Raw genomic sequence first — 217229 nt, forward strand, 5'->3', positions numbered from 1 at the left:
AGGGGTATATCTCGAGCAGAAATTGATAAGTTTTATTTGTAACCTATGTAATACAGGTTTTCTAAAGTATAACAAACAGAATTACAAACCAAACAAACAAACACACTAAAAGCAATATTAAAATATAAAAAATTAAGCTAAATTAAATTAAGAATAAAAATGAAAAGAATGAAAAAATTAAAATCCTTATTGCTCAACAGAGTGTACTCTAACAGAACTGATTTTTTGGAGAGTCAAAATAAATACCCATGTCATGTTGATTCAGCTTGTTTCTTTGGGTTTTGGTCTTCAAGAAGAAAACAAATTATGACTGTATGCTGACTTGACGAACAAATGCATCAGTGGCATGACTTACTGGCTCAGAGGAAACACTGTTATGTCAGGATTTGTATTCTAGACTTAGAGATGTCTTGATGATTACAATAAAAAATGAAATGAATTGCATCCCAATTCTTACCGGTATTGCAGTTATAAATATGGGTGGAAATTTCATTAGACTGGATTCCAGCCATTCAAAGTGTCCTTCCCAGTACACTCAAGATTTATTGATCGCTATGTAAATACGTAGATGGCAGAGAATTCTGTATCATCACTGATTAGCTGACTTCAGTACATACATGGGAACTTGTAAGCGCTGACTGACTTGTTTGTAAGGCCTGCTCACAGCCCTCCAGATCAATTCACTAGTCTGTTATTCATATACTGATACTGTAAAATCTGTATAAAAAGCTGCGGCTTCTATTAAAATGTTACAATGCTACAGAGGGTATGGGGCTTCTATTAGAGCATCTACACATATGAGAAATGGTAAATTTTGGGGTCTGAATTGTTCATAAAGAATGGGTGCGGCTTCTAATACAGATTTTACGGTTCTTTTCAAAGTCTTATGATAATAAACAGCATCTTGTCAAAAATGTCATTTATGGAAGTTTAAAGAAGCTGAACCAGAAACACAACTAGTAAATAAGGATTTTCTTGACGTAGGTCACCTGACATTCACTTTTACTGTAAATGCATTAATCATTCAGTGAGCTGCGCGATGACCACCAGCCTTTAAATCCTACAGAATCTATAAAATTAGATTAGAATTCATAGTTTTACTGTAAAATTTTTGAACTTAAAATTTAGTGTTACGCTCAAAATATCACAATTGTGAAATTAAATACCAGTGAACAGTATTCTGAAAATAGCTTGTTTTCGCTCAGTAATTTCATTTGTGGGTGTGAGTGCATGAAAAAGTAAAACTCCGACATGCAGACAAGAACACTTTGAGAATCAACTACTGTAGAATACTTTATTTTCGCTTGGAATTTATTTTCGCTGAAGGGATGATTCCGTGAAAATAAAATCCAGCGAATATACTTTTTTTCCTATATTTCACATTAAACTCATCAAAAATCAGTGAAAATAAATTCCAAGCAAAATGCCCAAAAAGCCTTTTCAGCGAAAATTTATTCCAGCGAAAATAAAGTATTCCACAGTACATGTATATTGTGACTTTGATTGTCTCCCATGTCTATTGAGTACTTGAGTGACTACCTTACAGTATTTCAGTGTCTTCTCACATGCATATTGTGTGTGTAATATTATTTGAAACTGAGGCTATTTTGAAAGATTTCATGCAAAATAACATTTTCACTTAATTGTGCAGAATGTCAAATACTGTAAAATACTTTATCTTCGCTTAGAATTAATTTTCGCTGAAGGGATGATTCAACCATTTAGGTATAAACTGTATCTGTTTATACCTTCATGATTCAACCATAGTCCTTTGTGGAGGGACTGTGATTCAACTCGCCATGAATCAGTGAAAATAGATTCCTCACAGAAAAGCCCAAAAGTCTTTTCAGCAAAAATTAATTTCAGCTAAAAGTCATATATTTTAAAAAAATTTCTTAATGTGTGTATATTCACGACTACGGAGTGATGTCATACTTCTCAACTTTACTGTGGAAGTCTACAAGGCTTTCATGCGCTGAGAAAAGCACAGTGGAACACATATGGGAAACATGAGTGACTAGCATGGTATATTCTGTGCTAGCTTTGTATGTTCACATTTTAGTGTATGACACATTTGTTTACTCTGGTTAGGAATATTGTGCTCTGAAATAAATGCAATTTTGGCAGGAATTTCACTAATATCTGCCAATTTTCAAAAATATCACACATTTCATGAAATTCAGTTCATTATATGCTTGACATCCAGTGGTTGAGAATTCAATTGGAGTATCTTTCCCATAATGCAATATACAAGGTTTAAAGCGAGGTGAGTCATCATCTGCGCATGTGTCAGATGGCCAAAGCATGTCATTGTCAACAGGCATCTACCCATGAGCCTTTGTGCTTTTAGCGTGTGTGTTGTTATCGATAAGCGGTGCTTTAAATTAATGATCAATCCGTTTGAGTGAAAAAAAAAGAAAACACATTTTTCAGATAAAATCAGACAGTGTGGTTGTAGTAATCTAATTAATACATTCAATGAGCATGTCAATATTATGTTAGGATTGTAAAACATCTATATAAATGTGTATGTTAACATAACCAATCCTATACTGCCCTGCCTTACAAACAAAACCATGCGCATATTAGTATAGAAATTGAAACTGCTCTAAATTTTCTTACTGTAAAATACATAACTTTTGAATAGATGCATTCAAGGTTTATTTGGTTTGATACACATTCACTGAAACAGAAAAAAAACATTTTTCTATTCTACCATATGTGCTATAAATTACAAAGAAAAATGTCATGAGTATGCATTGGAAATACCAGTATATAGTCCCTGTCATATATTTAATGGATTACATTTTTGGATGTTTGGTAAGTGATAAAAATAGGCAGAATGTTATTTGTGAAAAGTGTCAGAATAGAATGGTTGGTTATTGGTAAAAAGTGTCAGAATAGAATGGTTGGTTATTGGTGAAAAGTATCAGAATAGAATGGTTGGTTATTGGTGAAAAGTGTCAGAATAGAATGTTTGGTTATTGGTGAAAAATATCAGAATAGAATGGTTAGTTATTGGTGAAAAATATCAGAATAGAATGGTTGGTTATTGGTGAAAAATATCAGAATAGAATGGTTGGTTATTGGTGAAAAATATCAGAATAGAATGGTTGGTTATTTGTGAAAAATATCAGAATAGAATGGTTGGTTATTGGTGAAAAGTGTCAGAATAGAATGGTTGGTTATTGGTGAAAAGTGTCAGAATAAAATGGTTGGTTATTGGTGAAAAGTGCCTGAATAGAATGGTTGGTTATTGGTGAAAAATATCAGAATAGAATGTTTGGTTATTGGTGAAAAATATCAGAATAGAATGGTTGGTTATTGGTGAAAAATATCAGAATAGAATGGTTGGTTATTGGTGAAAAGTGTCAGAATAGAATGTTTGGTTATTGGTGAAAAGTGTCAGAATAGAATGTTTGGTTATTGGTGAATAGTTTCAATGTTTGGCTAATGGTGAAAAGTGACAGAATGTTTGGTTATTTGTGAAAAGTGTCAAAATGATTGGTTATGATGAAAAGTGTTATGATGTTTGGTTATTGGTGAAAAATGTCAGAATAGAATGGTTGGTTATTGGTGAAAAGTGTCAGAATAGAATGGTTGGTTATTGGTGAAAAGTGCCTGAATAGAATGGTTGGTTATTGGTGAAAAGTGTCAGAATAGAATGTTTGATTATTGGTGAAAAATGTCAGAATAGAATGGTTGGTTATTGGTGAAAAATGTCAGAATAGAATGTTTGGTTAATGGTGAAAAGTGTCAGAATGTTTGGTTATTGTTGAAAAGCGGCAGAATGTTTGGTTATTATGAAAAGTGTTAAAATGTTTGATTACTGGTGAAAAATGTCAGAATAGAATGGTTGGTTATTGGTGAAAAGTGTCAGAATAGAATGGTTGGTTATTGGTGAAAAGTGTCAGAATAGAATGGCTGGTTATTGGTGAAAAGTGTCAGAATAGAATGGCTGGTTATTGGTGAAAAGTGTCAGAATAGAATGGCTGGTTATTGGTGAATAGTGTCAGAATGTTTGGCTAATGGTGAAAAGTGTCAGAATGTTTGGTTATTGTTGAAAAGTGGCAGAATGTTTGGCTATTTGTGAAAAGTGTCAGAATATTTGGCTATTTGTGAAAAGTGTCAAAATGATTGGTTATGATGAAAAGTGTTAAAGATGTTTGGTTATTGGAGAAAAATGTCAGAATAGATTGATTGGTTATTGGTGAAAAGTGTCAGAATAAAATGGTTGGTTATTGGTGAAAAATGTCAGAATAGATTGATTGGTTATTTGTGAAAAGTGTCAGAATAGAATGGCTGGTTATTGGTGAAAAGTGTCAGAATAGAATGGTTGGTTATTGGTGAAAAGTGTCAGAATAGAATGGTTGGTTATTGGTGAAAAATGTCATAATATAATGGTTGGTTATTGGTGAAAAGTGTCAGAATAGATTGATTGATTGGTTATTGGTGAAAAATGTCAGAATAGAATGGTTTGTTATTGGTGAAAAGTGTCTGAATAGAATGGTTGGTTATTGGTGAAAAGTGCCTGAATAGAATGGTTGGTTATTGGTGAAAAATATCAGAATAGAATGTTTGGTTATTGGTGAAAAGTGTCAGAATAGAATGGTTTGTTGTTGGTGAAAAGTGTCAGAATAGAATGGTTTGTTATTGGTGAAAAATGTCAGAATAGAAGGGTTGGTTATTGGTGGAAAATGTCAGAATAGAATGTTTGGTTATTGGTGAATAGTTTCAATGTTTGGCTAATGGTGAAAAGTGTCAGAATGTTTGGTTATTTGTGAAAAGTGTCAAAATGATTGGTCATGATGAAAAGTGTTATGATGTTTGGTTATTGGTGAAAAATGTCAGAATAGAATGGTTGGTTATTGGTGAAAAGTATCAGAATAGAATGGTTGGTTATTGGTGAAAAGTGCCTGAATAGAATGGTTGGTTATTGGTGAAAAGTGTCAGAATAGAATGTTTGGTTATTGGTGAAAAATGTCAGAATAGAATGGTTGGTTATTGGTGAAAAATGTCAGAATAGAATGTTTGGTTAATGGTGAAAAGTGTCAGAATGTTTGGTTATTGTTGAAAAGCGGCAGAATGTTTGGTTATTATGAAAAGTGTTAAAATGTTTGATTACTGGTGAAAATGTCAGAATAGAATGGTTGGTTATTGGTGAAAAGTGTCAGAATAGAATGGCTGGTTATTGGTGAAAAGTGTCAGAATAGAATGGCTGGTTATTGGTGAATAGTGTCAGAATGTTTGGCTAATGGTGAAAAGTGTCAGAATGTTTGGTTATTGTTGAAAAGTGGCAGAATGTTTGGCTATTTGTGAAAAGTGTCAAAATGATTGGTTATGATGAAAAGTGTTAAAGATGTTTGGTTATTGGTGAAAAATGTCAGAATAGATTGATTGGTTATTGGTGAAAAGTGTCAGAATAAAATGGTTGGTTATTGGTGAAAAATGTCAGAATAGATTGATTGGTTATTGGTGAAAAGTGTCAGAATAGAATGGCTGGTTATTGGTGAAAAGTGTCAGAATAGAATGGTTGGTTATTGGTGAAATGTGTCAGAATAGAATGGTTGGTTATTGGTGAAAAATGTCATAATAGAATGGTTGGTTATTGGCGAAAAGTGTCAGAATAGATTGATTGGTTATTGGTGAAAAGTGTCAGAATAGAATGGCTGGTTATTGGTGAAAAGTGTCAGAATAGAATGGTTGGTTATTGGTGAAAAATGTCAGAATAGAATGGTTTGTTATTGGTGAAAAGTGTCTGAATAGAAGGGTTGGTTATTGGTGGAAAATGTCAGAATAGAATATTTGCTTATTGGTGAATAGTTTCAATGTTTGGCTAATGGTGAAAAGTGTCAGAATGTTTGGTTATTTGTGAAAAGTGTCAAAATGATTGGTTATGATGAAAAGTGTTATGATGTTTGGTTATTGGTGAAAAATATCAGAATAGAATGGTTGGTTATTGGTGAAAAGTGTCAGAATAGAATGTTTGGTTATTGGTGAAAAATGTCAGAATAGACTGGTTGGTTATTGGTGAAAAATGTCAGAATAGAATGTTTGATTATTGGTGAAAAATGTCAGAATAGAATGGTTGGTTATTGGTGAAAAATGTCAGAATAGAATGTTTGGTTAATGGTGAAAAGTGTCAGAATGTTTGGTTATTGTTGAAAAGCGGCAGAATGTTTGGTTATTATGAAAAGTGTTAAAATGTTTGATTACTGGTGAAAAATGTCAGAATAGAATGGTTGGTTATTGGTGAAAAGTGTCAGAATAGAATGGTTGGTTATTGGTGAAAAGTGTCAGAATAGAATGGCTGGTTATTGGTGAAAAGTGTCAGAATAGAATGGCTGGTTATTGGTGAAAAGTGTCAGAATAGAATGGCTGGTTATTGGTGAATAGTGTCAGAATGTTTGGCTAATGGTGAAAAGTGTCAGAATGTTTGGTTATTGTTGAAAAGTGGCAGAATGTTTGGCTATTTGTGAAAAGTGTCAGAATATTTGGCTATTTGTGAAAAGTGTCAAAATGATTGGTTATGATGAAAAGTGTTAAAGATGTTTGGTTATTGGTGAAAAATGTCAGAATAGATTGATTGGTTATTGGTGAAAAGTGTCAGAATAAAATGGTTGGTTATTGGTGAAAAATGTCAGAATAGATTGATTGGTTATTTGTGAAAAGTGTCAGAATAGAATGGCTGGTTATTGGTGAAAAGTGTCAGAATAGAATGGTTGGTTATTGGTGAAAAGTGTCAGAATAGAATGGTTGGTTATTGGTGAAAAATGTCATAATATAATGGTTGGTTATTGGTGAAAAGTGTCAGAATAGATTGATTGATTGGTTATTGGTGAAAAATGTCAGAATAGAATGGTTTGTTATTGGTGAAAAGTGTCTGAATAGAAGGGTTGGTTATTGGTGGAAAATGTCAGAATAGAATATTTGGTTATTGGTGAATAGTTTCAATGTTTGGCTAATGGTGAAAAGTGTCAGAATGTTTGGTTATTTGTGAAAAGTGTCAAAATGATTGGTTATGATGAAAAGTGTTATGATGTTTGGTTATTGGTGAAAACTGTCAGAATAGAATGGTTGGTTATTGGTGAAAAGTGTCAGAATAGAATGGTTTGTTATTGGTGAAAAATGTCAGAATAGAATGTTTGGTTATTGGTGAAAAATATCAGAATAGAATGGTTGGTTATTGGTGAAAAGTGTCAGAATAGAATGTTTGGTTATTGGTGAAAAATGTCAGAATAGAATGGTTGGTTATTGGTGAAAAATGTCAGAATAGAATGTTTGGTTATTGGTGAAAAGTGTCAGAATAGAATGGTTTGTTATTGGTGAAAAATGTCAGAATAAAATGGTTGGTTATTGGTGAAAAATGTCAGAATAGATTGATTGGTTATTGGTGAAAAGTGTCAGAATAGAATGGCTGGTTATTGGTGAAAAGTGTCAGAATAGAATGGTTGGTTATTGGTGAAATGTGTCAGAATAGAATGGTTGGTTATTGGTGAAAAATGTCATAATAGAATGGTTGGTTATTGGCGAAAAATGTCAGAATAGATTGATTGGTTATTGGTGAAAAGTGTCAGAATAGAATGGCTGGTTATTGGTGAAAAGTGTCAGAATAGAATGGTTGGTTATTGGTGAAAAATGTCAGAATAGAATGGTTTGTTATTGGTGAAAAGTGTCTGAATAGAAGGGTTGGTTATTGGTGGAAAATGTCAGAATAGAATATTTGCTTATTGGTGAATAGTTTCAATGTTTGGCTAATGGTGAAAAGTGTCAGAATGTTTGGTTATTTGTGAAAAGTGTCAAAATGATTGGTTATGATGAAAAGTGTTATGATGTTTGGTTATTGGTGAAAAATGTCAGAATAGAATGGTTGGTTATTGGTGAAAAGTGTCAGAATAGAATGGTTTGTTATTGGTGAAAAATGTCAGAATAGAATGTTTGGTTATTGGTGAAAAATATCAGAATAGAATGGTTGGTTATTGGTGAAAAGTGTCAGAATAGAATGTTTGGTTATTGGTGAAAAATGTCAGAATAGATTGATTGGTTATTGGTGAAAAGTGTCAGAATAGAATGGCTGGTTATTGGTGAAAAGTGTCAGAATAGAATGGTTGGTTATTGGTGAAAAATGTCAGAATAGAATGGTTTGTTATTGGTGAAAAGTGTCTGAATAGAAGGGTTGGTTATTGGTGGAAAATGTCAGAATAGAATATTTGCTTATTGGTGAATAGTTTCAATGTTTGGCTAATGGTGAAAAGTGTCAGAATGTTTGGTTATTTGTGAAAAGTGTCAAAATGATTGGTTATGATGAAAAGTGTTATGATGTTTGGTTATTGGTGAAAAATATCAGAATAGAATGGTTGGTTATTGGTGAAAAGTGTCAGAATAGAATGTTTGGTTATTGGTGAAAAATGTCAGAATAGACTGGTTGGTTATTGGTGAAAAATGTCAGAATAGAATGTTTGATTATTGGTGAAAAATGTCAGAATAGAATGGTTGGTTATTGGTGAAAAATGTCAGAATAGAATGTTTGGTTAATGGTGAAAAGTGTCAGAATGTTTGGTTATTGTTGAAAAGCGGCAGAATGTTTGGTTATTATGAAAAGTGTTAAAATGTTTGATTACTGGTGAAAAATGTCAGAATAGAATGGTTGGTTATTGGTGAAAAGTGTCAGAATAGAATGGTTGGTTATTGGTGAAAAGTGTCAGAATAGAATGGCTGGTTATTGGTGAAAAGTGTCAGAATAGAATGGCTGGTTATTGGTGAAAAGTGTCAGAATAGAATGGCTGGTTATTGGTGAATAGTGTCAGAATGTTTGGCTAATGGTGAAAAGTGTCAGAATGTTTGGTTATTGTTGAAAAGTGGCAGAATGTTTGGCTATTTGTGAAAAGTGTCAGAATATTTGGCTATTTGTGAAAAGTGTCAAAATGATTGGTTATGATGAAAAGTGTTAAAGATGTTTGGTTATTGGTGAAAAATGTCAGAATAGATTGATTGGTTATTGGTGAAAAGTGTCAGAATAAAATGGTTGGTTATTGGTGAAAAATGTCAGAATAGATTGATTGGTTATTTGTGAAAAGTGTCAGAATAGAATGGCTGGTTATTGGTGAAAAGTGTCAGAATAGAATGGTTGGTTATTGGTGAAAAGTGTCAGAATAGAATGGTTGGTTATTGGTGAAAAATGTCATAATATAATGGTTGGTTATTGGTGAAAAGTGTCAGAATAGATTGATTGATTGGTTATTGGTGAAAAATGTCAGAATAGAATGGTTGGTTATTGGTGAAAAGTGCCTGAATAGAATGGTTGGTTATTGGTGAAAAATATCAGAATAGAATGTTTGGTTATTGGTGAAAAATATCAGAATAGAATGGTTGGTTATTGGTGAAAAATATCAGAATAGAATGGTTGGTTATTGGTGAAAAGTGTCAGAATAGAATGTTTGGTTATTGGTGAAAAGTGTCAGAATAGAATGTTTGGTTATTGGTGAATAGTTTCAATGTTTGGCTAATGGTGAAAAGTGACAGAATGTTTGGTTATTTGTGAAAAGTGTCAAAATGATTGGTTATGATGAAAAGTGTTATGATGTTTGGTTATTGGTGAAAAATGTCAGAATAGAATGGTTGGTTATTGGTGAAAAGTGTCAGAATAGAATGGTTGGTTATTGGTGAAAAGTGCCTGAATAGAATGGTTGGTTATTGGTGAAAAGTGTCAGAATAGAATGTTTGATTATTGGTGAAAAATGTCAGAATAGAATGGTTGGTTATTGGTGAAAAATGTCAGAATAGAATGTTTGGTTAATGGTGAAAAGTGTCAGAATGTTTGGTTATTGTTGAAAAGCGGCAGAATGTTTGGTTATTATGAAAAGTGTTAAAATGTTTGATTACTGGTGAAAAATGTCAGAATAGAATGGTTGGTTATTGGTGAAAAGTGTCAGAATAGAATGGTTGGTTATTGGTGAAAAGTGTCAGAATAGAATGGCTGGTTATTGGTGAAAAGTGTCAGAATAGAATGGCTGGTTATTGGTGAAAAGTGTCAGAATAGAATGGCTGGTTATTGGTGAATAGTGTCAGAATGTTTGGCTAATGGTGAAAAGTGTCAGAATGTTTGGTTATTGTTGAAAAGTGGCAGAATGTTTGGCTATTTGTGAAAAGTGTCAGAATATTTGGCTATTTGTGAAAAGTGTCAAAATGATTGGTTATGATGAAAAGTGTTAAAGATGTTTGGTTATTGGTGAAAAATGTCAGAATAGATTGATTGGTTATTGGTGAAAAGTGTCAGAATAAAATGGTTGGTTATTGGTGAAAAATGTCAGAATAGATTGATTGGTTATTTGTGAAAAGTGTCAGAATAGAATGGCTGGTTATTGGTGAAAAGTGTCAGAATAGAATGGTTGGTTATTGGTGAAAAGTGTCAGAATAGAATGGTTGGTTATTGGCGAAAAGTGTCAGAATAGATTGATTGGTTATTGGTGAAAAGTGTCAGAATAGAATGGCTGGTTATTGGTGAAAAGTGTCAGAATAGAATGGTTGGTTATTGGTGAAAAATGTCAGAATAGAATGGTTTGTTATTGGTGAAAAGTGTCTGAATAGAAGGGTTGGTTATTGGTGGAAAATGTCAGAATAGAATATTTGCTTATTGGTGAATAGTTTCAATGTTTGGCTAATGGTGAAAAGTGTCAGAATGTTTGGTTATTTGTGAAAAGTGTCAAAATGATTGGTTATGATGAAAAGTGTTATGATGTTTGGTTATTGGTGAAAAATATCAGAATAGAATGGTTGGTTATTGGTGAAAAGTGTCAGAATAGAATGGTTGGTTATTGGTGAAAAATGTCAGAATAGACTGGTTGGTTATTGGTGAAAAATGTCAGAATAGAATGTTTGGTTATTGGTGAAAAGTGTCAGAATAGAATGGTTGGTTATTGGTGAAAAGTGTCAGAATAGAATGGTTGGTTATTGGTGAAAAGTGCCTGAATAGAATGTTTGGTTATTGGTGAATAGTTTCAATGTTTGGCTAATGGTGAAAAGTGACAGAATGTTTGGTTATTTGTGAAAAGTGTCAAAATGATTGGTTATGATGAAAAGTGTTATGATGTTTGGTTATTGGTGAAAAATGTCAGAATAGAATGGTTGGTTATTGGTGAAAAGTGTCAGAATAGAATGGTTGGTTATTGGTGAAAAGTGCCTGAATAGAATGGTTGGTTATTGGTGAAAAGTGTCAGAATAGAATGTTTGATTATTGGTGAAAAATGTCAGAATAGAATGGTTGGTTATTGGTGAAAAATGTCAGAATAGAATGTTTGGTTAATGGTGAAAAGTGTCAGAATGTTTGGTTATTGTTGAAAAGCGGCAGAATGTTTGGTTATTATGAAAAGTGTTAAAATGTTTGATTACTGGTGAAAAATGTCAGAATAGAATGGTTGGTTATTGGTGAAAAGTGTCAGAATAGAATGGTTGGTTATTGGTGAAAAGTGTCAGAATAGAATGGCTGGTTATTGGTGAAAAGTGTCAGAATAGAATGGCTGGTTATTGGTGAAAAGTGTCAGAATAGAATGGCTGGTTATTGGTGAATAGTGTCAGAATGTTTGGCTAATGGTGAAAAGTGTCAGAATGTTTGGTTATTGTTGAAAAGTGGCAGAATGTTTGGCTATTTGTGAAAAGTGTCAGAATATTTGGCTATTTGTGAAAAGTGTCAAAATGATTGGTTATGATGAAAAGTGTTAAAGATGTTTGGTTATTGGTGAAAAATGTCAGAATAGATTGATTGGTTATTGGTGAAAAGTGTCAGAATAAAATGGTTGGTTATTGGTGAAAAATGTCAGAATAGATCGATTGGTTATTTGTGAAAAGTGTCAGAATAGAATGGCTGGTTATTGGTGAAAAGTGTCAGAATAGAATGGTTGGTTATTGGTGAAAAGTGTCAGAATAGAATGGTTGGTTATTGGTGAAAAATGTCATAATATAATGGTTGGTTATTGGTGAAAAGTGTCAGAATAGATTGATTGATTGGTTATTGGTGAAAAATGTCAGAATAGAATGGTTTGTTATTGGTGAAAAGTGTCTGAATAGAAGGGTTGGTTATTGGTGGAAAATGTCAGAATAGAATATTTGGTTATTGGTGAATAGTTTCAATGTTTGGCTAATGGTGAAAAGTGTCAGAATGTTTGGTTATTTGTGAAAAGTGTCAAAATGATTGGTTATGATGAAAAGTGTTATGATGTTTGGTTATTGGTGAAAACTGTCAGAATAGAATGGTTGGTTATTGGTGAAAAGTGTCAGAATAGAATGGTTTGTTATTGGTGAAAAATGTCAGAATAGAATGTTTGGTTATTGGTGAAAAATATCAGAATAGAATGGTTGGTTATTGGTGAAAAGTGTCAGAATAGAATGTTTGGTTATTGGTGAAAAATGTCAGAATAGAATGGTTGGTTATTGGTGAAAAATGTCAGAATAGAATGTTTGGTTATTGGTGAAAAGTGTCAGAATAGAATGGTTTGTTATTGGTGAAAAATGTCAGAATAAAATGGTTGGTTATTGGTGAAAAATGTCAGAATAGATTGATTGGTTATTGGTGAAAAGTGTCAGAATAGAATGGCTGGTTATTGGTGAAAAGTGTCAGAATAGAATGGTTGGTTATTGGTGAAATGTGTCAGAATAGAATGGTTGGTTATTGGTGAAAAATGTCATAATAGAATGGTTGGTTATTGGCGAAAAATGTCAGAATAGATTGATTGGTTATTGGTGAAAAGTGTCAGAATAGAATGGCTGGTTATTGGTGAAAAGTGTCAGAATAGAATGGTTGGTTATTGGTGAAAAATGTCAGAATAGAATGGTTTGTTATTGGTGAAAAGTGTCTGAATAGAAGGGTTGGTTATTGGTGGAAAATGTCAGAATAGAATATTTGCTTATTGGTGAATAGTTTCAATGTTTGGCTAATGGTGAAAAGTGTCAGAATGTTTGGTTATTTGTGAAAAGTGTCAAAATGATTGGTTATGATGAAAAGTGTTATGATGTTTGGTTATTGGTGAAAAATGTCAGAATAGAATGGTTGGTTATTGGTGAAAAGTGTCAGAATAGAATGGTTTGTTATTGGTGAAAAATGTCAGAATAGAATGTTTGATTATTGGTGAAAAATATCAGAATAGAATGGTTGGTTATTGGTGAAAAGTGTCAGAATAGAATGTTTGGTTATTGGTGAAAAATGTCAGAATAGACTGGTTGGTTATTGGTGAAAAATGTCAGAATAGAATGTTTGGTTATTGGTGAAAAGTGTCAGAATAGAATGGTTGGTTATTGGTGAAAAGTGTCAGAATAGAATGGTTGGTTATTGGTGAAAAGTGCCTGAATAGAATGTTTGGTTATTGGTGAATAGTTTCAATGTTTGGCTAATGGTGAAAAGTGACAGAATGTTTGGTTATTTGTGAAAAGTGTCAAAATGATTAGTTATGATGAAAAGTGTTATGATGTTTGGTTATTGGTGAAAAATGTCAGAATAGAATGGTTGGTTATTGGTGAAAAGTGTCAGAATAGAATGGTTGGTTATTGGTGAAAAGTGCCTGAATAGAATGGTTGGTTATTGGTGAAAAGTGTCAGAATAGAATGTTTGATTATTGGTGAAAAATGTCAGAATAGAATGGTTGGTTATTGGTGAAAAATGTCAGAATAGAATGTTTGGTTAATGGTGAAAAGTGTCAGAATGTTTGGTTATTGTTGAAAAGCGGCAGAATGTTTGGTTATTATGAAAAGTGTTAAAATGTTTGATTACTGGTGAAAAATGTCAGAATAGAATGGTTGGTTATTGGTGAAAAGTGTCAGAATAGAATGGTTGGTTATTGGTGAAAAGTGTCAGAATAGAATGGCTGGTTATTGGTGAAAAGTGTCAGAATAGAATGGCTGGTTATTGGTGAAAAGTGTCAGAATAGAATGGCTGGTTATTGGTGAATAGTGTCAGAATGTTTGGCTAATGGTGAAAAGTGTCAGAATGTTTGGTTATTGTTGAAAAGTGGCAGAATGTTTGGCTATTTGTGAAAAGTGTCAGAATATTTGGCTATTTGTGAAAAGTGTCAAAATGATTGGTTATGATGAAAAGTGTTAAAGATGTTTGGTTATTGGTGAAAAATGTCAGAATAGATTGATTGGTTATTGGTGAAAAGTGTCAGAATAAAATGGTTGGTTATTGGTGAAAAATGTCAGAATAGATTGATTGGTTATTTGTGAAAAGTGTCAGAATAGAATGGCTGGTTATTGGTGAAAAGTGTCAGAATAGAATGGTTGGTTATTGGTGAAAAGTGTCAGAATAGAATGGTTGGTTATTGGTGAAAAATGTCATAATATAATGGTTGGTTATTGGTGAAAAGTGTCAGAATAGATTGATTGATTGGTTATTGGTGAAAAATGTCAGAATAGAATGGTTTGTTATTGGTGAAAAGTGTCTGAATAGAAGGGTTGGTTATTGGTGGAAAATGTCAGAATAGAATATTTGGTTATTGGTGAATAGTTTCAATGTTTGGCTAATGGTGAAAAGTGTCAGAATGTTTGGTTATTTGTGAAAAGTGTCAAAATGATTGGTTATGATGAAAAGTGTTATGATGTTTGGTTATTGGTGAAAAATGTCAGAATAGAATGGTTGGTTATTGGTGAAAAGTGTCAGAATAGAATGGTTTGTTATTGGTGAAAAATGTCAGAATAGAATGTTTGGTTATTGGTGAAAAATATCAGAATAGAATGGTTGGTTATTGGTGAAAAGTGTCAGAATAGAATGTTTGGTTATTGGTGAAAAATGTCAGAATAGAATGGTTGGTTATTGGTGAAAAATGTCAGAATAGAATGTTTGGTTATTGGTGAAAAGTGTCAGAATAGAATGGTTTGTTATTGGTGAAAAATGTCAGAATAGAATGTTTGGTTATTGGTGAAAAATATCAGAATAGAATGGTTGGTTATTGGTGAAAAGTGTCAGAATAGAATGTTTGGTTATTGGTGAAAAATGTCAGAATAGAATGGTTGGTTATTGGTGAAAAATGTCAGAATAGAATGTTTGGTTATTGGTGAAAAGTGTCAGAATAGAATGGTTGGTTATTGGTGAAAAGTGTCAGAATAGAATGGTTGGTTATTGGTGAAAAATGTCATAATAGAATGGTTGGTTATTGGTGAATAGTGTCAATGTTTGGCTAATGGTGAAGAGTGTCAGAATGTTTGGTTATTGTTGAAAAGTGGCAGAATGGTTTGGTTATTATGAACAGTGTTAAAATGTTTGGTTATGATGACAAGTGTTAAAATGTTTGATTATTGGTGAAAAATGTCAGAATAGAATGGTTGGTTATTGGTGAAAAGTGTCAGAATAGAATGGTTGGTTATTGGTGAAAAGTGTCAGAAGAGAATGGTTGGTTATTGGTCAAAAGCGACAAAATGATTATTGGTGAAAAGTGTCAGAATGGTTGGTTATTGGTGAAAAATGTCAGAAGAGAATGGTTGGTTATTGGTGGAAAGCGACAAAATGATTATTGGTGAAAAGTGTCAGAATGTTTGGTTATTGGTGAAAAATGTCAGAAGAGAATGGTTGGTTATCGGTGAAAAATGTCAGAAGAGAATGGTTGGTTATTGGTCAAAAGCGACAAAATGGTTATTGGGGAAAAGTGTCAGAATGTTTGGTTATTGGTGAAAAATGTCAGAAGAGAATGGTTGGTTATTAGTGAAAAGCGACAAAATGGTCTTGGTGAAAAGTGTCAGAATGTTTGGTTATTGGTAAAAAGTGACAGAATGTCAGACTGTGTATTGAAAAGTGTCAATATATGCATTTGTTGAAAACAGGCATCATTTATCGCATGTTATGGTAATTGGTGAAAAGTAAAAAATAAATTGTGGAAAATGTTGAAATGTTTATTTATTTATGGTGATTGATGAGCAGTGTCAGTGTATGTGCTGGTTGTTATTAACTGCAGGTTTATGATTTATATTGAGTGAAATTATACATAATTTGACTTACTGGATTATTTTTGTATATATTAGGTTCCTTTTTATGAGATAGATGACCCAATATCCATAGCAATTTCTCTATTAGCATACTGTGTGTCGTACAAAACAGTTTTGCCTGCAGCAGTCACTGTAAGATCAGGGGCGGATACAGGATTCTTTTATCGGAGGGGGTCCAAACTTTAAAATTGCCAGACTAAGTTAATGATATTATACAAAAACAGATTGAAGAATTTTTTAACGGGGGCGGACCCCAAGAACACCTCCTAGATCCGCCACTGAAGATTTGGAGCCCACATGACCCATACCACGTTACCCATCGTGGAAATCTCACTCGGAGTTACGTCAACATTCATTTCAGAACTTAAAATAATTTCTTGGGTTATTCTGTTTACATTGTTTCTATCTTGTGAACTGCGTGTTACGTTGAAATGCCGAGAAATGCGTCAAGGTAACCAAAAATGGATATCTCGACTTGGATATCACCAGATTTGCTCGCCCAAATTATTTTGCAAAATTTTGGAAATGAACCGTAATTTTGGAGTCAACAGACAAAATTTCAGTAAATTCTCAGTTTTTACTAAAAAAAAAGGTCAGTGATAAATGCACTAAACCACGTCTTTAAATTTAACTATCCTCTTCAATTCTATATCAAATGTTCAATGAAATATTTGCATTTCATGTATTAAAATTTTAACACAGCCGAATAATGGTTTGTTGAAGTAAAACAAAATGTTTTCAATCGCCTTCAATTAATAATATAATTTGTTCTACATATATAATATAGTTATGGCCTGTATAATATATTTATAAACGTTGTTACATTTTTATCCGAAACTTCGTTTGAAATATTGAAAATAATAAATAAATTTTGCAAGTAAGTTTAATAATATATAATTATGTTTTATTCATCATCAATGTCTAATCATCTCCAAGTATAAAAATTAAAATGTTTTGTTTCGATGAAGTAACGCGAGAAGTGCGGGGCCGGGAGATCGCAAACGCTATTGTTTTTAAAATATAAAATACAGTAAAAAATCAAGTCGTGTTATGTTTTAAAACATTGTGATATTCGTAAAGTATTGGGCAAATTTGAAGTTACCAGTAGGGTGTTACAGTACGAATTTTGAACACATTTAGTGTTCGGTGCTGGTCTCGGGCAACAAGTTGTCTGAGTGTCAGCGAAGATTGTCTTTTATGTTTGAGAATGGTTTGACTTTTACGTACGCCAAGATTAAAAGCATTTCCGTGTGAAAATAATAGAGTTTATATTCAAATGTTGGTATTTACTCAAGAACTATAAACAGCAAACGTCTATCTTAGCTTTGACTATATTCAGGCAATATTCATTGTATTGTGTCCTGAATTACGAATATTTAAATGTTATGACGACCACGTGACATGTCACGTGTATACAAATGTTTATGGGAACTGGTAATATAGTATGTCCATTATGTTCTACAAATTAATAGCCGTTGTGGTGAATTCTAAATGTTGAAAGATTTTTATTATGCTTCAATAATTTAAAAAACAAAAATATTCCTCGAAAAGAGAACGGTGAGAATGTACGAAGAATGGGGAATTGTGTCCGTCAATACACTGTATATCTTGTGAAAGGGGCAGCATATTTAAATCGCAAATACAAATCTGCACAACAATCGACATGTATTTATACTGAATTGACGATAGAGCATTAATTATAGTTCGGGGTACCTCCTTTCCGGTAATCTCTAATGTATCTGCCCAGCAAACCAAACAGACAAAGAAATTCTGCCACAGCCCCCCTATCACGGTGGGCGGCCAATGAGGGTGAAAACACTGCATTATTTCAAGATTACTTTGGAATACACTCGACACTGCGATCCAAGTCAAAGCGACCAATTATTGTTTTCTATGCACATTTATTCAACTACATTGAAGTGAAATGATCCACTTGCATTGTTTCATTCACAGTCCCTCTATCAGGGATAGAGGGACTGTGTTTCATCACATTTCGTCGTTGACCAAGACAAGATAATACCTGGGCAACAAACAAAAAGATAGCAACACAAAGGGGACACAAAAACACGCTTGAGGACCAGCTGCCACGAGTCCCACAACAGTATATGATATAATATGGATTTGGTAATTATGCGCCATATATTGCATTATGTAACGATGAATCAAAAACTCGTGGTATATGATCAGAACAAAAAAAAAAGATTCACAAACAGTGACTAAATTTTGCACGTTTGAACTTTGTGCGAAGTTATGCATATCTGATTAAGACCTGAAAGTACCCGAGATGCTTTGCGTTGACATCCGGGTAATTCTATAGAATGGTATGTGGGCTTTGTCTCAGTGTAGACAAAATCAGTTTCCTTTTACTACACTGAGGCCTTTATCTTCATTTACACGTCACTGAAACCATAAACCCTACTGGAGGGTCTATGCTGAAACCGACATCGCTAATGATTTGTCACTGTTTATATGTGAATGTCTTTTGTTCAGTACACGCGTCCGTGCCCCCCCCCCCCCTCCGCCTGGGATATCCAAAATAAAAGTAGGCCAGTGACTCGGGTTGTTGGTTAAAAGTTCATTTAAAAAGTTATTTTTGAATTCTCAAAAATACACCCACCCTGACAGTGATAAGCTCACACTATAGAGACCCGATTGAATGTAAACAAAGACAGTGTGATGGGGCGTATGCACAACGAGCGTGTGTGGCGTGGTTGTGTTAGGCGGAGTCTGATATGCTAGGTAAACGCTAGATTGGAAGTTCAACTATATGCCTGCATAGTTTTAAAGTTAGCGATGACTAAACATGGCTATAAAGGGTGGTTAGAAATATGCCTATTCATTGAAACCATTACGTCGACGATAAGAGGTCAAAGTTCAAAAAGTTTTCAGCAAGTTTATTCGCGAAAATGTCATGTCTGTTCCCACAATTGAATTTGGTACCCAGTTGCAACTGGCAGCAGAAGTAAAATTACAGCAAATTCAACATCAGTGGTGGAAGTGGCGTAAATGGCAGTTAAAAAAACGACAGCAAAAGATAAGAAACGGGAGTACCTTCTGGTTGGTCTAAGTTTAGTTCTTAATTGATGTGAGCATGCGCGGCTTACTAAGTTTGGTAAATTATGGGATAGGTTTTGTTGAGAAAAGTTTGGAAGTCTACTTTGTTTCGTAGTCACATGATATAACCGCAACTGGTCAAAGTTAACAAACTTCCTCCAAACTCCAGGAAAGAGCATCTCTCCTACCCTGGACGAGGTAAGATGTGTTCATATTGGTGTCTGTGCCGAGTTTTAACGGCACCGAGTCGTACGAGGTCACCGTTTACGTATCGTATGTTTGTTTCAAGTTGCTCGAATCAACAACTTTTTGTCTTGTCACATTTCATTTAGGCGGGCTAAAACTTCACTCAAAACTTGGAACAAAAGGAGAAGTATGCCCGTTAATCGACCACAGCCTTTGGTCGGTACATTTCTGTAGTTTCGGTTGCCCCAGCTACATTCATGATTTGACCTGGCGGCGTATTTTATTTCGTCAAATTTGGCCGGAGTGCAGAGCGAGTGGAATTTGGTGAGCAACCACGAGTTCCACGCATACCAAACCGTCGTATCGACAAAACCCAATATGTCCCATGTTATCCCCAGTGAAAATGATTAAACCCATGGAGCAGGCGACATCCAACACTCAACACTCTAGTAACAATGGTTTTCGTTAGGTTTTCGCACTTTTTACACGTAATTCACGGCCAACGATTGCTCGCAATAAGTTTCATAAGTTCTGTTGAAATGCAAACTAACCACCGGCATATTTAATGAGGTTGAGAGGCCTCATGGGTTTCAACGTTCGTCAATTCTTACAGTCACATATATCACTCCAAACTACACATAATTTGTACAGTAAATCGACAAAATCACCCAGTTCAAGTAATTTGACTTTAATTCGCCCGGCACCGTAATTTGAATCACTTTTTAGCTTTTTGTTTACAGCGATATTTATGCATAAATTAGCGCCTTTGTTATTTCGTCATCGCGAGTACAAAGTGAGTGCCCCTGCTGTAGCTCACCGTACATGATTACACGGTGTCTTCGCGTACTTACCTCCGTTACTAGACAGTCAGTTTCAGACAAATTTTCACCGTCAAGACCAACTTGATTTTATATTTGTAAGTATTATAAATTATTTTAGCGAGTTTGGTAAAATTTGAGTGACTAGATTTCCGAAACATGCGATTTTAATTTTAGCATGGATGTGATATTACGATGACCTTTGTGTGGCTAGGTGTGCAGCGGACTCTCGCTATCACCGATATTTGCCATATTCCGCAGAAAAACTTTGTTAACGATCGCAGAATTTTCCAGGATACCATTGACATGTTCGAAATATTGTAAATTGTGTGTTATTTTTGTCTTGTGAGTCAATATTTTAGTATTTCGGAGTTATTTTTTTTATTTTAGTTCGATCGTAAAGGAGGTGGCCTTGTCAGGGAAAGATGAAAAAGTAATCGTCGACTGATATGGCTGACAAACTTGTGAATTTTCATCATCATATTTAAGTTTTGGATTATAGTGGAATTTATCCAGAATTAGTTGTTGATATGTGTACTTAAATTCTGGTGTGTTATTTTAAAGGTTTAAGTCAATTTCGTTGTTTATTGTTGATGCCCATGTTGAAAGTGAAACTGGGGTGGATCTGAAATCAAATTGATGAAGACTATGTACAAAACACGTCACTCATGTATTTAAACTTCAATTCATAGCATTTCCTGTGATTTTACATATCTCAGTGTTACATTAACAAAAAAAAACACAACTCAAAGTAGCAAATTATTAGTGTTTCAACTTAGCTATTGTTTTGGTTAAAGATCATTATTTTTGTAAGTTTTTATTTTTATCTTATGGCCGAAAGTGAGAGCTCTTTTGGCCAGGTTCCAATATGGCTGACTCTAGAACTGTGTTCAACCTACCTGTATATTTTATTTTCAAAAGACATGAATTCCGAAGAAGGTGCCAAGACGCGGAGCAGGACCTTGGAGTTGACAAAATCACCAATACGCTCTCTCCGATCTACAACAAATTCACCAGTTGTTGGTAGTGGAAAACGAAAACTTAAGGTGAGTTGGTGGTTCGATATTGCTACAGAAATACCCAATATTGGCCTCTCTAGTCTGTTCTATTCCAATGGAAGAAAAATAATTTTTTATTAAAACTATTTTATCATCATGAATTTTAATTTTATTCTTTGTTAGCTTAGCCTTGCCTTGATCAACATATTTAATAATTATTTAAATTCGATAATTACTGCGACAGTATTTACCAATGTTAATGGGGAATGCATGTTCTAAAAAAAGTAATAAAATATACCACTCACGATTAATATTTGTTATTAAAACAACTTAGAGTCGTACCAAATTCGGGCATTTTGAGCTTATGTCAACACATCCTTCTGTTGTCAATTCAAACGAATATTCTCTTTTGTAACCATAAACCATGAATATACATGGTCATGTTACACAAAACTATTTATATTTTTTGTTAAAAAAAAACATTTCCAGGAAAACTTTTGAATTAATACTGCAAAAATTGTCCCTCTTGTGAAACTACAGTATAATTTCCAACCTAATTTTGGGAGGGGGTGTTGAAACACAGATGTTGCCCAAAGTGTTTCTACAATTATTGACTATTTTATCAGAAACTTTAATAAATAAATAATAATTAAATTATTCATGTGGTGCATGAAATTATTCACGTTGTAGCTGCCACTCACATATGTAGAAATAATCAGAATCAAGAAATCATCTTTTGTAATCTTTATATCTTGGTTTTTGTATTAATTTAATAATCTTTGTATTATAGTAATGTGATCTTCAACATATTTTTTTGTTTCATAGAATGGTTACATGAGCATTAGTTTAAAATTCAATTTAAAAAAAATCATTCTGCTACACAGATGATTTGTATACATTTTTTCAATGAATGTACTTTAACAAATGGAGTTTAATGTTTTGTTTACATCGTGTTGCTATTCACCAAAACATAGTGCTGACCTCTTTCCAGTGCAAAGAAAATGTTAAAATGTTTTTAGCTTTGTTTGTTGGTGGAACTTAGTAGACAAACTTGTTGGGAAAAAGACAAAAGATTTGAAAGGTTTGGAAACAAAAAGAAAAGTATTGGTTATGCAAATTAAGTTTATTGATTTGGGACAACTGGTTTTGTAAATAGCTGTGTCACATATGGGGGTTTTTAAATGTATTTGTTTCGATGTTTCCCTTTTAATTTACTGTGTAACCCTTTGTGTGTATAATACTCTCACAGCGACAACAAATTTCACAAAATACTTCACTAGATCGTAAATTAACATTTTAGTGTGCAATAGTTGTCATAGTTTTCTATTCCAATATAATTGAATTACTCCAAATTTTTTTAAAATTTAGATCTGGTTATGCCTCCCCTCAGTAAAATACAGAATGATAATTTTAAATATTTTTACACAGCAAGTCAACTATAATCATAATTTAAAAAAAAAAAAAAATTGATCAATTTGGTTTGAAACTTAACAAAAAAGCTTTTGGAAATAACATGTACAAAATGTTTATGGTGGAAAAAATTACAATAACCCAACAGACATCTCCCGATCACAAGTTGCAGTAACCTTGTAAAAAATACTCTCGAGAATTACACTCAAAGGATAAAATTTCTGGCTGAAAAATTTAAATGGCGACTATATCTACATTTGTAATGAACATTTCACAGTTGAATGCTTTTACCTACCCCTGTTAAAGCAGTGTGGTATTTGCAACCAAGATTTCAATATATTTTGACGAAATTGATTCAAGATATTAAGTAGTATCAGGACATTTCAACTCTGTGAATGTTGGTCTATTTGTTTACAATATTAAGGTAGCGAGAAGGGAAATTTTCACTTTTTTCTTGATTTTTCACAAATTGATAAAGCGGTTACTTTAGACCTTGATACATCACCCCAGGTTTACAAAAGATCGAAATTGCGAAATAACGTTGCTCAAATTAGTGTTTTAAAACACTAGCAGAAAAGACTACAACTGGCTTTTCGTGGATATTTGCATAATGTTTATCTTTGAAAGGGTTTAAATGATAACATCTTATCTGTATACTCTGTTGTTGATGATTCTGATATAACGGGTGATAAGCTTCCAGTTGCAAACAATGCGTGTTTATCTAACGTCCATTGTCAGCATTATTGTCAGTCGAGACTTCGACCGAGAAACATGGTCATACAGTACTCATTTCGCCCAACCTTCCGCTTTTACATCGACCGCTTATCGCTTAATTTCCGACCACGCGGTCTTGTCCGACCGGAAACCGACCGCATTTTAATCGCGTTTTGTTTTCGCTCGCTCGCTCGCTCATTGAAAACATTGACCGCTCGCCCAAACACTGATCACTGGCACATGGGTGGTCGAAATGGTGGTTTTGATAGTAAAGTGTGAACATACAACTAGTATTAACTATTATTACATTCTGAACGACACTTCAAATCTAATAGTTGTATTACACCTGTATCGTGAAAGCAACTGAACTGGGACCTCTTGTTACGTGTTTTGGGTGCTTGTTCTAGATGTAATATTTTATTTTTAATGAGACAGTTACGTGAAAAAAGCCTAGGTAACTCCTTTTGAGAGAGCAGAGAAACGAGGAAATGTTAGTGATTAATTCCAAAAATAACGACACCAAATCCACATCGGTCCACGTCTGGTAAAATTTGACATTGAATTTTTAAAATTAAGTCACGATCATTGAACGAGTTCGGTCTATACCGTATACGTACCATAAAAGTGTTCCCACAACAAATATTTTCGACTAAAAACGGCCATATGCCCTGAAAGAATCGAACAGAGCTTGACATGTATGAATAATTTATTGGGCTTAATAAAAGAAAAACGTGTCAAATTTAGTTATAGCCATAACTTTTTTAGCGCGGAAGTTGCCAACAAATGTAAAAAAAATCGTGAATTTCATAGATTCGAATAAAATAAAGCAAGCGATTGATAAGGATGATTATTAATATTTTCCCCGATGCTCTTCGAATTTTTATTTTTTTTATTTCAAGGTAAGAAATGGCTAGTTGAGGTTGCATTGTCTTCAATGCGGTTGTTTCACCGCGAACAACTCTAGCTCTGTTTTTGCATGGTTTAGTTTTGCAATGTAAAATAAAATATATATTAAAATAATAATACTTGTTTAATTATTTGGGGTTTCAGCCCACAAATTACGGACATGATCCCCATGAATTACGGTCAATGTTTGTCTTCTCTCGGCTGATTGTCACGGTGTTGATCGACGCTCTTCCTGACTTCGTAAACTCAGCCTGAGTATGGAGAAACCAACGGGGATCGACATTCCAAACAAACAATCGAAATTATCAACGAAAGACGAGATTTTTCTAGATATTTACAAACATACTGTCATGACAAACATATGTAAAATTAACAAATACACAAAGAGGTGTAATATTAGGTTTTATTTTAGGCTTAGAAATATTTTCTTTCACTCAGCCCATGCATGTAACTGCCATTTAGATTTACGGTCCTTCAGCATCGGGGGGAAACAACAATAGTTATACAAAACACATTGCGAAGACTCAACAATCAGGAAAGAAACCTCAGACAACCATGTCGTACTTGTGTTGAAATACATTTTGTATTTCACGTCAGAATATTGTTTAAAATAAAATATTCAGTCCAGGCCAAATCGAGGTCAAAGGGTCAGGTTGCGTGCATATAATTATAGATAGTTAAAACAAAAAGTATTTGAACTTTTGTCAGCTGTTCAACATCTATAAAAACAGAAAGACAATTATAAGACAATGTGAACCTCGGAAATTATTCTGTTAGTCCGAATTTTAAATGCGCGCGAGCGAGCAGGTGGGCGGTGATATTTCAGGGTTTGCGCGGTCGAAAATAAAGCGGAAATTGTTCGGTCGAATTCAACAAGCGGTCGCAAAAGCGAGAGAAAAAGGTGATTGGAAAGCGGAAGCGGGCGGGAGGTTGTGCGAAAGGAGTACTGTAACTTTGCACAACTTTCTTTTAAATCGTTTTATTTTCCAAGTCAATATTCTATTTTACTAATACATTTTTTTTCTAACGCAATGGCGAAGAAAAGAAAGAAAGCGTTGACAGACGAGGCAAAGAAAAATCTGCCACTCAGTGTCGCACTCTGACACAGCAATTTTTTTCAAACATCGGCCATTTTGTTTCACCATGAAAACCGTTTTATTAGATGTCTTATCAGAGACACTTGAAGGATTAGCTTGTTTGTAAACTGTCAGCGTGTACAGTGGGACAGTAATGTTTGTCAGAGGATTATCCTTCGTTGTTCGTTTGCTTAACAATGGAAAACCCGAACGTTCCTGAGTACGGACTCAAATGCCAGCAGTTTTCTTCATTTTTCACGCTCGAGCTTGAAATTATTCATTATCTGACACTCTTTATGAGTTCTATGATATCAGTGGTTAATATGTTTGGCCATTTTTAGTGTATATTTATAATAATGCAGCAAATCTACAGTGTTTTATTAACCAAAACTGTTTTTCGCGTTTTTCTCGAGTTGAAGTTTTGATCGAGTACGACTCATTGGGACCGCCGCCAAATCAAGTGCGTTCGGACTAGGACATTCAAACTCGCAGTTATCGTTCAAAAGATAATGATGGTGCGAAATATGTCTGGGTTTTTAAAGAAAATGCTTTGTCACAGAATAATAGTCTGTTAAAGGTGCCAAGTATGAAATAATTTAAGGACAAAAAAACAAACCTGCATAGAAATCGGAATAATAGCTCTTTTGATTATCGGAGACGCATTTCAATGGGCTTGATTACGGACAATGCATGACGTAAATTTCACCAGGAAATTCCGTAGTGTGCTCTCGCAATCGCGTACTTAGTCATTTTTACAAGGTTCGCCATTTTTGATGTCACGTGATAATTATGTAAACAATGACTGTCCAGTTTGTGCGAACTTGTACCTCTATACTTAGTCTTTTGATATATATAACCTAACTTACTGTTCTGAACGAGACAACAGACAGAGAATGTTTTATTTAAAAACGTCACAAAACCCTTCTCGCTACCTTAATGTTCATTTATCCATTTGTACTTATGAATATTGCTATATAAAATTTTCATAAAGAAAACCCCTCAAGATTGAGCATTATAATTTTCAATTCTACATATTTTCAAAATTGAAAGTAGCATTTCAACGTGTGATTTATCTAGGAAAGCTGCATGTTTATTTGGTAGTTGTTTCTTCCAAATATTTGTGATACTCCAAATTGCTGTGTCTTTTGGTGAAGATTTTAACTGTTCTGATTGGCTAATATGATGAGGTCAAAGGTTATGTGGGTTTTGTCTAGAAGTAATCTCCCTTATATGCAAATCGGAAGAGTAGCTTGAGAAGTTTCACACAACCTAAATCTCAAACTTTTTGTTATATGCATATTTTCAAAATAATAATTACCATAATGCTTTGATTGGTTGACACAATCTTCACTTTATGCATTTATACATTATTTTAACCAATAAGGAATACTGTTTTTTTTGTGTACTGTTCTGTTTTAATAATGATTTATTCTTTAAAAGCCAGAAGCCCACATTATAAAGTAATTTAAATTAATAGAACAGTTGTGTACAATTTTCACTCCACTTAAGTTCCCTGAAGTTTCTAATCTTTCTGTCAATGAATCATACCTATTGGTGTGATACCGTGCCACATTGTGGCTTAATTCCTTTTTTGGTGTTCAACCAAGATTTGGATTTGCGATCAAGGCAGTGCATATAACCCACTATGCAATCCTTGATCAGACTACCGTAGTTACATTTTATTTTGTTCCCTTCGCTATCGTCAGAATGTCTACAATACATCCTGTTAGCCATAACGTAGCATCCTTGCTAGATAGGCATTGATTCACCAAGGAGGACTACGTTCATTTTAAATGTGTCTGTTTGAGGTTTTTTTTGTGCCTTTTGTATTTTTGTCAAATAGGAAGTATGTTGTTCAAATTTCTTCCACCGAGAGTGTAATGAGAAACACAAGTATTTATTAATATACAGACACTACGTACAAGGAAATATCTTTTAACATATATGGTTGCCGTGATAATGTAACTTAGTGTAATTAAAATAGCAATTGAGTACGGTAATTCGCTATTAATAAAAATCTGATCACGTAGTCACAATCTGACAACAAGTGAAAGAAATAACATTTTCAAATTCAATTGCAATATTTCTTTGTGACTTGAAGTGTCTGAAGTGCTCAAACCACGTCCGCTTTTTGAAAGTGGTCCTTATGCAACAAACAAAGATATTTGCTGCGTTTATCCCCGTCATTATATTGACTCGAACATCTAACTTATTCCTGTATTTACAGGTCAGATACCTTTATATCTCGGTGACATTAAGACTACTAGTTTCAATAGTTGTGTTCACGTAACACTTTAATGTGGACTAAGACTAAGGCATTAGCCTTATGTTTTTTTGTTTTTTGTATTTATAAACTTTTATTGGAGTTGCACATCTTACATACCTGGTTTGTACATGTAAAATTTTCATTCCTGAGAAGGATTTGTTGTGTGTATTGTTTCCTTAAAATCTTGAGTACATTGACAATGGTAAAACAAATAGATAAGAGATTTAGAACATGATGAACAGAATGTACACAGATCAGACTCCACAATGGGAAGGTTTATCTTGAATAATGTTTTAATCGATATGTTTGCACATCGACTAGACTTAGTTGAATGCGAAGACATTGCTTGTCACATCGAAAAGGACGCACCAATATGATTGGTTATGAATATAATAGAAAGTCTTTAAAGTGGATAACTAATACAATGGTATTTTGTTGCCATGGCAGCTTACCAAAGCTAACCGCTCATGCTCACTTTGCGAGGTCGTACTAAGCATCTAGACCAGGTCGGAAAAACAAGTCAGATTAAGATTGTACTAGCTTTTCATCGCCTATAACGAAGATTTTCTTAGTCTATGCTATGTAGCCGTTTTCTCCTTCTACACCACGCCCTCAGATGGAAAGCATTATTCTTAATTACCCTAGCTCAAATCAGCGTAGCATGTCTCGCATTTCTCCTTTTGCTAAGGAGGAATAAAGGAGTTTAAGGAGCATATGGTTTACGTTGCCATGGAAATGAACAGAATGCAGCATCCGTGCTACAAGAATAATTAGCCTCCATTTTGGGAGCTCGTTTTTCGTCACCAATCTGTTCAGAGACGTGCAGAGTAGCACTTTGTTGGAGAGAGGAGAGATGGTCGACAACAATTGTTAAAAAACGTGTTCAGTTGTCGGTTTCTGATGAGGACACTTGAGATGTTGTATTATTTACAGAACCTTGTTTTTATGTGTTGCAAATTGTTGATCTGTAGAATGGTTTTATGTATTGAATGCCTTCTAGAATCATACATGTAACTCTATCTAAAAGAGCGTTACAAAATTATGGATTATCAGTCCAGCAATTTTGTCTGTATAACTGGTTCTGTATTTACTTTATTAGCATGACCTGCACAGGTGTAAATGTAATTAGTGACTTGTGTGCACTTCTAATGGGAAAATATGGTAGTTGCTTTGAGAGGGTATAATGTTCCCTATTGTGAGTGAGGAACCACAGACTGGAAACAAAACAGGTGTTTTAAAAAATGAATCGGAAAGTAATTTGGGCCTCAGCTGCACCAAGAAATACTTTTCCCACCAGACTGTACCACTCCTCAGCCAGACTGGGCGATTTCTTAGCCAGAATAAGCCATTGTCCTGTCATTCCTCAACCAGACTGGACCACTTCTCAGCAACACTGGACCACTTCTAAGCCAGTCTGGACTACTCTTCAGTTAGACTGGACCACTCAGGGAGACTGGACTTCCAGACCAGACTATATCTCTTCTCAGCCAGACTGAACCACTTCCCAGCTAGACTAGGCCACTCCATATACATAGTGGTTGTAACAGACATTTGTTCTGGTTTGCATTCATGTATGTGGGAGCATTGTTTCAAACGAACCAATGTGTTAATTACGATGAATTCCAAGAATGTATTAAGTTGTATCTACTTGTTGGTTGTTTGGAAATTGACACCATCTCCTTGACTGCTGACAACAGGACTGATGTTGCCCCAATATTCAACTTCAGTAATTATTGTATGTTGTGATAAGGGTCACATTACAACTTGAGACTACTTATCAAGTTATTTTTAACAGGAAGTCTAAAATTAGAGGGGAGGTCTTAATAATTAATTACATTAATTATGAGAAATTATTTGTTATTGAAAATGATAGCATGTGCTTGTGATTTTTATGACTATGGTCAACAGGAATTTTATAAAAACTTAAAATGTTTCTTTGAAAGCAGCTTTTATCAACTTTTGGCTTTTAAAATTAGTACTTAAAAAAGCCATGATTATGTTCTTATTATAACAGCTGTGATAGAGTTCACAGTATTTTCTTCAGGCATTGTTGAGTATAGCAGCTTTATCAGGCTCTGACTTTCAAGAAAAAGTAGAAGCTATTGTGTTAAATTTAGATTTAGAGTTTTATAAGTACATTTGATTATAGCCGTACTTTAATAATCAGGTCACATAGTTTTACCTCTTAGAGTGCAGATTATTTTGATAGTTACAGACTATAAACAGGACTATTTTGTGAATTGCGAATTTGTGGTGAAAAGGTTAAAGTTTGGAAAGTGCATTTTCTGTTTGAATATTCACGTGTTCAACAGAATGTTGAGTATTAAAAGCTCGAGGGGTAGGGTTCTGAGCTGTGAAAATTGAAAAAAATGACATAACGAAAATAGGACATTTATAGTACTGTAAAATGACTAATTTTCACTGGGTTTAAATTTTCGCTGATTTACCATTTCAGGCATATTCAGTGGGTTTTAAATTCACACATTTATCATTTAGATAATGTGTTCTATGGTAAATTTTACACTTTACAGTAAATTAATGTAGTCTTGGCAAATCAAGCTTTAGCTCTGCAGCCAATTTCTTCATTTTACTCTTCAGCAATCTGAATATTTGATAATATATATATTTGTTAGGGGATTGTACCTCAGACTTTAACATCACAACTAAGACATAAGAGCTTTTTGGTGGATTGAAAACAGATACCTTGTGTTACAATTTCTTTCAAGTAGGAAGTGAAAACTGACAGTTGTCTTGACAATTTCTCTTTCACTTCTGTGTTTGCTTTCAAATTTGATATATGTGTGTAGTTCCTCGATGTAATCTAACTCTTTGTTTAAGAGAATGGTGATTCTGGGGAGAGAAAAAAACCGAATTCAGTCTGGTAACTTGATGTGACGAATTATGTCATATACACTTGCTTAGCAATTAATTAGCATAGTCTCAAGTTTTCTGCCTGTACATGTACGGCCTTTGACCTCCAGACACTAGCTTGACACTGTAGTCTATATTTTTAATGAGCTGTTTATGTTGGACGTGGTGTTACAAAGGCTTCATTCATCAACACTTTATGTCACAACCCTAATGACCAACAGTATGATTTATAAGTTTATGGATTATGAGATGTTTTGTGAATGTCACGATCTTGTGCTTCATTATGGCTTTTACCCTACAAAAAATACTACACTCGTTACAAAATAATTCGGAACTAAATTATGTTAAGTATAAGTTGGTAACTTTATTTTAATCAATATTTGTGTACTTTTATTGGCAGGAATTGAATGGTTAATGAGTTTGGTAGTACAACTGTCATGATTGGCAGAAACTGGTCATGTGACCTAAATTAGTGTGAAATATATGCAACATATAAAATAAATTGTCATAAAGTGAATTTATTCAACACATTTGTTTTGTTGTTGCTGGTGCACGGCCTAGCACATTATTTTGGTTTTGAATTTGATAGCATGTAAAAACTTGCTGTTTTTTTCATAGAATATTTGTTTTATTCTCTTCTCCAAAACATCGAACTTGTATGAATTCAGAATTAACTTGTAGTGTTTCACAATGCCACTATAGTTGTTAAAGCAGCCCCTGTTATCTTATCAATATCACTTGGAACATTGCAATATCTCTGAGAATGTTCTTAGCAGGGTTGGAACTTTTAGTGATGCAGCGAACTATAAATGGTGATTGTGCACTTATATTGTAACAGCAAATCTAGTAATGGTCAGGTATTTATTTGGAAATTATGAATATTAAATTTGACATTTATGATGTGATTTTGATGAAAAAAGTTTGCCCATTGTGCCTTTGATAGCTTTCAGTATAGGTTATTAAAAAAAATATAAATGAAATGAAAAGTTGAAAAAAACATTACTTTGTAAGGACTTTTCATCCAGACATGTTGAATCTTGCTGCGTCACAAAAAAAAAACATTTTATTGTTTAACACCTTTTTTTGTGTACAATTAATCTAAAAGAATTTTAGTTAATAATTAATCAAATCGAATAAGCACGTTTTTAGTAATTCGCAAACTTTAAAATCTTGTCCTTTAAACTTAATTATTCTCATATTTTCATTCATCAATTATTCGACTTTGTTCAAGACACCACCTGTTTTAAACAATAATTTGGTAGTACGCTATACACAGATTTGACTGTACTTTGTCATTCCTGGGCCATCTTTTGACTTTCTTGATTAGGGGTGGGGGTTTAGGAAATACACAAGTTGTCAAAAACATGTGCTCAAAATTACGTGGAAGTGGCTGTCTAATGTACATAATAGGTTTGTCATGTTTTCTTGAAATATACATGCATACATTTGGCTCCTTGCTGTTGTCATGCCAACATGACCACACCCTCTCTCATAGTCTATGAATCCTAATTTTAAACTCCAAGGATTGGGTTTTGGAAGAACAAATACATGATAATAACCCTAAAATAATCCCATTAAATTAATTTGCATACCACAAACCAATAATAATTGAATCATATTATTGGCCTACAAATAAACAAGTTTTCTAAAATTAGTTTCAGACCTTCAACTTCATGCAGAAATCAAAGGAGATTACTTTGAGGTCCTTCTTAAAATACATATTTTTACGAATGTAATTCTTATTTGCTAAGACGATTTTATTAAAATTTGCTTTGAAAATGGATGTCCTCTCCTCTCTAAAGTTCAATTCTTATAATTTAGATACTAATTCTTAGCTAAGTAAATAGTAAGAGTATTTTCACCAACTCTGCACACCATTCACTTCATGTCAGCTAAATCAGTTAAAAACACATACATTTTTTTGTTAAAAATGTATACTTTCTTGGTAGTTTGGAATATCTTTATTCTCCAACATTGTTCTTCTTTATATTTCTGTATGCTGCCCTCTATGGTCAGATATTGGAAATGTTCTGTCACTGATAGAAATACGAGACGAGAACTACATTTATAAAAATGACATTTTGAGCTTCTGAAAATATTCACCAGCTGTTCATTCGTACATGAAAAACTTTTTTGACTGAAATACATTTATTCGCAGTGGTGTTTTGTCATGGTTCACATTTGTGATTCATTCGTAAATATATTTTAATACTGTAGAATACTTTATTTTCGCTTGGAATTTATTTTCGCTATTTTCGCTGAATGGATGATTCCGTGAAAATAAAATCCAGCGTATATACTTTTTCCCCTATATTTCACATTAAACTCATCAAAAATCAATGAAAATAAATTCCATACAAAATGTCCAAAAAGCCTTTTCAGCGAAAATTAATTCCAGCGAAAATAAAGTATTCCACAGTATTTAAAGTGCAACCAGGCTTAGCTCCAGATTATTTAAATACTTTTATTTCTGTAAATTATTTTCATAATAGAGTAATAAAGTCTTCTATAAAAGAAAATTGTTTGTAACATCAAGGTACTTAAATTTGGAATGCTTCACACAATAAAATATTATGTGAAAATTCGTACAGTTTTGCCATGTATAACCTTAAGGCATTCTTACGTTTTAATGACTTGTACAAGTTTATTTGTGTGTCAATTTTTTTCTGAAATTAAATTTATTATTGCTCGACTCATGCCTAAGAGATTATCAAGGTTAAATAAAGTCTATTATTATTGTAATTCATCAAAAAAAGTATTTGAAGCAAAAAGTCATATATTCAGCAGCTATATTAAGCAGACAAAATGGACATTTCCAATTATACTTCCTGAGTGGTACTTAGGTGGTTTCCACTCTGAATGGAGTCAGGTTGCTTTCTGTGCGACATTGGATTCTCGGCCCCAATGGAATTATATGCGTATGGATTACTTGGAACTCTGGATTGGGTGAAATAATTTTTTTTAAAAGCATAAATAATTAACTTTTAGTTGCTCAATGACTGTGTGGTGAGAAGGTCTGTTATCTTCAGTTGGTATTGTTGCTGTGTACTGCTTTCGAGGTCATATTTTAAGCTCCGCTGTCGACTTTGTTGAGCGGAGCTTGTCATATGAGTGATTGTCCATCGTCGTCGTCCGTGTCAATGTTTTACTTTTTCGACTTCTTCTTGAAAACTACAAGCCTGAATGCTTTGATACTTGGTGTATATGTACCTTGGGTAGACCTCTCTTAGGTTTGTTCATTTCATGTTGATATCTTCAATTCTCTAATTTTGGTGAATATTTTTGTCATTTTTGGTAAAAAGTGACATTTTCGACTTCTTGTTAAAAAACGCAAGTCCAATTGCTTTGATATTACATATATAGGTACTCCATGTGGACTTCTCTCAGATTTGTTCATTTTGTAATGATATCTTTAATTCTCTAATTTTGGTGAATATTTTTGTCATTTTCAGAAAAAAGTGATATTTTCGACTTCTTGTTAAAAACCACAAGTCCAATTGCTTTGATATTACATATATAGGTACTACCGTAAAATCTGTATTAGAAGCCGCATCCCTAATAGAAGTCGCATCCATTCTATTTGAATAATTGAGAACCAAAAATTCATCATTTCTCATATGTGTAGATGCTCTAATAGAAGCCGCATCCCCTCTGTTGCATTGTACCATTTTAATAGAAGCCGCGGCTTCTAATACAGATTTTACAGTACATGTGGACCTCTCTGAGATTTGTTCATTTTGTGATGATATCTTTAATTCTCTAATTTTGATGATTATTTTTGGTGAAAAGTGATATTTTTGAATTCTTGTTGAAAACAGCAAGTACCATTGCTTTGATACTATACATATTGGTCATTTTCTAATGATATCTTTTGTTCTCTATTTGAAATGTGCATTGCTGACAGCGGAGATATTTCAGCCGACCGGCTGCTTGTTTTTAATATGCAAAATATTCCAAATACATCAACTTTTGTCACTATTTACAAAATTAATCTTCATAATTTCTGGGAAATTTGATCCAAAATTATCTAAAAACATTCAAAATTTGTTTTTTACCAAAATACTATAATATGCTTGTCATTAAAGTTCAGTACGTAAAGTGTTCATCTCTTACATATACATTTTCAAATACGAGATTCTTATAAATTTTCGCTGCCAAAAATTTGTGCTTTGATAAATTAGTATTTTGTCACAATAATAATATTTTGTGATATTCACTGCATTAAGTCTCCATCTTTATATCACAGTGATGAACAGTATGGTTTTGTTCACATTAAAACAACAATGAAATGTTCTGTGCTAGAAAAATCAAGATTTATGGCAACTGAAATTGATGTCTCTCCTGAAATTAAAAAATGTTTACAGTAATAAGATTACATAAAACTTCATGGTAGCATTCGAAACGATCGTAAGACGCGGCTTAATTATTTTAATTAAATTATTTAATTTTTCCTTCCTGTTCTTTCATAACCTTCAATATATTTATTTTATTACGAACCAATAATTTAATAGATAGAAATGTTTTATTTGTTCATTTCCGGTCAATAATTTTTTTATCAGATTACCAAGATTACAAATTTAAAAAAACCGTGACAACAAATATTTATTTTGACTGTCCTAGATGGTTTTGTTTTCATTGATATTATGATCTGAACACTCTCTGGATTTTAGTATGCGATAGTTATAATTCATAATTGATCACTAGATAGCAAGAAACTGTTTTCATTAACATAATAAAGACAAATGTACTATAGAAAGTATACAGAATTATTTGGGCGTTACTGTTAAATATTTTATTTTAGCTGGAATTAATTTTTGCGGAAAAGACTTTTTGGGTGTTTTGTATGGAATTTATTTTCACTGATTTTTGACGGGTTGAATGCAAAATATAGGAAAAAGAGTAAATTCACCGAAATTTATTTTCATTGAATCATTCGAGCAGCCAAAATAGCGAAAAATTGATCCCAAGTGAAAATAAAGTATTTTACAGTACTTTTACCAATTGGTGAAGACATTAAAAAAAGAAAACAAAAAGGACTTGGCGTTAATCTTTTTCATAGCTTGTCTGGTTTCCAAAAAATATGTTAATTGCATCTATTGTATTCAATGTCGTGCTAAAATGGCTTCATTGTTTAATCAAAATAAGAGTTGGGAACCCCTACTATAAATTGCCCTGGGGGAGAACCCTGTGTCTACTAGAATTGCAAACTTATTTTTTATTTATTAGTTTAAGATTATCTTTTCAAATTTACCTTTCTGTTGAATTATTTTCATTCCATTAATAGTTTTTATTCTGATTTGCTTTTAGGTGGATTCTCCTGTTGATCAGCGATCGCCTCGAGCGACAACACGTGGACTTACTGTTAAAAAGAAGGGTAAGTGATTGGCTAGATTTAATTTTGTGTCGTGATTGTATGTCCTAATATGGGCATTTGCTGATTGGTTCAGAGAGATGGTTTGATTGCAGAAACTTGAGTGATTCAATGTCTGTTCCTATTTTCATCTAGTGAGGTTAAAGCGGGGGGGGGGGGGGGGGGAGTCGTCATCTGCGCATGCGTCAGATGGCCATAGCGCGTCATTGTTTACAAACAAGCATCCATGAGCCTTTGTGTTTTTAGCGTGTGTTAAACAGCGAGTATAATTTCATCACCATTTTTTTGACAAATTTTGATCTTCATCTGTACCCAATGAAAATGATCTCCATTTGGTGCAAAATGGTAAAGAATTGTCACAAAATACTTAAAAATAGACAACAGTTTACCAATAATTTTGGCGGGAAAAAATAGAGTTGGTTGAGAGTTGGAAAAATACAAATCTGACATTATAGCGCCCTCTATCAGCAGGTAAATGTACATCAGTTGATAGGTCATTCTGAGTCGTGTTTTCTCGTAGCTGGTAAACTTAGCATACTGTGAAATACTTTATTTTAGCTGGAATCAATTTTTGCTGAAAAGATTTTTTGGGTGTTTTGTATTGAGTTTAATTTCACTGATTTTTGATGAGTTGATGAGTTATATTGGCTGGATTTTATCATCCATTCAGGAAAATAGCAAAAATAAATTACAAGCGAAAATTAAGTATTTCACAGTAGTACAATTTACCAAAGAATAGCGTATTGGGAATTTAAAATATTTAACATTTTGAATCACCAGAGACTGCCCTGCTAGACTGATGTGTATTTTTTACTTGAGTTCATTCACCTTCAGTATACCTGTCATTGAGAATTCCAATCACATTAATTTGATTTCTTGGATCAGAAAACATCCTTTCAAATGTCTACCCTGGTTGTTATCTAATTGGAATCTGCATTCTATTATATGATATTATTATACATCTGTTATCGTAACGTCATAAGTTACAGCGTGTCGTAATTTTGCGGTATTTTACAGGGTATTTTCATCCTACCATGTAAGAAAATGCAAATTCCAAATATGGAATGATTACGTGCGTAAGCGTCCTCTAATAATAAAAACAAACATGGTTGCCATCAGGGTTTGACCGGACTCCACACAAAGAAGTTCGCTGATTCTGTTCTAAACTTTTTGCATTTCGACATTCCCATGATGTATCCTTGGAAGGAAAAGATGTATAATAATAAGGTTATTGTATGTGAATGTTTTTTGGAATGTTCGGCCATGTTGGTGGGTAATGGGGTACATGGGGAAAGAACAAATTAATAAAATATTACTTGGATATAAGTGCTACTGTGAAATCTGTATTAGAAACCATGGCTTTTATTAAAATGTTACACTACAACAGAGGGGATGCGGCTTCTATTAGAGCATCTAAAAGTCATTACTATGAATGAATTATTAATACCCCCTCCCTTTTGTTTTACTACTCCCTTCTTGCACGCACCGGTAATTTGCATACCGCATGTCAACAGTGAAAAACATGAGGAGACTATCCATCGCAGTCTGGCAGTTATCCTTTAATTATATTTTCTATACATCCCAACTGTCTTGATCAGTAAGGAATACTAAATGTAACAGCTGATTATGGAACGTCTCGTTGATTTACTGATAAACTATGTTTAGTCATCAATTATCATGGAGGAAGGTTGTCATCTGACCTCTCTGGTACTGCCACTTTGGTACCATATTTACAAATTTCATCATCACTTTCAAGTGTTCTTGGTTTGCCAATCTTGAGTTTAGTGATTATTGATGAATTCTGTCATTGTATGTCACCATGCAGATGTGACCTTTCACCTTTCGAGCGCGCAACCTAAACAACACTCTTAGTCAGCTGGCAAGTGTCTGTGATACTTTTTTGTATAGTTTAATGTTTTAACCAAAAAACAACGGAAATATTAAATGTATACAACACATTGACAATAATAGGTTAGATTAGTGGACATTGTACATCTTAGAGTTGCAGTCCTACTGCTCCTAAACGCTTTAGGGAGAACAGTGTCTCGAATAATTAACACTTTGCCAGTTGAAAGGCTGCACGGATAGCCGTATGATGGGAAAACAGTGTCAGCCGACAATATGTTAAAAAGCACTATATATGGCACGCCAATCACAATATCACCCATAATTCACAGTGGTTGGTTTATATAATGTTCGCAAAGCACTATGGGTAATCCAGTGATAGCAATTAGTCGTTGTTTGCCTCCCTCAAGGCAGGGTTCTGGCTATTTATGAAAGCTGATCTTACTAAACCAGATTTAATTACTTTGCTGTATCCCTGTGGCAGAATTTGTTATTCATAGAATGTTTTATTTGAGCTGTTGATTATTTTGTTTCTCTATTAAATTAATTGATGAGTAAGTGAAATTTGAAATTAGAAACATTTAACAAGATGCTCTGATGGTAAATGATGTTTAGCTCCGCTGTCGACTTTGTCGAGCGGAGCTTATCATATAAGTGATTGTCCGTCGTCGTCGTCCGTGTCAATGTTTTACTTTTTCGACTTCTTGAAAACTACAAGCCTGAATGCTTTGATACTTGGTGTATATGTACCTTGGGTAGACCTCTCTTAGGTTTGTTCATTTCATGTTGATATCTTCAATTCTCTAATTTTGGTGAATATTTTTGCCATTTTTGGTAAAAAGTGATATTTTCGACTTCTTGTTAAAAACCGCAAGTCCAATTGATTTGATAATACATATATAGGTACTACATGTGGACCTCTCTCAGATTTGTTCATTTCGTGATGATATCATCAATTCTCTAATTTTGGTGAATATTTTTGTCATTTTTGGTAAAAAGTGATATTTTCGACTTCTTGTTAAAAACCGCAAGTCCGATTTCTTTGATATTACATATATAGGTACTACATGTGGACCTCTCTCAGATTTGTTCATTTTGTGATGATATTTTCAATTCTCTAATTTTGGTAAATATTTTTGTAATTTTTGGTAAAAAGTGATATTTTCGACTTCTTGTTGAAAACTGTAAGTCCGATTGCTTTGATATTACATATATAGGTACTACATGTGGACCTCTCTCAGATTTGTTTGTTTTGTGATGATATCTTCAATTCTCTATTTATTTTGGTGAATATTTTTGTAATTTTTGGTAAAAAGTGATATTTTCGACTTCTTGTTAAAAACTGTAAGTCCGATTGCTTTGATACTATTCATATTGTTCATTTTCTAATGATGTCTTCAGTTCTTTAATTGAAATGTGCATTGCTAACAGCGGAGCTATCTCAGCCGATAGGCTGCTTGTTTTAATGAGGCTTGAGCCTATGCGAAGATAATCTGTCATTTTCTTTTCACCACCAGAGATCCCTCTTTTTATCACAGAAGATTGGGACAAAAATTGAGTAAAAAAAATGAAAATTGACTAAAATTTTGTCTGTTTAAAAAATTAGTGGTTCATTTCCAGAAAAAAAAAAAAAAGTGTAGACAAATTTTGGCGAGAAAGTCTGGTGGTGAAAAGGTTATACTTTCATTAGTATGAGTTCATGCTATCAGGATACAGTGAAAAATCAGCAACTTTTTGTCCGAAATGTCACAAAAAAAGGTCAAAATTGAATTTACGCAATTTTGTTTCACATATTATTTATATAAATCATAATATTGTTAAAACATTTATCAGGGGTTTTACAAATGCATATAATAGCAGGCCATCATCCTGTAACAACAGGCCAAAAAAATAAAATCAAAAGGCTCTCAGCAGTGCATAGGCAGTCGGGGGATGGGGGACCAGAAAGTAGATGGCTCTTAAGGAAACCCCTGATTTATTAATAGTGAGTTTCTGGTGTGATAATTTTCCATTATATACGCAATAGGAAGTTTTCTCCCATAATGCATTGCAGATTTGTGTAGAAGCATGCCCAATAGTTTTAAATTTGAATTTAACACAAACTGCCTTAAAATACTGAGATATTTTATAATTAGAATAAAATGGAAAAAAGATATGTGTATTCTGAAAGAAAACTATTTAATCTGTTATGATGTTTGATATCTTCCCTAAATCCAAAGTAATGATCTTTTGTGAGCACTTATTTTCTGATCGCGTTTAGTTCACCTTTGAGCTGTTTGTTATTTGATATAATCTGTGTGACTTGAAAATCTCCGATAGCTCTGCTGAGTTATCCCATAATATCATCCTCTGGTTCCATTGTCGTATTTCACTATCTGAGGAGGACAGCTTTTTTCCCATCTTCCAATTTTTAATCAGGGGAACATTTAACTCCTAGTAGCAACTGTAATGTAACCATCAATCTTGTATCCATGGTGATACTGTCATTATAATTACAAAGATTACAACAAGATGCCAAGCATAAGTGGTGATTTCTCATTTGAATATTGCCATGGTGATTGCTGTGCATAATTTATCAGATAATTACTGGTGCTGATAACTTATTCAAAGAAGCTGGAGAGGATGACACTCAGTTTGTTGCCATGGAGACCAGCCATTACCTGCTGTTATTGAGATAATACCAGAGTGTGTTTTCACTGAACAGTGACCTTTCGAAAAGTCATTAGGAGTACAGGATGCCACCAAAACAATGACCTCTTGAAACAAAGAAATTTAGGGAATGACATCTCAACTTAAAACTCAACAATATCATTAACAATATCATAATTCAATATGATTTTAGGAGTTCTGAGTTGAACTTTTTTATTTCAACAATTATAGATATTGGGAAAATATACATTTTTTTTAAAAATATTTTTTTGGGGACAGAAGTGAAAACGGCAATTCTAAGTTTAAAATGTTTCCCAAAATTACTTCAATACTCAGGTTGAATATTTTTGAATAGATTTAGTTTCACAAGAGTCTAAATTTTGTGAATTTATCAACCTTTGTAAGTTTTTAAACTGACCTTTTCACTGAAGTACTTATAACAGATGCAATTTTGTCTTCATGGTTTGAGAATCTCACAAGTCGCAAAAATTAAATTGTATGTGAAATGATGGTGGTTTGTAAATCTTATACATGGCAAATAAACCCCCAATTTCTCATTGGAAGAAAATTTAATTTAAACTCAAAAATTTTTGTGGTAAAATAGTGTAACTTTATTTGGACAATATTTGACAGTGCAAAATGTTGCTGCAATTCTAGTAGTAAATTAGACTAATAAATTTTAACTCACTACAAAAAAATTAGCATAACAAGCGATTGTGAATAAATTACATTATTATTAGCAAAGAGTAAATTTACTATCACTTACATATTATTAATAACAAAGGTCCAAAATATCATATGATAATTACCACCTAGCTGGGTGGTATGCTGAGGAGTACATTTCAGTTAAACTAAGGATACTAATTACACAGATGGCTTGCATACGTAATGAGCCTCTCCTGTGCCTAGTGTATTGTATATTAGTGTGACAAAGAAGACAGTACCAAGTTACGTAGATTTTGAGAAACCATACTCTGATCATGACATCATATAAAATCTTCAATTAATTGCTGAGTTGGCTACTAAAAAACCTGTAAGTTTTCTACAAAAGATTTGTTCTATTTTTCATGTTGTATTTATATAATTTTATTTAGTATGTCAACTCAGTCGTATAAACTTTAGCGGTGCGAATTGCTAGTTTCTGTTGAACCCCAAAATACAAATAATATCTGGTAGTTTTCTTGATAATGATATTGTAGATTCAGGATAATATTTTGGTAATTATATAATTTTTTATCTGAACCAAACTTGCACTTTTTAATCCTCGCGCAAAATTCTTTCAATATTGTTACCTGTGATGACTTGGCAACGTGCCAAGTTCTCCGAAGGGGCAACGATACTGTTGCTAGGTTTTTTTTTCAACTTTAATAAGTATGAATCTAAATCTCCTCCTGTATGTCAGGTCTGTTTGATGTTGAAGTTCGGGAATATTCATAATAACCCTGATTTTAGAGTTTGATATGGGCAGGAGTTGATCGCAGTACCAGTAAACCCAAAACCAGCCTTAAACTTGATTGATTATTGCCGCAGTACACTGGTGGCCATGATGAGTTCACAATATTTTGGACTTGGAAATCTGTCTTGTAAATTGTTAACTGTCTCTGTAGCCTCTCATAAAAAAAAAAAAAAAAATTGCTTCTGTTGTTATATTCATTCCATCTCGTTATAGCAGTGTGATGAGTCAAGGCAATTGTAAAGGGCTTTATTATTATGCAAATTAAGGCCATGGAGGAAGATTTTTAACAGATAAAAACAAATACTACTTGTATAATAGAGGTGGACTATTGCTTTGCCAGGAAACAAACAAATTTTTGGCTGGTATTATATATATTTTTTATGTGGGTCTATAAAATTCTTTACTCTCTCTGGATTTTAAAATAGGTTGATCACTGAGGCTGAATAATGTGAACTTTATTCTAGATGGAGGGATTTGTTTAAAATCAATAGTTTAATTCATAAAATAAGTGTGAATTTTAATTGAAGGCAGCCTTTTTTTCAGCGTGAACTCGAAAGTTTGTGTTGCAGATTAGCAACACTTTCCGAGGTTTGATGTAATGTTAATTACATTACTATAGCAATGACGATGGTTGTTAATCTTTGAGCCAACAAAATCTTAGTTTTTTTCTATCGAATTAATTTTTTATTTTTCTGATAAATTATTTTTAAACCCAAAAAATGATTTAGAAATATTTATTGAAGAAAGATGAAATATTGATTGTGTGTCTCAACCAAACATATGAATCAAAGTTTGGCAGCCATTTTGAAATTTAAAACTCAAGCTTTTAGTATATTAGGTTTATTGCATTTATTTGGTCGTTCAAGGTTAGTTGATGTTTGTAATTCACAAATTTACAATCCTGTTCTGATTGTTCCACATTTTTACAAAATAATTTATGTGTAGAAATGTCACCAGCTGGTAGTGTCGGTCTATTTATTCGTGTCAATAGAATCATCTTCATCAGTGAAGAATTTCGATGTGGTTTATCCCTTTTTTCTTCTTGCCTATATGTTACAAAGAATTTTTTATTGAATTTGGAAAACTGGATTTTTTTTATTGAAAATTTAAAATTTGATGCACCTAGATTACGATGGCTGAGTAGCTGTACTTGTTTGCCGTTAAATCAGCTGTTATTTTTATTGTCATTGCCCCTTTGGTGAGCTTCAGTTGGATGTGAAATTTCCTCCTGCATCTGTTAATTATTAATTAATTTGTAATTAAAATTTTGTAATTGACATTCCTTTTCTACTCGTTGCTTGATTTGCTGGGCAGTAAAGCACAGATAAATTAGTGAAGAAATTGTGTGTATTCCCAAAGGGTGTAAATTCCTTTGGTAGAACAGCATTCATAGAAATTTTCAGGCTTTGACAAAACTCATTTCATCAACTCATTTTCCTCGTCTTGGTTGATGAATTGCCTCAAATTCTCAACTTTCATTAAATTTAACTAACCCGATTTTCAAATTTATCTTAGTTGCAAAGACAACTATATAGTCATTGAATTGCAAAATCGGAACATAACATTGCATAAAGAAAAGGAGATACCATTCAATCAATGGGGTGGATGACTCGTCTGAGGGGCTTAGCTGAGTATTTCCATAGTATTTTCAACAGAGCTCTCATTAATCAAATATTTTATTATTTGACCTCTGCATTTTTTGCATTTTCTTTTTGAAAAGATTTACAATGCTTCAATATTTATTTTAGAAAACTTTTTTTAAAATTACGATGTCGATTGTATCTACAGTACTTTTTTTTATTCCTAGACATAGTTCAGGTATGGAATGGTGACTGTTATCAAAAATGTTATCCAATTGTTGTTGCAATTTGAATTTTATCGACATCTGATGATAGACAATTTAGAATTTACAATTTTAATGCATTGTATTTTGAGACTGCAAAAAGTAACTCGAGAGCAAACTTGCTAAAATTGTTGAAAACAAATATCTTGAAAACAACTGACATTATTGTATCGATTCAGTCTGTTTTTCCCATGGTGTGAACTATTGTAAATTTCACAATTCACTATTTTGAGCGAGTCGTATTTTGCCAAATATTGATCTACCTCATACCTAACCCATGGTTGAAAAAATATACTGCCCTACATCATACTTTACAATAATGTGTCTTTGTCAATATTTAGGTGGGAGGCACTTATTGGAATTAAAATTTAGCCTTGTACATTGCGCATACTTCTTTGTATTGGATGCCATATAACGCTGGTTCAGACATGTTCGTGAAATATACATTTGAAATCCAACGTACCTATCAGTTATTATTTTCATCTTAATAATAAAATACAAAAACTTTCCAAATTTGGTTTCTAACAAGATGCAAAAACCATTTTTGAAATGTTTGCTTCTATTTCCTTGTTTGTTTACCGGTTTAATAGTTACCTTTCTGCTCATGTCCATAATGGCTCATTAGCCAACAAGTTTTGTAAATACTGATTTAAAAATTTTTACTCTTCTGCATTTTTGATCGAGCCTTCTGATCAAAATCCTAGGAAAACCCTAATCTAGACAGTTCAGTTAATGTATGTACACTGATTCAGCAGTGCCTGTGTTCCTATGACAACCAATCTTGTTCTCACATGCAATGCCAGTTGTTCCCCTGCGCAAATTTCAATATAAATTTTTTCAAATGTTAATTTCAGATCAAACAGAATTTCACATTGTATATTGCTTTACAGGTTGTGATCAAATTTTTGAATATTTTCTGGAATTTCTCTAAAATTAAATGAACAAAAACTGACAAATTATCATTTTTAACCAACATTATTTTACTTAATATATTTTGTGGACATAGGAAGACCAAATGGAGGACTGCATTATGTCGTGTTATGATAGTTGTCAATGGTGGTGAAGCCTTTAAACAGATTAATTTAACATTACAAACTGTGTCATTGTTGTCAGCTCATGTATGGCCCTTCTTTTTCAGATCTTTATTGTTAGTATTCAAATTAGTTCTACATTGTTTGGTAGCTCTTCTCCTGATGCTTGTCATCGCCATTGTCAACTTTCTTTTTACAATAGTATGAAATATGCCTGCTTCTTTTGAGAAAAACTAAAAATTCTACCCAATTTGAACAAAATGACAAGTAAATATTAATATTGCATGTCGTCTAAGAACAAAATTGTCGAAAGTGATGAAAAAATACTGAAAATTTGCTAACCATTTTAAAGCTAAATATGGTAACTGTTCATTGGATAAATTCAGCTAAATATCCCATAATGCATTTCATTTTCACAGTTTTTTATTTCCAAATACAAATAGTAGTCATTCCTTCAATATGGAAAATGAACTACAGACAAAATATAAATATTTAATGTTGACATATATCTTTTTAACTTCTGTTTGCTACATTACTTAAAATAGCAATTGACGATAAATAAGCCCCTAGTTTTTAGCGTGGGTCATTAAAGGTGAAAGGTCAGACAATGCTCTAATCTTCTGAATATACTTTTGTGGTGAATAAAAACTGGTATAGATTTGTTATTAAAAGTTTGTTTTTTTTTTCCAGGTATTAAGATTTTGCACATGCTAGGGAATACAAAATCTCTGGATTGTGATACTCCCTAGCTTTTTAAAAAAAATCAGTTATTCTAAATCGTCAAGCCAAAGGTTGTGTGTCAAAAATTTTAAAATGTCATTGAAAGTAACAACTGGCGTTAAATAATGCATCTTTAAAATGCTATCTGTGTGTCATGGACATGTAATCCCCGTTATATATATTTTTTTTTGGATTCTGCTCTTTTCGTATTAAAAGTCAGATGTCAGAGTATTCTCTTTGGTTGATGAAAATAAACTGAACCACCATTGCTGATATTTTTATTTGAAACTAAGTAATCTGTAATCGACTAGAAATCCCTCTTGTTTCTTTTTTTTTTTTTTTTTTTTTTTAAACCCGTCTGTCCTACAATGAGAATGCAATTAGAAAAGAATTGTCAGACAATGGATCGGGTAATGAACCGTGTTATATCTACAAACACAATATGAAAATCCCTGATGATTAATAATTGATGGTCACTATGGCAACTGTGAGTGTGGAACATTCCATTATGCTATAGGGGCATTGAGTGTGGTTTAATTGGTCTAATTTGAGGCTTTAGTACAGTACTTTTGTTCAGCATTTAAACAACTGTAAAATATTTATTTCAGCTTGGAATTTATTTTCACTGAAGGAGAGATTCAGTGAAAAAATCCACTGAATATACCTTTTTTCTTGTATTTTACATTCAACTTGTCAAAAATCAGTGAAAAATGCCATACAAAACGCACAAAAAGTATTTTCAGTGAAAATTATTTCTCGCAAAGTATTTCATTGTTGTTTATAATTTATAGTACTCCTGTAATATTTGAATTTATTTGTTCTGCCTCTAATATGTTTGTGGTGATAAATCTTTTTGACTTGTCTTAATAGTTATCAATATTGACGGTAGTATTAGTCAAAATGAGTATGTGCACTCTTTCTCCATTGGTTGTATCCTGCCTTGTTACAAATCTTGTCCAATAACAGTTCCCCTTCTATCTATCGTTGTCCCTACTGTGTTCTCTGTTTCATTTCTATCAGTTTTATGACCTTACTGAATATTTGGATAAAATAAAAAGTGCAACAACTGTCACAGGTGTGGGAATTAGTCAGGACAAGCTGTGGCAGAAACATTAGACAAATATTCCGCCCGAGTTATGTCGAAAGATTCTGAAAATAATCTGTAAGCTTGAAAACTTCTTATTATTTGGCCTGTTTTCTTAATGCATGTGAAAGGGTTGTGTAATTAGTAATTAGCATAAACCGGTGGTCCCAGCTGTAAAAGAGTTTATCCTCTTGTAAAATGGATTCCTTAATTTGAATTGTTTAAATGGATTTATTTTTGTGAGGAAAATTTGCACCATTTTTGTATTCCTGTTTTTCTGTATAATTATGTGCTATTTTTGATGCATGCAACTATAGGAAATTTTTGTTTGTTGTCATCTTAAGATCAGCCTATAATATTTGTTTTTTTAATTTATGTTTTTGATATAATATTCTATTTTAACCTTTTTCTTAATTTTTTGAGGGTTTTCTGTAAAATACAGATTGAAGGAAAATGCTTCTCCATAAATTCCATATTACTGTAAAATACGCTGTATTGAACTGAAAAGAATATTTGACGGTTTTGTATGGAATTTATTTTCACTGATTTTTGAATGTAAAATATAGACAAAAAAGTTTTATTTTCACAGAAACATCTATCCCTTCAAGCGAAAATAAATTCTAACCAAATCTTTTACAATAATATACACTATGATTCCTGTAAACCTTATTAGTTTATCATTTGACCAAAATAATCCCGCCTAATTTTTCCAACAATTTTCGTCAAATCAATCGTAAATTATGTCCATTTTGTCCATAATTACCCATTATTAAAAAATTTGTAAATATGTGGCAGCAAAATCCATCTTTCTAAGAGTTGTAAATAAATAATTCAACTATGTAAGTCTTTTCTATCTAGTAATTTGTGAGCAGTTTAATCTCATCAAAAGAAGCCATACATTCCCCTTCTATTATTTAAACAAATGTTTACTTTAACTGTGTTGTAATTTTGCTTTCTGCTTGTCTGATCACATTACCTAGGCAACCTGTTTAGTCAATATTTGCTTTTTGGACATTTTTCAACAAAAATTATCTTGAAGGCCTATGTGTCAGTCCCTTGGGTTGATTGCTCAATGTTTTGGTGGAAAGTAGAATTTGAACACATATTTCATGCATCTTTATTTTAATGCGTAACTGGCATACAAGAGATAATAAGGCTCTTACCAGACTGTCAAAATCCTCATTTCTTGGATATGCAATTTTTTGGACATTTCATTGGTAAAGGGCTCCTTACTGCCCAATATTGCATTACAACAGACAAAGATGTTTGCTCAAATAATGGGCGAAACGCCTTATTATGTACATTCCTGTTCCAGTTATCATGTAATAATAGACAGTACATCATCTTTTATTCCCTTATTAAACTGCAGTGAACTCTAAGACTCTAATGTCTCATAGATAGGCTTAAGGCAAGTCAAATTGTAATTCTTAGATCTAGGTAAGGTCAAAGGTTACATGTAGTATCACCGTGGTAACAAGTTTATATTAACGTACATGTCAACTACATGAATGTATTCAAAATGAAATGTTTCCAACCTCATATCAAACAATTGCAAACTAGTATCTCAAAAGTTTGCTTGGATTTGTTGAAAAACAGTGAAACCTTAGACTTCAGTCGGCAATTGTTGTTGTGCTGTAAAAATTTCAAATTTTGCGAAACGATGTTTATAATGCATGTTATATCACATGGGAACTCTCATCAAACAGACACATGATGACTATCACATTATGACATCTAACCTCTGATTGGCTGACAGGAATAAAAATATATTAGCCAATCAAATTGACTGTTGTAACATTGTTTTCTTCCAGATGATGAAATTGTAAGTACTGATTCTAAAACTCCCCGAGGGCGCATAGCAGAAAAAAAAGACACTTGTGGAAACAAACCAATCTCAAAAGAGGACAACTCTGAAATGAGTAAGGTATGTCATACAGTCTGTTAATATCACCTCAGTATGAGATCTGGCAGTCGGATTTGTTACTGTATTCAAGTTAATAAAATGAAATGTTGTGATTAAGTTAATTGAAAAACATCTGTGTTTCTAACAACAAATATTTGTTGCTGTTTATAGAGGGCGCTCATCTGTTTCTAGGTTTCATGCATTCGTGAAAAATAAATTAAAAAATTTAAATTGTAATCAAACCTCCTTTTAAGTGCCTGTGCAATGCCCACCCTTACGTTTCCCTTTTTAGATCTGTGTCCCACTGAAAAGGGTAGTTATTGATTTTTTTGCTGAAAATGATTACTCGTATCCAAGTAAATTTGGGATATTTCACGTGTTGTAGCCACGCCCACCTATCTTGAAACGGTCGACTGTTTCCGGATTTCCGACTCTCGCCGAAAGTGCGCCACCAAATGACAAAATTTGAGAGGAAGTCATACCCCTGAGCCGTAATAACACTGGTCGTTCAGTATACTTTTAAACGATATACATTTTTCGGTCGGCATTTTTTCTTGTTTTTTGTCTATTTTTTTTTTTTTGAGAGAGAGTTTTTAGATGTTGTGTTGTGGGCAGTTACAGTGAAACATATAGCCATAGTGTATGTATTCACACGTTTCTAATCGATCCGAAGGTGCGACATCACTTAAACTTGGATTCTTTTTTGGGGAAAAACTGTCCTCGTCCATAAAAAACGACTAGGTTTAAAGAGAAACGTTGACAACGTAAACCTGGCGCAACACTTTTGAAAGAAATAGATTCCGGACCAGCCCATGATCACCGAGGCGGATTTCAGAAGAGAGAGAGACGTCCGGCAAGTGTTTCAAATCAGTTGACTTTTTTTGCGATCCTGATTATCGTTTTATATAGACCATTTAGTCCCTGTTAAGTAAAAGGTAGCAATAATTTGACAGTGACACGAAAACGAAGCGTCAGACAAACCGGAAATTACACAGCCCTTACACAGTCACTGTTAACTGTTTTCATTTTCGAAGGATAAAAGTTTCTGAATTGTTTGGTGATTGGTGTTGAATGTCGAATTCACACCTCTGTTCTTTTTTACCTCCATGCTTGCAGCTTTATCTGTGCATGGAGCTTAGCTCCATGATCTGCGTAATAATTTATGAAATAAGAATCCGGGCTTGGTCAATGTGTTTCCACCAAATAAAGTTTTAATATGATGTTTATGACAATCACGCCATGGATCACGATAACTCGAATCCACTCTGAATTTATCTGTATGTGTGTCGATCTTGATTATTTTTGTTATCCAATTAAACGCCGCTTTTATCGCACTTGCCCTCGCCGTGACCCGACGCGTTCACCTATTTCAACAAAATGTCAATTTATTTCCACGCGGCTGTCATTTATTGACTCCCGTGTACGAAGCACAAAAAGGGAGTCTTTGCAGTTAGTGTGTCTGTCTGTGTGTCTGTCTGTGTGTGTGTGTCTGTTCCATCGATATCTCAAGAACCAATGTTCGGATTTCAATGAAACTTGGTATATAGCTTGTCTGGGGTAATGCGCAGATTTGACTAGTTTTTGGTTGACATCCATGCATATTAATGAGCTCATCTGCATAATAATGTGTGAATTTTAAGCTAGTTCAGTTATATTTTAGTAACTGTTATTTGTCGTTTTTTAAATTATTTTATAGTGATCACTATAGTCTAATGTTTAGAATGTCAAAATATGTTCTCTTTTATTTTAATTTTGAAAGTTTTACTCAGACGATCGATGAAATAAAACAGTGTAGTGACGTGCCTAGTAACCTGCTAAATAACGAGATAATTCCGACGTCAAATTCTATTTTGTCCAGCGACAGTGTACAAACGTGCGCCGGTGTCGGTGACGATCACGGTGACCAGCTACACCAGAACGGACATATTTCGCATCTAACTCAACCCCATGCAACAAAAATTGATACTATGTGTTCATTATGGTCCATTCTTCCTCAACGAACAAGTACATAAGTGACAATATAGTCAAAGACGAGAAAACTGCACAAGAAATTTGCCTTATTTACACGTATCGGCAATGCAAGCTGCCATGCGACTTCCCCTTCTGACGTCACAAGGGGAATTTTTGTATGCAAATGAGAAGCTAAATAAGGAGCCTCGTTTTAAAATACACAAAAATAAAGTTGCCGTAGACCGAGTTTAAAACACATTTTTTCACTTAAAACAAATAATTCATGCTTAGAAACATAAAAATGAATAATATTTATGTATCAATTGATAATTTTAGGAGTGAAAATAGCAGCCATTTCACAGGCACTTTAATTAGACAAGAGACAATTTTTTCCCAAAATTTTGTGAAAAATTCATTGGAATTCTTAACTGAATGAATTCCATATTTTATTTCCCAACCAAATATTTCATCTTAATACAAAATTTTAAGGAAGTATTGAAAAAAGAGAATTATTATCTGTATGGTTATTTGCAGGAATCTCTGATAAGTGAATTAGAAGACAGACGACTCCGGACACGAGCTAAAGGCCCGCCAGGTATGAAGAAATGTCAACTTGTAACTCTCAAATGCCGCAATCGGTGTCATGTCGTAGCGTGATAAAATAAAAAAATCTTCTGCCTGCCTGTATGATGATGATGATTCTGACCTAGTTTTAAAACGAGTTCAACGAACTCCAGATTACTTATTGTTGAACTCTGCCTTGCATTACACAACTTTTTTACAACATACCTTATTCATTGCTGCTCTTTTCAGTCCCTCTATCATAATAGTTTTATCAGCTACGCATCTTTTTTTTCTTTCTTCATCAATTCAGAATGGCACGGATATCATTATGATTCAAAATTATGATCAACGTTTACAAAAACCGAAAGATTTTTCTTGTGTTTTTTTTTTTGAATTTCTTAATAAACACAGAAAGTCTGTAAAAATAATGGAAAAAAAAAACTTTCAACATTATTGAAAAAATATATTTCTGTCGCCTCCAGAACAATTCTATTTGCTATCGCCCGTCATTACAGTTTTATTTTTTATTTTTTTATCTTCAGAACCAGTGCAGGAAATTTCCGGGTAAGCAAAAACTCCATTAAGTATATTTGAATATAATAAATCCAGTCCAAGCTTCTGGATATTGTGTCATTTTACTATACTTGCAATTATCACTGGTATCCATGGTGATACATAATTTGCTACATTTTGGCATATGATATAAATGAAACAATGTTCATGTTTTTGGTGTAAAATATGCAATTGGTCTGACTTACATCTACAATTCAAACTGCAACACTACTACTTTTATTTTGTTTGCTTATAGCTGCCCTACCCCTGGCTGTAATGGTTGTGGCCACATCAGTGGAAAGCACCTCAAACATCGGAGGTTTGTGCACATTTTTCATCAAAAATAATTTTTTACTTTATTTTAATAATATATATGTAAAACATGTTGAAAAAACGTCATACTGTTTTAGCGAATTGTGGTAAAATGACGTAATAGCGAAATGTTGATTTAGCAAATCTCTCTTGTCTTTGTTGATTTCTTGTTTTCACAATACTTGTCTGTCCATAAAAACAAAGTAAAACTGTCAAGTGTAATAAGGAAGCGCTCCAGATTATTACGTTTTTGACTCCCGTGTGCGAAGCACAAAAGGGAGTCTTTGCAGTTACCCTGTCTATGTCTGTATGTATGTATGTATGTCACTTTTTTTGTTCCACCGTTATCTCAAGAACCACTAATCAAATTTTCGTGAAACTTGGTACATAGATGCTCTGGGATGATGCGCAGAGTTGATTAGGTTTTGGTAAAAATCTATGAATATTAAAAGGTTAAAGTAAATCACTGTGACGTAATGAAAACATTTTACTTTTCAATGTTGATTTCATAATTGAGTTTGCTAAGACTTAGGAATGCAGGTATCACCATTGGGAAAGTATCATGTACATTACAGTACATTTTACATAAATTTATGTACTAAGAACTTTCATTAGAAGACAGCTACAGGCTAAATGACTCCCGTGTGCGAAGCACAAAAAGGGAGTCTTTGCAGTTAGTGTGTCTGTATGTGTGTATGTGTGTGTGTGTGTGTGTGTGTGTATGTGTGTCCGTCTGTTCCACTGATATCTCAAGAACCATACATCAGTTTTTGATGAAACTTGGTGCATAGATGCTCTGGGCCAATGCGCAGATTTGATTAGGTTTTGGTAAAAATCCATGCTCGTTAATTACCTAATTTGCATGATAATTAGCTGATTTCAAGCTGTTCCATGACTGTTCCACTGATATTTGAAGAACCACTCATTGGATTTTGATGAAACTTGGCACATGGATGCTCTGAACCAATACGCAGATTTGATTAGTTTTGGGTAAAAATCTATGAATATTAATTACCTAATTTGCATGATAATTAACTGATTTTAAGCTGTTCTATGACTGTTTCACTGATTTTTGAAGAACCACTCATTGGATTTCAATGAAACTTAGCACATGGATGCTCTGAACTAATGCGCAGATTTGATTATTTTTGGGTAAAAATCTGTTAATATTATTAATTACCTAATTTACATAATGATTAATCAATGTTCGGCTTTTCCACTGATATCTCAAGTACTAATCATAACATGTCAATAAAACTTGGGACATAGATGTCATATGACACTGCACAGACCTGATAGTTTTTAGGGTAATATCAGTACATATTAATTACCTAATTTGCATAATTAATTAATTTTCAGCTTTTGATATTTCAAGTAGTAATGATCATGTTTCAATGAAACTTGATACATAGTTACTTGAGGACTGTGCAGAGACCTAATTAGTTTTTGGGTAAATATTTGTGCATATTAATCACCTTATTAGCATAATTAGTTAATTTTCAGCTTTTGATATCTCAAGTACTAATCATCACATTTCATTGAGACTTGTTACATAGATATTCTAGGACTGCAGAGACCTGATTAATTTTGGGATAAATAATTGTGCCTATTAATTACCTAATTTGCATAATTAGTTAATTTTTTTGCTGTTCTATGGCTGTTGCACTGATGTCTAAAAGCCACTCATTGGATTTCAATGAAACTTTTAAAGAGTACCCATCACATTTCAATGAATCTAGGACTATACACCATATTAGTTTTTGGTAAATATTTATGCTTCTTAATCACCTAATTAATATAATTAATTAATACTGATATCTCAAGTATTGATCATCACATTTGAATAAAACTTGGTACATAAGTGCTCTAGGACAATAGACAGCCTGATTAATTTTGGGTTAAAATCTGTTCATATTAATTCTCTAATTAGCATAATAATTAATATTATTTTGGTTCTAATCACATTTCAATGAAACTTGTTACATTGTGCAGACCTTATTAGTTTTACATTTAAATCTGTTCATATTAGTTACCTAATTTGCATAATTAGTTTTCTGCGTTTCCATCAACATCTCAAGTTCAAGTAATTTTTAATTAATTTTGAATGTGTCTCCAATACTCTCAGCACACGGGAGTTCTTTCTAAGCTTTCTTTGATCTGTGTTGTTTATAAAATGTGTGTGTGGAGAAAGACGTTGCTTGGTCGCCATTTTGAATTTATAATGAAGTCATTAGCGACATCTTAAATTAGTTCTCTCGCTGAATTCGCTAAAAAGACAAGCTCGCGAAAAAGACATGTTTTACAGTATTCTCTTTAAAAAGCATAATCTAGGTGATACAAGCTGAAAGCTTCATTGAGCATGTCAATATACTGATATAGGTACATGTAATTTGACTCAAATTCCAAATATTGTCGCTATTGTGCTGTTAGCTGTAAAACAAATGTTATTGTTTTTTCAGATTTTCTATTTTACTACGTGAAAAAATTTATGTATATGAAAATGAAACAAAATAGAGTATGTTGTTTAACTATCAAATTAAGGTGAAATACCTTTATATTCATGTACACATATCGTCATGACAATGATTAAATCTGTGGATATCAGTTTCATTCTCCTGCCCTCTAGAGTTTAGTTATTGTAATTTTTTTGTTTTTACTTATTTATCATTGAGGGGTGATCTCATATTCAAACATGCGGGTCAAACCTACAAAAAGCTAAACCGCCCGAACAAAACCAAGTTTTGCGGTTTGGAAGTTTAAACAATAGACAGTGTGGTTCAGGACGGCCGCACGAATTTGCATAAAAACTGCGGTTCAAACTGATCTCTAAAATGTGTCGATTTATTGGTGTACAGTAGTCATTTTACTGTGTGTCTTGCCTAAAAAAAAACACTCTTTCATACATCGGTGAACAGCGTGCTGAATAAATTGTTTTGTTTTGATAAACTGTTATGCTCGAGTCGCAAATTGAGCAGAGGACGTGAATCAGACTTTTCATTGGGCTGGACAATTGATATGTGTCTCTGACAGCTAATAAGTATCAGAATACGAACATTTGTTGATACAAAGTTGCACTTGAGACTTACGCTACTGTGTTCAAGCCTTTACTACTGTTGCGCGTTCAATTTTCAAACAGTTCTTTCAGGGATGCGGCATTGCAAAATCCGGAAAAACAAATGCAGCGTACGCCATGAAAATTTATTTTGATTTGCTGCACATCGGTTATTTGCATTTTTTCTTATTCAGTTGCCAGTGACACGAAGTATCAAAACAGAAAATTATATTAAATGGACTCGCGCTGATTATTTATAAAAAACGAACCCTGACCTCTGAAATTACCTTATTCATTCAGTGCCTTGTACCTAAGGCCGTCGCCCAAGGCGACACAGTGCATGTTGCGATATCGCAATCGATGCATGCTGGGTGACAAGGAGAAATTCTGATTGAGGTATCTGAAGATGGCTGCGTTGAGTGCATGATTTTCTGCGGTGTTTAAAACAACACCTTGCTGCCTACTTCGCCCACAGTCCCTCAAGGCACTGTGCTTCGATGTATTTTCTAAAATAATCGTTTATTTTTAATTAACCGGGGGTTTGAAATGTGTGCATTTTGTCACAGAAAAGTAAGATATCGGCAGCGGTAAATACCCGTAATTTCCTCGCAATGCCGTCAGCTGACAATGTTACGGTGGTTGTAGCGCCGGAGTCGTAGCATTAGCCCCAACTTTAGTTTTGACACAGTGATAGAGGGACTGTGGTTTTCAGATGCCTTCGTAGAAAACAATGTTGCCATTGTCGATTTAATACTTTCATCATATTTTGATAACTCGCAGTCTCACAAACTTAACCAAAAAAATTGTTCTATGAATTTATGAACTGACATTGGTACAAAACTGACCGTACTTGTTGCGGACAAAATGTACCAGTTCGCTCCATGGATAAACATATTTTACTGACTATGCCAAATATATATATAACGTAAGTAATTTATCCTAAGAAGCTGCTCATTAAAATTCTAGTGCATTTTTCCCCTGTTCTGTTTCAAACATTAATTTACCATATATATCACAATAGAGAGGGTTTATGGTTATCACTTGATTCACATTTAAGTACAAAATATAACAAACCATCACATCTGTAATTAGTTCCAGATAAATTGAATAACACTTATAAATGACATGATGTAAATAGATTTGTGAAACAAATGCAAGTTTGTTTTTTATTAGCATTTACATGTACAAGACTTGCAAAGAAAAAAAATCGCTGCTGGAATTCTTAACACTTCGAAATATAACACTCAGTATAAACATGGAGCTCCATAGTATACATCTTATTTTTTTTCCTACTGAAACCAGGCTGAAACAGTATTGTAAGTAAAACCTAGGTCTATCTTCTTTGTTCTCTGTTGTTTGTTTTCAGTGGGGGTGTTAATGGGCAGTTAATCTGGAGGTTAGGTTCAAACCTACTACTAATTTGCATATTGTAGGCCTAGTAGGTCTGAATAGGGCAGGTCTTGTTAACCCAGGTTTGACCCAGGTGTTTGAATATGAGATCACCCCTTATTTGTTTAAATGAGTACCTGTGTCAAACAGCGCCCTCTATTGGTTACTTACACACAGTTGAAATAAGTGTTTTATTAAAATAAATTTGGGTAGTGCTCCCATGACTTATTTTGTTGAATCAGAGTTTAAGACAAGTTACGTTAAATTTTTGTGTGTTTTTTGTTTTGAAAGGAGATATTTTTGACTACATGTGATTTAGTATTTTTTGAATTATTTTTTTTTTAGTTTTTTCCTTTTTCAAATTATGTATGATATTCATAGAACAAAATCTCACTTTAAAAAACAAAAGACTGACTTGATTTTAATTTGTTTTAGTGTGTATGGGTGCCCGTTGGCTGCTAAGAAACGAAAAATCCCGCAAGACTTCAATGAACCACCTCGTAAACTGAAACGGTTACCAAAGAAACCAGGTCAATGCACTGAAGATGAGGACAGTTTGGCTGAGGTTTTGAACGGAAGTGATGCAGAAGAGATAAACTCTACCAGTGATGTGTCGTCACTGCCAGATGAGGACGTACAGGTAAAGTGTAGCCGACGAGCGATCGTGAATCTCCAGAAGCTCATTGACAATGTTACGGCCGAAATTGACCAAACTAAGCAGGCTGAAACTGGTGACCAGGACGAGGAGAACAGTGACAGCAAAGAGGATGACAGCGAGGAGTCTGAAGACGCAGAAATGGAAGGATGCGATCCGCCAACCCTGCATAAGGAATTAGCCTTTCTCAATCAGGAGACAGAACTCTTAGAGGAGGAAGAAGCGCCCTCATTGGATGTTGCTATGAAAAATGAAAACTGTCAGGTCAAAGCTCAAGCTACACAAAATGATAACAAGGAAAACATAGAGGAAGAACAAGATGACAAGAAAGACGATAAAGATGAAATAGAAGATTCCGAGATTCTTGGAGATGACGAACCAAAACTAGTTATTGATGAAAATCTTGAGGAGGAAGATACCAAAGAAGACTTAGTTGGGGAATGTGTTGGGGAGGAAAATGGAGCAGATACAGTTGCCAAGACGGAAAATATTGTCGTGAAAGAGAAGATGGGGGTTGACGTGCTCAAAGAATTGGCAGAGCAGACATCTGAACAAACTTCTGAAGAAACCATAGCGACTCTCATCAAAGAAGAACCTGCTAGTTGCCATGATGGTGACAGTGACAAGGATGCTGAGAAAGAGAACCAGTGTGAAACTGGTAGTAGTGAGGACGATGAGACTGCAGAGGTTGCCGTAGCAGCACTGGAGCAACTGAAAGAAAATATTGTATGCTTGAATGAGGGTGTTATACCAACTGTTGATACCACTACAGTTACAAGTTCCACCATGGATACGCAAACCACCACGGTCGCCACGACAAATTTAATCGCTGCTGTTAAAGTGGAAGCTGATGATCCTGATGTGATTGCGTCGATAATAAATGAAGTGAAACAGACGCCTTTACAAGTACTGTCAAGTACCTCTGCTGCAGCCACCAGTCTGATTAACGGTACTTTCACTACTCTTAATAAGCCAGTCAGTTTGTCATCTCTGGTTAACTCTTCAATCGGTTCATCTATAACATCAACCCATTCAGTGACCAACATCAATAATAACAACACTACTTTCACAAAACCAGGTAAGCCAATATTATTCCATACACCAACTTCTTTCGAAATTATCTTTTTTCATTATTTATTTCAGCGAGAAGAATTGATTTATTTCTTTATATTTTGTTATGCAAATTTAGCAGAAAGATATTGTTTAGTTGCTTCAGCATTCAATTACGTGTTATTCAATTCATGGTGTTTCCTGATTGGTCGGTTATTTGGGTGTTAAAATTGGCGTGCCAATCAGAGACAGGTAGACCCTTTTTTGGAATTCAATCCAGGGAATGATTTGACCATGTGACCGATCAATCATGGGTTCGCCATAACAACCACTATACTACAGTCAATGCAAAACTACTTTCAAGATTGTGTCTGATTGGCTATTCAATATTAATACCTAACAATCAGACCAATCACAGAGCAGCTTGTTTGTCAAGGAGTTTTTTCAATATATCAGATTCTGTGTCTGTGTTTAGACTCAGATGAGGCAGGGAGAGTTACCCGAAACACGCACATCATTTAGTAACAAGATAACATTATAATTGCCATGGCAACAATCAAATACCATGGTAGTGATATGGCAAGAGCATTGTGGGAACACTTGTAATAGTTAATTTTTCATTGTACAGAACATTATCAACTTTGTTTCATTTATAAAAACAGTGCAGCTATTTTGACTGTCGGGTCCCTTGTGATATTATTAAAATAGAAAAAAAATTATTTTTATATTCTTGAAAATTGTTTTATTTTCAGTATTCACCGCTCTCTGTGAAGTGTGACATTTAAGTCATAAAAGTAGCCTATTATAGTTCATTACAAATAAAACTCTGTTCATAATTTTCACCGTTTGATAAGATTTTATCGCAAAGTTTCCAAAAATCACTGACATTTTTGTTGTAAGACAGCTGAGACTTTTTTACCGTTACATTAAGAAAATTTAGCGATATTCACTGAATCGTGAAATTTGTAAAAATGACTCTTAAATAATTAAAGCTACTTGTAACATAACAGCTTCAGTACGAAATCATAAATTTCCCCTCTGATTGCCAGCTCTCACTAAATATAATTTTTATATGCACGTAACTGTTAATGATGAAGATAAACTTGTTTCCCATACGTCACAAACCAAAAGAAGGAATTAAGTTGTACTGTTCTAAAAAGAAAACTTTTAAAATGATAATGCAAAGTTCACAATGGCGGCTTAATATGTCACTGATGTATCAAGAACCAATCATAACTCTCCTCCTGTTTTAAGAACCAATCATAACTCTCCTCATGTTTTAAGAACCAATCATAACTCTCCTCATGTATTGTACTCATCCCTGACCGACTGTTGACAAGACCCCTTAAGTTGGGCATTATTTACCCTTGAGTGCCTAAGACCATATGTTGTACACCATTTATGCTGTGGTTTAATTACCATACCATAACAATATGCTTGCTGCGGCTGTCTAATTAGGCCGGAAATCTATTGTTTGTTACAAAAGTTTGTGGTTGAGTTCTTTTAATAAAAAGAAAAACATGTTTTTGTAAAAGATGCAAAGGATGATCAGTAATCACCAATGAAATGGTTTGTGCATGATTTGTCATCGGTGTGTTGCACAATAGCCGGTCTTGTTACTGCTGTTACATTGTCACACTTTTTCTCTGATAGAAAAATTAATATTGAATGCGGCAGCGAACCAATAAGTTGAATTTGTTTTTTCATAAATTTTGCATCTCACAACTTTGTTTCTTCAAAAGGGAAAAATATTGTTTGTTTGTTAAAATTTGGTGTGTGGCTGGCTGACGACATAATCCCTCAACTACGATAATTACTACTACTGGTAATTAATTTTAGTCCAAAGCTGATATGTAAATCTAGTCACTGAAAATTTTGCCCAAGCCGATATTTTTTTAATTTACTTTAATATATTATAATTCCTCAGGTTGGGGATTTTTAATTTTTTTTAAAAAAGAAAAAAAAAAAATCAAAACTATATGTGTCGTGTTTTGTTTGTTTTTTTCAAAAAGTTAGGGGAGCATATTGTGCCCACTAGAGTGTGATTGTTTTATTTTTTTTTTAAGAGGGGTTGGATTACTGACAAGCTTAGTTGGTTAGTATTTTAAGTTGATGACATATGAGCATATGGAGATTTAAAACTTATAGTAAGAGAGAGAAAAAAATTGGTCGGATGAGTTGTCAGGCTTGTGCAGGGCTCTATTGTTGCTTGTGTAGCGTGCACCGTATGGCCATATCAATTATCTACCAATTTTAGAGCGGTGGATTGCCGGCTGAAAAAAACAAAAATACGGTCTAACTTTTCTTTCTGTGATTGGCAGTTGCTAAGTTGATAACTAGACATATCGGGTCAGATCGGCGAGTGGTTAGGATGAACTACGTTGCCGTCAAGATGGAGATGGATAACGACTACGGTATTCGTGCGTATAACCGTTTTTTAGCCGCGTGTGATGAATTGGGACTAAATGAATGTGAGCTTTCATTTCTCATAATTTAAAATATTTATTTGTCTAAATTTCTTTTACTGTGCTAAGAACATTTTTTTTTTTTTGGATTGATGTGTATGCTTATAAGACTAAGAATATTGCCTTAACAAATAACTCTTTAAATAAAAAAAATTCTGTTGAGTCAATACCCAAGTTAGTTAGATTAGTATATTATATTATTTATATTGTATATTAGTCTGCACTATTTTAAACCCCGCCAAATATCCTGGCGAAAAGTGGCAGGATATGTACATATATATATGAAAAAAAGACTGACTTTTGTTTTAATGTTAAATATTAAACTGGTACCACCAAAAAAAAGTTTAGAAGGGTTTTTTATACATTTCTACTGAGTGTGATAAATGATAAATCAAGTAGATCGGGGATTATACATAGTGATTCCTGGTCATGTATGTATGCCAAGGCAATGGACATTTTAGTACTTTAGCCATGTCCTTGGGAAAGCATTATGGCTTGACTTAAATTGAGCTCTATTCTAAAGTGCAAAATGGTACCAGGTATGATTTATTAAAACAATCTCTTCAGTTTATTGTACTCGCAATAAAACCATTCGTTGTTGTATCATATTGATTGATAATTTTTGACATTAATTTTTCTGCACAATTTCAAAAAAAAAAAAAGATTTAAAATTTTTTTTTTTGGCGGGAAAACTTGTGGAAAAATGGTTTTGTGTTAGTACTGTATGATGATGCAGGCTCTTGAACTCAACTTTCGTATTGTTTGTTTTGAAACATTTTCAGTATTAGCCACTTGAAATGCTTGCTATTTCACAACTTAAAGCAATTGCATAGACGTTACATTTTATAGAAGTGTACTCATCCACAAAATAGTTTATAATCTGCACTTCCTTTCTGTGGTGGATAAGTTTATATCGCAAAACTAGGCGTTGGGGTGTTCCTTTCGTCACATAAAACGAACTGATTAAACATGCGGAATTGTTATTGAAACGGACATCGATTGCGTTGTGTTTTCTTGAGTTGAACAGACGTGAGGTATAATTCAAACTGGTTTATTTATACTCAGCATGAACATCAATACGTTGTACAGCAAATACTTCTTGGTATAAAATATAGATCGTTAAATAATAGCTTCATGAGGAGTTGACATCGTAGAGAGCATAGAAAGGAGGGTGTGCATAACAAGCATCAAGTTGCGAAGCTACCATAGAAGGAATTACAGCGACGGCCTGAATCGGGCTTCTCACAACAGTGCTTTGCCTGGTTAATGTAGTTGTCAACGTTAGAGCGGCATTTGTCTCGGTGACAGCTAATCGGAGAAGTGCTAAACACGTGTTTGTACTCTAGAATATATCATGCCAAAAATGTTCCAAAAATAAAACAACGCTAATGATTGGCGCATACAAACGAAACATAACTCTGTCATTCCATATTAGGAGTGACACGCGACTAACACGAGGCAGAACTTTGGTGGGAATTTTGGGCAGTAAACAGACAAGTTCTGCGAGAACGCAATGGGAAACAATGTAGCGAACGTTTGGATATAGCGTCACGGTTGCTACAGAAACCATTATAGTCTCTCAGGGCTCAACTCGTGGTTATCAAAACAATGTCTGGAATTACAATCTAACTTAGAGAACATCATAAAGAAAGTGAAATTTTTTCATGTTAGATAACTGCGTGCGACACCTTCACAAGGTTCGAACAAAAATAGCCAAATTTTTTAACTAAAAACTGAAAATTTACTAAAATTTTGTCTGTTGACTTCAAAATTAGAGTTGTTTTCAGAAATATTGAAGAATATAATAAAAAAAAGTGTTGAAAAGTTTATATGGCCTTGATTATTGTGCAAAATTAACTGATTTTGTGGTTATTTAGGCAAACAACATTGCATTCATCTTGCTTTTATTTTTTGGAGCAAAATGCAATTCTTCTGGAGCTAAAAATGGAATAATAAAGTTTTATTGATTTCAGATGTCTGTTCGAAAAACGAACAATGCATGGTTTTGATGATTTACTCACCCTGCCATGTGTATATCGTTTACTGGTAATTTGTTGATTGGCTGTTAAATTTATAGAATTGTCAATTTCTCAGCTGTATAGATATAGTACATTGTTAATTTAATTTGATTCATTATTTATAATATTTTAGTCCAATTGGATCATACATATCAGATTTAGAAGTTAGTTATTAAAAGTTGTTTGATGAAATCACCCAAAATATTTAAATTGCCACTTGATAATAGCAAAGCTTTCTCTGAACGTTCACTCTCGTTTTATCAATATTTTTTAAATTCAAAACTGAGTGATGTGGTTTAGAGTTATTTTTGATTGAAATGGCTGAATGAGAAATAAAATGCTGGTAGCCCGTTTATTATTTATGAATGTTATTTTGAATATGCCTTTAAATCATAGCAACATAGAGCTCAATTGACGTAAAAGAAAAGCTTTTATGAATATTTAAATTAAGATTCAAGATTCAGGACGGAATGGCGAAACCCATCACCTTCAAAAAAACAACAAAAACCTCTCCATTGTACCAAATAAAAAAAAAAAGATGCAATCTGCTGCCTGTAATCTCCCACTGTGTATAGTTTACTTTTATCACACCTGTTACCATGGAAGCCACAATAACTTTGTTATGTTTCCACAAACATATGGTTACCGTATCGATCACGCTTCAAAAACTTTCAGCTCCAAAAATTGTATGGAACATAGAGAAAGCAGTTTAGATTTTCAATAAAATTGTCTTTATTTATAGCGGACGTTTGGATGTTCTATTCATATACATATTGCAGGGTTGTCTTTCTATAACATAAAGACAATGCATTGATATAAATCATACATATACTCTATTTTCGCTGAAGCAATGAATCGGTGAAAACAAAATCAATTTAAAATACCCTTTTTCCTATATTTTACTTTTCCACTTGTCAAAAGTAAGTGAAAATAAACTTAAAACAAAACAGTCGAATGTTTTTTCAGGGAAAATTAATTTCTGCTAAAATAAAGAATTTTACAGTAACATTGATCGGTAGTTTTAGTTTCCTATATTTTTTAACAATTAACACTTGGTGGGACATCTCCATTATCACTTGTCAAGGTTGGAGAATTCGTCATGCAAATACTTTTCATGCATGATGCGTACTGTAAAACCACTATTTTGATGTTTTGAGCATATTCACTGTGTCAAATATGTCAAGGAAACAGTGAGTTTTATTGTTATTTTTAGTGTTCACATAGATTTAATTTATTGGATTTTACTTATCAGCGAAATTAAAACCCAATGAATAATTAATGCAATTTCAGTATATCCTGTTTACAGTGTCTATTATTTCCTTATGCAATCTCCAGCCTAGCATCGAGATAGAGTAAGGTCTGAAAAAGCTGGAAAGAATAACATCAGGAAAGGCTGGATGGATGACAAATTACTGTAGTTTTTCACTAAAATTGTAGTTATTCTGAATTGAACCTGTTCCATAACTAAAATACACGTAATCTTATTTTTGGAGAAAATATAAAATTGTGTTCATTGCTGCTTTACTTTTGGTAGTTTGTATCTGGTACTTTGTGAAATCGTTGTCAGTATAGTTTCCGTTATCCCCATTCACCTTGATCTCCATTTATGCCGTTAATATTACTGTGTTCAGAGATGGAGGTACTGTTCACTCCTGCCACATTAATTTTTTCTACGGTCAGGCCAGACTTTTATTATCCCTTGTTTCACGAACCCACCGAATGAACAGGAGCTGAAAATGAAATAAAAATAAAATTTTATTTCAGCGTAATTTCTCGCGCCCCCGCCGTCTTGTAAGCGCAAAAAATTGCTAACAAATATTATTTTTATCTTCATTTTTTTAACGCCCGCCTTATAACAAATCCAAGTTGCATTTCCGTGGGAGTATCATGATCAAAGTACTGAAGTCTCGCACAGATGAGAAACAAGGTTATACATGGAATTAAATTTTATTTCATTTCTTCTCTCCGATCAATGATCTCACTTACAATTCTTTGAGAATCACACAAATCTAATGGAAAAAAAGAATTAATTTTAATTTTTTTCCACCCTCCTCAAAAAAATTGCCTTATAAAAACTCGAAAAACAAGAAGTAAAAAAAGTCTGGCCTCACAATGGCTATCTTCTTCACCAGTCATTTGTATAATTGTAACTGTGTTTATTTTGACCAAATGGACTTAATTTTTCATTGGATAAAAGTTTTGAAATTTTTGAAAAAGTAGAGAAAAAATGTAGTGTTTTATTAGTTCTTTGCACTAGCATCATCCTGCTATGTTCTGTAACTAAAATTTGAACAGTTTATGAAATTTATAGTGAACTAACAATTCATTGAACTATATTTGGCATTAAACAATTTTATAATAATCCAATCTTTCCAGAAAATCTCAAATTTAACCAAAAAAGAACAGAAAATCTAGAACAGAAAATTTGGTTATCAAATGTTGATGAATTAGAAAATTTATTGTTTTATCTTTAAAAAAAAGGTAACTATGGTAACCTAGAAGCATAACGAGTGAAAACTAAATAGAACATGGAGGAAGTGAATACAAAATTGTCAGGAATTCACTTTCAGAAGCCCTTGCCATCCTAACATTGTCCAGACAAATATAGTTTACTCATTTACTGTTGTATTTGCATGCATTTTAATGAAATAAACTTTTCTGTTCTTTTCTGCAGTTGATGGAATGATGACTCCAAACAAGATACCTACTCATCAGTTACCACCTCCCCCCATGTCTGAAGGGAAAGAAAGCAAATGCCCCACTCCTGGTTGTAATGGGCTTGGTCATGTGACCGGACTATATTCTCACCACAGAAGGTAAAGTTACATTTATTATAGTCATCTTAGATGAAAATCATACTAGTATTTGCAATGGCCGCAAGTGTTTTGCAAACGTGTACATCATAGTGTGCGGTTATACGAGATACCGAACAATATGCTAGAAGACAATCAAACAGGGGTATCATATTTGCTCTATTAATAACCCAGGTACTTGCATAAATTATAAAGATGCTTCTGTCGTACTTCTAATAAAGCACGATACGCAAGAAGACAATGCACAAGAGTAGACAAATATCACGTACTGTCTGAGTAACATACTTTTGCCGTATTCTTCAAATAATTGTGTATTTCCGATCCAACTGATCTGTGCATGACGCTATCTACTGGAGTGCACTTGACTGGGCTAAAACATAGTTGCGAAAAATAAAAACAACCTTTTTGTGTTGCTCTTTATTATAAAATACGTCTATTGTCGAGGAAACATGACATCATCATTCTGTATTTTACAGTTCTTAATAACATGGGATGTAAATAATTTATCAAGATACACCCATGTATAAAAAAAATCTTCATATCGTCCGATATTGTATTGATTCATTCAAGCAATGTAACAGATTAGTAGTGTACTGTACTCTGCTCTAATCAAAACATATATAAACTAAGAATTGTATCACCATTACACTACCAGACTTTCTAACCAAAAATTTTTCTGCACTTTTTCTCTTATATTCTTCAATATTTTTGGAATTGAACCATAATTTTTGAGTCAACAGACAAAATTTGAGTAAATTTTCAGTTTTTACTCAAAAATTTTTTGCTATTTTTGTCCCGATCTTCTGAAGGGAAGTGCAGTCTATAAACGGGACTTTTTTGTGAATTTGTGATAAAAAGAGGGAACTTTTGGTGGGAAGGTTAAAATATGAATTATTTGACCATAGACATCCATCTGTCATTTACGTAAGTGTTACAATTAGAGCAGATATGGTATTTACACTCAAGGCAATAAAAAAAAGTTTAATCTGGAATTCATCGCATTATTGGAGTTACAATGAATTTCAAAGATGAGAAAAATTGTAGTAATTGTTTGAAAAAAATCTGGTTCTAAGCGTGTTCTATAGTCCCTATACAAGTGTAAGGATACTGATATAGTGAGGTGATCATTAAACTGATAAAACTACAATAATTGTCAGGCTAATGTGTATTCACCTCCAGTTGTCGTGGCAACTGTCTATTTTGTGTTAAGATAAAAATTAATGATTCATCCTCAGGTTGTTTAAAAGTAATAAATTTCACACCAAACACTTTATTGAATATGCAAATTGTTGTATTCTTTCTGTGCTTTTAATATTGCCGTGTTTTTTGTCTTTCTGTTTTCATGTTAATATCATTTATCTGCAACATGCATGTTCTTAGGGGGAAATAGTCACATGACAGTCATGTGACCAGTATTGATTGCATCACGAATAATAAATGTAATTATTTTTGTTACAGTTTATCTGGCTGTCCTCATAAGGACAAAATACCCCCTGAGTGTAAGTTTGACTTCTGTTTGAATTTTGCACTTCACAAACTGTCCTCTTCTCACTTCTGCATGATATGGTCTTCTCAATTTGTTCCTCAAAAATTCCATGTGCTGTTTTTTTCTCACTAATTTGTTAATTTCCATATATGGTTTTGGCTGGCTTTAATGGTTTCCATATATGGCCAGGTGCATGATGGTATTGCCTTATATGGTCATGTTAATGATTACAATTATTCATAGTCTTGCCATCTGAGTCTTTTGTGATGATTTAAATATAATAATTCTGTTTTACAAATTAAAGTTAATTTCACTTTTGTTTTATTTTCAGTGTTGGCGCAACATGATCATGTTTTAAAGTAAGATAAATCGATATTTCATTTCCTCGTTCTTTTCTTCATTCTTTTCTTCTTACTGTAGGTAGTAGGAGACCTCTGTCTTTGACATGTGATATGTGAAAAATCAGTGTATGTTTAGATTAACATAAGCATGCTGTGGTTCTTGTAGATCAGTTTGTAAATTCAGTTTAGTTTAAATTATGTGCATCATAGTTCACGCAAGTCGACCTGAAATTTAACGTTTGCTATTAGTTTTTTGATTAACATAAGGGCAACATGGTTCTTGTTGATCAGAATTTCAGTGTATTTTATTGGTTTTTAGATTAAATTAAGCAGATGTATCTGGATTAGGAATTAGCAAACCATTGCTTGGTATATTAAATGATATATTTATTTTTACCACTAATCTAAACTTTTCTGTTCATTTAAAAAATTTTCATGACTTTGTCTCTGTACGTTATTCAAGATGAGATTGAAATACTCAACAGGTTTAGTAAAATTCAACTAAAGTATTCGCGAAAATCGACCCACACATTTGTTGGTGGTGCACGCTGACCTGAAACATTATTTTTGTTTAGGCCTATTTCAAATTTAGGCTAAAACTGAGGACTAGAGCCACTATGTTTATCTACAGTTTATTTATGTCATTGTTTTGTTGGTTTTAAGAAGCATTAAGAGAAAATACGTTGAAATATACTGGCACAGCAATCGTAGTCTAATACTGTAAACTGATCAATTCATAGTGTATTTTAGGTTGGTGCTTAGTTGATTTGCAAAACAACAATTTGTTTAAACAAATGTCTATTAAAATAATTTTTCACACACTGTTACATCAACCGTATTGCTATTAAATTGACGACGATCTTTGGCAAAATATTAAAGAAAAGCGTGAAAAAATTTCATCGCCAATATTTAGAAATATAGAGGGATAGCTGTTGTTTGTGTTGTAAAGATGGCGTGCTGAATATATTAATGTTGATAAGAGAAAGCATTTACAGTTGAAATGCAGTTCATATTAGGCCAACAACAAAAATTGATGTTGTTTTTGTCGTTTGCATCACTTAATTATTTTCTATTTTTTTCTATAACAAGAAGCACATTTTCTTGACATATTTGTGATTACACTGTAGCCTCGTTATAACGAACTCTTTGGGAGGCATGCAATTCGTTTGTTATAGTGAAATGTTCACTATAATGAAGCACATAATACATTGGGTTTGTTGTGAGCGGGGGACATGTTATGTGTTCATTATATCAGGAAATTCATTATAAAGGTGTTCATTATATTGAGGTTACAGTGTATGTAGTAGGATGAAAATTACACAAGCTTAAAGTCAAGTCAGTTTCTTTCCATAGGTTAACAAGGCAGGAACAGAGTAGTTTTTTCCCCTAAACTTGAATGCATTTCTTCACAGTATTGGGGTGTACGGTATAAGCATGCTGATGAGCAATTTGTTGACTGGGGAGTTCTGTTTTCAGATTACTAATGACAAGACAACTTGAGAGCTTAAGAGATTAAGTTATATAGCTAAGAAATTAAGGTTTTTAAGAGCCCAACTTTCTTTGCTTTTGACAGCCAGGAAGCTAAGGAGTTTGCTTTTACCAGCCAGGCAGGCAGCTGAGGAGTTAGCTTTTACCAGCCAGGCAGGCAGCTGAAGAGTTTGCTTTCAACAGATAGGCAGCTAAGGAGTTTGCTTTTACCAGCCAGGCATCTGAGGAGTTAGCTTTTACCAGCCAGGCAGGCAGCTGAAGAGTTTGCTTTCAACAGATAGGCAGCTAAGGAGTTTGCTTTTAACAGCCAGGCAGCTAAGGCGTTTGCTTTCAACAGCCAGGCAGCTAAGGAGTTTACTTTTAAAAGCCAGGCAGCTAAGGAGTTTACTTTTGACAGCCAGGCAGCTAAGGAGTTTACTTTTAACAGATGGACAGCTAAGGAGATTATTTTTAACAGCCAGGCAGCTAAGGAGTTGGCTTTTAACAGCCAGGCAGCTAAAAAGTTTGCTTTTAACAATCAGGCAGCTAAGGAGTTGGCTTTTACCAGCCAGGCAGCTAAGGAGTTGGCTTTTAACAGCCAGGCAGCTAAGGAGTTGGCTTTTAACAATCAGGCAGATAAGGAGTTGGCTTTTAACAGCCAGTCAGCTAAGGAGTTGGCTTTTAGCAGCCAGGCAGCTAAAGGAATTTTCCTTTTAACAGCCAGGCAGCTAAGGAGTTTTCTTTCAACAGATAGCCAGCTAAGGAGTTTACTTTTTAACAGCCAGGAAGCTGAGGAGGTTGCTTTTAAAAGATAGGCAGCTAAGGAGTTTGCTTTTAACAGATAGGCAGCTAAAAAGTTTGCTTTTAACAGATAGGCAGCTAAGGAGTTTGCTTTTACCAGCCAGGCATCTGAGGAGTTAGCTTTTACCAGCCAGACAGCTAAGGAGTTCACACTATCCTAGCCAATACGTCCAAATTTGTAATAGCTAGAAGGATGAGGATTTATAATCATGCATCTGAGAAGTCCAGGTTATCAATGTTTAATTTCTTTGTTTTCTATTTATAGATGTCCCACTCCAGGTTGTACTGGTAGAGGCCATGTAAACAGTAACAGAAACTCTCACAGAAGGTTTGTGTTCCACACAATTTTTCTTATGAAATTTAGGACTGTCAAAGTCAACTTTTTGTCACAAAAAAAAAAAACTACGTAGTCTTTTTCATATTTCAATTTCGACCAAGAAGACCTGTAGTCAAAAGGTGATTATGTCTATTTATTTGACAAACTAAGAAACTAACACCCGAAAAATACTAAAGCTGTCTTCCATTTTTATTATCAAAAACAATGAATCACTTATAACAGATGCAATAACCCTTGAACGGAAAACTGAAATCTGGTGGCCATCTTTCCTTTTCTACACTAATCAACAGCAGGAAGGAAACAACATTGTCTTTGCTAAAATAAAGTAGTTCATTGAGTGGGTTTATCTGCAAAATTGTCACCCACTCTCTTTGTGTTTTCAAATTATTTCACATTGCATCTCATCTTTCTGATTGTTTCTAGTTTATCGGGTTGTCCGATCGCAGCTGCTGAGAAGACAAAAAATACGGCCAGTAGTTTACTCGCACAACAACGGCAGATGTCTGATAGAGTACTGAGGTAGGGAGAATTCTCCAATAACCCTTGACCTGGAAGTGTTTGTAAATTTACCCATAGTGCAATGTAACTTGTAGTCCTCATGGCTAGACACCCTGGTAGATTAATTAACTGATAATTTATTAACTACTGATTAATGTGAATTTATTTAACTATTTCTCATGTTAATAAATTTTTTTAACAAATAATTTTTCAAGAAGAAGTTTTTCATCCTTGAAAAAATTGAAAAAGTAAAGTTTTAATTTTTTGTTTGTTTTGTTGTCAAGATTATCCAGTTCCACAACAAGAAGGAATATGTTCAATGTCTATTAAATAATGCTTTTTGATAGATGCATTAATTGATTTTGATCAACAAAATATTTTCGCAGTCTATCATATATGGCAGACATCACTGGTACACACATAAAAAATGTGTGAATCGCAGTTTTATACCAACACGCATGATGTTGGGAAGTAAAAGTTTACTGGGCTAAGCAGCTTCAAAAAAATAAGCTTGCAACAGCAATGACAATTCTAATTAGATGCATCTTGAAATGTTGTTTCAAGACAAAAAAACTTCAAGTGTTTTTTGCGGAATTTCAACGTGAACATTCACAAAAAATTAATGCTTTACTGTAGGTACTTGATCTTCATACAGTCAAACCTGTGTGAGTGACAACCTCTATATAAAAACACATGCCTATAGTGACCACCTCTATATAAAGAACACCTGCCTATAGTGACCACCTCTACATAAAAACACCTGCCTATAGTGACCATCTCTATAAAAAGAACACCTGCCTATAGTGACCATCTATATAAAAAGAACACCTGCCTATAGTGTCCACCTCTACATAAAAACACCTGCCTATAGTGACCACCTCTATATAAAGAACACCTGCCTATAGTGACCACCTCTACACAAAGAACACCTGCCTATAGTGACCACCTCTATATAAAGAACACCTGCCTATAGTGACAACCTTTATATAAAGAACACCAACCTATAGTGACCACCTCTACATAAAAACACCTGCCTATAGTGACCATCTCTATAAAAAGAACACCTGCCTATAGTGACCATCTATATAAAAAGAACACCTGCCTATAGTGTCCACCTCTACATAAAAACACCTGCCTATAGTGACCACCTCTATATAAAGAACACCTGCCTATAGTGACCACCTCTACACAAAGAACACCTGCCTATAGTGACCACCTCTATATAAAGAACACCTGCCTATAGTGACAACCTTTATATAAAGAACACCAACCTATAGTGACCACCTCTACATAAAAACACCTGCCTATAGTGACCAACTCTATATAAAAACACCTGCCTATAGTGACCATCTCTACATAAAAACACCTGCCTATAGCGGCCATCTCTATATAAAAAACACCTGCCTATAGTGACCATCTCTATATAAAGAACACCTGCCTATAGTGACCATCTCTACATAAAAACACCTGCCTATAGTGGCCATCTCTACATAACAACACCTGCCTATAGTCACCACCTCTATATAAAGAACACCTGCCTATAGTCACCACCTCTACATAAAAACACCTGCCTATAGTGACAACCTTTATATAAAGAACACCAACCTATAGTGACTACCTCTACATAAAAACACCTGCCTATAGTGATAACCTCTATATAAAGAACACCTTCCTATAGTGACCATCTCTATATAAAAACATCTGCCTATAGTGACCATATCTACATAAAAACACCTGCCTATAGTGACCACCTCTATATAAAGAACACCTGCCTATAGTGACCACCTCTATATAAAGAACACCTGCCTATAATGACCACCTCTATATAAAGAACACCTGCCTATAATGACCACCTCTACATAAAATCACCTGCCTATAGTGACCATCTCTATAAAAAGAACACCTGCCTATAATGACCACCTCTACATAAAATCACCTGCCTATAGTGACCATCTCTATATAAAAATACCTGCCTATAGTGACCACCTCTACATAAAAACACCTGCCTATAGTGACCATCTCTATAAAAAGAACACCTGCCTATATTGACCACCTCTATACAAAGAACACCTGCCTATATTGATCACCTCTATACAAAGAACACCTGCCTATAGTGACCATTTTTAGGCAATCCCACGACGTAACATATGAGAAGCTTGTGTATAAAGACCAACTGTTTTATGTCACCACCCCTTCATTAATATTTTTGCAGATTTGTCTTTATTCAGAGATTCTTTTTATAAATCAATCTTAATTTTTTCAACTCAACTCAAATAAATGTGTACCATCTTATTTTATGGACAAATATTACGTCGAATATATGAGTTGGCTATCAATCAAAAATTAATCAAACCTCCATAAAACAACCACATGTCTATAAAAAACATTTTAAGGAAGTCCCTTGGGTGTCGCTAAACACAAGTTTAACTGTATTTTTATTTCCAGACAAACTGTTAAGTACCTTCTCCATGATTAGGCTAGACAAATTCTCCCAGCATTCTGTATCAAACATTTGACTTTTTACAGAAGTTGCAATTGATAATAAATTACAAACCTTATTAATCTGCCAGGGTCTATGGCCATGTATCTGCATTTGGCAGTTTTGTCCTCGTCAGAATGTTCCAACTAGAATACATTCATGTTTTGTTTTTTATCACTTGTAATTTTTGTTTGTATTTTCTTTATTTTGAGCCAATGTGGTAAAATTTACTGTTTGATCTTTTTCAAAATTTATGAAAAAAACAAAACAAATTGAGAACTGAATATGCTATTTAAGTAGAAAAAAGTAGTAGTTTAGTCTGCAAGATGTCCTGATCACAGGCATTGGAGGTAAGTAACAACACCAAATTAACATCAACATGTAACTGTAGAGGGCGATTAATCTCAGGAATCAAACATTTCCATAAAGCACCACTAGAGGGTTTAACTAACATCCAAATATTACAGTATAGCATTATAATAAACATCCTCACTGCATAATAAGTTAAAAAACATGCCTAACTCTCATCTGTAATTGTAAATGCAACACGACTAACTTTGCAGGTTAGTAAACATTGTCTAACTTCACTTGCATAGTAATCTGCCTCTGTTACCAAGTGGTAACCAACTGCTGCAAGGTAAGTGAGAGGTGGGGGGAAAATTCTGACGATTGATGTTTTTTTTGTTTTTTTTTGCATTTACTTTGTTTGTATAAATTGTAATTGTTGTATAATTTGTTTTTTCTCGCGGTGTATTGACCTATTTTGCGCTTATTGTTTGTTAGATTTTTCTTATTTCAAACAAAAATAAATGTTTCTGACTGTATATTTTTTCATTTTATTGTGTTTTTATTGTGTTCTGGTCATATTTATACGTCTTGTCGCTTACTTGCCTCGATGTGCTCTTTGTTCATTGTTATCCATCCTTGTATGTATGTTTGTCCCACATGTGTTTAATTCGCATGTGTGTACGTGTTCAATCCACTGCATGTGTTCAATTCATGTGTGCATGTGTTCACCATGTGTTCAATTCATGTGTGCATGTGTTCGCTATGTCCTTCATTCCATGTGTGCATGTGTTCTCCCATGTGTTCACCATGTGTTACCACACCTGTGCATGTTTTCTCCTTCCTGTGTTATGCGATACACCTCTTTATTATTCCAGTGGTGTGTGTTTAGTTCAGTGGAAACTCAGTGATGGTACACCAGACACAGCACAACAGTCTTCTATTAGGTACGTTCATCCCATTCTCTTCTCCCTGATTTGTACCTTAGTACCTTTCCTTGTTTTTCCATGGGTGTCACACTGTCAGTCCGGTAAAAATAATTGGGAATGTGCGCATGTTACTTTTGTTCATTCAACAAGAAATGGAATATGCCCCACTTTGTCCATTTTAACTGAAAAATAAAATTATTTTGTATATTTGGTTCGTGCTTCATTACAGAGAAGATGAATTATCAAGGTGAGTTGTTTTTTAATTGAATATTTGCAAAAATCAAATCCTGTCTGCTAGTGAATTTATCTCGGTCTACAAACAAAGTGTTTGATTGATCTAGATCGGGTAAAAAAAACTTTATAAGGTAAGTTAGTTTATCACTTGTGAACATAAATACAATGAAATCATCCTATTGGCTAACATTATTGTTACCTATCAATGATTGGCTGATCTATATCACATGGTAGTTTTCGACCAATTAGTATTCAGAAAGATCGCGTTCCAGGATCATGGTAACAGGTAATTCACCACTTTGATTCAACAGTTGAAGTGTACACCAATACGAAGGACTGACAATTCCATGTAATAATAATCCCTTCTAATATTATATTTCCTTTTGTGTTTCTCTGTTTGCCAGTATTGCTGTTAACTAAAAATATTGTTAAATTATTTTAGCAATTGAATGTTTTATTCATGGTTAAATTTTATCATTTAAAATGCATCTGTAAAGTTATTTTATCATTTTAAAGATTATACATCTTTAGGGATATTTGAAAACTGAAGGTAGTTATATGGCATTGATAGAATAGTTAATTTTAGATGACCTTTGCAGCTGAAAGATGATAGCATTTGAACGGTGAATGTAGCTATATGACATTTGAAAATTTGTAGATGTGTTTAAAATGGTTAAGGGTAGATGAATTTAGCATTCAAAAGGTGAAGGTAACTGTAATTGTATTTAAAGTGGTAATGGGTACTTTATTTTATTAGGATTTTAAAGGTTGAAAATAGATGGAAAAGATTGAACAGTGCTATAAAAACTGCACGTTTTATGCCTCAATGCGTTCTCACTCATGTTTTCTTGTTTACATTTTACAGACCTGTTTGCTTTGTGAAGAAGCTTGATATACCATCCTCTGGGTATGCTCCAATGGTAAGCGCTACCACTCCACGAACCAACCTGGCAAAGGAGCTCGAGAAGTACTCGCGAACAACGCTGGAATATGTCCCCATTACTGTGCAGGAGACCACTACTACGACAGTGACCTCTTCACAACAGCCGGCCGTACAGCAGAGCCCGCAGAGCTACCCGAGAATTGCACCGAAAATACTGACACCTGATGCACAGAAGAAACTATATAAACCAACACCGTTGTGCGTTACCACCAATGGCGATCATGAATACCGTATCGATTCTACTGTAGCGAAATTGGCGGCAAGTGCCGTGAACTTATCGACAAAGCAGTCATCGACGACTTCTACAACATTGAACACACCGAATACTTATAACAGTATTCAGAGCAGCAACAGTACTATAAGTGAGACTACAACAACAGTCAACAACATGGAATTGTCAATCAGCCCGTCGTCGCTGCCGATGGTAAACGGCACATCTCCAGTTAGCGACAGTATGAAAGTGGATAGTTATGGAACTCTCGATCTGAGCATGAAATCATTTCCTAGCCCGGGTAATTCTATGATCACTGTTTCCAAAACGGTAACCACGTCACAGTATACGCAGCAAACAATCAAGAACGAACCAATCACATTTGACCAAGTCGTCAACTTCTCTACTACAACAAACTCCTCCAAAATCAAAATCACAGACGTAAGGTCCTTAGATGAAAATCCAGGGTAAGACATAATAGATTTTCATTGTTATGGACGGATTTATTTTGTTCAGGTCTCCGCATAGCTTTGCTTTTTATTCTGATTCTTTTATTGTGTTTGTGGTGCCTCTATCAACGGACTTTCAACCCCTTTTCCCTTGACGTTGAACTTTGTTCTTGCCAGCCATTCAAGCATTTGAAAATGACATTTATTTATTTTTCCAAGCTTGATTTGATGTGATAGTTGCTTTTCTAAATACTCTGCTGTACAAAAATATGAAAATGACAAATCTAATGGATGGTTATTGATAAACTGCTTACTGAGTGAAATGGATTATAACTGAACTATGAACAACAATTTGTGTTATATATATTAATCTACAAACTGTTGGGGAAAATAGAAATTTCTGCTGGATGTTACAACATCCAGACAGAAATGTGCTAATTTTACTTACGGCAGTCAGTCATATCCATGATGGTTTGTAGTCAGTGGTGGTGCTTGAATGGCCTTTGAAAAAAAACAAAAAACAAGGAATTTGTTGCTTTTCATGTTTTTTCTTCTCTGTTCAGTCTTCCTGCTTGTCTTCCTTGCTATGTCTGTTAATTTGCCGCATTGCTTTGTTTACATGTCAGGCGCCCTCTATTTTTCATCTCCATGCTTTACTAATCATATGCATTCATTACTCTATTTAAAATAGCTGTAGCTAGCTCTGTTCACAGCTCCGTTCTACTCTGTATTAACTCTAACTCTCTAGGGATAAAAAAAGCAAAAATGAAAATTCAGTAACATCGCTCCTCAAGATTATATATAAACTTAGAGGTGCCTTTAGAATAACACTACTTTACTTAAACATTTTTAATTCTAAAACTTGCTAAAATTTCACCCGTTTTTGTAGATTGGCATGAAAAAACTAAAATATTCAGTTCCAGTAGGAAAAGTGTTTAAAAGCGTTTTCAATATTTTGTTTGTGAGGAACTTGCTCTTTGTCTGTCACTTAAGAAGCGATTAAAGTTTTTATTTGGATTACTGGCATGATGATCTGAGGTACGTGCCCGGAAATGAGGTCATATTTACTATTGTTAGGCCGTGTTTGTAAGATAAGATTAGAACAAAATTTGACCTTTGACATTTGACCTTTCGAATATCTTGTCAGCACTCCCACCTTTTGTAAAATAGGGACAGTATGTCAATAACCTCATTTTGTCTGGCACAGAATTACATACAAATTATAACAATTTTGGGTTTGATTTCCAGTTTGATCAGCTAAAAGAAAAAATGTATGACCGAGATCAAAAGATTAAATTTAATGTGAAAAATCTCAAAGAAGATTTATATCTTCATTTTGGAACCATGACTCGATCATTTTGAGCTGTAAATTACAGAGATGACACAATATGGTCAAAATAAGTCTCATTATTTTTACTCAATGTGCTTGTAATGTACATGTTTTTGTCCCAACCTTCATAAAATATAATCACAAAATTTTACTGTGATGTTCCATTTAAGAATCGTGTGTCACTTCTGTGAAATTTTCTCGTCAGATTCATACAAATTGGTTTTCGCAAAATTCTTGTGGTTTACAGTTTATTTGACGTTTGGCTCACTGCATGTTTTTTTTCATCTTCTACTACATGTAGTAATAACATTATTTTAAATTAAATATTTGACGTTTAGCTCACTGCATGTTTTTTTTCATCTTCTACTACATGTAGTAATAACATTATTTTAAATTAAATATTTGACGTTTGGCTCACTGCATGTTTTTTTTCATCTTCTACAACATGTAGTAATAACATTATTTTAAATTAAATGGCCAACTCATTGTATTCATAATTAGAGGCAATGACAATTTAAAAATCAGACTCTGATTGTAAGAAAAACTTAGGTCAGTAAACGGTTATTAGTTCAGACGTGGAGCAAGGTATCACTATGGTAACAAAGCATATGTATATCCCTAGAGGAAGTAGCTTACTAATCGCTGTATTAACTATTTTCAGTCTGTTGATGAGACCCGATTCACCAGCGCCTTTATCGCCTAAACCTAAAAAACCTAAATGCATAATTGACGGCAAAGTTCGCGAACTTATCAGGTAGGTTTTATACTGCCCTCACATGGCCATTCTGTGCTCATCTTTTAATTTTTTTGCATGGCTTCTTTAGTGATGTATCATCGTGCATATAGCTGTGTTGCCATAGCGACTGCATGTTGTTGTTTTTATTTATATGTTGAGTTGGTGTAGTTTAAAGTTGTTTGTGCACTAGGTGGAGTATGTCGTTAAACCAGCGAGTTCGTCAGAAGTACACCCTAGGGGATAGATTTGTCGGTAGCTACACTATCACCAAAACTTCATCCTCCTAATCCAAATTTGTCATCCTCAACAAATCCGTTGCCTAGTAACGGGTTATTAATAGATTTGTTCTCCTCTCTCTGGAGTTTCATTAATACATTTATTTTGCCCCGGATATACACAGATTAAAAGTACTTGTCTTTTACTAGAAATTATGTTACCAATCCAGTGTAGAAAATACAACACTAGAGTCCAATAATTATTTGTTTAGTAGACTCAAATGATGAAACTGGTTAATGACAAATACTGTATTCTGTTTAGTCTTATGCATGTGGTGATGCCACATTTTGTTAAATGTGCTAAATCATATTGTGATAAATGTAATGTCTGATTGTGTTATTTATTAATTTATATTTCTGTTGGGAATATTAAAATATTTGACTGATTTGTTATTGGTTATACAGGCATGTTTGGTGTCTTGGTGTTGGTATTGATATATTTTATATATTGTTAGCTGGTAGTATTGTTGTAACGTTAGGAAAGTTATAATCTTGCATACATGGGTGAACGCCCAGCCTTTCCTTGCAGTTCTTCTATTCGCTGTGTTTGAATCCATGGCAACATGGTCTGTTCTTCTCCATGAACTTTAACCTCACCTTTGACATGTCTTCTTTCCATACACTTTCCGTGGAGCTTGTAATAAAATGTTGTTTTAACACATCTAAGACATTTAAGTATTTGAATTTGGCAAAGATTTTCAAAAAAAGACGGTCTTACAAAATCTAATTCTTGAGTCTAAATGTGAGTAAAACATTGAAATCAGATTTTGTAAAGTTATACGACACAAGTTGTGTGTATGTAATAAACTAGCAACCAATAGAGCGATCAATCCGTGACCTCAAAAGGTCACACATCCTGGTACTTTCTTGGGCCATGTGTACACGCTGTGAATTTACTTTGATAGTGTATCCATGCTACCTGTACAAGTACCAGGATGTATGACCTCAGAGGTCATGATCTTTGACCTGTGACAATGAATCAAAATGGTAGCAACTGCAAACCTGATTTTTTTCAACCAAGAATGGTTAGTAAGTTGTTTTTTTTGTCAGAATTTTATGAAAGAAAAATTAAATTTTTATGAAATAGCACAATGGCAATTTTAAAATAATGAAAAATGCTTTTCATCTATTTTTGCTAGGCCAATTCAGATTTGCGTAAAGTGGGGAGCATACGAGACACTAACAACAGTGTAACGAATACATTAAAGATTCCTTATGTAATTAACCCTCATTCTGTTCACTGCCTGTTCTAAAAGACTCAAAACAACCTTAGATGTGTTAATTTTAACTACAGTTCCTTTTCATCACTTCTAAATTCAGAGTGCCCTCTCTCAATCAAGGAACTTCAGAGTTTTCACTTCATTGAAGTCAAATGTAAGCAATGAAAGTACAGTGTTTTCTTATTTGAAACATCATTTTCTATGATCGGTACTTACTACTTACTACTAACTATAAGCAACTCAAATTGAAATCCAAATTTGTATTTACCACGGTGATTTTTTGTATCAATCCTTGATTACTGTGAGGGCGCTTTCTTCATCCATTGCATTTGTATCATGTAGAGGTCATTGACCTTTCACTAACCACTAAGTACCATGGAATCTTTCATTTATAGCTGCCCTACTCCAGGTTGTGATGGCTCCGGTCATGTCACTGGCAATTACGCATCACACAGAAGGTAATTTATTCAACACTAAATGCTCTTATCATCGTTAACAACTCGTTCTTATTAATATTCAGTCACCTTATAAAAATAACATATCATCATCTCAGCAGCCTAATCCAAGATGGCTGCCATATTGTAGGCCAAGATTTATACTGATCTCTGACCACCCTGCTTGTCAGTTGATAAAATGGCAGCCATCTTGGATGATTTTTAACCTTACTATAATACACATACTAGCTGCTCATGTAACCATGGTAATGCCTCATCCTTAATTCTGGTGCAAGCTGCTAGCTTTTCTAACTTTCTGCAGTTGAAGCCTTTCCCAAGGAGTTTTGTGATATGTTTTTCTTTCTAAAAATGAACAAGCTAGCAAAATAGGATGGAGTTTGTTGTTTGGTGGAGATCTTATTTAGAAAAACATAGATACGAATTGACATGCTATGAAATAAGAAACTGTTTTTTTTTTTGTCACCACATTTTTATTTTGCCATGGAAACGAAAGCTTCAAAACATTGATGTTCGGGTATTAAAGTGTTGTACATAGGCAGTCGCAAAGTGACTGCAGTGACTGGTTGGCATGTGTTGGTCATCTGCACCTGAGGATAAAATAATACATTGTTAACTGAAAGTGTTCGTAAATAATATCGTTTGTTTCTTTTTCAAATGAAACAACTTATGGCAATGTTGTCACAGTAGATTGCAGGTACATTTGAATGGTGGTTGACAAAAATGTAAACTTATGATGTCGAAATGTGACATCCAATCTGGCTAAAAAAAAATTTTTATGATATTTCGGATGTTGAAAAAAGCTTCTATAGTTTTACAGTTTGTTGGCAGAATTCAGAAAAATCTGTGAGCTTTCGTTTTTGAACTGACACCTTTATTTTTTTTATTTATCTTGTATTTATTTTTCTTTATCACCCTATAAGAATATCATATTGTGTGGATTCATTTAAATTGACTCAGTTGTTGTAGTATGTTCAGTAATTTATAATTTAGGTTATTTATTTATAAATTGATTGCTTATTGTTAAGATAGTGAGAGAACAAAAACGGGGGAAAAAAGTGTAATTGTGATTAGAGTATTCTCCGCCAGTTACTAAGTACATGTATGTAACTATGACGATATATACGTGTTCAGAAGTCTGTCATCTTGCGTCCATAACTCTAAATCAAAAGCGCATGAAAATGTGAATGGATGGTATAAATTCTGTATTGTTAACAAGGAGAAACGTGTAAAATAGTAAGATAGTCAAAAATTAGTTTTCTACTTTATTCTCAAATGTATGATTTTTCAATCCTATATTATAAATTTACCTAAAGTTGTGGGCTGTCAATCTAGAGGTGAAAAGTTCAGAAATTTCAATGAGAGTGACCGATAACTTTAACGTTGTGAAAATGTACAGTGCAATATTTAGCCAAAACTAGGTTTTAGAAAATAAAGGGAAAAATTGCGCACTAAATTCAAATTTTGACCAAAAATAAATAGAAAATGCAATATAATGTTACATAATCAAAGATTTCTTTAAACAAAAACTGTTGATATGCATGAATTTTAATTCAGTTTGTTTATTTAATGAACTTTCTATTTGTTATTTATTAATTTTACAGTATGCATGCTGTTTTTTTTTTTTTTTTATATTCCTTTTTATGTAATGTGATTGCAACATGGTTTGTAAAGAGGTACAATATCAAAGTACCCAGGCCTAAGTCTCGTGGTCAGAATATTCCATGTCATGGTAAGGACCCAGGCCTAAGTCTTGTGGTCAGAATATTCCATGTCATGGATAAGGACCCAGGCTTAAGTCTTGTGGTCAGAATATTCCATGTCATGGATAAGGACCCAGGCCTAAGTCTCGTGGTCAGAATATTCCATGTCATGGATAAGTACCCAGGCCTAAGTCTCGTGGTCAGAATATTCCATGTCATGGATAAGTACCCAGGCCTAAGTCTCGTGGTCAGAATATTCCATGTCATGGATAAGTACCCAGGCTTAAGTCTTGTGGTCAGAATATTCCTTGTTATGGATAAGTACCCAGGCCTAAGTTTCATGGTCAGTATATCCAATGTCATGGTCAGAATATTCTTTCTCATAGTTGCGGTAAGTACCCAGGCCTCGGGTCTCATATTCCAATGAGTAGACATGGAATGAGCTCAATAAATGTACTTGTGGTCAGGGAATGATCACGAAGAAGAAAAATATTGTCAAATCTATGATGGTGTTAGAAGATTTTAACATAACGGCATGGTAACAAGGGCACTTGTAATCCATCAGTAACCATGGCGATGACAGCTAGACATGGGTCTATTTAGAACTTTATTTATTACTTTATTATAGCTTATCAGGATGTCCAAATGCAGACAAAAGTATGATTATTCAAGGATCTCAAGAACTTAGGTAGGTGTCAATGTCTTATGAAACATTCCCTCAACAAGAACCTGTCTGATTAATAAGGTGAATGATTTATTGACTGGATACCTTTGGAATACTGTTTTAATAGTTGCGTCATTATTTTGTTGACAAATATTTATGCCACGTTTGTCATTCGCAGTGACAACTTTGCACAACTTTGACCTAACCAATGTGCCTGACTTTTCTTGTCGTTTTCACACTCTGTCATAGGGTTGATTCCTATATCCCTTAATTTGTTTTTCATTCTGTAAGTAGATGCCCAACACCAGGTTGCGACGGATCTGGCCATGTAACTGGCAATTATTCATCACATCGCAGTCTTTCTGGATGTCCACGGGCCAAGAAAAATAAAATTATGATTTCACCGAGAAAGGAAGGCGACACACCAATGCCTTGTATAATGCCGTTAAAAGAGGAGGAACCACTCAAGTAAGCTGACTTTTATTACAAACTTTCTTCACTGTATTTCTACTGAATTGTTTTACGTAAACAAACTATCTGCACAAAGTCTGTACAAATTGTATATTAAAGGGCCACTTGCCGTAACTGCTTATGCAGAGTATATTGTTCTAATTTTGTTCTCTGGTCTATCCTAATTTTTGTTATTTGTTTTGGAATCAGGGGGAATGTGTCTCACTATTTAAATAAATAGCTGCATAAATTATAAAATATCAACTTAGTGGGTAATTCCCAGTGAGTTAAGGGGGACAGCTAGTTTTGTCATATCGATCTATTCAAGTGATATGGCTGCTTGTCATGGCTCAGAGCGGTTCATTTAAGAAACTATTTGATTTGTATATGAAACTGTTTTTTTGAAAACTGCAAGTTTGTATCAAACATTGTTTTTCCAGGTGTCCACTCCCGATGTGTGATGGTTCAGGTCATGTGACCGGCAAGTTTGCAACCCATCGTAGTGCGTCAGGATGTCCATTAGCGGCTAAATGTAATCTAACATTCAAAACAACACTACCATCAACCGCAGACACTTCAACAAGTTGGCGACCAATCAAAATGGACGGTTTAACGTAAGTAATTTTTTTTATTATTTTTTTAAGAAATCAGATTCTACAAGATGGATTTCTTGTTACTGTAGTCATGGTATACTGCTGACACTAGAGGGCGTGATTTCTCAGAACTACAATGCCCATCTAGTAATTTTATTTTTCTTTGTTTCTAACAGTTTTGGGATGATGAACAATCAAGTATTGGGGTGAGTGCTTATTGCTGAATTTACCGAGCCACTGCCATTGGTAGCTGCTTGGGGCAGTAAGCCTATAACTACTTAACTATTTCACCACCAGACTTTCTCGCTCAAATTTGTCTGCACTTTCTGTTTCTCATATTCTTCAATATTTCTGGAAATGAACCCTAATTTTGCAGCCAACAGAAAAAATTTGAGTCAATCGTCTGTTTTTACCCAAAAAATTTGGCTATTTTTGTCCTAATCTTCTGAAAGAAAGTGCAGACTATAATGGGGACTAATTTTGTAAATTTGTGATGAAAAGGGAACTGGTGGTGAAAAAGCTAATGTAATCTGATTCCTTTATATTTGAGTCATTGAAATATACGTTGTACGTGACTCAGCCAAACGAGAATGTCTATTTCGATGTCAGTTTTATGATAACGCTGTAGTTTTCAGTTAAAGCAGGTTTCTCGTATATCTAAAATTAAAGGGAAGTCGAGGGAAAAAGGGTGAATTTGGTGATAGATTGATTTAAATGTTACATACAACTTATTGAGAGGTGTTGAGTGTGTTCAACACTTGAATCACTTGCTCTAATGGAAGCATACATTTAGCATGCAGGCTTATTTTGACCTCTGACCTCTACTTGTAAGTGCATGTGCTACTCATAGGGCTAAATACTGTAGTTGTAAGAGTACCACCTAAATTCAAAGTTTCAACCTAATTCTTTTCATTTATTTTGATGAAAACCTAAAATTCAGAAAAAAATTCAAATTTTTGAAAATTGTTTATTCAGTTAGCGTTTAAATATGTTCAGAAATATCAAAAAAAAGATCAAGTTGTGTTGAACCATGGATTGCTGCCAATTTATTCAGGTGCCCCTCTCATAAAAATACTTTATTACTTGAATAAAAAAGTATTTTGTTCAAATATTCTTTGATGGTGCCTTTCATCAAAACCTTTTTTGCTTGTTTGTCATGCTCTTATGTTGGTTGGTGACTGTGATGGGCTGTGTTTTTCCAAGAATGTTTTTTGTTTTGCCTAATGAATGTATTTGCTAAAACCAACATGTACAAAATCAAATGTGCTTGCTGTACATAAGTAAACAATGCCTAGACAGTTGGGATATTACATTCAAACATCACCTAGACAGCTACAAGTTTACATGTAAACATCACCTAGACAGCTGGAATATTACATGTAAACATTACATAGACAGCTACAAGTTTACATGTAAACATCTCCTAGACAGCTGGAATATTACATGTAAACATCACCTAGACAGCTAGAAATTTACCTGTAAACATCACATAGACAGCTACAAGTTACCTGTAAACATTACATAGACAGCTGGAATATTACATGTAAACATTACATAGACAGCTGGAATATTACATGTAAACATCACCTAGACAGCTAGAAATTTACCTGTAAACATCACATAGACAGCTACAAGTTTACATGTAAACATCACCTAGGTAGCTGGAATATTACATGCAAACATCACCCATCTGCTTGCTATTAAAAAGTGTGTTGGGATTTCATTTGCATGTATAAATACTATGTTTGTCCTGTTGTCTGTGTCGAGATGTTGAGGAAAGAAATATCTCACAGTTGTAGAAATTAATTGTCCTTTCGAATATTTTACAGATGTCCTACTCCAGGCTGTGATGGATCTGGGCATTCCAATGGTAGTTTTCTAACTCATCGAAGTCTGTCTGGGTGTCCTAGAGCCACCAATGCTATGAAGAAAGCCAAGTTGAATGGTGAAGAAATGAGTACAATAACTCGGAAAGCTGTAAATGGTAGGCTCTTCTTTTATTTCTCATTCCAGCTTTCCACAAATTGGGTTTGAGTCTGGAATTTTTCGCCAAATATTGTATCACCTGATTTTATTAGATTCTATAAGATTTGGTTAGACTGTATACACGCTTTAGATTCTCCACGATTTGAATAAATTCTGCAATATTTTTATTAGACTTTGCAAAATTTGATTGTATGCTGCAACACTTGTTCAGATTTTGTAAGATTTGAATAAACTATGTCCGATTTGAATAAATTCTGTGTGGTTTGAATAGGGTTTGCATGATTTGATTACGATCTGTAAGAGCTGAGTCTGGGTTTGCAAAATTTGATTATATACTGCATTGTTTGTTTGTTTTTTAAATTCTGTGTGATTTGAATGCATTATGCAACATTTGAATAGATTCTATAAGATTTTGAATAAATTTGATTAAATTGATTTTCTTCATCTTTTTTTAGGTATCGAAAATGATGAAGACATTAAGGCTCTAGAATCGGAAATCGCTGAGTTACAAAATCACAATTCGTTGATGGAATCACAGATGATAAAACTACGAACACAGATCACAGGCATGGAAAACCAACTACGTTTCACTGAAAAAGAAAGTAAGACTATTGAAGATAAGACTTGTGTCTTAGACGAATATTTATTGGGACTGAAGAAATCTCTAATCGAGCAATTATCTGATGTTAAATTGCCGGTAACCGAGGAGACGCCATCTGATGAGAACTTTGAAAACTATATTTCCATGTTGAAGAGTTTGTGTCTTGATAACTACTCGGCAGAAAATAGTGTCTTGTTTAATGCTATCAAGACCGCTCTCTCTGACGTTGACATACCGCCATTGCTTGTAACATTGTGAGGGGTTGTGTTGTCGAAGCTGGATTTGAATCAGTTACATTTTTTCTAACTCCCAGTTAAAATTAAACTCTTGAAGCTTTTGTATTAAAAATGTTGCCAAATATAGCCATTAGTTTGGTGGTGATAGGTCGGTTATATATACTGCTGATTTATTTGTTATTTGTGCTGTTTTTGTTTAGATGTTGAAACTTACAATCAAGAATTTACTATTTTCTACTTCATCTGTGTTTCATTCTCACTCCCCCAGGCAAAAAAAAATCTAACAGGCTAAAAAAAAAAAAGATGCGTTTCTGATCTGGCATTGTTTATGTGTTTTTTTTCCTTTTTTCTGTCAATTTGACAGAAACTAGAAAGAAAAGGTTGCTGATCAGAAAAAATCTTTTTTTTTCCCTCCCCTCATTCACAGTATTTTGGAAGGTGTTCACTTTTTGCATTGCATCATGGGAAAACTGCAAACAGCATTTAAACCACGAACAGCAAATTTTGAAAATATGAATTCATTCATACATGACATGGTTTGATTTGTTGAAAGAACTTGTTATCAAATAAGCTGCTTTCTGATTGGCTTAACTGTCAGTTGTTAGGGTTGAGTGACCAATCAGACAGTCTTATAGGTCACTTTGACTGCACTCACATTATAGACCATTATTTGTTCCCCGTGTATTGACCAGCAAAATAAGATATATTGTAGTAATGTATAAATCTAGAAGTAAAAATAATTGTGATCAACGCTGAATCGAATGAATACTTTTAATCTGACGAACCAGGGCTCAAAATTTCTGCTAGGCTACCAGTTTTAAAATTTTCCTGTTTGGTGGTAATATTTTTGGAGCTGTGCAGAAAAATGAATACAAAATGAATTTACTAATATTTTGTAAAATTTCTCCCAGACTATAATTATTGAAACCCAGAGCCCTTTGGCAAGAATTGGTAGTCTGTGCCATGACTCAATCTTAAAATCAAATCTTGCAAACTTGTATTTGAAAGCTTGTGAGATTATTAACTGCATCTGTGTCTGATACTACCCTGATTAATGGTTTCCGCTTAGGAATATATTTTGTTAAATTTATACAGATTGCGAGTAACCAGAAATTAAAGTTGTGCTGCAAACCACTACAATTTTGCAGGTTTACAAAAAAAAAAAAAACGTGATGCCTTGTAGCTTGTAGTAGTGAATAATTCGCTAGGAACCTTAAAACAAGGAGTCACAATAACTTTCAGTGAATGTTGTTCTCATGAACATAGTTAAAATTTGTAACAGCAAAAATGTTTACGGTATGTTAGATAAATAGCGCCATCTAGAGGCAGAATTCTTCTATAAATTAATTTGGAAATAATGTACTGTACATGTATGTAATTTCAAAAAAAATGTTTGAATATATTTTGTATTATTTATTTATTAAATGGGACCAGTGCAAATATCGATCACTGCCAATGATTTTATTAATCAATAACAAAATCATGCGGTTTTAAAAAAAAATGAAATGTTGTTCATTAGCTTTATATAAATTGTAACAACCTTTTGCGCCGGATTTGAAAAAAAAAAGTATGCTTCACTTGGCATGAGAACATTTTGTTGTGTATTTTAAATTACCATGGTAACACAATCAAGTTTTGTTACATATTGAATGTATTTATGGATAGGTTTTGTGGAAATTGTTATAATATTTAATATTGACTCACCCCTTTGTCTAAATGGTATGCTCCTAAGGAAACTAGTACCTGGTAACTGTTGCTAGGAGCCCCCTATATTGGCTTGTAGCATGTTCACCTCTAAGGAAATAATTCTTTATTTATTTTGATGTTTTGTGCTGTTTTTTTATGACTTTTAAATTATTTTATACCAGGGACCCCATTAAATGATTCTATTTATTTTATTACCCATAATTCATCTGAATTATGATTTTTTGAATTGACGAAACAAAAATATTATTTATTATTCCATATACTGTGTACTGATCAAAAAATAGTAATTTTGTATCAAGTGAAAGCACAAAAATGTTCGGAATGGTTTTTACAAGATAGATAGATAGAAAGAAATGGATTTATGAAATGTCTGTAGTCTACTTGTACAGTTTGGCTTTTAGTCATGCTTTCAAATCGTTAGGTTGTGTAATGTTTACAATTTTGGATCCAGCAAAAAATGAAAAAGAAAATTGGTGAACAGTTTTGACAGGAAAATAGCAGTGATTTAGGTTACTGTAGACGGACATTATTACTTGAGAGAATGTGGTGCGATTTAGAAATTGGTTGTATGAACATTTTCCGATGTTAAAGTAAATGTATTTTATCATAACAAGTGTGAACTTTGTCCTGTGTTAATGTTGTTCCACATATTTTACACTTGCAGATTTGTTATGCTTTGTAATTCAATTTTGTGCAATACTTTCTGGTTTGGTTGTGATTTTTAATTTTTTTTTTTTTTTTTACAGCCACAGTTTGGTCAGGTTTCCAAAACACTGCCATTTTGACTATAATTTAATGTCAGGTGAATGATGCACTCTGGGAGTGTTTTGTTTTCAGATTATTTAAAAACATACAACCCACCAAATGACTGGAAATCTGCTTTTGTCTCAATGCATTGTGGGTATTATAACCTTCATTTGCATTGTGGGTATTTGATATCATGGTATCCTGACCAGGCTTTATGTATCATATTTTAATATGCCTTGTGCATAATAAAGGTCAGACATCCTGGTGTTTGGGGGGGGGCTGCTATTTTTCCATGAGAAATTCTCAATTTTTTAAAAATTCAAGCTATTGACAGTAAAGTTCAAAACCAAAAATGTCAAACATTGAAGGTGATCTTCAAATTGCAACAACAGTACCCAGGATGATTGACCTTTAGCGCTCGTGTACAAGGCCTGTTATAGTTCTTGTGACCAAAGAGGCTTGGACGATTTAATTCTATTTATTGTCTTCTATATGTCAAGAAATAAAAAAACATTTTGTGGAAAGAAAAGATAGAGTTCTGTTGTTTTCTCTGGTTTGTGATGTCAGACTCGCTGCAGCATGCGTCAGGAGTCGTGTGTGTGTCAGCGCATGTTTATATCAGAAACATTAACACTTTGTTTACACGCTCTTGCACAGTGCATACATATACACCTCCTGGTTTTAGATTTCAACCACTCTCGTAATTTTCAGCAAATTCATAACCTTCAAATTGTCCTTTTACGAGGCAAACACATGCCTTGATGCTCAATAGATGTAAATTCACTAATCAATGGACATTCTTTATGTTTTTCTCATAATTCACTTTGTTTACTATAAATTAATATAGTAGTTTCTGATGTGAATGTTCAAAATAGACTTGTCTACTCGATTGACACATGGGCGAGTTGGCGAATTAAAAAATATAAGTGTTTGTGGTGATATCGATGAAGCGTGTTGATGAAAAGACAATTTTAAGATAACAAAATTTCCTGAAAATTACAACAGAGTGGTTGAAATCGACTGGAAGTTGGGCAACTTCTATATTTACATAGGAGCATGTGAACCAAGCATTAGTGAACAGGTAAGGCAAGTGCTACTTCATGCATGACTGTGGCGATATCCCCATTGTTATAATCTGTCACCGTAATGCCATAAGTTAAAGCGTTAATTTTGCGTTATTGCACTGGGTATTTTCATCCTACCATATAAGGAAACTCGAATTCCAAAAATGAAACCAGTAGGCGTCCCAATAACAAACATGGCTGCCCCCAGGGTTTGATTGAACCCCACACAGAGAAGTTTGCTAATCTAATTTGGATTTCGGCATTCCCATGATGTATTCCTGGGGGGAATAGATGTATAATAGTAAGGTTATTAAGAGGATACTGCACTCAGACAGTACGCGATCACATCAACCTTTGCTGCGCATCGGATGATGATGCAGTATCCTTGTAATAACCATCACATTTAAAGAAAACTAAACCAAACACACATACACGATGTAGTTTTTCACTTCTGGTGATTTTTTTGTCGGTACCAATCAAATTTCAGGAACATCAGATAGTGACTATTCACGGCAGGGTTTGTTTCTGCCCAATGTTTATCTTCTTGGAAACAGTGATTTTTGCCAACAATGCAAACACAGCTTTGATTGACAGTGTTACCATGACCACCAAAATGAATATTCACTCATTGCATTGCATAAACTTTACATACACTATTCTGTCAGGCGTTAGTGGAGTCTGATGCAGTTTGGCCTGTGAGGGCGCCACTCACACCTACATGTCAGGCTATGCATTCACCTGGTGATCATATAGAAATGTTTACTTGTTACCTGTGTTATTTCGTTCTTGGTTCAACAACAAACTTGTTGCAATCAAGGAAGGTGTCTGGATTAAACCCAAAATTACCCAAACATGCAAATGACCTGGGAAGTAATCCAAAAATTAAGATGAATTGCCTTGGTGCCCATGACTGTTGCTGTGTGTGACTGAAAGGAGCTTCTTCAAGGAACAAACCCATCTGTTTTTCTTTGTTTTTACAAGTAATCTTTTTACTGCTTATAAAATTCACCAAATTGTACATTAGTAATAACTATTAGTAATATGTTTTGACAATCTGTGTCTGATTGTCTTTGGTGTGCCAGGTAATGAGCCCAACTAGTTTCGTCATGAGTAAATCCCTGTATGTCAGTAACACCTCATATCGTTCAAGGAAGGCACCTGAAGCTAAACTTGAAACTTACCTAAAGGTACAAGGTGGCCCAGGAAGATGATTAGATTTAAAACTGTGACTTGTCAAGAAGTGCATTGTGGCCTAGGGAAGACGTCTAAACCTGAGATTTAACCAAAGGTACAAAAAGGTTACTGGAACTAAACCTGAAACTTGATCAGAAATGCAAGGTGCCCCATGAAGGTGACTGGAGCTAAACCTGAGACTTACCGAGATGTGCAATGTGGCCTGAGAAGGCATCTATAGCTCGACCTGAACGTATCCAAAAGAACAAGATGGCCCATGAAGGTGACTGTAGCTAAACCTGAGTCTTACCAAGATGTGCAATGTGGTCTGAGAAGGCATCTATAGTTCGACCTGAACGTATCCAAAAGAACAAGATGGCCCATGAATGTGACTTGAGCTAAAGCTGAGACTTACCGAGATGTGCAATGTGCCCTGAGAAGGCATCTATAGCTCGACCTGAACGCATCCAAAGGAACAAGATGGCCCATGTGACTGGAGCTAAAGCTGAGATTTATCAAGATATGCAATGTGCCCTGAGAAGGCATTTATAGCTCGACCTGAACGCATCCAAAGGAACAAGATGGCCCATGAATGTGACTGGAGCTAAAGCTGAGATTTATCAAGATGTGCAATGTGCCCTGAGAAGGCATCTATAGCTCGACCTGAACGTATCCAAAGAAACAAGATGGCCCATGAATGTGACTGGAGCTACGGCTGAGATTTACCGAGATGTGCAATGTGCCCTGAGAAGGCATCTATAGCTCGACCTGAACGCATCCAAAGGAACAAGATGGCCCATGAATGTGACTGGAGCTAAACCTGAGACTTACCAAGATGTGCAATATGGCCTGAGAAGGCATCTTTATCTCGACCTGAACGTATCCAAAGGAACAAGATGGCCCATGAAGATGACTGGAGCTAAACCTGAGACTTACCGAGATGTGCAATGTGGCCTGAGAAGGCATCTATAGCTCGGCCTGAACGTATCCAAAGGAACAAGATGGCCCATGTGACTGGAGCTAAAGCTGAGATTTATCAAGATATGCAATGTGCCCTGAGAAGGCATCTATAGCTCGACCTGAACGCATCCAAAGGAACAAGATGGCCCATGAATGTGACTGGAGCTAAAGCTGAGATTTATCAAGATGTGCAATGTGCCCTGAGAAGGCATCTATAGCTCGACCTGAACGTATCCAAAGAAACAAGATGGCCCATGAATGTGACTGGAGCTACGGCTGAGATTTACCAAGATGTGCAATGTGCCTTGAGAAAGCATCTATAGCTCGATCTGAACGTATCCAAAGGAACAAGATGGCCCATGAAGGTGACTGGAGCTAAAGCTGAGACTTACCAAGATGTGCAATATGGCCTGAGAAGGCATCTTTATCTCGACCTGAACATATCCAAAGGAACAAGATGGCCCATGAAGATGACTGGAGCTAAACCTGAGACTTACCAAGACGTGCAAGGTGGCCTGAGAAGGCATCTATAGCTCGGCCTGAACGTATCCAAAGGAACAAGATGGCCCATGAAATTGACTGGAGCTAAACCTGAGACTTACCAAGATGTGCAAGGTGGCCTGAGAAGGCATCTATAGCTCGGCCTGAACGTATCCAACGGAACAAGATGGCCCATGAAATTGACTGGAGCTAAACCTGAGACTTACCCATAGATGCAGTGTTAGCCCACAGGACAGGAGCTAAACCACATATGTACATATGCATATATGAAATGTGGTCGAGGAAGGCGTATGGAGCCAAACCTGAGATTTATTCAGAGGTGCAAGGTAGCCCAGGGAGGTTTATTGGGATCAAAGGTGAGACTTGTCAGCAGTAAAATTTATGCGATTCCAAATCTGTATTCTGGTTATGCCAGGAAAGATTTCATTCAAACTTGGCACATGCATTGATTCGAAAATCATGGGAACTTGTTGCACGTCTTTACATTACATGGATTCCTTTGGAAATGGTCGATTAGTGGCTGTATTATTTTCGAAAACGCCGTTCAGAACGTACTACTATATCTGACATGCCTGATTCGATTACATAGATAGCTGATTAACAAATTGTCATCGTTAAAGATAGGATTCTACCATTACACAACAGGGTATAATATGTAAATAACAATATTTAATTTCACTTCACGTTTTTCTATTTCAGAATTTGTGAATAATTATTTATTATATTTCATTTTATTCATTTATTGTAAACGTCAAAGCTTTCTAAAGATTTTAACTACTTTTACGTACTTTTTGTGTTCATATAGGATTTATAAGATGGATTATATGAATGTTTCCATGGAAACATTGTAGGGCTCATAAATTTTCCGCGTTTTGTTTGTTGTGTCCATCCGTTATAACTGTACTTGTTTAAACTGCTTGTAAAGTTGCAATGTCGTTGACAAAAATATAATCTTCCGACAGTATTTTCCAAAATGGTTTACATGCAATCACATATTACTATAATAGGGTATTTATTACATTTTATGCTGTGTTGAAGTGCCACCCATAATTAGAGATTATAAACGGCAAGCGAGGGCAGCGAATATATGACCTCTCTGGGTAGAATTAGCATATTTGGCGGCAGATGATAACCGAACGTAAGCTAACTATGTGACTAACCACTGTCCCGTGTTGAAGGACGGTGGACTAACCAGGTCATAATACTAACTCCAGTCATGATACATTTCATTCCACAAAATGATATTAGTTTGTATAATGAATATTCAAGTAGAAGTGATTTATAGCTGCCCTATTCTGGTCACATCAATGTGATTACACATCCAGAGAAATTGAATTGATCGCACGCATATTGTTCACATCAGACTAATCCCATAAAATTGAAGACGAGAATTATTGAATATCCAATTTGAAACCAGATGTGTCTTTTCACACATTCTGATTGTGTCTGATCAGACCTACCTTAATTTAGATCATTATATTTTGAGTGAAAATGCTATCTTTTTGAGGCCCGCTGAATTGGATGTATCTATGTATAACGACCCCGAGAAGTAATCAAAAGCCAAGTAATATAAGGGAGTGTTATAAAAGTGTGTCTTATTCCTGAATAATATACATTGAATGGTTTATATTTTTTACTTTTACATTTGCAAAATATTTTATTCATGTCTTGTGATTCTTTATAAACTAATAGATCGGCGTGTATTATTTATTGTGTTGCAATAATCCAGAAGAGTGTAGCATTAAATATATGAATTGTCGAAATACACTTGACAGAATCAAAGACTTGGCAGAATAAACCAATCTCTCTTACTATGCCAGCATTTGCTTCGTTGGAAATAGTGTGATTGCTCAACGGGGGAGAAGCAAAGATGTTATCGAGTTCATTATTGTTTAATGTGTTCATTATTTATTATAAATAAAATTTTAGAAATACAGAGATAAAAGACATACTACGTCTATTGTTTATGTTTCCCATGATTATTTCATCTGGTATGTGCGTTGTTTTATGTTGTGGGTCTTTTATAGTAGCATTAGTAGTAGGTCTGTGGTTGTGGCAATTCTTGATAAATGTTCTACAGACTATTTCTATCAATATACTTAATGTAAATACGTATTTGTTCCTGTATTCGTTTTTTTTTTCGGTTTTAAACAAGAGAAAAATCAAGCTGACATATACCTTATGTATGTATGTGTATTTCAAAAGTGTTCTGGTATCAATATTGTATGTTTATGTGTCGAATTTGAAATATATTTATGTATATGTGTTGCTTAGTTTTGTAGCCTCTTGATCCCCAACAACGCTGAACGAAGAGAAAACAGCGATTCGACAAACGCGGAAGTATTTCGGGGGGTATTTCCACGCTTAATAATGTGTTATAACCATAGTGGTGCTATCTGAACGTGATATTTTCCCCTTCAAAAACAAGCATTTTAAAATTGGGCAATAAAAAGGAGAAGTTTAAATTTAAAATCAAACCGTTCGATTTTTTGCCGCAGAAATTCATTTGCGATAGCGCGTCCAGGCTTAGCGTGTCACAGGTCTGTCATCTCCAGGGGTCAGCATAATTGAACCCTGGACTGAACCAATCTATCAGACAGTTCATATAAGTACATCTGGCGTCAAACGCTCTGATTAAACTTTGTAGCGTAATCATAATAATCTTTATTGATAAACGTAATACCCTTAATACTTAATTGGGATATTGTTCAAAATACAATAAAGATACAATGTAAATGTTGAAAGTTAAAATAAAATGAAAAGAAATATATATATGCTTAACGTTTTAATTCTATATATGTATTTTTGAATTATAGGGCAGCTGGTAATTTTTTTAATACAGTTTTCTCTCATTAAGAAGCCTTGAGTGGCGGCGGCACTGAAACCCTTTGTATCATCAAAATTTGACGCTCAAAATGCAGGAAATAGCGTTTCAGAGGGTCTAGATTTTTAAATGTTTGAGGGGGAGCATGTGGGGTCGCGCCATCGGCGCAAGATTAGTGAGCAGATATTGCCCCTCCATGCAAAGTTTCGTGCCGCCGCCTGTGGTCTTGATATACAAATTTGCCTAAATTAATCAACATTAAAGGGCGGCAGTCGCAGGGCCGCGTCCTGTTCGATATGGGACTCATAGCGACGTATACAACGCGTGTAAAATACATTCATGTTTATTTACATGAAATTCGAACACGCGCTGCGCGACGACCACCGCGCTTTAAGGCATTCACACCAATTCGCACCACAAAGAGAACTTGGAATACACTGATGGTAGTGCATTATCCGTTATTTCACTTACGAGACAGTAACACCACGCTAATTAGAAGGGTACCTCCAGTTAAGTCTAATCTCACAACAAATTTACGTTTTGGATTAAAATTACAATGGATAACAAAAGATAGATTATATATATAGATTGTAAACAACATAAACAATAGTGTCTCATGATTCTTTGGTGCAATCTCTGGGTTTGGAAGGTTCCCCTTTAAGTTTCTCCGTGAAATAAATATTTACATATTTATTTAAACTTTGAAAGTGTATATTTCAACTTTAGAAGTGTATATTTCAACTTTGAAAGTGTGTATTTCAACTTTGAAAGTGTGTATTTCAACTTTGAAAGTGTGTATTTCAACTTTGAAAGTGTATATTTCAACTTTGAAAGTGTGTATTTCAACTTTGAAAGTGTATATTTCAACTTTGAAAGTGTATATTTCAACTTTGAAAGTGTATATTTCAACTTTGAAAGTGTGTATTTCAACTTTGAAAGTGTATATTTCAACTTTGAAAGTGTGTATTTCAACTTTGAAAGTGTATATTTCAACTTTGAAAGTGTGTATTTCAACTTTGAAAGTGTGTATTTCAACTTTGAAAGTGTGTATTTCAACTTTGAAAGTGTGTATTTCAACTTTGAAAATGTGTATTTCAACTTTGAAAGTGTATATTTCAACTTTGAAAGTGTGTATTTCAACTTTGAAAGTGTGTATTTCAACTTTGAAAGTGTGTATTTCAACTTTGAAAGTGTATATTTCAACTTTGAAAGTGTATATGTATGTATATATAAGACTAAGACTAAGTGCACATAAACTAATCATTGAATCTGGAAGACACCAAAAACCAAAAATAAATATTTATAGAAAGTGTGCAAAATGTAATATTACTGAAGATGAGCTACACTTTTTCACATCATGTATTGAGGCCAGAGTAAGATTATACACAAAATTTTCAGAATCAATTAAAAATTTTGGTCAAGCAAATAACTTGTTTACATCTTAAATGCTGAGAACAGACCATTGATAAAAGAATTAATTAAATACATAAAACAGCATATACAAAAAGAAAACATTATTATCAATGTTAAACAAAAACTCATGGAAATGTAATATTTTAATTTTTATCTTCAAGTACCAGTAATATTTCTTTACTGTATCTTTATGATAAGTATAGTTTTAGTTTTTTAGAATAGTTTGTTATACCTTTATTACATTTGTATTCACCTAAATTGAATTTCTTTCAATATGGTTGTAATAAAGAATTATCTTATCTTCAAGTTATCTTATACTAAAAACAAATAATTACTGAATTTCAGTAATTATTTGTTTTTAGCTTTGTGCTGTTAGGTAATGGAACAAAATTAATTTCGAGTTTCAATAAACGTATAATACACCTTTTCTAAATTCTAAATTGTAAAGGGCAGAAGTCTTTGACATGTTATTAAATTATTAGTATTGTTTATTTTACTTTATACTGACAGGCAACCTCAAAAAGTGTTTTCCAATTAAGTTGTGAGCCACGACCAGTGTCAACAAGCTTTGCAAAATCTCGTAAAACGCGTGAGTATGTAGTCGTATTCAAGTACAATGCGTGAAATTCCGGGTTCTGAAATGCTAATGATCTTTCATATTGTGTGTTATCCGATACGTCCCGAAGAACTGCTTGTATGTTAAACTACCCACAATGCATTTGTATAACCCCTGTGACGTCATTCCTGTATTTTGGTTCGCAGCTGTGTTGACGTTGGTCAAAACAGAGAGCTATTAACAAAATACTGCGTCAAGCAAACCACAAACTGTCTCGCAATCCGTACAAGGTAAAAATTCCTTTTATAAGGGGTATTTCCTATGCTGTTTCGTCAGATTTGGGGTTGCGCATGTTGCGCAGAATGTTTTTTTTTTGAGTCTGTAAACCTTGATGCGTATGAGGTTTTGATATGGAAGTTCAGGCAAAGACGCGAAGTTCACTTCGTCTGGTGTAATTTTTTGCTCGTTTTCACGTTTTTGTGTCGCATTTCGAATTTTGTGCATCGTATCGACCGCTGTAATCATCCTAAATTTATGTGAAACCTCATAATCAGTTGGCATTTATTAATTTTAGTAGAAATCATTTGCAATAGTTTTGTGGTTCGTCTTCATGTTTTTATGAAATATGCTAATATCATGCAAATAATCCCTGTAGAGCATGGACCCCGCTACCGCCGGATGCAGGGAATAACTGTTATTGACACGGAAACATTTTTTTCATTAATGCCCAGTTTTATTAAAAAGTGTTTTAACAATAATAATTTCCCGTTATATAAACTTCCCTTCATAACTTTAGGTCGTGACCACCATTTGTCGTATCAGGGGTTATGCTTTATGGTGACAGTGTATTGAGGCACCACAACTAAAACGCTGAATACATGTTAATAAGTAAACAATCACCTCGATACTAGTGAAAAATAATTTCTTACAATAGATATTTCTGTTGAAGAAATCATGCATCTCTATATATATTTTTATAGATATATACTATCATTAGAACTTTTTGCTTTTCTTGAGCTGTGTGAGTATATTGACAATTGGTAATCCTCGTTTTGTAAATATTCTCTAAGTCAAGCCTACGTCAAAATCCCCCAAACATTGCCAGAAACCAATCACAGACTAGCTTAAACAATAGCTTTCCCTGACAATAATACTTTATTACCTTATACTTTATTACGATAATACGTTATTTCCTCCACGCTAACTTGAAAAATCTTTTGTTTTTGTCTCGTTTCCGTTCCGGTCTGTCTTAGAGAATACCGGTAGTTGATCACAATGTCCATTGCATGTACATGTCTACCAAAAGGGCTCCATGTGTCATCTATATGTCAATTTCAAAGCAGTATGACTGAAAATACATACTGTCAAAATGTAGTAATTATAAACTTGGATGAATACCATAAAAAAACAGTCATATGGCACGGTGCACACCTCACAGTGTCTGCATGAGCATGTAACAAAATTTGAATACAATCTCTAAGAAACATTTTGGACATTTGATAATATCACAAAACAACACAACCTATGGTATTATCTATGAGTATAGGCCAAACTTTCAACTGACTCAGGCAATGTATTAGTGAGGAATCGGCATGGTCATGTACAAAACAAAGTCAGCCATTTTGTCTGAATCTTGAAAACCGTATGATGTGCACCTGTAACCTAACATTGAATGAATTGATCTGTTAACACATTGTCTGCTAAAAGACTCTACAGATACTGTAAAACGGGAACTTATTTGAGTAGTAGTAACATTTTCATATCTGGAGCACTATTACTGATAAAGACATTAAACCAGTCCTTTATTGAAGCCATAACACACTAGATCTGATAAATATATTTTTTGTTTATATTTGGTCATGTGACCTCATTAAAAATGCATATATATCATATCCGTAACTATTACAGATAGAGACAATCAACCAGTGCTTGTAAAAAAAGATGTTGGGAAATTTACTATTTCTGATGGCTTTTTTGTTTTGTGAGAAAATTCAATTTAATGGAGCTCTTGTTGTGCATTGTTGTGCTGACATCTCCCATGATGATATCACTTTGTGTACATAAAAAATGATTGATTTCAAACAAATAACAAGAAAATAATGTTTGATTTTGAAAAAAAATTTGCTTTGGGAAGCATAACAAAAAATATATCGATATCCTTTTTTCGTAAACATGACCTTGCTGTTTAAATTCACTGATATTGTAATTCTTCCTTCTATTTGAAATATAAAGTATGATCTGTGACGTGCTGTTTACCAAATCACACTCTTATTGGATTATTGAAGCATTTTCTTCAAAACTCCATGCCTCCGGCAGTGTGGTGCCTTTGTTACAGTGAATGCCCTGTACCATTAATATCATATTTATTCCAATTGACATTAGGTGGCTATTTGATACGTGTATGGCAAATATTGGAATGTTAGTATTTAAGTTGAACAATCAATTCTGGCATTGTAGACTATTAAGGGAAATCACATAATTATTGCTTAACAGAGTAATATACATTGTTGTTAATATCATGTTATACTTGCTGGATAAGGTGACATTTGAAAAAAAAATTTCATATACATACTGCGTTGTAGCAAAATGAAGAATTCTGTTATTTATTTAAACATGCAGTGACCTTATTGTGTTACTGCGAAATAATTTTATTGAATAAAAAAAATAGAATAGAATAAAATATTTGCTTATATTGGCACCATAAAGACAAAATTTATAGCAGTGTATGGCTGTTATTCACACCTTTAGCAGGGTTTACACTAGTGTCTCGGCAAGATGAGTCCCACTTACAAAATTCTAAGAAATTGAAATTTGACCCTGGATAACTTTATTAGAGATTGGACCTCAGCTTGCCTGAAACACTGGGTTTCTCTTCAATAATTGGAGTCCAGGAAGCAAAATATGGGGTTAACGCATTCCCTGTTTAGTATGTATGTAATATATTAAAAACGGTAGTAGGTAATCATAAGTCATTGGCGATTATTCAATATAACCAGACCCTCTGGTCAATGTCCTTCCTTAGTGTAATATCTTCATCAATAACATTTGTGTAAGTATAAGTACTCTCATAATAGAACACATTATTCATTACACTGAAGAAAGGCCATTGCTCGGAATGTCTGGTTATATTGAAAATTACGTATAACTATGACTACTACCATCTTCTTGCTTTTTTAGCTCCGCTGTCGTCAACTTTACAATTTCAACTTCTTCTTTGAAAACCGCAAGTTAGAATGTTTTCAAATTTGATATGCAAGTACCTTGAATGGTTCTTTCTCAGATTTGTTCATTTCATGTCAAAATCTCAAATTCTCTATATTTTTTTGAATGTTTTTGTCATTTTTGGTGAAAAGTGATATTTTTGACTTCTTGTTAAAAACCGCCAGTCCAATTGCTTTGATATTACATATATAGGTACTACATGTGGACCTCTCTCAGATTTTTTCATTTCATGATGATATCTTCAATTCTCCAATTTTGGTGAATATTTTTGTCATTTTGTCCGATTGCTTTGATACTATACATATTGTTCATTTTCTAATGATATCTGCAGTTCTTTATTTGAACTGTGCATTGCTAACAGCGGAGCTATCTCAGCCGACAGACTGCTTGTTTTAACAATTTTACTGTGCATGTTTCTGTTAACACAATTAATACAGTTCATAGTGTCCATCAGGAAACGCACTTTTAACTAAACCTCATGCATGGCCTTAAAGGTTACACATCCTGCCACTGTTTGGGGGTATTTTTATCCTATAACAAAACAATAATTTCCAAAATTATATCTCAAGTTATGCTTTTGTTTAAAAACAGTTTTTGAACTTCAATGACAACTGTATTTATTTGGAAATATTTATTGGTGAGAAATTTGTACCATGAGAAATTACTAGCGGGATGTGTGACCTTTTGGGGTTATGTATAAGACTATTTTTCCTTGTCTGCCGCGTTGTGTTGTTCCTTACTGCTACTGTGTCTGTATGACTAACAGCATTTTATAATGAACTTGTTTGTTTATTAGCGACTATTGATTTATGTGTCATAATTTGCAAAACAATGAATCTGAATTTTATGCAATTTTTAAACAATGATGGCTATTACAAATTAGTGGTGTTTGATTTCAGTGGATCAAGTAAAGCATTATAGTCAATAATAATAATAATAATTTTTATTTCATCCTTAGAAATACAATCTTCCTATTAGTCTACAGCAATAAACTAATAAAAGAAAGTTGAGTTAGTTAAATGTTAGTTAAATGTCAATGTTATTTATGGTCTTGTGTTCAGGCAATTTGCCATTTTCAGTGATGTCTTGTGATAACTGTAAGGATGCCCTGTGAAGAAATTCAATTGATATTTGTGTTATCAAATGAAATCCTATACTAGATTTATCATGATTTATGCTGTTTTGACATTTGTTCAGCCACTGGGTCATGCACATTGGAATAATAATTATATGTAAAATGTTTTCACTTGAGGTAACTGTATTTTTATGCCAAGATTCTTAAAAACATTAAATTTGCAAAAAATATGTCAAAAGACAAACTTGTATATTTTATGGCTCCTAATCCTTATTTTACTCATAACTACGTGCAACTTGATGATTGGCTTTGTGAATAATTGATGATTCTGTGATTCATCTAATACATGTACCTACTTTGTGTATCAAATCAAGTTGTAGTAAGATCTGATATCAAGGACAAGTTTCACAATAATTTCACTGTGTACACTAATTGTACAGTAAATTACTTTGTGTGGTTTGGCAGAAAATTTGGGATATTGAAATATCCCTGAATAAAAACAAGAGAACAAACATAGATTTAGGACATTTCTTAGTAGGGAATTGGTGTCTAGTGTTTCTTTCAATTGTAAACAAAACATTATTTTTCTTCAGTTTTAGTATTATCTATACCTTACACATCGTAGTTCCCACCAAAATTGTTTGTATTGTATTTCTAGGGAAGTCGGACATTAATAAATAGTCAGGCGCAAAGACAATCTAATTTTTCATTCTGCAGTATGTTGAAAAATGACCATGCATACTGAGGTGATTGATGACAAAATGGAAGACTCCCTGTGGCAGAGGTACTATTGTGCAAAACACAAAGACCTATGGGAAGGAAATTGGTTGCATGTCTGTCAGTGTGTACTATAGCATAACTTACAATGGTGAATGGGTAAAATTACTAACTGCTTTGTACAACATCCCAGATGCAATAAATCTATTTTTGTCAATCAATTAACCCAGTCCAGTATTACTTCTCTTTGCACATACTTGATTAGGATTTAAAAAAAAAAATTATATGTACTTGCAATTGAGCTGAACTTTGGCTTTGATATTTGGTACCTATCGGTACATGTACAAATAAATTATGGAGATAAAAAACAATGCATACAATTTTTGTGTTTGGACCTTCCATATAATAAAGTGTACAAAATTAAAAACAATTTTTTTCTGCTTTACAAACAGAACATGATAGAATAATTTCTCTTTATTAATTTTTCATTTTGTCATAAAAATATGAGATGATTATGCAGATATTATAATGTTACTAGGGAAATTTTGGAAAATTCCACTAAAGCAATACAGTGTTTGTTGTCATAATGACTGACATGTTGTAAATGTAACATGATTAAGTGTTAATTTGTTACATATAACATGTCAAAGAGCCTTGCATTACATGTTGAACGTGCAAAAACATGCGCATACATGTAGGTAACTTTTTCAGGTAAAAATGACCAGGATTTCTGAATGTGAAAAATTCAGTATTGGTTTGTGTATAGATTTCATACCAATTGTGAAAAAACTATGCATACTTATAACTCATAGGTCCACTGTATGTTATTATAATGAAATAATACCTTTGACTGAATAGAAGAAAAAATGAAAGAAAAATTAAATTTTCATCTACAATCAAATCAAAAAAAAACAAATTTGATGGCACAACAATTTTGAAAAACAAATCTACTAGAAAACTTATTTCCCCGGCTTTGGTTTACATTCAAACTATATATATGCATATGTATTCACCAATTCGTTTTATTTCTCAGCTCTGTACTGAAAACTAAAAATAATTTTATTTGTTTCAGAATAAACTGCTCTCATCATGGGAGGAGCAGTTAGTGCCGGGGAAGACAACAATCATTTAATTGACAACTTGAAAGAAGCTGAGTACATCAAAACCAGAGATGTTGAAGAGGTATTCAGAGCTGTAGATAGGGCAGATTATTATATAGATGGCCACAAAGACACAGCTTATAAAGATCTAGCTTGGAAACATGGGAATATACATCTTTCAGCACCATGTATTTATTCTGAGGTTATGGAATCTTTACAGTTGAAGCCTGGAATGTCATTTCTTAATCTTGGTAGTGGTACAGGTTATTTGAGTACAATGGCAGGTCTTATTTTAGGTAGGTATAGCATAATAAATGTAATCTCTGAGGTCACTAGGTCATTTTTTATACACGCACATGTACATGTTGAAATACTTTTGGGACTAAAGGTATATTCTTAATAGTTATCATTCACTCAGGATGTCATTTCTCAATCCTGGCAGTGGTACAGGTTATTTAAGTACAATGGCTTATTTTAGGTACCGTAGGTATTGCATAATGAATATAATCACTGAGGTCTTTGTTTATTCACATACATAATGCAATAACTAGCGTTGGGGCCTGAGGTACATAAATGGGTGTAGTGTATTCAGGATGTTGTTTCTCAATCTCCATATAGTACCGTTAAAATCCTATTATAAACCGCATACCTAATAGTAACTGCACCCCCGATTTCGGCTTCAGTGTTAAAGAGTTCTCAACAAAAATTGAAAACATGAAAAGTACCTATTACTAACTGCACCCCCAATTCAACAAGACCGTGACTGACTTTGTTTCAACCAGCTTGTACATTGTTCCTAATCCTATTCATTTGTTTCAACAATGTGCCTAAAAATATTCACACCTTTTTTATTGTTCAGTAGTGGTAGGAAGTCAAATACGCAGTGAAACCGCTTTTGTTCTTGGACAACTTTTGTCAATACTGCTTATAAATACGTCAATGTGTCGCAAGTTTTCGACAATGAGCTCACCGAAAAACTGTTAAATTCTTTTTCAATGCTCAGTTTATTTTTCAAAAACAACTAATTTCTTGATTTAAAAAAAAAGTCATGTTGTTTTCCCATGGAAATCAAAGCCAAAAGATCGAACTACATTATCGGTAAATCGCTTCCAGGTTTTGTTCACCATGAAGTCGGTGACCTGTCATTAACATATTTAAATGAACTAAGGTAATTTGAACACGTGGGCACCATCCAGCATTTTGATTGGTTAATTAGTGACTTGATCTATCCGGTCAAGTAATGTCTCTTGTGCATTCAAACTACATAGCGGAAGTTGTGTCGCATCGATCGTTTACATATGACCAAAATAATTCGCTTACGGTGAAACTAAGTTGAATTTTACTTGCATTTGATAACAATTCAACGAATTTATTTTTCGTGCGTTATTATAATCACTACTGAGTAATAATCAACAATTTCAACAGTTCGAAAACAAGTAAGTTATTTACTTGTGAGCCGAAGCATGGCTGGATTGCGTTACTGTACCCACGGTACCATACTTTTTTAGTGCCGTACCATGATCATTTTCTACTAAGCAATGCATTAATGTTTGTTTTTATTTGAAACTCCTGTCAAAATAAACTTTACGTTACGAAGAAAATAAAAAAAATAAATGCATTATTACATTAAATATTTTTTTTCATGTGAACAGTTTTTTTGTGACGTGACGCTTATCACTCTTCCCTGACATCTAAATTGGAGTTAGCTTATATTCAAAAGATTGTACAGTGTATTGTTTGTTTTGTGCAAGTGATGTGGGGGGAAAATGACCACGCCCATTTAGTGATTGCAATAAATGCATTATTACATTAAATATACCAAGTATTTTTTTTCATGTGAACAGTTTTTTTGTGACGTGACGCTTATCACTCTTCCCTGACATCTAAATTGGAGTTAGCTTATATTCAAAAGATTGTACGGTGTATTGTTTGTTTTGTGCAAGTGATGTGGGGGGGAAATGATCACGCCCATTTAGTGATTGCAATATGTACCTAATATAAACCGCACCCCGAACTTGAGCTGTTGATCCCAATTTTTTATTTGATACATTGTAATATAAACCGCGGTTTATAATAGGATTTTAACGGTACAGATTAAAGTGCTGTGACTTGTTTTTTATGCCCATGATTCATGACTGATTGAAAAATTTGTTAATGATTCATGTGTGTAATGGATTTTGGATAAACTATATATCTTTTATAGGTGCTTACAGTGTATAAGGTAATTATATACATGTAACAGTGACAAGTAATATCAAAGGAAATATTATGCAATTTCATTTACAAAAATGTTAACTAAAACTTCCAATTGCATTTAATCTTTTCATCATCTCCATTTTTGAGTGATGATTTTATCAAAGCATGCAATGTTTGTCATAATTTTTTGTCTGCCTCAATAATATTTACGGCAACCTACTGAAATGTGTAATTGTATGTAGGGGAAATTTTAATAAGTAATAAGTAATAAGCTTGAATATTTTCAATGAATTGGTGCATCATTTTGGTGTGAAGCATTTCTCTTCAAGGTAGAATGCTACTCATTTTGCATATTTTAGCGTATATAGCAATATTTTGTGTCAAAATCTGTCTACAATTATTTGTTTTAGTATTAGTCAACATTATGTGTCAGTGAACTTTTTTAGTCCATTCTCAATCTGTTTTTGGGGAAAAACTGTAAAATAATATGCATAAAATTTAATTTTATCTGCGCTTTCCATAGTCCACAATGAAAACAAATTTCCTTGATATGTACCATAAAAAAACAATGGTAAAAAAAAAAAACACTCCATTTTATACATATTTTTTTCCTTGTGACATGAAAGATCCAATACTGGAAAATACTTTATTTTAGCTGGAATTCATTTTCGCTGAAAAGACTTTGGATGTTTTGTATGAATTTATTTTCACTGATTTTTAGTGAGTTGAATCTAAAATATAAGAAAAAAGGTATATTCGCTGGATTTTTATTTTCACTGAATCACTCTTGCAGCAAAAATAGCGAAAATTAATTCCAAGCGAAAATGAAGTATTTTACAATATAGAAAATGACAATATTTTAATTTCTGTGTGGAATTCTAGTTTAAGGTTATTCACATTTGTATTTGTTATTTACAGGAGCAAATGGAATTAACCATGGTGTAGAAATTCACCATGATGTCATTGAGTATGCCAATGATAGATTACATGAGTTTATACAAAACTCAACACATTTTGATAAATTTCAATTCTGTGAACCAAAGTATGTTCTAGGTAAGTATATTATAGACGTCTTGCAATTTTATATATCTTTTTAAGCTCCGCTGTCGACTTTGTCGAGCGGAGCTTGCCATATGATGAATATTTTTGTCATTTTTGGTAAAAAGTAATATTTTCCACTTCTTGTTAAAAACTGCAAGTCCGATTGCTTTGATATTGTATATATAGGTACTACAAGTAGACCTCTTAGATTTGTTTATTTCGTAATATCTTCAATTCTCTAATTTTGATGAATATTTTTGTCATTTTTGGTAAAAAGTGATATTTTCAGCTTATTGTTAAAAACTGCAAGTCTGATTGCTTTGATACTATACATATAGGTATCTCAGTTAGACCTCTCTCAGATTTGTTCATTTTCTAATGTTATCTTCAGTTAACATGCATTGCTAACAGTGGAGCTATCTATCTTATTGAATATTTATATTTTTCTTAGCATCTCAAATTTATGTTTTTTGTAGTCATTGATGTTCATTTAAGGTAGAGATGCAGTTTATTTGGCTTGCTTTATAATTGAGTAATTAGACAATGAAGATGGTATTATATATCCAACATGTTATATATTTTCTGAAAGCTTATTATACAAACTTTGTAAAACTTGTCTTTATTTTAAATATCCAGAATGCGTTTTTGATTTTGGGTCAAAAATATGCTTTTTTGGACAAAAGTGGTTTAAAAAAAATTAGCTTAAAAACTTCAAGTCCATTTGTGGGTAAAATTACATCACTGGATACCTTGGTATACTACTAATTCAAATGCGTCCACTCATCTCTTTAACGACTTTCAAAGTCGCACAGCATGACCTCAAAGTTCACTCTTTTCTATTTTTGCATAATTTATATATCCATGTTAATTGCGGACTTGTTATTTTTGTTCCACTCGCCGTAATAAACTGTCCGGACGCATTTTGAAGGAGGAACACCATGTCAATAATGTGTGAAAATTTCGAGGCAAATGGCCAAAGCGTCTATCAGCTATTTTAATTTAAAACCCAAGAATTCACCAAAAATAGAAGACGAGAAAAAGGCTAATTTGCATATTTGCGCGTTAAACCGGGATTTACTGCTTTGTCATACTTTGTCATACTTTCTAGACTATTGAAATTGGAAGTTGACGTATAGACATAGACATTTTATGTAAAATCGTTGGACCAGAACAACTGCTCTTGAATATATAAATCAGAAACACGTCATTCATACCAGTGTTTTGATGGCGTCGGTAAAAACACGTGGCAATGCCCAGTAAATATGACGTCATCTCCTGAATTATTAAACAGGGGGCGGTCCTAGGAAGGTGACCTTTTATCACGATCAAAACATGGCTTCTCTTCGATGTATTTTCAATAAAAAATCTACGAGTATTTCAGAGCCTATGGTTTACCGTGAAGAGTACAAAGTGGGATATTAAATTATTTATCCTTGATGATTTTAATGTAGTATTGAGAACCAACTCCAGGAAGTGAACGCACAATAATGAATAATCGCGTAATCCTAGAATCGAAACGCGAGGCACATAAGTTTTGTTCATCGTTTCCAATCCCATTTTTCCCACTGCAACATATTTGTTAAAAGAAATATTTGAATTATGTTCGTTTTTTAAGGAGGCATTTTTTTATTTTTCCGATTTTGGCAACGCCTTATTCAGGGATTTTCTAAGACAGTCGCAGACAATCAGCGCACGGATGTACGTACAAAACATGCTGTTGTACTACTGGCGACGGTTGCCTGCAAGAAGAGAGCTCCAGCTCCTAACGTAAAAAGTTTTAAAATTTCGACCGGTTTTAAATAATTAGTGTTGGAAATCTGACATGTTTTAATAGTGCAAAATTAAGGTGCATTTTCGAGCGGTCGAATTTTTCTGAATAGAAATCGGCAAATGAAAAAAACAGGAGTGCTAAACAGTGTGCTTCGGTAGTTTAAAAAAATGGAATATCCGTCAAATTTACGTAAACTTCCCCATTTTTCACGGAAAAAGCAAAGGTCGTGGCCGTGTTGCAGGCTAAAAAACTCAAAAATCAAAACAAAATCATCAATCAGTAAGTATTATGACAAGGAAAGCAAAACATCAGACGCGGAGAAGCGGTCAGCGCGTCAAAAGAGTTGTTACCGTAATGTATCAAGTTACCTCTCTCTGTGATTTATTTTTCATTGAAATTATTTGGTTGTTTTCAATTAATTTTAGCGTACCTTTGCAATTTATTTTAGCATTGTCAGTTGTTTGCTTCATTGAATTAAACGGAGTTCGTCCGGTTGCAAACAAAGCTGTCTCGCACCACCGAGCAAAACTTGCGAATGATCGAAGTACAGGTACCCATTGGACAAAAGATACACAAAAGTTTGTATCTCCCCGACCCAGTGCAATATATCCGGTTAGAATCAAAGCTCACGTGCCCCTTATTTGAGGGACCAGATTCTGCCGTAAATTCGGGATGGGATTTAGAAAAAAAAATGGGATTTTAAGGTGTATTTTGGCGTCATTTTCTAAGTTTTACCGTAGTCATTGACGCCTATTCAAGAGTATGATGTTTATTGTGACTAGCGTGAATGGGTAAGCTTCGTTTCGACTATGAGCAGTTATCACTGTAAACAATGTTAAATTATTCTTCACATGCTCAGTTTATTTTTTGAGAACAATTATTTAAAAATAAAATCTCTCAGTCAATCAGAAACTCGGATTCATGCCTTCAGGGAAAGTCATGTTTGGACGCTCACATCGATTTGTTTTTCGTTCGGTGGGCTGATGCCTTCGGTGTAGCTTTTGCATCTTCCGACATAGAAATCATCTGAATCTTCTTTCTACCTCTCTTTCTTTTCACACCACGCATAATGTAATGATAAAAATTAAGAAAAAACGCTGAGGAAATATAATGTTTGGTTTGCTCGCGAGCGAGAACTGATTTGAGAATAATTGCACATGCGCGTGAATTGAATGAACTATGACCCGTACAATTTCGATTTGCATATTGTCAATCAAAGGTCTTGTTATTTGGTTACTCATGCAAATTAGGCAATTGGACATAAACATTGCCACGTGTGAGTGTTTTTTATTTTTAACCAGAAAATAAACAGCAATTTTAACGGTGTTCCAATAAGAATTCATTGGTCAAATTTTCACAGAATGTTCTTTAGATAAAAATCTATATAAAAAACGAAAAAAACTATTTTTGATTGAAATTCACAAATAAAGTGCATCTCTACCTTAAGAACACATTGTTTGTTGTGACTCGTGTGAATGGGTAAACTTTATTTTGACAATGAGCCGGTATCATTATGAAAAGTGGTCATGCTTGGTTTACCTTCCAAAAATGTTGTTGACTATAAATAACAAATGTTTGAATCCATTAAAGGCTTTTCACTCTAATCTAATATCTAAATTAAAATACTTAATCTAGTAGCATCCCCTTTTAATTCACTGGCAAGCATTATGTGTAAGTTGTGTGTTTGGAGAAGCTAGCAGTGTAAATGACTGCAAATGCCAGAATTGTTAGCATGTCGGTTCAGTGCTGTTTCGTTCTAAGTTGATGTCCCAATTGCTCGAACACCATTTCATCCCAGTAAATATTTATGAAAAATTAAAACACAAGATACTGAAACAATGTTAAAAAAGAGATTTGGCCTTATGCGATAGTAGCATTTGAGTTGAAGCATATATAGAAGGCAGAATTTGATACGTAAAAATAAACAGTCAACAAACAAGGTGCTCTCTGATTGGTCTGAATAATAGATGTTAGAGCTGGGTAGCCAATCAAACACAATATTTTAAGTAGCTTTGAATTTACACGATAGTTATGCTCTATACGAAAATTCATGAAGTGTATTTGAAATATTACTAATCAATTTCGGTGTTCAATTGAATTTTAGATAGCATACTGTAAAAGGGTTAATTATTCACTGGGTTTTAATTTTGCTTATTTCGCTGACTGGAAAATTCGCTAAACTAAAACCCAGTGAATGTGTAAAATTTAGCATAGATTACATTATCTAAATGATAAAACCTTGAATTTAAAACCCACTGAATATGCCTGAAATTGTAAATCAGTGAAATTTAAACCCAGTGAATATTAGTCATTTTACAGTATACAAATTGTCTTATCGATGTATATGCTTATAGTAATACACAATTATAGTAAATGACTGTGACGTCAAGTGAGTATATATGCTATGTGAGATCCAGTAATGCGATACTCTTTGTTAACTGAATTTTCTATTTTCCAAAATACATTTTCTAAAGTGTATCTTTCCTCCGATGCTTTCAAAATGGTATAGCCAAAACAAACTATACACTGTACCGGTATGTATCAAAATTGATGAACATGGACGAAACAGCATTAGGAAAACAGTGTTGAAACGAAACAGCATTGACACTAAACAGCGTTGGGGTGAAATGGAACTAGGATGAAACAGCTGGGACAAAACCACTTTGAGATGAATCAACACTTCTCCATCAGGGAGATTGTGAGTTTTGATGCCCATGGTCATCTGCGCACTCAGTAGTCCAAAAAGAGTACATTCTGTCCACTTGCCAGCCTCGCACAATGTAAAGACTTGGACAGTTTCTGACAGGCTTCTACTCAACACTGTCAAGATGGCCTGAGGGCATTTCCAAACGCACAACAAATCCTTCTCGGGAAGTTCAGTCAACTTCCTCTTTCTGGTAGCAAAAAGTTATATTTATTATCCAAAAGCCAGAATTTATTGCATACAAAAGATATGTAAAATATTTCCTGGAGTACTGTCCAGTGGAATAGGTTGACTTCTCGTATTAAAAAAAGGAGAAATTCACTTCACAATATATAGATTAATTGCAATTTGTAATGTACAAACTGGGTATGTAAGATGTTAATATCAGTGCAAACTCCAAAAAAAGTTTATAAATACAAAAAAACGAAAAAAAAACACTGTCAAGACTAAGGTTGTCCATTTTTCGTTGCGTTTTTTCAAAAGAATTAGATCCTCTCACTACCTTTACTATTGGCTCATCACATATTTAAATTGTAAGAGAAGCTTGGAACTTGGGCATTGTCATGGATACTGTAAAATGACTAATTTTTACTGGGTTTAAATTTCGCTGATTTACCATTTCAGGCATATTCAGTGGGTTTGTATTCACAGTTTTATCATTTAGATAATGTGTTCTATGCTAAATTTTACATATTCACTGGGTTTTAACTTAGCGCATTTTTCAGTAAGCGAAATAAGCAAAATTAAAACCCAGTGAATAATTAACCATTTTACAGTACCGGTAGTTGTTGACTCCCATGTGCGAAGCACAAAATGGGAGTCTTTGCAGTTAGTGTGTCTGTATGTGTACGTGTATGTGTGGGTGTGTGTGTATGTGTGTATGTGTGTCCGACTGTTCCACTGCTATCTCAAGAACCATACATCAGTTTTTGATGAAACTTGGTGCATAGATGCTCTGGGCCAATGCGCAGATTTGATTAGGTTTTGGTAAAAATCCATGCTCGTTAATTACCTAATTTGCATGATAATTAGCTAATTTTTAGCTGTTCTATGACTGTTCCACTGATATCTAAAGAACCACTCATTGGATTTTGATGAAACTTGGTACATAGATGCTCTGAACATGTGCGCAGATTTGATTAGTTTTTGGTAAAAATCTGTGCATATTAATTACCTAATTTGCATGATAATTAGCTGATTTTTAGCTGTTCCATTATTGTTCCACTGATATCTAAACAACCACTCATTGGATTTTGATGAAACTTGGTACATAGATGCTCTGAACTAATGCTAGGTTTTGGTTAGTTTTTGGTAATAATCCGTGGATACTAATTTACCTAATTTGCATAATGATTAGTCAATTTTTGGTTTTTCCACTGATATCTCAAGTACTAATCATCACATTTCAATGAAACTTGGTACATAGATGTCATATGACACTGCACAGACCTGATAGTTTTTATGGTAATATCAGTACATATTAATTACCTAATTTGCATAATTAATTTTCAGCATTTGATATAAGTACTAATCATCACATTTCAATGAAACTTGGTACATAGATGTCATATGACACTGCACAGACCTGATAGTTTTTATGGTAATATCAGTACATATTAATTACCTAATTTGCATAATTAATTAATTTTCAGCATTTGATATAAGTAGTGAGCATTACATTTCAATGAAACTTGGTACTTACATACTCAAGGACTATGCAGAGATTGATTGTTTCCGATAAATATTTGTGCATATTAATCACCTAATTTGCATAATGATTAGTCATTTTTCGGTTTTTCCACTGATATCTCAAGTACTAATCATCACATTTCAATGAAACTTGGTACATAGATGTCATATGACACTGCACAGACCTGATAGTTTTATGGTAATATCAGTACATATTAGATACCTAATTTGCATAATTAATTAATTTTCAGCATTTGATATAAGTACTAATCATCACATTTCAATGAAACTTGGTACATAGATGTCATATGACACTGCACAGACCTGATAGTTTTTATGGTAATATCAGTACATATTAATTACCTAATTTGCATAATTAATTAATTTTCAGCATTTGATATAAGTAGTGAGCATTACATTTCAATGAAACTTGGTACTTACATACTCGAGGACTATGCAGAGATTGATTGTTTCTGATAAATATTTGTGCATATTAATCACCTAATTTGCATAATTAGTTAATTTTCAGCTTTTCCACGGGTATCTCAAGTACTAATCATCGCATTTCAATGAAACTTGGTACATAGATCCTTTAGGACTATGCAAAGACCTGATTAGTTTTAGGGCAAATAATTGTGCATATTAATAAATAATTTGCATAATTAATTTTCAGCTTTTCTACTGATATCTAAAGTACTAATCATCACATTTCAATGAATCTAGAATTATGCAGACCCAATGAGTTTCTGGTAAATATTTGTGCATATTAATCACCTAATTTGCATAATTAACCAACTTTCACACTGATATCTCGGGTACTAAACATCACATATCAATGAATGTACATGATGCTGTAGGACAATAGACAGACCTGGATAATTGTGGGTTAAAACCTGTACATATTAATTACCTAATTTGCATAATTAACCAATTTTAAGCTTTCACACTGATATCTAAAGTACTAATTATTCCATTTCAATGAAACTTAGTACAAAGATGCTCTAGGACAATGTACAAACCTAATTAGTTTGGGGTAAAAATCTGTTCATATTAATTCCCTAATAAGCATAATAATTCATAATTTTTTGGTTCTAATCACATTTCAATTAAACTTGGAAACATAGATTTTCTGTTACATTGCGCAGACCTCATTAGTTTTACACTCAAATCTGTTCATATTAATTTTCTGATTTGCATAATTAGTTTTCAGCTAAGTAATTTCGAATTATATTTAATGTGTCTCCAATACTCTCAGCACATGGGAGTTCTTTCTAAGCTTTCTTTGATTTTACTTTGTCTCTTCTAACATTTAAATATTGTCTGCCATCCTAAAGATTGGGCTGATTCAGCAATTCATTGATCAAACATCAGCTGAACAACAGCCTTCTGCATTACAGCAACCATGCTTTCAGTATTTTCACTCCAAAGTTGTAAAATGAAATTCTGTTTCCAATTAGGAATGCCAGTACCCTTTTTAAAAACCTGATAGTTTGTTCTTTGGTTCTGTTTTAATTGTTAACTGTGAAGCACTTAGGTATTTTTTTGGGGGAGGGGCATTAGGCGCTATTTAAATGGCATTATTATTATATTATTATTCAAAAGAATGGCGTCTTTTCAGCATGAGTATTGAGCTGTTTGTGAACTCCCAACTGTAAACTATTCTTTTTGTATCACAAGGAGCATTGTGGATAAAATGGATAGAAAAATAACAATAAACTCAGCTCAGTGGTTCTTTTGTAGCCTTTTGAATGATATAACTTTTCTCTCTATAATGTTTCATACCGGGGTAATTTTATTCATTTTTCCCATAATCTTTGTGTTAATATTCGACTAAATGGGCATCATTTCCCATTTATTTGTGGTCTTGATCAACATTGTTTAGTGAAAGGTAACAAAAGTAGAGTTTGGTAATAAATAGTTTAACTATTTGATGATATGTAATAATTGGTACTGTATTATTATTATTATTATTATGTAGGAAACTGTTTGAATGTAATTCCTGGAAGTCGCTGCTATGACAGAGTATACTGTGGTGCTGCATGCCCACAAGAACATGAGAAGTATATGGGAAATTTACTCAAAGTTGGAGGCATACTAGTAATGCCAATGGAAGATCAGGTAAGAATAAAGATGGTTATCACAATTAACACAATACATACCAGATATATTACAAAATCATTATTGATATAAAGCATTTCCTATTTTGTCTGAGATGTGCACCAGACTCTATTTCCTGTTTAGTCATAAGCCATCTGAATTCATAGGACAGCTATTTTACTTGTGTTACTACTGCATCCATACGAACATTGAACATTACATACCGGTACTGGTACGTCCTAGGTTAGTTGTGTTTAGCACATCATCAAATGTGGACAGCACATTATTAAGCATGGAAATGTCCCCGAAATAATTTCGCGTTTGTCGAATCCCACGCGATGTTTGACGCGACTACGACGCTATGACCTTTGTTTGTCCTGTTTTTACGTTTGATTTCACGCATAACGCGTGATTCTTTCAGTGAACGGAAAATGGTCTATTACTGCCATATATTTTCAATTTTACATGAAGTGCAGATCCTTTCAAATTGAAATTCGCATTAAGAATCATTAGTAGTTATAAATATAACAATAAAGGAAATTGTTTGATAGCAATTTTAAAAGTGTTTTGATGTTTGAAATCAGAAACTGTTTTTCAATTATATTCAGTCCTTGAGAACAGCTTGGGTTTCCCTATCCCTTCCGCCAAATTGTCATCATGAACATACACCCTCAGGGTGGCAGTTAGTGTTACCAACATTTATTTGAAACCTTTTAATTTTGAGTTATTTTGCCAAAATAATTTGTTTGTTTGTTAAATTTGTAAAATCTGTATAAAGAAATTAATAAATCAATAATGACATTTTTTTTCTACAACGGCATTTCAAAACTAAAGTCAGCGATTTTTCATTGATCTATCTATTATTTGTGTAACGCTACGATCACCGTAACATTGTTAGCTGACGGCATTGCGTTGAACGGGTATTCACCGCTGCTGTTGCGATCATCGGTCCCTGACTTTTTTGTTTAAAAATACACAAACTTAGAATGTTTGCTTAATTAAAACGATTCATTGATGATTGACTTAGAAATTACATCAAAATCGCCAACGAAATGTTGTTTTTAAACATCGCGGGAAAAACATGCACTCTGCGCCGCCATCTTTGTTACCTCAATCAAAATCTCCGTTGTAACCCAGCATGCATCGGTTGTGATGTCACTACATGCGTTATGTCGCCTTAGGGTGGCGTTCCTCGGTAATGACGCACTATGAATGAGGTATTTCTAGAGGTCAGGGTTCGTTTTTTTCTCGTCCGTCTCGTCTGAAGTTGAATAATTTTTACTTCGATTTATTTAGTTTTTTTCCCGATGCGACTTAATTTCACTTGTTTTTTTAATTCTTGGTAATTAGTGTCACTGGCGATGAAGTAGTTAAAACGCAATTAATCGCAGTGCAGCAACTCGGGATAGACCATCCCGACACAATGGGCAAATTATTACTACCCTAGTATTTTGGGTTTGCCAGCTCCGCACCCTTGATAGACTTGGTAACTTCTTGTAGACTTCCATTTTTATCACTGTTTTTGTAAGGCTGTGTACAAAGGCGGGATTACCTTTCGATCAATACAAGTTATTGTTTTAAAGATGTGCTAGACGAGGCTGACACTTGTAAACAATACAACGTGAATAAACATAGCGGGTAGGATTTCAAGGATCGCGGGCGAAACAAAAGCGACGCGGCTGTTTGTCTAAGCGATGCGGGCCCGCAGTGCTTGAAAGGCCTGGGGAGAACACTGTAACTTGAGTAAAGTAGTTGTAAAATTATAGATATAAATTGAAAAAGGGGCGGTCCTAATGCATATTCAGGAATCAACACAAGAGTATGGCCTGCATGTTAGACTAATCTTAGTAGGAAATGCATGACATCGTATGTTGATTTTGTAATATACCGTAGTCCATCTCCTATTGTCAAATAGAGATTGCTGCGTGCGTGTAAATCATTCATAAAATTGTCACAAAACAAAGTCAGAACAAAAAAAATATTCAAACGAAACTAAAAATGACTCGTAGCACCGATGCAGCTGAACGGGATTTGTATCAGTCGTCAAATAAAGCGAATGGAGGGATATGAAAGCACAACAATCAAAAATCTCTTTCGACCGATTACTTCTATTGAAAAGTATGCAATAAAGCAACATGGCGACCACCTCCATAGACGACGAAAACATGCAAAACTTCGCCATAAAGTGACTATAAAAACACACAAAAATAGCGAGAATGGACAAAGCAGTATTGTAAAGGTTTGCAGACATCAATGTTTTTAGAGGTAAAATTGTTTCTAAACTGAGCGAGGGGTTTATTTCACGGACAATATCACTCCTAGTTACAGTTCAGTTGAGATTGTAGTTTGGTGTAAAAATAAAGCACAATTTCAAAAAGTTCAGTCTTTTCGAGCAACATTGAACGCAATAAATAATGGAGAAAAATAGCGCCCTCCGATGACAATTACGTCATAGTTGTGAGACCAGCGTAGGTTCTCAGAAGCTGCTCGTTCACACCTTTTAACAATAGCGCTTCCTAACTGTCCTAGTAGAGTGACTGCTCCAGCACCAATAACATTCCCTAAAAATGTGTAGTTTATGCCTCTTATGTGCATTTATTGATGCAACACTAACTTTGAAAAGTGCATAGTACATGGTTTACTTACAAACACTGATTCAGAAGTTCAGAAAAGAAAAGCAGGAAAAAAATTAAACACAAACACATTCATGAGTGTGATGAACATTGATATGAATGTTAGGTGACCAAGTAGAAGTTGCATGATAAGCAATCAGTGTGAATGGGTTTCATACATGTAGTCTGTGTAATAAATAAATATGGTTAATTTTAAAACTGCATTTTTGAGGACTCCTAATGACCCAACGGAAGCTACACTAAGTCTTGTGGGTAGGCTATTTGGTGCTGTGCATCGGTTTGAGTCACAAATAAGGCATACTTCAATAATTTTGCATGCAAGAAGTACATTTTTACTTCATGTGAATTGAAGATGTGCTTCAAATATTGTAAATACAGTATTCCTTATTTGTACTTCATGCTTCCAATACCTTTATCACGCAGGAGTTCTTCCTGAAATTTATTTTATTTAATTCCTATATGTTAACAGCAAATAGGCATTCAGAATTGTAGTAACTGCTTTGATGTGACAATGCATATTAACTTCTATCAGATTGAACTGATGTATATAATTAAAACAAAGCGAATTAAATTCTTCCCAATATTATGAAAGATGTAATCATAATATAATAGAAGATACAAATATTTTGTGTTTTTAGCTTCAACAGATAACAAGAACAGGACAGAGTACATGGGAGGTGAAAAATGTTCTGCCTGTCTCCTTTGCACCCCTTGTATTACCCTCTAAAGCTGATGGGGATCATTTAACAAGTATTGATCTACGTAAGTACAACTCTTTAAACAGTAGACGTTCCAATTTTGTGCTGTGGATAATGTAATCTCTTCATTGAACCCCAGTAAAGAAAACATGACATGTGGCCATAATTATCAAATTATGTTAATTTCAACTATCTCTCAGTTGTGATACTTCAAAATATGCAGTTTAATAAAAGATACATTGCTGTTACTTCTGCATAATGAAGCCTCACACTACCTTCACTGTATGCATTGTACCTGACTTACTTGATGTATGCATGCAAATTACAGAGATGTTTTAATATAATAAATAATATTTTAATGATTCAGTATACAACAAATGCAGTTTTTATTAGCTCCGCTGTTGACGAAGTCGAGCGGAGCTTATAGTATTACTGATTGTCCGTCGGCATCCGTCACCAGTCGTCGCCATCGTCAACTTTACATTTTCGACTTCTTCTTAAAAACCACAAAACTGTATAGCTGTGAAACTTCCTAGGAAGGTATCATGGGTGGTTCTCTCTCAGATTTGTTCATTTTGTGGGGATATGTTCAATTGTCTTATTTTTAGCATATATAATATTTTTGTCATTTTTGGTCAAAAATGCTATTTTCGACTTCTTCTTGAAAAACACTAGTCCAAATGCTTTGATATGTAGGTACCTTGGGTGGACCTCTCTCAGATTTGATCATTTCGTGATGATATCTTCTTTCCTCTAATTTTGATGAATATTTTTGTCATTTTTGGTAAAGAATTATATTTTCGACTTCTCCTTGAAAACTGCTTGTCCAATTTCTTTGATATTGTATATGTAGGTATATCAGGTGGACCTCTGTCAGATTTGTTGATTTTGTGACAATATCTTCAATTCTCTAATTTTGATGAATATTTTTGTAATTTTTGGTCAAAAACGTTATTTTCAACTTCTTCTTAAAAACTGCTAATCTGATAGCTTTGTAACTTTATTTGTAGGTACCTTGGGAAACTCTCTCTTAGATTTGATAATTTCATGACGATATCTTCAAATCTCTAATTTTAGTGAATTAGTTATTTCTCGTAAAAATGTTATTTTCAACTTCTTGTTGAAAACCTCTAACCTGATTGCTTTGTAAATTTATTTGTAGATACCTTTGGTGGATCTCAGTCAGATTTGTTAATTTCATGACGATATCTTCAATTCTCTATTTTTAGCAAACATTTTCGTCATTTTTCATCAAAAAACATATTTTTGACTTGTCCTTCAAAACCAGTAGTCCGAATTCTTTGATACTTGTACACATACAGCTTTGGTAGACCTCTATTAAATTTGTCCATTTTGTAAAGATATCTTCAATTCTCTACTTTTAGTGAAATATTCTCTGGAAGTTGGTGTCTTGCGATATTAAAGCAGCTAGCATTAAGTTTAAATTGCTTCTTAGTCATTGCTTTCAGAGCATGCATCACAAACAATGGAGCTAAATCAGCCGACAGGCTGCTAGTTACCTTGCCCGTAACATCAAAGATGGAAGGGAAAGGTATATTAAGGAAAAATTTCTGTCCGGCGTTGTTGTCGTCGTTGTTAATAATTGTTATTGTGTGCATGATAACTTTACTAATTCTATTCCAAACTTTATCAAACTTGATCACCTTATTCATCAGTATAAAGTCTTCCCTGAGTTTGAACGACAGATGTCCTGTATGAAAATATCATGCAAAGATTGAGAAAATCTGATAAAATATTTTGACTGTTTCTACTTGACTGATCACTGGTGATACACATTCAAAGGTCACTGATCTCAGTGAAAAAAAGGTTTGTTGTCTGTGTTCAATGAAGCAAATCATTTATCTTGTAATAATATCCTTGGTAATGTAGCTCCCAAATCTCATTGGAATACTAGACTGGGTTTTAAAACCAACTCATGGAGAGAGTTTTTTTTGAAACAAACTATGATAAAGGGAATAATATTGTATAACAAAGGGCAAGATCACCAGAGTTCAACTATGTTTGGCGATGCGTTTCTAATAAAGCAAATACGATAAATGTATTCCACCTTGCAGTTATTACACACAATAATTATTTTTGCTTACAGTGAATGAAATCATCTTCCCCTAAACAAACAGATTATGTTGCCATGTACTTGTTTTTATTATCCATGGCCACTAATCTCTAAGCATCATAAGTGCTTTAGATTTTGTGTGGTGATCAAATCTTATCCAACAGATCCTAGCTGAACCTTGGTAGTGCATCTTTTGTTTGTATGGATCAATCAATGTTAATATGAAATAATATTATTTTTACAGCATCGGTTGATCCAAGAAATTTGCAAGATTTGTGCCGTTTATGCATCAGACTTATTTTACGTGAAATCGTAAATAAAGAGCATCCACCAATGGAGCGAGAGAAAAAACCTAAACCTCGAGTAAACAGACCACGTATACGGAGCCGCATCACCATAAGTAGTGTTAATAACATGTTGGAATTGGCCAGCGAGATTATGAACGAGTTGAATGAAAACGATGAAGAAGAAGGGGCTGAACAGGAGAGAGAAGAGTCAGATGATGATGATGACATAGAGGACAACAAGAACACTAAAAAAGATGAGACAAAGGGGGAAGACGGTAAGACAAATGACACAGAAAAAAACAATGAGAATGATGAGACAATAACAGAAGAATTGGCAGAATGCCAAATATCAAAAGGAAGGAAGCGAGCCCATGAGAATGGATCACAGGATGAAAATGGTAGCAAGAAAGTATCAGAAGAAAAACTGTTGAAAATCGATGAGCAGCCTGCCGTTAATCACTTACATGCATTCAGTGAGAACATAGAGTTAGTGGAGGAAGATTTGAAAGATCCAGAGGAGTCTGTGAAAGCAGGAAACAATCATCAGAAAACAAATAACTTTGTGAGAAAAGATATAGATGAAAACATGATGGATGAGGAAGAAAAAACTCATGACAGTGACAGCGAATCAAATTCATCAGTTTTGTCATCGTCAAGTTCAAGTCAAGATTCATTTGAAAAAATTCGTTTACGTCTTTCCAGAGAGCTATATCCATCGGAACCTAAATCTGAGGAAAAAAAAGAAATGAGCAAAAGTGATGAAGAACCAAATTACCTTAGAGAGAAAATAAGGTTGTTACCTCTGCCGTTACCACTGATTGAGTACTTGCTGTACTACAGGAAGCATTGATGTATACAAGATCCTGAACTGCTTATAACTATGGAGGCTGTTGCCATATATGTATTTGCATTCTCCACAAGATGTGTTTCATGTAAAGACAAAAAGCATCCTAACCAGTCATCTGTTACATAATATGTTATCACAGTGCATTTACGCAAGCACATACGCACTTCTAGTACAGCACTTTTCTTGCTGCCATCTACACCCACGGTACCGTAATTTCATGCTGCCTATATAACCGATGGAGTAAAATATGTAACCTCCAAAGTGTTAATAGATTCCCCAACCTTTTATAATTAATAATAAGCATTTACACAATTTTGTCAAAAACTTAAATTGTGGCCATTCTTGACGCAACACCATGTGATTTTATGATATCCTCTCTTTGCTACACAAACCATTTTACCAAACAATCTTGTTTCATTCAATTATTAAACACAAGAAAATAAAATGGCAAAAAAAATTGTTAAATTAATTCAGAAGAAAAAAGTACATTGAAAGAAAATCAAACAGAAACCAACGCAGCTCAAAAGAAGCTTTAAAAATAGTTTATTTTAAAAGTCTTATTTACCAGTCAAGCAACTGGTATGTTTTTGTTTTGTTTTTTCCCATCTATAGTATAGTATGGTATGGTCAGTTGTATTGTCTAAAACATTGTTTCATAATGCAACATTGGTTTCATGATTTATAAATCAGAAATTAATGCTGATCGTTAAGGATCAAAATATCTGGCTGATAATTTTGACCTTTATATAGTTATTGTGAGCCATTTTGATTTAATGAGAGACAATTTTTGTAGAAGTGAAAACTTTACTGGGGCTCAATTCATGAGTGAATTTAATCCATACAAATATGATCACGATTGACTGTATAAAGTAAAAATGCTGACATGCAAATGTATTTTATTCTTTTTTGTACTCTCTTGGCTCAAGTTATGGAGAATTTCATGGAATTCAATCTATACAAATTCCTCAAGAGTTTTTGATCCCGGTTGACTTTATAAAGTGGAAAAAAATGCTGACTTGCAAAATTTATGTATTTTATTCTATTTTGTACTCTCGGGCTCCATTTTAAAAAAGTACTTTGTATTGTATTACCTCTTAAAAAAGCTGAAAAAAATTGTGCACGGCTTGAGTGCAATTTTATTTTACACGTAATAAAATGCAAGGCAAAAAAAGAATTAAAAAAAAGCTTGTTTTAAAATTACATTTGTATGTAACAAATGCTAAATATATTGTGTTTGTTATTGCGTTATTGAAATTGGTGTAACAATAGTGTTTGCAAATGATAGCACCAAGCAACGTAATGTGATTAATTATTTATGAAGATGTTTGATTCAAACAAATAACTACAAAAACTAGAATACCAACAGACATATTGATAACTGTTTTAGCATTAAAATTAGTAATATACAATAGATCTTTTAAGCCGCTACGAATTTGCCATTGTGTCACATTATTTGCATATATGTGGTCACATTTTATCTGTTTTACACGCAGAATGCCATTCGTTGGTTACGTCAGTTCTATTTTCAGTAAGCTCTAGTAATCATGACAAATGGTATAAGATGGTGTTTGGAAAATTCAACTGCAAAAACCTAATGTAATTCTTTGAATGTCAATCATCACAGGCAAGTCGGTATTTTGTGTGTTTGTATTTGTCTGAATCTGACGTCTTCATGAAATAATATTATGACATGATTCGTAACAAATGTATCGCGCAGTAAGAATCTTGATTCAATGAGGATCTTGACAATCTTCTTAAACAGAGACTTTCTGAACATATAAGGACTTCAAACCTGTGTATATTGACTTCATTTCTACGTAAAAATCTATATATTTGCTCTAATTAGAAGTCAATCTCAGATAAAGGTGTATGATAGTCTTTAGTGTTTGTAAGTACACCAAACTCACCTTGATTTGTTGACAGGGCATTACTATGTGCATCTAAAAGTCAGTTTACATAACGGCACATGCGCCTTGCACTTTGAGTTGCACTGTATGATATAACAAGTTGCTAAACTGGGTCAGGCAACAACCCCCATGTGGATTTTTCATGCAATAGTTCGCTCCTCATCACAGCTAGTTGCCTTGTATAATCGTTAATTTCCCCGAATTATCTCGTGCATCAAGAATCTCCTTAATATAGCAAATACGGTGATAATGTCCACAGAGAATACTGGTTTATCATAACTAATGTTATTTTGCATACAGTGTTTTGTGTATTTACAGTGTTACTACTCAGATTTCTCCATAAAATATTTCATGGTGTTGTTCACATAAAACTTTACATGGGACCCACAAAGCAGGACAGCCGAGAATTTGTGAGCTTTCTGAGGTTTACAATTGTTTTCACTAAACATTGGACGATCAGATTGTGGTAAATGTTGATACATCAGAGCAAGTACCTAATGAAATTGCCACTGATTTTATCACTACTAATCAAAACATAACTGTAGCATAAACATTTTTGATACAATGTATACCTGTCCGAATCCAAGGCGCCATTCTCTCTTTTATTGTTTGCGCAAGACATTTTGTTTTTTAAATTTCACGCCGATTAATACTAGGCTGTCGCCATTTATAAAATTCAATATGCTGTAAAATATTGCCAGTCAAGCATGTTCTGTTACCATGTTTTCGTCCGTGCTTCCCAGCTGAAACATCACCGCTAGTAATAAGTTTAGTGCATATATTATTCGTAGTACTTTTTGACACCCTAGTTTGTTGTGCAAATTGACTACACGACAGCCAATTTAAGTAAAGCTCAACAATTTTCTGTCGTACACTAAATTGTGTGTCGAATTATGAGACTGCAATTTGTCACCAAATTACATGTACTCCCGACTTTCCCGCGTTATATGCTCTGGGTGTCTGGACACACTACTGGGACACACACAAACGTAACATTTTATGTAAATGAGTTGAGTACAGACAGTTATACATTGTATCAAAAATGTTTATGCTACAGTTATGTTTTGATTAGTAGTGATAAAATCAGTGGCAATTTCATTAGGTACTTGCTCTGATGTATCAACATTTACCACAATCTGATTGTCCAATGTTTAGTGAAAACGATTGTAATGAGGCCCTCCACAAATCCCTATGATTAATGGTTGTTTATGAAAATTTATTAAAATGTCTCTAAAATTAACAGCACTGAACTGATTTCTGAAGCCCTGCCCTGCCCCGCCCCGCTTGATGTTTACAAGTTTTCGATCATTTGTTTTCTGACGATTGACAAAATTTTATCTTTGCTCATTAGCATACTAATAAACCCAGTAAAATTCACTGTCAGTTGATTTAACCATAGACACAAATGGCCTTGGAGATCTCATTTAGTGTAGTTTTCTTGCTCTAAACAAAATCTCTGCAAACATTAGCATTTAAGATATGTAGCTATCTGCAAAGGATGGTTGGTGTTGTTGGAGACCATTAAAAGTGCTTACAGTATTCATACAGACCCTTGAAAGTGCTTACAGTGTTTTTGGGGACCCTTGAAACTCCTTACAGTGTTCTTGCAGACCTTTGAAAGTGCTCACAGTGTTCTTGCAAACCCTTGAAAGTGCTTACAGTGTTCTTGCAAACCCTTGAAAGTGCTTACAGTGTTCTTGGAAACCCTTGAAAGTGCTTACAGTGTTCTTGGAAACCCTTGAAAGTGTTACAGTGTTCTTGCAGATCATTGAAAGTGCTTATAGTGTTCTTGAAGACCATAGAAAGTGCTTACAGTGTTTTGGGGGACCTTTGAAAGTGCTCACAGTGTTCTTGCAAACCCTTGAAAGTGCTTACAGTGTTCTTGCAGACCTTTGAAAGTGCTCACAGTGTTCTTGCAAACTCTTGAAAGTGCTTACAGTGTTCTTGCAGATCATTGAAAGTGCTTACAGTGTTCTTGAAGACCATAGAAAGTGCTTATAGTGTTCTTGAAGATCATTGAAAGTCCTTACAGTGTTCTTGAAGACCATTGCAAGTGCTTACAGTGTTCTTGAAGACCATAGAAAGTGCTTAGTGTTCTTGAAGACCATTGAAAGTGCTTACAGTGTTCTTGAAGACCATATAAAGTGCTTACATTGTTCTTGGAAACCCTTGAAAGTGCTTACAGTGTTCTTGAAGACCATTTAAAGTGCTTACAGTGTTCTTGAAGACCATTTAAAGTGCTTATAGTGTTCTTGAAGACCATAGAAAGTGCTTACAGTGTTTTGGGGGACCCTTGAAAGTCCTTACAGTGTTCCTGCAGACCTTTGAAAGTGCTCACAGTGTTCTTGAAGACCATAGAAAGTGCTCAGTGTTCTTGAAGACCATTGAAAGTGCTTACAGTGTTCTTGAAGACCATAGAAAGTGCTTACAGTGTTCTTGAAGACCATTTAAAGTGCTTACAGTGTTCTTGAAGACCATAGAAAGTGCTTACAGTGTTTTTGGCGACCCTTGAAAGTCCTTACAGTGTTCCTGCAGACCTTTGAAAGTGCTCACAGTGTTTTTGCAGACCCTTGAAAGTGCTTACAGTGTTCTTGCAAACCCTTGAAAGTGCTTACAGTGTTCTTGCAGACCTTTGAAAGTGCTCACAGTGTTCTTGCAGACCCTTGAAAGTGCTTACAGTGTTCTTGCAAACCCTTGAAAGACCTCACAGTGTTCTTGCAGACCTTTGAAAGTGCTCACAGTGTTCTTGCAGACCCTTGAAAGTGCTTACAGTGTTCTTGCAAACCCTTGAAAGTGCTTACAGTGTTCTTGCAGACCTTTGAAAGTGCTCAGTGTTCTTGCAGACCCTTGAAAGTACTTACAGTGTTCTTGCAAACCCTTGAAAGAGCTCACAGTGTTCTTGCAGACCTTTGAAAGTGCTCACAGTGTTCTTGCAGACCCTTGAAAGTGCTTACAGTGTTCTTGCAAATCCTTGAAAGTGCTTATAGTGTTCTTGCAGACCCTTGAAAGTGCTTATAGTGTTCTTGCAGACCTTTGAAAGTGCTTATATAGTTTTCTTGGAGAGCCTTGAAAGTACTTACAGTGTTCTTGCAAACCCTTGAAAGAGCTCACAGTGTTCCTGCAGACCTTTGAAAGTGCTCACAGTGTTCTTGCAGACCCTTGAAAGTGTTTACAGTGTTCTTGCAGACCCTTGAAAGTGCTTACAGTGTTCTTGCAAACCCTTGAAAGTGCTTACAGTGTTCTTGCAAACCCTTGAAAGTGCTTACAGTGTTCTTGCAGATCATTGAAAATGCTTATAGTGTTCTTGAAGACCATAGAAAGTGCTTACAGTGTTCTTGCAGACCATAGAAAGTGCTTACAGTGTTCTTGCAGACCATAGAAAGTGCTTACAGTATTCTTGCAGACCCTTGAAAGTGCTTATAGTGTTCTTGCAAACCCTTGAAAGTGCTTATAGTGTTCTTGGAGACCATTGAAAGTGCTTACAGTGTTCTTGCAAACCCTTGAAAGTGCTTATAGTGTTCTTGCAGACCCTTGAAAGTGCTTACAGTGTTCTTGCAGACCCTTGAAAGTGCTTACAGTGTTCTTGCAGACCCTTGAAAGTGCTTATAGTGTTCTTGCAGACCTTTGAAAGTGCTTATAGTTTTCTTGGAGAGCCTTGAAAGTGCTTACAGTGTTCTTGGAGACCCTTGAAAGTGCTTATAGTGTTCTTGCAGACCTTTGAAAGTGCTTATAGTTTTCTTGGAGAGCCTTGAAAGTGCTTACAGTGTTCTTGGAGACCATTGAAAGTGCTTACAGTGTTCTTGGAGAGCCTTGAAAGTGCTTATAGTGTTCTTGCAGACCATTGAAAGTGCTTACAGTGTTCTTGCAGACCCTTGAAAGTGCTTACAGTGTTCTTGCAGACCCTTGAAAGTGCTTACAGTGTTCTTGGAGACACTTGAAAGTGCTTACATTCTAGGCTAGAGGACAATCGCTAGAACTTTGTGTAATGGTATTATCTAGATAGCCTTGGATTGTGTGTACCATCTATGACAACCATATTCTCTGTGATTTGTTAGAATTACAAGACACACTAGTAAAGTAAGGTTCTGGGTGATTACTAAGGACTATTGTCATTATAGTTATTTATTATCTGGAAATGAGTGTAGGAAAATAAATGATAAACTTTATTATTTTACAGGACCTATCTTATTTATAACTGAACATAACACTGTAAACACATTAATTATTTGCTGGTTTTTAATTTTGTTATAATAGTAAATTAAAAGTAAAATTCGCTTAGTAAAATGAACATGTAGAAAAACAATATACTAGTAACTCATTGTTTCCATGTCTAGTTTATAAACTTGAAATTGCTGAAAATAGTGAAATTAAATGCCAGTGAAAATAAATGTATGTATTTTCATTACTGTAAATATTTTATTTTAGCTGGAATTTATTTCCGCTGAAAAGTGTTTTATATGGAGTTTATTTTCACTAATTTTTAATAAGTTGAATTTAAAATATAGGAAAAAAAGGTATATTCACTGGATTTCATTCCCACTGAATCATTTCTTCGAAAATTAATTCCAAGCAAAAATAAGGTATTTTACAGTAGTTCAATTGCAATAACCTCCAGAAGAACAAAATATAAGCTTCTATTAATAGCAAAGACAAAAATTCAAAGTTTTATAATTGTGTATAAACAGAGAATATTAATGTTCTTAAGACAAGACTGATCTTGTGTTATAATAATACAGTGAAGAAAAACTCCTTTCAAGTTTTGAAGTTTTATTGTCCTATATATCTGATTGAATTCTATTGTGTGTGTATACAGAAATTATTGATTTATGAATTTAAAGTATTTAATGATACACAATTGTGTACTTCTTTATGACTGAATATCCAAAGTTATGGTGTGACTTTATTATTATCATTATAGTATTCATATTTTGACTGTTTTTCTTCTTTTATGTTTCATATTTCCTTTCAGTTGTGGTGGCCTCTGATTTATAGGGACTATTTCACATGTGCTGCACTGTTGGGTGTATTAACTTAAAATTATAATAACATGTTTACAGTTTATGAATTCAACTGCTGTGTTTATGCCATTCGACAATGCTAGCCCGAGATATTACTTTGTGTGATTTATGAATTTAAAGTATTTAATGATACACAATTGTGTACTTCTTTATGACTGAATATCCAAAGTTATGGTGTGACTTTATTATTATCATTATAGTATTCATATTTTGACTGTTTTTCTTCTTTTATGTTTCATATTTCCTTTCAGTTGTGGTGGCCTCTGATTTATAGGGACTATTTCACATGTGCTGCACTGTTGGGTGTATTAACTTAAAATTATAATAACATGTTTACAGTTTATGAATTCAACTGCAGTGTTTATGCCATTCGACAATGCTAGCCCGAGATATTACTTTGTGCCTGCCTTCACTGTTTATATTGAAGCACGACAGAAAAGTTACAGAGATGGCTTATTATACAGTGCAACTTGCACACAGCAATGGGAAGTGTTCAGTGAAGTTCTTTTTTTTCAAAAACTAGAAACACTGGAAAAAGTGTTCGGTTTATAGACAAAATTTATTGTGAAACAAAGTCTCATTAGTAACTGTCTAAACTAACACAAAAAGGACAGAGAATAAATTTTTGAGTTTACAGAAGTTTTCTGAAACATGAAAGTCTACGAAGAAGAGTCTTGATCAGTTTGGACAGGGTTGCAGATGATTATTCTTAGTATCATGCAGATGTTGAACCTTAATTGGAAGTGTATCCCAGCCAGTTATGTCAACTTTAGTTAATGTTTAATACCAATTTGTGTATAAATAAAGAAGAATTTAACAGTCATGAATCATTTTGAATGAAATGTTTTGAATACGGGAGGATTGCCGGAATATATATAACCTGTAACTCTTTGATGATAATTGACATTTACATTAAAAATCTTAGTACTACAATCAATGTATAGCAGATTAATTTATAGTGTATTTTGTAGAAGGGGCCAAGTGACCTGATATTTGACAGGTTTTGGTATTTACTGATTTGGACATTTGTTTGCAGTTCTCAATTAAAATAGATTGTAAACATGCTGTATATTGTCTTTTAATATGAATGATGTCATTTATAAGTATCAAAAGGGTGAAATGTGTTAGAAATTTACCTGTGATTCAGACATTCTCCAAATGTTCCTTACCTTCATAGGTTCTTATAGTGACATCATTCTTATAGTAACGTTTAGAGAATATATGAATCACAGATCAATTTTTAACCTAACAATAGTTTTACCTGTATTGCTATATTAATGCTCTCTTGCAGTCTAAAATGTCACGAGAAATGTGTATTCCCTCTTCACTAAAAATCACTCTCTCAATTAATTGACGATCAAGATATTTTTAATTTGAGGATCTAAGTGGCAACAATTTGTGCAATTCATTCATTGAGTTTCTGCACATAAATTACACACTATATTGACCTCTGAGATGCTACGATTAGAAGCAACACAATTTGAAGAGGAACATGCTTACATTACAATTTTTTCTGGCTTGAGCCGTTGAGCTCTAATAAAATGCTGTTATGTAAATGAGGTTTATATTGAGGTGAGTCCCATTGTTTACAAATCTAGCTCAATATATGAGTTTGACTTCATATTCTGCTGATTGTGGGAATCCAACTTAAATACTATATTGCAGTACATTATAGGCATATTAACATCAGCTACATGTTACTCCATTGGTGTTTTGGCATCTCTGTTTAGAACTACATGTATTATACAACAGTATAGTATTGCAAATAAAATGTGAATTTTACCTTGGATTACAACTTTAGGTCAGTTTAGTTGAAATGTGAATATATACAGCTCTTTGCTCATTAACACAATCTCAAATGAGGCTGCTTATTCTCGACTATTCTTAGGGGCGAACCTACGTTACAGAACTTTCTAAGACACATGCAGCACAGTACTGTGTATTTCTATCTCGAGATAGCACAAACTTTGAGGCAATCCTGAGCAACCAAATTTATATATATAGCACATGGAGGGATAATCTTGTTAACCTGTTCGAAGAGTCTCCACAACTAGTACAAAGTTTTCTGAGAGTTTTCGGAATTTGTTTTCACTGTGATGATTCTACAGCGTTGGGGATTAGGAACAATTTAAACCGTTCAAATATGTAAATGAGCAAGATGATTTACTGTAGAATACTTTATTTTCGCTTGGAATTTATTTTTGCTATTTTCACTGAATGGATGATTCCGTGAAAATAAAATCCAGCGAATATACTTTTTTGTTCTATATTTCACATCATCAAAAATCAGTGAAAATAAGTTCCATACAAAATGCCCAAAAAAGCCTTTTCAGCGAAAATTAATTCCAGCGAAAATAAAGTATTCCACAGTATTCCAATACTAAGCAATGAAATACTGAATAAATGCTTTTTAGCTCCGCTGTTGACTTTGTCATGCAGAGCTTATCATATGAGTGATTGTCCGTCATCCGTGTCAACTTCTTAGCTCTGCTATCGACAAAGTCGACACCGCGGAGCTGTTCATATTACTGATTGTCCATCGTCGTCCACTTTACAATTTCAACTTCTTCTTCAAAACCGCAAGTCAGAATGTTTTCAAATTTGATATGCAAGTACCTTGGATGGTTCTTTCTCAGATTTGTTCATTTCATGTCAAAATCTCAAGTTCTTGTCATTTTTGTCATTTATGGTAAAAAGTGAATTTTCGACTTCTTGTAAAAAAAACACTAGTCTGATTACTTTGTTATTACGGTACATATATCGGTACTATATGTGGACCTCTCAGATTTGTTCATTTCATGATGATACCTTCAATTCTCTAATTTTGGTGAATATTTTTGTCATTTTTGGTAAAAAGTGATATTTTCGACTTCTTGTTAAAAAGTCTTTTTGCACTGTTACTATAATTATAGGTATCTCAGGTAGACCTCTCTCAGATTTGTTTATATTGTGATGATATCTTCAATTACTAGTATCTAATTTTGATGAATATTTTTGGTAAAGTAATATTTTCAAATTCTCGTTGAAAACAGCAAGTCTGATTGCTTTGATACAATGTACTATACATATTGTTCATTTTCTAATGATATTTTTTGTTCTTTAATTGGAATGTGCATTGCTAACAGTGGAGCTATCTCAGCCGACAGGCTGCTTGTTTAGTGATTCAATTAACTAGATGCCGTCTGCGAATAATAGACTAGTGAATCTGGATGGCTGTGGGTAGGTCTTGTGTACAAGTCTACGCATGCGAGTTCCCATGGTAATGTACTGTAGTCATGGAGACAGTCAATCAGTGATGACACAGAATTCTGTGTCATCTACGTATTTACGTAGCGATTCACCAGACTATTCTTGAGTACAGTGGATTGCAGATTGCAGACTATGATTTAATACACTATATATTCAAATGAAATTCAAAAACTGCTGTATTGAATACTGTAAAATCTTTTATTTTTACTCACTTTTTTCACTGAGGGATGATTCAGTAAAAATAAGATCCAGGAAATATATATCTTTTTTCCTATATTTTACATTCAACTCGTTAAAAATCAGTGAAAATAACAAAAGTTCATTTCAGCGAAAATTTATTCCAGCTAAAAGTATTTTTATACAGTAGCTGAATGCAGACTTTCCCATGATGCAATTCAAGTATTACCACCGTGAATCGACTGTGAGGGCGCTATATAATATCACTACAATTTGACAGTGACTACTGTAAACACGTTAATTATTTGTTTTTTTATTTCGCTATTTTTGTTGATTAATAAAATTCGTTGAATTAAATTTATTTGAACATGTAGATACCAATATAACTTACTTAAATGAACTTCAAACCCAGTGAAATTATGAAAAACATCAAAATAGTGAAAATAAATGGTTTTACGGTATATCTAATGGAGAGTATTAAACAATGCATCAGAGGTGTTAAAGCATTCAATTGTGTTTATGAAAACAATTCAATGACCTATAACTACACATAAAATGATTAATACTTTTGAAAATCTTTGTTCAGATTTCTTTCATATTTTTTGTGATGGCCAAAATGATGTTCAAATTCACTCATTTCATGGAATTTTTAGGAAAAAATGCTATTTTCGACTTCTTGAAAATTTAATTTTGGTTTTCAGTAAAAAAATACATAATTATATTTATCACATGCAAAATTGTGTGAGATAATTTTAGGACATGCATACCAGGAAAATGCATATCGTGTAGTTTGAAATCACATACTACCAAACTTTTCAAAGCACACAATGAAAGTTTTGCAGTATTCTATGCGCGTGTTGTGTGTCTGTTCCACTGAGCAACTTGTCAGATTACATTGAAACTTATATAGATGCTCTCAGACAATGCACAGACTTGATACATATTTTACTGAAATCTGTGAATAGTAATTAACTAATTTGCATAATAATTAATACATTTTCAGCTCCATCAATGTATCACTCAGCAAAATCAAATAAAACTTGGTACATGGGTGTCCTCGGATAAACTATAGACCTGATTAATTTAAGATTGAAATATTCATGCATATTAATTAACTAATTTGCATAAAAATTAGTAAATTTTCAGCTTGATCAATGTATCACTCATCAAATTCAAATGGAACTTGGTACATGGATGTTCTTGGATTAACTATAGACCTGATTAATTTAAGATTGAAATATTCATGCTTATTAATTAACTAATTTGCATAAAAATTAGTAAATTTTCAGCTTCATCAATATATCACTCATCAAATTCAAATGGAACTTGGTACATGGATGTTCTTGGATTAACTATAGACCTGATTAATTTAAGATTGAAATATTCATGCATATTAATTAACTAATTTGCATAAAAATTAGTAAATTTTCAGCTTCATCAATGTATCACTCATCAAATTCAAATGGAACTTGGTACATGGATGTTCTTGGATTAACTATAGACCTGATTAATTTAAGATTGAAATATTTATGCATATTAATTAACTAATTTGCATAAAAATTAGTAAATTTTCAGCTTCATCAATGTATCACTCATCAAATTCAAATGGAACTTGGTACATGGATGTTCTTGGATTAACTATAGACCTGATTAATTTAAGATTGAAATATTCATGCATATTAATTAACTAATTTGCATAAAAATTAGTAAATTTTCAGCTTCATCAATGTATCACTCATCAAATTCAAATGGAACTAGGTACATGGATGTTCTTGGATTAACTATAGACCTGATTACTTTAAGATTGAAATATTCATGCATATTAAATAAGTAATTTGCATAAGTAAGGCAATTTTTAGTTATATCAATAACCACACATTAGATTCCAAATAAGCTATGTAACTATGCTTCAGATTGATACAAAACTCGTGGCGATTACTAATGTCTGCCAAAATCAAATAGATTTTGTGGGATTATATATAAATATTCTTCTACTTGAGGGAAGAAAAAATGAATTCTGGTTCTTTTGTCATTTTTACTTACAGTATCAAACATTTTTTTAATAACTCAGATCAGATTCTACACAAACTGAAGTTGTATAAATTATTGACCCACAGTACAATGTCACCAGATTTTGATTGTGCATACCAGTCAATTCATTAACTTGCACACACAAAAGATCTGCTCACTCATATCGACAAGTCAATAAATTTTGGTGTACCATTCACTAAACTTCATCAATCAAATCCTTAACCAAATAATTACCAAACAGATTGTCAGATGTATTCACAAAGAGTACTGTTCACCTTTCAAATTTTGAAAGTCATCGACACTCGGTGTTGTAGCGAAAACAGCGAAGACATTTTCACCGCCCACAAAATGTCATGCTTTGCACCTACTTTCAAAATTTGTTTCTGCCTAAAACCAGTTTACATTCTATTGTATTGTACTAAATTTTCTTCAGGGGGCTATATATATATATACTGTAAAACATGTTGAAAAAGTGGCATGCAATTTTAGCGAATTGTAGTAAAATGTAGTAATAGCGAAATGTTGATTTAGCGAATCTCTCTTGTCATTGTTGATTTTTTTATTTGGCGGCCATTTTGTATTGATAATAATGTCATTAGCGACATCTTAAATTAGCGAATCAGTTCTCTCGCTAAATTCACGAAAAAGACATGCTCGCGAAAAAGACATGTTTTGAAGTATATACGGTATATATGCACCTGTTCTGGTCATTCTCAGTTTGGAAATTATTTTGGATGAATCCCCTATACTTTTCAGAAACAAACATACACTTGTTCTACTGGTGAGTTAAATTAGCAGAAATGATTTTATTAGTTTTTCTTTTTATCAGCAGCAAATCTTCCGCATTAATCCATTATAAAAACCACCAAATTCGGGAATTAGAAACAGGGGAAAAAAATGAATTAATTAAAATACAGAAAAGAATAATTTTTACTACTAAGAATACATGGTTGACACTATTACTGTAAAACATATATAATTATGTTTTATAAAGATTTCAAGTGAAAAATCCAAGTTGTGAAGCACAGCATGGTTGTAAAGTTTTTATGGGACTCACAACACTGTGGAATTGGCTGCAATCTGTGTCACTAAATATATTAAGTTTTCATTGGACCCAATATAACACTGTAGGTATGCCACAGTTTCTGTCGTTAAACTTTGTAGATGTTTACGAGTCAATTCTTCTATATGGGTCAAACATGAGAACATTAATTAACCATTATTACTTGACAACAATGTTCAGTATAAATACCAATGTTACAAAAGTATGTCAATTAACTCATTGACAATTGACATAATTTAACACCATAGAAACGACATTAAGTGATGACCATATTAAGTAGGTCAATCGAATGTGTGCTAATACACTAGCTGGAGCAATAGTGTCCATGCACGATTTCAAATTAATCGCTCAGAAATAAAAAATACGGAAATACGTGGAGGTAATTTGCATTGTACCTTGAAACTTCAAAATGCTTTTATAAAACTATAAAAGTCAACATGTTGGCAATACACAGATAAATTGAACAATGTATACACCACCACATGTACATTTCACGGGATACATGCATGCATGGATGATCTGCTGCAAAACCACAATATGCATGGGACCCACCTCAAATGTGACATGATGTGATATCTATATGAATGCATAGTTACCATTCATAGATCAGTGATTGTGACAGATGGAGAATTTTTTGGTGATTTCAGGATATTATGCAGACAAAATTTCCAGTCATAGGACCCCGAGAAATTCCTGCAAAGTTAAAGCGGTTTCCGGTAATCACAATAAAATACCGTCTGCATTCAGTTTGAAGCAAATAGAAATACATAAAATCCAATTAAATAATAAAACCCCTTGACAGCATGTATGTAGTTGAAAACACTAAAAATCAACATCTGAACACCAACAATTTCTCGGGCATATTTTTGAGTTCAAAGTATACCCCACCTTTTCTAACAGCCAAGCCCTTAAATAGCACAATTGTGTACATAGAGGGCGCTATAATCACTCTACTTTTAAGACAGTGTATATGTACTCTTGTTCCGGCATATTGGTGGGAAGGTAAAGTCGCAATAAACTCAAACTCACCAACCTAGGTTACATTTGTCAATATAATTTAATCAAAAAACATGATAATATAAGATTTTTCTGTCAAATACTTTTTACATGAACTGTACATATTTCCGCCCAGCAAATGTGTAAAGAATGGAAATGTAATTTAATTCTGAATATGAAGTATCGGTCTATATTGACATGAATAAGTATTCTTCAGTACATCAGACTACCTTTTTTTAGGGGGCACATTATCAATTTATGAAAATGCAAAAAATGCAAGCAGTTGTCATGAATAGTCATTAACATTTTAATTTCAGAAATTACGGTTGACCATAATCCCATTTTAACCATAATCCTAGAAATTAGTGTACCTCTGTTGACTTGTATACAATAATGTCAAACAAAAAATATTCAAATTTTGTTTTCCCAAAAAGCATTTCCCAATTAATGAAAAGATTAAGGTAATATTGACAAGAATTGAGAATGCACAGACTCTGTTCTGTATTAAATACAAAGTCCATCACTAGTTTATGAGGATTATTTGTGGCTATTGTGATGTATTCTGTTGTTGCAGAAAATATTTGGTTCACTGGATGAAAAATGTAATGGGCAACCAAATGCCAGCATTATACTGAATTCAAACAAATTATGTGATAAATCGGAGAAACGCATGTTAAAATAACAAGTTTTTATCACTTTATGCAAAACTACTGAAAATTTGATCAAACCGTGAAACAAAGTTGCAGTGCACATTTTATCTCTTAATATATTATATGTCCAGCAATAGAACTCTAAATCGTGATGCATAAATTGTAATACTGTAAAAGGACTAATATTCACTGGGTTTAAATTTTGCTGATTTACAATTTCAGGCATATTCAGTGGGTTTTAAATTCACGGTTTTATCATTTAGATAATGTGTTCTATGCTAAATTTTACAAATTAACTAGGTTTTAATTTAGCGCATCTTCCAGTCAGCGGAACAAGCAAAATTAAAGCCCAGTGAATAATTAATCCTTCTACAGTAGACATTTTTAGTGATTTTTTTCCCCATTGTATAAATGTGGACAGGTGAATAGAGTTGTTAGAAACTGGATTAGTATAGTCTGGAATCAGCAGACGTGAATGAAAACAAAATGGCCGTCAGTCGGTCATTTTTGTTCAAATCTAAATAAAAAATAAAAAAATTGATGTGCACCTGTAACCAAATATGCATGATCATGATACAAAGTTTGAAAAAATGTGACCTGTCTATGGCAAAGAAACATTTCAAGACACATTTAAATATCATAACTAATTACCCAAGCAAGTTTTTTTTATTTTTATTTTTTAATCTAGTGAATTGCCAGTCTAGATTTATGAAAACATGGGAAAATGTTCATTTACTGAAACAACAAAAAAGATTATACCAAACATACATTTCGAAAGGTGTCAGAAATACTAAGGGGGAAAAAACATTTTAAATTATTCAATCCATTCAAATAGATGATATGTAACCAAGTACATGCATGCAAGTCCTTACTTATAGCCACAGTAGTTGTGTTCATCACATTCAAGATCTCAGCAGGGACAGACTGGGACCAAAAATCGATCCTGGACTTTCCGGCAATGGGGCCAATAGGAGGGGGGATGCAGTCAATCTGAATGTTGGTTGTTAGTGCTCAGGCCAGACGGCCGTAGACCGGACGGTTGTACTAGATTATCAGTTCACCCCTGGATCTCAGCACATGCACATCAATAAGACGAACACCATCTTTTGCCAAGCTGCATTTTTCGCCAGGTTTTCAACCCCAATTCAGAACTTGCCTTATTGTTCTCGTGTCCATAGACACCGAGCGCATGGATCATTCCTGCAATTTGTATAAATACACATAAATGCCATGCTTTAAAACAATCTCTGATATGCCATTAGAATACTCCTATTAGAACGGCTGTTCGTGATGGTGTGATGTGCAATATACGAGCCGGAAACACGAAATGCCAGTGTCAGTATCGCTGGCTGGTGACAACCTTAAAAAAAACAAGACTTCAAAGATATCAACCCTCAATGGCAGACTCGCAGCAATAACATTTCAACACATCTTCCATTTTGATAGACAGAAAGTCACTACCCACGCAAGTTCTACAGAACTATCTCCTTTGCAAGCCTTGATTCCAAATCATAGTCTGTTGAGTATTTTTGAACGTGCAGTGTATAATTTAGTATGTTTGGTACTTGTATATTCAGTGGTACAAAAAACCACGACTTTTCTAAGGCAGCACAATACATTCTACTGTGCCCTTAAGCATGTTCGATCTGCTCTACATATTCAGTGAAAAAACAGACTTACACCATACACCAAGAATCAAAGATATATTTTGTCATGTGCATTGGGGATTTCGCATGGAACATTACCAAGAAACAAAAATATTATTTTTACCTGACGACGTTTCCAAATATTGAAGTCGCTGCAGTCTGTCATGGTTTTTTTTTGCTAATTGCAAACTACCGATAGTCAACAAAATCTCATATTGCATGCATGGAAGGCAGGGCAGACTATTCTTAGATTTATATTTTTGGGGGAAAAACAGTTGGCCTTAAAACTAAACAGTTTTACAAAGCATAGGATAGCCACACAATAGTATCAACTGTACATCATACAGGATGGTACAACAATGACAGTTTTGCTGACTGACGTCATGGCCACTAGAAATGTACATTTGAAAATATGGATTCAGATTACAATGGAGAGTTCAATCGGACAGACTCAAATATTTTGTAAACTAAACAAGCAGCCTATCGGCTGAGATAGCTCCGCTGTTAGCAATGCACATTTCAATTAAAGAACTGAAGATATCATTAGAAAATGAACAATATGAATAGTATCAAAGCAATCGGACTTACAGTTTTTAACAAGAAGTCGAAAATATCACTTTTTACCAAAAATGACAAAAATATTCACCAAAATTAGAGAATTGAAGATATCACAAAACGAACAAATCTGAGAGAGGTCCACATGTAGTACCTATATATGTAATATCAAAGCAATCGGACTTACAGTTTTCAACAAGAAGTCGAAAATATCACTTTTTACCAAAAATATTCACCAAAATTAGAGAATTGAAGATATCATCACAAAATGAACAAATCTGAGAGAGGTCCACATGTAGTACCTATATATGTAATATCAAAGCATTTGCACTTGCGGTTTTTAACAAGAAGTCGAAAATATCACTTTTTACCAAAAATGACAAAAATATTCACCAAAATTAGAGAATTAAAGATATCATTACAAAATGAACAAATCTGAGAGAGGTCCACATGTAGTACCTATATATGTAATATCAAAGCAATTGGACTTGCGGTTTTTAACAAGAAGTCGAAAATATCAGTTTTTACCAAAAATGACAAAAATATTCACCAAAATTAGAGAATTAAAGATATCAACATGAAATGAACAAACCTAAGAGAGGTCTACCCAAGGTACATATATACCAAGTATCAAAGCATTTAGGCTTGTAGTTTTCAAGAAGAAGTCGAAAAAGTAAAACATTGACACGGACGACGACGGACAATCACTCATATGATAAGCTCCGCTCGACAAAGTCGACAGCGGAGCTAAAAAATTATTCATGGTCAGTTGATGAGAGGGTGAATGCCCACACAGTAATCACTATGCAGGTTTAGTTTTTAGAAAAATACAGCAGTAAATCTGAGAATAAAAATATCGAAACTATACAATTTTGACATTTTTTGCCCTAGTCAAAGTTCTAAGATGTACCTTGCCATAGAAGACTGTTGAGTACTGGAGGGTCTATGGTTTGACATGATCAGTCAAGAAATTTCAGATCTTAACTGTGGAACAGCATTCATCGAAATACTGTAAAATAATTTACAGTATCTGGAATTAATTTTCGCTGAAAAGACTTTTTTGGTATAGCTCCATGTTATGAGCTATGTTTAAGGCACTTAGGGAATCCTTTGCCGTTTTAATCAATCATATCATAGTAGGATGGGCTATGGTTGACAGGAGACAGTAACTATTAAAGTTTGACAAAGATTTTCTCTTCGTATATATCTTTCCGTTCGTCTAATGATCAGGCAAGGTAACAAAACTGAAATCAGTCTGCCATTTTTAATCCGAGTTTGTGGGAGAATTTAAAATGGATGACATGTCGCCATTTTGAATTGGATTGTGGAACAGATGCATGAACTTTACAAATAATCAGTTAAAACTTGTCAGAAATATCTACCATTTTGAATTCTATCTGAAAAACAATATGATGTGCTGCATCTGAGTCATATACATGTAATGTCCAATGTGTGTACTAAGGTTGGATGAAATCTATTTATACAGATCTAGTCCTGGAATAGTAGAAATGCTCGATTTGATGAATTTTTAACACTAAAAATGTTGAATCTAAACATCAAACTATTACATCTGCATATGTGCGACATGATTGATCAAAACATAAGGCAAAGCAAGATAGGACTCTGGAACAGCATTCATTAAACCAAAATGGCTGGCAGTCGTTCCTTTAAATCAGATCTGAAAAACAAAGTGACTGTCATCCACTTCTGTCTATTGTCAGATTTTAATGAACTTTTGGCACAAAAATGGCCGCCATTTTGAATTTAGACCATGAAACAAATGAATGTGCGAATGTAATCAAAGATGCAGGTAATCAGACAAGGCATGTCCGAAATAAAAGTGGAGAACGCATGCATGCATGCATGCATGCACACCAATCTACAAGTCCAAGTTATCTGAATACAACATTTTTACTTTGGGGTAGCATTAAATTTAAGACCCACATGGCAATAGTTTTCAAATAGTAGCATTAATTCTGCATGCCATGTAGGTACACTACAAAACACTTTTGGATTTATTGGTTGTAACATGATGAATAGACATGAATTGCACAGGTGGAAATAATTAGATTCACCAATGTTTAGAATTACGATTTAAATTTCACCAAGACTCCAATATAACACAAACCGTCTTTAATCTTCGGAATTATTCAAAAGTAGTTAGCAGAATATGAATTTAAACAGTCTTCTAACCTTTTCACAACCAGTTCCTTTTTTTTTTTCATCGCAAATTCACAAAATAGTTTGGTTTATAGTCTGCACTTTCCTTTAGAAAATTGGGACAAAAATTTGCTCGAGTAAAAACTTTCCAGAATTATTGACAAATGTAAGAAAAAAGTTCAGAAAAAGATGTAAAGGTTAAGAGAATTTTGTAAATGAGTTAGGGAGCTTTGTTTGAGGAACAAGAGCACTCTCAAAATGAAATGCAGCCTCAACACTGTTGAGCGACTGTGGTATAATCAGAGGTACATTACTTGGGGTTTGCAACTACAGTGACAGATACCAAGATCCCGTTACAATCTCGCTCTCGCACAAGTGTTCCAACTCAGAAAAATGCAAATGCACATGCCCGAGGTAACTAGGATGTCCAGGTGGATCAAAATAGCTGCCCACGATATGACGGATTACGAGAACTATATTTTCTGTACATTTTCAATGTATTGAATTTTTCACTATGATAGTGACAAGAAAAGTTTTATTTTTTCATTACAAACCTTGAACATTGATATGCGTCATGTCAGAAGGTCGTAGCCTCAGTCTCGCTATCTACGAGAAGAGACTTGAATGGGATCTTGACATGTCACCATACAGTACTATGCGAGTTGCAAACCCCAAGTAATGTACCTCTGGTATAATGCATTATAATTTTTTTGTTACTAAAACAGCATAATTTCAACTTTGTTTCCAGCTTGTTCTAGGCACACACTTCCTGTCAATTTCACATACCCGCAAGACAAAAGCAGGTTACTGGCACTCTTCCAGAACTTTGGCAACTGTTGAGCACATTTTTGGTATGCAAAACATGACATTACCATGCAAAGATTCAAATTGGACTCTTAGGAAGCACTGGCTACACAAGCAGATAACAGACGAAGTTTCAAGGCTTGGTTACATCACATGCATACAAGCAACCAAATCAGAAAGCACACCTCCACGATACTAACTTTCTGAATACCATGCTTTCACAGCTTGTCAATAGTTATAAAGGTGTTAACATTTTTGAAGAGTGTGGAAAATTATGTGGGCACATTTTGTGAATGTGAAAGTTAACTTTGGTATATTTGCACTAGTTAAAGCAAACAAGCAGCCTGTTGGCTGAGACAGCTCCGCTGTTAGCAATGCACATTTCAATTAAATGAACAGAATTAGAAAATGAACAATATGTATAGTATCAAAGCAATCAGACCTGTGGTTTTTAACAAGTCGAAAATATCACTTACCAAAATTTTCACAAAAATAGAGAATTTGAGATTTTGACATGAAATGAACAAATCTGAGAAAGACCCATCCAAGGTACTCTTATCAACGAAGCACAAGCAATTTTATGTACCTTAACCCTCAAGACTTAACTGATTTGCACCACGATCGTCACAAGATGAAGTTTCAGCCAATCAAATTGCAGTTAGATTGCAGTTAATTTTTTGCAATTTAGCATTGTTTGATATAGTACAGCACCTGTTATAACCAGTTTAAGGCATACAACTACGAATAAACGAGATCTCAACAATCATTTTTTTCAATACAATTTTTAATTTCTGTAACTTGCAAATTCACAAATCAACTCTGAAGCAGACACTGAGACACTCATTAAATCCTGCAAGCGGTCCTGCTATAATAGAAATACAAATTACGACGCGACAAACTAAGAAATTCATTTAAAAATTTCATTGACGCATTTTGGTTTTTGAGAGTTATAACTATTTTTATCTTTTCTAAAGGTACGTGTGTGCGCAAGATGAAAGGCGACGGTTATTAAATGAATCTAGAACATCTATTCAAGTATCATAATACACTTTTTACACAAAATTGTTTTGAAATATTCATACATCACAAAAAAGGACATTATTAATCAGCAACAAGAAAAATTGAAATAAAGATGTTACACGTTGTCTTTTTTATTCTCAGGATATTTCCTGAGAGGGCAAAATGCAGAATGCTATTTGCCAGTCGACCTTGACCCAGAGTACTTGCCTGCCTGCCAGCTATCTAAACTTATAATTACATGGATCAGTGGTAGCTGGCAAGGACAACACATGTGTAAACATTATTAGAAAATATACAGATACACTACAAATATTTACTAGTATTCATGGCCATGTTTATTTCATCTGCTATATGGGGAATACTGTGGAATACTTTATTTTCACTGAAAAGGCTTTTTGGGCGTTTTGTATAAAATTTATTTTCACTGATTTTTGATGAGTTTAATGTGAAATATAGGAAAAAAAGTATATTCGCTGGATTTTATTTTCACAGAATCATCCCTTCAGCAAAAATAAATTCCAAGCGAAAATAAAGTATTCTACAGTAATTTAATACAATGATGGCATCATTTGATGCGATATACATATAACCACATTAATTCAACACAAGTTTTTTTTTCTAGTTCTGATTTTGACTGAAATTGATTGAATAAGACTTTTATAGAAATTTTGGTATATCTTATCGATGAAGCTATAAGGTTAATTGTCTTTTGTCGTTGCATTCTGACAGAGACATGTTGCGGAATGCCAATGGGAAGCGGAATGCAAATATCTCAGTGAGAGAAATGAAGAAAATTCTATTTGTCATTTTTATTGACATCAATCTTCTCACTTCCAATATGCAATCTGTGATGAGTCGAGGAATTCAGGGATCAAAACAGGAGCTCAATGCTTTCAGAAATTCTCAGGCTTCTAACTTTCCATGGCAAGCAGTGTATTCATATTTCTATGATTTCAAACCTGCCATACCTAATGCTCATCTTCATAATATTTTTTCTTCTTCACAATCCCCTGTAACAGCTCCATCACAACTCCACTAATTTCAGTCAAAGCATACAAGGCAGAAAAGTGAAAAAAAAAACTAACAAACAAACAAACTGCTTTCTGATTGGTCTGACTGTTGGGTATTAAGATTTGGTAGCCAATCAAGAACAATCTTGTAGTTGCCTTCACATCGAATCCATCATTTCTCTCAGAATCATTTATCAACCTCCCACCCTATATTGTAATCATTCTGCCATGCTTTGACTTCCCTAAAATACTGTACATGTCTGGGTTACTTTTTTTTAGCTATGGCTGGGAAAATATACATTTTATTTCTACAGATTCACACAAGATGAAATGTTACACTGATGATGTGCAAAAAAAAAAAAAAAAAAAAAAATCACAAATACAGTGAAAAATAAATGCGCAAGAAACTTTCAACATAGTTGTTATCATTGATTAGCATAAAATGTGATGATTTTAATAGATACAGTGGAGGTAAAAAAGAATTGAGATGAAAGAAGACGTGGGAGACGAGAAAACCTGTTTGAGAAAAAAGTAGAGGAAGGCGAGAAGGTTATTCATGATTTTCTGTGAACAATGAAATGATTTGTTAATGTATGAGCAGATTTTGCCTTGATTAACAAACACATAATCTCCAGTAAGCATATAGTAATATTACACATGTATGTAGCTGACTTTTGTAAAAAGTGAATCTTGCATCGTTGCGACGTCAGGAACGCAGCCCCGGCATTGGGAAAAGTACATTTTGTTAATTAGCATTCAATGTGCTTTTACCAATACCTGAACCAGCTCCCTAGGCCACCAGCAATTGATAACCACAGCTCCCTAGGTTACTGGATATTTCACAAAGGCTCCCTAGGTTACTGATGATGCATGCATGATATGAGTAATGATGACCAAATGGGACTAATTAAAATTAATTACAGATGTTAATTAGGAAAACTTGCCAGGCATTGAAGAGAGTACATTTCTTTCAAAGATAACAAGAATGTGCTCTCTGCCTACACCTGCCAAGACTTCCTTATAATTGTTTTAACTATGCCGTCCCAAATGGGTGTCAAAACTTCATAGTATACAAACTATACAATGAATTGGATGTGCTTGGCTTGAATAATCCAGGAATTCCATCACCATATAGATATTTACCAGTTACCACGACGATTAAGTGCAAAGATTGACCCAGGCATTGGGAAGAGTACATTATTGCCTGTGTCAAAATGTGCTTTTCCAAATGTCTGGCTCACCCCCTACAATAAAGTACCCATCCTGTAATGTCCAAATTTCTGGTTCAGCCCGTACAAGAAGGTACCCCATGAAAGCTGTAATCATCTAAGGAAAAAACACAATGAAACAATTAATGTACTTTAAATTGAATTGAATTTATATACATCTAGGAAATCCATTTTGATTCTCAACTGCAACACGCAATACAAATGATCACACAAATTAATTTTATCACTAGCTCATATTCAAAATAATTGTATATTTGCTGGTTGCTGCCTTGGTGGAACAAAGTCTATATAAATACGTCAAATCACATGCTTGCAAGGTCAAACATTGTACACATTAGTTAGAAATATTTTTATTGCAACTGATTAAAAAAAATCCCACTGCTCCAAATCATGAATATGTTGTTACCATGGTTACCATATTGAAATGAGTGTTATTTTTAACTTGTACAGTGAAGCAAATCAGCTGACACGCATTGTAGTGTACATGAAATAATTAAGTACTGACAATCAACTTCAAATTCTGTGATGAAAATATTTTTTTTTAAATATTTCCAATTTTGGTTCAGAGCAGTGTGAATTATTGACACTTGGGTACTCCACTGATCAAGGCTGTCCAAGAATTTGTGTCATAATATATTGAAGCAATTTTGTGTAAACAAGGTTAAAATGGAATCAAACCAAAATTTACAATAACTGGTTTATTTATAATGTAGATTTTATAAGAAACATAGCTACTGGTTGTTTTTTTAACTTTTGTAAGCTCTCCTTCCCAAATTTCAGGCATGTTATGAACAACAATAGCTAGGCTTAGTAGAATATTAGACTAGATAGTTCCACAAATGCAGAACAAGTTTGTCATTTGGAGAATCTAAGTAAGTTAAGAAACAAAGTTACAGGACCAGATGGAACACCAGCTGAGCTCCTTCTGTTTGGACCAGGCGACTTGGTAGCTAAGCTCTACCAGCTCATTAACAGGAATGAAGAAGAAATCCCCAAGGACTAGACCAAAGAGCATTATCTAAACTATCAACAAGGGAGATAAGACCCTATCTAGTAATTACACAAGAATCTCCTCTTCTCTGTACCAGGCAAAGTGCTAGGGATAATTTTCTTGAGCAGGATTTGAAAGCCATTAGAGAAAAAACCCAGGGAAGCTTCGGTATTTGTAGAGGCACGTTGACATGAACTTCACAAATCAGTTGTTCATGGTGAAGTGCTTAGCATTTCAACTGCCAGCATTGGCTTTTGGGATATGTGTGGTTACCCCCTGCTCTTTGGTGATGTCATCAATTTAGTTCTGAAAGCCTTGCGACACTAACCAGTGGGGCATCTGCACGAGACAGCATACACAAATCTTCAAAGGAATCCACAACCTGTTTGGTGCTGAGGTTGGCCTGGTTGTCAGGTGCCCAAAGCCATGGGGATTGGTGATTTAGACACAGTGATCATACTGGATGATACTCTTGTTAAAGGCTGTAGACAACAGTGTTAACTCATCTACTTGTATACAATTTTAACTCCTCCTTAGTGATTGTAATTTCCTGCAAAACTGTTTCTTTTTGGTCCCAAGATGTTTACATCTTACTGCAATATTGTTTTCATATGTACCATATTTTAGCATGCAAAACAAATCAGTAATTCTTTTTTTTCTTTAATCCACTTATGAGCTGACAGAAATCTGCCATCACATGCTAAACTAAACCAAAACTTGTCAGTGAATAAAAACGTGTTGTATGATGAGCTATGACAAGAAAAGAATCAGGGCAGTATAATTAGAGTTGTCAACTGCAAGACCAGATGTAAAGCCACTAAATCAAACATCAATTCATTGACATCATTAGCATAATACACAACTCCAAGGTTTCGTCCAATAATGGCACACATAGAAAACCACACCTAAATCCTTAATCTGCTATTACAATCAACCTATTAATTCCGTTCAAAGGCAATTTTTTTCAAATACTCTGCCAGATAAGAATGAGCAGTTCATCACAGCAACAGAATACTGATTCAGCAAATGTCCTACTTCATTGGTGTTTAAACTATGTAGGTTCTTCCATGCTTGGCTATTTACGGCAAAGCCAAACCTATAAAGGTCGCAAAAAAAGATTAGGGCATTCTCTACCACTATACTTGTAACTAGGGCAATATACATGTTTTCAGAAAGGCGAGATATTTGAGAAGAGCTTACTTTTAGTGTTAATATCCAGTTAAGACCGAGATGCAACTTTCCTGTGATCCTCTAGAAAAGTTTCTTGCTGTATGTTAATTTAATTTTTTTTTACTATTACCATACAAGATAGTCTTTGAAATAATTTCTTAGCCATAAACCAAAAGTTCACTATTTTACACTGAATTACTCAGAAATGTGGTAGACTGCCTCCCAGAAACTGACAAATCAGGACAATTCCATCAAGAGGAATCATTCGGTGAAATGTGGTAGACTGCCTCAAAGAGGAATTGCTAACTTGAACAAAATAACTAAGCATACTAATTGTTTTAACAACTGAGTGAACACCCTTATAATGCAATGAGTGCAACGTGACAAGTACATGACCATGAAAGCGACAAATTTATTTGACATAAAAAAAAATCCTATCTTATCAATTAATAGTTTAAATATGACCTCAAACCCTTTTAAAAGCAACCATTTTTCTTGGATAGATTCCAACAAATTTTTCCCAAACAAATTGGAGAGTTTTAAGTCATAGATTGGGTTTAATTCTCTTGAATTCTGAATATACACGAGAAAGAACCTCTGTAATTATCCACAACGGAACACCAAGATAAAATAGTTCATCCCATCTTCACATAAAACTCAACCATGTTGTCAGATTTAAGACAAAATCATTTTATAAAAAACATTGATTATCAATTGAATGCTTTTTCTGCTGACAGTACAAGTACTCAAATTTATAGAGGGATTAATCGAGTCAGGCACCGATCTACAAAACATGCATCAGGGCATTGTTTTTCAATGATTTATGTCTTATTTCACAAGCAATTTTTAATTATATTAGTGTGTTTTATTAGGATCAGCAACGCCATCAACGGTAATGCACTGACAGACATTTTCCCATTCCAGGTGCAAGGTAAAAATGATTTAAACTTGTGCATTTTTTGGAGGTTTCTGAAATGACGCTTTTTTTAATTTAATAATAATTTCGTTAATAATTATTGCAATTGTTGCACTAGATTTATGATTGTAACTCCGGATTTCAACACCCTCCACGGGTGGAATGGGAAATGATATGTATACTGGGAAGTGTCCTCCAGAATCAATGGAGAGGCTTGAGCCATTGACTGAGTGAGATTTGTTCACTAACGGATGTAAACTTTAGAGGGGGAACTTAGTTAAGCTCAACAAGTGCTTGTATTGGAGGACTTGGTTGGCACTGGTCACATCACTGGCGGGGTCACATGCCCAATCACAGAACAAGATTCAGTGGTGAAATACACTGCATATATTGGTTAGCACTTGCAATTGGCACACAGACAACAGAGACATTCAACGTCCGGAACTGTTGCCCGGCTGGCAGCATGGTTGACTGCATAGACAGAACAAAATTCAAAAACAATTTTGTTCAGAAATACAGAGCAAGAGAATGTGCACACGGCAAGGAATAAATACTAAGGCCATACAGTTAGACATCGCTTACAAATGCTGTTTAAGCTAGACATGACAAAAGACGTTCACTAACAAGCCACGTACAATGACTTGTCTGAGCCAAACGCCCACTTGCACTTGACTGCATACAATAAGCATATGCTCAATATATCACAGGCCACCGAGTGTGTTCACTAATAATGATGAACCAAATAAAGATCTTTGAAGACAAAAGCTAGGACAATCTGGATAGCAAACTTCATGTACAGGCACATTATTTTCAAAACAAGGCAATTTAGGAACAAGTTTTGATTCAAATTTCATATATTTTACATCATTTCATATTTAATTATTATATTTTATATCATTTAATATTTAATTATTATATTTTACATCATTTCATATTTAATTATTATAATTTATATCATTTCATATTTTATTATTATATTTAACATTATTTTAAGTAACGCAAGTATTCACTGATTTAAAAATGTACATTTGTATCTCAAACTCTACCATACCTAATACAGTTTACCAGTCTGGTCATTTCACATACAGAACTCGTGGCACCAAAGTTGCATCTCCCGAAATCAGATTTCAAAGAAAGTATCTGGTGAAAACGTCAAAATAGATGCAAAGTAATCACTGAACTTTAGCATACAATTGAAAAGTACATTTCCTGCGCTCCAAGTGAAGTACACGTGTCAGAGGTCACATAAATAGTCAATGACCCTATCAGGCAGGAAAACTTCTAGCCTAGCCAATATTGTCACAGCAACAACATATTCAGACGTCTACTTTCTGTGGAAATGTACAATAAGCTTATTGTATGGAGCGATCATGCTCCGACTTTCAAAATAGTCTCAGTACGCATAAAAATGAAATGTCAAAATATTGGCAATCTAAAGCTTACAAAACATTCTTATTAAATTTTGCATTTATGCTTGAGGGGTAAACAAAATTCACATTTATAGAAACATTTCTCTTGCTACTATCAGCACATAACCTTTTCAGCAGACTTTCTGTCCTAATTTTTCTGTACTTTTTTCTCATATTTCTGGTAGTGAACCTTAATTTTGAGGCCAAAAGACAAAATTTGGGTAAATTTTCTGTTTTTACCCAAATTTGGCAAATTTTGTCCCAATCTACTGAAGGAAAGTGCAGACTATAATACAGGACTTTGTGATGAAAAGAGGGAACTGGTAGTGATACCACAAATGCTTAACACTTGAAGAAACTTTCTTTTCTTCACACAAAATCTTTCCATATTTTAAAAATGTTGATCAATTTGTGTAAGCCTTGAAATTTGGTCAAAATTTAAATAGAAATTATAGACAAGCAGCCTATCGGCTGAGATAGCTCCGCTGTTAGCAATGCACATTTCAATTAAAGAACTGAAGACATCATTAGAAAATGAACAATATGAATAGTATCAAAGCAATCGGACTTACAGTTTTCAACAAGAAGTCGAAAATATCACTTTTTACCAAAAATGACAAAAATATTCACCAAAATTAGAGAATTGAAGATATCATCACGAAATAAACAAATCTGAGAGAGGTCCACATGTAGTACCTATATATGTAGTATCAAAGCAATTGGACTTGCGGTTTTTAACAAGAAGTCGAAAATATCACTTTTCACCAAAAATTGACAAAAATATTCACCAAAAATAGAGAATTAAAGATATCATTACAAAATGAACAAATCTGAGAGAGGTCCACATGTAGTACCTATATATGTAATATCAAAGCATTTGCACTTGCGGTTTTTTACAAGAAGTCGAAAATATCAGTTTTTACCAAAAATGACAAAAATATTCACCAAAATTAGAGAATTAAAGATATCATTACAAAATGAACAAATCTGAGAGAGGTCCACATGTAGTACCTATATATGTAATATCAAAGCAATTGCACTTGTGGTTTTTAACAAGAAGTCGAAAATATCAGTTTTTACCAAAAATGACAAAAATATTCACCAAAATTAGAGAATTAAAGATATCATTACAAAATGAACAAATCTGAGAGAGGTCCACATGTAGTACCTATATATGTAATGTCAAAGCAATTGCACTTGCGGTTTTTAACAAGAAGTCGAAAATATCAGTTTTTACCAAAAATGACAAAAATATTCACCAAAATTAGAGAATTGAAGATATCATCACGAAATGAACAAATCTGAGAGAGGTCCACATGTAGTACCTATATATGTAATATCAAAGCAATTGCACTTGCGGTTTTTAACAAGAAGTCGAAAATATCAGTTTTTACCAAAAATGACAAAAATATTCACCAAAATTAGAGAATTAAAGATATCAACATGAAATGAACAAACCTAAGAGAGGTCTACCCAAGGTACATATACACCAAGTATCAAAGCATTTAGGCTTGTAGTTTTCAAGAAGAAGTCGAAAAAGTAAAACATTGACACGGACGACGACGACGACGACGGACAATCACTCATATGATAAGCTCCGCTCGACAAAGTCGACAGCGGAGCTAAAAAAAACAAAATGGGCAAAATTTGAGAATCAACTATTTTGGTGTTTGTAGCGTTAAAAGCTTTGCTCGCCCATAAACGTCTAAATTTACAACACAATGATGTGTGCCGACCATTTCCTCCATCAAAAATTTACAAACAAAAGTTTTAACTCCATTCAATTTCAGCAAGGGAGTAAATGAATCAAAAGTTATTTGTCTGACAACATTAGGTAGTGTGGCATTGTCCTTTTACTGACCCCAAGTACGTCACCATGTCAGCTCAGTTCCTTTTCAAAATCCAATTAAATTTGCATGTGAACTAGACAAGGTGTCAATGGGAACAACGACGTTGTCAAAATAACCTGGGTAGAACAAATAACAGTGATTTTGCACAAAAAACTTGCATATACTCTTTTTTTTTTCCTTGTCAAGTCGCCATGGAACACTGAAAGGAACTCAAAGACAATTTTCAGTTCAACATTCCAGTTTCAATTAGAACATCTAAACATAGAAATTTTGTATTTGTGGTAAAAACTAAAGAAACTGAGTGCGAATATTTGTTTGCTTACAGTGAAGAACCTTATTTTTGCTGTCAGTGAAAATAAAATCCAGTGAATACATCTTTTTCCTGTGCTTTAAATTAAACTCATCATAAATCAGTGAAACCCCCAAAATAAAGCATTTTAGAGTATTTAATCTATATATTGTGGAATGTATTTCCACGACTCATTGCCGGACCATTCTGGATAATTGCCAGTAATGTCCCATGTTAATTTATAGTGGAAGTTCATACTTTGATAATCATATGAAACACCATAAACAATTTAGCAAATTTAAAACTCTATTCGTATCATTTTACACAAACCAAGAAACACTGGAAAACCGTTGCGCAGAACTCATTGCATGCTTCATTTCACAAGTAGAATTAGTTTTACTTATTGACCAGTGTTTAACCTTCTAGGTGCTATAATTTTTCTACCAAAGTGTTGTAAGAATATTTTGTCTATTTTTAGCTCCCATGCCTACAAAGCACACAAGAGAGATAACAAGTTTAGTACCTCTGTCTGTCAGTTTTTTTTTGTGAGCAACATCTCAAAAACTAGGCGGATTCTGATCAAATTTGGTACATAAGTATGGGATAATGTGCAGACATGATTAGTTTGAGGTTGTGTCTATGCATATTAAGTAGCTAATTTGCATATTAATTCTATCATTTCAGACGAAGCAAAATCACAAAAATTTCTTGGCAGATTTTGATCAAATTTTGTACATAGGTACCTTGGGAGTAATGCACAGACACGATTAATTTTGAACCATGTTCCAGCATATTAAATGGCTAATTTGCATATTGCTCATTTTAGCCTGTGTAAGCAAAATCTTAAAAACTTAAGAATGGATTTTGATCAAATTTGCTATATATTGGTGCTGAACAACTGATGTTAACTTTGAATTCTATTCCTCAATTATATATTCTGTTTTCACATGGGAGCTTTGCATAGTCGAAATTTGATTATGCATTTTTTCAATGATAATTTGGATAATTTTTCAACAGAAGATGAAAATATAAAAATTATGTGGTTTTTATTTTGCGAGAAGTGACAAAACTTGAATTTGGCACTTTGAGGTTTAAGATAAGATAAGATTACAAGCAATCTAAATAAGAGTTGACAAATTTAATGCATTAACTTTTCGTGTTTTTTTTCGTACAAAATAAATTGTTTGCAGAAAAACTGTCTAAATGTAAAAATGTTTTTGGAACTATTTTAATAGGAAGTTAAGTATTCATCATACTGTAAAATACTTTATTTTCGTTTGGAATTAATTTTCACTATTTTCTCTGAAGGAATGATTCAGTGAAAATAAAAATCCAGCAAATACACTGTTATTCCTATGTTTTCCATTCAACTCATCAAAAATCAGAAAATTAATTTTATACGAAAGAGTCATTTCAGCGTAAATTAATTCCAGCTAAAATAAAGTATTTTACAGTAATGTTCTAATAATTTTGAATCATACATACAGTGTTTGATCAAAAGGTTTAACAATTTTTATAAATATTTCATGTGGGGGAGGAGCAGAATACACAGTGGTCAGAGGAATAAGCTGCTGAATGACATTTTATTTCAGACAAATACAGAAAAATTAAGGATGATGACACTCTTGATTCAGCCATATAACACCATAATGGTAAAGTGAAATTGTTGACAATTGCATGGCTAATTCTTGCCCTCATAGTACCATGGACGTACGTCCATGATAGTGCATAGTCATGGTACACGTATACTACACCTGTTGTCTATGTACATTTAGATGCATCCCAAATGGTGCCACAGGAAATAGTTCAGCTGCGACCCATGATCAAAGCACCCACTAGGGAATCCACATAAATGAATAAATTCCAAAGAGCATGGCTTATCAAGAAAGGACAGGGCCATATCCCTAGTCCCACTCAACAATAGGCTAAAAATAAATGACACTTTGAGGTTGGTCAGTATTCGCCTACATCAACTATTCTTTTTTTTAATACCTAAAATGTACTTTTGTAATTTCCAAAACAAACAAACAAACATGTTACAATGCACACTTAGGGGCCAGGCAGTGGATCCCTACATGCTGCAATGCACACTTAGGGGCCAGGCAGAGGATCCCTACATGCTGCAATGCACATTTAGGGGCCAGACAGGAAATCCCTACATGCTGCAATGCACATTTAGGGGCCAGGCAGTGGATCCCTACATGCTACAATACACATTTAGGGGCCAGGCAATGGATCCCTACATGTTGCAATGCACACTTAGGGGCCAGGCAGAGAATCCCTACATGCTGCAATGCACATTTAGGGGCCAGACAGGAAATCCCTACATGCTGCAATGCACATTTAAGGGCCAGGCAGTGGATCCCTACATGCTACAATACATATTTAGGGGCCAGGCAGTGGATCCCTACATGCTGCAATGCACATTTAGGGGCCAGGCAGAGAATCCCTACATGCTATAATGCACATTTAGGGGCCAGGCAGTTGATTTCTACATGCTGCAATGCACACTTAGGGGCCAGGCATAGAATCCCTAAATGCTATACTGCACATTTAGGGGCCAGGCAGTGGATCCCTACATGCTGCAATGCACATTTAGGGGCCAGACAGGAAATCCCTACATGCTGCAATGCACATTTAGGGGCCAGGCAGAGAATCCCTACATGCTATAATGCACATTTAGGGGCCAGGCAGTTGATCTCTACATGCTGCAATGCACACTTAGGGGCCAGGCATAGAATCCCTAAATGCTATACTGCACATTTAGGGGCCAGGCAGTGGATCCCTACATGCTGCAATGCACACTTAGCGGCAACAGGTGTCAGGTTGAAAATGAAAAGCACACGAATGATTAGTTTGATCGCATGCTAGCTCTACTCGAATTGTGCATAGCAGTGACTTCCAATAATCAATAGATGTAACACAAATTCATGCAAAATTCAACTAAAAGCAATGCAGCATACTTGGAATCACAACACTCCAATAGAAGTTTACTCTTGTATTTCCATGATCAAAACCCAAGTACGGCCATCTAAAGCATACTGAATATTGAGATGAAGTAGTGATTGTCCTCCTTGACAAAACTTACCTCATTTCCAAGCCAACATGATACAAGTTTTATATTTTCCAGTCCTAAAATGAATAAAATTTATATTCCATTTAGGTGGCATAATAGTACAAAATAGGGTGGAATTTCACTATTTAAAATAATGAAACTGATGACACAGATGATAGGATCATAAAAGTACAATAAAATAGAGCCATATCTAGAATAAAATGCTAGTTTAGGGCTCGGAATCAGTCAGAATTTATCCATATATATGATCTGAATATAAACAGAGCTGACTTAATATGCATCAGTGTCAATAGAAGTTATCCAATTAAAATAGGAATTCCACTAACTTGAAATTGGCCATTTTTTGGCGGCTGTAATTTTTTTTCTTCTGTTCAATATACCTGTGTATTAATGTCAGAAAGCATTAGTGAGAACTTCAAAACCATCCATGCAAATATAAGCCAGCTTTGGTGATATACACATTGTAATTGATAAAGTAAAAGACCATTAAATATACCGAATAAATTAGATCATGTTATTTATTCAGTACATCGTATGCAACTTGGGATGACCGACAAATATCACAATAGAGATAAAACATGTTTCAACCCATAGAACAAGCAATGACTATATTTTTCATCTCAAAATGTATCATAACTTTTTTCCAAATTTATCAGAAACAATGCTTCACCAATATATGGCATAAAAATAAAATTTGTCAACTTAGAAAAGAATTTGAATTACTATATACAGGACATTTATATGAACACCTGAGTGTTACATCCTGGAACTTTACAGTGAAACTAATTCATTATCAATGATCGGTTCTCAATTCCTCCAAAACATGCATCGTCATTGAAGTTCAATAATGGGGCAAAAATAATTGTCTCAAATTATTAGGGAATTCTGACGAATACTATTCATTATAATAATGCTTTGCATTTATTTCTCCAAAAAAAAAAAAAAAAAATTCAAATTAGAACAATAACCATAAGTTGACAACTTCCATCTAAATCAATTATGTAATACTTCCTGAACAAAAGAACAAGATCATTTTTGCTTTAATTTAACTAGTTTAATGACCACACTGACCTCAAAAACTTTTTGAACAAATAATCTTAAATTTCCAAACTAAATACACGACAAAACTGAATATCATCTTTCACTGAACAAATATCTTCATGGGAACCAAGCTGAAATGCTCATGAACGAAGTTGGAATGCCAACTATTTCGGGAGGGAAATGCACAATGACTGGAAATTTCCACCTCCAACACTCGTTGCTTAACATGACACCAATAGAAGGTCTATAACCCACCTTATGGAGTCAAAATAAAATTATTATGAAATATGGAAATTCAAACAAATCAAAAATAGATTATTTTTTTGAAGTAGGTCCAATGCTGAAAAGTAGTACACTGCAAGAGACTATGCATTCACCCACGGTTTTAAACAAGCAGACGACCCTATTTGAAGGCATTAACATGTGCCTAGGGGAAAGAACGACCTGGTATATAAAATCCTGGATTATAGCCATGACCCAAATTACAGTTGACCACAAATCATGCACTATTGGTAGTCACAACCTTTGACCTTGATAGTCCAAGTAAACCAATATGGCTGCAGTTATCTCGCAAAAAAATTTTGAATTTAACAGAACTTAACCCTTTGAACAATGAAAACAATTTTTGTCACTTTTTACAAAATAAAACCTGCTTTACTTTTACTTTTTCCACATTTTTGCCAAAAATTTGATTAAAATCTGTAAGCAACTGGCAGTTGCATCAATTTTGACCAAAAATCTGTAATGTTGCATCAACTTTTTGGTGGGAAAAGAGTTGGTGTTACAAATTTTATACATTACTACATTTATAGACACAGATTCCATAGTATGCAAATATTCATTCAATGTAATATTTTGAACAGTCCACAAAAAGAAGCAAGACAACAAAAATCTCTAAAACAAGTAACTGAAATTTAATCTCTTAAATGACTCAAATTATAAAAACTAGGGAATTAATAACGACAAAAATGGACCAATTTATGGCATCCGCAAAGTGCAATTTATACACTTCGCAAGTAAGATTACAAACACTTGCATTAAAAGTTTAATTTACATATCACCTACCAGTAACTAGAATTAGATATTTTTATGTAGCAAACAGAATTATTACTAATAAATTTACATGTAAAACATTGCGATTACACAATACCCAGTTTGCAATGATAACTAGTTTCCTTAGTAACGAAAGAACAAGCTCACTGGCGACAATCTTTAAAAACTGGGCATCTTCCATTTTGCAAGATATTTTCGTGAATTTTGAATGTCGGTAAAAATCACTAAATTTTGCAGCTGTTAAAATTTCACTGGGGTTCTACGGCAGTGTCAGCGACTTTCACAAAATTTTGTTTCAAAGCAAGCAATAGAAAAATCAATAGCTTTAGGGTATAGGCACAAGTTTTAGGATTCCATATTAACACTGACATGCAAGTAATGGCCTGTATCACACCTGTAATTTACTGAACACAATTCTTCCCTCTTAGCATTTAATTTAGAATCAAGAATGTACATTTTTTTAATGGAAAATATTCAAATGCAGCTGCCTAATACAAGTTATAAAATTTAAGGAGGAGTCTAAAATGAGGCGAACAAAACACTAAAATGTTGTTCCTACTAAATAAAACACTAACATGGCAAACAAAAAAATGTCAATTGTAGTCTTATTTAGAGTCGCCTGCAAGTCAGTAGATTGGCCACGACTACACTCTGGTAACAAAAAGCCATGGAACACTCACAAAGCCAAAGTAGTATAGAAAAAGAAATATAAACTATGTAATCTCTTATTACATGCGTACAAAGCGTGCTCTCAATCCCGTATACAATGGACCAGAACAAATTCATAAAAATGCTTCAAACACTTATTACTTTTTTCATCACCACAAACTTGTGGGAAAGCACGGATCAGGGCAACGGTTTCAATGCAACTACTGACAATTACGAGTTTGTTACTTCCAACCCGATAAAAAAGGAGTAAGGTTATTACAACTGTATTCTCTAAAGCAATAAATAAAGTCATAAATTCAATTCAATTCAAAGTAACTGAGGCAAACAAAAGCTACCACTTCCTTGAACCAGAACACGATTTTCAACGATTGTCAATCCCTACTACCATCGTCTTCAGCGGTGCAAACAAAAAAGCAAAGTTCGTTCAACACTGGCCCCAGGTGCATTCCTACGGCTATCACCCACATGACCTCATAAAACTTCTAATTTCCAAATGGATGAACATACCAAGGGTACTACTTGATGTCTCTGGATACACAATGCATTCACATACATGTAAACTTGATGTAGAACTGCCTGGGCGACGCCATCTAGTCCACAACTAAGGCCTGGTTGGCAGTCGTGCAAAATGCCACGTAATGAGAAATCCAACAGTTATGAACTTGAAGTTCAAACAACGTTAACGTCTTAATAAGGTTAATATGTGATCGTTAACTGCTTTGAATCACAAATTGTAAATTTACTTTACTAGGTGTGCGTACATATTGATCTAGCGATATAGTGATTAAATACATACCCACACCTTGACTCGGACATCGCCAAGTATTTAATAAAAATCTTACTATCTCGTACTTAGTAGGCATTGGTTCCAATTTTCACCCCCTTAGCCATCTCCTCTAGGGCAAGGCTAACCAGTAAAAATTATACGTTTTCAAATCTTATAAATCACATGGCTCACATGAAAGTACAATGAACTAGGACACTTGTGAAGTGAACATTTTACTGAAATGTATTTTTTAAAGGTAAATTAAAAACAAATTAATATTTTAGAGTCACACTTCAAAAGAAGAATTTATTTGCAACTAAATATGCAACCTGGAACTGAATAAAATATTGGGGTCATTTCATGTCGAGGCTTTTCTTAGTTTTTTTATTAAACTAAACACAGGATTTGCAGATCACGCAAGTTTTTCTTAAAAAATGGAAATAACATACAAGTCTGTAATTTAATAAACTGCTAGTAGTCTATATTAAGTTCAAGGACACGTCCTTCTCATGATCATTGAAACATTTGTAGCACGTTGCTCTGACTCACAAACAATGCGACAATTAGTCATCGTTGATTTCATTCACATGGCGCTACCAAACCCTGCTCCACGACAGCAAATAGTTTTCGGTTAAAACACTACCAATGGCTCGAGTAAAGGTCCAGTATCCTACCCACCTTAAATAGGGTTAAACACGTTGCCAGGGATGATGATGATCTAGCTGATTACAGTATGATCACTGCCCCCTACTTTCGGCCGAGTCATGAACTTCTAATCTTGGCAAACTGTTGACTCTGCTTAGCAAACAGAAGAATCCATGTACCTACCCGTACTATAGACTCCAAATACAAATTTAACAAGTCATTGTCAATGACACGTCCCCGTTCCGTTCATATTTGAGTGACATGTACATTCAAAGCAGATCATGACCGAAATGCACCTGCATATGTACAACACATTGTGCTAAATCTGAACAAAATCCATCCATGCATGACTGAGATCCGGTTCTGGAATTGTGACTATTTGTGACATGATGTACCATGTGTGTGTGAAGTTTGAACTTGATCAATCCAGACATGTCTTGGATACGGATTCAGAACTGAATTCTTTAACAAAATGGCCGCCAGTCGGCCATTTCGAACTTGATCCGAAAAAAAAAAAGACGTGCATCAAGGTCCTATTATGTTTAATGTATGTACCAAATTTGAACAAAATCCATCCATGCATAACTGAGATACGGGTCCGGAATGGTGAAAATGTGCGATTTCAATGCATTTTCGGCCTTAAAGCGGCCGCCATTTGGCTATCGTTAATGAGATCATGAAACAAATGCACATACATATTTGTGACATGATGTACCTTGTGTGTGTGAAGTTTGAACTCGATCAATCCAAGCATGTCTCGGATACGGATCCAGAACTGAATTCTTTAAAACAAAATGGCCGCCAGTCGGCTATTTCGAACTTGATCCGAAAAAAAAAATGACGTGCATCAAGGTCCTATTATGTTTAATGTATGTACCAAGTTTGAATGAAATCCGTCCATGCATAACTGAGATCCGGGTTCGGAATGGTGAAAATGTGCGATTTCAATGCATTTTCGGCCTTAAAGCGGCCGCCATTTGGCTATCTTTAATGAGATCATGAAACAAATACACATACATATTTGTGACATGATGCACCTTGTGTGTGTGAAGTTTGAACTCGATCAATTCAGACATGTCTCGGATACGGATCCAGAACTGAATTCTTTAAAACAAAATGGCCGCCAGTCGGCCATTTCGAACCTGATCCAAAAAAAAAAATGACGTGCATCAAGGTCCTATTATGTTTAATGTATGTACCAAATTTGAATGAAATCCGTCCATGCATAACTGAGATCCGGGTCCGGAATGGTGAAAGTGTGCGATTTCAATGCATTTTCGGCCTTAAAGCGGCCGCCATTTGGCTATCGTTAATGAGATCATGAAACAAATGCACATACATATTTGTGACATGATGTACCTTGTGTGTGTGAAGTTTGAACTCGATCAATCCAAGCATGTCTCAGATACGGATCCAGAACTGAATTCTTTAAAACAAAATGGCCGCCAGTCGGCCATTTCGAACCCGATCCAAAAAAAAAAATGACGTGCATCAAGGTCCTATTATGTTTAATGTATGTACCAAATTTGAACAAAATCCGTCCATGCATAACTGAGATCCGGGTCCGGAATGGTGAAAATGTGCGATTTTGATGCATTTTCGGCCTTAAAATGGCCGCTATTCGGCTATCGTTAATCGGATCATGAAAAAAATGCATGTGCATATGTCCCATATAATGTGTGATGTATGAGTGAAGTTTGAACTCAATCGGTCCATGCATGTTCGAGATACAGGTGATCACGGACGCACGGAAGCACGGACACACGGACGCACGGACGCACACAGGGCAAAACATAAGTCCCCGTTTTCGGACTGCGTCCGAACGGGGACTAAATATCAATAAATTCATCTCCTCTATGGAAACTATTCATCTTGTCCACAAAAGGTCATGCCAAATACACAAATTACAAGAGGTTGGTAGGGAATAAAAAACAAAAAACGATGTCCACACCAAATTTAAGAGAACCAACTCTGCCTTGAACTTGTATCCCCTGAACCTGACCTCTTGAAATCAAGATGGCATTTATCAGGCAGGTAATTTATCTTAATAAAGTGTAAGTATGTGGCACATGTTTGAACTACTGACAACAAAAATACACAATGAGCAATGAAAATGACACCATGTTTAGCCACAATGAAAAAAACCGCTGTGATTTTTTTAAAAATACAATTCCAGCATTTTTGTACTGCGAGTTGAAAAGTTCATAATACCTTACTAGCCGGCAGATGACCTTTTTTTCAATTATATTTACTCTGGGAAAAATAATATAATTGCGATAAAATGCTGTAAAAATTTCAACAAGTCAGAGCGAAAAATTTTAAGCGCATTCTGTAACCTGTAGAAATTTGAGGGATGTCGAGTTTAAGGTCATGTTAAGGTCACGGGCCTAAGTTGGGCCATTGTGATATCAGCCGGCCTCAATGGCCTCATTTTTAGATTAGATTTGACCTCGAAAAAAACTTGTCAGTTTTCAAGCTACATCCATTTTGTTCACGTTATTCTATTTGCGAGGTATGTTTATATTCATCTAAGCTATCAAAACTACTCATAATCGAATATTTGAAGAAATAAGGCTGCCACAAAATCGTGGAAATACTCAAATTCAACCATTAAGATCATGTACATGGGCAGGGCGTGGTGGACACAGCGTTTTAAATACGTGACCTCCAATTCATTCGCCTAGAAAAATTGAGAAATACATCGACGACACCTATAAATAACATAAATAACAACACTTACGTCAAAAAAACTACTTGGAACAGGTGCAACATAAACAGGGTAGGGTCGACTGCACGATGTGGGTTTTTTGAGCGGTCGGGCCTAACATCAGTAATACAACAACTGACCTTACCACTAATGCAGTTGGAATACCACACATCACCCCCGCAAAAAAAAATAACTTTTTTGTCATAGTTAGTGGATGAGTATTTCGTGAATTATGAATCGTTTGAAAAATTGCCAGCGTGGGTTTGTGATAAGAGACTTGATGTACGAGAAAGTTACCTGTTTATAAAGAGGAGCACACATCGGTGACGAGTGAACGAACAGCACAGACACATGGCAGTAGAGCGCGATGCTGATGTGACCTCACACAAGTGAGGTTGTTACACTTGTCATACAACCTAGTCAGCTGACCCACCGCCCACCCACCATACGGCTGTTCCATCCAATGACCAACGTGAAGGGAAACGGTCATGTCAGATGAAATAAATATTCAAATTTGACATTTTTAGATCAAATTCAATCACATTTGTAATAGCATCAATCCCAGCAAAATACATGTATAGTACCAGTTTAACATTTCGCTAACGGTAGTGCTTTCACAAACTCCCTCAGCAAAACAAAAACATGCAAAAAATTACGAACAAAAACTGAAATATTTAATTTATTGAATAAATTTATTATATTCAAATAACAAAAAGAGGTAAAATGTATGTTAAAAAAATGAATAGTGAATTATTGTTCATAGTTCAGCTTAAGTTCAATATGACCTTGATATGTTGGAGATGGAATGTCACATTTGCAAGATGGGTATTTTTAATCACAAAAATGTTTTTTGTTTATAGAAAACGAAAACGCGGGAGAAGTAGCTTTCATATTATTACAATTTTAGTTGCTGATATTTTCTGTTTTTTCACACTGAATTTGATAATAAAATGAAATATACATAATATCGGACAGATTTATTATTATTACATGCCATCGGCTATTACCATACGCGAGTCATTTGGTTATTGTAATAGCGAAAGAAAACTTGATGTGCATATAACCACACTGGCAGTCCCTCTATACATGTGATATAACATTGTTCTAAAAAAAGTGGTAAATAATATAGTCAACCATAACCAACTTTCTTCTGTGTTGCAAAAATATATTTCGAAACAATCATGCAAAATTGCTATTTTGGTGTCAATTTTTCCACCATAAAACAATGATATAACATCATTTTAATTAAAAAAAAATCTGTTTATGGGAAAAATTTATATGTATTGCAATGTGGGTATGTATTTTTGGAGTTACTAAGCACCACAATTCGGGGTTCGGGGTTCGGGGTTAGTCAGAACGCATCAAACTTGCGCTTATGTTCACTGGTTGGATACAAATCATTTTTGGAACAAACAAACAACCTTTATTTGGCATTCCGTGTTTTTAACTTTGGACATTCTGTTATTTTGTTCACCGGAGGCGCACTTTTACAAAACAAAACAAAACAAAAAGTAATTTTATTTTTGTCAAACCGAATAATTCAGCACGAGAAACATAAACTAGAAAAATCAATGCGATATTGCCAAGAAATATACAAAGACGTGATACATGTGTATTGGTCGATTTAAATGCCCTCCCTATGTAGCGCCCTCTGGTAATCATTTCACATAATCTGAACAGCCTCAATGCCATGTGTTACGTGATGCACTGCACTTTCTTGATCATACATGTGACATCACCTCTCATCGTCTGTAAACATTTTACCCGTGTTTTGCAGGCACTGTTGAGCGAAAATATCGTAAACCACAGTCCCTCTATTACAGTAAAGTTATTTATTCTAGTTGTTGGAACCGAAACAAAATTGTCTTGAATAAGCCGTCCGTTTCATGTGAAAATCATAATGATATATTTGGCGTGTTAAATTATTCCTGTTTGGTTAATATTTTGTACATTATGATTTTTTGGGATAAACTTTTCTATTTACTTTCACCTTCTTGAGGCCTCCATGGCCGTAGTCAATGGCGGAGGCTTACAACCAGCGGGGTTTTACCGCGCGATGTATCATAGAACAGCTAATTGACTGCGCAAGCGTAAAGCGATTTTCGCTTTGCCAGGTAATGTATGTTAATTTTATGTAAATGAAGGGCAGCGCTGACTCGTGACTGTAATGGCGCTTGTGATCTGCTGAAAACGGTGAGAAATTCATTTTATATTCGTATTTTTCAGCTTCAAACAACATATTATGAATATACAGGCGCCCTATGCGGTGCAACAATAATTGTTTTTCACTTTCGCCAGCTTGTTTCTGTGTGTTTCATGCATTTTAAAGTATTTTTTGACGATATTTTGAACTAATGCTGCAGTATCGAAACATGGATTTTTTGCTGCCTTGCCAACACTTTTTTGAAGACCTCATCGCCGAATTGTCTAGAAAAGCTGTTTTTATTTCGCTCTTCATTCAACCAGACATGTTTTAGGATATTACCAGATGTTGTACCGTGTACCTGTCGCGCTTTAGAATAGTTTTGCCGGTTGTTAACATATTTTTTCTCATTAGAAGCGAAAGCTTGTGCTACGAGGAAATTTGGAATTTTGTATAGGAAGTTAGTGTGTCGGAGGTGACCGGGGGTGCACGCATCTACAACTTATTGCCTACTTTATTTGTTACTTAAAAAAGAGTTTAGATATGCAGACTGTGTATTACCGCTAGAACAATATCTCAACAGCCATTTGGACGCATTTGTTCTCGCCTAGCCTATCATAGAAACAATATTTTCGAAGTTTACCGAGTTTCGGCGAAATAAAAGGTGTCGCTCAGCCGCCGCCATGTTTCTTTTATTTCGCGCGATCAAAACACGCTGAAAGAGGACGCGGTGACATAAACTGCTAAAAGTGCTGAATTTTCCAGTTCGATGTCGTAAAAAACGCGAAGTTGTTTAGACTGAGATATTTTCTGTCGCTTTTCTTTCATAAAAAATTCGTCCTATAAACAGTTTTTTGAAAAATAAACGAGTTTTTCAATAATAAACTGACCTTTCGTTTTAGTTGCATTGTCAACTTTCCCCTATTTATTATTTGACGATGGACTTCTCATTACTTTTCGTAAGTTTAGTAATCTTCTAAACCGGAAGTGATCATTGGAAAATTATAGTAAAAATGATTTTTTGTTTCCGTAATTTTTGTTGTCTATTTCTTCAAATAGAAAACCTAAAAAGTTAATCATACAAAAGCTTGTTTTTGCTGTGTGCATATTCGTATTTGTCCTTTGCTTACGTGTTCATTTGCATATTTGGTGATGGCTGTTTAACTTTTTATACAGGGGTGTGCAGCTTTTTTTAAGAGGGGCAGCCAAAATATATGAAATATTCAACAGTGTGAAAAAACAAATTAATTTTTCAACCTACTGGCCATCATTGGATTATAATTTTCATGACCATGTTTTTTCTTCTACATTTGTATAAGTGATGTTATTGCGTTTCACTGCAGTGCTGATTATCAGGAGACAACAAGGTATATGCCTAAATCTCCCAATTAATTTACTTGCACAATGGGAGACAAAAGACCAATTTATAGTGTAAACAACATAAACAAGTGAGGTACTATAATCCAGAGTTAGGCAGTTGTCTCAAGAGAATACCTGTCTATATATATCTAGAGGGACTGTGCTAGAACTGAACAAGAAAATGATAAATATGGACATTTCACTTCTGTTTCATGAAAAATACAGTAAATTGATTTATTTGTATATAATAATGAACTATAATTTTGTCACTGTAATATAATTGCAACAAAATTAAAATTGTTTATAATAGTTTTACTGTACAAATACAAAATTTATTGATTTTGTCATGAGTTTAGTTTTTAGGAGTTTGATGTTACTTCACTTTAGTTTTTAATAGTCGTAATGTACAAGTATTATTTATTAGATTCTATTTGTGAGAAAATTTGTGACAAATTTTAGTTAGGATAGGGCTTTCAGAAACGTGCATATTTTGTTATTTAGCTTCAAAATCCCCCCAAAATTGTTTTAATTTTTATTAGCACAAGATGTTTGACTGCAGCTGTTTAAAAAGTTCAAAAAATGATTTCTTTTTAACCACCAGGCTTTCACACCCAAATTTATCTGCATTTTTTTCTTACTCTAAATTTGGAGCCAACAGACAAAATTTGAGTCAATTTTCAGTTTTTACTCAAAAAAAATTTGCTATTCGGAAGGAAAGTACAGACTTTAAACAGGACTATTTTGTGAGTTTGTGACGAAAAGAGGGAACTGATGATGGATAGGTTAATACTGGTTTCAGATGCTGTAATAACCCAGAGAAGTGAGAACTGAAATTACTAATTGATTCATAAATAAGCCATGTGATATTAAATAAGTTGTGTATGAATACAGTTAGGGTTAGAGAGGTTTAAGTAGAATAATAATTATATACAAGAGGAAAGGGCGTGCCCACTGCTATTGACAGATATTAATTTTGTTATTTTCAATAAAATGTGATTGCATCTGCAATTTATGATATTTGTGACAGTAGGCCGGTATCTGGTTAACCTTTTCATCACCAGACTTTCTCGCCAAATTTGTTTTGTACTTTTTTTCTTGTATTTATCATTATTTCTGGAAATGAACCCTAATTTTGGAGCAAACAGACAAAATTTGTGTTAATTTTCAGTTTTTACTCAAAAAAATTTGGCTATTTTTTTTCCCAATCTTCTGAAGGAAAGTGCAGGCTATAAACAAGACTATTTTGTGAATCTTTGAAGAAAAAAATGGAACTGCTGGTGAAAATGTTAATTGCAATGCAAATAAGTTTATAATAAAGAAACCATATAAACAAAATTTTGTACTAAAATACTGAGAAAGTATTTTTTGGAAATTCCATTTTGCAAGTGAAAACACAAGTTTTATCTAATTTAATTTCACTTATCAGCAAAATTAAAAACCAGTAAAATTATGTATAGAATGTTCCAGAATTTTTCTGTTTTTAGTATACATTAAAAAGTGTGATAAATTCACCAAATTGTTTAGTTATTAGATGTTGTGTTTCAAATTATTGAACTTACCTGGTTAGTTTAGTAAATATCTTCTCTTCATGATAGAAATATTAACATTTTAATCCACTTTATGCAATTCTTTTACAGTTGGTTTATGTAAATTCCAAAATGTCAGTCACAGTGTGTGACCTTGACTCTTTCTTACCTTTAAAGCATGTGGCTTCCACATGATACTCCACATTAATCAATTACATAAAATAAAACTTTTCATTTGGAAAACCTAGGTTTGTAAATTGATTTGATTGTGAAGTTGAAATATAAAAAAATTGTTGGTTCTTAAGTTTATAAAAAGCACTACTCTCTTTAGTCATCTTTTTACACTGTTCACAAAATACACACTAAACGCAGAGTTTGATATTTGGTATTGTGTGGATACCCATTTTTATGGCAAAAAAAGTTGAAAATGTCTTCATCTAATTTAAAATATGTTTAAGGGCACCAAGGTAGTCAGGTAGGGCATCGAGGCAGTAGCCTTTGTGACCTCTGTGAATGTTGAGCCATGATAATGTTGGTTGGGCGAATGAATGTGTGAAAAAATAGATAACATTTTGGTGTTAATAAAAAACAAAACAAAAGCATGTATTGAGAAACAAGAGTAGGAAAATTTTGGATTCCCTTGTATGTAACGCTAACTTCATGATAAGGTTTGGATATTGGTGCCAAGCCGTTTCAAATATCTTTATCAACAAAATTAATTAGTAGCATTTGTAGTTGTGTTTCAGTCTAATGGCTTTCAGCTCTATCTTGTGGGATATAGATATTTACAGCAATTAGAATGTATTTTTTCATCTCAATGAAATCTTAATCATCTGCTTGCAGGGGTGCCTGATTTCTATGTTAAACAAAAATAGCTTCCACACCTATTCTTGACCAGAATTTGTACAAAAATGATTGAACATGATAAATCCTCCTATCAACATTTCAGTGCAACTTTTTTCTTCTATATTTTCTTTGTTAATTTCAAATCAGTTAGACTTAATTTCTCATTACCTGAAGGTCTTGCTGGATTAGAATTGATAAAAAATATGGAAATTAATTATGCAGATTTATTATGTGAAAGTTTCAACTTTTTAATTAATAAAGCATTAAATAAAGCAGACTAATCTGTAAGTCAGAAATGGTTGAATGTGATTTTTAACTTTAGCATGATTAATAATTTGCGATGTAATACAGTATAAGATGAGAAGCTCCTAAAATTTAATTTAAAAAAAAAGCAATCAACAAATTACTGTATAATGTTTTAAAACATTAGTTAAAACAACTAATTGGCCTAATACCTCGTTAACAGGACAGCATTATATCATAGCCTACCAGCTCAAGACATCAAAAATGATTATGTAAATGTGTTCAACTTGAGCTCTAATGAACCCTCAGGATTGAACTTCGATATAACTGTTCTAGCTTGGGTCTAACAAATCGGACCATACTTGGAAATATGTTTGGCCACAACCATATAAACGCACAAGGGATTATCTCATGTTAATTTGTTGGAAAGAGCAATATTTCAACTCAGATAAAATCTTGCAGAAAGCTGACAACTATAAGGAGCGTTTTAGGTAATCTCCTTTGATCCTTGTAGATTAACTTTTTGTGAGAATCACATCGGGTTTTTTTTTCTTTCTGGGATTTCTCCAATTGTTAATTATAAGCATTTAAACAAGGTCAAATAGACGTAACTTGTTTATGGATATATTGCTAATATTCCTATTCTCACAACCAGGACCAATCACAAACAGGAAAAGACAATGAATTTTCGGATTAACACCTCTGTTTTCTCCCACACTGACCAAATTTCTCCCACGCTAACGAACAAATGTTTTGTCTTCTACTGACTTCCTGTTCCGGTCCATCTGTGAGAGTGTTGAAATTGGTGCAAAACATGGTCTATTAGGAGAAAACACACAGAATCTGTTGCAGCGTTGAATAAATAATGCTTCCACTAAAGGTCAATTGACTGTCACTCAGGATTTTGAAAATCTAGTCTTTTTTCTGATGTAATATTGTTTTAATCTCTCAAATAAACGATGGTTGATTTTAGACTGACTTATGGTGTTCAAGTGTGTATCCAAAAAATTATCGAGTTAATTTTAACCCACTGTTTAAATGTATGCGTGAACAGATTAACTCAGTATTGACACCAGGTTGGTTTACCTCAGTGTAGGAAGTCATGTATCAACTGGGAGTGACCTGTGTGTTTAACCCGGGAGATGAGACACGTATGGACATATTTTCATGGCTAAAACAATGCCCCCAAATGGTGACTTATTGGTAGATGAATATGGGTATTAATGCTGAATAAACTACTGTGATTATGAACAGAATGCAGACTTAGTCCATCGAGTATTTACAAATCTATCGTGTCCTTCGTTTGTCAGCATGTGTGAACAAGACTATTGACACCTATCTCACAACAACAATCCCAGAAAATAGTGTCCCACAGCCCCAATGTTGTCTTTAATTGATTCAACAAATTTCGGTTTCATCCATTTATATTAATGAATCCGAATGTATTGGATTATTGATACTGTAAATACATTGATCATTCACTAGTTTTTAATTCTGATATGTCCTTTAATAAGTAAAAATTTCTAGATTAAATGCCTGTTGAATAACACTAGAACTTGTTTCACTGGCAAATTTGTGAACTTAAATCCCAGTGAATTCGCTTAAAATAGTGAAATTAAATGCCTGTGAAAATAAATGGTTTTATCGTATTAGCTTAGGTTATTGAGATTGAGTGTGTTTAGAAGTGCATTTCCTGGTCTTACAGCTTCTAAACGAGTTCAGGTAAAAAGAAATAATTTACTTACACAACTGAAAATTTGTTTTTTCACAATTCATAATCTGTTAGTCACCCCAAACAGAAATAATTGTTTAACTCCAAACTGGAAATTACTGGCCAGCTGATACGTTAAAGTTGAAAAGTGAAAAATTATGCAAATTTATCTTCTTGCTATGTGAAAATTTGAGGTAGATGAACTTACAATTTTTAACTGGTAAATGTTTGCCATTTTCTCAATGTTTCTTTTTTTTATATATAAATCAACTCAACCACTGCAAGACTGCAGTACCCCAAAAAAGTGCCAGGATGTGTGATCTTCATGGGTCAGAGAGTGCCTGGATGTGTGACCTTTAGGGGTCAGAAAGTGCCAGGATGTGTGACCTTCATGGGTCAGAAAGTGCCAGGATGTGTGACCTTCATGGGTCAGAAAGTACCAGGATGTGTGAACATTAGGGGCATGCTGCCTGAGAAGATTTCTTGAAATGTCTTACATACGATCCATTGGTTCATTCATATTTTAAAAAAAAACAAAAAAACTTTCTATCAATATCAGTAGTGGCAGGCAGACAGGTTTACCCACCTACTTTTAAAAAAAATGTATCAGACAATGTAATTTTGACAGTCTACTATTTGCAGCTGAACTCCTGCTAAACATTTAAGAGCAAACATTACAATAAGTTTATTTTTCCAAATTATACATTGAATTGCTATAAAAATAGTCAAATTCAGGTAGCGTTACAGTAGGCAAAAAATGAAGCAAATGATGTAAATATATTGTATCAATTTTATACTACATATAATAATATAGTTTATTGCATCTTTAAAGTACAACATTTTTATTAATATTAGTATGCAGCAATATAATTTTATGAATACAATACTAATACAAAAATATGAATTGAAAAATTAAAAAAATAAATTTACATTTATCATGGAAAGCTGATAATTATAGTATGAACATCTGTTATTACATTATGTGTCTATGATTAAAAATCACAAAATTCACATCCAGTCCGTAAAATTTTATCAGATACTTTTATTTGAAATAAATGTAATTCTTGTTAGCTTAGTGTGAAATTATAACTGAATCACATGATCTGTCATTTCTGAATACTGTCTCGGTCCACGGATTGACTGATATTTTAATGCACACAGAAGACGATGTCCAAGTGTTTTAATTTGTATTCATCACTTTAGCAGTGTGTAGTTTTTGGTGTTGGAACTAGAACGCATCTCATTAAAAATCTGATTCAATCTTTGTAACCAAAGCTCAGATTGTTATTTTGTAGCTGGCAAAAATAACCAAAATTTTTTAGTAAAAACTGAAAATTGACTCAAATTTTGTCTGTTTGCTCCAAAATTGAGTTTATTTCCAGAAATGTTGAAGAATATAAAAATAAAATGCAGAAAAATTTAGTGGAAAAAAGGGTTAATTATTAGCTGGTTTCTTTTTCATTAATTTCGCTGATACCTAAGTGCACTAAGTAAACCAAAGAATATGCAGTGTATTGTTTCCATCAATAATCAGAGACCAAAAAAAACAGACTTATGTTTCTATGTCATCATGTGCGTTAATGAAATCAAAGCACATAAAACATTTTTTTTTGTATCTGGTAGCATACAAATTAAAAGAAATGAAAATGATAAAAAAATGTCTCAAAGTTATCCCTGAGCAATTTTGAAGAGTGATTAGATAAGAAACATTTGGGGTGGATGTTTTTTTTTTTTAAATGTTAGTAATTCATTAAATTCACCAAATTAACCCAATGAATATTTCCCTCTACAGTATTGTGTTGTACAATACATACTGTAGAATACTTTATTTTCGCTTGGAATTTATTTTCGCTATTTTCGCTGAGGGGATGATTCCGTGAAAATAAAATCCAGCGAATATACTTTTTTTCCTATATTTCACATTAAACTCATCAAAAATCAGTGAAAATAAATTCCATACAAAACGCCCAAAAAGCCTTTTCAGTGAAAATTATTTCCAGCGAAAATAAAGTATTCCGCAGTAATAAAAAATGGGTATTTTTGCAAGATGGGTATTTTTAATTACAAAAATCGTTTTTGTTTATAGAAAACGAAAAATAAACTTGGGAAAAGTAGTTTTCGCATTACCGGTATTACATTTTCAGTTGCTGCTATTTTCTGTTCTTTTGCACTTCTAATGCATTTGATAATAAAATGAAATATACATAATATTGGACAGATTTATTATTACTAAAAATGCTATATTTTGTGTAATTCATGGTCTATTATTCGACCATCATGAAACTATGCATTTTTGACAATGGTGTAAAAGAGAATAGTACCGTAATAATAGAATTTTTTTTATATAGTTGCTTTGTATTAAAGTTGCTGTTTTAATAATAAACTGCTTGATCAAGTCTGTCAGCTGTTGGTATTATAGTATTGCAGCTGAATTTATGTGGCAGTCGGTGAAATCCCGATCTGCGTCGTTATGTATGTGTGTTATACTGTAATGTGTAATGTGGCACATTTAGACCACGGTGAAAAGGTTCAATGAACTAACAAACTATCAAAGAGAAAATACAGGAAACAGAAGTGCATGCTTGAGGTATAAAAATTAGCATGTGAGACTGAAAGAGTCTGGTTTGGTAAAGTACTTTGTGTTACATATCAAAGAATCTTATATTTATATATTAAATCTTATCTATTTGGGAGGAAAGTTATTGAGCGTTTTTCTTGTTTTATTTATTAATGTTGCTTGTGATAGTGCTTGTTCTTTTGTTTGTTTTTTGGTGATAAATTCTGTAATTTCTAGCATTATTTTCATTATTAAGAAAATGTTGTGTTCTATTAGCATGATTGAATTATTGGAATAAAGAAAAAAACAAGAAACTGCTCATAACATGAGAGTATTTAGAATTCATAAAATATGAGACTGGCAATGTATTAGGCCTAATAGTTACATTGCCTGTGAATAATGTCATGCCATGTGTGACTGCTGTACTAGTTTATTTCTCTGTTCACCTTTTCAATTATAGCTACCCAGTAGGTCATATCACAATTTTGATAGAGGAAAGCCCACTAATTTGAAGAAAGGCAAGATACTACTTTTCAACATTATCCAATATTATTGTCAAGTTTGATAATGTCTAAAAAATATAATTTTCCATTGTCATTCAGGATTGGGTTTTTCTCCAATTTTATCGATAAGACATGGGTGTACGCCAGTTGTTACCACATATGATTAATACATCTAATAATGCAAGTCCACATACAGTAAACTGTGGGTGACCCATTCATATTTCCCAGGGTGCATTGGTATTGTTGATCCATGTTGTAATTTAATTGTATGTTTTGAAGGACATTTTTATTCAACTTTATCAAGACAGGAAATCATGATGTATATTTTATATACTTTTGAAGGAAATAGAGTTATTTTAAAAAAATTTACATTCCCAAAACCGAATCACTAGCATGAGATTCAATAAACGTTGAGGACAATGTTTGATGAAATTTGAGCGCTGTCAATGACGCTATACCCAAAAAACACTTGTAGGAATTTTTGACCCAATATCTCATGCTATCTTTTCACGTTTGGTTATCTAAAACCGTTTAATTTCAAGTTGCCAGGGAAAATAGCAAAATTCTGTAGAATGTAATTCATTGGAGAGATAATTGGGCATTCCAGAAATTCCTTCTCCAGTGTTGTCCCCACAGTTTGTGGCTCATTAATGATATGTATATATATATACACAAGTACATTATTTGAGACACTATCTTTCATTAGTATTAAAATAAGTATTGTTATTATACAAAAAACTATTGCTTTCTTGAAAGTTTGAGTTTGGCCGTATGAGTATGTACATGTAAGTGAATCACAATTAGTTTTCAGTGGTTAGAATTCAACAGTCTATAGAATACCCTCACTTAATCGAAATTGCCTATCATCAAATGTGGACAGCACATTATAAAGCATGGAAATGTCCGCGAAATACTTTCGCGTTTGTCGAATCCCACGCGATGTTTGACGCGACTACGACGCTATGACCTTTGTTTGTCCTGTTTTTACGTTCGATTTCACGCATAACGCGTGATTCTTGCAGTGAACGGAAAATGGTCTATTCAACAGTCTATAGAGTTACCAGGATAATTTCAGAATTTTGTTGGATAAGATTTCTCGGAATTTAGTATGACATCAAGGTGTTGTCCATTGTCTATAAACCAACAAACCTGTCTGTTGCATATGCTCTTTTATGACTGGTTTTCCGATTCCAGATTTGTTCATATGAATTTCTCACCCATGAAGACACTAGGGGTAGACAACTGAAAGAGGGGTCAGAGGAGATTTGTAGAGCTAGTTATTTTATCAAGGGTGTTTGTGAGTTCATATACTCCAGTGTGATTTCTCTATGGCCATGAAAACATCCCATCAATAGACATCTTTTAGCTTCCTCTTCCAATAATTTGATGACTAGGCAGAGACACTATGTGGAAGATAGGCATAAGTCTATGCTGTGCCCAAATAAGAGAATTCAAGGTCCTTTACATGTAGGTGCATGGATAATAGGAGGGTTCATTGTTTCCATAGAAATTAGTCTGGTTATATTTTCTCTTTTCTTATAACTTTAACCTTATTGGTACAATTCGTAAAATAAAACCACCTGACTTTATGTGACCACACTTTTAGCAATTGTATGTCAAATGTACGAGTTGCCAATCCATAAAACAATAAAGAGCGGCATTCGTCGCTCCGCGTTCTGTTCGATATGGGACTTATAGCGACGTATACACGTGTGTAAAATACATTGTTTATTTACATGAAATGTATGTTGACCACCGCGCTTAATTCAGTCTCCTTATAAATACCACCTGTTTTAAAATAGCAATATCCGTAACTATCGTCCATTTTTCTCTGATTTTTTTTTTTGACCATAAATTTTGTGTCTTTAGTGTCAATTTATAACAGCCATCGCCAAAGCGTGGAAAGCATAGCATGTATGTTATAAACCAATGATGTACATTGAATCACTTGCAAGTGAAAAAAAAATGGCCGCTTAGTTGCATCAAGGACTATAGAGGGCGCCACATATTTGTCAAGCGAACCACAGGAATTACGATACAACTTACTAGGGGCCCTGGGCGAAATTTCAATAATGAGGCAGTCTTGTGAAGCTAAGCATTTATCTGACAGCTTCTTACTGATGATTTTATGCTTCATTTCCAAATATGTGTCTCGTGCGTCATAATTTTCAGTGGTTCCCTTCATGTGATCAATTGCAATGAAATAGCAACTAGTCGGCACTTTTTTATGTCATCACGTTTTCATATCACATTTTATGACACTAGCCCTGTATTTCAGTAAGATTTGGTCCTTATTATATGGTTATATGTTGTTTAAATTATAGCTATTGTTGCTTAAATGAGTTCCTTGGGTAGTATTGTACCTGTCAGTGTCGTTATCTAAATGCAGTGTAAAATGTCTGTCATGTGTCTGTTGTTTGTATTTGTGGATGGATGCATAACATATTACATTTATATTTCAATTACTGTTTATTTCGTGATCCAATCCCATTTTATTGGTTTATTTCAGAAAGAGATATTCGCCGCACGTTCCTGTTAGCAATAAATCATTTTTTATGAGAGACATAGACCCCATGGTGTGCTTGTACTTTTATTCATGTATATAACAATTACTGTATTATATAGTTTACAAGATTATTTCAGATTTATATACAACATTTGATTGATATAGGTGTATCATCAAGAATAATTTGTCTTTTCAAACAATATTTTGTAAATTACGGTATGTGGTTTTCTCACAAAGTCACTAGACATGTCAGTATTTCCTTCTTTTTAGGGGTTCACAACTAAAAGTTTGTCACGAATTTTGGATAGAAAACAATAGCACGCAAAGAAAAAATTGTTAAATAATTATTCATATCACTATAAAAAAAGTATCCCTGCCACCACACATTGCCATTTTGAGGTGAAATGCCACTAGACTTTTACTATGCGTATTCTTGAGGTATTTTTGTTATTAGAGTGCTCTCTGATTTCTACATACTGGTAAATAATTTTTGAAATGTTATCGATAATAATAATTATTACGTAATAGTTGCGTATACACAAAGAAAAGGGTGAAATAGTTGTAATTAAAAAAATAAAGTAATTTCATCACGAAATAACATGGTCACTAAGGTGTTACTCAGTTCTTCAAGCTCAGTGTCCTGCTGATTGCCTGACAAAGTAATATTTCAGAATCTACAAACATTACATTCACTTTTGTCTGGTTCAAAAATCAAACACCAGCATGGCAATGTTTTGGTGGGCATCTCTAAAAAAATAGTACCGATGTGACGCATGGACAAATCAACGACAAGCAAAAGATGGTGGCAGTTATATATATATATATATATATATATATATATATATATATATATATATATATATATATATATATATATATATATATATATTCATATATATATATATTCATAGAAATAGAACTCTGCGTGGGAGATTATCTTTAAACTGTAAACTCCTCATTGCTGTTTCTCAGTATAACATTTCAGTGGTATAATTAGCTTCTGTCTATAACAATAAATGCTTGTGATGTGTAACACTTTCTATCAACTCTTTTAGATTTTTTTCGTGTTTTTACCCCGTAGCAATCTTAAGACAGATGGAATAGTTGGTTCCAAAAGGAATAAGATAAGATTGGAAAGAAATTCTGTTTATATTTTGCCACATACTTTAAATAAGTACCTTGTTTTAAACAAATTATCAAATTTTGACACCTGTTTTTGAATTCACCATTACATATGTAATTGTCTCCAAAATTAACCCTTATCCTGCCAACCTCTTTACATTTAAATTTACTTGACCAGATAATGGTTAAAAAAAAATATTAAATCAATTTCTCAGACTGATTTCCATAATAAAACGGTAACCAAAGTTGTCAGAAGTTCAAAGGTCACTAATTTGCATAAATTCTGTTGTGATAGTGTATGTGTAGCATTACAGATATTGTGTTGATATTTTAACAGGTGTTAAATTTTCAATATTTAAAAAAAATATTCTTTCGAGGGACTAGTATGTATCAGCAATAATTTTTTTTATAAAGATGATGTTTAAGCTAAAACAAATATTCATGAATATGGTCATTGTGTGCATCAGTTTTTTAGCTCCGCTATCGACTTTGTCGAGCGGAGCTTATCATATGAGTGATTGTTCGTCATCGTCCGTGTCAATGTTTTCTTCTTGAAAACTACAAGCCTGAATGTTTTGATACTTGGTGTATATGTACCTTGGGTAGACCTCTCTTAGATTTGTTCATTTCATGATGATATCTTCAATTCTCTAAATTTGGTGAATATTTTTGTCATTTTTGGTAAAAAGTGATATTTTCTACTTCTTGTTAAAAACCGCAATTCCAATCGCTTTGATATTACATATATAGGTACTACATGTGGACCTCTCTCAGATTTATTAGTCCCCGTTCGGACGCAGTCCGAAAACGGGGACTTATGTTTTGCCCTGTGTGCGTCCGTCCGTGCGTCCGTGATCACCTGTATCTCGAACATGCATGGACCGATTAAGTTCAAACTTCACTCATACATCACACATTATATGGGACATATGCACATGCATTTTTTTCATGATCTGATTAACGATAGCCGAATAGCGGCCATTTTAAGGCCGAAAATGCATCAAAATCGCACATTTTCACCATTCCGGACCCGGATCTCAGTTATGCATGGACGGATTTTGTTCAAATTTGGTACATACATTAAACATAATAGGACCTTGATGCACGTCATTTTTTTTTTTTTGGATCGGGTTCGAAATGGCCGACTGGCGGCCATTTTGTTTTAAAGAATACAGTTCTGGATCCGTATCTGAGACATGCTTGGATTGATCGAGTTCAAACTTCACACACACAAGGTACATCATGTCACAAATATGTATGTGCATTTGTTTCATGATCTCATTAACGATAGCCAAATGGCGGCCGCTTTAAGGCCGAAAATGCATTGAAATCGCACATTTTCACCATTCCGGACCCGGATCTCAGTTATGCATGGACGGATTTCATTCAAATTTGGTACATACATTAAACATAATAGGACCTTGATGCACGTCATTTTTTTTTTCGGATCAAGTTCGAAATAGCCGACTGGCGGCCATTTTGTTTTAAAGAATTCAGTTCTGGATCCGTATCCGAGACATGTCTGGATTAATCAAGTTCAAACTTCACACACACAAGGTACATCATGTCACAAACATGTATGTGCATTTGTTTCATGATCTCATTAACGATAGCCAAATGGGGGCCGCTTTAAGGCCGAAAATGCATTGAAATCGCACATTTTCACCATTCCGGACCCGTATCTCAGTTATGCATGGATGGATTTTGTTCAAATTTGGTACATACATTAAACATAATAGGACCTTGATGCACGTCTTTTTTTTTTCGGATCAAGTTCGAAATGGCCGACTGGCGGCCATTTTGTTAAAGAATTCAGTTCTGGATCCGTATCCAAGACATGTCTGGATTGATCAAGTTCAAACTTCACACACACATGGTACATCATGTTACAAATAGATATGTGCATTTGTTTCATGATCTGCTTAACAATAGCGGAATGATGGCCATTTTAAGGCCGAAAATGCATCAAAATCACGTATTTTCACAATTCCAGAACCGGATCTCAGTCATGCATGGATGGATTTTGTTCAGATTTAGCACAATGTGTTGTACATATGCAGGTGCATTTCGGTCATGATCTGCTTTGAATGTATATGTCACTCAAATATGAACGGAACGGGGACGTGTCATTGACAATGACTTGTTCATTTTGTAATGATATCTTTAATTCTCTAATTTTGGTGAATATTTTTGTCATTTTTGGTAAAAAGTGATATTTTCGACTTCTTGTTAAAAACCGCAATTCCAATCGCTTTGATATTACATATATAGGTACTACATGTGGAACTCTCTCAGATTTGTTCATTTTGTAATGATATCTTTAATTCTCTAATTTTGGTGAATATTTTTATAATTTTTGGTAAAAAGTGATATTTTCGACTTCTTGTTAAAAACCACAAGTCCGATTGCTTTGATATTACATATATAGGTACTACATGTGGACCTCTCTCAAATTTGTTCATTTTGTAATGATATCTTTAATTCTCTAATTTTAGTGAATATTTTTATAATTTTTGAGAAAAAGTGATATTTTCGACTTCTTGTTAAAAACCGCAAGTCCGATTGCTTTTATATTACATATATAGGTACTACATGTGGACCTCTTTCAGATTTGTTAATATCGTGGTGATATCTTCAATTATCTAATATTGATGATTATTTTTGTCATTTTTGGTGAAAAATTATATTTTTGAATTCTTGTTGAAAACAGCAAGTCCTGTTGCTTTGATACAATACATATTGTTCATTTTCTAATGATATCTTCAGTTCTTTAATTGAAATGTGCATTGCTAACAACGGAGCTATCTCAGCCGACTGCTTGTCTATATTTTTCAAACAAATAAAATTTACTAAAAACATATTTTCACACTTTATGAGCCTAATTTCCTATTAGAATTAAACAAAATGTCTGGTACATGTACGTCATTATGACTGACATGTGATGAAACTACATGTGCATGCATTTTCAACACCTTATTTTAATGATTGGAAAAATCACGCACTGTTGACATTTTGTGAAATTTCTTCTCAAGAACAAATCTTGCACTGCTCCAAGCTGTGATATTTGAATAATGATGTAAAAAAGACAAATTATTAATTTTTTTTTTTAATAAGTGTAGTTTAGTAACCAGTTGGCCCATCAGCTGTCACTTTTCATTCATAGGTAGTTTTAAATCGCCTGAATTTCTCCCAGCATGCATTGCTTCATAATATATTCTGTAAACCACTATATTTGTAAGGGAGACAAATTTACGAGTATGAGAAAAAATGTTGTTGTAGTGGATCATTCAGGCAGTAAGATGTCATGACTTTCATAAAAATGGAATTCTCATTAATGACCTCAAAATCGTGGAAATTGATAGCTGCGAAAATTGAATGTTTTACAGTTTAAATTGACCCTTGGGATTGATTGGTTTATAATACCTGTGTGACATCTGGTTTGTTTTGTTCTTACCCAGACAAAATTACTGCAGACTATAAAGACAGTATGGTTTATTATTTTAAATTCCAGTCAACTTTTTATCACCTTTCCTAATTAACCCTTTGAGCACCAATTTTTTTTCCTGCTCAAATTTTTCAATTTGTTCTCTTTTCACTGAATTCAATCCTAATTTTGGACCAAAGTGACATAGTTTTTGATCCAACATTTTGAATTTGTCATAATATTTTATGTGGAAAAGAGATTATAAAAAGAATTATTTCATAAATGGTGCCTAAAATTGACTAATTTCCATATTTTTCAAAAAAGTTAATCAAGACGTGTATGAGTCAATTATGTTCATTTGATCCAAAATTCACAGAAATAACACAAATATATCTACTCATAAATGTGCAAAACGATGGTGTTTCAAGGGTTTTTACTGTTACCATGGTAACAATTGAAATTAATGTGTTGCCATCACAACAAGAATAATCAAGTGAATTAATATTTCAGTCTATTCTTCGCTAAAATGTTGGTTTAACGGTATTCTAATATTTAAAAAAACAAACTTTTAGTACATTTTGGAGTAAACAAACAAACAACCATTCGCTCGTGATCTTATTAACGTTATAGGGGGATAATTGGTAGTATTTTGTGAAAAGTGAAAAAGTTGATTTATAATTCATGAGAAAACAAAATAGGATTACATGTAGGTTATCATCTTAACCTTTTCACCACCAGCTCTTTTCATCACAAATTCACAAAATAGCTCTGTTTATAGTCTGCACTTTCCTTCAGAAGATTGGGAAAAACTAGCCAAATTTTTTTTTAGTAAAAACTGAAAATTGACTCAACTTTTGTCTGTTGGCTCCAAAATTAGGGTTTCATTTCCAGAAATAGGGAAGAATATAAGAAAAAAGTGCAGAAAAGGTTGGGCGAGAATGTCTGGTGGTGAAAAGGTCAAGACCTCGTTCCCACCCAAAGATTTGTTTTCAGTTTTCACCCAAACAGTTGTTTCCAGCGTGCATGTCTGAGCACAACTGTTTTTTTTTTTCAGTTTCATTCTAAAATATTTTAAAAATAAAGGAAAACTGCCAAAAAACAGATTTTTTAATCTTGCGACTATACAAGCGCCTTTTTTTAGCCATACATGAGCTACTGTGGAATACTTTATTTTCGCTGGGATTAATTTTCGCTGAAAGGGCTTTTTAGACATTTTGTATGGAATATATTTTTACTGATTTTTGATGAGGTTAATGTGAAATATAGGAAAAAAAGTATATTCGCTGGATTTTATTTTCACGGAATCTTCCCTTCAGCGAAAATAAATTCCAAGTGAAAATAAAGTATTCTACAGTATCTAGTTTGGGATAATTATTTATTCAATTAATTAAATGCCCAAAAAATCAATTTATTTTTTCCAATATACTGTTTCGATGTGGATGTTAACGTGATACAGAATCAAGATGGAATTTTGTTTTTAAAATCCTGTAAGCTTCTAAGTTTTAATCTCACTCCAAGACATACTTCTTATAGTTTATTGGGGATAATTGTCCAAGTTGACTTCCCCACCTTTTATTATAGATTTTACAGGGTGTATTCTTGTTAGGATTTTAGGTGTGGCTTCCAGTATAGGCTACAAACAGTTGTTGGATTATGTCTTCTCAATTGACATAAGGTCGATTAACCAAACAAAACAGAGTTGTTCGAGTTTTGTCACCATGAACTCATTTTAAACCCACATACATTTTTTCAAATTTATGATCAAGACTTGTATCCAACTATATTTATTTTGTCAAAAATTTAGAAAAGTACATAAAATTATGGCACTCTTAGAGGTTAACCAAACTTCAGTGTCAAGGTCATAACATTTCTAAAATTTTACAGATGAGATTCAATCATATTTAAAAATTGATATGTACATTTAGGACTAATGTTTTAAAACCACAAAATGTCAAATCATTATTAAAAAAATTAAAATTGTAAAAATTTAGAATCGGGTAGTTTATTTAGCAAGTACAGTAAATATTGAATAAAGTCAAAGTAAACTCAAACGTAACAACAGGAAATTAAAATGAGTTGGAAATAAATATATTTTCACCAATGAAAATGGTTATTTTTTAGTCATTTACTAATTGTTCCTATGGTAAAAAGATTTCAACATTCCAAAGTCTTTTTTGGTTACAAGTGATGAAAAATTAAATATATCTTTAACTTAGTGTGTATCAAATGTCTGCTCCACTGATACCTCAAAAAAATAATCATTGCATTTAAATGAAACTTGCCCGAGGACAATGTGCAGACCTGATTAGTTTTTGGTTAAAAATTGTGCATATTAATTACCTAATTTTCATAATATTCAGCCGATTTTCAGCTTTTCCAATGATATCTCAGGAACCACTCTATAAATTTCAGTAAAACTTGGTACATAGATGACCTGGGACAATGCACAGACCTGATTAGTTTGGGATGAAAACCATGCATATTGATTACCTAATCTGCATAATAATATTAACTCAAAATGTTCTATTGAAATTGCATAATTAACCAAAAATATAGAAACACATGTAATGTACGTGAGGATATGTGCTAATAAAGCAAATACGGTATGTTTTGTAAGAAGATTTATTTCATCTGATATGATCAGTCAACATAATTTGGTTAACTTTATAACAACAAAGCTCTTTGATGCAGATACTTTTTTTTTGCTTTTTGTTTTTTAATGTTGCCAGTATTTGTTGGATTGCCAGTGGTTTCAATGATGCTTTAATTCGTGAACAAGAAGACTTGAAGTGGTAATAGGTGGTTCAGTGTTTAGTACAAACATGGGCATTGAAATGTATTCTGCTAAGTACCTGTGGGATTACCGTACGTTACATGTTCATGACATGATGTAAATATATATGCTGGTAGTTATTGTTTTATATTTAAACAATAATGGATGACCCTGTCAACCCAAGAAGGACAAAAGCACATTTTGTTTTTATTAGCTTGAGTCTGTTATAGGTTGGCTGGGTGTTTGTATTATTATTTTTTAGTGCTGTCAATACTAGTTAATATGAATATAAAACAGAAAACTTAGCAAAAAGTCCACAGTGAACAGAGCAGTTTTACTGTCACAGGCCCAGTAATCTGCATAATTTAAAACGCTATTTACTTGAATCGTAAGATACAAGTTTTGATATGTCAACTCCCACCACAAATTCGGGTGAGCGATCTTGTTGATCAGCCACCATGTCAGCAACATCTAGAAGCGCACTTACTAAATAGAACGCTGTAATCAAAGATCCTTTATGCTGCATAGCAGAGTAGGCAATGTCTGATTTCAATATTGAATTCCATTATTATTGACAATGAACTCTTATATTTTACCTGCATTTTATAATTCTTTTTAAATATTCACTGCTTTATTTGGTTTCAATACAACATTGTATTCCTATACATGGTATGGGGCCTTGATGAGATGCATTATGGAGAATATTCTTTAAAAATTATGTCATAAAATGGAATTGCTTTGATATTACATATATACATACTACACTTCAAAAAGCGTCATTTCGAACCTCAAAATTCAGTCTCTGGTACAATGCGGTGCGGTCCATGCCATGCACCATTGCAAAGATCATTAAACAAGCTTTATTGTGGACTAAAAAACAGTACTAGCAAAGTTTCGAAACATTACAATATTGCTGATTCAAAAATACAACGAAAAATGTGCTGAAAAACGAAAAATTACATAAACTTAACGAGAAATTCTCTGATTTTCAAAATTCCAACTTTCCCATTCTCACAAACACGATTCCTCTACGTATAAAAGATCTGCGCATGCTTTATGTCCTTTGACATTTACCGCGACACCGTAAAACAAGACCTTGGAGTGTGTACTGTGCACAGCAATGCTTGAGAGTAAATGACACGTCGGCGACGATCCTGTGGTGAAAGGACGATAAGACAAAGGGAATTATGGGATTAAACTTGTCTAAAACAAAAGAAGTTTAGGAGGATTATTTTGGCTGTGAGTCCTTCTCTTTTTACCTCCATGTATCATCTAAATAACCATGGCTTGCATAATTAAAAACATGCTCTGGACCAATCAGAACATTGTATTCAGGCAATTGAAATGTTTCTATAATAAATATAAATAAATTATAAAAATTACCTGTATGTATTTATACTTTCTTTATTTACAAGTTGGTGGACGTTTATTGAGGATTGCAATGTTTTACCGTTATTCTTGAACCGTTTAAATGTTTCCTGCCAAAACTGTATTTTACTGTTATAATTTCATAAATTCCAAATATGATTTATTTCAATCTAGTTTTGGAAAACTAATGATATAAAAAAAGAAATTTGTCATGAAAAGAATCGATTCTCAAAGATTTGAAATAAAAATGTTACGTTCTCTATATTGTATCTTTGGTTTTCGTATAGTAATTGTTTCTACAGTTATTTGTTGATTTAGAAAAATGCATTTCTGTCAACATATTGTCATCTCCGGCTGGATGTTAAAATGTAATTTCACATTTGGGGGTTTTGGGGTTGCTTGCTCCGTATAGTAGTTCCTTTTAAATATTTCAATGTCTATAAAATAATAAGATTGATTGAAACAACATTATTCAATATTGCTTTCTATTCATATTTTAAAATTTCTTCTGATAGCTAAGCTTGAATGCATCCCATATTTTTTCTTCTGAAATTGGGATTTAATGGAATAATTTCTTAATCTTTCGTTGTATGGCTGTTATTAACAGATAATTCATGCATCCGTAACTTATGTGTTTAATTAATTGTAATTAATTAAATATGGATAATTATACAGGTTTGTCTACCACTAAACATGCTGACAGTAATACACAGGTATAAACTAGTAATTATTTTGTACTTCAAATGTAACAGAAAATAAAATTAAAATTATTTGTAATATAATGTGAAAAAGACGAAGTTACATAAAATGAGATTATGTATGATACTGCTTCAATTCATTGATATTTAATTATAAGATATTTCAGTTTGGCAATAAATATATTATTTTTTAATCACTGCATTAATCATGTATTCTCAGGATTGATTTAAGCATAATTTAATAGAAATTATTATCGCCTTCAAAAATTGCTTGTTGTAGGTTAATTTGTCTCCCGTTATTTGATTGATGTCTTGTTTGCATGTCTTGTGTGAAGGAAATTGTTCATCTTTTCGATGTGAATGCTCGAAGCAGAAACAATGAAAGCTGTCAAAACCAAAATTGTTGATAGTTCTTTTTTTTTTAAAGTGTCATTTTATTTCCAAGATTAAAGATCAGGGAAAATAGACTTTTTTACTTTTTACTGTAAAATAAAAGAAATCTGAGTGCACACATTATAGTCAGTGGAGTGTACAGGGATATTAAGAATCCTTCATAATCTGAATCATTCTGTATAATGAACAATTTCTTTTTCGCTTCACTTTAGAAAGCTTTTTAATTTTTAAAAATGTGACAATGGTGGCAATAAGGTTCAAAATTAACTTTTGCTGAGATAACTATAATAATCTATTTTTAGAAAATTATTACCACAAATTACCACTGTATGTTTTTATCCTTCCATATTTTATCATAACACATTATGGTTTATTCAGCTAAAAATATTTTATTTTATCATTCCTTATCGCTTAAATGCATACCTAAGGTCCTTAAATTTCGACATTGCTTTCAGAATTATAACATCTACTTAAAATTGAACTAAATTACCCTCAAACTTTTAGTAGGAAATTAGTAGCTTGAGATGAAGGCATTGTTGTAATTATTAACCTTTTCACAGCTACTTCATCACAAAATTATTCACAAAATAGTCCTGTTTATAGTCTATACTTTCCTTGAGTAGATTGCAACAAAAATAACCATATTTTTTGGGTAAAAACTGAAGATTGACTCAAATTTTGTCAGTTTGCTCCAAAATTAGGATTCATTTTCAATCATTGCGAAAGACATGTAAGAAAAAAGTGCAGACAAATTTGGGCGAGAAAGTCTGGTGGCGATAATATTCAAAATAAGGATTATTATCATAAGGTTGGTTTAACAAAATTTAAGTTGCAAAAAATAATATCATTTCAAGTAATACTGTAAAATCTGTATTAGAAGCCACATCCCTAATAGAAAATGCAACCATTGTTTTTGAACAATTGTGAACCAAAAATTCACCAAAATGTGTGGATGGTCTAATAGAAGCTGCATCCCGTCTGTTACATTGTACCATTTTAATAGAACTCACAGCTTCTAATAGAGCTTTTACAGTATTCACTTCTATGACTTGTATTTTTAAAAACATATGATTGATGTATTTTAACACAATACATGTAATATTGAAACATAAAATCCATTCATTTTATAGAATTTTGGTTAGATCTAATTGCAACCACCTTTGAGCACTCGAAACTTGTTTCCTTTCATGAAATAAAAAAAACATTATATTGCTACCATATTTCTTCCAAAATTTTGATTAAGAATAGATCTGTAGCTAATGCGAGGTTATGTCCATTTTGTCTAAAAATAATAAATAAGGTAAAGAAAATTACATAGAAATTTACAAAATGTAGATCCAAAATATTCACAGAAAAAATAATAAAATGATGAATACAATTGTTGTATCCCTCAATTTCACTTGAATCAATATTAAAGCTTAGGGAGTAATGTAAGAAATTTGATAAAATTTGATAAAAAGAAAATAGATACAGCGATTTGTGAAATACTTATGGAAGTCAGTGGTGTATGATGAGGTGGTACCTCAGTTATGTACACGTGTATGAACTGTTAGTGCTTGAACTATTCTTTGACCTTTCAACTTTTCACCATGCGACATTTAACAGTCAGGTTTGTATAATTTCAAACATGATTACAAGTCTGAAAACCCACAATTTTGCCACTTACTGTAAAATACTTATATTTTATCTGAAATTAATTTTAGCTAAAAAATTCTTTTTGGGTATTTTGTATGTATTGAGTTTATTTTCATTGATTTTTGATGAGTTAAATGTAAAATATAGAAAAAATAGTATATTCTCTTGATTTTCTCTGAATCACTTCATCAGCGAAAATATGTTTATACATAAAAGACTGATGGGAATTTACCAATTCAATGAATTTTGTTTATGTGACTCATTACTGGTATGCGGCTAAGGCGCCAACAAAAATCACACTACAACTTTTTTTCAAAGATTTGCAAAATTCATGAGAATACAAGGTTCCAATTTTCACACTAAAATTTTGATGCAACTTTTTGATTTGTCTATAGTTTTTGGGATAATTTTTGACCAAATTGGAATAATTTGTTATTGGTTAAATTTGATTTTAATAGTCTAAAGATGGTATGATCATGTTCTTTTCTAATAAAAAAAACTTATTAAAAATAAAGAACTGAATAGTTTAATATATATAGGACAATTATTAATTATTCGGTGTTTGGATTCTAATGAATTACGTAAAATGAAAGTAGACTTATCACGTTGATGTATTGCTTTGTTAAAATTAATTTGTGTTTGTTGTTCATTTTGATTGGGGAGGGGGGGGGGGTTTAATTATTGTCCTTGAGTCAAACCCGGTGTCAAATCAGGCAAATAATCCAATGTTGCTTTTAATGTTTATTTTGCTGGTAGACCACCGCAATCACATTATAGTTAATTTATTTCACTACATGGCATTCAATGTTTCCAGCAGTCTGTTATGTGTAGGTCAAAGGTTATTTCTTTGTTTAACTGAGAATGAATGTAATAGTAATATTTGATTTGATAACATTTCTATCAGCTGTTAATATTTGGGTAATTAATATTTGGGTAACAAAAACTAAAAAGTACCGTAAAATCTGTATTAAAAGCCACATCCTTAATAGAAGCCGCACCCATTCTTTTTGAACAATTGAGACTCAAAAATTCACCATTTCTCTCACCATTTCTTTGTGTTTTAAAGCACCTGTTTAAAAAACTTCCAGTGCTTTTGTATGTTTATATGTATTGAATACACTTCAGCATTCTTTAAAGGAAATATTGCTGCAATTAAACTCAAAACGCAAACAGAAATTTTTTGAAGCAATGAATTTAAAACGCGGTGGTCGTGCTGCACGTGTTCGAATTTCATGTAAATAAACAATGTATTTTACATGTGTTGTATACGTCGCTATGAGTCCCATATCGAACAGGACGCGACACGACTGCCGCCCTTTAACATATGTTGTATACGTAACATGGGACCCACGTCGATTTGTCACAGAACGACAACTAAAGCTCCTCCAAAGTCTCATTCTTTGGTTTTACTTCTCATTCTAGGGAAATTAGGAAATGGTGCTTTATTTTGTTTTGTATTAAGATTATTCAATAACGCAGATATGTTTAACACTTTTAATAAAACTTTTGGATACATGCATTGCAGTTTGATTAGGATCAACACATGTCCTCTGAAACAGAAAAACAAACATTTCCCTGTTCTACCACATGTGGCGCACTTCATTAGTATGCAAAATTGCAGAAAAAAAGTTGAGACGTAATTTTTAAAATGACATGCATGATAGCAAAAAGCAAAATGTTTTTCTTTTTGTCTGGCAAATTTAATCAGGATGCAAGTTGATAGAATTTCAATATGGATCCGGTACAACTATGTCTGACTTTTGCTATTGTTGCTAGCAAGCAAGATTTGTAATTGCTTAGTATGTTAACTTACATCCTGGGAGGCATTGTTGACCTAAACGACCTTTACAAAACAAACAATAAATCTCTTCTTATTTCTTTTCGGTCAACGGTGTTTGATTGATTCAGTATAGGTTCATAATTCAACACATTGTGTTTTGTGTTAGATTTAAGGTTTTCTTGGACTACTGTAAAATGACTAATTTTCACTGGGTTTAAATTTCGCTGATTTACCATTTCAGGCATATTCAGTGGGTTTTAAATTCACGGTTTTGTCATTTAGATAATGTGTTCTATGCCCAATTTTACATATTCAGTGGGTTTTAATTTAGCGCATTTTCCACTCAGCGAAATAAGCTAAATTAAAACCCAGTGAATAATTAACCCCTTTACAGTATATAATCTTGTTTTGGGTCTTTGCATCGTCAAAACACATTACATAAACTATTGTAATATAGCTGTAACAGTTGTAATATCAGTGACTTCTGGATTATTGATTGGTGCTTTTGATTTGAGTTTTTGGCATTTTTTTTTTAAATTTGGAAAGACTGCTTTATGCACACAGTGTGCACATCAGGTTTCAGGCCTCAACACGCACAGGCTGAAAGACAACCTGCAGAATGAACCTAAGTAGTAAACCTTGAATTTCATGAAAGACGAAATGACTTCAGTGAAATTTAACATTTTACAGAAGTCTGTGGGAGTCTGAAAGTTGTGACATCATAGTCAGGTTATTAAAACTCCATGGTTACAGTAGTCATGTGGTGTTCTTGCATCAGTGTGCCTTCTTAAGCCCATATGATATGCCACTGATGCACAGATTTGCTATGACATAACTCGTTATGTTAATTCAATGAAAAAAAAAAATCATTCATCATATATTGATCTTGCAAACATATTTTACTGTAATAAAATAAAATGAAAATCAAATCCTATGAACAAAATATCAAATTTTTACTAAATTGTACGCCTAAAGTCATCTGTGCAGTTAGATGCAATTTTTTTTTTTTTTTCAAAATCTCTCTGCCCAGCAGTCAATATGCTGACTTGATTTCTTTTTTAAAATTCAGGATCCCTAGAAAATCTGTTCTGGTAAAGGGCATTCTGTCTCGCACACTGCAGGGGGTTAATAATACTGTTACAACACCATGATGGCTGATTATACAGCGTCTGTTGTTTTGTCTTCCAAAATAGGAAGTATGGGTATGATGCATCATGGGAGTAAAATGGCTGTCTCGTATATCTATCATATCTTCATTAAAAAAAATCAACTAAATTTATCAATTATTTAATCTACCCATCTATGCATGCATGAAATAAAAATAAAACGAAACTTCAACTAATCAACTCAACATTTCCCGGAAAACCATATGTAAATTCTACATCATACTGAAAAATACTTTATTTTAGCTGGAATTAATTTTCACTAAAAAAACATTTTTGGTGCTTTGTATGGAATTTATTTTCACTGATTTTTGACAAATTGAATTGTAAAACAGAGGAAAAAGGGTATATTCGCTGGATTTTATTTTCACTGAATAATTCCTTCAGTGAAAATAGTGAGAATTAATTTCAAGTTAAAATAAAGTATTCTACAATATAAAAAAAATGGATATCTGCATAAAATATTTTATTGCTTTGAAGTTCAGAAAAAGAGGAGTCTATGAGCCAGTAAATTGTATACTATCACGTTTATTTGATTGAGCTTCGTCACTTTGATAGTCATTTTCGCTCAAGCCTCAGGAATTCAGGGTGTTGAAATATAGATTAATGAATATGGAATATAACAATTCTTATCAGGTTTGTCCTATAGACCAAATAGTGATTTGATTAAGCCTTGCAGTATAGTATATATCTACTGTACATTTAAGTAAATCATGCACACTGTCCAGCAATTGACCCCATTTAAATAATCAAAAGTGTAGAAGTAGGTGTGAATGTACATCTGAATTGACTATTAAAAGCTTGCAGTCTGATACATGTTAAATTATACCCATTTAATTCTACTTCTAAATTTATAAATATACACTATATTCAATAAATCATGAGTAAATCACAAGGGATCCCATTTTCGAAATGTCAAGAAAATTAATTTTTTTTTTTACTGCTAGACTAAATAACGTCCTGTTTATATTTTCTGACTCGTGTATTTTTCAACATTTCCAAGAAATTGATGTTTTTGAATGTTTTCATTTTTTAAACATGTTTCTATGTTGTGTAGTCATAGTGATCTAAGCATATAATAATGATAATTCTGACTATCAAATATTCAGGGAACATGTAAATCAAAACTGGTAAAAAATATCTTAAAAAGAAATGATTGTCTTTGCAGTAATGTGTGCTTTCACATTAATTAATAATTAGAGCTTTCACACAGTTGCCCTTTTGGCCCCTTATCTTGATAAGAAAAATCTTAGCTCACAGGCTGCCTTCTGGCTCCTTATTTTAATGTGAAAAATTGCAGCTCTTCACATGGCCCCTTATCTTGATAAGAAAAATCTTAGCTCACAGGCTGCCTTCTGGCTCCTTAGTTTAATGTGAAAAATTGCAGCTCTTCACATGGCCTCTTATCTTGATAAGAAAAATCTTAGCTCACAGGCTGCCTTCTGGCTCCTTATTTTAATGTGAAAAATTGCAGCTCTTCACATGGCCTCTTATCTTGATTAGAAAAGTCACGGCTCTTTGCATATCTGCCTCCACAGTTGAACTGTATCTGAGGTTCTTGTTGATGTCATCTTAAAAGGTCTTACTTTAGCGTTTTAATGCCTCGAAATATCTTTGCAATTCAGTATTTCTTATTCTATTCCACATATGACTGGCATTACTTACTTGCTAAGGGACGACGTCAAAAGAATGATGTCGGATAAAAAACTGACCCCAAAAAGTTTCCATCCTTCAAAAACGATTATATTTTTTAATGAAGTCAAAAAAATCTTGGAGTATTTGTAGTTCGTTTTTTTCTATCCAATCATGAACAAAAATAACAGGAAATGAAAAACAAAACATCCAAGACGAGAAAATGGTAAAGTCTTTTTACACCCACTTGACAACCAACTGCTATGCCATACTACTGTCCGATTATCAATTTGTATTTAATGGTGAATGTAGTCTGACGCCATGATCAATATTTAACAATTAAGTTTCAGTGGGGGGGGGGGGAAACTAAAGGAATTAAGTTTTTTATCCTACATTGAACTTTTGATGTTGTCCCTAAAAGCCTTAGGTTTGGTCAACTTAGTTTTTTAAGTGTATCTTCTGTGAATTTCCTGGAAATACATAATCAAAGATGTCCATTCGCTATACATGGCCAATTTATTGTTTTCAGTAAAATTTCAAATTTGTGCAGTAGATTGTTAGAAAACTATGAAGACTTATTGTACAACTTTTTTTTTGCAGACTCATTGAAACAGTACATAGTATTACCATGGCAACCACTGTTCCTGAACAGTCTCCATCATTGGATAACCCCCCAGCTAAGAAAATAAAAATGGAAGTGACAAATGAGATAAATAGTAATGAATTACCAAACAAGCAGACAGAAGAAACTCCTAAAGTGGTTTCAAATGGTGACACGTCTCCAAAGGAAGGTATTGAATGTTTATATCACTTAATGTTAAAGGAAAGACATGAAAAATTTGTAAAATATTTAAAAGCACTCAAAATTTTGTGTAGGGTTTGCGCTAGTGTCTCGGCAAGACGAGTCCCACTTACAAAATTTTAAGAAATAGAAATTTTATCCTGGATAAATTGCCACCCTTTTTGAGATTCGTCTATCAATTGAAGGGCAGTCTATAAATAAACTATAAGCTTAATCTTGGATACAATAATATTATTTTATTGACATAACACTAACACAGAAAGTAGTATGGTCTCAAAAAACTAAAACTAAGACATACAAAATTCAACATGACTAAAATTTGTTTTTTGTCAAAACTGAAATTTGTATTTACTATTGCTGCGTTGTCAAAAAATAAACAAATTTTGCTGTTAATTTTTTTTGTTTGACATTACAAAGTGGGTCACATCTTCAATCTCCATAATAATACATATAGGTACTCTATTGAATAGATAGTAATTGTTTAGTCACACATCACAACACATATTCTAGTTGTCTAAAGAAAAACGTTTTCTATTTCAGTGGTAGAAAAGGCATCCTCTGTGGTTGATAAACCTGTTGAAGAAAAAAAAGTTGTTGAGAACAACATACCAAAAGAAAGTACAGCATCTCCTGAAACAGTTGCTATAGTGACAAACGGGGAAAGCAAAGAAGAAAATAAAACTGACATTGAACCTGTTGAGAAACTGGAAACAAAGGAAACTAAAGAAGATGGAGATGAGAAAAATAATGAAGCAAAGATGGATAATAATTTGGAGAAAAAAGATAATTTGGAGAAGATAGACAATTTAGAGAAAAAAGAAAATTTAGAAGAGGATAATTTAGAGAAAAAAGACAGCTTAGAGACAACAGATAGTTTAGAGAAAGATGGTGATGCTGAGAATAGCGAGGAGTCATTTGATCCAATTGCAATGATGGAATGGAAAGATGGAATTGCTACACTTCCTGGAAGCAACTTACAGGTATTGTAACCATTGTGTTCACACAGAAAAAATTAGTCAAGTACCCACCATTTATAATAAGGTAGAAGTGATTTGTATAATTTTAAAAATTTAATAAATATAGTATATAGCATTGTTAGTGTTGAAAGCTCAACATGTATCCACTCAACTGCACTGGTATCGGCAATATTAAAAAAAGTTTTCAGTAAGTCAGTATCAGTGTGTCAGTTCAAAATCAGCTGCTTTTAGATAAAATTTATTCTGGTATTATATTAAATAAAAATAAAAAACTTGTTTTTCAAAGAAGAATATTAAATTTGTATGTACCTCTGTTAACTTGTACCTAAGTACAAATTGTAATTAAGGTGTTAAACCACTAACTGACGGATTTTAAATGACAAATCTATCAATCGTGGTTAGTTCTCCTGTCATTAAAGGTTTGTTCCATTTCGCAGATTTAATAAGGAACAATATTAGGATTATAATTTCAAAGGTTGAACTTAATAGAGACATCAAAGCATACCAAATAAGATTGCTATGGTGCACTTTGATATTCCCTATGTGAATACTTGTATGACGAAGGTAATTTTTACAAATTTTGGTCTTGAAATTGGGGTCCTCTCAACTGTGAAATTCAAGCCCAGCAATTAATGGAAAACATGAAAGAAAGAAAAAATAAGAAACCTGCTGCGACTGTGATTTTGTGTCTTTAGGATGTTCAGTGACATTTTCACTAATACAAAATGTTTTTTATGGTACTTTCTGTGCCTCACAAAGGACTTTCTAAAAAAATCAGGTATTACCCAGAAGACCCCTGGTCTCTTCCGGTTGGTAGAGGGTATCCTCAGGATTTATGTTAATTGATTAAATCCAAATTTTAAACTAAATCAATATAACAAATCTACACAAGGATTTAGTGGTAAATTCCGTTCACTGAGATCCTGTGTTAAATGTGAAATTGAACATGACCAACAAGGATCATAGCATCATTGTGGCATCAAAACTTGCATGGGATTTGACAAACGCAAAAGTATGATGGTTATTTTTGATGAAAATGCCATATTCTCCATTTTGACAGCTATAGAAAATGAGAAATTGTAGTTCATTTTTCAATTTTTGCTCACGTAAAAAAAAAGATCTCGCTGGGAACGGAAAATCACCTATAAAGAATAAGATTGTGGTCACAGTTGTTATTTTCTCAGACGTAGGGGGTGCTGTGAAGAGGATGGTAATTTACAGTGCATGTGGAAATGTTTTAGTGTATATGCAGTAACACATTGACTATTTTTTTGCTGTATGTTTCATGTAACATACAGAGTGAAGTTTGTATATCTGTTCTATGACCACCTTTATGTGTATTTCTCTTCTAGTTCAAAATGAATGAGTTCGGTGTTTTGGAGATCGTCAGCACTGTTGAAACCGCGAATGGTGGTGAGTCTGTGATGACAGTTGGAGACAAGAGCAAAACATTACCGCCCACATCATCACCGCCGCCACCAACACCATCAGAAGACCCAACACCACAGTCACAGCTGCTGACCACTACTAGCCAACCAATGACAATCAGTATGCCAGCCACGCCCACATCTTCTACTACACATATTGTATCAACAACGCAGTCGAAAACTACTTTTATTATTAAATGCAAGTCATATTTATTTTACTTACTCCCAGAGATTTTTTAAACAAAGGAACAGGGGCGCAGCGCCCTCATGGCCATGCGCCACCTTACCCTGGGGAGCAGATCCTCTGGCAACCATCAAATCTGATTGACCAGGGATCACATGTGGCCACAGTCTTCAACTGTGACGTGTCTGATAGTTATTTTGGCCCTAAGGAAGCCATAGAATGCTCCATTTTAACTTAGAAACTCCACACCCTGGTAGGGAGAACCCTATCTCCCCTACTTGGTGGCACCGCTGAATTGCAGTGCTCCCTCTTGCAGATTTGTTTCTAGAAAAAAAACCTGTACTCCTGTCTGTATCATTGTTTTACAACACAACCTGTTGTATACAGTCAAACCTGTGTATAGCTTTCACCCTAGACTTGTTTGCACTCTGTTGTGATTCCGATGAAAAATTCTTGAAAAATAAATATAAATTCGTAAACAAGGGGTGAATGCGAAAATCATGTGACAGCGAAATCCCAACAGACTTGCCATCAGTATAAGCGCCCTCACATTACCGGCCAGATTCAGGCTTGTAAATTTGCATATTACAATGTCAAGACTGCACAAAATACAGATAATTTCTTGCGTTCTCGGTGAAACGATGGTTGTTTTACTCAATTTTGTTGGTGTCAACAACATGGTAAGATAGCGCGAGACAAGTAAACACAGGCACGTGCGATGATCCGTGGCTTGGCTGCTCCACCCACCGTATGATGTATATGCAAATTTACAAGCCCGAATCTGGCCAGTAATGTGAGGGCGCTCACACTGATGGCAAGGCTGTTGGGATTTCGCGGTCACATGACTTTCATGTTCACCACTTGTTTACGTAATTTATATTTAATTTTCAAGAATTTTTCATCAGAATCACAACAGACTGCAAGCAAGTCTACTTTCACCCAATTGTATCATAGTTTAACAACACAACCTGTTTTATACAGTCAAACCTGTGTATAGTTTTCACCCAAGAGATTTCATTAAAATGTTTATCATATACAGGTGGTCTTTATATGAAGTTGGATTATTTTTATGAATTGCTAACTTATATATTTGTACAGAAAATAATTTAGATGGTATTTGAGTTGATCAAAATCAATAAATTTGACTTAAATTAAAAATTGTTAGTCATTAATTTGGTCTCTAAACAATGGCCGTTTTTCAAAAATAACCTTGATGAGATGGTCTTTATACACAGGTATAAATTTGTCTGTATAATTTTTTTTTGCATTCTTCAATATATCTTGAAATAAATCTTAATTTAGGAGACAACAGACAAAATTTTAGTCAATTTTCAGTTTTTACACATAAAATCTTCTGAAGGGGAGTGCAGACAATAAAGGGGACTATAATATGAATTTGTGATGAAAAAAGAAGCTGGTGCAATGAAGTTAATTTGTATTGTATCAAAGACACATGAAAACATTTTTTATATTGTATACAAAATCATTAAAATCTGACTTTGTTTGAACAGACATATCTCTGTTATTTACTCAATTGTATAAGTAACTAATAAAGCAAATTATACAATAAGTGGGTTTATTTGGAGCAACATTCTGATTTAAAATAGTAACCCATTACCAAATAATTGATGAACGTAATTCCTTTCCACAGCTGGTGATGAGCGTATCTGTTGTTGTGAGCAGTGTGGTCGGTATGGATTAGCTTCTGAATTCTGTAAATCTGGTCGATTCTGCAGTCAGTCATGCGTGGGAGCATTTGCTAACAAGTAAGTCCATGTAACCATCATTTCTATGTGTGTTATACATATTTTTGAATGTACATTTTAATGGAGGCATAGAGTTGAGTTTATTTTATTTGTATTTTATGAGGCAAGCTGACAGCTCAATACCTTGTTCAGCGAACTATAAAAAAGCATCCGATTTGGGTCTCGTACTTTTCAAATCTAGGCACGTACTCCAGAGCTTGCCCAAACCCTTGACATTTGCTGCACTTCTAGACTCTAAGGATATTGTAATTTCAGGATTTTCAGAAAAATCTGTCACATAAAATTAAAGCAGTTTACAGTAGATGAATAAGTCTACAGCTCCAGATATACTGACTTATTTTTGGTACTGAAATGTTTTTCGTGAGCATTCTTTTTTAAAATGACACACTTCGACCAAAAACCATCATTTTTCTTTTATTTTCACCCGCCATCAAATTAAAATTGCAGACAAGGTATTGTAAAGAAAGGAACTGAGAAGAAACCTATTCATATCATACAGTTGAAGAAAGCTAAGAAAAGAAAAATAGGACAAAAAGGAGAAGACGAGGTTAGTTGCAATTCAACTTATTGAAGCACAGCCCTGCAATCCCCTGGATTACACCAAGGCATCATGGGAAATATTATTTGAATTTATCGCCTATCATTATAGTATGTATAAAAACAATACCAAAGATGTCAATTCTATGTGCTAACATCATAAGTACACCATTGTGCGTCTTGATAGAGCAATTTGGATTATAGCTTTGATTTGATCAAACCTTTGACAGTTATGATGTCTTGTGTAGCTGTTTAAAATATGCCTTCTCATTAAGATTTATGCGATAATTGTACTTGATTCTTGTACTACTAGTTAACCAACAACGATATCATATTCTATAAATATACAGGATTGCATGTGATAGAAAAAAAATGTCCTCCTTCAATTATCTTATTATCAAAGAGAGCCATTTTGCATGGCATCTCGACCAAATACTTGACTATGGAGTGCGATTTGCATATATGATCGCCATCTTTTCTTTTATACACAATTGCAGTTCAAATCCTGTAAATTGTGATTTGATGGAACAAAATTTTAACTACCACCAGTGAAATGTTTCCCTCCTGGAAATGTAAAATTGCTTTTGTTACAGATGACATCATCAGAGCAATATGTCATGTGACTAATAATGACGTTCACTTTAAGCAAACAAATTAGCGAACAAAGACTAGCGACGTATTTATCATTTTTGTGGTTTAGAAATAATTTCTCAAAGGGTCAGTTGGACAATAAACTTCTTTGGGATTCACAAGAAATCACTGAAAAGTTACAGCAGTGTATTAAATGTATTTGGGATTGAAAGTGTCTATATTGTCTACTCAAGTTGTCCTAAATTGATTTCTTTTATGTGCTGTATCATGTTCTATGATTACGTCAGTTTTGTTGTTAGTAAAATCTTGTAAACGTGACAAACGCTATTACCGTAAAATCTGTATTAGAATTTATTCTGAACAATTGAAAACCAAAATTTCAACCATTCCTCATATGTGTAACCGTTCTCTGTTGCATTGTATCATTTTAATAAAAGCCGCGCTTTTTAATACAGATTTTACAGTAATGTGTTTTATAGTATTTTATATTACTGTAAAATCTGCATTAGAAATCGCAGCAACTATTAAAATTGTACAATGTGGGAATATGATGGGACTTCTATTAGAGCATCTACACACCAGAATTGGTGAATTTTTGGTTCTCAATTATTCAAAAAGAATGGCTTCAACTTCTATTAGGAATGCGGTTTCAAATACAGATTTTAAGTTAGTGTTCTGGAGCGGAGGGAGGGAGGAAGTTGAAATTAACCACCAACTACATTTTAAGTTCGACCTGTTGCTGTTTTAGGAGCAGTTCCTAACTCGACATCAATCCTTCAAAATGCAGCTATGCAGCTGCTGTTATGGGGGGGGGTAGCTGGTACAGTTTTACGGGAAATAAAAAGGGCTTTTTACAATTTACAAGGAAAAAAAGATGTTTTTACAGTTTACAGTGAAAATTGAATGTTTACAGTTTACAGAGAAAATAAAGGTTATTTTACATTTTACAGAAAATTAAAAAAGAAAACATAAAAAAATGTTGTACGTACCGAAAAAAATGACACATTTTTACAGTGTACGAAAAAAATATTTCATTGATTACGTTGTACGTCTAGCCTGTGATTACAGAATTACGGAATTTATTTTTTCAATTTTCGTTGTACAAACAAAAAAATATTGTAATTACGTTGAACTCTGATAATGTAGTGATGTAAGGGGCCTGTCATCAGTAGGGTAAACCTGTCTCAGGACGGTCTCTGTTATGGCTAACTTTATCAACATGTTTGTTCAGGGTCAAGTTGTGAAAATGCATTTCTGTTCTCTGTGGGACCCACATGGAACACATTGTGCTACCATTTAATCAATTGAATAAATAAAAACTGTAGATAATATTCATAATACAGAGACTGGCTTTGAAAGGCTTAAAGGGTAGTACCTCAATCCCCGGTATAAATAAACTGAAAAATAATATTACAACCGGGTACTTTAAATTCATACTTTGACAGGTCAGATATAATATCAAATAAGTCATCCTGTTGATATCTTATCAAACGCTAAGTAGAGCAAGGTTACTTCAGAACATCAACAAGAAAATTATAAATGTGAAAACATTGAATCGGAAAATTGTTTGCAACAAAGGATGAATGTATATCGTCTTTGAAATTGTATACCAATATGGAAATTGAAGAAACTGTGTCCGGTGTTGACTTTGTCTAAAAATAATATGTGATATAGTCTATTATATTCATGTATGTCAAGCGCCCTCAGACAAGGATATGAAGAATCGTGTCAACCACCTCATAACTCTGGATAAGGTTTCCTTCATGAATTCCTATGACCTTTCACCTAACCTGATTTCTACAAGACTCCAAAATGTATTGTACTCAACAATACCGGGGTTGGTACCATGCTGAATTTATGAGGGAAGACAGGAGGGATGGTTGGCCTGCAGGGCTGAGTTTTTGAGGGATGGGCAAGTGGGTTAGTGATATTTGGGGCCTGTTTATGAATAAATAGAAGTTGTAAAGGGCTGAGTTTTTGAGGGATGGGCAAGTGGGTTAGTGATGTTAGAGGCCTGTTTATGAATAAATAGAAGTTGTAAAAGGCTGAGTTTTTGAGGGATGGGCAAGTGGGTTAGTGATGTTAGAGGCCTGTTTATGAATAAATAGAAGTTGTAAAGGGCTGAGTTTTTGAGGGATGGGCAAGTGGGTTAGTGATGTTAGAGGCCTGTTTATGAATAAATAGAAGTTGTAAAGGGCTGAGTTTTTGAGGGATGGGCAAGTGGGTTAGTGATGTTAGAGGCCTGTTTATGAATAAATAGAAGTTGTAAAGGGCTGAGTTTTTGAGGGATGGGCAAGTGGGTTAGTGATGTTAGAGGCCTGTTTATGAATAAATAGAAGTTGTAAAAGGCTGAGTTTTTGAGGGATGGGCAAGTGGGTTAGTGATGTTAGGGGCCTGTTTATGAATAAATAGAAGTTGTAAAGGGCTGAGTTTTTGAGGGATGGGCAAGTGGGTTAGTGATGTTAGAGGCCTGTTTATGAATAAATAGAAGTTGTAAAAGGCTGAGTTTTTGAGGGATGGGCAAGTGGGTTAGTGATGTTAGAGGCCTGTTTATGAATAAATAGAAGTTGTAAAGGGCTGAGTTTTTGAGGGATGGGCAAGTGGATTAGTGATGTTAGAGGCCTGTTTATGAATAAATAGAAGTTGTAAAAGGCTGAGTTTTTGAGGGATGGGCAAGTGGGTTAGTGATGTTAGAGGCCTGTTTATGAATAAATAGAAGTTGTAAAGGGCTGAGTTTTTGAGGGATGGGCAAGTGGGTTAGTGATGTTAGAGGCCTGTTTATGAATAAATAGAAGTCGTACATACCCCTTGACTTCTGAAATATTAATATCTGTCAATATCTCCTCCCATATACATATAACCTGGGACATTTGTCATGTACATCAAGTTTGTCAATGAGTTGAAATAGGGTTTATTAATTAGAATTCAAATTATTTTTAATTAAATTATGTTAATCCCACCAAAAAAAGAAAACAATTTTGGTAAACTTGTTTTCCAAAATCAATAAGCAAATGTGGCTTTTTATTTTTATTCTAAAAATGTCATTTGAATTTTTTTGATTTTTAGTGAAAATTATGTTATAATAGTGCATACAAAATTAAAACAAAACCCCGAAAAATTTCAATTAAATTAAAAACGATATTGTGTATATTCTGATTTATTACTCAACCATAGGAAGAAATGTTTGAATTTGGCGATAGTCAGGACTCTCAATTACCTTCAATGATGCACCAGACCGTGACAAATTAACAAATGCTCTCATCTGAGGATTACCAAAACATGATATGACCTCTCACAATGAAAACTTGTTACTGTGTTGTATGGCAAACAGAATCCATTATGACGCAGAGTCAGCTGGGACAAAATAGATATCAATAAAATGTGATCATACTCAAAAACATGAATTTATTCTGTTTTAATTTAAATCAAAATGATGTGACAAAATGCCGGCTGTGCTTTCCCTGACCTTTGAGGTCATAGTTCTTGAGTTGAGTTTATTACAACAAACAAATCACTGACATACTAAGATCAATTACAGGTATTCAATAAAATAAATAGGGACGAAAAGTTTTTCAAAATTTGTTGTTTCAAAGTATTCGAAATATTTTTTGACTTGAATACATGATTTTTGTTGACTGCCTGACAAAACGTACTATTTTAGGGTTTTCATAGGAATCGAGATAAAGCATTATTTTATTAAAAAAAATGTATCATAATGACCACATAATGATATGTGCAGTTCTTATCAATTGTTTCAGAAAAATTCAACTGACAAGATGTATCTCCCACAATGCATTGCATATATGTGGAGTTATATACATGCTCAGTAGTGCAGAATTTGTAGGTCTCTCCCATAATGCATTGCATATGGATGCAATTTTTGTTCAAAAAACCATAAAAACCATGGAAAATTTTATTCAAACTTTAACACGACACAAAGTGTTTTTTGTTTCGCGATTTGATCTGACTCAAAATATTCAACTGACAGCAATATTGTTTTTATTTTTTTGTGTCCTTAACCATTTCTCAAACATTTTTTGACAGATTTTGTTTGAAGTTGTTACAAAGACAAGATATAATTTTTGTCCTGAAATTTTTATTCAAAACATGCAAAATTAGTCACTTGATCTCAAAAGTAATAATACATATGTTGTCTAAGTATTTGATGATGATACCAGCTGACTGTATACTGCCTTTGTGTTTCTGTCATCATGTCAGTCAGAGTTATAGTTATGTTGTATCTATTTAGGAACGTCATGGTGATTTAAAATTAAAGATCCGTGTCAGTCGAGATGGAAAAGACGAGGACTACAGAATAGGAAGCGATAAAGTACCAACAAAATACAGTAAGTCTGATTAAAAATAAGCAAAACTCTCAATAAGAATACCGGAAATAAGAAGACAAATGGTCATTGGAAAATTTATCAAGAAACTGTGTCCAATATGTCATGGAAAATGGTCAAAATTTACATTTTTGGACTGGTTTCTATGGTGAATATTTTTAGAAAAGGTGCTCTGTGACATGGGTGACATTCATATGATATATATTATCAGAGGTACATTACTTGGGGTTTGCAACACGCATAGTACTGTATGGTGACATCATGTCAAGATCCCATTCAAGTCTCATCTCGTAGATAGCGAGACTGATGCTACGACCTTCTGACATGACAAAGGCGGTTTGTAATAAAACAATATACCACATGTATTACCACATTCATAGTGAAAAAATGTAATACATAAAAAATGTACAGAAAATATAGTTATCGTAATCCGTCATATCGTGAGCAGCTATTTTGATCCACCTAGACATCCCAGTATCCTAGTTACCTCGGGCATGCGCATTCGAATTTTTCTAAGTTGGAACGCTTATGCAAGAGCGAGATTGGAACGGGATCTTGGTATCATCATCATGTCACCGTAGTTGCAAACCCCAAGTAATGTACCTCTGATATTATATATATATAGTGCAGAATTTGTAGTTCTCTCCCATAATGCATTGCATATATGTGCAGTAACATGCTCAGTAGTGCAGAATTTGTAGTTCTCTCCCATAATGCATTGCATACATGTGCAGTAACATGCTCAGTAGTGCAGAATTTGTAGTTCTCTTCCATAGTGCATTGCATACATGTGCAGTAACATGCTCAGTAGTGCAGAATTTGTAGTTCTCTCCCATAATGCATTGCATAGATGTGCAGTAACATGCTCAGTAGTGCAGAATTTGTAGTTTTTTCCCATAATGCATTGCATATATGTGCAGTAACATGCTCAGCAGTGCAGAATTTGTAGTTCTCTTCCATAGTGCATTGCATAGATGTGCAGTAACATGCTCAGTAGTGCAGAATTTGTAGTTCTCTCCCATAATGCATTGCATATATGTGCAGTAACATGCTCAGTAGTGCAGAATTTGTAGTTCTCTCCCATAGTGCATTGCATATATGTGCAGTAACATGCTCAGTAGTGCAGAATTTGTAGTTCTCTCCCATAATGCATTGCATATATGTGCAGTAACATGCTCAGTAGTGCAGAATTTGTAGTTCTCTCCCATAATGCATTGCATATATGTGCAGTAACATGCTCAGTAGTGCAGAATTTGTAGTTCTCTCCCATAATGCATTGCATATATGTGCAGTAACATGCTCAGTGCAGAATTTGTGGGTTTTTTCCCATAATGCATTGCATATATGTGCATTAACATGCTCAGTAGTGCAGAATTTGTGGGTTTTTTCCCATAATGCATTGCATATATGTGCATTAACATGCTCAGTAGTGCAGAATTTGTAGTTCTCTCCCATAATGCATTGCATATATGTGCATTAACATGCTCAGTAGTGCAGAATTTGTAGTTTTTTTCCCATAATGCATTGCATATATGTACAGTAACATGCTCAGCAGTGCATTGCATATATGTGCAGAATTTGAACTGTCTTAAAATTAACTCTTTGTATATTTGTATACAGCTAAAAAAAAAGGATTTTCCTGGTCAACTTACATAGAACAAGAGAAAGCCATTATTGCTCCCACCAAACTCTTTAAAGAGGTAAGTGTCATCACACAAAGATTGAAAAAAAAACAGTGCTATCCAGCCTTCTAGAAAACTTTAAATTTTAGAATACTGTTCTACTATTCAAGATGTGGCAAAGGTTTTACAAAGCCATACTCTCAGAAAATCAGCATATGATAATATGCCCCCAAACTTAACTATGAGATTTGTATGAAATGCAGATGCATGTCTTAAATAAAATAAGTGTTAAAAAACAGTGATTTCAATAGTCAGGAAAAGTAAAAAAAATTAAATTTTCAAATTGATCGTTACACAAACTCTAGTGTGGCATCTACACTACCATATTCTCAAATATCTAAGCTTTCAGATGATGTATAGGCTGTTATAGTAGCATGCTTGGTAACCTTTAGTGATATTCTGAATTGCAGGTTGATTTTTAACTCTGGTTTTCATCTAATGCTACTTTAATGCATACAATAAATGCTACTTTTTGATGTACCGGGATTGGTGTTATTCTTTTTTAGATGCGTTTCTAATAAGGTATAGAAATCACAATGTTTTCACCTCTTACAGCCATTTCCCTGCAGTAAAAATGGTTTCAAACAAGGTATGAAGCTAGAGGGGATAGATCCCAAACATCCGTCCATGTTCTGTGTACTAAGTGTAGCTGAAACACGTGGTTATCGTGTGCGGTTACACTTCGATGGCTACTCAGAGTGCTATGACTTCTGGGTAAACGCTGACTCTCCGGACATTCGTCCTGTTGGATGGTGCGAGAAGAATGACCATAAATTACATCCACCTAAAGGTAAGTTATATGATTTGTGAGCAAATAATAAATGCGTTCGTTCTTTATGTTTATTGCTTACATATTTATCTTATTAATTTTTTTTAAATATTCAAAAATATTATGCAAATAATTTCATTTTATTGTTGCTTTCCATGGAATATCAGTTTGTGGTGAGTTTCTATATACATTGACTTGTTAGTGACTGAATCTTATCTCAGTGTTGCTATGGCAGTAGCTGCCATGATGTTAAACTTGAATGATTCTGGCTCCTTGTGCATTTGACTATCTAGACTTGTATCCCGGGCATACAGGGGCCTATTTCAATCAAACTTGGCACAAAATATCACATCATGCCTTACAGAGACATACCCTTTTGTTTTGTGATTTGATCTTGGATGGCTGACTGGTGGCCATTTACATTTTCAATTAAATGCTCCAAAATTAGTACTAAATGTCTGACTCATCGGTAATTAAAAAATGCTATTCCATAGGCATTTTCGTAACATGTCTGAGCCGATAAATTTTTAAAGTCGTAACAATAATTAGTCGTCATAGACACGTGCGTATTTTTGTTTTGCAATTGGACTCATCTCAATACATTCTGTTTGAGCACTCTAATCATTTAACAGGCATTTTGTTAAGATGTATCATCATTCAGTTTTATACTACATTATGGTAAAATCATTATGGATGAGGTAAAATACTAAATGCCTGTTTTCACACTTTATATCATTCCGTGTAAACAATAATAGTATTGACCAGGAGCACATGTGAAGTTAGATAAATACTGCCCTCTGGTGGTCAATGTGGATATCTGGTAGCATTGATCTATTGACACATTGTAATGTACAATACTACCGTACCAGACGTGTTTTTTTGCTAGCATGTTAGTTTAGCTATTAATTCAACATGTAAGTCAGAATTAATTTAATCTATTCCCTGGAGTGAAAATCCAGACATTTTCACTGGCTGTGGTTGCAATGGTCGGGGGAAAAAAAATGTGATTTTGGCTAGTTATCGAGATTCTACTGAACAGTGTAATAAGATTACCCCTACATATACAATATTTATAAATTTTGTTGTTCAAGATTGTCTCGTAGTTAAAATTATGCTGTTTTCTCAACTTTAGCTGTTTTCACTGCTTGGTGTTTCACAGTGGCCCATAGAAATACATGGGGCACATCTTAGCAACATGGAATGTTCTGTGACGTAGCTTCGCTCCCGAGAATAGATGAGAATTTTAGCACTTCAATCTTGAACCAATAACCTTCTAATGAATTGTGAGGGAAAAAAAAACAAAACATTTTTGGTGTTTGTTGTGTTCCCGGTGATTGGTGATATTTTAGTAAATTAGAAAAATAAAAATACTTAATTATGGATTGCATTTGTAAAATTGATGAGTCTCTTTTTTTCTTGGCCTTTAATGTATTTTTACTGATAAGTCAATGAGTAAAAAAAAGGATCTGGTTAAATGAACAATACATTTGTCTCTGATTTGCATGAAATCTGTTATGATTGGGTAAAATATGCTACAAAATTATATTTATTGCAAAGATAATCTAGTTAAGGCCTTCGGTGGTGGGTGGATTTTGTTGTTATTGCTAAAATCTTACCCAGGATTTTTGGTGGTGCGCACGTTGATCTGAAACATAAATTTTTTTTGTTTAGTCTTAAAATAAAATAACCTGTACTACATGTAGTTATTTTAATCTAAGTCAGCACTGGGATGACATGAAAATGCATGTAAAATATTTTTTTATTATAAACACATGTTCATCTTGCACACTTATTTCATTCCCAACACACACAAAAAAAAACAAAACATTTTTGGTGTTTGTTGTGTTCCCGGTGATTGGTGATATTTTAGTAAATTAGAAAAATAAAAATACTTAATTATGGATTGCATTTGTAAAATTGATGAGTCTCTTTTTTTCTTGGCCTTTAATGTATTTTTACTGATAAGTCAATGAGTAAAAAAAAGGATCTGGTTAAATGAACAATACATTTGTCTCTGATTTGCATGAAATCTGTTATGATTGGGTAAAATATGCTACAAAATTATATTTATTGCAAAGATAATCTAGTTAAGGCCTTCGGTGGTGGGTGGATTTTGTTGTTATTGCTAAAATCTTACCCAGGATTTTTGGTGGTGCGCACGTTGATCTGAAACATAAATTTTTTTTGTTTAGTCTTAAAATAAAATAACCTGTACTACATGTAGTTATTTTAATCTAAGTCAGCACTGGGATGACATGAAAATGCATGTAAAATATTTTTTTATTATAAACACATGTTCATCTTGCACACTTATTTCATTCCCAACACACACAAAAAAAAACAAAACATTTTTGGTGTTTGTTGTGTTCCCGGTGATTGGTGATATTTTAGTAAATTAGAAAAATAAAAATACTTAATTATGGATTGCATTTGTAAAATTGATGAGTCTCTTTTTTTCTTGGCCTTTAATGTATTTTTACTGATAAGTCAATGAGTAAAAAAAAGGATCTGGTTAAATGAACAATACATTTGTCTCTGATTTGCATGAAATCTGTTATGATTGGGTAAAATATGCTACAAAATTATATTTATTGCAAAGATAATCTAGTTAAGGCCTTCGGTGGTGGGTGGATTTTGTTGTTATTGCTAAAATCTTACCCAGGATTTTTGGTGGTGCGCACGTTGATCTGAAACATAAATTTTTTTTGTTTAGTCTTAAAATAAAATAACCTGTACTACATGTAGTTATTTTAATCTAAGTCAGCACTGGGATGACATGAAAATGCATGTAAAATATTTTTTTATTATAAACACATGTTCATCTTGCACACTTATTTCATTCCCAACACACACTGCATGGGGCACATCTTTTTCAAAATATAACATTTTACGGTTCCCTGACATGTGCTTCTGTAGTGCTACACATCAATTCATAAGTTTTTAGAAATTTTCTTCTATGTTCTGTCTTCTACATAGTATCTAAGCTTTGCTGCTTGTCATGGTGGGTGGAAAACTGAAAACCATTTAAGACAATTTGATGGCAATGTAAATTTAGCATAATCTCTGACTTCATGGTTTTAAAATTTCATTTGATGAAACTAAAGTGGTTCATATTAAATTTTTGTTTTTTACAGGGTTTACAAGTGAGACGTTCAACTGGGGAAGTTATCTGAAATTGTCTAAAGCCCAAGCTGCTCCGAAACATGTATTCAGAAATACTAAGTTTGTAAGTTGTTGTTCCAATAAATCTATAAAAAAAAAAGTTACTGTTTCATTTAGACCATAATCTGCATTTTCTAGCATCTTCATGATAAACAGATTCCCATTAATTCTTCAAATAAAGGTAATTAGGACCTATGTGTAGCCAGTGATTGAAATTACTGCCAGTCATGTGACCAAGACATGTAAATTTCCAATTATGTTGGTAAATTTAAAACTTACCTACCCGGTGATTTTAGAAACATGTTCATTGTCTTCTTTGTGTTGTGCCGGGTATTTCAGCAGAATGTTGATTGTTTTTGTGATACTTTTTGTGGGAATGGAAGTAATTTAATCTTTAATACAGGGCTGGTAACTTCCTGGTAGAGCAATATTGCATTAAATATGCGCGAGACGCACGCAATGAGGAGAAACAAAGCTCTCATTTTAACCTGCTGTCATTGTCATATATGTAGGACTCTGTCACACCACATGGTTTTCGAAAAGGAATGAAATTGGAAGCTGTTGATCAAAAGAATCCAATGTTGATATGTGTTGCCACCATTGCAGATGTCATGGATAATCGTTTTCTTGTACACTTTGATGCTTGGGATGATTCGTACGACTACTGGGCTGATCCATCCTCCCCTTATTTACATCCAGTGGGGTGGTGTCAGGAAAACGGAAAAGTTTTAACACCTCCCAATGGTAAGTTGATGGTGTGTCCTCGCGAACATAAGATCGTGCACAATCTTGTGATCTGTTGCTATTTTGTCATTAAAAACATGAAACCATTTTGTTTAAAGGAAATCGCATTCAATTGGTCATTTATTTTCCAGATCATCCAGATCCAGAGAATTTCTCGTGGATGGACTACTTGAATAAAACTAAATCTGTTCAAGTTCCTGCCAGAGCGTTTAAGCCGGTGAGTCATCTTTCAACTATGACACAACTAAAGATTTTAGTTGAAGCTACTAAAATTATTCACATAGCAAAACTTTTCGTCCATGAAATAATGGATATTATTATACATCTGTCACCGTAATGCCAGAAGTTAATTTTGTAGTATTGCACTGGGTAATTTCATCCTACCATATTAGGAAATGCAAATTCCAAATATGGAATGATTATGCATGCAAGCATCCTCTAATAATAAAAACAAATATGGCTGCCACCAGGGTTTGACCGGACTCCACACAAAGAAGTTTTGCTGAATATGTTCTAAACATTTTGGATTTCGGCATTCCCATGATGTATTCTTGGGAGGAAAAGATTATAATAATAAGGTTATTACGAGGATACTGTAAAGTATGGACGAAGACAGTACAGCAGGAGTTATCGACAACGCACATTAACAATCAGCAGTGTGTCCTCTAAGTCATTATGATATGTTTAAGTCATTATGATACACAGAGAGATATTGCGAAGCAACTAGTTATCCTCATTGCCTTGTATGTCATTAACTTGATGGAAAAATCATACATTGAAAAAGTTCCCTTGATTTATATTTTGCTGTAGTTGAGAAATTTTCTGTTTGGTAACAACAAAAAATTCAGGTTTTATAACAAAGTGTGAAAACAAAAGAATTCACGCAGAAGCTACAACATAATTGCACTTTCAGAAGTCACCTAAAGCCATATACAATCTTGTTTGAACTTCAGTCCCGCTTGAGGGCACAATAATACTTTATGAATAGATAATTTTCAATTCAGTTTGAGATCTTGCATTATTGGTGAAAGCCTGGGAATTAACATCCGCTGAAACTGATTACTGAACTGGAATATTTTTTTATAGTTCAATGTCTACATGCTGAGCTTTCAGAGTGGAATATGGCATTGAGATACCCTTACTTCAGCAAAATTGACCATCGTCAAATGTGTACAGCACATTATTAGACGAGGGAACAAATAACAACAATTTGTTAAATTGATGCAATGATTTTTTGTTTGATTTCATGCTTAATGCTGGATCTCGCAGTGACCGGAAAATGGTCTAAACTTTGCATATTTTCAGTATTAAAATTTACAGTTGTTGACCCCCTTAAAATATGAATATTAATAAGTTGATTTGAAATCTTGTTTGCTTACAGAGACAACCAGCTGGCTTTCAAGTTGGTATGCGATTGGAAACCGTAGATAAACGTAATCCTACTTTAATTCGTGTAGCGACAATTACCGAGGTGGACAACCTACGTATGCGACTACACTTTGATGGATGGTCAGATGAGTATGACTATTATGTTGATGATGATAGTTGTGATATCCATCCCCCTACTTGGTGTGTGAAAACAGGACATCCTTTGCAACCTCCAATCAATCCAGTTGACTTACTTGTAACACCGGGGTAAGTTTAAAAATCAAGACGTTAAAATTACGTCATGAATAGGTGATTTTCCGTACATTGCGAGATCTCGCGAGATGCATGAAAGACGCGTGTTGAACGTCTGCCGCAAAAATCGAACGATTTGATTATGAACTCGAATTTCTTAATTTCGTAGTTCACATCGACAGGCCGATCTTCGACAGAGAAATATTGCTTTCAAATACCCTTACTTAATCGAAATTGTCTATCATCAAATGTGTACAGCACATTATTAAGCATGAAAATGTCCCCCGAAATGCTTTTGCGTTTGTCGAATCCCACACGATGTTTGACGACGCTATGACCTTTGTTTGTCCTGTTTTTACATTCGATTTCACGCATAACGCACGATTCTCGCAGTGAACGGAAAATGGTCTATTACATAGCATTGATTATCCATGGCTAGCCCCTAATTATCACTACCAGTGGCCATACATTTGAATTTTACTTTAAGATCAAGCTCTGTAAACACAGTTAGCTATTATAGCATTGTTTTTGCTCTATCTCTTAACTGCCTAAAATCTAGGCTAGATACTCGCAGGAAAGATGAGTTGTCAATCACTCAGTGAGCAACTAGTTTCGACATTAATTAAGATTGATGATAGCCCTAGTAGTCTCACAGTCATAACAGTTATATTGTATTATATTAAAGCAGGGTTAATGTTTGTTTTGAATCAACTGAATTATTCACAAAAGAGACTCCTGATTGTCAAAAAATAAGATTTCTTTACTTTCACTTCTGGGTACCATGTAGTTTTAGCCACCAAACACAAAAATGAATTTTCTATAATAAAAAAAAGGTTTGTTGGAGGGTCTGATTTATCATCTCATTTCATCTATCCACTTTGTGCCATAACACTTGTCTTCAGTTCTATCTGTCTTGTGCACTTCCCCTGACCTCATTCCAAGTTTTCCATCCATCCAACTTTCTCTCCTTTTTCATTGTTCTCTTCCATGTTGTTTTAGGCCTGCCCACCTTCCTTGTTGGAGGGTCTGATTTATAGAGAGACATTATGTTTCATAAAGCTCATCAAACAAAGGGGATGGGTTATTTCTTTGGGTGAGGGGGGCTTGGAAGATTAATCAATAGGGGTAATTATATAGTTCTGCAGTTCAAAAACAACACAAATAAAATGTTCCTTGCAGTCAACTGTATCTGAGTAGGAGGACAAATAACATGAACTCGCTGGTTTTGAATTTCTCTACTTCTCGGCTCACTACATGGTAGGCTGACACTAACTCTGCTATTGGTGGATACTTTTCTATTAATAATACAATGTTTTATTTCCACAGCCAATCTGGTTGTCCTACGCCAGGATGTAAAGGTATTGGCCATATTAAAGGTGCTAAGTATACAGGACATCATAGGTAATCACCTCAACTCATCTCAAACTAAGCCAGTCATCAAGTCTACACTTGTATCACAGAACATTGTAAACAGTGTGCCATTTATTCTGTTGCCTTCAAAATAACGATAACAATTTACAATAAATATAAAGCCACATCATTTCTAAATAATAGTAGGAATGTGAAAGTAGCCCTATAGTCTGTACATATGTATATTGAGGGCTCACACAACAAGTGTTTACATATTGTTAGCGGCCAGTTTAAAGGGATCTGCTAAAAACATTTTGCACGTTCACAGACAATCTATGAATCCACAAAATTGTTAAAATTATTTGTCATGTTTGGTCATAGTTAAAGGTTTTATTTGACATTGTACTGTTTTTACTGTTAGCATCGTTTGTGTTTTGAACAGCGTGTAGCGCATAGTGCATGCAATGCAAGTAAAAACAAACCAGAAAACAGCACAAATAGACAGTTCTGACAACAATACCATGTTAATATAACTAGTATGTAATGATTATTATTGTCCCAAACATTTTTGATGGTGAAAGTTGTTGGATATTTTGTGAAATAGACACAAAAACCGATGATATATAAATATTAAGATGACATTCACCTTTTCAAAAATCTATCAGAACATATTTCAAGTGCCCAGTCATTAGGTCATGTTGTGTTTGATTTGAGTTTCATGCAACATGCACAATGCATGTAGACTACAATATTTGTTGACAGGAAAATGGATCGCTGATTTGTAGTTTTCAAAAATTCCTCCTGTGTCTCATGACTCAAATTGTCATTGACTTCTGCCAAATTTTGTTTTCACAAATGCCACAAAATCATCAAATCATAAAACAGTTTACTGTGAACAATGGCATAGTGCAAATTTAAACACAAATCAAATTGGATCATTGCACAAACAGACACTTGTTAGGAACACAATCAATTTATCGTAATTGCTATGTTTACGTTCTATTCCAGTGCTTTCGGTTGCCCCTACTCACAATGCAATATGAACAAAGACTCGGCATTGCCCGACAGACTGGGAGGTAATCCTAAAAACGCTGCAGCAGCAGCAGCAGTGGCGGCGGCAGCAGCTGCTAACGAAAACTTAGCAGATAAAAAACCAATATTCCTACCAATACCCCAGTCACCTGAACTCAAGTAAGTGAAATTTGTCTTTAAATAATTTGCATGTTTGGTGTGCTTTCGCTTTCATTCTATCAAAATGTCTCCATAGTTAATATTAAAGATGTACTGACCTTAGTTCATTTGCGAATTAAATAGTGAACTACGTTTAGCAATTGGCAATACAGTTTTATAATTTACCACATTGATGATAGACTGTATTATAAAATTATTTTCATCATGCTTTGTATTCAGACATTATGCATATGTTTAACACATTGCCTGAGAATCTCCTCAGGTGGCAGAAATAAATCGGGAAAACTGCATCTGCCTGCAATGTGTAAAATCAATACATGGCATTAGTAGGAGTAGCAATGAATATTACTCTACGCCTTAGATCATTTGCTTGAAGAGAGCAATCTACCTATATCTACCTACTCTTATGTGTTATACATACACCTACGAGTTAAACTTGCTAGAGCTTACCATTCAGATATAGATTCGCACATGTTTGGCGTCAGTACACCTTAAATCTAAGTGGTATTTGCTTAGTGCTGTAGTAATGTTTTCAGGGTTGAATGCTTGAGATTTTGGTGACAGGCTTGCCTTATGTTAGTTTGAGCGTCTGTTCCTCTATCCATAATCTCTGGTGTTTGTCCCCTTCACAATACGTTTGTCAACATGATTTGATCTTGGACTTTTGTCTGATTCTACCAGGAAATGTCCAACACCAGGTTGTGATGGATCAGGTCATGTGACTGGTAAATATACAGCGCACCATAGAGTGTCAGGATGCCCTCTCGCGGAGAAAAACATGAGTAAAATAAAATTAAATTTCACAGAAAATGACGAACCCACTTTATTTTTTAACACGCAAAGTATCGCCCTAGGAAGAGGACGAAGACCGAAGTAAGTACCCTCAAATTTTAAAATGTATGGACATGTGATCATGCTTGGTAGTCATGTGACTGCCATGTCAAATTCCGATTGATCAACACATGGTCCAAGTAATTTTTGTTTTCTGACATATTTGGTCAGGCAATAACCTATATCTCTATCCTGTGCTCTATGTTTAATGTATCATATCATATCAATATGTTTTATTTATGCATGGCATTATTCTTGATGGTGCTCTGCCTAATATTCTTCATCTTTATGTGAGTTGCCATGGAAACAGTATCTTAAGACTCACTCTCATTGTGCATGTCCTGGTTTAAAGTTCTCAGTATAATAAGGTTAATGTGATGGGTGTGCATGCAATATATTATATACATTGTTTATTATTATTGTATCACTTCAGTGACTGTTGTTATTCTGTGTATGTGCACCCTACTTATTCATCAGCTGGGCGCTTAATTTCACTTCACAAATTGTGTGAAATGATCTTTACCTTTTGAGCACCAAAGGCAACTTTAGGCACCATCCTCAAATCAGTTTCAGTTATAGCTGTTTATGAGATGTTGCCAAAATTGCAAAAATTTTTTTATCAAAAACTAGAAGCAATGTCTCATTTTGTTTGATCCAAAACTAAGATTGAATTCCGTGAAAATTACAGAAAATGTGAACAAAAATTTACCGCTGAAAATGTCAAGCATTTCTTATGTTATTGGATACCAAATTCGCTGGCACAAAATTTCTTTGAGGTGGTGTTTATGCATATTATTCTTATTTAATATAAATAGACAAGAATGGTTGTAAATATTTTATTTTTTAAACATTTTCCCTATTTCCTCTTTTTTTCTTCTTTCATATGAACTTGATAAAACAGATTTAAAATTAGGTGAGTTTATCTGTTATTCTTTATTAACCCTTTTTCCGTCAAATTTTGATCCAATATTTTGCCTCGACACAATTTTCTATTGGCTCCAGATTTTTATTGAAATTTCAGAAAAAATGTTGTTCTGAGCAATCACAATCATGAGTGCAAACATGATATACTATACCGGTAGTAATGTTTTGCCAGGTTTCGTATTCTTTCTATTTTGTTTTTTTTTCTGCAAATGTTGGAATAAAATTATGATTCTATTTCTTTATTTTATGCTAGACACCACAGAGATAAAATGATGAGATCTTCAGATGGAAAAATACACCATGAACATCAGTCAAAAGGTGAGTGAGTAGTTGGCATTGGGTATAAATATTCTTTACCTGAATAAACTAGTCATTATCGTGTATAACTATTGAGTTCCTGCTAGTCGTCTTTGACGTAACAGTCATAATTAGACAAGCATAACTACGGTAGTCTGTATCTGAAAGAACTAGTCAGTATCATGTATGACTATTCAGTACCATGCATAACTAGTCAGTTCCATTAATAATAATAATAATAATCATTACCAGGTTTAACTAGTTAGTACTAGGCATAACTAGACAGTACCACTGTGGCTAAAGCTAATCACATTTTGTTCTCTACAGACGGGTCTCCAAGCAATCTACACAATCAACTTCACCAATCTGTATTTATGTCTGCAATGACTCCCTATCCTGCTAAAGATTTACCACTTTGTTGGGAACAGCATTCTAAACTGTTACCTGGGGTGTCTGATATAACAGCCAGTGAAGTCTCTAAGTGGTCTACGGATCAAGTGTCAGAGTTTGTGAAAAAATTACCAGGATGTGAAGAACATGCACAGAAGTTTGCAGAAGAGGTAATTTTATTGCTGAGAAAATACAGTTTTAGGATGTTCTAAGATTCTTTATTTGGTCAAACATTTTTTTTTTAGCTAATATGTATAATCAGTTTTTTTCTATCCTAAAATACTAAATAATTTGCAAAAAAAAACATGTCCTGGCAGTCATCAGTATTTTCATGGCAGAAAAAATTGCAGCTACAATATACTAATAATAAATGTGATCTACCAGTATGTCAAGACCGATTGATAAACAGTAAGAGATCAGAGGATCAGAACGCAGACACGCTCAGTTCTCACAAGTGCTTTTTAACGATTATCCATGTTTTGTTATAATTCCCAACTATATAAATATTTTTTTTTTTACAGCAAATCGACGGTGAAGCATTCTTACTACTGACCCAGACAGATATTGTGAAGATAATGAGTATCAAACTTGGACCTGCGTTAAAAATTTACAACGCCATACTTATATTAAAAAGCTCCGATGACACAGTATGAGACATTAGTTTTATTCTAACAAAAAATAATCTCTTGGTTTATTTTGTCAACAATGATCCTGGCATTGCAAGCAGTCAGACTGCTATATGAACAGATTTTTATGTTAGCTAAATTACCCATGGTTCATTGCAAATACAGTTGACCTATCAAAGAGTTTATACAGTGATTATGGAATGCAATAATGTACAGCATTTACTGGTTGCATTTTGGGACCGTTTTAGGGGATCCATGCAACATTACATGAACAACCTAGGTGGCCTTAGGTTAAAAGATCTGATTGGCTGGATGAAAGAATTTGTAAATAGAATCTTGATTCCTAATGACTGTACAGAGTTCAACATTATGATTGACACTTGGTCAGATAAATGAATTGTATATAAAACTATACAGTAGTACAGTGTAATAATATTGACACTAGGTTTCCAGGTCTTTGTCTTTAGATTTAACACTTCGTCATAATCATGAGTATACATCATAATGTACGATACAAGTAAAAACTAATGACATTTTAGTGAAATATTAGTGGAAATGTTTTATCGTTTCTTTGCATGTTTGATATTTGAAATATTGTTGATTGCATATTGGCAGCAATGATAGGGGCTCGCTGAAGTTCTCCCCCATTGAAATAACATTTTTCGATAAAGTTCTCATGACGTCACATGTATAGATTTTATTAGAGTGACAGCTCATGAAAGTCTACAGGCAATGTGAATAGACATTTTTGAAGAGCATATAGGACAGCCGTATTTAAACATCTGAATCAAACTGTGTTGAGATGATTTTGATTGATTCTGTTTTGAATCTGGTGTTTCTAAATTTATAATTTCTAACTGTAATGGACTTGATACATTTGATAACAACAGATTGTAATAGGCTCCAAATATGGTTTTGGTTTTTATGTGATGTAAAATACTAGTACTTTATTTTCCTTGGAATTAATTTTTCGCTGATGGAATGATTCAGTGAAAGTAAAATCCAGCGAATATACCTGTTTTTCTATATTTTACATTCAACTTGTCAACTTCAGTTCTGAATTTATAATTTCTAACTGAAATGGACTTGATACATGTGAGATCAACAGATTGTAATAGGTTTCAAATATGGTTTTGGTTTTTATGTAGCGTAAAATAATCTATCTTCTTTGGAATTAATTTTCGCTGAAGGAATGATTCAGTGAAAGTAAAATCCAGCGAATATACCTGTTTTTCTATATTTTACATTCAACTTGTCAAAAAACAGTGAAAATAAATTTCATACAGAACACCCAAACATTCCTTTCAGTGAAAATTAATTCTAGCTAAAATATAGTACTGGAGTATTTCACAATATTCATGTATATATATAAGGGTGTATAATGATGATATCTTTTATATGCATTTCCTTTAGTTTTACGATTCTGATTTCCAGACATTGATCAGTGCAATACCCATACTAGTGTTATATACATTTTTTTTAAAAAAAAAAAAAATATCCCAAGATGTATTGCACAGTATTTCCTACTCCCCATATTATATCATTGCAATGTTGTTGTTTTTTAATTTCAGAATGTGATTAAGTTGAAGCAAATTTAAGTCATTATGGTTAATTTTTGTTTGAATGTACATATAGTTTTATACTGCAAACTTTCATTTTGCATGAGATGTTAAATCTTTGTTAAATTGAGGATTCGCAAACATTTTTAGTATATATTGGGGTTGTTAAGTCACAGTGCCTTCATGGAGATCGTGTCTTTGTGGACGGCCTCAAACAGTAGTAAACCTTTCTATAGTAAACTGTAAAATACTTTATTTTAGCTGGAATTAATCACTGAAAAGACTTTTTGGGTGTTTTGTATGGAATTTATTTTCAATGATTTATGATGGCTTGAAGTAAAACATAGGAAAAATAGTACTTTATAGCTGATAATGACTGCAGATTAGTGATGAAAAAATTAGATCGCTAAGCGATCTAGAAGTACGAATGAGCGATGTTTTGCATATCTGAATTCTGTCTTCATTCCTTGCCCAATGATGGCTTTTTCTTATAAAACCATGTAACCATCTTGTTTTTTTATTCACTCGTATGAAAGGGTTACATTCTGTGTGTACTGACACTTTAGAAAATGACGAGCCATTCAAAATTTTATTTTAGTAATTTAACATGCATAGTGGATAATGACAAGCATAACTTAAAACACTAGATAATATATAAATAGAACATTATTTATTTGTATTTTGCAGATACATGTAATTTTTTAAAATCTGCATTTGAAAACATTTTGAAAAAACCACCATTACTTAAACCAAACGCTTGTTACTGGCATTGTAAAAATTTTGCGGTATGCTGTATCAGCTGTAGAAGGATTTTTACATTATTAGAAAAAAATGTTTTGATCTAGGGTGCTGTATTCAAGTGCATTATTTGACGTTTTTTTAATGTTGTTGATGCGTAAAATTTGCTAAATAAAATCCATGCGAAAGAACAGTAGAACTGATTTAGATTCTCTGCCAGGTTCATAGATTTTTAATACCCAGTGAATTTGCTCAAAGCATCAAACCAATTTTATTCCTTTGTTTATGTTGACCAATCAACTGCCTTGAAAGAAGAAGTGTTTATTTATTTTCGGATTGCACCTCCATTGTATCATTTACAGACTCCTGTGTATACCAAAGTTTTTGTTCTTCTATGTCGGAATTGTCCCATCTTCTGTACTGTAATCTGTTTCATATGAATTTACATTGGCAG

General features: G+C 33.7%; 3 protein-coding genes, 1 long non-coding RNA gene and 3 other non-coding genes across 10 annotated transcripts; 3 read left to right on the forward strand and 4 right to left on the reverse strand.

The window, feature by feature from the left end:
- Positions 1-19058: 19058 nt before the first annotated feature.
- Positions 19059-88673, forward strand: LOC100313656 (myelin transcription factor 1-like protein). 4 transcript variants are annotated; one of them, XM_085492650.1, is made up of 23 exons: positions 19059-19215; positions 20943-21067; positions 35570-35636; positions 48073-48185; positions 50649-50709; positions 51221-51242; positions 51487-51549; positions 56419-57716; positions 64846-64987; positions 66443-66483; positions 66802-66829; positions 69345-69407; positions 69840-69935; positions 73837-73854; positions 74707-75462; positions 77436-77528; positions 79401-79463; positions 81789-81848; positions 82119-82292; positions 82715-82888; positions 83044-83073; positions 84697-84851; positions 85309-88673. In XM_085492650.1, the coding sequence occupies exons 2-23, from the start codon at positions 20945-20947 to the stop codon at positions 85710-85712; spliced, it is 4044 nt and encodes a 1347-aa protein (XP_085348776.1). In that variant the 5' UTR covers positions 19059-19215; positions 20943-20944; the 3' UTR covers positions 85713-88673.
- An 8168-nt stretch (positions 88674-96841) lies between these two features.
- LOC100367554 (protein-L-isoaspartate O-methyltransferase domain-containing protein 1-like) lies at positions 96842-122491 on the forward strand. The gene is made up of 6 exons (XM_002730318.4): positions 96842-96925; positions 102722-103045; positions 105864-105998; positions 114129-114268; positions 117519-117642; positions 119897-122491. The coding sequence occupies exons 2-6, from the start codon at positions 102739-102741 to the stop codon at positions 120787-120789; spliced, it is 1599 nt and encodes a 532-aa protein (XP_002730364.1). The 5' UTR covers positions 96842-96925; positions 102722-102738; the 3' UTR covers positions 120790-122491.
- A 21281-nt stretch (positions 122492-143772) lies between these two features.
- Positions 143773-143872, reverse strand: Mir4829c (microRNA mir-4829c). The gene is given in 1 exon segment (NR_038790.1): positions 143773-143872. It is a non-coding gene; the product is annotated as a microRNA mir-4829c (primary transcript).
- A 124-nt stretch (positions 143873-143996) lies between these two features.
- On the reverse strand, positions 143997-144096 carry Mir4829a (microRNA mir-4829a). The gene is given in 1 exon segment (NR_038788.1): positions 143997-144096. It is a non-coding gene; the product is annotated as a microRNA mir-4829a (primary transcript).
- A 132-nt stretch (positions 144097-144228) lies between these two features.
- Positions 144229-144329, reverse strand: Mir4829b (microRNA mir-4829b). Its single transcript, NR_038789.1, has one exon. It is a non-coding gene; the product is annotated as a microRNA mir-4829b (primary transcript).
- Positions 144308-161299, reverse strand: LOC144346425 (uncharacterized). The gene is made up of 3 exons (XR_013419557.1): positions 161181-161299; positions 154015-154058; positions 144308-144398 (listed from the first exon to the last, which is right to left on the reverse strand). It is a non-coding gene; the product is annotated as an uncharacterized LOC144346425 (long non-coding RNA).
- Positions 161300-162968: 1669 nt separating this feature from the next.
- Positions 162969-216974, forward strand: LOC102802797 (lethal(3)malignant brain tumor-like protein 4). The gene is made up of 19 exons (XM_085493231.1): positions 162969-163076; positions 190866-191056; positions 191608-192047; positions 193397-193670; positions 195307-195421; positions 195869-195968; positions 200799-200895; positions 202513-202592; positions 203130-203364; positions 206478-206569; positions 207018-207249; positions 207381-207466; positions 208631-208884; positions 210196-210270; positions 211228-211410; positions 212092-212283; positions 213419-213483; positions 213790-214022; positions 214374-216974. Exons 2-19 carry the CDS (start codon positions 190894-190896, stop codon positions 214503-214505), a joined length of 3048 nt encoding a protein of 1015 aa, XP_085349357.1. The 5' UTR covers positions 162969-163076; positions 190866-190893; the 3' UTR covers positions 214506-216974.
- Positions 216975-217229: the final 255 nt, after the last annotated feature.

The sequence above is a fragment of the Saccoglossus kowalevskii genome, chromosome 18 (assembly GCF_978046115.1).
Source record: "Saccoglossus kowalevskii chromosome 18, keSacKowa6.1, whole genome shotgun sequence".
In the NCBI taxonomy this organism is placed as follows: Eukaryota; Metazoa; Hemichordata; class Enteropneusta; family Harrimaniidae; genus Saccoglossus; species Saccoglossus kowalevskii.

Excerpts from the sequence above, each read along its gene's own strand:
- LOC100313656 (XM_085492649.1), top strand. The coding sequence starts at position 20,945 with ATGAATTCCGAAGAAGGTGCCAAGACGCGGAGCAGGACCTTGGAGTTG. Across the intron at positions 51,550-56,418 it reads AAGCACCTCAAACATCGGAG|TGTGTATGGGTGCCCGTTGG; the intron begins GTTTGTGCACAT and ends AATTTGTTTTAG. Across the intron at positions 66,830-69,344 it reads CAACATGATCATGTTTTAAA|ATGTCCCACTCCAGGTTGTA; the intron begins GTAAGATAAATC and ends TTCTATTTATAG.
- LOC100367554 (XM_002730318.4), top strand. The coding sequence starts at position 102,739 with ATGGGAGGAGCAGTTAGTGCCGGGGAAGACAACAATCATTTAATTGAC. Across the intron at positions 114,269-117,518 it reads TAATGCCAATGGAAGATCAG|CTTCAACAGATAACAAGAAC; the intron begins GTAAGAATAAAG and ends TTGTGTTTTTAG. Across the intron at positions 117,643-119,896 it reads TTTAACAAGTATTGATCTAC|CATCGGTTGATCCAAGAAAT; the intron begins GTAAGTACAACT and ends TTATTTTTACAG.
- LOC102802797 (XM_085493231.1), top strand. The coding sequence starts at position 190,894 with ATGGCAACCACTGTTCCTGAACAGTCTCCATCATTGGATAACCCCCCA. Across the intron at positions 191,057-191,607 it reads TGACACGTCTCCAAAGGAAG|TGGTAGAAAAGGCATCCTCT; the intron begins GTATTGAATGTT and ends TTTCTATTTCAG. Across the intron at positions 210,271-211,227 it reads AAGTATACAGGACATCATAG|TGCTTTCGGTTGCCCCTACT; the intron begins GTAATCACCTCA and ends GTTCTATTCCAG.